At 42.5% G+C, this 274,131-nt stretch overlaps 7 protein-coding genes and 1 non-coding gene across 22 annotated transcripts in view; 5 read left to right on the top strand and 3 right to left on the bottom strand.

Moving 5' to 3' along the window:
• Positions 1–18,993: 18,993 nt before the first annotated feature.
• On the bottom strand, positions 18,994–70,310 carry BCAP31 (B cell receptor associated protein 31). Its single transcript, XM_058165977.1, has 8 exons — positions 70,164–70,310; positions 63,198–63,354; positions 61,680–61,780; positions 58,041–58,188; positions 48,206–48,341; positions 38,464–38,590; positions 30,524–30,624; positions 18,994–19,587 (listed from the first exon to the last, which is right to left on the bottom strand). Exons 2-8 carry the CDS (start codon positions 63,290–63,292, stop codon positions 19,549–19,551), a joined length of 747 nt encoding a protein of 248 aa, XP_058021960.1. The 5' UTR covers positions 63,293–63,354; positions 70,164–70,310; the 3' UTR covers positions 18,994–19,548.
• A 3,285-nt stretch (positions 70,311–73,595) lies between these two features.
• ABCD1 (ATP binding cassette subfamily D member 1) lies at positions 73,596–102,216 on the top strand. 2 transcript variants are annotated; one of them, XM_058165976.1, is made up of 11 exons: positions 73,596–74,890; positions 78,842–79,022; positions 81,895–82,037; positions 89,254–89,422; positions 92,645–92,739; positions 94,027–94,172; positions 94,709–94,854; positions 95,045–95,129; positions 95,869–95,994; positions 98,727–98,925; positions 99,126–102,216. In XM_058165976.1, the coding sequence occupies exons 1-10, from the start codon at positions 73,958–73,960 to the stop codon at positions 98,923–98,925; spliced, it is 2,223 nt and encodes a 740-aa protein (XP_058021959.1). In that variant the 5' UTR covers positions 73,596–73,957; the 3' UTR covers positions 99,126–102,216. The 2 variants fall into 2 exon arrangements, 1 of the variants encoding a protein (XP_058021959.1); XR_009153107.1 differs by having other exon boundaries at positions 73,601–74,890; positions 98,727–100,549; positions 100,666–102,216.
• A 28,358-nt stretch (positions 102,217–130,574) lies between these two features.
• Positions 130,575–195,920, top strand: PLXNB3 (plexin B3). 5 transcript variants are annotated; one of them, XM_058167477.1, is made up of 35 exons: positions 130,619–130,705; positions 136,138–136,207; positions 140,332–141,429; positions 141,540–141,719; positions 154,867–154,992; positions 155,614–155,714; positions 155,993–156,125; positions 156,438–156,594; positions 160,186–160,294; positions 161,182–161,293; positions 161,405–161,539; positions 162,103–162,313; positions 164,403–164,575; positions 164,968–165,119; positions 166,302–166,407; positions 166,652–166,782; positions 166,887–167,063; positions 168,456–168,657; positions 168,763–169,002; positions 169,618–169,779; positions 173,422–173,570; positions 173,677–173,777; positions 175,812–176,029; positions 176,795–176,973; positions 177,988–178,054; positions 180,588–180,906; positions 181,080–181,183; positions 182,083–182,170; positions 183,488–183,657; positions 184,310–184,470; positions 184,609–184,756; positions 192,134–192,198; positions 193,497–193,572; positions 194,382–194,456; positions 195,091–195,920. In XM_058167477.1, the coding sequence occupies exons 2-35, from the start codon at positions 136,172–136,174 to the stop codon at positions 195,193–195,195; spliced, it is 5,766 nt and encodes a 1,921-aa protein (XP_058023460.1). In that variant the 5' UTR covers positions 130,619–130,705; positions 136,138–136,171; the 3' UTR covers positions 195,196–195,920. The 5 variants fall into 5 exon arrangements, with proteins under 5 accessions (XP_058023464.1, XP_058023460.1, XP_058023461.1 ...); XM_058167478.1 differs by having other exon boundaries at positions 130,623–130,705; positions 136,135–136,207; XM_058167479.1 differs by having other exon boundaries at positions 130,624–130,705; positions 136,138–136,203.
• Positions 195,921–199,647: 3,727 nt separating this feature from the next.
• On the top strand, positions 199,648–232,435 carry SRPK3 (SRSF protein kinase 3). 8 transcript variants are annotated; one of them, XM_058168553.1, is made up of 16 exons: positions 199,648–199,753; positions 200,018–200,105; positions 203,123–203,259; positions 203,601–203,709; positions 207,027–207,114; positions 209,655–209,742; positions 211,299–211,405; positions 212,076–212,241; positions 214,625–214,646; positions 221,341–221,543; positions 223,029–223,301; positions 223,626–223,723; positions 227,251–227,358; positions 228,272–228,341; positions 229,711–229,803; positions 230,264–232,435. In XM_058168553.1, exons 1-16 carry the CDS (start codon positions 199,711–199,713, stop codon positions 230,446–230,448), a joined length of 1,878 nt encoding a protein of 625 aa, XP_058024536.1. In that variant the 5' UTR covers positions 199,648–199,710; the 3' UTR covers positions 230,449–232,435. The 8 variants fall into 8 exon arrangements, with proteins under 8 accessions (XP_058024536.1, XP_058024540.1, XP_058024539.1 ...); XM_058168549.1 differs by lacking the exon at positions 199,648–199,753 and having other exon boundaries at positions 199,791–200,105; XM_058168550.1 differs by lacking the exons at positions 199,648–199,753; positions 214,625–214,646 and adding an exon at positions 214,310–214,377 and having other exon boundaries at positions 199,791–200,105; positions 221,393–221,543.
• A 597-nt stretch (positions 232,436–233,032) lies between these two features.
• Positions 233,033–248,977, bottom strand: IDH3G (isocitrate dehydrogenase (NAD(+)) 3 non-catalytic subunit gamma). Of its 2 annotated transcripts, none has more exons than XM_058168559.1 (14): positions 248,854–248,977; positions 245,703–245,744; positions 241,795–241,806; positions 240,821–240,918; positions 240,566–240,678; positions 240,116–240,176; positions 239,624–239,756; positions 239,013–239,146; positions 238,504–238,606; positions 237,970–238,116; positions 235,678–235,772; positions 235,455–235,515; positions 234,089–234,184; positions 233,033–233,245 (listed from the first exon to the last, which is right to left on the bottom strand). In XM_058168559.1, exons 1-14 carry the CDS (start codon positions 248,920–248,922, stop codon positions 233,243–233,245), a joined length of 1,167 nt encoding a protein of 388 aa, XP_058024542.1. In that variant the 5' UTR covers positions 248,923–248,977; the 3' UTR covers positions 233,033–233,242. The 2 variants fall into 2 exon arrangements, with proteins under 2 accessions (XP_058024542.1, XP_058024541.1); XM_058168558.1 differs by lacking the exon at positions 245,703–245,744 and adding an exon at positions 242,590–242,631 and having other exon boundaries at positions 248,854–248,974.
• Positions 248,978–249,994: 1,017 nt separating this feature from the next.
• On the top strand, positions 249,995–257,619 carry RPL10 (ribosomal protein L10). Its single transcript, XM_058171100.1, has 6 exons — positions 249,995–250,123; positions 255,432–255,490; positions 255,734–255,841; positions 255,925–256,063; positions 256,409–256,571; positions 257,389–257,619. Exons 1-6 carry the CDS (start codon positions 250,101–250,103, stop codon positions 257,542–257,544), a joined length of 648 nt encoding a protein of 215 aa, XP_058027083.1. The 5' UTR covers positions 249,995–250,100; the 3' UTR covers positions 257,545–257,619.
• On the top strand, positions 256,128–256,261 carry LOC131193769 (small nucleolar RNA SNORA70). Its single transcript, XR_009154021.1, has one exon. It is a non-coding gene; the product is annotated as a small nucleolar RNA SNORA70 (small nucleolar RNA).
• Positions 257,620–270,997: 13,378 nt separating the features above from the next.
• The window catches only part of DNASE1L1 (deoxyribonuclease 1 like 1), a 14,764-nt gene continuing 11,630 nt past the window's right edge, over positions 270,998–274,131 (bottom strand). For both annotated transcript variants that reach the window (XM_058171004.1, XM_058171001.1), the window contains one exon: positions 270,998–274,131. This exon is cut by the window's right edge and continues 1,721 nt beyond it. The gene's annotated coding sequence lies outside the window, so the exon portion shown is untranslated.

Here is a 274,131-nt window from a genome sequence, read left to right as displayed (position 1 = left end):
GCATGTAGTTTGTATTGTCTGTACCTAATACTGTTTTCTGGTGTGATCAGTTTTAAGGCTTCTGATGTGTTTAACTGCTGCTTCACAGAACAACTGTCAATCACTAAGCCAGGCTTGACTACATGCCTGCCTGAAAAGCTAAATAGAGCCTCCATAGCCAGTTATTGTGTACCTTTGAATATCAGCTGCTGTGGAAACCTATGGGGGGAGACTCTCACGCTTGATTTGTGAGTCCCTTGAAAGCTTCAGAGCTGGTTGCCATTACAAACAAAATACTTGGGTTGCATGGATACCAGATCAAATTCAGCAGAACTCCTTAAATAAATTATGTTTATTTGCAAGTCAGAAACACTATGCAAGGTGCCGATACAGCATCACATCTAATAAACAAACCTATTTTTCATAATGCTCGGTTCAGAGTTTAGTGCATCCACATGCAGTTGTTAAATATGACAATCTGCAAGCAAGCTGCATGTGTTTCTTTCACATTGTTTTCTTTTTTTAAAAAAAAATGCATTGTAGAGGTTTTTATGCTTCTTTGGTCATTTTTGGGTCTATGCAGTTAATGCATTTACATGTCTGTTCTATCTGAATTCTTCCTCAGTTTATCCCTTCGGGAAAATGGGCACTTTCATTGGAGTTTTTGCCCACATTTCTTCCAGCTGCCTCCAACAGATCACTGACTCTTTTGATTTATTCGATTTAACTATAGCGTGCTATTACCAAGATCTCCATATAGGTGTCGTTTTAAGAACCGCATTACCTTGTAAGCAAAAATAAATTTGTGACTCAGTGTTAAGACTGAAAGGCCATCTTTCAGTATGTTTTTCTTCCATTTCCTATTAATGCAGAGCACAGTAACTAAAATCCCCTTTAGAAAGTGTGTTGTTTTCAGCCACAGCTTCACATCCCTCCCTGAAGTTAACCTTTGCAGGACTATTCCTCCTGCTTGTTGCCACTCACTCAGTAACAAAGACCATCTTTCATCCTTTTGCACACAAGAGCTACTGTCTTCTTTGCCATCTTTTTTCGAGAATTTGCCTTCACCCTTAAACACACCAGAAACATATTTAAAATATTGATGACCACAACCAGCCACATTGTGCTAAAAAAAATATTAATTAATGAAGGGGCTCTGCAGGAAAGAAATGATAGGAAACCCCACGAAATGTCCACAAGGTGAGGAGGCCATGTTGTCTGGACAGAAATGATAATAATCAGTGTCCAAGGCCAGCTGTTCACACCTTAACTGCTTCCTTGGATATTTCTGCCCCGCAGACTCTGTTCCCATTGTAGATGTGTCTGCTCCGTGGCAGAGATTGCCAAGTGCCATAGTTCACAAATCTTTGCCCTTTCTAACGCCTTTACTGCCTACACGGTGACTAGGAGTTTCTAGGAAAGGAGGGTGGGAAACAGGAGGACGAAGCTGCTAGATCCGATGATGGAAGAGACGGACACAGATCTTTTAGTAACAACAGCTCTTTGTTAGTAGACCAGTACAACCCAACAGAGTGCTAGTCTGGCAGTGTCTTTTATAGAGGGCTGCCAGGTGGCTTAACCAATGAGATTCAAGTACTTTCCCACCTTTTTGGAGGACCTGAGTGAAAACTATAGCACACTCCTTATATGGTACATAGCAGAAGCGATGGATGCTGCTTGATGATTTTGATCAGAAAGCTTTGCCTTCATTGCAGGGCTTCTCCTACCATCACCCCCGCCTTTTCCTGCTTCATTTATCATCTCTCCATCCAGCTGAGTTAGCAGTGCGGTCCTAGTTTGTAGGGCTCAGATTTTTCACTAAGTTGTTCACATCTCTGAACCAGCCCTTTCCTCCTCCCTCATTTCTTCCCCTCATTTGCCTCCCCAAGTAGCACTGCCAGGCCTTCTCACCCTCTGAGACAGACAGTCCCCACGTCTCATCCCAAACACATAAACCACAAACCAGAATGGTGTCCTAGGTTACGATACTGATAGAGAGTTGAAAGCCAGCAAGATTTCAACTGGTTTATCCAAGGCCACTGGCTACTGATAAAGAGTTTGCCAAAATAAGGCCAGGAACGTTTTGTCCCAGAGCAAAACAAACCCCGATGAGATAATACCCTTAGTTGCCTTCTTCAAATAACAATTGACAAGGAATATGCAGGTCTCGGTCAGTGATCTCAATAGTCTTCTGTTTGTTGCCTTTGCCTGGGAAATTCCTGCCTGTTGTTGTGACACAGATCCATCCTGGTACAGATTTTAACACCCTTTTCATCTTCCTTGCATTAATTTGCCAGCCAGGGCTGGAAAATGTAACCAAGAATTCAATACTGTTGAATCTTAAATTTGGACAGAAGAAATGAAACAGCGTAGAACATTCCGATGAAAGACACCCATGAAATATTAGTTCCAGGAGTAAAATAAAATGTAACCTGGAGATTTCTGACCACTTCCACCAGCATCCGTGTGCAAAAGTGTGAGACCTGCCCCATAGTCTAGTCCAAAGCAAAGAATTCCCAGACCATCAGATGCTGCCATTCAAACACTCCCAGCTGGTGCAAATGCTACACTCTGTTTTCCATTTTGCAAATGGAGGGAGAAATGGCAATCATCAGCTTCTGCTCAAGGCCAACTATGCTCTGGGAGATTACATTCATCACACACATACATCAGGGCACACAGATGCATGCACGCACACATATACACCTTGTGTCCGGGTCTTCCAACATTGCAGCTTTAATCCCAATTGCCAGTATTAGCTCAGTGCCAGGTATATTGCAAAACTTCTTCCAATCCCATTCCTCTGTAATCAGCTGCAGGTTATATATTGTCTGTAATTACTTTTCGTGTACAGTATGTATGTGTGTGCGTGTGGGTAGGTGGATATGCTCGCTCTATCATGGAACATAGCAATAAAAGGAGCCACCTTGACCTTCCACCCAGATGAATGTGTCTTTGTTTATGAAGCGTGGCTGGGCTGAGGGAAGGGCAGGAGGAAAGGCCATTTGGCTTCTCTTCCTCCCAAGCTTGGCAATTCCACAGGCTGGCTGGGGAATTCTGGGAGTTGCAGTCCACATAGCTTAAAGTCACCAAGGTTGAAAAACACGGTTCTAAAGGAATAGTTCATCGATTACGAAATTGAACATATGCAAAGATGGGCAGGCCCAGACCCACACCCATCACAACATTTCCTGGAAGGATCCTTGAAGCCTTGAAAACGAAATCCGCATATTATTGAGAAAGTGGAGAGGTGACTAACTTCAGGTGCAGTGAATATCTTTATGTTTCACAACCTTTCTATGCGGTAAGCGTGGGAGGTCCGTGTTTTCCTGTTTCTGCTTGTGGATTGACAATTGTCACAGAAGTAATAAATTCCAAATATTTGTTCACAATTGCGACTTACCTGACAATGACAGGAAGCAACTGAGATTTTTTTTGTAGTTGCAAACTATAAACATTTGATTATATGTGGTGCTTCACCAGCAACCTAGCTGAGCGAAGGACCCGTTGCAAAACCACCTCAACTCTTACACCAAATATTATGCAACTAAAACATGATTTCCATGGTGAAATCAGGCTATTGTGAGAAGTAGCCGTTTTCACTACCGACCTGCAGTTTTCAAGGCACCTGCTATACCTCATGAACTCACTTTTATATTTTTCGTAATTAATATTCTTCTATTCAGAAGTAGCTTTTGCTAACAACACCTTGAAATTGTCTTGAGAGTCGGTGCCCTCTTTCTTTGGGTCTTAAAAATAACAGACAGAAGACACACAATTGAAGGTAGAGGCACAACCTTTAGCCACACCCACTTTTCCTGCCCCTGTTTGAGAGATGCAGCCAGATACTAATGCAGAAAGAAGGGGATTTTAAGCCCATAGCGGAGAAGTAGTCTATGCTAGAGATCAGCTGAGAAGAATTTGCTCTTTTCTCTGCAAAGTCAGTAAAACAGTCCTGCCGTCTGTTCCCAAAGCAAGGTGAAAACCTGAAAAATTAAGTACCTGTCAGGATAAGACAAGAAACGTTTGCCCCAAAGGATCATCTCTGGAATACAAATAGGTCTCAGTGTGGTTAATGAATCCCGCGAAAGCATTGCATTATTCTAATTAAAGCTATTTGAAGTGATATTTCTAAGGAAAATAGGGCAATTGGTTCCAGCTTAACAGAAATAGACAATGAAATTTTTTAAACGTATATTTTCTTTATTAAATATTACAGGAAGGATAAAAAATAATATAAAGGTATGGTTAATAAAGTCACAGAGAGCAAAATAAGAACAAAACAAAAAATCTACCGTAGACTCAGGCATCTACAACTACAGTCCTATTCTTGTGTTGCCATGACCACATTCATGTCATTCGGTAACATCAAATTTTTGCTCTAATGTAATAATGGCTTCTATTTTAAACCTAGTAGTATTTTTCTCTCATGAAATCTTTCTTTTCTCCATTTTGCGCACATGAAGATTAGCAGCTTCTTAGACAGAATAGAATAGAATAGAATAGAATAGAATAGAATAGAATAGAATAGAATAGAATAGAATAGAATAGAATAGAATAGAATAGAATAGAATCTGGAAGACTTTGGAGGTCTTCTAGTCCAGCCCCCTGCTCAAGCAGGAGACCCTATACCATTTCAGACAAGTGGCTGTTCAGTCTCTTCTTAAAAACCTCCAGTGATGAAGCACTTACAATTTCTGAAGACAAGCTGTTCCACTGATTTAATTGTTCTCACTGTTAGGAAGTTTCTCCTTAATTCCAGACTGCTTCTCTCCTTGACTAGCTTCCAACCATTGTTTCTTGTCCTGCCCTCTGGTGTTTTGGGAGAATAATTTGACCCCTTCTTCTTTGTGGCAGCCCCTCAAATATTGGAATATTGCTATCATGTCACCCCTAGGTCTTCTTTTCTCTAGACTAGCCAAACCCAAATCCTGCAACCGTTCTTCATATGTTTTAGTCTCCAGGACTTTCTTCAATTGCACACACACTCTAGCCTCGTGTTAACTGGATTTGGAGTCACATTAAGCATGACCTGGAATCAATTTTACAATTTGCACTAAATCAAATATTGTATTATTTGAACTTGCACTAATTACAACCTACCTGTATACAAATAACCATCATCCCACAGCATGATTGATTATTGTTACAAATAGATATCAGATCCATTTACTTTAGAAACTGGATGGTCCTATTACATGGGTAACATATAGAAGCCTCAGGACTGGCACTTTTGCTCCTACATAAAAATTTGAATGCTGGCGTTTCTTTCAGAGGAGTATCAGGCTTACCAAATGGCATGCTTGGTGGGAGCTGGTGCAAAATTAGTAAAATTGGATGGCTTTGCACAAAAGGAAGCTGACTAGCTGGTGGCTCACTGACTTCAGCCAGTGGAGTTAAATTTATGGCTCAGCATGGAGTGCAAAAAAGGCAAACAAAGATCAGGTCACTTCTAGTTCTGAATGGCTGAGTCTGTTCTGCAAACAAAGGCACAGAGTGTCAGAGCAGGTCCTCATGGATCGGTGCCTTCCTTGACGGGAACTAGAACTAAGGACCGGAACAATGTGCACATGTGTATGTACACAATATGTGTGAGTATGTGGATTTTTTTTGCTGCGGCCCAAATAATATCTAATAATATATATAAATAATATATATAGGTCTGTACCCTGCAAAGCCAGACAAAACTACTTTGGTTTTCACTTCAGAATTTAGCAGAACCTCAAGGAAGAGAAAACATCCCCAAATGTCAGAGAAGATAAACTTTCTAGACCTCGCTAGTGAAAAACCATCAGTCTCTACCAAGCCACATCCTTGGAATTACTAGCTATGTAGACATCTAAACAGTTCGTTTGTTTATTATTTATTTAACGTATATGCCATCTCATTATCTGTGTGGCTTAATGCTAGGATATGATGGGACTGACCAAGTTTATAAAAAGATGGCTTTGACTTCTGACCACAATTGAAAATGACAATTATAACATTATGAAAAAATCTGGGAAGCAAAGTGAATAAAATATAAATACTATAAAGTATTTTATAGCAAGGTCTCATTGTCCTGTGTCACTGCCATGACTTGTAAATTCTATAAGCCAGTTTGGGAAGTTTCTAACCATTACTCAAGGGAGTCAGAGAGAGGGCAGGACCAGAGGGTGATTTCAAGCTGGGAACAGAGCAAGTTTCAGCTGCCAGTGACTTGTCCTTGTTCCTGTCTCTTCTCCTTTGCCAAGATTGACAGCTTAACTGCAGCTGACAGAGATCCAAGAAAGTCAGGTTGAAAGAAAAGTCGGGCTCAGGAAAAGCAAGAGATCAGTTCCTTGAACCTGCCAAGATACACGATTGCCACTGTCCTTTGTTTTATTAAGTTGCAAAGTACTCCATTGTCAAATGCCAAATGCTGCATTGGGGAATTTTGTCACAGGTGGCTCAGGGAGACAGAAGAGAGGACGGAAGACAAGAAATGGCAACCTTGTAACAGTAAAATCTTCAAACCTGAAATACTATCCAGGACATCCTTTCAATATTCAGTTATGCAACCTACAGGGATGCTGGGGAAGCCAGTATCCTCAGCCCCAAACAGGACTGTTTCAACTTCCAGTCAACCACTATGCCCTCTCCCAGCATCCAACAAACTATAGGTGAATGCTGAACAACTTCGGCAGCTGCTGGTGAGCAACATTGAGATTTGCAGTTCAGCAACATACAATTTCCTTTCCCATAAACTATCAAAGATTCAAGAATCAAAGATTCTTATTTTTCACTTTTATTTTGAAGGCAGCACTCAGTAAGATGTGATTTTTGGAGGCAACAGAGGATGTTCTGCTTAGATGGAGTTTGAGAGTTTGGATTTCTTTCTTTTTAAAATTTTGGCATATCTTGGGACTCAGGAATAAAGCACAAAATGAAAAAGCTAGTGTTTTTATTTGGTGGCAAGCCTAAGTAACTAATCGTAATTATACAACAAGGCATTTTAAAATTTGGAACAATTAATGTTTTGAGAGCCATTCAATACCATCCAGGGTGACTCATATTTTTGTTTGAGTAATCAGAATCCATTTTCTACATAATAAAAACCCTGCAACATAAATGGCAAACGGTGCATTTGCCTGATTCTAGAGGTTCCATCTTGAAACATCTCTGCTCCAAAAGTGGGGTGAAAAGGAGATGCCATTGAATGTGAATGACAAAACAGTGTATGTAAAAGCTAATCCACCATGATAGCAACCAACTTTTTGTCCTTCTTTAGCTAGCGGTCAAGTGAGATGGTCCTAGTGCCTAGAGGCTATGTGGGCCTGGCTAGGAAGGAATCCCAGCTATCCTACCAAGATTGAGCGGGTTTTGGGAGTTTTGGGACAGCCTGGTTCTGGATGGGGTTGAATTTCCCATTCAAGGGTGATGTACAGTCTGAGGATCTTCCTGGGCTCATTCTTCCAGTTTAATGAACAAGTGGCACCCATGGCCAGGACAGCCTTCTCACAGCTTATTCTGGTGCACACTTTTTCTGGATCAGGAGGCCTTTTGGTCACTGGTTACTTCACAACTCAACAACTGTAATGCATTCTACATGGGTCTGCCCTTGAAGATCATCTGGAAGCTTCAACTGGTCAAGAATGTAATGGTACATTCTTTGATTCTGTGGCTCCCGAGGACATGGACAGGTTGCTGGGGAGGTTACATGCAACTACATGTTTACTGGACCCGTGCCCTTCCTGGTTAGTGCTGGCTGCTCAGGAAGTGACACGAGGCTGGCTCCAGGGGATTATAAATGCTTCTTTGATGGAAGGGGTTTTCCCCGCCGCCTTGAAGGAGGCGGTGGTGAGACCTCTCCTCAAGAAGCCTTCCCTGGACCCAGCTATTTTGAGTAATTATCGTCCAGTCTCCAACCTTCGCTTTGTGGCGAAGGTTGTTGAGAGTGTGGTTGCATGGCAGCTCCCCCGGCACCTGGAGGAAACTGTCTATCTGGACCCGTTCCAGTCCGGCTTCCGACCCGGTTATAGCACGGAGACGGCTTTGGTCGCGTTGGTGGATGACCTCTGGAGGGCCAGGGACAGGGGTTGCTCCTCTGCCTTGGTCCTATTAGATCTCTCAGCGGCTTTCGATACCATCGACCATGGTATCCTGCTGCGCCGGTTGGAGGGATTGGGAGTGGGGGGCACCGTTTATCGGTGGTTCTCCTCCTATCTCTCTGACGATGCATGAGCAGTGTTGACAGGGGGCAGAGGTGGTCCTCGAGGCGCCTCACTTGTGGGGTGCCTCAGGGTCGATTCTCTCGCCCACCCTGTTCAACATCTATGTAAACCGCTGGGTGAGGTCATCAGTGGTTTCGGGTGAGTTACCATCTGTCGCTGATGATACTCAGCTGTACTTTCACCCGGACCACCCCAGCAGGCGGTCAAGTGCTGTCCCGGTGCCTGGAAGCTGTACGGGTCTGGATGGGGAGAAACAGACTCAAGCTCAATCCCTCCAAGACGGAGTGGCTGTGGATGCGGCATCCCGGTACAGTCAGCTGCATCCGCAGCTGACTGTTGAAGCAGTTAGTGGCCCCAAAGGAGGCGGTTCGCAACTTGGGTGTCCTCCTGGACGGACGGCTGTCTTTTGATGAACACCTGGCGGCCGTCGCCAGGAGGCCTTTACCAGGTTCGCCTGGTTCGCCAGTTCGTCCTTCCTTGATCGGGATGCCTTATGCACGGTCACTCACGCTCTGGTTACGTCTAGGCTGGATTATTGCAATGCTCTCTACATGGGGCTGCCCTTGAGGTGCACCCGGAGGCTGCAGTTAGTCCAGAATGCGGCTGCTGAGTAGTAATGGGCAGCTCGTGGCTCCCACGTGACACCGCTGCTCCGTAGCTTGCACTGGCTTCCTGTGGTCTTTCGGGTGCGCTTCAAGATTTTGGTAACTATCTTTAAAGCGCTCCATGGCTTAGGACCCGGGTACTTACGAGACCGCCTGCTGTTACCTTTTGCCTCCCACCGACCCATACGCTCGCACAGAGAGGGTCTCCTCAGGGTGCCGTCCGCCAAACAGTGTCGGCTGGCGGCCCCCAGGAGTAGGGCCTTCTCTGTGGGGGCAGTGACGCTCTGGAATGAACTTCCCCCCGGTCTGCGTCAAGTGCCCGATCTTCGGACCTTCCGTCGTGAGCTCAAAACATATTTATTCATTAAAGCGGGACTGGCATAATTAGTGATGTATTTTAATTGGGGTTTTAATATTTTTTAACTTTTTAATTTAAATTTTAATAATCGGCCTTTAAAATTTGCTCTTTTTAATTGTTGTTTTAAACTGTATATATCTTTGTTTTTACTTTGGCTGTACACCGCCCTGAGTCCTTTGGGAGAAGGGCGGTATAAAAATTTAATAAAATAAATAAATAAATAAATACAGACAATTATGGGCATCTGGTTTTGTTTGTTGTTTCAGTTATATTCATTTTAAATGTTTTGGTATATTATGAGGTGTCAACCTGAATGTTTTTAATGCGTACTATCCATTTCAATCTGACAATTTCCAAGCCATTGGTATATAATAACAATAATAGCAACACTAAAAAAACCACATATTTATAGGAAAAATATTTCCTGGCACATAATATGTAAAATAAATAAATCCATTAAGCAACTGCCACATGATACCCTTATATGCATCTATGTTGCATGATGAGCAGTGTATTTCCAATTAGCTGAACCCACCATTTTTTCGTAAAAAGACGCAGCATCCCTGCTGTTAGTTGAGAAAGCATGATATTCAAAGAAAAGGGGCAAAAGCTCAGGCAACCATTTGTCAAGATACCAGGTGGGACTAAAGCAGCTTGGGTAACATGATGGAAGAGTTTCTACTATAGCTACCTAAAACTGAAACCCAGAGGCAGCCAAAGGTCTAACAGTAATGGCTAATGGCTTCGTTCCTCCTTTGTGGGGGGATCAAATGGGGTATTTTGCAGCTACCGTAATTGTATTCACCATCTAGATGTGAAATATAAGAAATATGTTTATGTTAGATCATTTTTTGGGACAAGGCAACAGAGCCCTAATTCATTGATTTGCTGCTTTTTTCCTCTCCCAGTTCTTTGTAACAGATGTGAGTTGCTATAGCCAGCCAGATTTCTTTATAAAACAGCATTGAATACCCTCTCCATTATAACCCTAACATTTCTAACACCCTAGCTTAGCATGGCAAATGAATGTCCTCTATAAAATGGTGAAGAGATAAAATTATCTCACTGTCAGCTTTGGAAGCCATACTAGGAGGCCTTTTGGTCACTGGTTACTTCACAACTCAGCAACTGTAATGCATTCTACATGGGTCTGCCCTTGAAGATCACCTGGAAGCTTCAACTGGTCAAGAATGTAATGGTACATTCTTTGATTCTGTGGCTCCCGAGGACATGGACAGGTTGCTGGGGAGGTTACATGCAACTACATGTTTACTGGACCCGTGCCCTTCCTGGTTAGTGCTGGCTGCTCAGGAAGTGACACGAGGCTGGCTCCAGGGGATTATAAATGCTTCTTTGGTGGAAGGTGGTGAGACCTCTCCTCAAGAAGCCTTCCCTGGACCCAGCTATTTTGAGTAATTATCGTCCAGTCTCCAACCTTCGCTTTGTGGCGAAGGTTGTTGAGAATGTGGTTGCATGGCAGCTCCCCCGGCACCTGGAGGAAACTATCTATCTGGACCCGTTCCAGTCCGGCTTCCGACCCGGTTATAGCACGGAGACGGCTTTGGTCGCGTTGGTGGATGACCTCTGGAGGGCCAGGGACAGGGGTTGCTCCTCTGCCTTGGTCCTATTAGATCTCTCAGCGGCTTTCGATACCATCGACCATGGTATCCTGCTGCGCCGGTTGGAGGGATTGGGAGTGGGGGGCACCGTTTATCAGTGGTTCTCCTCCTATCTCTCTGACGATGCATGAGCAGTGTTGACAGGGGCAGAGGTGGTCCTCGAGGCGCCTCACTTGTGGGGTGCCTCAGGGTCGATTCTCTCGCCCACCCTGTTCAACATCTATGTAAACCGCTGGGTGAGGTCATCAGTGGTTTCGGGTGAGTTACCATCTGTCGCTGATGATACTCAGCTGTACTTTCACCCGGACCACCCCAGCAGGCGGTGAGTGCTGTCCCGGTGCCTGGAAGCTGTACGGGTCTGGATGGGGAGAAACAGACTCAAGCTCAATCCCTCAAGGCGGAGTGGCTGTGGATGCGGCATCCCGGTACAGTCAGCTGCATCCGCAGCTGACTGTTGAAGCGAGTTAGTGGCCCCAAAGGAGGCGGTTCGCAACTTGGGTGTCCTCCTGGACGGACGGCTGTCTTTTGATGAACACCTGGCGGCCGTCGCCAGGAGGCCTTTACCAGGTTCGCCTGGTTCGCCAGTTCGTCCTTCCTTGATCGGGATGCCTTATGCACGGTCACTCACGCTCTGGTTACGTCTAGGCTGGATTATTGCAATGCTCTCTACATGGGGCTGCCCTTGAGGTGCACCGGAGGCTGCAGTTAGTCCAGAATGCGGCTGCGCGGTAGTGTGTGGAGCCGCTCGTGGCTCCCACGTGACACCGCTGCTCCGTAGCTTGCACTGGCTTCCTGTGGTCTTTGGTGCGCTTCAAGATTTTGGTAACTATCTTTAAAGCGCTCCATGGCTTAGGACCCGGTACTTACGAGACCGCCTGCTGTTACCTTTGCCTCCCACCGACCAGACGCACAGAGAGGGTCTCCTCAGGGTGCCGTCCGCCAAACAGTGTCGGCTGGCGGCCCCCAGGAGTAGGGCCTTCTCTGTGGGGGCAGTGACGCTCTGGAATGAACTTCCCCCCGGTCTGCGTCAAGTGCCCGATCTTCGGACCTTCCGTCGTGAGCTCAAAACATATTTATTCATTAAAGCGGGACTGGCATAATTAGTGATGTATTTTAATTGGGGTTTTAATATTTTTTAACTTTTTAATTTAAATTTTAATAATCGGCCTTTAAAATTTGCTCTTTTTAATTGTTGTTTTAAACTGTATATATCTTTGTTTTTACTTTGGCTGTACACCGCCCTGAGTCCTTTGGGAGAAGGGCGGTATAAAAATTTAATAAAATAAATAAATAAATAAATACAGACAATTATGGGCATCTGGTTTTGTTTGTTGTTTCAGTTATATTCATTTTAAATGTTTTGGTATATTATGAGGTGTCAACCTGAATGTTTTTAATGCGTACTATCCATTTCAATCTGACAATTTCCAAGCCATTGGTATATAATAACAATAATAGCAACACTAAAAAAACCACATATTTATAGGAAAAATATTTCCTGGCACATAATATGCAAAATAAATAAATCCATTAAGCAACTGCCACATGATACCCTTATATGCATCTATGTTGCATGATGAGCAGTGTATTTCCAATTAGCTGAACCCACCATTTTTTCGTAAAAAGACACAGCATCCCTGCTGTTAGTTGAGAAAGCATGATATTCAAAGAAAAGGGGCAAAAGCTCAGGCAACCATTTGTCAAGATACCAGGTGGGACTAAAGCAGCTTGGGTAACATGATGGAAGAGTTTCTACTATAGCTACCTAAAACTGAAACCCAGAGGCAGCCAAAGGTCTAACAGTAATGGCTAATGGCTTCGTTCCTCCTTTGTGGGGGGATCAAATGGGGTATTTTGCAGCTACCGTAATTGTATTCACCATCTAGATGTGAAATATAAGAAATATGTTTATGTTAGATCATTTTTTGGGACAAGGCAACAGAGCCCTAATTCATTGATTTGCTGCTTTTTTCCTCTCCCAGTTCTTTGTAACAGATGTGAGTTGCTATAGCCAGCCAGATTTCTTTATAAAACAGCATTGAATACCCTCTCCATTATAACCCTAACATTTCTAACACCCTAGCTTAGCATGGCAAATGAATGTCCTCTATAAAATGGTGAAGAGATAAAATTATCTCACTGTCAGCTTTGGAAGCCATACTAGGCCAGAAGCTTCCCTGCTGCCACTTTCTCATGTGTGGGAAAGTAGGAGGGGGGAGGGGGAGTTAGGAGAGGGGCCCATTAGACATAATAAAATTCTTCCTGCCGGTCAAGGTCAGGCCAGTTCTGCAGCTGGAGAAGGAGTGATGTCTCGAGATGGGACGGTTGGCGATTGGAGCATGTGATCCACAGAGAAGTTAGGGGTTGGTTTTGGAGTTTTGATTTCCTCAGGGAAAACCCGGATCTCCTGGATTTTCCCAAATGTGCCAGTTTACCTATCCTAGTAAAAGAACTTTGAAAGATGCCTGCTTTGGAGTTTTTACTTGGGAAGGGGGTTTTCTGGAACGCTGACACTAACACTTGGCAACAGCCTATGAAGTATAGTTCAGAAGGATTGATACTGTCAAAGGGCAAAAGTCACTTAGCGTATAATTAAGTTGTAAAACTCTTAAGATATGATAGGCACTACTTTGGATTTTAAAAATATTATCCATAAATAGAGAGATAATAAATGTGTTGAAGGCTGATTATTAGACATTAAACAATATTCACACAGGTTGAGTATTCAGAATATAAGGCAGACTGACTTCTACCAGATGCTTTAGATGTCCTGGACTTCAACCTCCACAATCTGTGACCATGGAGTTGAAATCCGAGATATTTGCAAGTATCATGTTTGGACAGGATGGTCTACAGTCTAGAGATTTCTGGTTTTGGAGTGAGGGTTGGGGACAGGAATATAAATCCTTTTATGAAACAGAAACAAAATTTGTGGAATGCTTACATTGGAAAAAAAACTGCAGGTTTAAAAATGTTTGAAAAGAGATCCTGTAACAATTTGTTCACCATGTCAGTTATTTTGAGTCTCCAAGAAGCATCAATACTTATCCACCAGTACCCAAGGAACTACCAATCCCAGAGCCTTCCCATCTTACTCCAGCTTCCAAGGAATATGTTTGACCATAGAAACATTCAGAGTGATGCTCCATTTGTTCAGTAAGAGAATCTCGTTTAGTTTTGATCCTATTTCACCCATTATCCTCCAGATCAGGCAAGGGAGGAAAAAACTTCAGAGAAATCCAAGATATTGCCAGAACTGTTATGAGGCAGCAGCTAATCCATGCATGAAGAAGAATGTGTGTTCTCAGGGTTTATGTCACATGAAGTGTGACTTCATAGCCATTTAAGAATTATCTTCCCAACTCTAACATAATCTGTTTACACAAGACTCTAAGTGCAAGTCTAATAATAGCCCTGACATACAGCTCGCTAATATTACAGGTGGAAAACAACAGAGGCTAGTTTGGATTTCCAGCAAAAATTCCACATCTGGAACAGTTCTTGGACTGCCAACATTTGTTCCTCCCCTTTGATTCGTTCGCCTTTACCCAAGTCTTGGTTCGGCTTCAATGGCTTGCCTTCAGGGCATCCTTCATTTTCAAGTCGTGAAACAGGAATTGGCATCATGGTATTCCTCTATTTCTGCATGCACCTCTTAGAGAATTTTTTCTTGTCTGTGTCTAGCCAGGTTTATAAATCAGCGTCATCATCTTAGCTGAAGACCCAGAAGCATGGCAAGTTTGAATTCTAGAGTTTGTTGCAAGGTTGGAACCTTTACCTGCTTGGTTCAGGACACTAACATGTTCTAATCACTCCTCCTTGCAGTGCTCCAACTTGTTTTTGTTCATTAAACTCCTGCATTTTTCTGGTTTTCAATTTTTCATTTTAAAATTGTGCTATAGCTTTTGCTTCTTGGTCATGCTGGATTTAGCATGGTCTTTGGATCTTTAGCATGGTGTTTGCATCATTTTGTTTTAAAATCATTATATGCCCAGATCATGTTAAACAGATTTACATTGTCCTGTTGCAAAGCGATCAGCTGCACATCGAAACGGAGGGTCTATTGCTTTGCCTACTGCTGTGATGACTATCTTAAACCGAAAGCCTTCTACCTTTTTCCTCCAACATAGAGCAGTCTTAGGTTTGAACACAAGATCCCCATTAAGCTCATATTTTCTCATTGTTTACTAGGGGGTAGCCAATTCTGTAACTTTCATCCATGCCACAAAAACTACAACTCCCAGCTCCACATTGCGCCATTCTTCAGTTTGATGCCTGGGGTCACCACGCAAGGTCACCCACAACCTACCAACCAGGGAGAGCACAACAGAAGCCTGCAGATATTTTTGCTGAAGGCCAAGGGGACTGCCAGCGCTTTGACCTGCAACTGGTGACCCAGGCTGGTATCGATCCCCAACCTCTTTGCTTCTTGCAGTCTTTGTGCCAGGCACAAGCTGTTCCAACAGAAAGGCAGCTTCTCCAGCTCTTTAAGACACAATGAGGCAGGGTTCAATCTTCTGGCCTTCCAGAAGTTGCAGATGTGGAGTCCCTTCTCCTATTTCTAAAAATGGGACAAAGAAGCTGGATTGATCAGTTTGTTCTTTGGCATGTTTTTGCGCTAAACGTCGTGGTTTATATTTGTGAATCAGTAAGGGGAGAACAGGTAACTGCAGAACAAATGGAGAGAGCAGCAAAGAGGGTGGAGGAAGAGGCAGGCTAAGGTCACCCTTATGGATGCCAACGAGGAGACGAAAAGAATGAAGAGAGCTCAGAAGCCATAATTGCAAACCAGTATTTTGAGGGCAGGAAGGGCCAAAGATAAACAGAAACAGGATTATTTTTTAAATATCCACTCCCATAGAATACGTTCCTTAATGCGTCCATTTCTCAGAGGGGAAAACACACCTCCTGCAGTGTGAAAAAGCGGAGAGAGTCTCCTTGCTCCCAGGGCTGCAGGCCAGGATCCTCCTCTTAGGGAGAGAAAGAACAAGCACGCAATTGAGAATACTCTCTTGCCTCGCCAGGAAGAGATTTTTAAGGTTTGTGACTTCTGGCTGGGCTATTGCTTGTGCCATGATATATCACCTGGCAGAGCCTGCGAAAACAGATCAATTTGCACACAGATAGAGTCAGAACAAGCAGAGTCTCTCTAAAACTTTCCACTGGAGTTGTATGCTTTGGAAGTCTAGCAGTGCTCAGCCTCAGGGCTACCACCAGCTGCAAGTAGAAGTTACTCGTTAAACCAACCCTGCGTTTGCAGGAGGGTGAATTGGAACAGTGTCCTTGGGCACTTTGTATTATGAAAATGCAGCCAAGGTAGGAAAATTCCCCTTCTGCTGAAACCTATCATGCAACTGATGTTTGGCAATAGAAAACAGAGAGGATGAAGACTAGCAACTCAGGAATCCTGATCAGCTGCTCTCAAGATAAGTTCAGATCAAGTCTAGGAGATGCCAGCACACTCCCAATAAGTCAACATGGTTAATACTCTACTTCTGTGTACAGGTAGAATAATATCCCTTTTTAACAGATTAATAGTTGGAAGGGACCTTATAGGTCATCTAGTCCTACCCCCCTGCTCAAGCAGGAGACCCTACGCCATTTCTGACAAATGGCAATCCAATCTTTTCTTGAAAGTCTCAAGTGATGAAGCTCCCACAACTTCCGAGGGAAAGCTGTTCCATTGGTTGTTTTCAGTAGGAAAGTTCCTCCTCATTTCTGGGTTGAATCTCTCCTTGGTCAATTTTCAATCCATTATTCCTTGTCTGGCCTTCAGGTGGTTTGGAAAACAGCTTGACCCCTCGTCTCTGTGGCAGCCCCTCAAGTATTGGAAGATGGCTTTAAAGAAGACAAGAAGAGGCAAAAAAAAAGGCAAAAAAAAATTCTTTTAAAAGAAAAGCCTCTGACAATCAGGCAACTCAGCTGGGATCGCCAGAGGAGCCTTTTAAAAGCATTAAAAGCAAAAAGAGGCAAAAAAATGCTTTTAAAAGTTAAAAAAAAGTTGGCCACGCCCACCCAGTCACATTACCCACTTCCCCAAGCCACACCCACAGAACCGGTAGTAGCGAATTTTACATTTCACCACTGCTCCAGATGTATTAGGACCTACGTACCTCCAAATCCCTCAGCAGTACAGCTGTTGCCTTACATATTTGCTAGGAGTAAAGGCATCCAATCTACTGATTTTTGAAATACTGTCTCAAATATTGCAGAATGAAGCATGCCAAACATAAAAGGCACTTATGGAATCATAGCTCTAGAACTTCTGTAGAAGTAGGAACTCTGTAGGAGAGGTTTGCTTTTCAAAGTCGCAACTGAAGGCTTCATTATTACTGTCATCAGAAAAGCTCAGAGAGCACCAAGGACCCCTCATCATAAAAGCATCCAGAATCAGATGGGACAAAAATAAAACCATTCATCCTGCAGGAGTTATAGGTATTTTATACTTTGGGCTTCAAGGCCTCAACCTGCCTGGGCAGACCCATAAATGCAGAAGGAAAACTCTTGTGATTCATCAGGGCAATCAGTGGAGCCATCATACTCATCTAAAACAAAAGTGGGCAACTTTTTGGTAGCCCTTGGAAGTTGTCTTCTTTTATTATCTTCAGCAGCAGAAGTCCCTGGAGGGCACAGCATTAGACAAGGCAAAGGTAGAACATTCAACCTTACTGTTGGGAACAGTGGAAGAGTAAATGTTACTGTGTTATTACTTTTGTTTCATGTGTTTGCTGAAAATCGTTGGAAAAGCATGTTGCTTTTATTCAGGGATTAGCCACTAAATTTTAGCAGCATGACCTTATACTTTTTCCAGTAGGCTTTTCATTTCCCATTTCGTTCACACTGTCACCAGTTATTTCTCGAGTCTTAACCTTACCAGTATTTCTTTCTTTTTTTTAAATCTCTGAATCAGATAGAGAATGAGACTTGGTTCAGGTCCCTCTTACAATATACTTTTTATATTAGATAATTTATGTAGGGTTCTATGAAGTTTCTCTCTCAGGGTGCAAAGAGAAAATATCTGCTGCAAACTGCAGGTAGGCATCAGGAAAATCATCTGGCCAGTAAATTCTCAGTTCCATTCAGTCACCCTGATTCCACCCCAAATAAAGGAATTAAAGGGTCATAAAAAAAATGTAGGGTTATATAAATTGAGTCATTTCTTGGGAGAACATCTTAAGAGAAATGCTTCCAAAGGCGCTCCAAACTTTCAATAGGAAGTCTGTACCTATCGTGCCTTTACATTTAGATCACAAGTTGTGCAAGCTGAGAATTGCTCTCAATTTTTACAAATCCTATAGATTCTTGATGCCTTCCAGATTGGCCAACTGAAGAGAATGAGATTGGGGAAGTGGCCCCATGTACCGTGTATCTGCTGTAGGCCAGCATCTCTCACCTTTGGAATTCTGGGAATTGAAGTCCACACTTCAAAGTTGCCAAGGTTGAGAAACTGCTTTAAGCAATACTACTGGGAAAGAGCCAAACAGTAGTTTGTTTTGCCCTTGTCAGGAAGCCAAACAGAACAGAAGTTTTATACCATCCTCCCAGCACACCTTGTTGTTCGTTGGTGTAAAGGAGTTCTACAGGTCTTTCATGCCACGTTCAGAAGCCTTAACTTCCCACCCCACCTCTATGGGAGAAGGTATATTCCTGAGAGAGTTTGTATTTTTCCTCTCCCTAAAACTCCTTCCATTATAGCCTTAGTTAAATCCCTCAACAGCAATTATCCCCATTCCCACTCCAGCCCAATTTTGCCAGCTCCCCCTTTTTATTCCACCTTTGCCAAAACTTCCAGAGTTCTGCTCTTATTAGTCTGGGACTGAATTGCTTTTCTTTGCTGACAGGCAACCTTGTCACTTAGGTGGGCGCCTATCCAAAGACTATACACAGTAGTAGCCCTTGTGGCTCCAGGGCATAATTAATGGCTGTAAAGCCAAGTACCAAAGGACCAAGAAAGAAGCCATAAATGTAACTTGGACAAAACCCAGATGTTGAGTTAAAGATGACAACACACAAACAGTGTGGCCAGGGCTGCGGGTATGATGGGGAGGAGGAGAGCAGACCCTTTCCACCTCCAAGGCAGTCAACAGGGGTGGTTTGAGTTTAGCCAGGAAGAGGCAGGCCGAGAACCCAGTGACCCCAGAGTTTTCTCTTCAAAACATACCTTCCGACCCACAAGGTGAAACACTTTTTAGGGAGTGGAAATTCAACCCCCCTCCCCCCCTCACAGAACACACCGAGAATACTGTTCCAAAGATTTAATAAGCAGCTTTGTACAGTCACCTTATTTCGCATATCAAAAAAAAATTAAGAGAGGGTATGGACATATGGCCAATCTTTCCACCTTTCCACTCAGGCACGCAAACTCAACACGGACTCTTCAGCCTAGAATGGTGCAGAGGAACGGCCAATGATGCGTGGCAATACAAATGCAGCTGGAAGAGGCAGGCCCTGTTGAAGAGTGCATGCTGAAATAGCCAGGCAACCTCCCCAGCACAGCACCAGGACATGCTGCTGGCTCTCAGCCTCAATGGATTCTCCTTTTGCCCTTGCCCCTTCTCCACCCTACCCTACCTCCCGGAAAGTCTCCCAGGAATACAGTGACAGGCATCAATTGCCTCTTGCCAGCAGGCACAATAAAGACCAGCTGTCTGCTCAAAAGCTATAGCAGCACCTGCGGGGGGGGGGGTTGTTTGGGAGAGGGGTATAGGAGGGTTCAGTTAGGTCCCACCGCCAGAAAGAGACAAATGTACAAGAAGGAACAGGATGGAGACGGGGCAATCCAACTGAGACAGGAATCATTCGTCCTTCTTATCCTTTTGGCCTTCACAAGTCGCCTGAAGGGAAAAGAAGAAAAAAAAACCCAGACAAAACATTGATTAGAACAAGAAAGGGCTTCTCCTATTTTCCAGGCAGATTATCAGCACTCAAGTTATGTAAGGGCTGAATTTTGCACGGTTTATTCTGCAATCTTTCTTAGTAAGGAAGAGGAAGCACTGCAGTGCTCCACTCACCAGCGCAGACCGACTCCGAGGCGCAAGTAATCCAGTCAAGCCTCTATTTCTTTTTTTCTTTTTTTTTTGAGACAACCTCAAGCACCACTCTATAGACTTCCAAGCAGCCAAAGGGGCATTAAGAGTTACCAACTTAACCTGGTCAGAAAGCTGAATTCCACAGTCATCATGATGTTTGGCATTTGTTATACGTTTTCCAGAATCCAAGACAGGGGAAATATACTTGTGTTTAAAATGTTCCCTGAACTCCTCAACCAAGCTAGGTAGCTAGTGGATACTCTACAGTGTACACCTAGAAACTGAATACAAGCCCACTGTCATCTCAAAGCAGACAATAGGCCAGTCATAAGACTCTGCCACACGAAATATACACAACAGATTGACTCCCTGCTGGCCAGTGACGCAAGGGCTCCATTCAAGTCATTGTCCTTTGTATGCTGCAAGATCACGAGTTGTTCATTCTTGAGCACATCATTCTAGTGTGTCACTCTGGCTTGTCTCCACGACATACGTGCCTAACAATAGTTACTGCAAACATGACTTACGAAAGTGGGACTGCTGCTGCAGGATATTCCCATCACTATTTCTTTCTCAGCAACGCCAAACACACTGACAAGACTTGCCGGTTCAAAAACAAAAGTGACTCAATAACAGGACTGTGGGTGAACCAATACCCCATTACTAGGCACAGAGGTTAACTTCCTGACCAAGCCGGTTTTTTATCCCATCTTTTAAAGAAGTTCCTGTTCTTTAGAGCTTTGAAACTACGGACAGTCCTCACCTAGTGACTGGTCACTTATCCTCCAGACGTTACTTAGGACCTGGTCCTGGAGTTCCAATGGCTGCACACACCTCTGTGGTCTTGCAACCGGTGCCCTTTACGGCTGGTTGCAGAGTTGAGCACTAACGTGACCACGATTTTTGCCTATTTCTGGCCCTTTCTGGCAAAAAAAAACACTCATAGGAATACGGGTAGTCCTCAGTTTACAACCACAATTGAGTCCAAAATTTATGTGGTTAAGTGAGAAATTTGTTGTGAGTTTTACCCCATTTTATGATCTTTCTTGCCACATTTGTTAAGTGAATGACTGCAGTTATTAAATTAGTAACATGGTTGTTAAATTAATCTGGTTACCCCATTGACTGTGCTTGACAGAAGATCACGAAAGAGGATTACAAAACTCCAGGCAACCGTCTTAAATTTGAGTCAGTTGTCAAGCAACTGAAAATGGTCATAAGTAACTTTTAAAAGTGCCGTTGTAAATTCAAACAATCACTAAACTGTCGTAAGTAAAGGATTACTTGTACATGGATTCACTTAACCACCATAGCATTCCCTTAGCTATCAGCACATTCACTAAACTTTTTCTTCTTTTTATGTCCTTGTAATCCCTTAATTTGGGGTAGAATCAAGGCAATTGAATGGAGCTGAGCATTTACTAGGCAGATGCCCTTCCTGACACCTATGTGGAGTTCACAGCAGATATTTTCTCTTGGTGCCTTGAGAGATTAACATTTGCCTCTAACTAGGATTGAACTCTCAACCTTCCAAGTGGGAGGTGAGAGTGTTCACCACTAGGCCCCTACACTGCTCACATTCACTAAAGGACGGCCTCATTTAAAAAATCATAAAATGATCCAATCACATGGGTGCCTTGACTTATGACTGTCATGATTACTACTTGTAATGAAATCAAAAGAAATGATGGAGGAATGGCCAAGTAATATTTATTTGGGGAAGAATATGAGGTGGATGCTCAGCTTCTACATCATATATACTTTCTGTTTCTTATCATCTCCAAAGGAAAAAAACTAGACAGAACTATAAAGTTAGGCAAACTATTCAGTTTTACTATCACTCACATACCTATTACAGAATGTAATTAATTAGCTTGCACACAACTCTTAACAGGAATGGTGTCACATTCATAGAAACCCGTTGCTACTGTATATTCCAATGGAGAATGGATTACACTCCAATTGGGAGAGATCCAAGATTTATAGTGTCCTCCACTAGATGAAACTGCTATTCATGCAGAAGATGTGTAGCCATTATTTTGTAGTTTTAAACAATCCCCCAAACCTTCACAAATTTTAAACGTTTAATGTATATTTAATCAAAATAACTAATAAGCAACCAAAGCAAACACTAGCCCAATGTTGAAAATCAGCCTGCATGCTCCAAGCACTCACAATAAACCTATCATTTATATCATGTATTGCATTGCATTGCATTGCATTGTATTGCATTGCACGGCACTGCACTGCACTGCACTGCACTGCACTGCATTCTATTCTATTCTATTCTATTCTATTCTATTCTATTCTAATCATACATATCAGTGTTATCCTCAGATGGTGGTGTGAGACCAAGACTAAGAGAGAGGAAGTAGGCCAATTGCTACCAAATTCATGTCACAAATGGGAATTGGTCTAGAAACACCCCAGTCTGCAAGAGTGTCCTTTTGATAATGTGCCACAATAGAACACCATCATTAAATCATATTTGTGAAGCAGACTATTCACCAGCCACACCTGCATGCAAATTCAATCAGATCAAATTTTCACCTTAGAGATTGTGATTTTAAGATTAGCCCTTTTTGCATGCTGCTATATGCATTTTTTTCCCCTGGACAATCCTTTTGATGAGTCTGTAAGGTTACATCAACAGAAACACCCGCTGGATGACTAGGAATACTTGAGGCAACTTTACTTTTCTCAGGTGTTAAGCTCAGCCGTGCAATAACTTGCTCAGCCCAGCAATGGCTCAAGAGGGCTAAAGCAGCTGTTATTGCATTCCGCTTCTCAACTGACAGTCTTGTTAGCATGACACCTATGACTACTGCAATCTTACTCCATAGGAGGAGATTTGTTTACATTGCACAAAGGGGCAGGAAGACCACTAGGCTCTATCTGGGAGTGTTCCTAGGCAACTTGGAGACCGCAAGAAGGAACAACCGTTTGTTTAAAGTATATAATTTTATCCTGATTGTGATTTCCATTTTTATTGGTTAGGATTTTAAAGTTTAAAATGCTGTAAGCTGCCCAAAATAATTTCATTGTGACATGGGTGGCAAATAAATTTAATAAATGAATGAACAAACAAACAAACGGCCACTTGTATAGCTTATGGCAGAGGTCTCCAACCTTGGCAACTTTAAGCCTGGCAGACAAAGCTAGCTGGGGAATTCTGGGAGTTGAAGTCTGCCAGGCTTAAAGTTGCCAAGGTTGGAGACCCCTGGCTTATGGTATTTATCCAAGTTAGTAGATATGACAGCAATAGCTGGCTATTGCATTTCAGGCAGTATCTTGAACCTAAAGCAACCCAACCAGAATCCAACTCTCCCTGTATCTAGTTACACTTGAAACTGTCAGTTTCAAGTGTAAGGGCAATGAAGAAGAAGAAAGTAAGTAAAAGAAAGTGTATGTTTCATAGGATATTCAGCTGTTAGAGAAAGAATCCCTGAGACCACTCTTAGCTTTCTCTTCCCCACCATCACAAGTCAACAGGCTTCTAACAGAACCCCCTACATAGGAACTAAGGAATTCTGCCAGGACTAAAGCCAACCTTGTGCCTCTAAACCAGGGCTCTCCAACCTTGGAACTTTAAGACTTGTGGACTTCAATTTCCAGAATTCTTCAGCCAGCTTTGAAGTACACAAGTCTTAAAGTTGCCAAAGTTGGAGAGCTCTGCTCTGGCCAACACCATGAGTTGTTATTAGAACAAACCAGCCTATTTCATACTAAGCCATTGTGGCTTATTGGATGATCCACAAAGGCTTTTTAATTCCACAAAAGAAGTAATCATTACCAACTATAGCAGACATATCAGCGTTAAGTGTGAACCAACTATCGAGGAACAATATTAAATATAATGTAAGTCGTGGGTACAACCAACAATATCCTAGGTAAAGGAGCCTCCTGGAATCCCAAGAATATTTGCCACTCTAGGTTATTAAAAGCAGAGCAATGTTCCTCAGGGTTGCCAGTCTTCAAAGACATTTGAGTATCCACACACAGCACTATTTTTAGGTTTCTGGCAAAGCAAAGCAACACTCAGATCTGGAAGCCAAAATAGATGTGCTTTGGGAGTTACAAGGGAGGGAAGAAAATAATAACAGGTGGCTGTAGCTGATACAATCAAGACAGCAGCCAAAAAGACCTGCAAAGAGGATTTATACAGAAAATGCATAAAAATACTAGCTATGTCACAACAATTCTGAGGATATAGTCTTTGGCATCATGATTTTCTGAAGGACTAAGTATATTATACGGTTAGAGAGAAAAAACAGCTCTGAAAATGAACTCCTCTTAAGACTAAAAAGGCATCCAACCAATGATCACCTCTACCTATACAGGTTTTATATCTTCTATGGTATCTGCAGAACCCCAGGTAACCCAAATCACGATGCCCATACAGTAGCAGAGAGTGGTGGCTCATGAGGTTGGAACACTGGGATGACAATCGGCAGCCTTATATTTGAAATTTGTTGCTGCCGCAGGGCAGGATGAAATCCCATCACACACTCCAGCTCCCGTCAACCCAGCGATTCGAAAGTGGGTGACAGCAAGTAGATAAATGGGTACCACTTTGATGGGCAACTTAATGGGGATATGAAAGGAGCCCCCAACTTGGCATCCCCGGAGCAACAGTGACGTCACCAGAAAATCCTTTCACCCTGGACGCACTTCGGTGCTTCCAATATTAGCAGAGAACCAAGCCAATTAAAATGCTACATCTCCGACTCCTAGACCCACACAGCACATAATCTCAAACAATTCACGCAAACAAGTCCAAGACTCCTCCTACCAGTGTAACTCTGAAAGAAGGTGAAAGAATATCAAAAAGGCAGAGAAACCTTCCAAAAGGAAGCTTCCTAGGACGCAGTCACTTGTTCAATCGAGACTATGAGCATGATTGAACCTTGCATCCCAATGAACCAGGGGTGAGATTGGAGAAGAATCCCACAAGTTTTGATAGGAAATAAAGCCTATCTTAATGCTTCAAATCAGGAATGAGGGAGGGGAGGGGAGAAAACAGGTTTTATCGTATTGGAAGATGTATTCAGCTTTGTCTTAAAATTCTTGGGTCCCAGATAAAAACAGAGTGAAGTCCTTCTACTTTGAGTCAGGATAGTAGCATGAACACTACTTTCAAACTATCCTTGTGGTCAACAATCCAGCCATTTGCTTTCCAATTCAAGTCTAGCCTCAGTACCTTTTAAACCTGAACTCTCCCATGCTTTGCTCCCCTCAGGGAACAAAAGAAAACACCTAACACTCCTCCTGCCTTATTTGGCCGCTTCCTTGTGCGTGTTACGGTTGCACTTCCCCACCCACTCACCTTTATCAGCCGCCAGGTGTGGCAGCATCTTATGACTGCTTACGTGCTGCCAACATGGCTGTTTACTGGGCCAGATTCCCAGGCACTCCCCTCTAGGTTCCCCTGCAGCCAAGGCTGTGTTGCATCTGCCTTCCTTGTAGCCACTGTGTGGGGATGAGGTTACCAAGGCAACAGAAGCTTGGATTGGTGGTGGTTGCTTTTTTTTTTAGCTCTTTAGAGTGCTGGATCTGCAGATTAACCTTGGCTAAAACCAACTTCTTGAGAGGGGAGAGAGAGAGAGAGAGAGAGAGAGAGAGAGAGAGAGAGAGAGAGAAAGAAAGAAGGGAGGGAGGGATGGGAAAGAGGAGCCTACAACATTTCACAGGTATAGCAAGATTCAAAGAGGATAGGAAAAAAACCCACTTCTATAAGAGCTCCTTTTTGTCTCCTAAAAAACGACGACACTTTCGGCTGCTAAGGGACTTGCTTTAGGGAGCAAGGGGGGAAACAGGGCATTTGGAAGACTCACTGCCTGAGGAATGTTCCCCAGAGAGGGCCTGTGGAAGTTCTCTGTCTGGGCCACCCACTTCCCAGCATTTGGGCTGCCTTGGGATTGGAGGAGTTAACTTTCAGCATTCCCGGAAGGCATGTGCAGGCTGACCTTCTCTGACAGCTTGGAAGACCAGGAAAGTCCCACCTGCTTGTTCCCTGGGTAAAAGGGATCCAAGGGTTTTTAGGTTAGACCCAGCAATTGAAAAAGATCCCAGGGAAAGGAAGTTGTGAGCCTATTCTGGTGGTGTAGGAAAATGGAGAGATTTTTAGGACGAAGACATTATATCTTGGAGAAAATGAAGGCTAGTTGAAGATGAAGGGTGAAAACTCAGAAAGCAGATATGGGAAGGGTCAAGATTCTTAAAAGGAGAACTTTAGGAGAAAGTAGGAATCCAAGACTTTGGGGAGGCTCAGAAATGATCCACAAGGTTCCTAACTCAGTTCTCCTGAAACCTTGAAATCCAGTCAGCCTGTATTCCTTTTCTGGATAAGATAACTCACCAAAGGCTCTTTGTTGCTCATCACCAGAGAAGAAGATTCATTTATGAAATCTTTTCCTACATCAAGGGACAGGCACAAAGCAGGGAATGTACTGCCATTTGGGATATCTATTACCCACATCAATGGGGGTTAATATCTATCTCAGAGTATTTTACTCACTGCAATTGATAAGAATAGAATAGAATAGAATTTTTTATTGGCCAAGTGTGATTGGACACACAAGGAATTTGTCTTGGGGCATATGCTCTCAGTGTACATTAAAAAAAAAGATACCTTCATCAAGAATCCTAAGGTAGAATACTTAATGATAGTCATAGGGTACAAATAAACAATCAGGAAAGGTAGTTGTAATTTGTCATATGTCACTACATTCACATTACCAACCATTTATTTATTTATTTATTTATTTAAAAGATAAATTTAAAACACTCAAAGTATGAGGAACAAATAGGAGGAAGACTTAATACATGAAGGCAGATATGACATTATTGCCGTTACTAAAACTTAGTGGGATGAAACCCCTGACTGGAACATACAACTAGAAGGATCTAAATTGTTTAAAAGAAACAGACCTAATAAAAGAGGAGGTAGAGTTGCATTATATATAAGAAATCGCTATACTTCTAGAGAAATGCAAAAAAAAAAAAAGATGAAAATCTTCTTGAATGTATTTGGGTTAATATAAAAGGAAAAAGGAATGATATTGCCATAGGTATATACTACAGGCCAAACAAACTAACAACCAGAGGAAGTAGATGAACTTTTTGCTAATTAGTTAGCTAAGGTGTGCAGGAAGCACCTTACAGTAGTAATGGAGAACTTTAACTATCCTGTCATCAACTAGGAGACAAACTCTGCACCTAATGGGAGATCAAACAGGTTGCTGATGAACCTAGCAGACAATGCCGTCTCCCAAAAGATAGAGAAGGGAACTAGCGGGTCAGCAATATTGGACTTAATTCTTAGTAACAGAAATAAAATGATAGAACAGGTTCAAGTTGAGGGAACTTTGAGAAAGAGTAACTATGTCACATTGAAATTCAACATAATGCAGATACAAGCAATAGAACAAAGTCCAGCTAGTGTCTTAAGGCTTTAAGAGAAATGATTTCAACAAATTTAAAGATACCTTGGGAAAGATTCCATGGACGAAAATCTTAAAGGGGATAACAATTCAAGAAACTTGGGAAACTTTGAAAAATGAGATTATAAAAACCAATCTAGCAGATAACATTGAAAAATAAAAATAAAAGATCCTAGAAGAAACTACCTTGCTAACGTAACTCTCTGATAAACTCAAAGAAAAAAAGGACAAATATAAAAAAAAATGGAAAAGGGACAAATAACACCAGCATGTAGCCCAAATCTACAAAGATGAAGTCTGGAAAGCCCAGACTCAGAATGAACTAAAACCTGTAACATATGTCAAAAATAAAAAAAGTTCCTTTTAACGTGTATATGGGAAAAAAATTAGCCCATTAATGGGAGATGATGGCAAGGAGGTGATGGGCAGCAGGAAGAAAGCGGAACAGCTTAAATCATTCTTTGCACCTCTCTTTACACAAAAGAAAAAACAACCCAGCCTATCAAAAACAGTAAAGGCAGATTAGGAATACAAATCAAAACAGGCAAGAAAATAGTAAGACAATACCTATCCACTCTAGACTAGTACAAATCAGCAGGAGCAGATGGATTACATCCCAGAGTTTCGAAGGAACTGGCAGACGTGATATCAGAATCACTGAAAGTTCCTGGAGAACTAACAAAGGACCGGAAAAGAGCTCCAATCATCCAAAAAAAAAAAGGGGGGGGGGGAATGGATCCAGGAAACTACACACCAATCATCCTGATATCAATACCTAGGAAATTCCTGGAAAACATAATCAAGCAATCTGCGAACACCTAGAAACAACCAGAGTTATTACTAGAAGCCAACATGGGTTGGCAAACACAAATCACGCCAAACAAACTTTATTGCATTCTTTGACAAAGTGACTAAATTAGTGGAGGAACTGGATGTTGTGGGTCTACTATACTTGGACTTCAGTAAGCCATTTGACAAACTACACCACAGCCTAGTTTTTGTTAAGATAGAAAAATGTGGAATTAGGCAGCATTTTGTATTAAATTTAAATTTACTGACTAAGAAATAAAGGGAGACTAATATAGCTATTTCAAGCTGTTTAGATATACTAGTAATAGCTATGCTATTTATTTTATTATTTTATTTTATTATTCGAATTTATATACCGCCCTATCTCCCAAAGGACTCAGGGCGGTTCACAGGCATATAAAAACATCAATATACAGATTAAAATAGTCATTAAAAAACTTATTCTAATGCCCCAATTATTAAAATGAAAATATAAATATTAAAACCAATTTAAAACCCCTATAAATTTAAAATCTAAGCCAGTCCTGCACAGATGAATAAATGTGTCTTGAGCTCGCGACGGAAGGTTCGGAGGTCCGGAAGTTGACGGAGTCCTGGGGGGAGTTCGTTCCAGAGGGCGGGAGCCCCCACAGAGAAGGCCCTTCCCCTGGGCGTCGCCAGACGACACTGCCTAGCTGACGGCACCCTGAGGAGTCCCTCTCTGTGAGAGCGCACGGGTCGGTGAGAGGTATCTGGTCGCAGTAGGCGGTCCCGTAGATAACCCGGCCCTATGCCATGGAGCGCTTTGAAGGTGGTCACCAAAACCTAGTCTCCCTCTATTTCTCCCTCTAGTCTCCCTCTATTTCTTTGTCAGTAAATTTAAATTTAACACAAAATAGTTTGTCGCGGAATTGCTTGTGAAGGCTCCTGGAATGGGGCTGAAAGGCAAAAGCGGAAGCAGTATGCTCCGTCCCACATTTGGGTATACCAGGTTGCCCTGATAGACCGGTCTCACAGGAAAAACAGTTGATAGGCAGCATTATCACTAAATGGATTTGCAGCTGGCTGACCAACCACATTCAACATGTAGTCCTCAATAGAGCTACATCTATATGGAGAGAAGCATGCAGTGGAAGTACTCCAGGGTTCTGTTTTCGGCACAGTACACCAAATTGGGAGGAATAGCCAACAATTTAGAAGATATGCTCAGACAGACTTGAACACTGGGCCCTACCCAACAAAATGCAACTCAGTAGTGGGAAAAGAAAGTTTTACACACAGGCAAGAGAAACCAAAGACACAGGTACAGATAAGGTAGTACATGGCTCAACATCAGTAACTGTGAGAGGGATCATGGTTGTCCTAGTGGACAACCACTTAAACAACTGCCCAAAAAGCCGTTGCAGTCCCAGATTGTATCAACAGATGGATAAATAGATCACGTGAAATTTAGTACTGTTTTATACTGGTTTGGTAAGACCACACTTGGAATACTGCATCCAGTTTTGGTCGCCACCATATAAAAAAGATGTTACAACTCTAGAAAGAATGAAGAGAAGAGCAACAAAGATAATTAGGGGCTGGAGGCTAAAATATGCAATGAACGGTTGTAGGAACTAGGTATGTCTAGCTTAATAAAAAGGAGGGGGACCAATCAGGCAATCCAGCATTCTAAAGAACCATCTAGTTCTGCTCTATTTGTGCAAGAGAAACAGCATTCTCTATGAGAGAGGACATCTGCTGCAGTCTACCCAACATGGCTTCTCACCAATGGGTTGGATGGCAACCAGCATAGCCACAGGGGACACTGGCTATAAACGGAGAGAGTTTGGTTTAGCTTCATCTACCACAGCCTTCCATAGGCTGGCGTGGAAGGATGCAGGGGTAGAGCAGGGGTGTCAAACTCAAGGCCCATGGGGTGCTTAGATCTGGCCCATGGGGCTGCCCTGGAAACAGCAAAGGACTGGCTCGCAGTGCCCCTGCCAGTGAAAAGGGGCTCCCGAGCTCTGTTTTCTCTGGCAGAGCGCTTGGACCACCACAGGTCCCTCAACACAAGTGATGTGAAGCTGGCCACGCAGACCCTGCCCCCCCTCCCCCTGAGGTCAAACACAACCCTGATGCGGCCCTCAATGAAATCAAGTTTGACACCCATGCTGTAGAGGAAGCTAGGCAAATACACTGTTAAGAACTCCCTATGAATTGGGGGAGGAGAAGAATCAAATTTATCCAAAAAAGGGGCTACAGCATAGGCATTTTTGCTGGGCTCAGTGAACCTTGCATCATTGCTGCCTTCATCTCCCTATTATCCAAGCCCCACAATCTTTGCAACAATTGAGATCCGACTTAAAACACTTACAATATTGAAGTTGTTAAAAAATAAACAAGGATGGATTACGGCTTTGGAAGACCCTAGAGGTACAGAATAGTCTCCCGCAAATATACCAGTACAGGCCTTCCCAGCTTGCTCCCAATCTCCATATTCTTGCCACTCTATTTTCTTCCCTGGGCACCTGAAGTTTGGCGTGTTCCTTCAGCAGTCTGTCGTACTCCGCTGTCAATCCTTCAGCCTGTTTGCGCATAGCCAATGCCTCGTTGTCTGCCTTGCTCAGGGCTGGGTGAAAAAGAGAGAAAAAGGACCGTATCAGTTCAGTTTCAGCATCCTCACACATCTAGTTATTAGAGCAATCACAAGGCAAGGCTGCCAATGAATCTCTCACTGAAAATAGGTCATTTCATATCACAGTTTCTCTCCTCCCAAATAAAAAAACAACAACACAGCAGCCTGCCTGTTCTATTATCGGCTTCCAGAAAAACCCACCTCTTTCAATTTTCACAAACTCCTACAAGTAAAGGATTCAGGTGACTTAGTTGTGCCCAGCTATACAGGTGGCTACTAGTTTGCACCAACTCATTATTTAATGGAAGTGCCACAGCCAATTAACTTGTCTTTGATCGAGGGTTGCAGACCTGAGATAATTAAATAAGGTTAGTTAATTAGCTAGAATATTTCTTCCCTGGTGATTTTATTCTGAACCAGCAGTAGATTGGGAGTTAACACTTCCATCAAAAATCAAGATGACTTTTGGAAACAATTACAGTGAGATAAGAGTTTGTGAACCCATAATACTCCCTTTAACCTTAAAGTACTGTGATCTACAATGTGATCAACTTCATTTAAATTCTATAGAAGATTCTGGTTATACAAAACACACACTAGCAAATGACCTAGTATGCCATGTTTTTACTGAACACACTGAAGCAACATTCACTGTCTTTGTTGAAAAAAAGTACGTGAACACCTAGGTCAGTGGGGTCTCTTAAGAGGGAAAGTTTTAATCAATGAGATGATAGCCAAGCATGATTTGAGGGTCTCTCTACTATAAAAATAACCCCAAAGTTCATCATCGAAGTCTACTCTTCATGAGACAAGCTGTGAAATGAATCAGAATTCTGCGCATTTTACGAAAGGAACTGAGATGCTTAGGAGGTTGAAAAGGGACTATAAAATCATTGTCAAAGACTTCCGTCTCAATCGGCCCGTGGCAAAGCAGATATTGTAGTGACAAATGGGGGAAATGCAACATTGCTGTCAGTCTTCCCAGGATTGATCTTTCAACAAAAAACATTGATAAAAGCAAGGCAAGCAATATTCCAGGACATCAAAAAGGTAATGGCTAAAAACCTGCAGCCAGTTTTGTATTGTCCAATGTCAATGAGTCTTCCACATGGAAAACATTAAGAGTGATTGGCATGGGAGAACACCACACAGAAAGTGTGTCTAAAATTTACCAAAGACTACCTGGATAATTCTATTAAAACTATGTTCTGTGGAAACATGACATAAAAATGGAACTTTGCTAGTGTTAATGAGAAACGTTATATTTGGAAAAATCAAATACCGCATTCCAGAAAAAGAATCTCATCTCAACTATAAAGCATGGTGATATTCACATCATGTTTGAATCTATTTTACAAACTGTCCAGATCCTGGGGTTATAATATTTGAGGAAACAATTACTACTAAAATTCTTGTGTCTGTTATGTTTAACTGGGCAAAATGATGCATAATAGGATAACAATTTTCAGGCAAAAGTACCTCAAATGGGCCAACTTACAGAATGTGTCTAAAATCCAGGAGCCATAACTCCTATAAGATTTAAATTTGGCAAATTTGTGATTGATTCAGTGCTGCCACCTGGAAGTTCAGTAGACAGATCCCACTCTAGCCCTCTAGAAGTTAAATAGACCTGCCCCTCCTTTGACACTCAAGATCAGGTAGATCTGCCATAGCCCTCTGGAGGTTAGGAAGACTGGTCCCACAATCAACTGTTGTAATTAAGCTGGCTGGAAGTTGGAAGTCAACCCTGACCACTGTTTTTTTGGCCGTGGTCATTCTGTTTCTGTTTAGGTAAGGAAATATCTCTGAAACAATGGTCACAGATTCTAGATTCTAAATTGTACCAGCAATTCTACAGTGAAATATCAGAGCATTCATCCATGAGGTGATGCTTAAACAAATGTAGGTCAATAATTCTAACCACACAAATAAATTTACAAAAGAATGGCTAAAGTGGAAGAATTTTTGTATTTTGAGACCTTAAGCCAAGGACAATTCAAAAATATCAATGAGTTGAAGCACTTTGTAAAGAGGAATAAACCAAAATATGTCCAAATGAATGTGCAGGACTGAGCAAGTAGTACAGGAAACACTTAGTTGAACTAATCCTAAGGTTTGTTCATATTTTTTCCTAACACAGTGAATGTTGTTAGCCTATTACAGGGGTCTGCAAACTTGGCTCTTTTAAGACTTGTGGACTTCAATTCCCAGCTGAGGAACTCTGGGAGGAACTCTGGGAGTTGAAGCTGGGAGCTGGCTGAGGAACTCTGGGAGTTGAAGTCCACAAGTCTTAAAAAAGCCAAGTTTGCAGACCCCTGGCCTAGTATATTTAATAAAGAGATGACAGGGTGCACTGTTCTGCATATTGCTTGTTAAAAACTTTATAAAACTTTATAAAATAATTTCTTTGTACATTAATAGGCTGTAAATGAAGTTAATATTACACTGTAGGTCACAGTACTGCAGGATTATGGATAGTTCTAAATTGCTCACAAACTTTGTTTCACCGTTAAAACTATTGTGGAAATCTGAAATAAGCAGGCAAACTAAGTTTCAAAATGAGGCAAGAAAGCATTACTATTTTGGTTATTTCAAGGTTTGTTTTTTCTTTTTGTTATATGAGGTGGGAGCCAAAAGAGTGGAAAATAATGTAAACCATGACAATTGCCAATAGGAACCAAGGAGTGGCTGATCTACCAAATAACATAACATAACATAACATCAGAGTTGGAAGGGACCTTGGAGGCCTTCTAGTCCAACCCCCTGCCCAGGCAGGAAACCCTACACCATCTCAGTCAGATGGTTATCCAACATTTTCTTAAAAATTTCCAGTGTTGGAGCATTCACAACTTCTGAAGGCAAGTCGTTCCACTTATTAATTGTTCTAACTGTCAGGAAATTTCTCCTTAGTTCTAAGTTGCTTCTTTCTTTGATCAGTTTCCACCCATTGCTTCTTGTTCTACCCTCAGGTGCTTTGGAGAACAGCCCGACTCCCTCTTCTTTGTGGCAGCCCCTGAGATATTGGAACACAGCTATCATGTCTCCCCTAGTCCTTCTTTTTGTTAAACTAGACATACCCAGTTCCTGCAACCGTTCTTCATATGTTTTATCCTCCAGTCCCCTAATCATCTTTGTTGCTCTTCTCTGCACTCTTTCTAGAGTCTCAACATCTTTTTTACATCGTGGCGACCAAAACTGGATGCAATATTCCAAGTGTGGCCTTACCAAGGCATTATAAAGTGGTACTAGCACTTCACGTGATCTTGATTCTATCCCTCTGTTTATGCAGCCCAGAACTGTGTTGGCTTTTTTAACAGCTGCTGCACACTGCTGGCTCATATCTAGATGGTTATCCACTAGGACTCCAAGATCCCTCTCACAGGTACTACTATTGAGCAATGATAATTCTTATAACATACTTGATAGAAAATACAAGGCATACATACCTCTCTTAACCCAACATGCTTTGTGTGTATAGTTAAGATGAAAGCTATTCCATGTCTCCCTTTTAGGAAGGACGGTAGAAGTAAAATAAGCTTCTGAATCAGCCCTGTTCAGATTTTCAATTTTGCACAATATAGTAAACCAGGGGTCTCCAACCTTGGCAACTTTAAGCCTGGAGGACTTCAACTCCCAGAATTCTGGGAGTTGAAGTCCACCAGACTTAAAGTTGCCAAGGTTGGGATCCCTGTAGTAAACAATGGAAGTAGATCTCTCCAACTTCTTCACTTTTTTTTTGTTTTTTTGCAATATTCAGACCTGTCTCTAGCTTTTTGATAAATTTTGTATTGTGTTTCTCTGTTTTTGCTTGATAGTTTGTTGCATGTTACCCAGAGTCCTCTGAGATGGAGTGGTTTGTAAGAACCGTTAAATAAACATTTAAGTTAAATTTCTACGAAGGAGGGGAAAGATGAAATCCCAGTGAAGCCTTCAACAATTCAATGCCTTCCAGATAGGCTGGACTACAAGTTCCAGGATTCCCAGCCACAAAGCTAACATTACACTGGCTAGGAATGTTGAGAAATCACCTGCCAATGATCTGTTGAGGGGTGAAAATACCGTAATTTGAATGAGATGTTTGAAATGGAGCTTTTCTAGTTTGGGCCATGATTAGAAACCAGCTCGCCTTAATGGTTCCAAGATCAGAATGCATCACAGTACCAAGGACAAGCATTGGAAAATTTGCTATTCAACTGTCATTTTTAAGGAGTCTCATCTTCTTGCAGATGATGAAGGGAACAATATTAGATGAATTAAATTATTTAAAAGTATCCGCCCTTGCAACTCAACATGTCCAACCCAACATGTCTTCCTTTTAACTTCTACAAAGACTTCCAAAGCAGTATAACTCCCTTTTATTGCACGTGTTAACAAGAACAGAGAATTTTTATACCCACTACTTCATTTCAGACTCAAATCGTGACATCACCCACATAGTAGCTAAATTTGTCACTGCAGCAGTTAAAATTAGGCAACAGTTAACTTCAGACTCAATCTGATAACGACTTTGGACCATTTCATTTCTCTTTCTCCTCCTCTAATATAACCCTGAATTATTACTGTATTATCAAAAACAACCAAGTGTAGGTACTAACTGAGAATGATCAATTATATTCAAAGCCTGACCGGTTTGGCCAGGAAAAAAACAACCCAAAGACCTTTTTTAAAGACTGGAAACCTTACATGGACTTTTTTGTTGAAAGGGGAAAAGGACTGAACTGATGATTTGGGGATTAAAAAGAGCCAAAGGGAAGGGAATTATATGATAAAAGGAAGGAGAAAAAGAGGGAGAAGAAAGTTAACTATTGGATGGAAAGAAGGGGCAGAAATAATTCTACATTTTATTTTCTTTTTTTTTTCCTTTTAATTTTTCTTACTTAACAGTGAAACATTTCTTGCAATTGTCATTGCCTTATCTATTTTAAATAGGGCATGATACTCTTATCTGCTATTTTGGCTTTTACTCCTCTTTCTTCTGTGTAAATTACTTGTACCCTACTTGTACCCCACTCCCCATCCCACACTGTAATATTGTTAAGAATTGTACATTCATCTGGTCATTGATTTGACCAGATTTAAAATTCAAAAAAGATTTGGATTTGAATATTTACATACTGCCTTTTATAGAGAGCCAAAGGCAGCAGACATTGTACTCCCTCCTATTTTCTCCCAAACAACCCTGTGAGGTAGAGGTTGGGTTAAGAGCGAACAAATGGCCCAAAGTAACCAAGTGAGCTTATGAGGCTGAGACTAGAAAAACACCTGTGTCTCCCTGCTCCTGGAACAACACCTGGCCCACTAGACCACACTGGTACCTGTAAGAAATTAGCCCACGATCCAACCTTTAAGACCGAGAACTGCCTGTGAGTATGGGGCAGCGCTTTGCAGGGGGGAAAGTTTTTGAATGGGCCTGCCAAATTATGAAGCTTTTTTGCCTCTTTAACGACTGAGCTCTAGCTGAGGGATCAGCACCAGGTGGAAAGCATGCTACCCTCTTTGACAGCTATAAAAGGCGATGCTGGAAAAAGAGAGATGCCACTTCACCCGGGCAGGCACAAGCAGCTGTTCCACCTTACTACTAGATCATGCTGCGTCCTAAAAATAATGCAAAAAAAAAAAGCATGCCCATCTAGAAGATCTCCTGAATGCTCCTTGTGGCTACAACATAGCAATCTGGTACTATCCATCTGTCTGGCCATTTGATCAGTTGGGGCTGGAAGCAGAGGGAAGAATACACCGATGCGTTATGCAAACCCACTCAGGATTGCAAAGGTCAGTTGCCACCCAGAACTTCTCAGTTCCAGGATTCCTCTAGGGCTGATGTCAACCCCTTCAATTTGCCATCCCTGTATATGGGATCCAGAAGAGCTGCTCAATTGATACTGCAATAGAGAAGAGTAGTCACATGTCAGGGAGGAGCAGGGGGGAGGGAATGACATACTATAGCTCTCCAAGGTTTGCAGACCATCTGTCTCCAACATCCCTAGGGTAGGAGAATGGTTATGTATGTATGCATGTATGTATGCATGTATGTATTTTATTTATTTATTTTAATTCATATGTCAAATTTACAAACCACCCATCTCATAGAGCAACTCTAGGCAGTGTACAATGATGGGTGTATTAATGAGCAGTTGGTGTTGCGAGCTACCCAGATGAACACCGCAATGAATGCCTTGTGCAGCTCTACAGTATCTCAAACAGACCCTCTAAAACAGGGGTCTCCAACCTTGGCAATTTTAAGACTTGTGGACTTCAACTCCCAGAATTCAACTCTGGGAATTGAAGTCCACAAGTCTTAAAGTTGCCAAGGTTGGAGACCCCTGCTCTAAAATACTTCTATGTGTTTAATGTTCAGGACATTGTTTGTGGGAAGCAACAACTGAGTTATAAAGCCATCATTGTTTGTCTTTGAAGCAGGTGTCCTTATTATCAGGGGGAACTCTCCTGTTGTCTCACCTTCTCTTTCTCACATTCAGCACTTGCACTGTATTATATTTCTGCAAGCATGCCAAGCTCCATGAGAATGTCTTTATTAATTATCTGGGGTTTTCTTAGAAGAGTGTAAACTGAAGACTTCAGCAAAACAGTGTTATTGTCCTTGAATATGGATGTACAACTAAATACATGCAAGAGAATAACAAGAAGATAAGTGGGATCGGAGAGGGAAAAATAGCCTGGTAGTAGGACGAAGGCAGTAACACTCATGAGCCCTCTTTTTTGTGTGGCCAAAACACTTTCAAATCACGATTACCGGAAGCGAGTGGCTTACTCTGCCACACAAATATATCTACCATATGCTCCATGATAGAATTAGTAACATTTTAATAATTTAAGTGAAAGAGAAACCAACTCTCTCAAAAAAGAAAATCTAGGCAAAAAAAAGAAGAAGAAGGAGGAGGAATATCCTGGACACAGTCTCATGTGTGATATACCACAGTCTGCATTTATTGCTAAGGCTGACATCACATTTAGCACTGGAAATGTGCTTGAACTGAAAAGTTGACCTTCTATGGTCTAGAAAAGAACAGAAATAGAAGCAGCCCTCCCCACGTAGCTATTGTGTTCTTGCAAATTTTGTTTCTGAGGAAAGGTTGTGTTCCCAAGTTTTATTCAATTCTCTTCCACAGTTCAGGTTCTTTCAGCCAAAATGTGTGGCCTTGCATGGATCAGTGTGAACAAAGGAAGTTACATCATCTTAAGCCAGAGATCAACTGGGGAAGAGGAAGAAGGAACTGAACAAACTACTTGCAGAAGTGGCATATTGTTTTTAGGCAAGCAAGCTTGAAAAAGCCCCAGTTTCTTGCCAACGCTGGGCATGCACACTGCTGAAAGAAAAATGACCGTAAAAAGGCAGAAGGAGATATCTCACAAAGTGATCTCTGCCCCTAGGGTCAATTTAATCAGAAAGCAATTAATTTTACAACTGGACGGAACCTGCAGGATAAGAGAAATGCTAACCACATGATTCCAAAGACAGTGTGTGTACAAACAAATGTTCCAGGATTGGCTCATTGATTCACCAAAGTTTGATGCCAAGTGGATTATTTAAAGCCAACAGAAGGAACAGGTTGAAGACTGTACATGAGGAAGGCACATGGGTATACAGTTCTAGTTATAAATAGATACTATATCACCCCTTCAGTAGCTTCCAACCTTAAGCGCCAACTGTGCAAAATTTGGAGTAGGGGACAGAGAGAAAACAAGAGAGTTGCTCAAGCAAGTTAGTCTTTCTTCCTCTAAATTGCTGGAAAACGGCATTTTTCGTGTAAAGTATATAAGCTTTGGGGTGATCTACGTGAGCCCTTTAATGCCTGAAGCTTCATCTCTCACCTTTTTTGGTAGCGGCCAAGTCATCCTGTAGTTTCTTGACTTCAGCTTGGAGATTTCGGTTTTCTTCCTCCGCCCCAATGCTTTTGATGTCCAGGTCGGCCACTTCCACCCCTGCCAGCTTCAGTTCCTGCAAGTAAAAGGAGAAGCAATACTGAACTGGTGGACGGCATGAATAAGTTGGGAGAAAGGAACTCTGACTATCTGAGATCAGGTTCCCCAAAAGAGAAGTCTCCTGACCTTTCCTGTGACCATTCGGGCTGTTGCTTACATGCAGGAGAACCCAGAATTCAGAGGAACCTGGTCTCTCCCAAAACAGCAGGATCACAACTACGGTCTTACCCAACCCTCAGACTCACCTGCTGTTCCATATCTTTTTCCCGAGGCCCCCTGAAATGGTACCAATGTAATTCAATAGTATGCATCACATAATGTATAGTTACCTGCATTTTTCCATTTTGCCCAATGGAAGTACATCTGCATTACATGCTTCCAAACAGGAACAAAACCCTACTCTCCTTCCCACCCAAAATCACACAGAAATTACTACTAATACCATGAACTACAATCACTGACTGGACACACAGTGCCTCCCCCACCGCCGCACCCTCCATCTCTTCTGATCAGCATTCTTGCCAGTCCCTCTTCAGACAAAGCAGATGCCCTCAGAGGCTACGGGTAGATAAATCGTTACGATAAAGCAGTAATTCTGGAAAGCTATGAATAGATTCCGTCAGTAGTTTTGCAAGACAAGGACAAGAATATACAGCTAGGTGGTATCTTTTTGTAGTCTCGGCCAAAAGAGCTATTGCAGGGAGTACAAAGGGACAGTAATTGAACTCATGGCAAATTGCTTGGGGAAAGAAGCACTTAAGTGCCCAGCCTGTCTCTTAAGTGTGACTCTTGACAAAGCTCATTTCAGGAGTCACTCAAGTTGTCACAATACAGGCAGTCCTCGACTTTCGACCACAATTAAGCCCCAAACTTCTGTTGCTAAGCGAGACATTTGTTAAGTGAGTTTTATCCCATTTTACAACCATTCTTGCCACAGTGGTTAAGTGAATCACTGCAATTGTTCGGTTACTAACACAGTTATTGAGTGAATTTAGCTTCCCCGCTGACTTCGCTTATCAGGTCGCAAAAAGTGCGACAAGATCCCAGGACCCTGGGATCGTCATAAATACGAATCGGTTGCCAAGTGTCCGAATTTTGATCATGTGATCATGTGATCATCGTGAGGATATTGCAACGGTCGTAAGTGTGAAAAAAGGCCATAAGTCACTTTTTCACCGCTGCTGTAACTTTGAATGGTCGCTAAATGGAACTGTTATAAGTTGAGGGCTTCATGTGCACAGTACTATTCAGTCATCCTTAAGGTCCTGTTCAAAGCAGACTTTCCTAACAGCAGAAGTTGGACTACAACCCTGTTGCACACCAGCACCTGATGCAACAGAAATAATGATGCCTGGAGTTTTTGTGGCAAGAGAAGACATAAAAAGTAAATCAATCAGATTCTCAAAGTAAAACACCAATGTTTGCAATGGCACATACAGAGCCTCTGGCAAGGCTCAGCTTTCTTTCCAATTAACCTGTTCCTCCATCCTCCAAAAATAAATCTGGCCATCTGCCCCTGGACCTGCTACCCATGGTATTTGTATAAACCTGACTGGGGCCTGCTTGGGGAGGGTGAAAATTATATGGTTGGATGCACATCAGTCATCTAAGTAAGATGTTTTCATAAGGTTTTTTTTAACTAGGTGCCTATTTGAGGGTTTATATTCATTTGCATTAATTGATCTCAAAACAGCAGAATATACTGATAATTATCTCTAACTGCCTACAAAATCTGCAAAAAGAGAAGAGGGCCGTTGTCCACACTTGTTCTAGAGCAGTGTTTCACAAGACTGCTCTAGAACAAGTGTGGAAAACAGTCCTCTTTTTTTTTCTCTCAACCTTGGCAATTTTGAAGATGTGTGGATTTCAATTCCCCAAGTGCCCCAGCCAGCATAATTGAAGTGGAAGAGCATTTGGTGCAGAGCAAAAAAAGTGAATTTTCAAGAAGAATGATTAACGTGGATGGTGAAACTAATGGAGCTGGCGGAGCAGGTGAAATTGTCTGCTCTGATTAGAGAAAGCAGCCTTTAGCTTGTTTTAGCCTTGGATTGTTTTGTTTTTGCTTGAAACTGAAAGAAATGAAATTTTAATCTTGGGTTTTGATGATTAGGCTTTTTCATGACGATAGTAGCACTGTTTGTTATGGCTTGTTCTAGTTCAGAGGCTCATTGTTTGTCTGTACTGAAGAAAACAGTGGGTAGACCAGGGGAAACAAGAGAGACTGGCTAATAGAGAGGGCTTGATGAGCCTTTTTAAAAATATTTGAACTGAGAAAGCCTTTAATTCATGGTTCAGTTTCTCTGAGCAGCAGCATACTCATAAAGGCACAGACAGAAGTGAAAGCTGAATTTTTGGAATCCTATGTGCAGAAAAAAATGCCATATAAAATTCTCACCAGAGTTTCACATGCCTATGGAATGTCCTGATTCTGCTTATATCTTTTGTCCTTTACTTCCAAGAGCCTGGCATTCCTCCCCCTCCGTTACTAAAGTGCAAGTCATGGCAAATAACGGATGGATTTCAGCCAATTTTTTTACTAGCCATTTCCCAGCATACTGGATGACTACTAAAACTATTCTTCTCCACAGGTGTTCCAGCAAAAATGTGTTGCATAAACAAATTTTACGCAGCAAAAAAACCCCAAAACAAGCCCTCACTCTTGTTTCAGTATCTTATAAATTACAAAAGGATTTTATTTTGCATAGGATAAAATTGTTCACACAAGAGCCATTTGGAATAGATTAAATGCCCAAATAAGCCAGCTGCTTTGCACATCATTTGTGGCAGAAGTAATTAAATAAATGATAAATTATTTTTAAAATAAATAATTATTTTTTCTACCATGATTAACCAGATACTACTGTTATTAGGAAAGCAAGGCAGTAAGGCAATAGCCTTCCAGTGGAGTTCTCCAGATTACTCTGACTTGGAAAAAGCATATAGCTATCGGGATCTGTAGCTACTGCTAGCATTTTATCCATCCGCTCCAAAGTTTATGCTGTGTATTTTGCATTAACATTAGTTCAAGCTGGTCTATACAAATTACTACAAAGTCCTTACAAAACAACCTGCCTATCAATGCAGAAGCCAAGTAATCTAGAAAAGAAAGGGGAAATATTTTTAAAATTGCTTGTCCTTAGGCAAGATTTAGTTGCCTTATATGCATGATTTCCAGAAATGTGGTGGCAGAGACTCTATCCCAGTTCCCAATACTTTGAAGAAATACAACCTCCCATCTATTCCTCAAGCCATACAAACCTGGGGGCCTAGTTTTCTGGTCAGCCTCTCTTTCATCCTATCTTACCCTTCTCCCATTTGGGTTGCAACAAGGCCTGCTTCTGAAGCAGGGGAGTCAAACTCAATTTTATTGAGGGCCGCATCAGGGCTGTGGTTGACCTTGGGGGGTGCGGGGGGGGGATCGCCAACTGGATGGGTGTGGCCGACTGGATGGGCGTGGCCAGCTTGACGCCCCTCCCCAAACTGCTGGCACATTTCCTCTTTGCACTGGGTAGACCGGGCCAAAGCCACAATGACCCGATGTTTCCTCTTCACATTGGATAGACCAGGCCGAAGCAATGTGGGCTGGCCCCTTACATTTCTTAGTTCCCTCTGTTCTAGAGGGAACATCAAAGCAAAACCAACAGACAAAGTGATGGGAGTCTTATTTGCCCACCTTGACCAACGCATGTAATCATCAAAGAAAATAGTGCATATGTAGCTGAGAAAACCTTAAAACAATCTTTATAAACCAGATTCTTCCCCAACCAAATACAGTTTCTTGAGAACATAAACTAGCATTTCCTTCACAAGGCCTCCAACTTATTTATGTTTCCTACAATGTAAGCCGGGGGGGGGGGGAGAGAGAGAGGCAATGCGAAAAAGACAGGGGCTTTACTTTCTCAGAATCTATGAAGGAAGAGCCGGCTGGGGAACCTTGGGCCACTCAATCTCTCTCAGCCCAACTCAGCTTAGAAAGAGGAAAAAGCATTAACGTATGTTTATAAAAATAATCAAGGTGGGATATAAAATAAACGCCAACTAAGCAACATTCACTTGGGGTGCATAGCCACATGTGCCAGAGAGATTCTTTCATCCCTTGGCTCCGCCATCACTACCATCATATTCTGCACCCACATAATAAGAACAGGCAATGGAAGCAAAACAGCCTCCCAAGTTCATCAACTCTTCCACAGCACATTCTCCTGACCCTGGGAAAGACAAGTCTAGGGCTAAAGTGGGCAATCCGTTTTCCCATATGAGGAACTTGGACTCTTGTGGAGGACTGAACCAACAGGGCTGCGAAAGCGCGTAGACACACATGCACGTGCATATGTAAATTAAAAACAACAACAACAACAGCAGACACCCTCAAAATAAAAACAACGCAGTTATATTGTGTGCGGGGCGTACACTTATTTACATTTGATTTCTAATTTCCAATTGACCTCACGTGGGCCAGATAGGAAGAGCCAAAGGAATGGATGTGGCCCGGGGCCCGTAAAATGCCTGGGTGTGGTCTAGGGACAGCCCTTTTTTTTCTTGTGACCAATCTGATATAGAAAAACACAAGACAGTGCTCCAAAGGATACTACGTGACTTCAGTCCCAAATGGGAAAGTTCAATAACCTCTCTGGTCCAGACCAAGTAAAGGCAACAGATGTGAGAAAAAAGCAATTAAACTTCCACCTGAACCCAAAATGGTGATTTCAACCCTATAAGACAAAGTCTATCTGAAGGTTTCAAAAAAGATAACATTTGCCAGGAGGGAAAGGCAACAGAAGAGATTAAGCCAATGTCCCCTGTTATCTCTAGCTTTGCCAATCTGAAACATAAGAAACAGTTTGCAATAATCACCAACCTTGAACAACTTCTGTATGCAGTTATACCTTGTTTACAACCACACTTTATCTTTACATATTTACAGCCACAATGTTCAAAGCCTCTTGTTATCCAGGGAGGTCAAGGCTATCAGCTACGGATGTCATTTTAATTAACTTCATAAAAAATAATAATAATAATCCTGCCATGTTGAAAGACCGTGCCCTTGCAGCAACTAGAGATATTAGGTTAGGCTGCCCCCTTGTGGTTTTTGTCCACACACAGTTTGAATATATTGAAATTTTAAAGGGTGGGCGAGTTGATTTAGAGTAGATACTGAAGGCAGAATGAGTACCTCAAGGGAAAATACACAGATCATGGGGTCCACAATTCTACTAATTCTTTCACTAAGCCCGAAACTAATATTGTTGTCCATCCTAAAGCAAAAACTTTCATTCTTATAGAAGGTAGAAATAGAAATGCCAGATTGAGGGGAACGACTGGGCAATAATACTTTAGAAAATACAGCTACACTACAGCCAATTCCTAGTGAGTCTAACACGCTTGGAAAGGGCACGGCGACTGGTTGCCAGAGCTCAAATGTTTGATTATTATTTTATCCACGTAGGGGGAAGGTGGGGGATCTGGCATCAAAGCTTTGCAGCTGGATTTCAAAGCTTGTCTTCTTTAGCAACTTTAGCAACCACCTTTCCTCGGCCTGATGCCATCTAAATGTGTTTGATATAGAAAACAGATTACTGGCATTTTTCTTTCCGTGCAGGCTACAGAGTAACCTGTTGTTCAAGGAAGACCATCCACTGCTGTAGCAATATTCCAAATCAGGGAGCTCAGCATAATTCAGAAGTTTATGTGATAATAAACCAAGAGGCTCTGTAAGAGGCTGCAGTTATCTGCAAGGCATAAGGATTTGCAGCCAAGTCTATTAAGCAAGGAGCAGAAGGATGCAGCAGCTTCCCCAGGTCAAATTAGTATCAAGCAAGTGGCAAAGAACAAGCAGAGGGTTTTGGTCATCAGTTCACTTGCCCAGTTTTAAGATTTCTAAAGGTTTTTTTACAATTTAAGATTGTTTTTAAAAAAAACCAAAAAACCCCAAAGTGATAGAAATACCAAACTGATCCTCACTACCCAGAGTCTGTCCGTACCTCTACTATTACTGTAAAGCAGTGTTTCCCAATCTTAGCAGTTTTAACACGGGTGGACTTCAACTCCCAGAATTCCCCAGCCAGCAAGGTTAGCTTGGGAATTATGGGAGATGAAGTCCATTCATCCTAAAGCTGCAGGGCTGGAAAATACTGCTATAAAGAATGAGAGTTCAAAAAATAACTACTCTCAAGGTTGACTCAGCCTTCCATCCTTTATAAGGTAGGTAAAATGAGGACCCAGATTGTTGGGGGGGGGCAATAAGTTGACTTTGTAAATATACAAATAGAATGAGACTATTGCCTTACACACTGTAAGCCGCCCTGAGTCTTCGGAGAAGGGCGGGATATAAATGTAAATTAAAAAAAAAGGTTCAATCCTCATCACTCCCCTAACCCTAACAAGAGTTTCCACTGCCCACAGACTCTGCTCTGCCGGGAAACACAGAACTCCCAGCATAAACAAAACTCAACAGTTTTGTCTCCCCTTTTCCCTCCCTAAAATTTAATCGGCTCCAGATATTGGAGTTTAACTGCGAGAATTCTCAGCACTGGCCATGGAGAAAGTTGCCTTGAACTTCACTTCTTTGTTGGGAGACACAGCCTTTCAAACCTTAAACTACGATGGTAAACAAAATGTGAAGACAGAGGTGCTCGCTTTTCTTGGCTGCCCTGTCTTACAGGTGACGCCATGCAATTCTATGGACACATGCTTGCATGATGTGCTCCACTGCCATCTGCCAAGAGAAAAAGCACTCCCGAAAAGAACGAAGTGGGCAATTGGGACAAGATGCATTTTGATAATTAGAACTGGAGGAGGAGTCAGAAAGCCAGGCTGCAGAGCCAAGAGTGGCTCTATTCTCTCTCCTTCTCTCTCCAGTGAATCACTTTATACCTGGATGCAAAGAGTCAGCAAAGTCATTGCCAGCCAACCGTTGCTTTTCTGCTTCCATTGGAGCAGAATCAGAATTGCAAAGAGATCCCGGCTAATTGATACGCACATACTGTGGCAGGCTCGGTCCTCAGAGCCTCTGGTTCTTAAAGCTGTAACCCACCAGGAGAGATTACATCCCCTCTTCTACCGCAGTCATTTTTCCTCCCAATGTATCTTCTGATTATTATTATTATTATTTTTTAAATGTACAATGGTGTAAAGAGTGAAATGGGTTCTAGTTTCTTAGCCGCTCAGGCAACACCGTCTTTAACCCTTGTTAAAAAAAAAAAATACTCCCATTTTCCCATTTAAGGGTCCCCACGGGAAGAGAGACAGCTCTGCGTGCTTGACATTTGCCTCACAAGAGTCAGATCGCCCACAGTGTATTCTTGGAAGGAAAAAGGACGGAGGTCCCTAGCCAGCGATTAACCCCAATGCTGAGGTTAGGGCCATAAAAAGGGACAGAAAGACTCTTAGCCTGATAGGATTACAATGCCAAGCAGAAAGTGAGCCAATAAATCAGGCTGAGTCAGGGCAAGATACCTGCATGCCACTTTCTGCCCAATAGGAGCACCGCATTTGCACTTCCTCAGTGCAGAAAGCCTCCCAGACAGAGCATGCCCAGCCCCCCCACACACACACGGGGGAAGGGGGGGACGGACACATCATCTCAAGGGAATTTCTACAACCAATCAGTATCAGAATCACCCAGGCAGATTTAGCTTTCTGAGATCTAAAACTCAAACTGTTCCCAAACAGCAACAAATTTGCAACAGAGGCATGAAAACTGTGACGAATCCATGCATGTGCATTTTTAAAACTGATTTTAAAAAACTCATCCAGCCCTGAAGTAGAGCGATGGAGTGTTTGCCAACCAGTAGACTAAATATTTCAAAGGCCTGGCTAAATGTCTATGGAGATTCTCGGTCATCCAGGTCATGGTTGTCTCAATGGTGCTTTTTCAAAAGGCAACGGGACTTTCTGGTTTTTCTTTGAAGGTGTTTCGCTTCTCATCCTTATGACTGCAGAAATGCAAGTGTGGCGGTGCTGCTACTGGGCAGCAAGTGGCATGCAGGAATCTTGCCTTGCCTGAGTGAGCCTGAAGTCAGAACTGAAGAAGCTTCTTGGATGAGAAGCAAAATGTCTTCAAGAAAAAACAAAATCCAGCTGCCTTTTGAGAAAGCACCTTTGGGAAAAGCCTGGCTAGATCTGAGCAAATCTATCATATTCAAATCCCTAATGTGTTTACTATATATTAGAGAGTATAATATAGTGTGATCTCAAAAATCGTGATAAAAAGTACCCAATTATAAACAAAACAGTTCCAAAAGTATATGGCCATATTGCTCAAAGGCTATACAGATTTTTACTTATACATACATGTCTCTGTATACATACATGTCTCTGTGTGTGTATATATTGATATTCAAAAACAAAAATACTTCAAGCAACCACATCCAAAACTGTACAAGTCTTTGTTTATCATGATCTATCATTTATGTAAACTATATTCACAATTTCTGTATCAAATCCCTTTTCTATCTGTCCAGTTCTTACCTCATTATTCCATAAAGCACAACATGAAAATTAAAAACAATAATCTCTACGTATTTCCATGTGTAGCATCCAAATACCACACTTCCATTGTGTAATAAGCTAGTTAATGAACGGAAATGCTTGAGTGAGCTTCCTCTACTCATTAAAACACATTTCCAATGTTTGTTTTATCCACTTACTGTCAAGTTGCCAATTCATACCAGATTCCAATCTCAAGAGAAAAAGGGACGAACTTGATAAGTTGTGCTGTAATCGCGCCATATATTTGAACATGGAGAACTTCTTCACTCTTTTATCTAAAAAGGCTTTGCTTTTCCCTTTCATTTTTTTGATAGCCATTAGGGATGACAAATACCATGGGCCTCTAGATCCTGCCATGAAACTGTTCCGGCATGAATGATTCAATCCACAAGTCAAATACAACGTCAGATGATCACTGTGACAGGAAAGTTACAAGAACTCTTTTTTTCCCAGAAAGCAAGAATGAGGGCCACCCTATTAATCACTAAGCATTTAGACAAGTGGGGAAAAAAAGTACATAATATGTCCTTTGGAATATCTGAGTTGATGCCCCAATTAAAGCTATCTATTTGCAATACATGTTTTTTATTTCATTTTTAAATTGATTTGTGCAGTGTTTCATCCTAGATTGCTCCTAGAGCAGTGTTGGTGAATCTTTCTGGCACTGAGTGCCGAAACAGGGGTACACGCACACGCACCGGAAACCAGAAGAGCTGCTCTTTTGGTTTCTGCCGCGCACCGACCACCTGGTCTTCCGATTTCTGGCACACATGCGTGCACGAAAACTAGGTGGCCGGGGCGCATGCGTGTGCATGCGCACCAGCGGCTGCTCTTCCGGTTTCCGGAGCTCCTGCACTCGTGAAGACCATCTGGCGGCATGCCGGAACCCGGAAGAGCAAAGGGCGACGGCTTGCGTGCCTGGAGAGATGGCTCTGCATGCCACTTCCGGCACGCGTGACATGGGTTTGCCATCACGGTCCTAGAGGAACAGTAGAGTCGTTATTATTAAAAACTAAATAATAATATAACGTAATAGAGATGATTGCAGTATTAAAAATGGGATGATGCTCATGTCATATGACCAAGCCACGCAGGCTCCTGCCTTTCTTCCATATCAGTTCTCGGGACCTCACAGCCGTACCTTTTTCAGCTTGTCGTTCTCCTCCATATATTTCTTGGCCGCATCACTTGCTCCTTCTGCCTGCTTCTTGAAGGCTTCATTAGAGGCCAGGGTGGTAGCATGCTGAGAAATTAGGGTAATCAGTCGTCTCAGGAGGCTGTAAAGATAAAGCAACTGGTTAAACCAGAGGCTCTCATGTTGACTTGCCACAACAGAGAAGAAATGACATTAGATCTATGTCAAACTTTTTCCTAAACATGCAATTCTTATGTGAGTTATAGAACTACCTTCTGATTGCAAACTAAAAATGCAATTCTCAATAGATCAGAGATGTCACACTCAGGGCGTGCGGGCCAGATCCAGCCCACGGGGTGCTTAGATCTGGCCCGTGGGGCCACCCTGGAAACAGCGAAGGACCGGCCTGCAGTGCCTCTGCCAGTGAAAACGGAGCTTGGGAGGGCCGCACATGCCCCTCCCGAGCTCTGTTTTCACTGGTAGAGGGTTGCAGGAGGCAGTTGCAGCCGAAACGGAGCTTGGGAGCCCCCCCACACCCCGCCCTGAGGTCAAAAACAACCCTGACACAGCCCTCAATGGAATAGAGTTTGACAGCCCTGGCCTAGACTCTTGCCTGCTACTTGGAACTAAGTCAACAATTCCTTAAGAGTTTTGCTAGACATAGAAAGCCCTGACTGGTGGGTAAGTGGCCTAACTGATGAGATAATGATTTCAAACCTCAGCTCAGTCAACCTGCTCAGAAAGCTGTTGCCTTGACTGCCGATTTCCAACATCGAAATGTTTCTCAAGACAGGCGCTATATTGAAAGAACAGGAAATGAGGAGCAAGAGTTGCCTTGATCAACATCGGATAATTTTAGATCTGAATTCAGTGCTGCATCCTTGAAGTGTACATTATCCCCAGTCAGAATAAAATGTGCGCGCTGCATATATAAATAAGGCAAAAGAGCTTCCTGGGCGTATTTCTGGAAGGGAACGGAGGACAAAACAAAATAATACAGGAAATGACAAGTACTACACTCCAGGAGTCACTAGAAAGGTTGCTGACAATTGGATTCCTATTCACTAAGCAGAGCAGAGAAGCAGGTAATTCCTACTAGGGACCATATTTCCCAAACTTATGTTTCCTCTTTGCATTGGGTAGACAGGGCAGAAGCCACACTGGCCCGATGTTTCCTCTTCGCACTGCGTAGACTGGGCCAAAGCGACGCAGGTAGACCAGGCCAAAGCTATGTAGGTCGATCCCTTACATTTTCCAGGATGGTCCTGTGGGCCGCATCCGGCCCATAGGCCTTGAGTTTGACACCCTTGGATTAAAATAATCAAAGTGTGTAACAAGAATCAAAGATAATAGGAAGTCTCAACCAAAGTGCTACTTTAAGAAAGGACAGCACCAAACGGGTGCAAGAGCAACTCTACTGGACCAATGCTACCAGTTATTCACACTTTGCTTACCTGGATACAGTTGCTGATCAGTGTCTCATTCAAGAAATCTGAAAAGCCCCCCAGTTTTGGCAGCTCAATAAGCAATTTCTCTGACCTTCCCCGCAGTTAAGTTTACTGTCCTAGTTCTTCCCCTTTAATCAGAATTTGCTTCCAGATGTAAAATACCTTTCATCCAAGGAATACACAATGATATGCATGGTTTTTGCCACTCTCCACATATTTTATCCTCATGAAACCCCTGAAAAGTAAATTATGTTGAGAGATAATAACTGTGATAAGCTTTATGGCCAAGTAGGGATTTGAACTTCAGAAAGAACAAAGTCCTCTAGCTGAAAAACAAGAGGAAATGCAACAAAGAATAACCGAGTATCTAGAACAGCAGAAAAATAACAGAGTAAGGTTGCCTGCATTTAAGATTGTAACACGGAAATAACTAGCACAAGCGTTAAAAGATGCCAATACTGCTATATCAAAGATAAGCTCATTGCAAGAATCAAAGCAACTGATGTACGGTACAGCTACTTGTTATAACTGAAGATCTCGTATGCAAAATTAACAAGCAAGAAAAAAGCCAAACAATGTACCACCAAAATGGAAGATCAAACTGGCAAACAAGATCAGCATGTTAAGATCAGATGTAAGCAAGCTAGAACAGATAAAGACCAAAAATATCTGATCAAGAAACATTACTTAAAGACAAAGGAGATCAAGGAAGCACTGGAAATAACAAAGCAGCAAATAATAGCTACAGCCAAGAAAGTTGATAGATATGAAGCTCGAATTATGCATTATAGGCAGAATCTCCAATTTGAGTAATCAGGAATGTTTTTACCAATCCATCAAAAAGAGAGAGTGCAATGAACCTGACCAAAAAAAAAAAAGGAAACAATGCAATTCTTGGCACAACTATGGGACAACCCAAAGAAATACAACAAGAAAGCAGTTTGGATAAGGGAGGTGGAAAAGGGGGGAAAAGAAGCTGAAATGAAAGAATTTGTAATAAAAGCAGAAATAGTGAAGAAAAGGACAAGGAAGATCAAGAATTTGTCATCCCCAGGTGAAGACGAACTACATCATGGTTTTTGGTTGAAACATCTGACCAGTCTGCACCCACTCATTGCCAAGCAGTTTAATAACATATATAGTAAGAGGGGTAAAATTGAAGATTGGTTAACATCTGGCAAAACCTACCTGATAATGAAAGAGCCAACCAAAGGGGGAGCACCTCACAACTACAAACCAATTACCTGCTTTCCAACAACTTGTAAATTGTTAACTGGTGCAGTAGCTGATGCAGTCCAACAGCATCTATAGTTGAAAACAAACTCATTCCATCTGCACAGAAACTGCCCAAACAGCAGGGGGACAAAAAATCAGCTATTAAGGCTATCGAACTTCATGAACATTTGCCAAGCTATCCTGCTTCCTTTATACGGACGATCTGAAGCTGTATGGAAATGCACCATCTGAAATTGAATCACTGCTCAACGCTATTCAAATATAAAATCAAGATATTGCAATGCAGTTTGGACTGGACAAAAATGCCACACTTGCCATACACAGAGGAAAAATAGTGAAAGCTGAAAGAATCAAGATGTCCTATGGAAATAATATCAAGAGTCAGGTTGAAGAGCAATACAACTACCTGGACATCCTTCAGGCTGACATCCCCAAGCACACTGAAGTTAAGGAGGTTAGCAGTGAATATATCAGATGAGTGAAGAAAATCTTAGAAGTCTAAAGCCAGTGAAGGATATACCATCAAGGTAATTAACACTCCAGTCATGAGATACACAGCTGGAATAGTGGAAATGGACCTGAAGTAGAAGTCCTAGATAAGACTATCAGAAAAATAATGACAATGAATCATGCACTTCATCCATGCAGCAACGTTGACAGATGCTATTATCAAGGACAGTAATGTTGAAAGTACACCAGACAGTTGAAGAAGAACAAAAAAGCACTGGAAGTATATTTGAAGGGCAGTGAAGAAGACGTACTGAACATTACTGACTACCAAAGACATCAAACTGGCCTACAAGAAAGACCAGATGAAGAAAAAGAGACACGGAATGGGAAAATATTACACAGCCAGTACATAAAAAACTAGTAGGCAAAGAATATAATAACAATACTTAGCAATGGCTAAAAGTAGGAAAACTGAAAAAAGAACAGAGGGGCTATTTCTAACTATGCAAGACCAAGTCTAATGAACTAACGCATATGCAGCCAGAATTGAGAAGACCGTTAACAGGCAGCAAATGGCACATCTGCAAAGAACTTGAAGGAACAGTGGGTCACCTACTTAGCTGGTACAGGAAGATCACACAGACTAATTATAAACAAAGCCACGACAAAGTAGCAACAATGGTACATTGGAATATGTGCAAGAAATACCACTCGCACAGACCAAGAAATAGAAAATGAAGACACTGAAGTGCTCTGGGAGCTTTAGAATTCAAACAGACAAGCATCTGCCACACGATACCCCAGGCTTAACCACTGTTGATATGAAAGAAAAAAAGTTTGGACAGCGCACACTGCAATACTGCAAACAGCAGACTAAAGAGAAAAAAACTGGGAGAAAATCCATAAGTACAGTATAAGGACCTGTGAATTGAAGTAGTACAACGTTGGCAAAGGAAACCAAAGACAGCACCAATAGGGATAGGTGTCTTGGGTGAAGTTCCTGGGGTAATTCAACTTCAACACCATCAGCATGGACAAAATCACCATCACTCTGGTTCCTGTGTTAGTTTGTTTTTTATTGTTTTTATTGTTCTAAAAGTTGCTCTATCTTTGGATTGTAAGCCACCCAGAGTTTGGCATTAAGATACAAATGTTTTGAAGGAATGAATGAAAATAGATGCCAGATGTAGGCCCAACCAGCCAAGACAGACTGTGACAAGCGAGCAGCACAACACTCACACTCCGGTTTTAGAACAGCTTCTCTCCAATAAAGGAGGGGGGAGAAGAGGCTTTTTGATGGTCCTATGCACTCATGAAAAAGGTAAGAGTAAAAAACAGGCCGAATGAATCCTGTAGTCCAAAGCTGGCTGAGGAATTCTGGGAATTAAAGTCCACAAGTCTTAAAGTTGCCAAGTTTGGACACCCCTGCTGTAGCCCCTCCACAATTATTCTGAAGAGACCCGACACTTCTTCTTGCAACAAAAAGAGATTGGTAAAGAGCAGAGGAGACATGTCCAGTGTTAACAGCTGGTGTCAAGATGAAAAAGTTTGCTTCTTTGGCCAGAAACACATCAAAGAAATGGAATTCATAGCTAGCACTTCTCATTTTTTCCATCCCAACTGCACAATCTGGAAGATCCTCTTTGAATGCAACTGCTGCATTCAACACTGCATTCAGGCTGATTTACATGCCACAGGCATTGTTAGCAACCTTCTTAACTGGTCTCCCCAAGCCAAAAGCAGCTGCTAATTAAACCCAAGAGTTGGGCAGGCAACTTCCCAAGTGGACACATAGGGATTTCAAAGACACAATTTCCCGATTCGCTTGGGTTATGAACAGCAGCTATTATGGTAGCAAGGCCGCAAGAGCACCAAGGGCAAATGTTGCTTCTTTTCTGAATCAAGGGTGGTGATGAAGAAAACTCTTGAGGATTTGAAATCTCACTTACCCAAATGCTTCTTGTCAAAGGCAGCAATTTCTATAAATTGACTAGAGACCCAAGGCTAGGAAGGTGCTATCTGTATTCCAAGTCACCTAATCACATATATGCAATGTTAGGGTTACTACCAAGAGCAAACATTCAATATCCTGGCTGATTCAGCTCAGAATACACTGTATACACTGTAAGCCGCCCTGAGTCTTCGGAGAAGGGCGGGGTATAAATGTAAACAAAAAAAAAAAAAAGAATTCTGGTTTCTGGACTAAAGGAATCTTTGAAGAGCCTGCCTTTCAGGGAGAGGGAGGGAGGGAGAGAAAGGGAAAGAGGGGGGAGAGAGACAGAGAGACAGAGAGAGAGAGAGAGAGAGAGAGAGGGAGGGAGGGAGGGAGGGATTTAATAAATAATAAATAATAAATAATAAATAATAAAAGGGAGGGAGAGAGATGTGGTGTTGTAGTCTGCCACCTTGTGGCTTAATGGACAAACTTCCACAGTTATTTCATGCAAAGAAGGGCAATTATCACAGAACAGCAAGAAGGAACATGAGGGGTGGGGGTTGATTGCAGATGTCTTCCAGGTAAGGTTACATGAGGAGTTACCATCTGCTCTCTTCCCCTACCAGGACAATGTGGCATGGTATCTACCATCATGCAACAGTCGTGTTTTTGTCATTCAGCACAACGTAAGTCTTTGAATGGCATGATGGGGACCACACTTCATCTAGCACCGGATTAAACATAAATAAGGCTAATTCCATTCACTTTTAATTTTTAATAATTTTAAGTTTCTAATGTTTCCCAATGTATCATACCAAAAAAGATTCCAATAGCATCTTCCTAAGGCCTTTGTGCCTTTACACCCAAGGTTTTCAGACTACATGATACAGAACTCCAGAAAAAATAACTACAGGTGGTCCTCAATTTATGACCTCAATCGAGACTGGATCTTCTGTCACTAAGCAAGGCAGTCAAATGAGCACCCATTTTATGATCTTTTTTATAGGTAGTCCTCGACTTACAACAATTCATTTAGTGACCATTCGTGGTTACAACGGCACTGAAAAAAGTGACATGACCGTTTTCCATACTTACAACCTTTACAACATCGCCATGGTCACATGATCAAAATTCAGATGCTTGGCAACTCACTCATATTTATGACCGTTTCAATATCCCAGGGACATGCAGTTCCCTTTTGCGACCTCCTGACAAGCAAAGTGAATGACGAATCCCGATTCACTTAACAATCAGTTTATTAACTTAACAAATGCAATAATTCATTTAACAACTGTGGCAAGAAAAGTCGTAAAATGGAACAAAACTCACTTAACAAATTTCTCACTTAGCAACATAAATTTTGGGCTCGCTTGTGATTGTAAGTTGAGAACTACCTGTAGTTTTTCGACGAATCACCACGGTCATTAAACAAATCATGCAGTGTTAAGAGAAACGGTCTTCCCACATTAACTTTGTCAGAAGTTGCCTGGGAAGGTCTCACCCACATGACTCTGAGAAACTCCAACTGTAAATACGTATCAGATGCCAACTGCCCAAATTTTGATTACACGACCATGGAGATGCTGCAACAGTCTTTAAGTGCAGGGTGGCAAGTACTTTTTCAACGCTACTGTAATTTCGAAAGTTACTAAAGAAATAATAAGTCAAGGGCTACCTGTATGAACCCATTTGCCTCCAGTTTATTTTTCCTGCAATCTAAATACGCACCAATACCGGAAATTCATCTGAACTAAAAAAAAAGTACAATTCCAGGACAATGCATTATTGTAATGCTTTAAAAAAAAGAACGATAAAGGGAGATAGCATAATATTAAAATTAAAAGTTATAGGAAAGTTTTCCCATAATTCTAAAAGAGATTCTCAGTCATCCAGGTCATGGTTGTCCCAAAAGTGCTTTTTCAGGAGGCTACTGAACTTTGTTTTTTCTTTGAAGACGTTTCACTTCTTCAACTGAGAAGCTTCTTCAGCTCCACTGTCCTGTCAGAGCTAAAGAAGCTTCTTGGATGAGAAGTGAAATGTCTTCAAAGAAAAAGCAAGGTAAGTCCAGTAGCCTCCTGAAAAAGCACCTTTGGATCTTTCCATGATTGGCAGCAAGTTTTCATACTACCAGAATGGCTCTGGTGACAGAATGTACTATTTGAAACAGGCTTTATTTACTCTATTTTGGTTTTATCTGGAAGAGTTCCAAGACTGACCGCTAAGCAGCCAGTCGTAAACTGAGGAATACCTGTAAAGTAAATTTAAAGGCAAAAACACTTAAGTATTTATAATCTGATTTACTCTGCAATAATTCCTTATTTATATCCCTCCTTTTTTTATATAAATAACACAAGGCAGTGAATATACGCAATACCCCTTCCTACTCTTAATTTCCCCCACAATAACCACCCGGTGGGGTGAGCTGAAGTAAGTGTGACTAGTCCAAGGTCACCCAATCAGCCCCAGAATATGCAATACATACATTTATTTTAAAAATAACACCTATCGCATAATGTTCCATGAAACTGCAAGTTTAACTCGGCAGAATGAAGTAGGCCAATAGCGTTCCAAGGAGACTCTGACATCAGAAAAGGGCAAGCAAACTTTTTGCTATCAGGGACATTATTGCATTCTTTTAGTATTGTTTTTCAAACCCAAGGTAACATCCCATGCAGAAAAAAAAAAACGTTTTAGAAAAGATACGGCCTGTATCCTTGGTTCTCATGTTGCTTTAGCAACCCACCTTATCCCCCCCTTTGTTACTCATCTCTAGGCAGAAGAGTAACATACCCAGCATCAGATTCCTCAGAGGTCATACGTTCCAGCACACTTCCATCCATTTGTTCCCTGAATCTTGTGAGCTGCCCACCCCTGGCACTTAAGCTGCTCTGTACATAAGGGAGACCCTACAGAGACCCCTGTAGGGATGTAATAAACATTCTGTTCATGGAACAATGAGTTTCGGATGGTACAATTCCAAACCAAATGTGTATATTTTAAATGCTTGGAAACATGCATAGAATGAATCAGTTCTGAGTATGGACTGAACCACAGTTGGTTTTAACAGAAATTATTTGGGGAAGTAAGAGTAGGAAAGGGAAAACTCTAAGACAGCAGCTGAAGGGAAGAAGGGAGTGAAGATAGTGGGAAGAGCAGGTGAATCAAGGGGCGGGGGGGAGGGGGTATGCTTGGCAGCTGGGAGCCTGTTCCAGACTCTGGAGATCAATGAAATAAAGAACAGGTGCAAAGGCCATATATCAGGGGTGTCAAACTCACAACGATACATTGTCGTCACATGACGTATCACAACTTTTCCCCCCTTCCCTAAACCAGCGTTGGGCGTGGCCAGCGTGTGATGCATCCAGCCCCTGAGTTTGACACACCTAACATATATGGACAGCAGCCTAGAGAATACAAAGGCTGGGAAGAGTGGGAGGGAGGGGTTGCTGGTGGGATATACGTGCTAATGGGAAGAGGAGATATACAGACACTGCAAAGATGGGGAGCATGGGTCTGGACAATGGGCCATGCTAAGAGAACAACAATGCAAGCTGCAGCTAAGGTGGAACATAATGGGGATATACTGTCCTGGAAACTAACTGAGTGAAGGAGAGAAAGGGGGGCGATGCTCATTAGCCTTGACCTACTTCCCCTTAAAATTCCTCTAGGACCTTCTAGATTTTGTTTCATCCAAAACATGGAATCGCCCCATTTTGAGTTCTGTTTCTGCTGCGGGATGACCAATCCCAAATGGTTCAGCAAAACTGCCAAAGCGCAATGGTTTGCTTGTTATTTGAAGAAAATATGTTTCCCGTTTGTACGTACTCTGAAGACCAGATGCCTTTCCCACAAACCTCTTTCTACCCTCTGGAAGAACAAGGATTCCAAATAAGGTTTCTCTGGCAGCCTTCACAAATGGCCAAATCATCCGAGATTGACAGGATTTATAACATCTGCAGGACTGACCCTACTAACAAAAAGCCGATCTTAGGAATGATACCAACAGCAATAGCACGTAGACTTATATACCGCTTTACAGTGCTTTTACAGTCCTCTCTAAGTGGTTTACAGAGTCAGCATATCGCCCCCAACAATTTGGGTCCTCATTTTACCCATCTCAGAAGGACGGAAGGCTGAGTCAATCTTCAGCCTGATGAGATTTGAACTGCCAAATTGCAGGCAGTCGGCAGTTAGCAGAAGTAGCCTGCAGTACTGCACTCTAATCACTGTGCCACCTAGATAACTAGATGTATTGCAATGTTAATGGCAGTATGTTTTATAGGCACGTATTTCCAATTCTCCTCCAATTCCTTCCTGCTAAAAGCTTTGCTAGTTTGCCAAATAATCCAGTTTCTTCAATCTGGTCTAATTTAATGTGTTGGACATTAGGGCCGGGATAGCTCAGGCCATTAAGAAGCCTGTTATTAGAACACAGAGCCTGCAATTACTGCAGGTTCAAGCCCGGCCCAAGGTTGACTCAGCCTTCCATCCTTTTTTAAGGTAGGTAAAATGAGGACCCAGATTGTTGGGGGGGCAATAAGTTGACTTTGTAAAAAATATACAAATAGAATGAGACTATTGCCTTACACACTGTAAGCCGCCCTGAGTCTTCGGAGAAGGGCGGGATATAAATGTAAAAAAAAAACAAAAAAACAAAAAATTAGCAACCACTTAGCTAGTATGGTGGCTGGGTAATGATGGCCCCAAATATCTGAGAACTGCAAGGTTGTGAAATGAATTAATTTCAACAGTGCTCCTTTTTGGTACTCACAAGGCCATCAATAATGAAAAGCCAGCAATGTACAGGTTTCTTTGGGCCCGGAAGAGCTTCATATGAAAATGCTCCACAGCTCCAGGATTGTTCTGCAGGTTCACTTTCTCTGTCACATCATCGTATTTCCGGATCTCACGAATGGCATCTGCAAGTCATTGAGAAACAATCAAAGCTCTGAATACATAAAATTAATTTACAAATTCTAGCCAGTTTGTAGAAACGTAGCCCAATATCCCTCGTGGCTTTATACGTGTGATTATTTATTATTAAGAACATCTCAGACAAATACTCAATATAAACACCACAAAATAGGACACCCAACAGAGCCAGTTCACCAGCAGAGCAGATTTACCTCAAACATGCTCCTAAGTTACTAGTGGGGATCCCACGAACACCACCCAATGGAACTGAACTGCAGAGGTCTGCTGATGCTAAACTACTATCATTTACTCCAAAATATTTGCTCCTAGGCCCAAGAAATTAATCTCAGCAGTGAGGCAAACTAGTTGCAGTTATTGCCACTTTTTATTATTCTTTGACTGTAAATCACAGTTAAGAACAAAATTATAGTATTGCTAATTGCTGTTAGTTTTCTGAATTGAGACAGAACCTCACAGCCTTCCTGCAGACACCACATCTCGCACCATTCTACAAGCGGGCACCATTCTCACAATCCTTAAAGGGGAGCCTCTTTAGAAAGGGATCTCCTTAAAGGAGTGCAAGAAAAACATCTGCTTTCAGAATGTTGCATAGCAGCCTCTGGAGAAGATCATGCCTCACATTGGCTGGGTGCATCCGTCAAAAGCTGGAGAAAAACAGAAAGGTTGCACACTCTAGGCTCTGGAGCCATCCAAGGGCTCCCACACATGGCTGAGTAAGAAGTAGGCTAAAGCGTCCAGGCCAGGGTCATACCAGCTTCACACACACCAGTAAGCTCCAGAACTGGCTAGCCCATAGCAGTTTCCACATGCCAGAGGCTCTGACTCTTCCCTGCCCTCCAAGCAGTGGTGAAATTCAAATTTTTTTACTACTGGTTCTGTGGGCGTCTTGGTGGGCGTGGTGTGGTTTGGTGGGCGTGTCAGGGGAAGGATACTGCAAAATCTTCATTCCCACCCCACTGTAGGGGGAAGGATATTGCAAAATCTCCATTCGCACCCCACTCAGGGGCCAGCCAGAGGTGATATTTGCCGGTTCTCCAAACTACTCAAAATTTCCACTATCAGTTCTCGAGAACCTGTCAGAACCTGCTGCATAGCACCCCTGCCTCCAAGGAAACTCACCACTCTACTAACAACTGCAATTGCATGATCCAGGATTGCAGTTGTTGAATGGAATAGTCATATGACATCTCACTTAATTAACTCACTGAAGATAAAGACATTGTTGATGAAATATTAAATATTACATTGGAGTAACAATGAAAAAAAGAGAAGGGATAGAAGGAAACAACCTACAAAAAAGAAGCAAACTAAGGGAAGGAAAGAAAAGGGGGAAAAGCTAGAGGAAAGTATTTTTAATGATTACACTGGGATTAACCGTGGCAAAAATAAAGAGGATAGGATGAAGCAAGAGAGAAAAGAAAAGGCGGAAGGATTAGGCACAAAAATGTTAAATGATTACACTGAGATCCACAGTGGGGAAATAAGAAAAGTGAGAGGAGAAAAGGGGAATAGATCAGATGGGAACTTAGGGCAAACTAGACAAGTAAAGGATTTAAAAGTCAAAGGAAGGATACAGAAGAAAAGACATAATAATTATAAAAAGAAAAAAAAAAGAAAATGAGAGAATGGGATAAAGGAAGGAAAATTTTAAGAGGTGTATTGCTGGATGGACCAAGAGAAAATGGTTAAAAGGAGTAATTAATGGAAAGGAGGAACAGTAATATGATATATACCTATAGTAATAAGTGAACTGTATTATTATTAATGTTTGTGATTGTCATATGAAATATATTGTGTAACATGAATGGTAGAATGGAGAAAAACAAGGGAAAAGAGGAAAGGAAATATGCTATAAACCTATAGAATTAAATGAATTGTATTAATATCAGTATTGTAAAAATTATTTTAGATGTGAGAGAACTGCAATTATTCCAAGAGTTTGAGCTACTTCCTGCACAAATTATTTTATAAGATTTAAATTATAATATTTGTATTATTTTGCTGGTATTCAATCAATTGAGAGCAACTTTTTAACTTCATTTTCCAGACTGCCTAATTCTAATTCAGTGATCTTTATACGCTTCAGTGATATTAATATGGATCATTGATTTGGGGCCATTTTTCTACACTTTTTCGTGTATCTACACTGTCTTTCTCTAGTCTAGTAGATCTTTGGCCTTTTCTTGCCTTTTCTCAGCCCATCTTTGCATAAACAGTCCTTTGATTTATGTACCATGCTTAAATAATTCTTTTGTCCTTCCCATTCAGTTGTTATCCTCAATTCATTTGTGTTGTTTATTTAGATGTAATTTTTGGTCTTTTTCTCTGCAGCTCAGCAGTTGGGCAAATTCTCCTCAGTTATCTATTGCCCTTTGTTTTCTTTCTACAGCTGTTCCCAACTTATCATCACAAAGTCTACGTGTCTTATTTTGATTTTCGCATGTGGCGTATTTTTGTTTCATTGTTAAGGGCATCACACATTTCAATCTTCTGTAAAAGAGCTCTTCAATGGCCACATCATCTGCATCTGTGATTGGAGCACAGAGGCCACTGTTATTGTCTGGTTTGCCTTGGGTTCATTTAAGATCCACTTTCTAACGTAGGGGGTACCTGAGCACCGATTATGATCCTCTTTTGCTAACATTGGTGGCTATTCCATTTCTTTTGTGCCTTTCTCATCCACAATAGAAGATGCAAAGTTTTACCGGTGTGAAGGCAGGCATTTCAGTCCATTCGTTTTGCTGATTCCCAAAACTAATGCTGTTTCACATTTCTGCTCTGCAAACACCAAATTGGCCTTGGTTCACGGATCTGACATTCCATGTACCAATGGTACATGGGACTTTGGAGCATCACTTTCCTTCTGCTTCTGGATAGATCAGTAGCTTAACATCTTTTCAATCCAGCATCAATATTAGTCATGCTTGCCCTCTGTTCTTCCTCAGTAACCCCACCTATCCAGTGGTGGGCTGCTGCCGGTTGTAACAACCAGTTCGCCCGGAATTGAAAATGTAAGCATGCGCAGCATCGAAAAAACGGCAATTATATAGGATGTGATAGCGCCAGGCCGCCGCTGGTCAGAACTACCGGTTTGCCCAAACCAGCAGCAGCCCACTATTGCTTCTATCCTGGGGGCTTATCTTCCAGCATGTGTTGACTTATGATCATCCATTTGGCTTTCTTGGCAGAAATCTGGGGCTAGATACTTCTTTCCCCATTCCTTTTTTTTTATTTTCCATAAATATATGCTAGTTGCCAATGGCCTGAATTTTGATCACGTGTCCTTGGGGATGCTGAAATGATCACAAGTGTGGACAACTGGTCATAAATCAGCTTTTTCATTGCCAGTGAACGGTCACTAAATGAATGGTCATAAGTCAAGGATTACCTGTATGCACATAGTCACACCTTTATGAATAAGTGATAATAATAATACTGTCAGCAGCACTAACCAATTGCATAGACTTCTACTTACCAAGAAACAACAAAACAAGGATGATTATAAGCACGACAAAGAAAGTGTTTCCGTAAATCACAAGTAGCTGCACCAAACGGGACTTGAAGATTTTCTGCCACCTGTAGAAAAATATCCAACATTAAGGGGTGGGGAGGAAAATGCACCCATCGGACTGCAATGCATGTTACATCTTGGCTTAGCAAACATTTCAGATATTGGCTATTGCCTCCCAAGTAACTTTTAAAAATGACTGAAACCCCGTGATTATAACAATTATACTGCCAAGGAAAAGAGAGTAAAGAAGCAGAGGCATAAAATGACCCATGCCTGACATATGTCAATTCATCATTTCTGACTGTGGTTGTTAAGCAGGATGTCACATGTTTACCATTTGCAATGTTCTGCCAGCTTCCCCACTGACTTCGCTTGTTGGAAGATGGGTGCGAAGGACCCAAACGGCCATTGTGTGACCACAGAACACTGTGGCCACCATGAATGCATGCCAACTGCCAAGCACCCAAATTGTGATGTGACCATGGGGACAATATGACAGCCATAACTTCAAGGACCGGTTGTCTCCCTTTTTAGTGGTTATGACTTTGACCATCACTGAACAAATGGTTAGTGAGATGGTCTGTGAATGCATGGTTTGCACTATGCATTCTTTTAAACTTGTAAGCCACTCATAGTCTTTTCTGAGTAAATACAGTTAGTCCTTGATTTACGACCAGACTGTTCAAAGTTACAATAGATCCCGAAAAAAGTATCTACAACCCAGGTATCAAGTTCCAATCACCTCCCCATGGTGAAGAGACCGTACTTTGAGTGCTTGGCAACCAGCCTGGATTTATGGCTGTTTACAGCGTCCTGTGGTCACATGACCACAATTTCCAGTTTTGCTGGAAACTGGCATGTATATTTGGTTTCTGGAAAAAAAATCTCCCAGGAACAAAGGTTTACTTAAGGCTTGCTGCAAAAAAGATCATAAAATCAGGCACAATCATGTGATGATCTACTTAATGACCATCATGGTTTACAACCATAATTGCGGAATAATTATGGACTTTCTTAGAGGACTGCCTGTATCCTCAAAACCTAAGTAGTTAATTCATACAAACTTGAGCAATCCTCTATGTTTAACATACAAGCATGTACAGGCCAATTATCCCAGCCTCCTTGTGATTCTTGGTATTGGTTAAAAATATATTCTCCTGCCTCCCCTTGGGTATTAATTACTCTCACCCATCATCCCAAGTTCCTTTTTCAGTATCACTCCCTCTGCAATCCTCTGGAAACCAAGCTGAGTCTTGACCTACATTTTTGTATTTCTCGGCAGCCTAAGCCAGGGGTCTCCAACCTTGGCAACTTTAAGACTTGTGGACTTCAACTCCCAGAGTTCCTCAGCCAGCAAAGCTGGCTGAGCAACTGTGGGAGTTGAAGTCCACAAGTCTTAAAAGTTGCCAAGGTTGGAGACCCTTGGCCTAAGCCATCAAGGTTTCAGGGACCTATCCCACACTCACCCTCCTAGCTCCTCACCTTGTTGCTGAGATAAAGGGAATGCAGAGGAGAAACACAAGAAGGACTTCCGCATAGAGAAAAGTGGCCACAGCTGCCCACTGGAGACTCATCATGGAAGTATGGGAAGGAAACGGCTCCAAGAAAAGTTGAGATTCACCGCTCAACAGAGCTTTAGCTGAAAGGAAAGGAGGGGAAAAAGCTATTAGAATACAAAATTTACAAGGTGCATATACCATGTTGCTCAGTTTCTGTCTTGGTGTTTTATCCTTGAGTTGGACAAGCTTCTGCCTTAGTGTATTCTTGGGTTTTATGCATGTATGCTATGTTGGTTGAAGCGCCTCTTGAGGTATATGCAGTACAATGCAGTGAGCCATGTGCAGATCTGTACACTGGGGAAACAAAACAACCACTTCATAAACACATGGCACAACATAGGAGAACGAACACATCAGGATTAGATTCAGCAGTCCATCTGTATTTAAAAGACAAAGGCCACTCTGAAGACAGCAAAGTCCATATTTTGGACAGAGAGGATCGCTGGTTTGAAAAACGGGTTAAAGAGGCCATCTATGTCAAAATTGAACACCCACGCCTCTCTCAACAGAGGTGGAAGGATACAACATAATCTATCTCCAATCTACAACACAGCAGTCCTTTCAACAGTTCCAAGAAGGCTCCACGCCCATTTGCACCACTCAGATAAACAGATGACACAGATAAACCTCCAAGTGAGGTTAAGGACCCCTGTTCCTCTGCCTTGGTCCTATTAGATCTCTCAGCGGCCTTCGATACCATCGACCATGGTATCCTGCTGCGCCGGTTGGAGGGATTGGGAGTGGGGGGCACCGTTTATCGGTGGTTCTCCTCCTATCTCTCTGACCGGTCGCAGACGGTGTTGACAGGGGGGCAGAGGTCGTCCTCGAGGCGCCTCACTTGTGGGGTGCCTCAGGGGTCGATTCTCTCGCCTACCCTGTTCAACATCTATATGAAGCCGCTGGGTGAGGTCATCAGTGGTTTCGGGGTGAGTTATCATCTGTACGCTGATGATACTCAGCTGTACTTTTCCACCCCGGACCACCCCAACGAAGCGGTCGAAGTGCTGTCCCGGTGCCTGGAAGCTGTACGGGTCTGGATGGGGAGAAACAGACTCAAGCTCAATCCCTCCAAGACGGAGTGGCTGTGGATGCCGGCATCCCGGTACAGTCAGCTGCACCCGCAGCTGACTGTTGGGGGCGAGTTAGTGGCCCCAAAGGAGGTGGTTCGCAACTTGGGCGTCCTCCTGGATGGACGGCTGTCTTTTGATGAACACCTGGCGGCCGTCGCCAGGAGGGCCTTTTACCAAGTTCGCTTGGTTCGCCAGTTGCGTCCCTTCCTTGACCGGGATGCCTTATGCACGGTCACTCACGCTCTGGTTACGTCTAGGCTGGATTATTGCAATGCTCTCTACATGGGGCTGCCCTTGAGGTGCACCCGGAGGCTGCAGTTAGTCCAGAATGCGGCTGCGCGAGTAGTAACGGGAGCCGCTCGTGGCTCCCACGTGACATCGCTGCTCCGTAGCTTGCACTGGCTTCCTGTGGTCTTCGGTGCGCTTCAAGATTTTGGTAACTATCTTTAAAGCGCCCATGGCTTAGGACCCGGTACTTACGAGACCGCCTGCTGTTACCTTTGCCTCCCACCGACCAGACGCTCACAGAGAGGGTCTTCTCAGGGTGCCGTCCGCCAAACAGTGTCGGCTGGCGGCCCCAGGAGTAGGGCCTTCTCTGTGGGGGCAGTGACGCCTGAACGAACTTCCCCTGGCCTCGTCAAGTGCCTGATCTTGGACCTTCCGTCGTGAGCTCAAAACATATCTATTTATTAAAGCGGGACTGGCATAATTTGTGTTGAATTTTAAATTGGGTATTCTTAATATTTTTAAATTTTTAAATCTAAATTTTAATAATCAGCCTTTAAAATTTGCTCTTTTTAAATGTTGTTTTAAATTGTATATATTTTGTTTTTATTCTGGCTGTACACCGCCCTGAGTCCTTCGGGAGAAGGGCGGTATAAAAATTTAATAAAATAAATAAATAAAATAAATAAATAAATAAAACAATGCAAATGGCAGCTGTCTGCAAGGAGTATAAATCCTTCCATTCCCCACCATCCAGTCAGAGCTGAAGAAGCTTCTTGGATGAGAAGTAAAATGTCTTCTAAGAAAAACCAGAAAGTCCAGTTGCCTCCTTGGGACATTCTGATGACTGTTCTGATATTCCCCTCAGATCAAGGGCCGAAGATGCAAATGCTGTTCCCAGTAATGACCACTCCCTCCCCCCTCTTTTCTTCTTCAGCAGGGAAGCTCTCCAAAAGACAGAGGATCAATCTGTCAGATCAAGTTCTGTCTGTAAACCACATGTGACCACGCCTGCCTAACTCTTACCAGGTGGATTCAAATAAGATGCAGAGTATTACACAGCTTCAGTGCTCCCACACCCCAAATACATTAGTTGCTGCTACTGATGAAATTAAGAAGTTAAAAGAAACTCCCAGATGCTGCTGAACTACAACTCCCAGCAACCCCTGTAAGCACTACCAATGGAAAGGAATCCTGGGAGATATAGTTCAGCACTATAGGAGAACTGGTTTGCAGTTCCTAAATTATAGTAATTTCTCTGCCTTTTTCCTACGGGTTTAAAATAAGTATTAAGAATTAAAAGAATACCAATTTAAGAGATAAAAGAGGTAGCAGAATGCATGCAAAACAAGTTATAAAATCAAAAAATAAACCCTCAGGAAAAAGAAATCTTGTGCCATAATGAAAATAATCTGAGGAGGAAGAGAAATCATTTCTTTTGATCCAAGAGAAAATTGTACACATAGCCTCCTTAAGGTATAACGGCACTTGGCAACCAGACTGCATTTGCGGCCACATGATCACCATTTATGTTTTTGCCAAAAACTTCAGGGTTGCAGCAAAAATGCCTCATGACAATAATGGGTTCCACAAAAAAGGTTACAAATCAGATCTGGAACAAAATGACCTGCTTTACAACTCTTACTATCTGCAACTAAAAGGGGCAGGCTCCACTACAGTCATAAGTTGGGGACTACTTGACTAGGATAAGAGCAAGTTTTGTCTTTTAAAATTGCTGCTATCCTTCAAGAATTAGGAAAGCAAAAATAGTGCTACTTCTCAGATGGCAAGAATAATTTTTCCAGAGTTAGAATACAAGCTTGAATGGTAAAGTGATTACCCCAAACTTTGTGGCTTGATAATAGGCATAAATCATCAATTGCGTACAATAAATGAAATGGCAGTTTACTTGTATTTCACTGAAAGTAAAGTGTTAACCAGCCACTTTTTTAAAAAATAAAGGAAGGCATCCAGAAAGCAGGAAAATGAGGGGAAGGGAGGGGAGGGGGAAAGGGTGGTGAGCAAGAAGAGAGAACATAGTTGCCAGATCTAAAGGTGCTTTTTCAAAAGTCCAGTTGCCTTTTGAAAAAGCACCTTTGGGATAACCATGACCTGCATGTCTGAGAATCTCCACAAACATGCAGTTGCCAGACTGTACAGGGCAGAAAGAAGGAAAAAAATGACGGTTCATGTAAAAAAGGACAAAAGTCACAAACAGCCCTCATAGAGGATTTATTATTCGTTCACATAATGGCCAATATAGTAAACATTGTTGTTGTTAGTTGCGAAGTCGTGTCCGACCCATCGCGACCCCATGGACAACGTTCCTCCAGGCTTTCCTATCCTCTACCATCCTTTGGAGTCCATTTAAGCTCATGCCTATTGCTTCAGAGACTCCATCCAGCCACCTCATTCTCTGTCGTCCTTTTCTTCTTTTGCCCTCAATCTTTCCAACATTAGGCTCTTCTCCAGTGAGTCCTTCCTTCTCATTAGGTGGCCAAAATATTTGAGCTTTAGCCAAAGTTTTAACCATCAAAAGGCTAGCCACTACCTTTTCTACTTCTTATCCTACAGGAACTCCCATCTACCCTAATAGTTTCTTTTTAATCTGTTAAGAGTAGGAGAATTCAAAGAAGAATTGAACTCATTCAACTTTGTCATTTTTGAAGAAAACCTAGGAGGCCCACATAAAGCCCCAAAGCATTCTGGGGATGGTTGTGAGAATGATACTAGAGGCTTTCTACACTCCTCTATAGTATTTTGGCTTCCCATTAAATTATCTTTTAAATATAAACAAAGATAGGAAATCAGATAAGTACCAAGGAAGCTATCTGCAGAATTTTTGTACACTTGTATACTACAACAGACTCCCAGAATGACCATCTGTGCCTAGCGTGTTAGATTCTATCTTCCATGAATTGAGCACCTTAGGAATGTGAATAACCCATAATCACAAATACTGAAACACAAAATATACTAAAGAAAAACCAAGTAGGAGAGGGAAGATCTCCCTGAGAGAACCACATTGTAAAAAATTCAATGCAGAGTCATACATTTGTCCAACAAAATTATGTCCACAAATTCACTTTCTATTTATGGATTTAGTAGAAATGTTAATCCTGCATCTAAGGACTCTTTCTTACTGACCTCATCAAGAGAAAGCTATCCACACAAAAGTAGCAACTTTGCAAAAAAGAATATATGATTATTTGCTATCTTTGTACAGGCTAATGATCTTCCTTTTATTCATTTCATAGCTTGGTTTGAAATGAAAATTTATATGGCTGATCTGAATTAATTACCAAGTCATCTTATTTGGACTTCTGAGTTTGAAACACAAATGCAAGCAGTCCTTGTCTTACAACCAGTCATTTAACAACCCTTCAAAATTGTAAGTCTGGAATAGGTGCCTTATAGCCCATAAAGCACATTATCTGGCTGTTATATTATGCCCACCCCCATCACATTACTGTATTTCAACGGCTTGGCAACCAGCTTGACTTTACAACTGGTTGCAACATCCCACAGCCTTTGTGACTATGATTTGCAGTGTTTTTTGCTGGTTTCTGCTAAAAAAAAAAACATTTGGAGCAATGGGTTTGCACTTATGACCATGTATTTGCTTAATTACGGCAGTACTTTGTCTAATGATCATTGTAAAAATGTTGTAAAATTTGGTCAAGTCATATGGGTGCCTTACAGCCAGAATGACTTAGGACCCAAAATCTGGTCCAACTGCAGTCGTAAGTCGAGGACTACATCTGTGTGTCTGCATTTGTGGGGATGTATCTAAGCTGGGTTGTAGAAATCAACTGAATGGCAGCTCTCCTACATTTACTATAGAGCAGGGGTGTTAAACTCAAGGCCCGTGGGCCAATTCTGGCCCATGGGGTTCTTAGATCTGGCCCACGGGACCACGCTGGAAACAGTGAAGGACCGGTCTGCAATGCCTCTGCTAGCAAAAACGGAGCTCGGGAGGGCTGCGAACAGCCCTCTTCCAGCAAAAATGGAGCTTAAGGGGAGAGCCAGGAGGCCGGGTGTGGTCCCTCTGAGCTCCGGTTTCCCTGGCAGGGGGGTACAGGAGGCCATCATGGCCACAAATGGAGCTTGGGAACCCATTTTCGCTGGCAGAGCATGCGGGCCACAGGGCCCTCTGACATGAGTGATGTCAAGCTGGCCACGCCTCCCCAAGGTCAAACACAACCCTGATGCAGCCCTCAATGAAATCGAGTTTGACACCCCAGCTATAGAGCATGAAAGCAACAAGCTCAACAGCATCCATTTTTTGATCCTCATGCCACCCCAAGTAAACCAGACCAAAGAGTTTGGGTTTTCTGGAGTTTGGGGATAGGTCTTAGGGCAAAATGGATAATGAGGCTTAAGATTTCATCCATTAGGTCCCCCAAAACCCACCCCCTTCGGACTGCAGCTCTTAAAAGAGCATGTCCATAAAACTAAAAAAAAGAAAAAACCCTTTCAAGTACTAAAAGTTATGCAGTCTCCAGAGATCTGCAAATTGAGCAAGCAGAAAGGGAGATTAAAAGAGCACATGACTGCCAGGGACAGCTGAAGCATTGCAACACCTGCACAATTCCACTGAAACATTTGGTGCATCAACTGAGGAAAAAAAAAAAGAGGAAGAAATTTAAATCAGCATTTATTCCAGGCTGGGAGGCATGTTGTCCTTTCTCTGCATGGCCCACCTACTTTAAAGAAAACATGAGAACTATTTTCCTTCAAAAAGCTATTTCAGAGACAATTTGACCAGATAAATTCCACCTCTCACACCGCCAGAGATTGAAAGCGAACTCTTGTTAAAAAAAGTTACCTGCTAGCCCAAACTTCACCATATAAAGTGAGGAAAGCTGTAAGCAAAACCTCAGGAATTGGCATATGAAATGCCTATTTAATTCGATTCCCTGGGATTTTAATATTATGCCAGCCAGGAGTTCGCTTTCTCAAGAGCCCCATGACTGACAGCCAGGAGAACAAGTCAGACTACTACCACCTTTTTGGAATTCTCTTTGGAGACAGAAGAGATTGTAAGGCTTGCAGGGCAGGCCTATGCCTGTTAGCATACTCCTTCGCAAACAGGCACCCGCTCCGGCTCCATAGGGCCTCCTCGACGCATCTCATACCAACCCATCCCTCTCGTTCGCGCAGCCTCCTCCGGGTTAATGGCCCCTTGCAATATTCGTCCAGCCCCCCATATTCCTAAAATTTGCACTAGGGAAGGTGTGTTGGAAGGTAGGCTGCTTCCAGGATGAAGAAAGGAGGTGGAGAAAGCAGACTGCAGGCAAAACCGAATTGCGTTCAGGTGTGTTACGGGAAGACGCCGCAGAAAACGGGGGGATTTAAAATTAGGGGTGCTTCGACTCCTCCTTGCAGGAGGGGCGTCCCGTCTTCCTCCATTCTTTCGAAATACGGGGAAGAAGGCAGGCGCCAGAAGCCATTTAAAGGTGAGAGCGCCTTCTTTTTAACATAATTTGGCTTTCTTTCTCGAATAACCAGCTTCGCTGTCCTATTCCTTTCCTCCTTTCCTTCCCCCCTCCCCCACCCACTACCAGCTCTGCGGGAGGGACCCCGATACGTACCAACCAAGCCCCAAAAGCAGCTCGCGGTCGGCCACAGGCAGAAATAGAGAACGCTCGAAACCCCGCCCCCCCTTTCGTTGGGCGTGGTCTGGGTGCGCTCTCCGCCCAATCGCGAAGCAGATTTTCTAAATAGAGGCGAAGGGTGGGGGAGGGTAAAGGCCGAAGTTGCTCAGTCAGGGTCGCAGGCGTGGCTGCGTGTCGCAGTTTTCGACGTGTCTATTTTTTGAAAAATCGGGGGGAGAGGGGGAAGGGAGGGACGCTCCATAGGAAGTATGGGAGAGGTGAAGGAAATAGCTGTGCTATGAAATGTGTCAGACTACAGCTCCCATGATCTCTTGCGAGTATGGCTCACGGTCCCGCCCTCACGGGGTTTAAAGCAAGCGTCTCGAACCTTGTCAACTTTAAAACTTGTGGACTTCAACTCCCAGAGCAAAGCTGGCTGAGGAACTCTGGGAGTTGAAGTCCACAAGTCTTAAAGTTGACAAGGTTCGAGACACCTGCTTTAAAGGAAGTGCTAGCGTGCGGAAGCTCTGATGGCTTGGTTGCTTTGTTCTTGTTTTTCTTCAAAAGGCTCAGGGAATTCCCTATTTTCCTTTTCCAGACAAAATTATCATTTTCACTATTTTTTTTTATTGTTTAGGATCCTCCTTCCATGCCATTCATTGCTCCCGTTTCCTTTCTTAGATACATTAAAGCGCTTTCGGAGAAACGACTTGTAGAATTGCCAGTTCAAAAGCGGCGTTCGGCTATAGCTGAATAAAACAACGATGCACCCTGAGTGTCTCCGTTCTCATGTACATCCCGATTAGAGTTACGCAGAGTATAAATGCCTGGTTTTGCTTCATGGCTTTTGCAGCGCAAGCTGTGGAGCAAAAGCCATATGTCTCGTTTTAGTTGACGTTCTGAACTTCTGCATTTTTTCTCTTAACCGCTAGGAAACCACCAGATTTGACACGAACTGTTTTTTTCTGTTGTACTCTTGACACATAGGTCAGTATTCAAGCTGGAACAGGATGTAAATTAGGAAGAATTTATGATACAGCAGTATGTTGTTTTTTCCTATCTCTGGTTCCTGCTCCCCTGCTCGTAACCAAACGCTCCTTTGGCTCTTTAAAGGGACTAACTGGATAATTTCCAAAAATGAAGACAGGAGAAATTATAAAATGGCACATTTTGGCAGTGGTTTGCACTCCAAGCATGTTTCAATTTAGTTTCTGAATGTTTGGTTACCAGAAGCAGGATTTTCTTGTCCTATTCTCCTTAAAAAAACCCAGCTACAAATATTTTCTATTATTTCAAAATGGCACATTATTCACATATGGGCCAATAATACCTTGCATGTCTATTTCCATAATATGGATGGGTGGCATGGGATTTACTTAATTATGCTTGAGGTCTCAGTATGAAGGTTACAAGTGTTTCCGGTGTTAAACAGATGCTATTCTTTTAAAGACCAAAATTTTTTTCCTTTCTGAGAAGCAATTACAGTGTTAGCTCCCCTTTCAAATTGGCACTAGAAGTTAAATAGTGCAGCTCTAATTTATTAATGTATTTACTAGTAGAATGCTGACAAAGAGGCTAGGTTGCTAGAGGTTGTTCAATGAAAGAGACTTCAGGTTCCTGTTTGCAGCAGATGGCAGCACTCAACATAAATTCAAAATAATTGTAGCCTATGACTATCATTAAGTGTTGTATCTTGATGAAGGTATCTTTTCGTTTATGTACACTGAGAGCATATGCACCAAGACAAATTCCTTGTGTGTCCAATCACACTTGGCCAATAAAAAAAAATATTCTATAAAAGGAACAGAAACAGATTGACAACAATGTTTTCTTCACTGGGAGGCTGGGATGAGCTGCAGAAGCCAAGTCACAGGTTGAAGATCCTAATATCGGTAGGAACTATAAGTATCTTTGGGAAGAGATGAGCACTTCTGTGTCTAGTATGTAACACATGAACAATAGTGCCTCATGCTCTGCCCTCTTTCTTCCATTGGCATCATAGCAACCAATTTTAGATATACAGTGGGAAAGTCCACTTAGTGTTCAAAATTAGAACCAGGGAGACCTAGTTGTAGCCCACCCTCAGCCACTGAATGTTTTGGGGACTGTTATTCTCTCTTAGTGTGTCCTACCTTGCAGGGTTATCCCTGTAGGGAAAAGTGCAAACAATAACTATACATTTCAGTTCTTGCAATAAAGCTGAGTTATAAATCTAAAAGTAAAAACAGCTCCAGGAACTGCAGCTTGAGGGCAGCAGATGCTCTCAGCATCTCACAGTTGCTATAGCCTGCATAATCACTTAGTTTTAGATGATGCTGTATCAAATAATATCAGGATAACCAAGCTTGGCAATTTAGATTTGAGTTTCCACATCTGGGAAAAAACAAGTCATCTATGTAGTCATAGATCAGGCTGTGGTTTCTTGGCAAACCTCTTGCTTCAAAGCAACTATTTTGCCCTCTGGCTTTTGGTTATATAAGGATCCTAAGAATATAATAGCGAAAGTATCGATACTACTGTTTGATGAAATACATTGAGTTATGAAATCCCCTTTTTGGGAGCCAGAAAAGCACCAGCAGATGTGTTGTAAATGATACATTAAAATACATTATCGGAAATCACCACATACTTTTGAAATAACAGATTTTTCTCCTGGACTTTGTAAGGAGATGAATGAGATGGCTTCAAAGCAGTGCTCCTCATATGAATTTTTGTGGCCTATTATTTGTTCCTCAGATTCCACAGTGTTAACAATTAAAGTAGATTCTACTTTTAATCTCTTTTAATATGTTTTGAACTCTCCAATTCATTTAGACAAATTATTCCTAAAGCTTTTGGAAGTTGCATCTTGCATTTAACTGAGTCAGCCACCAGCACTCAATCAACAACAAAAACCCATTCCTCCCACAAAAGTTTCCTTTTTGCGTCCCTTTTTGTAGCTCTGATGAGGTCACACCTTCACTGTGGTTGTTCAGACGATATTTGAGTCTCGGTGTAGGGACAACAACAGTTTCTGCCTTCTGTTAGCTCTACACGGGTTCGATGCAGTAGCTGCATTTCTCCAATCTTGCAGCGTAGTAGTAGAGATAGAATGGAGACAACTAGCACTAACATATCCTGATTAGCATGCCGTTTCTCCAACGCGATCCTGCAAGTAAATTGTCTTTATTCACAGACGCGTTACATACAAATGACCACTAATATACTTGACACAATGATACGGTATTTATAACTACAGTCATCTGATAACGTGGTTGTCCATTTCAGTTTATTATTAGGAGGGGCGGGGGAAGCCCCGATTCCAGCCCCTGCGGTATAATGAATGATTCATAGCAATTCCAAAACAAACGTATTCATTTGCAAAACTACTATAGCACATTGGTTTCTTTGAAGGTACGGGCCTTCAAGGCTTTGGTGAAGCGGACTGAAGAGGGACAGTAAGGACCGGAATAGCAAAGTCACGGGACTATTTTCGAAACTTGGCGTTTTGGGTTTGTTTTTTTGCTTTCCTCAGAACGAAGAAGTAGAAACCTCCTCCTTCCCGGCCTCGCCCTCTACCGGCCACCTGTAGAATCGTCCTCCCTCTCTCGTCCTCTCTATGGTCTGAGGGATGGCCTTTCTTCAGTTCCCTCCCCCTCTTGTCACTCCGAGGGTTGGGCGTTGTGGATTGAGAGCCGACTCCCGGCTAGCTAGTCAGCCCCGCTATAGTTAGCCGGAGGAAGCTGCCTTCTTGCTGGGAGAGGAAAAGCAGAAGCCCGAAGCGGAGGCACTGCCTCCCAGCCCTTGTGATTATGCCCTTCACCACAGCCAAAGTAGCCACACGGCTGAGCCAAGGAATCACCGCCAAAAGAGCAGCCGTGGCACTGTTGTTGGCAGCTTATGGGGCCAGGAAGTTGTACCCCATCCTGCGGAGACAGTGGGCTGCCTCAGTCCTCCACCAGGTGAATGCAGAGACCACCAGCCCCAGGGAGTCAACAGCAAAGTGGAGGGAACTGGAGGTGGACGCTGCATCACCACCTGGTGTAAACAAGGTGTTTTTCCTCCGTCTCCTCCGACTCCTGAGGTTGCTGTTCCCCGGGCCACTGTGCCGGCAGACGGGACTCTTGGCTTTGCATTCAGCTGCCCTTGCTAGCCGCACCTTCCTCTCGGTTTACGTGGCCCAGCTGGATGGACGCTTGGCCCGCTGCATTGTCCGTAAGAACCCACGGGACTTTACGTGGCAGCTTCTTCAGTGGCTCCTCATTGCCCTGCCAGCCACTTTTGTCAACAGTGCCATTCGGTACCTGGAAGGACAACTGAGCCTGGCCTTCCGTGGACGCTTAGTGGACCATGCCTATCGGCTCTACTTTGAGGGCCAGACCTACTATCGGGTCAGCAACATGGATGGAAGGTTGCGTAACCCGGACCAGTCGCTTACCGAAGATTTGGTGGCCTTCGCTAATTCCGTGGCCCATCTCTACTCAAACTTGACCAAGCCTGTCCTTGATCTCATTGTGACTTCCTATACCTTGGTCAGTTCAGCTAGATCAAAGGGGGCTGACACAGCCTGGCCCTCATTTATTGCTGGTTTGGTAGTCTGTATCACTGCCAAGGTGCTACGTGCCTGTTCACCAAAGTTTGGCCAACTGGTAGCTGAAGAAGCACGCCGGAAAGGAGAGCTGCGCTACATGCATTCTCGTGTGGTGGCCAATTCAGAAGAGATTGCCTTCTATGGCGGGCATAAGGTAAAGTTGGAGGCAGAATGCTATATTCTTTAGTAGAAGTTAAGTTTTTTAGAGAGAAGTATTCTGTGGGCTATTTGGACTCCTCTAGTTCTGAATGAGGAATGACAACACAGTCTAATTAGAAAAGTAGAGAGGGGATACTGTATTTTTATTCTCTGCATTAGTAGTTTACCACCATCTCCTGTAGAACTATGCCAAAAGCCCCTTGCAGCTAACTCAGTTTCAATTCTGCCTTAGGCGAAATGAAGCTGTCCCAAAACAGATTTAGACCAGCACCCTTGTTTACTTCCTTCCTTTGTTGTCTCCTTGAATATGTCCTGAGGCACATCTAGGGCTCTAACCTTGATTATAATCTATAATCTGTCCTTGTTGCTAACTTTAGTCCTTTCCAACTTCCTGCAAAAATCTTTCTTGGTTTCTGTTGATCCTACCTAATTCAAACAGTTGAAGTAGCCTCGAGGCCTTCTAAGTTTGGCACCGGCTTGTCTTTTAATGTTTCCTACTTTCCCAGGCAGAGGAGTAAACAGAAGGGCAGTAAATGTGTATGGTGTGGGGAGTTTCTGATTCTCAAATATAGAAATAAGGAATACCAGCAAGGAATATCGGGGTAAATCAAAACTCCTTTTGATAAAGAATGGCGGAAGAAAGGATGTTTTAACACTGGGAAAGAGAATTTTATGCTAATAGACCTGTCCCCATTCTTCAGTGCTAATGCTGCCTTGCCAAGTATGTTCCAAGGCCAACTGTCTCTCCATAATTAAGAGCCATTTAAAGTCATATTTACACAAAAATCACAAGCAAATGGAAACAAAAGTTTTCAAGGTTTACCTCGATTTTTTTTCAAAAAAGGATCAAAGTGCAACAGTTGCTTTTTCAAGCAAGGGCTCAGTAATATCCCATGACCAGCATTAGGCATAATAACGTTTGTTATGTGGTAGATGTCTGCATTGTATCAGGTATTGGATTTTGTAGGTGCCACCAGGAAGTTTAGAGGATTCTTAGAGGCATATATTTATTCCATATTTAGTCATTTGTGAATTTTCAGTTAATCTTTGCAGTTTGTATTACCGGTTTGCATATAAAAGCTACAGTAGCCATACACCACAGAGCTAACCTAATGATTCCTTTATATTATGCCTGATGTGGATGAGAAAATGTCAAACTACAGTAGGATTCATGGAATTCTGATCCAAAGGCTATATGCTCTGAGAGATTAATAAGGCTTGAAGAAGGTATAGTAGGACAGCTGAGAGAAGATAAATATTAGATAAGAAAATATTATATATATATATATATGTTTTCTGAGGTTTTCGCGGGTGTTTTATATATATATATATATATATATGTATACATATATATAATATATAATATATAATATATATACATATATGTATACGTATATATGTATGTATGTATGTATATATATATATGTATGTATGTATGTATGCATGAATATATATATATATGAGTTAGAGAAGATAAGGAAATGAACAAAAATGGACAAAAGGGCTGCAATTTTAAATTCTTAACTAAAGTTGGGATGGGGAGAGTTCCACAGAATTCAATTGCAAGTAGAGATTTTTAGAACTTTGCTGTAGAGCAACTAAAGTCTAGAATTTTTATCTTTTGTTTTCATCTGTTTATAAGGACTATGAGTTCTAGTTCCACCTTAGGCATGAAAGCCGGCTGAGTGACATTGAACTAATCACTCTCTCAGGCCAACTCACCTCACAAGGTGGTTGTGGTGGGGAAAATAGGTGGAGGAAAGAAAATTGGATAGTTGTTTATAAAAATAATAAAGGTGGGATATTAATAAATAATGTAACCCTTCTGCAGAGTGAGAGGGACAATTCAGTGCAGTTCATTCATTGAGTAATACATACCACCGATGACAGCAAACATCTTTCCTTTTTTTACCCATCCCTGTTCTTTCACAATAGCTTAGCTGAAGGAGCAGAAAGTCATGCAGGATACTTTCCTTGGAATAGAGGTAGCAGTGCTTATATATACTGTTTAAAAAAGTGTCAAGTGACAGAAGAAGGAGAATTAAAATCTAAGCATCTCTATTCTGCTGTATTTGAGTTTATTGAGAATTATAACTAAGACGTTAGAGATTGGTTCATTTCTCTGTTATCATATTATATCATTGTACTAAACCACAAGCTGGAATTAACCTATAGTGTTTCCTACATGACAGACAACAAGGGGATGATTAATTCTGCTACTTCTTTTTAAAAATCTTTTTATGTTATGTTATGTTTATGAACATATATGTTTTCTGAGGTTTTCGCGGGTGTTATATATATATATATATGTATACATATATATAATATATAATATATAATATATATACATATATGTATACGTATGTATGTATGTATGTATGTATGTATATATATATATATGTATGTATGTATGTATGCATGAATATATATATATATGAGTTAGAGAAGATAAGGAAATGAACAAAAATGGACAAAAGGGCTGCAATTTTAAATTCTTAACTAAAATTGGGATGGGGAGAGTTCCACAGAATTCAATTGCAAGTAGAGATTTTTAGAACTTTGCTGTAGAGCAACTAAAGTCTAGAATTTTTATCTTTTGTTTTCATCTGTTTATAAGGACTATGAGTTCTAGTTCCACCTTAGGCATGAAAGCCGGCTGAGTGACATTGAACTAATCACTCTCTCAGGCCAACTCACCTCACAAGGTGGTTGTAGTGGGGAAAATAGGTGGAGGAAAGAAAATTGGATAGTTGTTTATAAAAATAATAAAGGTGGGATATTAATAAATAATGTAACCCTTCTGCAGAGTGAGAGGGACAATTCAGTGCAGTTCATTCATTGAGTAATACATACCACCGATGACAGCAAACATCTTTCCTTTTTTTACCCATCCCTGTTCTTTCACAATAGCTTAGCTGAAGGAGCAGAAAGTCATGCAGGATACTTTCCTTGGAATAGAGGTAGCAGTGCTTATATATACTGTTTAAAAAAGTTTCAAGTGACAGAAGAAGGAGAATTAAAATCTAAGCATCTCTATTCTGCTGTATTTGAGTTTATTGAGAATTATAACTAAGACGTTAGAGATTGGTTCATTTCTCTGTTATCATATTATCATATCATTGTACTAAACCACAAGCTGGAATTAACCTATAGTGTTTCCTACATGACAGACAACAAGGGGATGATTAATTCTGCTACTTCTTTTTAAAAATCTTTTTAACATATCCTGTTCCAACTTCTTTAAAGACAGGCTGCTGATCTAAGTTCTAATAGGTGATTTTCCCCCCTGCCATAGAAATAAAGGGTTGATGACTCTTTTATATAAATATGCTGCAGAAGGCACTGATGCTGGGGGTGGGATAATTTGGCTGTAACTTCTCATAATTGTAGAAATAATAAACTAAATTCTTTATCTGGGGTTCTCTTGAGTTTTAGGTTTATCTGCTCTGCAATATAATTTGCATATTATAGTAACTCATGGTATTTTTCATCTTGGTTTATAAACTACAATTGCCTAAATCTGAACAACATTCCACATTATAAATTCTGATTAGACCATTATGGCTAGATTCACGCAATATACTAACCCAGGGGTCTGCAAACTTGGCTCTTTTAAGACTTGTGGACTTCAACTCCCAGAGTTGAAATCCACAAGTCTTAAAAGAGCCAGGTTTGCAGACCCCTGTACTAACCCATTGTGATTTTTTTAAAAGTTTCATATGATTTGTGAACCCAGCCTACAAAAATAGGTGTCTCCCTCAAACTAATTGTCCATTTCATTTGGTTTTTATTCTTTTCTCTGGTCCAGAAACACATCAGTTTGTCTACATGCACTGGAGTTTCTTTGGTACATTTACACTGTTGAAATAAAAGCTATATGGAGATGCCTTCATCTTTGTGGTTGTAAACCTCAAGTCCCTTTGTCTCCTCCTCCTACTCTTTTCAGGTGGAGCTGTCCCTTCTGCGGCATTGTTATCATCAGCTGGCCTCTCAAATCAACGTGCTCCTTCTGGAGAGACTCTGGTATGTGATGCTGGAACAGTTCCTTATGAAGTATGTGTGGAGTGCTGCTGGGCTGGTCATGGTGGCTGTACCGATCATCACTGCTACTGGCTATTCTGAAACAGGTGAGGATGGGAGAAAGAAGCAAAAACCGCTGCTCTTCTGGGAGCAACATGGCCCAAAATAATAAAATGGACATTTAAGCTCATCTATTAACAGGCAGGAGCTGGAAGAGCATCAATATGGAATCATTAAGGATATTTTCAAGATGATGGCTGAAATACTATTTGCTAATTCACTAGAAGGCTTAGTGAGGGCAGAATAGCCCAGGGCAACTTCTCATTGGCTCATGTCTTCAGCTCTCATATAAACCATTTCCACACTAGTGATTAATGGTGTTACCCAACCATTCCTCTGTCTAACATCATGATGACAATGGCTGGGTGATGTAGAGATATGGATTCATAGTGAGCACAAGTGTTTGTATGGCATCGTGTCAGTACCTCCTTAAAGCTAACATGCTTTTTTTCCCTATGATTGCAGGCCAACAGTTACATGATCCCAAGTAATAAAGACATACTAGTTTAAAGGAATTGCTATGTGCACTTACACTCCAATTCATGCTTTCCCCTTCGGATCCAGATGTCTAGAATCACTAGTATAGAAATAGTCACAGGAAAATGCAACCAAGCACAGAAAGATGCACTTATGGTAGTAGAAAACTGAACAGATAGGAGAGAACTGCAGTACCTGAGTTGCTCTGAACACCTGGTTTAAAGCAGGTTGTTTGAACACCGAAGTCTTGAAATATCACAATCTTTTCAAGGTTGGAATAAATATTTCGCAGGTACCAAGTACTTGGCCTGGGCGCATATTTATCTATGCCTGCTTGTTTTCACTTGTAACCTTGTTCTTGGTGCTGCAAGTACTTGCTCAGAACTCCAGTTTGAGAGGTAGTGGAAAGGAAGAGGTAATTCTATAAGAAGTGGGCAGCAAGACTCCAGATGACCACTACATGGCAGCAGAGAGTTTTCTGTGCATGTATCTCTTTCCTTAATTTTGCAGCTGTGATCGGGTAGCCATTGTAAAAGGAGCAGGAGGAAAAACAGGAATGAGTACTGGGATAAGGGAGTCAAGCTTTCCCCTATCAGTTGGTTCTCCACTAGTTCCCAAATATATTGGTTTTTCATTAAAAGCCTAAAATCATTCATTCTTCCCCTGTTGATGGTTCCCTCTAGCGGTTTGTTTTTTTCAGTAAGGCCAAAGAATACAATAAATGCTATAGATAAAAATTGTGATAGTTCACAAATATTACTAGGTGCAAATAGAAATACATTATTATTTCTATAGCAAGGAAGATAAAGCAGGAATCGTTAAATTGATTATTTAAAGAGGAAAATATGTTCTTATTTGAATATCATTTCTGGAATTCGTGCTTGTAAAGAAAAAAATGAAACTTTGATCTTGGTTTTGTTGATTAGAAAGATGATAGAAATGGCTAGTTATATATTAATGTGTAAAAGCAAAACATTGACATTGGAGTGTGTTTAACTTGTTCTGTTCTAGGAAGAGTTGGAAGTCAATGCCCCCTTTTCCAGAGGTGGGTTTCAGCAGGTTCTGACCAGTTCCGGAGAACCAGTAGTGGAAATTTTGAGTAGTTCAGAGAACCGGTAGTAAAAAATATGACTGGCCCCGCCCCCATCTATTCTCTGCCTCCCAAGTCCCAGCTGATCGGGAGGAAATGGGGATTTTTGCAGTAACCTTCCCCTGCCATGCCCACCAAGCCATGCCACGCCCACCAAGCCACGCCCACAGAACCAGTAGTAAACAAATTTGAAACCCACCACTGCCCTTTTCTTTCTTTTTCTCTTTCCCCTTGTATTTCACACCCCCTTTTCCCGTTCCCCTTCCTTCCCTTAATTTCCTATTTTCTTTTCTTCTTTTTGTATTTTATATAATAAAACAATGATAAATGCAGTTTTATAAATACAGTTACCTCTTCATGGAGACCATGTACAGGTAGTCCTCAAATTGGAGCCAGAATGGAGCCTGCTCAGTACAGTTGGAGTCAGGAGGGCTGTTTAGTGAACTGCCTCACTTAATAAATCCCCCTATCACTGCTCTTTCTGATGCATTTGTTAAATGAACATGTTAAACAAACACAGAGGTTGTTAAGTGGAGCATGGGAAGCCTCAAGGATGGGGAAGGGGGGGGGCTGGTGCAGGCACAAGTCCACCTGTTTCAGATTGCCCAAGGCCTCCCCCACCTTCTGAGAGACCCCATTTTCTGCTTCCCACACCTTGGGGTTCCCCCAGCTGCTTGGGCCTCTCCCTTCTCACACCTATTGTTCACTTACCTTTCAAAGATCTTCACAGCTCAGGAGATCTGGGTAAGGAAAAAGTATAGGCCACACCATTCCTGGGCCACATGACACAATCTCACAAGCAGCCATCTGCAGCGGACATAACTTCAGGATTGTACCTTTTTAGAGGGGGTCTGTCATAACTTTGAAGGGCGACCAGTCTTAAGTCAAGGACTATCAGTATTAACTTCCTTCATGTTACAATTTTTTCACCTGTTAATTGTCCCAAATACATGTCAGGAAAATGATTAAACTATGTAAAATCTTTCTTCACATTTCAGTGTTTACATCTAATGCCACAGATCTTTGAAGGATTAAGGGAAACTAAAGAATGAATAGATGTCTTCCCCATGAAGCATTATTATGGAACATTTTAAGGCAATATTTGGAGTATTATTTGATTAATAGTTTTGGGGAGGAATGCCTTTTTTTTGTTCTGGCCCCCATCACAGGAGGGTTCTCATGCTGGTGTTTTCAACAGGTGCCAGACTGCAGCATGAATAAGCGACCTCAGATTGGGGTTTCAAGGAAATTGATTCCTAATAAGAAAATGGGATTCTAGGCGGTAGAAGTCAATGGAGAAATTGAGATAAGTGTTCCAGCCTTTCTTCCCTGTCACAATTTTGTTCCACCAGATTCAGAGGCAGTGAAACAAGCTGCACTGGAAATGGAAGAGCAAGAATTGGTAAGCTTGAGGACTGAGGCTTTTACCACAGCACGGAGTCTCTTGTCTGCAGCAGCTGATGCCACAGAGAGGGTCATCTCTTCCTACAAAGAGGTACAGATGCTCAGTTGCCTGGGGAAGAATTGGGTCAGTCTGATCCTCAGATGAAGGATGTAAATAAGGATATAAAGCCTCTATGCCTTTATAATCTCCTGAGATACAATTCTAAAAGGCACATCCTCCCTAAAGCATGACCTGCACTCATGCAGGGCTTCAGTCTTACAAGTTCTGAGAGCAGAAAGGAGCCATCCTATGGCCTTTGACCTTGTACTGCTAATATTTCATAAGATCAGTTTTCATCTGTTGCCACTCTGAATCTTACCATCCTTTTTGCTCCTCTTTTCAGAATAAGTCCCATTTATTCCCATATTTACTAGTATAGTAAATATAGTATTCGTTTCTGAGTAGACATTCACGGGATCTGGCTAGATCTTTCTTACCTTCTCTATGGCTATCAGATCAGGTTGCAAAAATCTAGATGGTCGTTAGGTGACAGTAAAGAGATACAGAAGCCTAACTTTGCTACCATCTAGTGGTTATCTCGATTTTCACCCCAGATCTAACAATCAGGCAAACATTGGCCATGTTCATACATTACGCTAGCACCAAAGCCTATACACATCATGGTGGCTTAATGTCAAGCCATCTTTCAGGCTAATCAATCCTAAAAGCCACGGTGGTACAGTGGTTAGGGTGCAGTACTGCAGGCTACTTCTGCTGCCTGCCGGCTGCCTGCAATTTGGCAATTCAAATCTCACCAGGCTCAAGATTGACTCAGCCTTCCATCCTTCTGAGGTGGGTAAAATGAGGATCCAGATTGTTGGGGGCAATATGCTGACTCTGTACACTGCTTAGAGAGGGCTGTAAAACACTATAAAGCTGTATATAACCCTTGGCAAAAGGTCTAATAATTGTTTCAATTCCTACCCTCAAAACAACATTACAGAGCACTGCACATCAGACCAACTAGACACGAGAACATTTTCTTCCCGAATGCCATCACTCTGCTAAACAAATAATTCCCTCAAACACTGTCAAACTATTGACTAAATCTGCACTACTATTAATCTTATCGTTCCCATCACCCATCTCCTCCCACTTATGACTGTATGACTGTAACTTTGTTGCTTGTATCCTTACGATTTATATTGATATTGTTTCCTGATTGCTTATTTGACTATCATTAATTATTTATTGAATTTCTAATTCAATAAGTATTGTACCTTAGAATTCTTAATGAATGTATCTTTTCTTTTATGTACACTGAGAGCATATGCACCAAGACAAATTCCTTGTGTGTCCAATCACACTTGGCCAATAAAAAAATCTAGTCTAGTCTAGTTTAGTCTAGTCTAGTCTAAGTACTATTGCTATTGATGTAATCCCTATTTTACCTCCTTTCAAAATAATTGTGATGTGATACTTGTTTGTAAAAAAAAATTAATTTCTCAGAGAACAAGTTTTGTATAGTGGTGAAGATGCTGGCCTAGAAACCAGGAGACTGTATATTCTAGGCCTCCCTTACTCATGAAAGCTGGTTGGATAACTTTGGGCCAGGCACTCTTTCTGAGCCCAGCCCACTTCACAGAATTGTTGTGGAGAAAATAGGCCGGAATATTAAATATGGTCACTGCCGGACCAAAACATATTGCAGTTTGGTCCTCATTCATTCTAGCCATATAAAAAATATTTAAAAACACTTCTTTCATATGAGTCACTCATGTTCGATCCATATTCATTCAATACCCATTAATCTTGGTCTTATTTCTTCTTGTTTTGCAACATACACTCCTAAAGTACTCCATTCCTGCTGCATTTGATTGACTTATTGATTGTATTTATATCCCTCTCCTCCTGAAGCTTAAACAGTTTACATGAGGATCTTTCCTAATCTTTCCTAATACCCATTGTGCGCATGTCCAAGATGGCGGCCGCACCGCTGAACAGCTGATGCGGCGACGGGCCTATTTCGGGCCAGACCGGGTGGGGGGGGGTCTTTTTGACAGCTTGGACCCCCCGCCCGGGTAGAGGAGAGTCCGGTGAGTTGGAGGATGGGCAAACTGAGGCGGGGCGTCTCCGGGTTCCCTTAGGAGGAGTCCCGGAGCGCTCTCCCTCCGGCGGTGCGGCCGACGATGGCCGCGGCGGCGGCGGCCCGGCCTTTTCCAGCGGCCGGGCCTGTCCCAGCGACGGCGGCGGCGGCCTGGCCTTTTCCAGCGGCCGGGCCTTTTCCAGCGGCGCCAGCGGTCCGGCCTTCTCCAGGCCGGGCGGCAGCGGCCTGGCTGGGCGGCAGCGGCCCGGCTTTTCCAGCGACGGCGGCGGCGGTGGCAGCCGGTTTTTTCCGGCGGTTTTCCGGCGGCGGTGGTCGGCGGCCTGGCCTGGCCCTGCTTCGGGAGGGGCTTAGAACCTCTCTCCCCTTTGTTACCCCTCGTCTGTGGTGCCGGTGGTGTGAGCAGCCTGGCCTTTTCCAACAGTGGCGGCGGCGGCCGAGTTCTTCAGTGGCGGCGGCGGCCTGGCCTGGAGGCTCTTTCCCCCCGGCAGCGGCAGTGGCGGTGGCGGTGGCGGCGGTGGCGGCCTGGCTGGACCGGCTTGGCCAGGGCCTAGCCTGTTGGTGGTTGACTGGGTCCGGCGAACTGTGGCTTGACCCAGCAAACCCGACGGGTGAGTGGCCTATTCCAGCTGGAGGCCTGGCTTGGCGGCCACGAAGAGGCCCGATGGTCGCCTTCTTTGTCATCTTGAAGGTTGTCCACGGGTCCAGGGGACGCCCTCGCTACCATCTAGAGGACGTCTATGGACCGTCTATGGGGGCTTTTTTGAGTCCTTTGCCCCCCCCCCCGGATTTTTGGAGAGAGATGCCTCATCGGTAGGGGATCTTTTGAAGACCTTTGGTCCCCAACAGGGGGAATTGAGGATGGTCCTGGACAATCCTAGCCTGTCTATTGTAGGACTATATCCTCTCTCCCCCGCACCCATAGACCACCCTCGGGACTGGAGATGAGGGTTGGAGCTCTGACTGAATCATGGCGGTTTGTTCATCTACCGCCCAAGACCTATATCCCGCTGTCTTCTACTCGGAACTACTGGCGTCAATTTCCATCTTGACAGGTCCAGGATGGGTCTGTTGCGGACTTTATCATGCGGACATTTACAGCGGCTGACCTTCTTGCCCTGCGAGACTCCTCTCTCGCGGGTCTGGCCCCCACATTATCGAGGGCCCATCTTGAGGACGGGTTTTGGAACCCCGAGAGATGGCATGCCAAAATAGGAGACTCAGGGATTTTAATTAATTATTTTAATAGGGTTTTAAGGGAATTTTAATGGGACTTTTAAGGGAGGTGGGAACTGACGGGTCTGGGTTGGAAGGGGAGGTAGTGTTGGGTGGGGTGGGAGGGTTAGGTGGGTGAGGGGTAGCCCGTCGGGAGGAAACCAGTTCCAGCGCATGCTCGTGGCGACTATCAATTGGGTTCGGAGGTTATGGGGGAGTGTGTTCCTTTGTGTGAGGGTGAGTCTATTTGCACGGTAAGTGGAGGGGCAGATATGGCGGAAGGGGGATCGATCGACATAGGGGTCACGCGTTCGATGTTTGCAGGCGATCGCGTGCCCGATCCCCTGACTTCTCCTGCCTCGGATGGCCAAGACCCTCAGAGCCTGGGCCTTCGTCTGATGTTATGCAACGCACGGTCCGTGGCCAATAAGGCCCCTAATACATGATCTGATTCAGGGGTGCAGCGGATATTATAGGCGTTACGGAGACCTGGTTGGGCACTGAAGGTGTGCCCTGGTCGAGATGTGCCCACCGGGTTTCCGTGCATTCCATCAGCCGAGGCCCAGGGTAGGGGTGGAGGGTGGCGGTTGCTATTAAAGAGAGTCTAGAGCCGAGGAGACCACTGTACCTCAGATTGCCGGGTGTGAATCCTCTTGTGAGGTGGGGTCATAGATGTCAGATGGGCTTGCTGGTCGCGTACCTGGCTCCTTGCTGCGTGACAGCTGCCCTGCCCGAGCTCCTGGAGGTGCTTGCCGGGTGGCAGTGGAGACCCCAGACTTTTAGTCATGGGGACTTTAACTTGCCATCTGCCGGCTCGTCATCGACGGTAGCTCGGGAGTTCTCCATGACGGCCTTGGACCTGACTCAAGTAGTGGATGGCCCCACTCACATCGGGGGAGGCACACTGGACCTGATTTTTGTCTCTGGTCAGTGGTCGAGAGATCTGGACTTAAAGGAAATAGTCATTGAACCTTTGTCATGGTCAGATCACTCTCCTTCGCCTGGACTTTCTGACCGCTACCCAACACCGCAGGGAGACGGAACCATTACGGTGGTACCGTCCCAGGCGCCTGATGGACCCAGAGAGGTTTCGGACGGAGCTTGGGCCACTTCCTGAGGGTCTGGCTCACGGCACGGCAGAGGAACTAGCTGCAGCCTGGGAACGGGCTGCGGCTGGGGCTTTAGACCGTGTCGTGCCTTTGCGGCCTCTGACCCGGCGCAGATCCCAACCGGCTCCTTGGTTCTCCGAGGAGCTGAGGGGGATGAAACGCCGGAGAAGACGCCTAGAGAGTTCCTGGAGGTCCAGCCGCTCAGAGGCTGATCGGACACTAGTTAGATCCTATACTAGGACCTACCTAGTGGCACTGAGGGAAGCGAGGCGCCCACGCCTCCCTCATTGCGCCGGCAGATAACCGCCCAGCTGCCCTGTTTGGGGTGACCCGCTCCCTCCTTCACCAGGGGGAGCGGGATGACCCGTTGCGGGACGTGCTGAGGAGTTTAACGGTTATCTATACGATAAAATCGCTCAGCTTAGGGACGGTCTGGACCAAAATTGTGGCGATTCAGACGAGGTATCTGAGGCGGTCTTGGTGATGTTGTGTGGGATGAGTTTGACCCTGTGACTCCGAGGACATGGACAGGTTGCTGGGTAGATTGAATGCCACCACGTGTTTATTGGACCCGTGCCCTCCTGGCTGGTGCTGGCCACTCAGGAGGTGACACGAGGCTGGCTCCAGGGGATTACGAGTGCTTCCTTGTTGGAGGAGTCTTCCGCCGCCTTGAAAGAGGCGGTGGTGAGGCCCTCCTCAAGAAGCCTTCCTGGACCCGGCTGTTTTAGGTAATTATCGTCCGGTCTCCAACCCGCTCGCGGCGAAGGTTGTAGAGAGTATGGTGGCATATCAGTTTCCCCTGCACCTGGAGGAAACTGTCTATCTGGACCTGCTCCAGTCCGGCTTCCGACCCGTTACAGCACTGAGACGGCTTTGGTCGCGTTGGTGGATGATCTCTGGAGGGCCAGGGATAGGGGTTATTCCTCTGCCCTGGTCCTATTAGACCTCTCAGCGGCTTTTGATACCATCGACCATGGTATCCTGCTGCGCCGGTTGGGGGATTGGGAGTGGAGGCACCGCTTATCGGTGGTTCTCCTCCTATCTCTCCGACCGGTCGCAGACGGTGTTGACGGGGGCAGAGGTCACCCACGGCGCCTCACTTGTGGGGTGCCGCGGGGTCGATTCTCTCGCCTTCTGTTCAACATCTATATGAAGCCGCTGGGTGAGATCATCAGTGGCTTCGTGTGAGGTACCAGCTGTACGCTGATGACACCCAGCTGTACTTTTCCACACCGGCCACCCCAATGAAGCTATCAAGTGCTGTCCCGGTGTTTGGAAGCCGACGGGTCTGGATGGGGAGAAACAGGCTCAAGCTCAATCCTCCAAGACGGAGTGGCTGTGGATGCCGGCATCCCGGCACAGTCAGCTGAGTCCGCGGCTGACTGTCGGGAGCGAGTCATTGGCCCCGATGGAGAGGGTGCGTAATTTGGGCGTTCTCCTGGATGCACGGCTGTCTTTTGAAGATCATTTGACGGCCGCTCCAGGAGAGCTTTCCACCAGGTTCGCCTGGTGCGCCAGTTGCGCCTTTCTAGACCGGGATGCCTTGTGCACAGTCACCACGCCTTGTGACGCCTCGCCTGACTACTGCAATGCTCTCTACATGGGGCTCCCCTGAAGGGCATCCGGAGGCTGCAGTTGGTCCAGAATGCAGCTGCGCTGGTGATAGAGGGAGCCTCGTGGCTCCCGAATGACACCTATCCTGCGCAGGCTGCACTGGCTACCTGTGGCCTTCCGGTGCGCTTCAAGGTGTTGGTGAACGCCTTTAAAGCGCCCATGGCATAGGGCCGGGTTACTTACGGGACCGCCTGCTGCTACCAAATACCTCTCACCGACCCGTGCGCTCTCACAGAGAGGGACTCTCAGGGTGCCGTCGGTAGCGACAATGTCGCCTGGCGACACCCAGGGAAGGGCCTTCTCTGTGGGGCCCCGCCTCTGGAACGAGCTCCCCAGGACTTCGCCAACTTCCGGACCTCCGAACCTTTCGCCGCGAGCTCAAAACTTACTTATTTATCTGCGCTGGACTGGGTTAGTTTTTTAAGTTATGGGTTTTTAAATGGGTTTTACTTCCAAATTTTAATTATGGCCAATTTAAATAAGTTTTTTATTAGTATTTTAATTGTATGTATTGTGCATTTTACTTGGCTGTGAACCGCCCTGAGTCCTTCGGGAGAAGGGCGGTATACAAATTTAAATAATAAAAAAAAAAATAAAAAAAATAATTTCACCTCATAAAAACTGCTGAAGACTTAAGAGAGAAACTAACCGAAACTACTCAATGAGCTGCATAGGTGAATTGGACTTGAACTTTAAAACTAGAACCATAACCAGTACATTGGGTTTCTATTGTATACCTCCCAGGATCCTAGAAAAATCTGACATCAAAATTGCCTTTGTATTGGTCAGGCTTACAAATGTAACAAGAAACATAAAAAGTTGAGATGTTCAGGGAAGAGGAAGTTTTTCAGTTTAATTGCTGATGGGCAGAGATACTTTGAATATTTTAAATCCAGGAACAGAATGTAAATGAAAAATAGTTGCATTAATTCACTATTCCCTAACAGTAAATATGAGGCACTACTTAACTCTGTGGGTTCAGGGAAGTACCAGTTACACCCATTTGTCGTCTGATCTGATTGCTACAGTCCTAATTGTCAGTTTGATTATATCTTAGGGATACCTTCTGCAAATATGATCTGTGTGATTTCATATATGTCTCCAGCACAGTAAGAGCTGGATAAATGCTTTGAAACATTATTCTGGCCTGTTGTTTTCCCAAGTCTGGGAAAACAACCACTGGTGAATGCCCACTATCTCAACCCCTGGCAAAAGGTCTAATAATTTGATATGTGGGTTCCCATTCCAGATGAAAATGAATTGCAGTTGTGCCTTTCTTCTCTAGGCAACTGAACTAGCAGGCTACACTGCTCGTGTGTATGAGATGTTCCGGGTGTTTGAGGATGTGAAATGCTGCAATTTCCGACGCCCCGGAGAGCTTGATGAAGGCCAGGCTCCGGCTGGAACAGTTATGAAACATGGTATGCGTGTCGAGGGCTCACTCCAGATCCAAGGTAAAGCTCTTCAATATATCCGCAGCTGCCTTTCCCTGCAGCTGATTTTGCAATGGCATCCTGCTAGATAAAGATTTTGTGTCAGAAACTGACAAGGATCAAATTAAGACTGTAGCCTTGGACACCCAAGTTTAATTAAGTATTTTGTTTATTGATGAAAGAAGGCATATGGCTGCCACTCCTTTCTTCTAGCTGTAGCCACAGACATCCAGAAAGTAGACATCTTCTAAGTAAACAGCCACAAGCTCAGTCTATGCTGTGGATTTGCTGAAAACATTTATACCCTGCTGTTTAGCCTGAGTGACTCCTAGCAAAGCTTGCATAAGAATAGACACAGTCAATCCCTGCCCTCAGGCTTTCAGTCTAAAAATATATGACACAGAAGGAAAATAAACAGGACACATAATAATAATAATAATTCACCATTCCTATAGTGACCAGTTGTGATAGGACTGGGGTGCTCCAGAAGGCCTAGAACCATGATGGCAAACCTACGGCATGCATGCCTGTTTTTTGCTGTCCCTAGCCTCCAGAGCCTCTCTAGGAGTCTGGGGAGGGTGAAAACAGCCTTCCCCACCCACCCACCCGTAGGCCCTCCGGAAGCCAGAAACAGGCCGTTTTTGGCCTCAGGAGGGCCTCCAGGGGGGTGGGGAAGGCTGTTTTTTCCCTCCCCAGATTCCTAGAAAGGCTCTGGAGCCAGGTAAGAGAGAAAAACAGGCCTACCGGCCCATCGTATGGAGCAGGGGGAACGGGGGTGTGTGTCACGCATGCATGTGTGGGGGTGGGGCACATAGAATTATGTGTGTGGGCACGCGCACAAACCCCTGCCCCCCCCCGGCACACAATGGCAAAAAGGTTAGCTATCATTGGCTTAGATGATACCTTCAGCTCCAGAAGACATGGTTTCGTTGCTCTCTTTCCAGTAGATCTTATAAGGAGTTGGGAGGGAGGCCACAGCAACAGAGAGGTGAAATGCTGGCTAGGGTTAGGGTGGCTTATTGGATGTTGGTTTGGTATATTACATGAACCCTGCCACTGTGGATTGAAAACCATAGTTAGGATTACTGTAATCTAATCAATTGGGATTTATTCAGGAAACCAGTTAAATAAACTGTATCATAGCATAACGTATAAAACAGATTTATGGCCTGATGCTTTTCTGTACCCACACTAAATTCTAAATTGTCTTAAAAGAATCAAGGAAAGTTTCCCCTGGTTTTTTTATGGCCTCACATGCAGCCAGCCTGTGTTTAGGCTGGCTGCATGCATGCCATGTAAAGTTCCAACAGTTGTTTTTGTTTACTTCCAAGTGCAGTTGGTGGAATCCAGAGATACTTATATAATTTAAGCATAATATCTGTGAAAGAATCAAATGATTTTTTCTTAATCTGGCTCTCTCAGATATCTGGGACTGTTTTCTCCAAACAGCTCTGATCATGTTGTATGGAAGCAATGGATGGTGTAGTCTAGCTGGTCTAGAGCAGGGCTCTCCAACCCCTGGTCCATGGACCAGCATCGGTGCCCGATATGCCAGAAACTGGTCAGTGCAAACAAGCGAAGCCCCATCCATGGGATGTAGGCAGCACACAAAACCACAACCCCCCTGGTCCATGGAAAAACATGGAACCGGTCCCTGGTGCCCAAAAGGTCTAGAGGGAACCAACTTAGGAAAGGTTGCAATAGATTCTTCCCAGTTTTACCTGCCCTTCACTGATGTTGGCCAAGGTTGGAGAACTTGAGATGATCATATCATAGTTCCAAATGTTCTCCTGGGACCTTAGAATTAGTGCTCAGTTATCTGCCATATACTTTAATCTGCCAAAAGCTATCCCTGCACTTTAAAAAAAAAAGTAAACATTTGATTTTGGTCATTATTCCTTTTGTTTTTAAAATGACACATATAGGAATTATTTTCTAATGTTTTATTTATTTGATATTTTATTTTAAGTCAACAAAAATTTAAAATCAATCAGCAAGATGGTTTTCATAATTAAAAAAAAAGCTTATGAAGGAAAAGCTTGAATGTTTTGCCTTTACATTCTGATGGTTGTATAGAACGTCCAGTTATGTGGTCATAGATAGACTGAGATAATAAACCTCAGGCATGGGTTTACTAGGCCTTGCTACCAACTTTGTCAGTTCTGACAAATAATATGATCAGCCCATATTACTTTTTTTTTTAAATTTACATTTATATCCCGCCCTTCTCCGAAGACTCAGGGCGGCTTACATTGTGTACTTGATTTTCTCTAGAGTCTGTGTCAAACAAAAGAAATGAGGGATGCATTCTCCAGATTAAGTTTAATTTCACACCTTTGTGTAAATTATGCAAGGTCAGCATATTTTAAGGATATAAATTATATAACCTACTTTGCGAGACTTCCTCCTATGTCATTGTAACCAGTTTTGCTTGCCTAAACTTTAGTAATGTCCTGCCTAAGATTTTAGCTGTCATTACCTTGTTCAGATACATCTTTACAGCCTTTTTCTCCTCCTGTATATGTCTTGAGAGATGATTGCTATAATAATTAATGTAGTTGTAGAAATAAGGTGATGTAATGCCTGCAGCCTTTCCCTACTCCTTGTTCAGTGTTTTACGGATCCATCTTTTTCACTTATTTAGTGGGGAGGGTACCTTACTATATTATTGGATACCTGTTTGCTAGGCTCAATTCAGGTATGCTAAGCTATATCTTATGGGAAATGTACCCGGTATTGAGGCCTATTATCACGCTCCATTTTTAAAAAAATAAATAGGAAACAGTAAGCAGCCATTTTTATTTATAAGAATATTTCTGAATTCAACACTAATTTTACAGAGCATTTGTAGAAAATAAAAACTGCCAGATAGCCGCAGGGAAAAATAGACAAAAATTAGCAGAGGTTGTGAGGAACATCCTGCAAAGAGAGATTAGAAATAGATTGGGAAATAACTTTACCAGATCACCATCTGATGACTGGCTATTCTCTCTATGGTACCTTATTCACTTAATAAACTGTAAAGCCTCGACAGCAGCCATGGATGTGCCCACACCAAGATGTAAAATCTCAGAAAGCGTCCGTTGTCTCAGGTTCCACCTATATGAAATGAGTCATAGAGCAAAAGAAATCATTGACAAAGGGTTAAATTTGTTTCTTTCTACTGAGAAGGTCAGCATCTCTTGCAATGAAATGCTTCTTTCATTGTGAAAATAAGACTCTTGTCTTTTCTTCTGCTTACAGGGCATGTGATTGATGTTGACCATGGGATTGTCTGTGAAAACATCCCCATCATCACTCCTACCGGGGATGTGGTAGTCACCAGCCTCAATATCCGAGTAAGTGGTCAAGGCATTAGTATAGGACAAACTGACTTTGTAGATCCTGATGAACTACAAGGCCAAGCAACCTGAACCAGCATGGCTAATGGAAAGCGAAGTTGGAAATTGTAGTTTGACCACTTCTGAAGTCCACGGGGAGATAGTCCGAGTGAGTAATAGGAAGACTGGGACTGGGATAGCAGCACTGAAAAACTGATGAAAGTTGAGATGTTATATTTTCTAATCTAACTGCATCAACCTGGGAAGCAATTTAAGATTACTTTCATCGAGTAAGGCTGCCAGAACTGGCCCTATGCAGGTATTATTTTAATAGGCTCCTGCTATTCAGGAATTAGTAGGTGGCAATGCTGAGAAGCTTCCCCTCGGAAGTCTGTAAGTCAGCTTGTGATCAAAGGCACAGGACCAGATCAAAACCCTTTATTTTCATGGTTAGTTGATACAGTGGTTCTGTTGGCAAACATATTAACTCAGCCTATGTTTTGCTGGCCATTGTCTCTCTGTATATTCCTGGACAAAGTCCTGACGTGGAAAGGAGATAGGGTGTCAGGAGGCAACTACAGGCATTCTGTTGGCTAGAATTCAGAGAACGGGAGATCAAGCAGCAGCAGCAGCAGCAGCAGCAAAGGAATACAGAAAGGGAAGGGCTAGCGAATTTCACCTGTTTCAGGGTCAGGCAGGATGACTTATGTGTTGAAGGGTCATGTGTGTTTCGATGGAACTGATAGGTAACTTCTGGCCTTTATGATTTTGCAAGAAGGCTGTGAATACAACAGGAGCTTGAGACCAGATTAAGAAGAGAGGTAGTGAGCTGATGGGGCTCAGAGATTGCTATTAGAGCACCAAATGGATAAAGTAAGTTGCCTGGACAAATACAATTTCTATTGTAAGCGTTGTTGGATATTAGGGGAGTGGTGGGGGGAGCTTGGATCCTGAGAAACAATTAAAGCTGCCAAGAATTGGAGAAAAAATTGGGGAGAGACTATTATTCCTATTGTTGTTAGTCACACAGTCAGCCAAATGTTCAGGCTGGATTTGGCATTTTTATCCATCTATCAAGAGTTTTTGAAGGACTTGGGATAGGCAGATGTGGATGTTTGATGGTGTTAGAGATATCATTGCAGGATGTACGCCATTCCGAGTAAAGCTGCCTTTTGCAGTTGACGATGTTTGATCAATGCTAGCGATAGTCCTGTGTTGCTTCAGATGTTGTGGGATATTCTTGTTGTTGTTATTGTATTTTTATTCTTCCTTTTTCATATTTTGCTCTGTGCTTCCCCCTTGCAGGTAGACGAAGGCATGCACCTCCTGATCACTGGACCAAATGGCTGTGGGAAGAGTTCCCTTTTCCGCATCTTGGGGGGCCTTTGGCCAACTTATAATGGCACCCTCTACAAACCACCTCCTCATCGAATGTTTTACATTCCACAGAGGTACAGTGGCTAGTATGGCAGGGGAGGATGGGGAACTGGGGATCAAACAATAGAAAAGTCGGCCCTCTTGGAATGAGTCAGATTGAGTGAGGAATGAAATACGAACAGGAAAACTCTGGATTCCAGAGATCTGAACTCTAGTTGCCTCAAGGTTCTCTTTTTCGTTATCGGAGAAAGAGAACCGGTACACTGAAGAATGCCCTAGTTTGAATCTCTGCCCTGTCATGAGATTTCTAGATAACTTCATGCAAACTACTGTTGCAATATTCGGGAGCTTTCCAGTTTGATTAAGTACCAGATTTTATCATCCCAGGATAGTTATTGTGCATACTGGCTGGTGGTAATGAGAACACAGCTGAAGCCCACCAAGCTCAGGAAGGTTGCCTTCAGCTTCTGCCATCTCCACGCTTCACTTGCTCGTCTGACACAGGGATGCAGCCTCCTTTAAAGGGCTATCAACACTCTAACTATGGAGAGTTTCAGCTGCTCTTCAAACGCCAATTTGTGTGATTTGTTTACTTGGGATTTTACTGTAGACCATATATGTCTGTGGGCACCCTGAGAGACCAGGTGATTTACCCAGATACAGCCAAGGACATGGGACGGAAAGGACACACCGATTCTGACCTGGAACGGATTTTGGACGTCGTCAACCTCAATTATATTGTACAGCGTGAAGGAGGTGCGTAGCTCCCTGGCATGGATGGAGAAGGTGGCAATCAAACACCTTGACTTTTACTGAGGGGAAATGTATCCTGTGCTTTGTCTTGCCTTTGGTTTACATGCAGGAGACAGGGAATTGGGGAGATGGTGTAACTAGACATACCGAAAAAGTAACAGTAGAGCCTCTTCTTTAATTATTTTTCAATCAGGTTGGGAAGCTGTCAACGATTGGAAGGATGTACTTTCAGGTGGCGAGAAGCAGAGAATGGGGATGGCCCGGATGTTCTATCACAGGTTAGTGCCTAGAACTGCATTTCCAATTGTACCGGGGGATGACAGAAACCGGGCCATGTAAACAAGCGAAGCCCTATACATGGGATGCAGGCAGCACTTGAAACCATGCCCACTCCGGTCTGTGGAAAAACTTGTCTCCACGGAACCAGTCCCTGGGGTCCAAAAAGTTTGGGGCCACTGCTTTACACCACTCCCTGGTGATGCTGGATTAAGTCACAAAAGAACTTCCAAAAAATGTGGCTTTGGGAGAAGCAGTCAGGCTCCATTCCTAATGTATCAGTGGATTTGATCAAACACTATTGTATTCACAGAAGATTCCCAGTGCTTAACAATATAGACATAAAAACAAAAGAAAACTCTATAAACAGCAGCAACCACAATAATAATGATAATAGCTTAATCCAAGCCAGGAGTGGCCGCTTTCCTTATTTCCTGAATTGTCTTTGAAATAATTTCAATTTAAGTAGTATTTGGAAAGCAGTCGAGCCTGCCAAAGAACAAGATTGTTAGAGAGAGCAGGTGCCCTTTACATTTCTAGGTCTCTGCTTCCTTCCTTTCCCATGAGGTGGTTACTGGGTAATTATTGTTCTCCAGTAGAAAGACATGGTCCTGATACTGAAAGAAGCAGGAATAAAGGAAAGAAAGGGGGCAGCACAGCACGGGAGGGACGGATGGGGTCCTGGACTAGTGAAACAGGCATTTGGGATCACTGACTTGGGCCCTCCGTTCCTTGCCCCAGGCCAAAGTATGCTCTCCTCGATGAATGCACCAGTGCCGTCAGTATTGATGTAGAAGGCAAGATCTTCCAAGCAGCAAAGGATGCAGGAATAGCATTGCTGTCCATCACACACCGACCTTCGTTGTGGTATGTCTTGTTCTTCGCCCAGGATATTATGATGCTTTATACCAAGGGTGTCAAACTTGATTTCATTGAGGGCCACATTAGGGCTGTGTTTGACCGGGGGGGGGGGAGAGAGTGTGTGTGGCCAGCTTGACATCACTTGTGTCAGGGGTGCCTGTGGTGGCCCAAGTGCTCTGCCAGTGAAAACGGGCTCCCATTTTCCATTTTCAGCTGGGACAGCCTCCTGCAATCCTCTGCCAGTGAAAACTGAGCTCGGGAGCCCGTTTGCACTAGCAGAGGCACCTTGGGCTGGTCTTTCGCTGTTTCTAGAGCAGTCCCATGAGCCAGATCTAAGCACCCCGCCTTGAGTTTGACACCCTTGCTTTATGCCTTCCCTCCCTTGCTTAAAGATCTGTGTTTTTTGTTTTTATTTGAATAGATATATCACACTTGTAGCATATATTCCCAGGGGTTCCTGATTAGGGCCACCAAAACAACGAGGCCTCTTGTGATATTAATCTCTAAGGTATCACAAGATTCTGTTGTTTTGCATTTACTGTAGCATCAAGTTTCTGTGAATTACATTCCATTTCTTTGGGATAATTAAAAGAATGATAAAAGCAGTCGAAATACAATCAAAACTTGGGGAAGGAAACAACATTAAGAGGTCAAATGAAATGTAGAAGGTGCAGACTCACATTTTTGACCTTCCTGTAAAACAAAGGAAAAGTGAAGTAAGATCGTAAGCACAGTTGAGTTGCCACTCCTGATTGGGGTTGCTAAACAAGGATTGCCTGTACATTTGTTTGCTTTTGGATTATTACATTGTGTAAACCCTCACTTTTGAATTATGATTTACTATTGTTCTAATCCAGTCATTTATGGTCTTCAGTAAAACATGAATAAACAAGTTAAGGATGTAATGTATGGAATGAGATATACAGTATGTTAGAGCCTCAGTTCACATATTCTCTTAGAACACTGTGTTACACCCAGGGGTGGGTTCCTCTTACCTTTACTACTGGTTTGCAATGGGAGCCCACTTGCTCGCTTCGCTCCTGCACAGATCTTCCATGATGACATCTGGGCAAGTAGGCGGAGCCTCTCGCTGCTTTTATTACCGGTTCGCAAGAACCGGACTGAGCCGGGAGCAACCCACCATTGGTTACACCACAGTTTTTCAAAATTATCCATAATTGGCTGAATTCATATTTCATGCTAAGCCACTCATATCAGGAATAAGAACTTGTGACATTCTAAAATCAGTAAACTATAAGTTCTTTACACGATCCAGGATGTTCTTTCTTCTTATATAAGTTCTTTCCTCCTTTGCAACTGTCCACAAATGCTAGGAATTGCACTGTAATGTAGTGACAGCCTTTTTAGCTGGAAATCAAGATTTACAAACTACAATGGTACCAGATTCACATAGCATGCTGGGACAAAAGCAAGCAGTGTCTTATGCCTTAGCACACGGGTGTCAAACTCGTGGCGTCATGTGACATTTCGCAACGTTTTTTCCATTTGCAGAGATGGGGTAGGTGTGGCCTGAGCGTGACGCATCCAGCCCGCGAGCTATCGGTTTGACACTCCTACCTTAGCATGATGTACAGACCAGTCTCCTTTCTTTATCTGTTGCTCAACATCCCTTGTGGAATTCTCCAAGTCCTTTGTCTTCATGCATAGTTGTTGGGAAAGTAAAGAAGTTGGAGAATTCTTAGGTCCTTTCTCTGAAATCCGGCCACATATTCCTGCCTAAGAATACATCTCATCTATTGCTGTTTTTGTGTGTTTGTGTGTCATTGATTTGATTAACAAAGGGAAGGAATTCCGAAATAATTCCTGTGTTATTACTTTTGCTTTCACTCATCCCTGGAATATGTCTGGCAATCCTCCATGATAGCTCCAGGGGCAGGCATATGATTCTTCCAGGAAGCCTGTGCTTTCCCTGACTGCAAAATTCTTTCCTTGTATTAGTAGTGGCAAATTCTTCCTTGTAGAAGTCCCTTTTTACCAAATTCTCACCTACTCATAGCCACAAGACTCAGATGGGCAGGTCAGGAAAGTGTGTCTAGGAGCCTGGAGGCAGAATTTGTCTCTACTTTGGTGGCCAGGAGCTGGTTCCTTTTTCCTAAAGCAGGGACAAAAAAGGAATTTTTTTCCATGGGACTTTCTTCCCTAGGAATCCTGGACCTTTAAGAAGCTTTGTGCCAGGAAAAGAGGCATTTGCTGAACTCATTATTTCAGTTCATACTGCAAAAGGGGACAGGGGACCTGTGTATTGAATCTGGCAAGCCTCAAGCCAATCCACTTTCCAAGCCTCATCCTTCCTCTCCTCCCACCAGCCTCCAGTTATACTTCCTTTCCCTCCCCCATTTCTCTCTCTCTCTCTCTCTCTCTCTCTCTCTCTCCCTCCCTCCCTCCCTCCTTCTCTCTTTCTCTTGTCCCTGGCTATTCTCCCAAGCAGGGAGTCATGTCATGTCCTCAGCAGGAAATTGTGTGGGCAGGAGCACCATGGTCTCATCCCTGGAGACTGAGAGTGGTTTTGTTTCTGACTCCCCTCCCAGGAGACAGCTTAGTGGAAAAATCCCTCCCCCAAACCCCTCCTACACATAGGACATTTGTCTAGAGGAATGAGGAACAGTAACAGAGCCAGTGTGGGCGAGGTTGACCTTGAGCAAGGAGAAAGATGGCAGGCTGAATGCAGAAGTTGTATCCTGGAACGGTCTCTCAATAGCCTCCATCCTTATTTTCAGGAAGTACCATACCCACCTCCTCCAGTTTGACGGGGAGGGTGGCTGGGGGTTTGAGAAGCTGGATCCTGAAGCCCGTTTCTCTCTGCGGGAGGAGAAGCAACGCCTGGAGCAGCAGCTGGCTGGTGTCCCTGAAATGCAGCAACGTCTCAGCGAACTTTGTCAAATACTGGGTGAAGATGCACCCTCTGCAGTGGGATAGGTTGGTGATTTTGGGTGCCTTCCAATCTCCTTTCCCTGCTGGCTTGGTGAGAAGGATCCTAACTGCGACGCTCTCACCTCAGGAGCTGCACAAGATGGCCAGTTTTTGTCCCAGCCACCCAAGGAGCAGTTAAGGATACCCTGCGGGAGGGCATTACTTATGTCTGGCACCCATTAATTTATTCTTCTGCCTCTGTTTAGGGATGGAGGAAGAAAGGGGTTGCCCCACACTGCCAATATCTCTGAAGCCAGCCCTTTCAATCCCCACACACATGGTGCCTCAATACCCCTCAATAGTACAAGTTCTTCACTAGTGGGAATTGCACTGGTCCACTGCCAGTCTCGAGCCTCTGTACTCATGGACTTTTTGGAGTAACTTCTCAGCTACTGCCACACCAACACAGAAAGTTCAGCCAAACCAATCACAGCCTTTCTTCGCAGAAATGCCGCACATATAGCACAAGTGAACAGAGCTCTCACCAGCCTCTTCCATTCTGGCCTCCACAGCAAGGCTGCAACATTTGGCTCCACTGGCAGATATCTGGTACCCAAATTGAGGGATGTTTGCTGCTCCTTTAAACAGCCCTGGAGCAAAGCAGAAAGTTTAAGAAATTCAGAGTTAGGTTGGTTATATTCTATGAAATGCACATATTTTCCAGGCACTTACCCATCGTCTCTTTAAGAAACTCTTCGTGATACAGGGCAAGTTGCCTAAAGAGGTCCCGGATCCATGAGGCCCGTCTTCTGAAGTTACCTTGGGATGTTATGTCTCTTGTTTCGAGCATGCTCAGATGGTGCCCAAGGTTCACCATCTGGTACCCTTATAGATGATTCAAACTGTGTTGCCGACAGCACATCTTTGTAACCTCTGGGATCTCAGCACTGCATTCGAAGTATGCTCAGTAAACACAGACATGGGAAAGTCTTCCTGAAACGGGAAGAAAATCACTGTTTGCGATTTACTTTAACGTTGTGATCTTGCAAGGTCAGATTTTGCAGCTTAGACTATCCAGCCTTTCCCCAAGGTTTGTCTGCATGCCTTCTGATATGGAGAAGGCCTTCGCTTTGGGGAGGAAATGACCCTTTATTGAGGGAGCTGTATTTCAGTATCGCCCGATGGAATTGGGTCTGTCAAATTGGAATTTCCTAGAGAGACTACACCAGAATTTCCTAGAAATATTTTTATTGTAAGTACTCATTTGATTTAGACTTCTCCGACGTTCTCATTTTCTGTAGACCATGACAGGGTACGCGGGTTCCCAATTCATTTAGTCCCTTGCCTGAAGCAGGATACATAAAGGCATTCTTACTTGCAAACTATAGAGCTTTGCCAATTTATTTGCATTGGAATAAGATCCTAGCCTGTCTTGACTGAGGATAGAGCACATGGTAACTCCTGTCTCAGCTACTGTGTGCATATTATTTTATCCTGCCACTTTAACTGATAGGTTTTGTAGCGGGACTACACTAGATAGGAAAAGAATAAGTGGATCCCCTTTTATGAGACCTACATTAGATTATTATTCTTACTATTGTTACGGTATTGTTGGTCTGCTTCCCCTCCCCCCAAAAAACCCCAAAATCATGAGATGGTGAGACTTCCTACTATCATGGCTTAAAGCAGGGTCTCCAACCTTGGCAACTTTTAGCCTGGAGGACTTCAACTCCCAGAATACCCCAGCCAGCAAAGCTGGCTGGGGCGTTCTGGGAGTTGAAGTCCTCCAGGCTTAAAGTTGCCAAGGTTGGAGACCCCTAGTTTAAAGTACTAATATCAACTTTCTCCCTATGAAATAAAAGACCAACAAACTATTATTAATATTAGCGCCAAGGCCCATCCAATAGTTCCTTTTAGTGGGAACTTCATTAAACCTGATATCAATTTTACAGGCTGTCTTGGCCCACGATTCCTTTGTTTTCCAGAATTTCGAGCGGCTGGGATCCCACCCGTAACATCCTCCCGCGTATCCACATTTGGTTGAATCTGCCTATGCAGAGTAATGAGGCACTTTTTGGGGATTAAAAAAAAACTGGACTGGTTTAGATTTTGCAAGCTGCTGTATTCTTTAAAAAATGCTCCCTCACTTCTCCCTCATAATTAAACAAAACAAAGAACAGCACAAGGAAAAAAGCTTGAATAACCTTTTCTCCCACACATGCCCCTTGAGGAGATGTTGGATTTCTGTGGTTGCTCAAAAGCCCAGCTCCTATCTCCACCATCCATGCCTGTAGTTTGAAGTAATACTGCTTACTTCGCCATATTCAGCTGAATGAGCCGATGTAACCTTTTAGTTCCACCTTTCTATTTTTGTAGAAACGAGAAAGTCACGATCCCACAGTTGCTGCTTCCTGCAGATCAAAAGAGAGACTCTTAACAGTTCCATGCTGCTCTCTGCCCCCTCCTTTACTCCCACAAGAACTTGTGGTATTTGCTACCAGTGACCCTTCACTGCTTATGACCCTATTGTTATATTTTCCAGCCACAGACCCATCAAGCCCGGCTGTCCCAATCTCACCAGTAAAGTCGAAGATATTTATAGGGAAGTTTCAGTCAGCATCAAATTACTTGTCTCGTGCCCGCTAGAGCAGATCTTTAATTCAGATTGTACTAAGCCAAAATGGGATGGGTTGATTTGTGATGTAATGCAATATTGTGATTTGTAAAAAAAAATATGGTTCTCGGCTTGGCGTGAATTCATCCAGCTATCTTAATCAACAAAAACATGGTTTTGAATGAGAGTGTAGAATGATATGTGAAACCTGTCAATATGTACGCATATAAGAGCAGATTGGATATTGGAGGGAGGTTCCAGATGCTGAGAAGCTTGATGAAGGAAATTCATCTTCTTCTTTTTCCTCCTCTCCTTTACTGTAGTGTGTAAGTGACTAGTTTTATTTACTGTGTGTCCACATTTTGTAAAGTACTTTGAAATGGCATTATCAGATCTATTATGGGCCATTTTATGAGCCTGGTGTGTTCTATCTACTCTTCTAGAAAGAAAGAAAGCAAAGCTGTTTTATTGCTTATTGGGGAGGGGGAGAGAACAGCAAAAGCCAAAGAGTGTGCCATTGAGATTGTGTATCTGTCAAATGTAACATTCTCACTGCAGCACATAGCTATTTCCATCTATTAGCTTTGATGTCAAAATCATGCAAACTATGCAACAAAGATTTTCGTGGTAGTTTTGGACAGGCAGGACTACCCACTCTGTCTTCTGTCCTCACAGTGCCTTTTATGCTGGCAATGCCAGGTTTATTCAGATGATGTTAATAAATACGACGAAACACAATTGTCTGTGTGATTCTGGGTTCATTACCGTATGTCAGAAATGGGAATCAGAAAGTTTTAAAAAGTGAAGCCTGACCAGGTGGCTCGGTGGCTAAGACACTGAGCTTGTCGATCAGAAAGGCCAGCAGTTCAGCGATTCAAATCCCTAGTACAGGTCTCCTGTATGAGCAAGGAGTTGGACTAGATGACTTCCAAGGTCCCTTCCAACTCTGTTACTGTTAAAGTCTCAGGCTCCAAAGGCTTGAAAGAATCCCAGGATATTAGAACACATGATCTTTCCCTCACTCGCTACAATACTCAGTTTGGTGTAGTGGCTAAGGTGCTGGCCTAAAAACCAAGGGACTGTGAGTGCCAGACTGTGAATGCCATGCATGCCAGCTGGGTGTCTGGATCAATCCCTTTCAGCCCTACCCATCTCACAAGGTTGTTGCTGTTGTTCAGAAAATAGGAAAAGGAAGGAGTATTAGGTGTGTTCCCAGTCGAGTTACTTATAAATTAATAGAGGCAGGACAAAAATAAAATAATAGGAATAGGTGCAATCCCAAAACACCATCTGGAGCACCATCTGAACGTCTTCATCATTGGCAAAATCATCCTTGGTCAATTGCAAAAGGCAGCTTTACCTAGAACAGCTTACATCCTGAGACAATACTTCAACACCATCAAACAACATCTGCCTATCCCAGGTCCTTTGGAAGGATTACAATAAGTGGGTAAAAATGCCAAACCCAGTCTAAACATCTGGCTGACTGTGTGACAAACCACAATAATAATGCTGCCTATCTAAAGTCCGACCTAGATGAGCAAGATGAAATCATAAATTCATCAATTGAGTCTGCAGGAGGTTATTCCACCCAACTTTCCCTGAAAAGTACCTGTCAGAATCTGCAGAGACAATCAAGGTAGACAATTTGCTCTTATCATTACAGTGTAAACATGAAGGTAAGCTCTTATCATGGTTGCCATGGAGGCAACAAGTTCCTGAGGCCTTCCAGAGCTCCCATGGACTCCCAGAGAGAATTGTTCCAGCAAACCCTTTCTAATTACTTAATCTACCTGGAACAGACAAAACGTGATCAACAAAACATCTATCTTATAAAGCTAAATCTTTCAGACAGATTTGGGATACTTTTCAGACATTTTTAGTTCCACCATCTGCTGCTAATGAATGTTTTGCCTCACCCCTAATGAATTTGGAAATTGTTTTATACTCAGAACTGAAGGCGGGGAATCCAAATTACAAGTTTAGCACATGGTAGATTTGAGAAATTTAAATGATACTGCTTTGTGTTATGGTATGTTTAACACTAGCAGGACATTCCACCTTTATCAATTGGGAGAACAGCCTTCTCGTCAGTTCCTGCAGGAGCAATGAGTCACAGATTGAGAAGGATCCCTTTGTAGGAATCAGATACTATGAATTCTAAAGGGGAAAAATTTCACTTTCTGAGATTTCTGCAACCTTATCCTAAACTTTTTCAATCAATCCTGGAAAGTCTTACTTTTTGTAGCAATGGGGTAGCAATAACTTGACATACTGGCATTTCCCCCCCTCTTCCATAATAGAAGAGATGAGTGCCAAAATAATTTCAGAAAACCTGCCACTGGTCCCTCTGATCATTTTCCTTTTGTAAACTCTTCTTTTTCCATCAATATTTTCAGGATTCCAGAAACATACCTTTCTTCATCCTTTTCTGGAAAAAAACCCTCACAATCCCTCAGTATTGTTGTTCATCCTTATAGCTATTTAAAAACTATAGAAAAATTGTACTGTTAGCAAAAGATAAATAGTTGGGAGGGCTAAGGAAATATTCAAAATGTGTCTGGTTTACCCAGGTCAAGGTGCCTTTCAATTTTTTTTTAAATCACCTTCACTAAGTTCTACTACCATCCTCAGAAAAGATTTCTTCTTAGAATATAATTGTTACATATATGTTCACAATATAGGTGTGTTCTTCTGTCCCTTTTTTGTATAACAGGGTGTGGGCATTACTTTCTAAGCACCTTGGTAGATCCTGAAATGGCTGTTCTCAACATGAACAATGAATGTGGGCAAGGAAGATGCTATACATGTAGTCCTCGACTTACAACAATTCACTTAGTGACTGTTCGAAGTCACAACGGCAGTGAAAAAAGTGACTTATGACCAATTTTCACACATCCCCCATGGTCACGTGATTTACATTTGGATGCTTGACAACTGACTCACATTTAGGTTGCAGTGTCCCGAGGTCAAGTGATCCCCTTTTGTGACCTTCCAACAAGCACATTCAACGGGGAAGCCGGATTTACTTAACAGCTGCGTGACTAATTGAACAACTGCAGTGATTCACTTAACAAATGTGGCAAGGAAAGTCATAAAATGGAGCAAAACTCACTTAACAAATGTCTCACTTAGCAATATAAATTCTGAGCTCAATTGTGGTCATAAGTTGAGGACTACCTGTACTCCATACTCACCACCCAACCTTTCCTTGTTTTGACTGGAATCCACTAGTTACGGGACCCCTCAGTGGTGAGGAACCAAAAGATTCCATTAGGATTTTTCTGGAAAGGCCCACATCAATAAAATCACCAACCCATAACTTTCATTTAATGAATATTCATGGGATTTGTTGATTCCTCACAGCAGACACAGCAAAGTATGCCTTGGTTGCCTCACATTTGGATTACTGCAGGAGTCTATTGGCCAGATTACTTAATACCAACTCCTAATCTGGATCTGAAAGGAAAAACAAAGCAAAAATATTACCTTGTTTAAGAGGCATTTATAAATGTTTAAGCAATGATCATAATCCCTTTTTAATTTAAAATCTGTCGTTTAAATAATTAATTTCCTGAATTGCATGACATTAGACAAGCGCCCAAGGGTACGTCATCCCCTCTCAAAAGCCAATATATCAGGCTGACAAGTGCAGGTTTACTTTTTAATTATCAAATCAGTGTGCAAACCTGAACACATGAATTCTTTTCCAAAAGGCAAAAGGGGTTGTTTCATTTATTTAGGCCAAATTGGACATTTTGAGGGAAAAGTGCTGAGGCTGCAGTCCAGAATGTCTGTGTCAACAATTAAAAGACGTGACCAAAGGTGCAATGACAATAAACCCCAAGGTAACCAAGCCCAGTTTCTTTCTTTCGAAATTCGAAATTCTTTCGAGCTTAAAACATATCTATTCTTCCGAGCAGGACTGGCTTAATAGGGTTTTTAAACATGGATTTTATTGGGGTTTATTTTATATTTTGTATTGTATTTTAAATTTAGGCTTTATTGAATAAGTTTTTTAAATAGTGTTTTTATTGTAATGTATTGTATTATTTTATTTGCCTGTTCACCGCCCTGAGTCCTTCGGGAAAAGGGCAGTATAAAAATTAAATTATTATTATTATTATTATTATTATTATTATTATTATTATTATTATTATTATTATTATTATTATTATTATTATTATTATTATTATTATTATTAAATTCATCCTAATTGAATAAAAGCTAGTCAAGCTGCATTGAAGGGATAAGGTTATTTATGTACCACATCACTGTAGATAAAACTCTGGAGAGTTTCAGAACACAGCTATGTCGAAAGGGCTTGTGGTAAGTAGTGGCTGTGGTCTAGGAATAGTGTTCACCTTCCCTACTGGTTCGCAAATGTGTGCGCGCTTTTTTATGGTTTTGATGATTTCCCTTGGCTTTCCCAGACAGTTTATCACCTCTTCATTTCTGATTTTGTCAACCCAACTTATATGTAGCAGCCGCCTGTAAATACACATTTCAAATGCTTCTAGTCTCTTCAAGTGACTTTCTGTCAGAGACCAACTCTCCACTCCATAGAGCAGGAGTGTCAAGCTCAATTTCATGGATGGTCGCATCAGGGTTGTGTTTGATCTTGGCGGGCTGAGGTGGGTGTGGCTCAGGTGGGCATGGCCAGCTCTATGTCACTCGTGTTGGCAGTGCCTGTGGTGGCCCAAGCATTCTGCTAGCAAAAATGGGCTCCCGAGTTCTGTTTTCGGCTGCAATGGCCTCCTACAACCCTCTGCTGGTGAAAACAGAGCTTGGGAGGGCCATGTGTGGCCCTCCTGAACTCCGTTTTTGCTGGCACAGGCACCACAGGCTGGTCTTTTGCTGTTTTCAGGGTGGCCCTGTGGGCCAGATCTAAACACCCAGCGGGCCGGATCTGGCCCCTAGGCCTTGAGTTTGACACTCCTGCTGTAGAGTATAAGCTACCAGTATTGTGTATTGAGTTCGAGGAATTACTGAGGCGACTACGAGCGTAGTAAACAACAACCTTTAATGAAAGCCAACTTCAAACAATAAAGGCTCGCACCCTGCGTTTGACAGCTCTTAAATAAACCTGCTGTCAAACAGGAGAGCCAATCAACACACTAAGAATTCCCGCACATTGGGTTGCCATGCGTCTTAACCAATAGGATACCGCCTCTCATTTAACATGGCGGCTCGCCGAACACAACACTCCTTCCCCCCCGGATCGCGCATGCGTAGTCCTGTAAGTATGCCGGGGGCCGACGCGGTCTGGTGGATCGCCGTAACTCAGGAACGGACGGCGGCTGGACACGAATGGAAGGAGGTTGGACCTGAGGCGCTGCAGAGGCCCCAGAAGGTGGAGCCACAACGATGGGAGAAGTTCCACCCTCTGGTAGGTCGGGCGGTCGGTTGTCGCTGACGGCATCAAGTGGAGGGCTGGAACCCGGAACAGAATTAGAGGGAAACGCACACCAGGCGGGCATCGGGTGTTCCCTCTCGCCACGTAGGGGAATGGCTAACGGTCGTCCTCGTAGTTGGTCCACGTGGCGCCGCCACGTCCGGCCGTCTTCGAGGCGGACCCTATAAGAGCAGGGACCAGTTATGCCCGAAATAATGCCAGGTAGCCAACGCGGTTCACCCCAAAATTTTGCACATAGACGTGGTCCCCTCTGCGAAGGACCGGGCGGCCGGAGCAGGTCAGGGGTGGTCTGGGTGAATAACCGGGTGGAGTCGGTCCAACGTGGTCCTTAGGCGGCGCCCATTAATAACTCAGAGGGGCTTCTGTTAGTACTGGGGCAGGGTGTCGTGTGCTGGGCCAACAGATAGGCCGATACCCTCTCATACCAGTGTCCCGTGTCCAACCTGGCCAGGGCTTCCTTGGCCGATCGCACGGCCCTTTCAGCAAGGCCATTACTAGCCGGGTGATATGGCGCAATTGGGGCGTGACGGATGCCCTGGGATGCCAGGTAGGACAAGAAGGTGGCAGAAGCTAGTTGCGGTCCATTGTCTGTTACTATAACATCCGGGAGCCCATGGGTGGCAAACAACTTGGACAAGACCTGTATCACTGCCTCTGAAGTGGTGGATGCCATGAGTGCTATCTCAACCCACTTCGAATAGGCATCCACCACAATTAGGAAGGTGCGGCCCCTGGATGGGCCCGGGAAAACCATATGAAGCCGCGACCCCGGGCCCCTGGGGTTTCCCCACTCTCTGGGGGCAGCGACTGGAGCCGCCGGCCTGGACATCTGGCATGCTTGGCATTGGGAAACCCAGTTAGCTATGTCCTTATCTAACGACGGCCACCAGACATAGCTCCGGGCTAACCCCTTCATCCGGACGATGCCCGGATGACTTTCATGCAACCGGGAAAGCACGGGAACTTGAAGTGCGGGGGGAACAACGACCCTATGTCCCCACAGCAAGCAGCCTCGCTGAGATGACAACTCGTGCTGTCTGGCGAGGAACGGCCTGAATGACGCGGCCGCGGTGGCGCGGGGTTCAACGCCAACCCCTGCCCACCCAGTCCAGCACCTGCGAAAAATGGGATCGGCAGCAGAGGCAGCCGCAATGTCAACGGCCGTTACGGGGACTCCCAGTCCTCAATGAGGAGAACCGGAGAACCGGTGCCGGATCGTGGACTTGTCCAGGCACGGGCAACGACTGAGCGCATCAGCGTGTGCGATCAGCTTGCCGGGCCGGTATGTCAGGGAGTAGTTATAAGCGGCCAGAAATACCGTCCACCTGGACAAACGGGGCGACAGAATAATTGGTGTCTGCCGGTCTCCGGATAAAAGCCCTAATAGGGGCTTGTGATCTGTGACAAGCTCGAACCGGCGGCCATACACATAGTCGTGGAACCTCTTAACTGAGGCCACCAAGGCCAAGGCCTCTCGATCCAGCTGGCTATAATTACGTTCAGCTGGAGAGAGAGTCCTCGAGTAAAATGCGAGAGGGGCCTCCAATCCGCAGGGAAAACGGTGGCTTAACACAGCCCCAATACCGAAGGGGGAAGCGTCTGCCGTTAAAACAAGTGGCAGGTCAGCATTGTATTGGACCAATACGGCCGAAGAAGTGAGCAACTCCTTGACAGCTTGAAAGGCAGAAGTCTCCAGGGGGCTCCAGGACCACGGTGTGTTCTTGTCCAACAGGCGGTGGAGAGGTTCAGCCACCAAGCCTTGTGAGGCAAGAACACACTGTAAAATTAAGGAGGCCAAGAATGCCTGCAGTTCCGTCCTTGAGGTCGGAATAGGGGCAGATTTAATGGCGGCCACCTTAGTTGGGCAGGGTGGATGCCTTTAGCATCCACGAGATACCCCAAGAACTCTACTTGAGGGACCCCTATGACACATTTGGAGCGTTTCAACTTGAGACCAGCCTGCTTGAAGCGGATAACACAGCCCTCACCCTCTCGACGAGTTCGGCCTGACCACCAGCGGAGACTAGGACGTCGTCGAAATAGGGACGACCCCAGGCAATCCCTGAAGTAACCGCCCATCAAATTTTGGAATAGACCCGGAGCAATGCTGATGCCAAACTGCAGGCGCCGGCATTTGAAAGCTCCCCGGTGGGTGACAATGGTCTGTGCTTCTGCAGATGCATCATCCACCGGAAGCTGCTGGTATGCCTGAGCCAAATCTAGTTTGGCAAAAACGGTGCCAGGGCCCAAGGAATGAAGTAAATGTTGGACCACTGGGACAGGGTAAGGATGAGCCTGTAAAGCCTTATTCAGCGTGCATTTGAAGTCAGCACATATGCGAATAGAGCCATCAGGCTTTATGGGAACTACTATGGGTGTCTCCCAACTAGAATGATCCGTGGGCTCCAACACCCCTTGCCGAATTAGTTTATCTAGCTCTGCTTCAACTTTGGGACGGAGGGCCAGTGGAACTCTCCGGGGCTTCAATCGAATGGGAGCGACCTGTGGATCCAAATTCAATGAAATTGGGGACCCCGTATACCTCCCCAAGGAGCCGTCAAAAACAGAGCTGAACTCCGTAAAAAGGAAGTCATAACTATCCCCAGAGACAGAATGGATGCCCGAGATACCCATGCCCAGAGCACTAAACCAGTCCAACCCCAATAGTGTTGGGAGGGAGCCCTTAACAACAATTAGGGGAAGGGACCTTTGAAGTTTTTGTCTCCACATGGAAACGACCTTGGCCCATGACAGGAATTGTCTTGCCCTGATAGTCCCAAGGCGGACGGGCAGGGTTGCAACCGCATGAGAGAAAAGAAGGAACTACCCGCTTGAGGATAGCCCAAGAAATAATGGACCGTGAAGAGCCCGTGTCTATTTCCATGGGACATGCCACCCCCTCCAGTTTTACAGTCAATGACAGTTTCTTAGAATCAGCTGAACTATGCTGATGGAATACGACCTCTGTGGGCCCATGCCCCTGGGCAACATCACAACGGTTCTCACCCATAGGGGCTTCCTGGGCGCGATACTTTAACTCATCTGGCGGCTGCCCAGCAGAATGGCAAACTTTGGCAATATGCCCGACTTGCCACAGCGGCGGCAAATAGCGGAACGGAAACGGCAGGATGCACGAGGATGAAACTCCCCACAGCTGAGGCAGGCAGCTACTTTCTTCTTTTGCAGCCTTTTCTTTCCGGGCGGTGAGGTCTTCAGGCGGTCCACTTCTGTCTCCTCATCCGAGGTGTCAGCAGGATCGCCGCCTTCGTGATGCACCCCGTGGACTGACTGGTAGAATTTTGAAGCGCCGGATGTCAGCGGTAGACCTTTCCGACATCTCGGCAGCTCGTGCTTCGCCTAATGCCATCGGGAGAGTTAAATCTTTCATCGCTAACAGACGCCGCTGCAGTCGAAGATCCTCACGCCACAGACTAACTGCTCCAACAGGGCGTCATCTAGGTCCTGGAATTCGCATTCCAGGGCAGCGGTTCGGAGGAGGCTATATATAGATTCAGGGCTCCTTCTTCTTGTAAGCGATGCCGAATTTAAACCGCCGAGCAATTCGGGACGGGTTGGCGCGTAATGTGCCTTTAACTTCTCCTCAAGGTATCCCATGGAACATCATGAATGGACAGAGGGGCCACCAGAGCCCGGCAGTGGCAAACACTTCAGGACCGCACGCTTTAAGAAGTGCGCCCGCCACGGTTGCTGGACAGACCGGTGTAATCGTGGGCTTCCAAGTAGCATTCAAAACGATCTTCGTATGCTTCCCACGTCTCCGCGCTGACAAGGAACGGGGCAAACACAGGCGGAGCCATCGAACGGCCGGTTCGAATCGGAAGAGGGAAATTCTGGACGGTCCGAACGCTTATCACCTCAGAATCCCACCTTCGTCGCCAGTATTGTGTATTGAGTTCGAGGAATTACTGAGGCGACTACGAGCGTAGTAAACAACAACCTTTAATGAAAGCCAACTTCAAACAATAATGGCTCGCACCCTGCGTTTGACAGCTCTTAAATAAACCTGCTGTCAAACAGGAGAGCCAATCAACACACTAAGAATTCCCGCACATTGGGTTGCCATGCGTCTTAACCAATAGGATACCGTCTCTCATTTAACATGGCGGCTCGCCGAACACAACAACCAGAAATGGCAATACTGTAACTATCTATTAGTGAAGGACTATTCCAACTCCGCAGCCTGCCCTAAACAAAAGAGTTTACTAGAATTGAAATTGAAAATGGAATTGAAAAATTGAATTGTATCAAGCAATGCACAATGTTCTGTCCCTTGGTTCCCCCACCATCATCCACATGCTCTTATGAGGTAGATTAGGTTGAAAATGAGTGACTGGCCATGAGCGCACAGCGAGTTTCATGGCTGAGCCAGGGTTTGAATCTGGATTTCTCTGGGCTTAATCCAAACACCTGGAATGGCTGTGAAAAAAAAATATTTTTCAAGTGCATCTTTTCTGGCATCTGGCTCTCTTTGAGCGATGGAGAATTCCCTAGCTTAATTGGCACATTCTTTCGCTGCTTATTTATAGACAACAGATGAGCCTACAATAGATGGCATCGCTTCTTAATCCAAAAATTAATTCTGGGCTATAATCCAAGCTTGTTTTACAACCGCATGCTAGTGTGTAATTCCTTTGTGAATCTCAGCCATTTCTTTTTGGTAAAAACCACTATCGGGGCTTATATAATTTAATAAGGAATTGCTTAATTGCTAACGCTAAAAACTGATGACATTCATAAAAGCAGAGGTTTATCCTTGTTCAGGAATTTGCCGTACAAACAATCTTCCAGGAAATTGAATTTAAGTTGTGGGTACTTCACAATGAAAAGAATAAAGGTGATCAAGATCCAAAACAGCGGGTTTAGACAACAAAGGTGTGTACCTTGTTTTATTTCCGCCTTTCTGGGGGAAAAAAAGGAAGAAAAAAAAAGCATTTTTTATCCCAGTGCTTCCCCCCTTCATTACCCCAAACAAGTTATCAGAAAATCCTTTTTAGCCAATGTAGGTAAAACACTTTCCTCAATTTAGGAAAGGAACTGGGTATGTCTAGTTTAATGAAAGAAGGACTAGGGGTGACATGACTAGAAGTGTTCCAATATCTCAGGGACTGCCACAAAGAAGAGGGACTCAAACTATTCTCCAAAGCACCTGGGGGTAGGACAAGAAGCAATGGGTGGAAACTGATCAAGGAGAGAAGCAACCTAGAACTAAGGAGACATTTCCTGACAATTAGAACAATTAATCAGTGGAACCACTTGCCTCCAGAAGATGTGAATGCTCCAACACAGGAAGTTTTTAAGAAGATGTTGGATAACCATTTGTGGTGTAGGGTTTCCTGCCTAAGCAGAAGGTTGGACTAGAAGACCTTCAAGGTCACTTCCAACTCTGTTATTCTATTCTATTCTATTCTATTCTATTCTATTCTATTCTATTCTATTCTATTCTAAACATCGCTGTTGTGATTGGCTAGTGGGTTTCTTTCGTTGCTACCCAAAGAAAAACCACTTTTTATCGCTAAAAATTTTACATAAAGTTTACATAGACTTCTGGAAAGCTTTTGATTTGGTGGTACACGACAAATTACTTCTAAAATTAAAATCCTATGGCATTTCTGGACTCCTACATAAATGGATAGCTGCCTTCCTGTCAAACAGACTAGTGGTCAAAATAGGAAGCGCTCTATCTAATCCTGTACCTTTTCATAGTGGTGTTCCCCAAGGCAGTGTTTTAGGTCCAACACTCTTCATACTTTACATAAACAACCTTTGCGATCATATTAAAAGAACTGTGTTCTCTTCGCTGATGATGTTAAAACTATTCAACACTACAGACAATGCAACTACCCTTCAAAAAGACCTTGACTATGTGTCAGATTGGTCTAGCAAGTGGCAATTTCAAATCTCAACCAACAAATGCTCTGTCTTGCACATTGGCAAAAAAAAAATCAATCAAAACATAAAATATAAATTAGATGGACATGACCTTATAGATGACCCTCACTCTGTCAAGGACCTTGCAGTACTCATTTCTAAAGATCTAGGTGCCAGAGACCACTGTAACAATATTGCCAAAAAGGCACTTAGAATTGTTAACCTAATCTTGCGTAGCTTCTTCTCTGGTAATATTGTTCTACTAACTAGAGTATACAAAACATTTGCTAGACCAGTCCTTGAATACAGCTCATCTGTCTGGAATCCGCACTATATATCAGACATAAATACAATCGAGAGAGTCCAGAGATATTTCACAAGAAGAGTCCTCCACTCCTCTGCTCGCAATAAAATACCTTATGCCACCAGACTCCAAATTTTGGGTTTAGACACCTTAGAACTACGCAGACTTCAATCTGACCTAAGCATAGTACATAAAATTATCTTCCACAATGTCCTAGCTGTCAATGACTACTTCAGCTTCAACCACAACAATACACAAGCAAATAATAGATACAAACTCAAAGTAAACCGCTCCAAACTTGATTGCAGAAAATATGACTTCAGCAACAGAGTGGTCGATGCCTGGAATGCACTACCTGACTCTGTAGTTTCTTCCCCAAACCCCCAAAACTTTAAGCTTAAACTGTCTGCTGTTGATCTCACCCCATTCCTAAGAGGTCTGTAAGGGGCGTGAATAAGTGCACCCGCGTGCCCACCGTCCCTGTCCTAACATTCCTTTTTTTTTTACTTACTCTTTTCATGTATGCAAATTATGTTTATACTTTTATCTTATATATGATTGACAAATAAATAAATAAATAAAAATAACATTACCCAGGATTGGGAAGCATTGCTTTATCCTATAGATGAAGAAAGGAAACAGGTGATTTATATGAGGAAATATTTGAGAGTCAATGTGATGGTAATGGTATTGCAGAGTCAGCTCGGACAGGTAATACAACCACAATTGGGATCTGTCACTAAGCAAGGCAGTTATTAAGAGAGTTGTACCCAATTTGATGACCTTTTTTGCCATAGTTATTACATGAGTCACTACAGTTGTTAAGTGAATCATGGAGTTGTCAATCAGCTTCCCCCACACACACACCCCCACACACAATGTTTGTTGGAAGCTGGCTGGTGAAGGTCACAAATGGCAATCATATGACCCTGGAACACTGCAGCTGTCTTATATACATGCTGATTGCAAGCACCCAAGTTTTGATCAGGTGGCAATGGGATTGCTGCAACAGTCATAAGTGTGAGGACTGGTTGAAAATACTTTTTTCAGTGCTGCTGTAAGTTCAAATAGTCACTAAATGAAAGATTGTAAGTTGAGGCTACCTGTAGTCCACCTTCAACCACAGAAGGTCCCTGGGTGACTGTCAGCCAATCGTGCTCTCTCTCTGCCTGACTTACTTCACGGGAATTGCTGCTATGGGAAGAATACTCAGAATGGCAGCTTCAGCTCTCTGTATAAAAAAAAAATGTGGGAATGCAAATCTAACAATAACATAACTTTTTACTTCTTCTTTAAGGCAGTTCTTATGGATTAGACCAGGGGCCCCCAACCTCTGGGCTGCAGCTCACTAGTGGGCCGTGAGGTGTTTGTAACTGTGGAAATGGTGGGCAAATGTACACACACATCCCCACTTGAATGAGCAGCAGGTGAGCACGTGCACATGTGCTCCATTTGCAAGAGGGGCAAGTGCGTGTGCAAGACACTCACACAAATGGAGCTGCGCAGGCGCACTTGCCAGCCACTCGTACGGAACCATCCTCTCTCCACCGCCAATCTGCAAAGCCAGAAAGGTTGGGGAACTCTGGATTAGACCTTCAAAGTACAGATCTCTAAAATCAGTGGGACGAGCCAATCCCAATAAGATTTGATTGTAGAGCTCTACATAACTCTACTTTACAGCCCTACAATCTAATCTTAATTGAGATTGGCTCCCCCCACTGATTTGGCCTCTAAACATCCCCCCTAACACCCTGCAATTTTAGATTGGGGAACTTGCCCTAAATCTGAGGTTTAATAAAAGCTGACATACCAAAACTGCTGTTGTGAGATTCAACTGCCTAGATATAGAATTGTGAGCTATACTGAAATCTATACTGAGACCTCCATTTAAAAAAACTGCGTTTAGATACACTCTGGAAATTGCACTTAATTGGCTTTATTGTATTTTTATTGCCAGAGCTAGAGCTAGAGCAAGGCCCTTATAGGTTTGTCGTTTTTTAACAAACTGGCTGGTTTAAGGCATCATAACTGTAAGGCACTACTTGCTAACTTGACCCTAATATATTAATTGATCTGTGTGTTCTAACTCGTTATGGTTGGGAGTTTGGTCCAGTGAAAAATCATTATTATTATCATACCTGGACAATATACTTGCATAATGCTGAAAAATGATGGGCTCAAGACTGTGGTAAAAAATAAAGACTTTTATAATAAGCTTGTATATTGACAGATATGTTATAGCCTCCTTTCCCTTTCCTTCTTCTGCATGTTCAAACACCTAATTTCCTCCATTGCCAAGGTATCTTGAGAAACAGAATTGAAATCTGGGCTGCCAAGAGGATAGCCCTCAATTTAATGGGCTGTTTGGGAGGGACAGGATAGCCTTTAAAGTGGAATGTCCATCAGTCCCAATTTATGGCATTAAAATAATTATTGTCATGTGCCTAATGAATAAATTGCTAGTAAGTAATGTCAATTACATCCATTGTGTGGATAATTTTTGAAAACAATGGAAACAAGTTAATCTGTTTCTAACCCAAGTAAAACAAATCCTTCTAGAAAAGTTGAAATGCTGCAAGGGAGCAGATTTGCAACAACAAATACAATACACCATACGCACATATACACACATTATGTATATTCATTCCTGAAGTAACAATCATTTGCTGCCTTCAGCATTTGTGACTAGGTAGGCCAGTATCAGGAACTCAGACTGAAGACGATGTGAGTGGATTTATCCGTACTACCTAGCCAGACTGCTTCCCATTCTTATATAACTGCCCTTTGGAAAATTGACGCTTTGCACTATTTACCAGATCCTCATGGAATTGGACTTTCACAGACAGAATGTGTATAAGGAACATCTGCCCAATCAAGCACAATCAGCTGAAAGTTTCTGATGAGGCTTGTCTTTTTTTTCCCTCTCCCTTTTAAAAAAAAAAACTTTCACATGGCTTCCTTGGTGTTGCAACTGGCATCAATAAAAGGTCCTAAAAGTCCTTCTTCCTCTTTCTATGACTCTGCTGACTGGAATCTCCAGAGCGTGTTTTCGAGTCTTAAAAAATCAGGAAGCAATATCCATTCGGCTATCACTCACATCTCAAATAGAAAGGGGATGTTTCCACAACAAACGGCAGAGCAAGGATCCGGATGAATAACAGCATTCCTCAAGCTTTGCCCATGAGACCAATGTTTTCCATGAGGTAAAATATTTTAAATTCTTTAAGTTGCTATTTGCTCTTTCTCCGCCCCGCCCCCCTTTTAAAGTATTTTTTTAAAAGAAGCAAATGTTTTCAGCAAGATGGGGTTATTTTTAAGGAATATGAAATAGAATAGAATAACAGAGTTGGAAGGGACCTTGGAGGTCTTCTAGTCCAACCCCCTGCTTAGTCAGGAAACCCTATGCCACTTCAGACAACTGGTTATCCAACATCTTCTTAATAACCTCCAGTGTTGGAGCATTCACAACTTCTGGAGGCAAGTTGTTCCACTGATTAATTGTTCTAACTGTCAGGAAATGTCTCCTTAGTTCTAAGTTGCTTCTCTCCTTGATTAGTTTCCACCCATTGCTTCTTCCCCTACTCTTAGGTGCTTTGGAGAATAGCAGGACTCCTTCTTCTTTGTGGCAGCCCCTGAGATATTGGAACACTGCTATCATGTCTCCCCAGTCCTTCTTTTCAGTAAACTAGACATACCCAGTTCCTGCAACCATTCTTCATATGTTTTAGCCTCCAGTCCCCTAATCATCTTTGTTGCTCTTCTCTGCACTCTTTCTAGAGTCTCAGCGTCTTTTTTACATCGTGGTGACCAAAACTGAATGCAGTATTCCAAGCGTGGCCTTACCAAGGCATTATAAAGTGGTATTAACACTTCATGTGATCTTGATTCTAGCCCTCTGTTTATGCAGCCTAGAACTGTGTTGGCTTTTTTGGCAGCTGCTGCACATATTTAAATGGTTGTCCACTAGGACTCCAAGATCCCTCTCACAGTTATTACTATTGAGCAAGGTCCCACATATACTGTACCTCTGCATTTGGTTTTTCTTGCCTAAATAAAGTAGAACCTTACTTTTTTCACCAATGAAATTCATTTTGTTAGATAGTGCCAGTGGTGAAATTTGTTGCTACCGATTCTGTGAGTGTGGCTTGGTGGGCATGGCTTGGTGGGTGTGGGTCATGTGACTGGGTGGGCATGCCCCCCCCTTTTTTTTTACTTTTTTAAAGCATTTTTTTAATATTGGTTCGGGCGAATAAGTAGTAAAAAATGCTTTAAAAAAAAGATTCTGCACCGTGCAATGTCGGAACCTCTTTTTTTACTTTTTTAAAGCATTTTTTTACTACATATTCACCCGAACAGGTGGTTAAAGAATGCTTTAAAAAGTAAAAAAAGAGGTTCCAACAATCGCACAGCACAACTGTGATCGTCAGAACCCTTTTTAAAGCATTTTTACTACCTATTTGCCGGAACCAGTAGTAAAAAAAATGCTTTAAAAAGGTTTAAAAAAAAGGTTTCAACGATCACGTGACACAGCTGTGCCGTTCAATTGTTTTTTTTCTTTTTTAAAGCATTTTATTACTATTGGTTCCAGCGAATAGGTAGTAAAAAATGCTTTAAAAAAGTAAAAAAAAAAAAAGGTTCCAACAATCACACGACACAGCTGTGCCATGCGAGCGTCAGAACCTTTTTTTTTTTACTTTTTTAAAACTTTTTTTTACTCCCGGTTCACCTGAACTGGTAGTTTTTATCACTATCTACTTTCCCGAACCAGAGCGAACCGGTAGCGTTTCACCCCTGGATAGCATCCAATGTTCAAGTCTGTCAAGATCCTTCTGTATCTTAAGCCTATCTTCTGGAGCAGGGGTCTCCAACCTTGGCCCCTTTAAGACTTTAAGCAAAGCTGGCTGAGGAACTCTGGGAGTTGAAGTCCACAAGTCTTAAAGGGACTAAGGTTGGAGACCCCTGTTCTGGAGGGTTGGCTGTTCCTGCCAGCTTGGTGTCATCTGCAAATTTGATAAGTTCCCTATCTATCCCCTTGTGCAAATCATTGATGAAGATGTTGAAGAGTACTGGGCCTAAAACAGAGCCTTGGGGTACTCCACTGCATACTTCCCTCCATGTGGATGTAGTTCCGTTGAGGACTACACGTTGAGTGCAGTTGGTCAGCCAGTTACGAATCCATCTGGTGGTGGTGCTGTCTTACCCACATTTTTCTACTTTATCTAGTAGTAGGTTATGGTCCACTTTATCAAATGCCTTACTGAAGTCCAAGTAAATTATATTGACAGTATTCCTCTGGTCCACTAATTTTGTCATTTTGTCAAAGAATGCAACAAGATTAGTCTGGCGTGATCTGTTTTTGACAAACCCATGTTGGCTTTTGGTTATTACTTTGTTTGCTTCTAGGAGTTCGTTGATCCATTGCTTCATTATCATTTCCAGAATCTTCCCTGGTATTGAAATCAGGCTGATAGGTCTGTTGTTTCCTGGATCTATTTTTCCCCCTTTTTTGAAGATGGGAACTACATCAGCTTCTCTGGCAGTTCCCTGGTGCTCCAGGATCTTTGAAAGATATAGTTCAGTGGTTTTGAGATCTCGTCTGCCAGTTCCTTCAGAATCTTGAAGTGTAATCCATCTGGTCTTGGTGATTTGAACTCATCTAGGGTAGACAAGTGCTCACTTACCATTTTCTTCCCTATTTTAACTTGTGTTCCTAATCTGTTTTTTGTGGTGCTATTTTTGATAGGTTGGATCAATTGTTTCCTTGACTTTTTTCTTGTTTTTAACATGTTGGAAGAAGGTTTTTTTTTGGTTATTTTTTACTTTTGTCGCAAGCCTTTGTTCCTTGTGAGCCTTAATATAATATAATATAACAACAGAGTTGGAAGGGACCTTGGAGGCCTTCTAGTCCAACCCCCTGCCCAGGCAGGAAACCCTACACCATCTCAGTCAGATGGTTATCCAATATTTTCTTAAAAATTTCCGGTGTTGGAGCATTCACAACTTCTTCAGGCAAGTCGTTCCACTTATTAATTGTTCTGTCAGGAAAGTTCTAAGTTGCTTCTTTCCTTGATCAGTTTCCACCCATTGCTTCTTGTTCTACCCTCAGGTGCTTTGGAGAACAGCCCAACTCCCTCTTCTTTGTGGCAACCCCTGAGATATTGGAACACTGCTATCATGTCTCCCCTAGTCCTTCTTTTTATTAAACTAGACATACCCAGTTCCTGCAACCGTTCTTCATATGTTTTAGCCTCCAGTCCCCTAATCATCTTTGTTGCTCTTCTCTGCACTCTTTCTAGAGTCTCAACATCTTTTTTACATCTTTTTTACCTTAACTTTCCTCACTTCATCTTTACAGGCTCGGACTATTTGCTGATATTCTGTCTTAGTTATTTGCCCCTCTTTCCACTTTTTATACTTGTCCTTTTTGTCTTTCAATTTGTCAGAGAGTTCTTTATGCAGCCATGCTGGTTTCCTTTGAGAGCTGTTATTTTTCTTCTTCATTGGTATTGTGCTAGACTGGGCTTTTATAATCTCACTTTTCAAAATTTCCCAAGCTTCTTGTATTGTTTTCCCCTTGAGGATTCTCATCCATGAAATCCTTCCCAAGCTCTCTCTAAGTTTATTGAAATTAGCTCTCTTAAAGTCCAAGACTCTAGTTTGACTTTGTTCCACTACTTGTGCTTGCATAATGTTGAATTCCAATATTGCGTGATCACTTGCTCCCAAGATTCCTATAGCTTCAACACCTTCTATCATTTCATCTCTTTTAGTGAGAATTAAGTCCAATAAGGCTGATCCCCTTGTTTCCTTCTCTACTTTTTGGAAAACAAAATTGTCTGCTAGGTTTGTTAGGAACCTGTTGGATCTTCCACTTGTTGCAGAGTTTGTCTCCCGTTGATGTCAGGGTAGTTAAAATCCCCCGTTATTATTGTGATGTGCTTCCTACATACCTTAGCTGATTAGCAAAAAGGTTCATCTATTTCCTCTGTTTGGTTGGGTAGTCTATAGTATAGACTCGTGATGGCGAACCTATGGCACAAGTGCCAGAGGTGGCATGCAGAGCCCTCTCTGTGAGCATATGCATCATCACCAGCTGCTCTTCTGTTTTCTGGCGCACGCATGAGCACCAGCCAGCTGATCTTTGAGTGTGCTGGAGCCCCAGAAACTCAAACACCAGCTGGCCAGTACACATGCACATGCTGGAAATCAGAAGACCAGGTGGTCTTCAGGTTTCCAGGGGTCTGGCGCAGGTGCAGGCGCATTCCACTTTGGGCACTCAGTGCTGAAAAGGTTTACCATCACTGGTATAGACCTATGGCAATGTCATCACCCCCCCTTTAATATTGACCAAAATGCATTCAAGATGATATTTATCACTGTTACGCTCTATTTCTGTAGAAATGTAGTTATTTCTTATATATAGTGCAACTCCACCTCCTCCTTTATTTGGTCTATTTCTTTTAAATAAAATTTCTGTAATGGCAACAATATCAAATCTGCCCTCATTTACTTGCATTTCTAATTCACCCTGTTTATTCCTCATACTCTGTGCATTGGTTTATAGACATTTGAGTCCATTTTGATTGATCCTGTATTTACTGTCTACATAACCTGTGTTGTGCCTGACTGCCCCTACTTTCTTGCCACCTGTTTGTTTAGTGCACATGATATGGCACTCACTGTTAAATGCTTGGTTTTGCTTGACAGCAAGGTTGATAAACTTACCTGCACAAACATCTATGCTACATGCACTGATAACCCTATTAATTTTAGATTGCTGGGGACAGAAATGTTCTGTATCAGTTAATTCTCTGTCCCTGCATTCAGTTTAAATGTTTATCCAGAAAATCTGTGAATTTAATGCCAAGTGACTCAGTCTCTTTCTTTGATGGATGCAAACCATCTCTTTTGTACAGTTTTTCATTGGACCAGCTGCAGACATCATGACTAATAAAACCAAAGCCTTCCCTTTCACACCACTCCTTTAGCCACACATTAAACTCTGCTACACACTGGCCTTTCCCTTTTGTTCCTTATATACTGGTAAAACCTCTGAAAAGATAATCCTACAACCTATGCTACTAAGTTCATACCCCAAGCTCTGGAAATCATTCTGCACAGAAAGTACATCTTTTGGGGACAGATCTTTTGTGCCAAGATATACAGTAAACAAAATACAGTACATTTTTTCTTTTATGTACACTGAGAGCATATGCACCAAGACAAATTCCTTGTGTGTCCAATCACACTTGGCCAATAAATTCTATTCTATTCTATTCTATTCTATTCTATTCTATTCTATTCTATTCTATTCTATTCTATTCTATTCTATTCTATTCTATTCTAATAATAGCATCAACATCAGAATCCTTACTGGCATTCGTGACTATCTTAAGAATACGCCTCTTGTTTCTGCGGGCAGTAGCACCTGGCAGACACCTGACCTCTTTCAAAACCTCCACATCCTTTCCAAATAGATGAGATAAAAGATTTCTCACCTTTTCTCTGCAGAGTGCAAACCAGATTCATAATGGAACCTGCTTTATGAGAAGGGGGATTTGGCTAGCCTCAGTCACCAGATTTTAAAATGTGTAGGTTTTAGGGTGTTTTTTTTGCTAGTAGTTTACACAAGCTCGACAACAAAGGAAGATTATTGTGATGATAGTACAGGTAGTCCTCAACTAACAATTCATTTAGTGACAGTTTGAAGTTACAACGGCACTGAAAAAAGTGATTTATGACCATTTTTCACACTTACGACCGTTGCAGCATCCTCATGCTCATGAGCATGCGAGTTACACTCGGATGCTTGAAAACTGGTTCATATTTATGACAGTTGCAACACTCCAGAGTCATGTGATCCCCTTTTGCAACCTTCTGTCAAGCAAAGTCAATGGGGAAGCCAGATTCACGTAACAACCGTGTTACTAACTTACCCACTGCAGTGGTTCACTTAACAACGGTGGCAAGAAAAGTCATAAAATGGGGCAAAACTCACTTAAAGGTCTCGCTCAGCAACATAAATTTTGGGCTCAATTGTGGTCGTAAGCTGAGGACTACCCGTATATATTTTAATTTCCCTCATCTTGTGATATTTTACAGTATTTATTTATTCATCTACTTGTATCCCAGCTTTATTATTTTTGTAAGTGACTCAAGTGGGCAAACATATCCAACACACCTTCCTTCACTTATTTTCTTCACAATAGCAACCCTGTGAGGTGAGTTGGGCTGAAGGAGAGTAACTGGCCCAAAGTTACCCAGTTGGCTTTCATGTCTAAGGCGGAACTTGAACTCATGGTCTCCTCTTTTCTAGTCGAATGCCTTAATCACTAGTAGTCCTAAAAAGATATTGTAAGTGGTAGGGTAGAACCTGGAACTATAATAGCTCTTGAAATACAGAGATATCCAGTTGGCCAGCTTCCAGGATGACATAAATCATTTTACCTTCCTACATTCCTATATGGTGAGTACACTAGTCCTGATTCACATTTACACTGCCCTTTCTTGCAGAACTTGTGTAACAATTTAACTACAAGATGAAGGTCACAACTTCAGAGTAAAGGCTTATCCATGCTGAGTGGTGACCTGTCACCAGATCAGGCAGGCAACTACTTCTGGAGGGCAGAAACAGGTAAGGTCTATTTATCCTTCATCTACTGTTATTGTTACCTTGAGGGCATGTTTTTCTGCCCCGTTTCATATATCCGCTTTTCTGTGTTGTGTCCCCTCGAGCACTGTTGCCCACTTTAGATGACACAACACACTTTTTGTGGGGTAAACCCAGCAGTGCATCAAATCCTCCACAGAGGCCAAAAACCCCTTTCCATTGAGGCACTGTTTGCTATAGTCTGTAATATCTTTCAAATGTACCAATATATGAAGTGCTGTAAGAGGGTTATTTATTTTGTTTTGTTTTTCAATGCCTTGGAGCCAGGGTTGACTCTGGTGATTGCCTGAACAAGTCCCTGCAGCTTTCTTGGCAAGACTTCAGAAGTGGTTTGCCCTTCCCTGCTTCCTACGCTGAGAGGGAAGGATTGGCCCAAAGTCACTCGGCTGACCTTCTGCCTAAGGCAAGATTAGAATCACAGTTGCCTGGTTTCTAGCCTGGTGCCTTAACCACTACCCTGTTTTCCCCAAAATAAGACACCCCCTGATAATAAGCCCAATCGGGCTTTTGAGCACATGGCAATAAGGCCAAGCGCTTATTTCAAGGTTCAAAAAAATATAAGACAGGGTCTTATTTTCGAGGAAACACAGTACATCAAATAGGCCCTGGCTGTAATACAAATCATTTTTGTTTAACAACCCCACAGGTATTGTAGTCCACATTTATAAACAGCCTCATGTGTAGTGACTGTTCCCAGTTATGACATAACATAACATAATAACAGAGTTGGAAGGGACCTTGGAGGTCTTCTAGTCCAACCCCCTGCCAAGGCAGGAAACCCTACACCATTTCAGACAAATAACTGTTGTGGTCTGTCAGCAGCCTCCGGAGCTGGCAACAGACAGCAATGAGGCTGAGGTGAGGCCAGGGCCATTGGGAAGTGAGGTGTGGACTCCAGAGCCTCCAAAGACTGATGGTAGTGAGGCAGAGGAACAGGAGGAACCTGTTCCTAATGCACGCACGAGAAGAGCTGCCAGAAGGCAAAAACAGCTCAGGCAGAGAGGACAGCTCAGGAGTAGGGACAAGAGATGATTGGCCCCTCCCATAAGGCTTAAAACAGACCAGCAGTGGCATTTGGGCTTTGCCAGAAAACAACGTTGGTAGCTTCGTCTTCTGCTTCGTCTTCTGCTTCGTCTACGTCTTGCCTTTATTTTTGTGACTTGTGAGCATTTGCCAAGAAAGGTCTTTGGCAGTTTGCTTAATTGGACCAAGGTTTGCGAGAGAACTGAGGAATTTGTATTGGGAGGCATTTATTTTAATTTGAATTGAATGACGCTGGGAATGAAGTAATTCTCAGCTGTTCGAATAAAGTTTGTTTGTTTTTTCACGGCTGAGTTTCTTACTATCTACTTGGGCCTGGGTCACAACAATAACCCCTTTGCAACCAATCCTCCCATTTACAACCTATGCAGGTCTCCAAAGCAAAGCACAACAGCTGTTGATACCATTTTACGGAGGAATTATTAAGTCTGTTATTCGTACTTGTTTAACTGTCCACTTGTTGGTACAGCAACCAAACAGGACAGGTACAGACTTCGATGGATAGTTAAGACTGCAGAAAAAAAAACACTCGTAACCAGCCAGTCTTCCTGTATATTTTGAGGGTCAGAAGGAGGGCTGAGAAGATATCTGCAAACCCGTCACATCCTGGACATAAAATGTTTCAACTCCTTCCCTCGGGATAGTGATATAGGGCATTGTCTACCAAAACAACTACGGTAGACACAGGGACAGTTTTTTCTCTTGTGCCATCACTTTACTGATTTTCACAGTGTTGCCTAATGTCTATGTATAGCACAGGTGTCAAACTCGTGGCGTCACATTGCCATCATGTGACGTATCGCGATGTTTTTCTCCTTCACAGAGCATGATGCATCTGGCCTGCAGGCCGCCAGTTTGACACCCCTGATTTATAGCCATGCAGAGTATGTATTATCTTGTGTGTAATATTATTTATCCTTATTATCTTCTTTCCTTTCCTTCCCTTTTATTGGTGGAGGTGATATTATTATTATTATTATTATTATTATTATTATTATTATTATTATTATTTACTTTATTCATTAAACATGAAACTCAGTCAACTGAACATTCAAAAATACATCACAAATACCATTCACTGGTGCTAATGGTTGATACTGGTTGCTGCCAGCGTCCTAGGTACCAACCAAGTACCTTTTTAAGATGTACAATGTTCCAAGTAGCGCAGTTTTTTGCAGTTCTGCTGGTGTTATTGCAGGAAGCTGCAATTTGTTGATGTATCTTATAAAATTCTTGGACGTGGTACCGAGTGTCCCGATGACAATGGGTATCACTGTTACATGTTTCATCCATAATCGCGTAGTTTCAATGGCCAGGTCACGATATTGCATGATTTTTTCCAGTTCTTTTTCTTTGGCATCTCCTGGTATCGTGATGTCAATAAATTGTACGTTTCGGTTTTTGACAACTGTGATATCTGGCGTGTTGTGTTCCAAATGACAATCCGTCTGATTCAAAAGTCTCACAAGATCTTCACCTTCTCATTTTCTATAATTTTTTCCACTTTATGTTCCCATGACTTTTTGGATACAGGTAAATCATATTTTTTAAGTTGTTCAAGTTGTTGTTGTTGTTACTTTGCTTTGCATGCACACCAAGAGCTTCTGTACCAGAGACAAATTCCTTGTGTGTCTAATCACAATTAATGGTCTAATTGGCCAAATGAAGTATTCAATTGAATTCAAAGAAATCTAAAGTTACAGTATATCATAAACACAGTTTCATTACTGACTGCTTTATTTAACAACCAATATGTTAGGCATCAAAGTATAGGGTTGTAGCCCTTCCTTCCAAAATGCAAATTTCCCATGAGTGGGAGATGGCGCCATCAACAAATGTGGCCTGGGGTGCCATACACCCTTGAAGTGGCACTGAGTACTGGTGATATATTGCTGAGTAATTCTTGCTTGTGCAGGAAGCATCCTACACCAGTTGCTAGGTAGTCTTCAAGGACAGTTGCAGATAAAATACATCCAGTCTAGAGATGATAAAGTTATGAGTTACTGTTGCCAGAGCCGTTTTTGCTCCAGAAAGGGGTGCACCTGGTACCACCATAGCTGGGTCAAGGGATTCTTGGCCATGGCTTCCCCTTGCAGGAACCATGACTGAAGGAGCAACTGCAAGTTACAGGTCCCTCCGGAGTGCTGTAGTATCCTCTGGTGCCCACCGTGTTTATTTTCCCACTGTGCACCGAAATGCCCTTGACAGCAGTACAATGCATGCACACATCATGGACACATCATGGATGCCCTCAATCCACTGTTTTTATGCTTGTTTGCTGAGTCTTTTCCAGCCCTAGTGTAAGAAAAACAACCATCAGGAAAGCAATGGTAAAATTTTAGTCTGACCCAGCAAAAAAAAAGGATCCAAGACAGGAAAGCTGCTGTATTAGGAGCAGGTCACCAAGGAAGCCGGGTGATTTAGGGTAGTGATAAGTAAGTAAGTAAATGTTATTAACACAGCTGCTTGCAATTACTGCAAGTTCAAGTCCCACCAGGCCCAAGGTTGACTCAGCCTTCCATTCTTTATAAGGTAGGTAAAATGATGACCCAGATTGTTGGGGGCAATAAAAGTTGACTTTGTATAATATACAAATGGATGAAGATTATTGCTTAACACAATGTAAGCCGCCCTGAGACTTCGAAGAAGGGCAGGATATAAATTCAAATAAATAAAAAAAAGTAAGCATTATTGTTACCTCATCTCTCCTAAGCAGCAGAAGAACTTGAGGGGAAAGCGTCAACTGGCACATTCCCAAATCAGTTGCCTTTGCAATAATCATGAATATGCTTGTCTTAACCTGGTTGAGATGCCCTTCCTTCCCTAACATCAATGAAGCCAGGTAGGAGGAGCAGAAAAACGAACACATTATGGAAGGGTTGCCTGTCTAAACTAACATTACTTGGCTACCCCCTACCCAACATAGAGACGCCCAGTGCCTTACACTAAGAAAGGGGTCTTCACTTCAGAACGAAACCTTGAAAAGCTGCTTGGGGGCAGTTTTACCACAGATTTTAAGAGCGGACATTGAGTGATAAGATCATTGTTCTGCCACTGTGACTGCATAGATCAGGGGAAAGAGAAGCAGGAGACATTTCCTGGTACAGGAGGTGAGACGATCTGGAGAGACAGATTGGAATGAGCAATAATTACAAGCAATGTACATTCAGGAGTGACGTAACTATGCAAAATAAATTTGCGGTGGTGGCAGAAATTTTACCTGGAAAAAGTAAAAGAAATGACAGTTGGATAGAACTCTGAAGACAGGCAATTCTAAAAGCTTATACAAAAATCAAAGTTAATAAATAAATATTTTCCAATTGGCAAAATTAAGGATGCTGATTTTGTAGGGACTAATAGCAGAAAAATTGGACTTCCCTGAGTCTTACAATTGGTGAAAAGGGAATGATCCTATTTCTTTAGAACTCAGGTTGGATTTGGTAAAAGTCTAGTGCAATTTTCCAAACTCATTGCAAAAATTATTTTCTGCACCAGAAACAACTGTGGCTTACCTGCTTGAGCTTTTTTGCAATCTACCAATATTTTCTCAATCTTTTCTGTTGCAGTCCATTGCTTGATCCTTGATTTCCTGAGTGGAAATTCCATTCGTTGGGTAGTAAATGCAGAGCCTTATTGAGATCTGGGTGGTTGGGGACAGATGGTTGGACTTTCTTTCTTCTCCTTGCATTCCATGGGCATTTTTTTATTATTCTATATTATTTTTCCTCTATGGAATGTCCATCAATGACCCAAGAAACAAGAGCTTCAGAGGAAATTGAAAAGTATTATATTTCCGCTCTGTTGTTGTACTGTGCTGCCTTCAATGAAAAATATGTCACTTCTGAGCCTTTGAAATATTCCAAATACTTTAAACCAGGGATGAAATGCTCCCGGTTCTGACCGCATCTCGTGATATTGTGGGCGCTGATTCGGCGATCCGGTAGCGATCGCCGAACCACCGGCAACACCCCCTGCCCAGCTGTCATTATTTCCTGGTTTTAACCAGGAAGTAACCTGTTTTTTACACATGCACAGATCTGTGTGCACATGTGATGTCCGTGTGTGAGTGAAGCGAGAGTGTGCGCACGGCGTGTGAACTTCTGAGCCAGTAAGGAAGGTAAGTAATTTTCACCCCTACTTTAAATATACTTTGGATGTAGTTCCTTCCCTAAGCAGAGCCTCAGGTAACTCTGTAATTAAATATTGTAGCAGAGATGCAGCGGTCTTTACAACTCCAGTGTAATGCGGCTATCTTTTTCTCTTTGGCCATGGAATGGCACTTCATTTGTTGTACCTCCTCCATTTTACACAACCAGACAGCAACTCATTGTAATTCCATGTGTTCTCTCCCCTCCCCAATGTCATCTTACAGGCAATCTCACCGGACCAGAAGTCCCACTGAATCCAGCCCAGAGATATAACCCCACACAAGTTTCATGGCTTCTTAATCAAAGAAGAATTGAGGAAACTCCAGAATGGCTCCAGTAAAGCCTCCTGGTTTGGGATCAGATGGGGGAATCGCTTGCCACACATCGAGATGCCTTTTTCCCAAACCCAGCAGGGCCCCAGTTGCTGCCTGAAAATAACCCGTATTACTTTCTATGAGAGCAGCAGAAATCCTGACCTTGTTGCTAAGGCACAGGGAAAGAAAAAAACTGTGGGGGAAGCTTTTCTTCCACTGATTTGCTTTTCTCATATCTCTAGGATGGGAGGAAAGCACGTTGCTGTGCAGATGAACCCGTAATGTCGGTACATTTCAGGGCTGTTCCATATCCTTGGTTGAAAAGCCTACAGTGATTGCATCCATATTTATAGACAGGTTACAAAGGGATCCGTAGCGATTCTCAGTCATCCAGGTCGTGCTTGCCCAAAAGGTGCTTTTTCAGGAGGCAACTGGTCTTTCTTGTTTTTTCTTTTGAAGGTGTTTCACTTCTCATCCAAGAAGCTTCTTCAGCTCTGACAGGATAGTGGGGAATGGAAGGATTTATAGTCCTTAGAGACAGCTGGTCATTTGCATCCTTTTAGAGGGTCTTTGAAGCACTTGGAGGTTTATCTGTGTCCTTTGAAGAGTTACAAAGAGATGTTTATCCGCCTTACATTTCTTCTGCTTATCTATCTCAGTCTCCTGTCCAATCCTCTCTCCTTTCCTTCTTCCCACTGGCAGTAGCTATGAACACACGCACAGATTATTGGACCACTTGTGTATACAAATAGAATTCTGGAGATTATCTGTGCACAGTTTGTACAAACTTTTCTCCAAAATGTCTCTTCTGGAAACTTTGAAAGCACATACGGCAGGTCCATGCTTGGAAACCCGAGTCCAATCTAAATTAAAACTAAAGGGTGAACATAGACAATGTAGCTGAAAACAGCCCATAACAATTTAGAATGCTGGCATTCTGGAGCAAGATTAGGATGCAAGTACATACAATAGAGTCCAAGAATTATGAAGTTGAAAGGCACTACAGTGGTCATCCAAGTCTCCGCAATGTACAGGAAAACAATTAAACCAGGGCAAATATCTGTTTTATTGGTAAGGTGATGGGAACCTATGTCAGAACCAAATCCAAGGAAGACAGCCATTGTTAAACTAACATAGTTGGTGACCAGATTTGGGACACAAAAATCCGATGGCCACTAGATGGCAGCAGGGGAGTGTGGAACATCCTAAATCTCTTGGTTGCCCTTTAATGGTAGTCCGGATCTTGGCAATCAGGGTAACCTAATGAGCCATCAGCACCAAATCCTGAGGGAGCAAAGCTCAATAAAGGGAAGAGACGGTTTTTGCATCTATGCTATTTCTCCCCATTTAGATTTTGAGGAAGGAGGGATACAAAAATGGGCTGCTTGTTACAGAACTGAAATCATCTTAAAACTGCCCAAATCTGTTGTGCAGGTTGCACATTCAAAGATCCGGCGGCTAGACTGAATGCAGGTAGTCCTCGACTTACCACAGTTCGTTTAGTGACCATTCAAAGTTGCAGCGGCACTGGACCCATTTTTCACACTTACGACCGTTGCAACATCCCCGGGGTCACGTGATTTACATTCGGCTGCTTAACAAACTGACTCCCATTTAGGACACCTGGAGTCACGTGATCCCCTTTTGCGACCGTCACATGAGCAAAATGTCGGCAAAATGAAGGGGGAAGGGCCTTCTCTGTTGGAGCTCCTACGCTTTGGAATGATCTTCCCCCTGGTTTACGTCAAGTGCCTGATCTTCGGACTTTTCGCCGTGAGCTGAAAACGCACCTATTTATTCAAGCGGGACTGGATTGAGATTTTATTGGGGTTATTTATATTTTAAGATTTTAAATTGTTTTAATTATTTCGGCCACATTATAATATGTTTTTTTTAATTTCTTTCAATGTTTATATAGTATTTTTACTTGGCTGTACACCGCCCTGAGTCCTTCGGGAGAAGGGCGGTATAAAAATCGAAATAAATAAATAAATAAATAAAATCAGTGGGGAAGCCAGATTCACTTAACAACCGTATCGCTAGCTTAAAAACTGCAGCGATTCCCTTAACAAATGTGGCAAGAAAGATTGTAAAATGGGGCAAACCTCGTTTAACAACTCTCTCACACTTAGCAAGCTAAATTTCGGGCTCGATTGTGGTACGTTGAGGACTACCTCAACTCCCTGGAACGCCCGTAATTCACTTTAGTCAGCAGGGGGCGCTCCTGACTCTCCAGTTCTAGCCGGCCTTCGGGCTTGGGGAGGTGGCGGCTCGCCTCGCCTCGCCTCGCCTCGGCTTAGCTTGGAATGGGCTGCGGACGGCCGAGGAGAGACTTCAGAGTTGGCAGCGGTGCATTGTGGGGGGGAGTGGCGTGGGGGGTGCCGCTGCCCGGGAGCGGCTCCTGACTGAGCGGCGGACGGTCGCAAGTTCTCCTGAACTTCGCTGGCCAGGTAGGTAGCGCTGGCGGGGAAGGAAGGAAGGAGGGAGGGAGGGAGGAAAGAAGCTGTAGGATGCGCCTTCGGGCAACCTCGAGGACCTTTTCTTAGGATCGCATGTGTTCCATACCTCCAGCGATGTTCATGCCTTCCTGCAACGCGGGTTCTCTGTTCTGCTCCCCGCTCCGAGCTGTTGCTCGAGTCCCAACTGGGGTGCAAAAAGAACCGGACAAAGAATACCCCGAAGCAGTCGCTCTGCTTCCCAGAGGCGACCCATCCGTTGGACCCCCTTCCCCCTTTGCTGCCTTCTTTAGCGATTCTTTCTCTTTCCAGCAACACTCCCTTTTCTCTTGATCGCTCTCCAAGCATTCCGCCGCTCCACACCTATTTCCACAGCTTTCCCTCCCTTCACTCAGCGCCCCTCTCTGCTCGCTCCAGACATTCTTTTTCCTTCATCTTTATCATCTGTTCTCACCCGAGTTTTTCTTCGCCCGCGTTACTCACCTCCCCATCTAGAACGTTAAATTCCTTGGAAGGGCGCTTCTCAAAGTAGACGAAGTTGAAAAGTGCCTGGGAGAAAATTGCCCAATTTGGAGACTGGAAGAAAAGAAGGCAAATATTCTGCCTTTTGAAAGAAAAGAAAAAAAACCTCGGATTTGGTGTGTTCCCCACCCCCACCCCCATCTGTGTTAGGCTCTGTTGTTGGGTGGGAATGTGCTTTGCAGTTTGTCTGCAATTGTTAACTTGAGCTGACTACAAAAACTACAGAACTGAGAACAGGTTTATGAAAATCATGTACTATAACTGCCTGGGGAACATTCACCTTAATTATGATTTTGTGAAATATCCTGTACAAGAAAGGATTACTGGTGAGTTGTTTGTTTTTTTTCTAAGTGGATATAGGAGGAGAGATTAATTTGCAAAAAGGGTTCTTTCCTGCAGATTTGAAAGTAGATTGAGTTATCCCCAAAGAAATGCACACTGCATTTCCCATACGAGACCCACACTTCAGATATGAGGAGGTCTACGCCATCCATAGTTGGTGTTTTCAGGCCTGTTGAAACTTGTCAGCACTATGGCTAGCATTAGCCACAGAAATGCTTCTTTTCCTCCCAACAAAACAAGAAGGAAAATGGGGGGGGGGAAATGGTATTCTTGATAGAGGGGGAGAGAGAGGTGCGGGGGTGAATTCTTTGGCTTGGCCAATCTTCTCCCCTCATGCTGGCCTTCCTGGATATATCAAATCTGCAACACCAGAAAGTCCAGCTTGGATACACAGACAAGCTGGTCCTTCCACTTGCAGGACAGAGGGAGGATGCCAGGTGGCTGTGCCAGGGGGATTATAGTATCCCCGTTGAAGAATGACAGTAGTTGGCTGTAGTTCAGTTTTGCCTGTAAAAAAAAAAAAAGTGTGGCCAACACAACCCAGAACAGAGATAGCCTTTGGCATTGAAAAGTCCCAATCATCATAAAGCTTCTTCACAGGGTACATGAAGAAGTTGCATTCATCTCTGAACAGACAATCCTGCTTTATAACTTTTTTTTTTTTAATGAAAAATAAATTATTTAAGATGCTGTCCCCTACCTGACCTTAGCTTGGTGACACGGGTCCTGGAATCCTGGTCACAACTTGGCTTTCTTTCGCACCCTGTTCTGCACATCAGCTGTTTTATGTGCAAACCTACTGTTACTATGAAGGATTATTTTCATAGTAGATGTATGAAGTGGTCCAAAGACTTATCTTCTAGGTCTTTCTTTCCCTTGCCAAACCACAGAAGCCTAAACATAAGGTATTTTTAAAAATACCAATCAAGGAGGGAACAATTGGAAGAGTAAGTGAGCAATCTGGAAAAACTGCCACACCCATTCACCATTTGCTGAATTTAGAGAAGTCCTGCTTCCATTCCCCCTTCTTTCTCCCCTCCTCCCACTCTGCTGGATTCACACATTGCCTTGACCCGCAAAGTCATTTGCTTGGCTTTGGCTTTAGTGCATGAGCCCAACTTTTCTGGTTGGTAAACTTCGGCTTATGTGGCTTAGAGCAATAGTGTTAATGGACCTAGCAAATTTGGGTTATTTATTTTATAGTACTTATAAACTACCCCACTCTCCCAAAACCAAAGGCAGCTGACAACGCCAACCAATCCAAAAGAAATGTAGTAATAAACTAAATCCAATCAATGCCAAAACCAACCATCCAGAGCAAAGCTAAAACCCAAGGCAGGTGCCTGCAGTCATTCAGCTGGGACCAACTGGTTTGTCTTAAACCTATTTAGAAAGTTTTAGTAAAGTGGGGGCTGTATATGCCTGGGGGGGGGGAATGTCATAAAGTGGGGGCTATTAGAATGGGAACTGCTTCAGGCAGACTCATGAGGGGTTGGGCTGTTGCTTAGAGGCAGCGTCTGTTCCTGGGCACTCAGGTGTAATATAGTTTGTGATGTTTTCTTAGGGTGAACAATTGTGCATCTGCCTTGTGTGGGTGAGGTGGGCGTCTGCTATTGACCAGGAACAAGTCCCAAACAGACTCGGCTATATAATTACACAGCTATTAGACTAACAGTGGTGTTTGTTGGTTGCTAGTCTTTTCAAAGGGGTGTGAAGCTACAGGGGAAGGGGAAAGAGGAGGGGCAAAATGTCCATCTTGCTACCCCACCTTCCCTCCAAAAGTTTTTGCTTAGTTAAACAGGGGCTGATAGTGATGCCAAAGAAGTGAGGGTTTCACATGATTCTAACTCCAAGCATTATTATTCTCTTTCTCCCCCTCTTGGGTGAGGAATTAGCGCCTGTGTTTTCTATCTACCAGCAAAGCGGGCATGATGTCTACTTAAATTGTATAACAAACATAGTGACACCCTCCCCTCCCCATTTTCTTTCTTGTTCTTTCCTCCCTCTTTAAGATTGCCCTGGATCTGGATGGCAGAGTTGAATTTCAGCCCCACCAGAGAATCTGATTTTAGGGGTTGCCCTTTGTCTGCTGATGCCCAATGCACATGCTCTTTCTCAGCAAGGAAGGATGTGTCTCAGTCCTAACTCTCAGTGCCAGGCACTTGTTGGATACGCAATTCTGGTGTTCAGCTGCGTTGTGGCTTCAAACCCACTTGCTGCTGCATGTGAGGAATTATCAGCGGCCGCCCACCGTTTTTTGATGGTGTGGGCGTTTAGTGACGTTGGGTGGTGGGTTGGGTTCGCCACTGTATCACCTGGTGCCGAGCAGAGCAGCCTGTAGAAAGGCAGCAGCACCAAGCACCTTCCAGGTGAAGGGAGAACCTGCTTTCCCACTCAAGGAACAGGTGTGTGCCCAGTGCCTGCAGCTGTTGTAAGTAAGGGATGCTGGCTGACATGCTGGAGTGTGTGTGTGTCTGTGTCTGTGTGTCTGTTTGTATGGGGTATGTTTGTATGTGGAAGAGAACTAAAATGGGCAAAGATCTCAAGGGCTCTTTTGAGGGGAACTTTGTGTGCCTTTGAGCTCAGTGAAGCAATTGCCGTGAGCTCTAAAATTTAATGCTTCTGGAGTCAGGAAACAGAACATTTTGTGGCAAGTTACCAGCTTCTGCCCCAAACAGCGTTCGTTACCTTCCCATCTGCCTATATATACTATTGTCTCTCTTTTTTTTCTCCTTTACATTCTGACTTGCTTTGACCTTCTTTCAGTCCTTTGTGTATTTTCCTGTTCTCTTACCCTAGAAGGCACTAAAAAAAAAAGAACTATGTCGCTTTTCTCCTGCTGGGTTGTGTGTTTCTCTGCCTTTTGAGACAGCGTTCTTTCCTATGCATTCATGTGGGTGAGGATGAGCCTGGAGTGGAGCATACATGGGTGCCTTGATGAGGCTGCCCTTCTTTCCTATCCTTTTGGGTCAAGCTCTGGGAGGCTCGAGAGTTAAGCCGACTAGTTAAGCCGACTAGCCCCGAACTCCTTAAGTGAAGAGTCTCTGGACTCTTATCACGGGTGGCGCTATCTCTGCCCCCCTACTGTGAGGCAGACAAAGGGGGCATTCAGCAGCACGTAGACTGGCATAGCTCTCCCCATGCCTGCTTCCCGCTGTGGGGGCGGCTGTGCTGGGTGCCCGCCAAGGAACTGCAGCTTCTTGCTGACCTTGACACCTTTTCAAGCTCTCTTTCTTGCAAATGAGGGAGGCCTCAGTTGCCACCAGGGCAGATGTAGCACAGAATCTACAGGAAATATCAGCAGTAGCAGGAAAGGCCATGTAACTCAGGCCACCCTAGATGAAGGAAGACCTTCCCAAATCCTGTTCCCTACATAGGTTGGCTCCTGTTTGACTTCAAGCCCTTCCCCTCCCTTCTCTTGTAGAAATGTCCAGTCCTTCTCCCTGTTTCAGCCAAATCTCCCAGATTTTTCAGCTTCCTGAAGCCAGTGATAGAAGAATCATTTGGGTTGCCTGGAAATTGTTAAATGTGGGAGGGGAGAGAGGCTGCTTCCAAGGATTAAGGGGGAAATCAGATCTGGAGTAGTTTGGATTGTTGGTGGCGTATGGTCAGACACTCAAAGGCATGTTCAGTCAAGTCTAACCCCTTTCACGCACCCACCAACCAATGGTGGACTAATACAATTGCCTTATGTTGTTGGCATTAGATTAGGAATCAGCAAGGCTTTGATTCCTCAGGAGCCAGCCTGCATTCATTTTGCACGAGCTCTGCTGACAATTTGTCCAGGGAATTTTAAACACTTGGGAGGCCTAGAGCTTGAGACGTCTAGTATTACTATTTCTTTGCCTCGGTAGAAGCCAGAGAAATTTGGAAGTCAAATTCAAAATTGGGAGGATAAGGGTGTCCCGGTCTTCTGCGTGCAATGGTTTGGCCTGGCCTCAGCTGGCTTAATCTTTTTGCTAATTGCAAAGTCTCTGGTCCGTCTTGGGCTGGTGAATGAGGTTTTCTTCCGGAGACTAAAAACCAAAGAACAAAATATCACCATCATCGCCAAAGTGAAAAAGGGTCTCTCAATGCTAGCAAATCAGGCATCTCTCTATTTGCCCCCTCCAATTGATCAACAACGCCATACAAACAAATCACAAAGGATCCTTCTGTTCTCTGTAGAGGAGCTCAACTCAACCCCATGTCCTGACCTGTCCTCTAGCTGCTCCTCACAGTTTTCCACTCAGCTGATATCCCAGCAGGCAATAACTGCTTTCTTTCTCCGAACTCCGGCGAGGGCCTTCATTCTGTGCTTCCAGACCCTGCTTTTCCCCACCCCATTCCATTTTCTCTGGGTTGTCAGTGCCATGTATCGGAGCTGTGAGCACTCTGTGTCAGTGGGATAATGGACCCTTTAGCCCCGTGTGGCTCTGTGATGGCACAGTCAAGATGGGAACAGTGGAGACTTTGATCGGGGAGGGTTATCACAGCAGCCATTGATGCAGCCTTGAAGCACCATGGCAAACTCCCTTTCCATGTCGCTGGCACCCTGTCTTATCTCGTTCCTCCTCCAGTAGGGATGCCTGTGGAGTCCTGCGGCTTGATCCTACCATGTGGGAGCTGAAATGTCTCCAGCACAGCCGGTTGGTAAGCACTGGGAGGGTATGGATGTGAAATGGTCTAGAGGGGAGATTTAAGAGGGTGATTGGGAGTCCTCTGGGGTGTAGAAATCCCTGGGTTCTATCTCTGGGACTAGCATGGGTGTATGCGGGTTGTATAGGGACAGGGTGGGTCAGTGGGTAAGACGCTGAGCTTGTCGATCGAAAGGTCAGCAGTTCAGAAGTTTGAATCCCTAATGCCACGTAACGGGGTGAGCTCCTGTTACTTGTCCCAGCTTCTGCCAACCTAGCAGTTTGAAAGCACGTAAAAAATGCAAGTAGAAAAATAGGGACCACCTTTGGTGGGAAGGTAACAGCATTCCGTGAGCCTTTGGCGTTTAGTCATGCTGGCCACATGACCACGGAGACGTCTTTGGACGCGCTGGCTCTTCGGCTTTTAAACGGAGATGAGCACCGCCCCCTAGAGTTAGGAACGATTAGCACATACATACGAGGAGTACCTTTACCTCTTCCTTTTATGCAGATTGTAAGTTGAAGTTGACTCTGAAAAATGCCATTTATGATGGATGATTTTTTCTTCTGGGTCATTACTTGAAAGTAATCACAACCTGTAGTAATGCTTTGACTCAGGTGGTTCTGCTATGCCAACCCAAATATATTTGAATATTTGGAACAAGACTCCTGAATTCTTCACGGATGGATGGAGGGAGGGATGGATGGATACATAAATAGATACATAGATAGATACATGGATAGTTGTGTATGTTTGTGTGCGTGCATGTAGAGCTTCCTTTGTCTCCAGCAGCTCCACCCCTGTGCCATTGTCTTCTGTGAGTGCCTCTCAAGCTTTCTCCTGGGATTTTGGAATGTTGCTACATTTATTCTCTTTGCTTCCTTCCAGCTGTTACTAGGAGGGAAGGGGTGAGAGAAGAGTTACTATAAACTCCAGTAGTCCCTTGCTTCCTGCCCCCCCACCCCCCGAAGTGGGGGGAGATGAAACAGGGGAGAGAGAAGGAGAGACAGATGGCTTGATTTCCAGCCCAGATGTTGAATAAGTGGGTCCTCTTCCTTTCCCTCCTTTAGTAGGCAGATGGCTCCGTTTTCTGGGTAATTCAAAAGGGCGATAAGAGTATGTGCAAAGTAAGGCTGGGAATTCCACTACTGGAGTGAAGAGGGAGGAAAACAATCACTTTCCCATTTGTGTGTTTAGACAACAGCCTGGAACAGAGGAATAATCAGAGTAGAGTCAGTGGGGAGAGGCTCCTCACCAAATGCTCCCTTTTTGACAGCATCCCTCTGTCTGGTTTACAAGAAAAAGCCAGGGAGACTTGGTCTGAAGTACTGGTTTTTTGCACAGTTGCGTTCCCATATTGCCACTTTGTATTGTGACTGCCTTCGTGACAAAGCTTGCCTTGCCTATCCTGGCCCCAGCTGAGGTTGTGAAACATCTGGGATTAGATTTAGTTTCCAGGGTTTTTTTTTTAATCTCTCCACCCCATTCCCATTGATTTGCCTCTGGAGGCCCTTTGTCTACAAAGAAATAAGAGACAGCAAATGTTTAACTCCAATTATCACATGCAGCAGCAGCAGCAATCAAAGTAGAATCTGAGGTCTTCCCTGTTATTTGTTTTTCCCTTCAGTGGCTCCTTTCTGTGTCCTTCTTTATGGCTGTGCTATGAATTCACTGAAGGAGGGAGATCGAGGGACTCTTAATCACCTTCCCCAATGCTAGATCCCAACTGGAATCTGAAGGGTTGGGAGGGAAGTCCCATCCCTTGCTCTCCCCCCCTCTCGTTCTAGCACCTCAGTCCACCCCAATCCATGTGGACAGTGCTTAGCCCAGCAGGGCGAAGCCTTTGGTTTCTGGTGACAAAAAGCCTGAGGGAAGGTGAGGGCAGAGAAATGATGGAAAGAAAGGCAGGATCTGGGGCCTGGATGATGCAGAAGCCTTGTGGCATTTGGCCTCCACTTCAGGCAGTAAAATAACCAGATTATAGATTGCTGTAGCAGGGAGAAGCTTGGGAAGGTGAGGCATACGAACATGTGTCCCTGCGTCATCTGCTTCTCCTGCTGCTGTTTCTTCTTCTTGACATTGAGTTGGGATTGAATTTATGCCTTTACCTGATGGTTAGTTGTAGCAGCAACGTTGTGTAGCAGGGATACAGTATTGATTTTCTAGCAATTTTCTAGCTGCTCCGAATGTAGTTTGCCCTAATGCATATGCTACATAATTACTCGTCTTTACAGCAACTTCATCCGGCCCAAAGCTCCCAACGCCTACCTACTAACAGTAATCAGAATCCCAGTTCCCCTTGCAAGTATTTAGCTGACCGAGTGGAAAGAAAACTTCCTTTGTCTCTTTGAAATGTCATCAAATTGGCAGGGAGTCTCTTCGGCACAAGTTAATCTGGTTTTACCAGCCTGTTAGGGGAGGAAGGACGGGGTTGTCCACATGGACTGTTTAGAGAATTTTTGTCAGCAGGATTTCACCGCCCAGCAAGTGAGGAGCTACAATATATGCAAAATCCTGATCTGTGATAGCTTTTGGCACACAGTGCAGACCCTACTCAGGAAGAAAAAACAAAATCAGGAGGAGACATTATTTCTGAGGCCAAAAAAAAAAAAGGGGATCCTCTTGGGATTAACTTCAGTCTGTCTAGTCTGGTGATTCCCGAGTGACATGCTGAGCCACAATTAAATACGGTGGAAGATTGGTGAGTTGCAAGATGCATACGCACTTAAAAATGACAAAGGCTTCCTCAGGGTTTGCAAGGGGAGTCAGAATGCTACAAGAAGTGTTGTGGTGTCTTGGGGCAAGCCCTGTTCTTTCTCTGTGTGCATCACGCACATGCTCCCAAAGGGTGGAGTTTATGGTGTGACGTTGCAGTGCTGCATTTGTTGGTGAAGGAGATTCCCCTAAAAGGGGCCTGCAGTTTCTGCGATCAAATGAGACTGACTGTTGCGACTCTGCTAGATTTTCTGGAGCAGGCTCATTCCACCCTCATTTTTAAATTAGGATGGTCCGTTATGTGGGTAGGACAGGCTTACAACTTAATCATCTCCACACTAAGAAGGCTGCTGTTGTGTGCTGTGTGAGTCAATGCTTGTATGTACCTCAGCAAATAAGAAAATTGTTTTAATAACAACACAGGAACACAACAGAGGAAAAAATCCACTTCTATGCAATGAGTAATGTTTATCACAGTAGAGTGGGAATAGAGCATATGACTAGATTACCGCAACACACTAGAGTGTGATTATTAAAAGTAATCAATGTTCTAAGTTTGGACTACATACAACCATAAACCAATGAATCTAGCTAAAGAATAACCAAGTTAACTGACCTAGTTGAACTTGGGCAAACACAGCTGGACTTGAACTATTTAATTTTAAAATAAGCGATTGGAGTGCAGCAAAAGTGCCCACAGGGTCAGCAACTGGTTTTTGTTGTTATTTTTGGTCTCTGAATCTTGAATCTGGATATTGAAAGTGTAGATGGCTTGTACTTGGATATTTCTTTCTCCCCTTTCATGAGTCTGGTACATAATTGTTGCACCCGGAGCTGAGGGACATGCCAACTGCTTTGATTTATTAAAAGTTTGTGGTTTCTCAGTCAGCCTTTTCCCTTTTCTGATTTTTTTAAATGCCCATTTCGTGGCTGATTTGATAGTTGTGGTGAGAGAGGAGAAAAAAAAGAATCATAGCCTGTAGTACTTTGATCCTCTATGACCAAGTATAAAACTATTTATTCCCTCATGAATCTGCTACTGTGCCTTTTTGCCGCAGATGGAGCTTTTTAGGCGGCAACTAGCTTTTGGTAATCAGGCTGAAGTGTTTTGGAGCATATGCGTTTGGAATGAACCTGGACAGTTACCTGTAGAGACGAGAGGAGGAATAGTGGCACCATGTGGGCACCCTTTGTGTCTTCCTACTTCTTGGAAGCCAAGCTATCGTAGGATCTGTGAATGAATGCTTTGGGAAAGTGCCAGTGGTCCTCCAGGGTCAGATTAGAACTGTCCTGATCTCTTTGGACCTACTGGCTTTAGATTGTGGGAACTGAAATAGAATACAACGGAAGCGCCCAAGGATTAGGAAGGCTGGTTTAGGATGTTTGTGTTAATTGTTGCTCATTCCTTTTCTCCTTCTGTCTAGGATTTGGCCATGGTCCTAGGCCGCCTGTTGCTGCCTCTAATGGTTACACTGATGTTCCTGCTGCCCTTGTACCCAGCTGCTCAACCCTCTTCCTATCCATTATTTGTGGTTCCCAACGGTACATTCAATCATTTGGCTCAAGGCCAGAGCACAGGGGGACTGTATGTGGGGGCCGTCAATGCCTTGTATCAGCTGGACTCTGAGCTGAGGCTTCTAGGACATGTCCGCACAGGGCCAAACCAAGACAGTCCTGAGTGTCTCCCTTTCCGTGATGTTCGTGAGTGTCCACAGGCCCAACTAATGGACAACTCCAACAAGCTCCTCTTACCGAATGAGCTTGCTGGTGAGCTAGTGGTGTGTGGGCAGCTGTTCCAGGGAGTATGTGAGAAGCGAGCTCTGACGGATATCACCAAAGTGTTGTACCATCCTGAGGATCCAGGAGACAACCAGTTTGTGGCAGCCAATGAGCCAAAGGTTTCAACAGTTGGTTTGGTGGGGCAACACAATGGCCGGGGCTTGCTCTTTGTGGGTCGCGGACTGACTGCAAAGCTCTCTGGAGGTATCCCGCCATTTACCATCCGCCAGTTGGAAGGACCACAGGCCTTTTCCAATGAAGGAATGGGGAAACTGGTTGTGGGTGATTTCTCTGACTACAACAACAGCTACGTCGGTGCCTTTGCTTCTGATGGCTATGTCTACTTCTTATTCTTTCGGCGTGGAGCAAAGGCACAGATGGAATATCGTACCTACCTCTCCCGGACGTGCGTAGATGACACCAACCTCTATTCCTACGTGGAGCTGCCTCTCGAATGCCAACATAGTCAAGGGCAAGCTTACAACCTGGCTCAGGCTATGCATCTAGCACCTGGTTTTGCTGGAAAAGACAAAACCCTCTTTGTAGTTTTAGCTGCTGGGCAGGGGTCCACTGCGGTCCCAACTGGGCGGACTGCACTGTGTTCCTACAGCTTGAATGCAATTAATGCAGCGATGGAGAAGACCCGGCAGCTGTGCTACACCACATCTGGAATAGGTGACAACAATGAAGAGGAGGCTGCCATTGAATACGGAGTGACCTCTCGTTGCAGCTCTTTATCCAAAGTGAGTGACAGGACAGGAATGACTCTACTGTTTAGGGGCAGAGGATCAGTTGCTCCACCCCAAGGTGGCTGTCTTCCAACCTTTTTGTTTTTCATGTTATTCATTTCCAGGAGTCCCCAGAGATTTACCCCTGTGGGGATGAACACACGCCTAGCCCCATTGCCAGCCGGAAGCCATTGGTGGCCGAGGCACTCCTGACTACCGTGCCAAGATTGACAGCTGTGGCTGCCATGGTAGAAACAGGCCATACCATTGCCTTCCTGGGAGATGGTGTTGGGCAACTGCACAAGGTGGGTGCCATAATGGTCATTTCAGCTATGTTCTTCTTTTCCCAGCCTGGTTCCTCCAGATCTATGAGAAAATAATTTCACTAGCTTGGGTTCTGAACATTGTTGGCCAGATGTGCAGAAATAGCTTTTGACTCATGTTCTTATTTGCCCAAAACCATCCTGGCTTTCAAGCACCAATACACATTGGTGTATTTCTTAGACTGGCAAATGTTTGTGAATAATTATTTAGTAGAAATAATTATTCTACTAAATCTACTCGGATGGAGTTGCTAAGTTTCATAATTCATTGGTCATGTAATCGTTATACAGAGTTGTTTCTCTCTACCTTCTTCAAGTAACAAGATGTATGGAATGAATATGACTATAGATGAGGGGTTTTTAAATTGCAAATTCCAAGTTTGTGATATTTTAAAGTCAGATGGAGGCACATTGGGAAATCCAATATATCAAAAAGATGCAGCATCCTTCAGGGTGTCTTTGTTCTTCCCGTTGGTTAGAGAAGTAAACCTGTATTGCTTAACTAAATCCACACAGACAACAAATTCAATTACAACACCTTTGCCACCTGCAGAATTCAGCTTTTCTGAATGAGAAATGAGGCTTATTTTGAAACAAAACTGAACTTTCGGTTTTAGGTATCACGAGGATTGCTTGGTCAGGAATGTTTTCCCTCCCTCTGTGACTCACCTTTCTGTAAATTAATGACCAATAATGTCTTCTACATGCAAGGTTGATTTGGCTCAGGCTCTTGTGGAGCAAGATTTGGTCTGATTCGTTTTAATTGTATGTTTCAAAATATTTTAAATTGCAAGTTTCGTGTGTGCTGTGCCAGCACTTTATTTGAAGGCAGACAGTCTCTCCTTTTCAAACTGGGTCTGAAATTTATGACTGAGCTGCAATTAAGACTATTGTTGCTGCTATGTTAGAAAGGTGATTTACATTTGTAGTACTTGCACTGAGATATACTCCCTTGCACCAGCATTAACGTCTTCTATCTATTTGTGGAGTACAACTATGCTGTACCTGCAAAGCATGCTGGGAGCCACACTCCCAAAAGTTTGGGTAGAGTCAGAACAAAGAAGCGTACGGAGACAACCCCAGAGAAATGGGTGAATCTGATTTGCTCCCACGTATGTGTTACTTTTCCCTTTCATTTAAAAAAAAAAATCTTTTGTCAGCAATTTTAGAGAAGCTCTGCAGTTAGGGATTAGGGCGTATAAATTGTGTACACTGCAGCAAGTCATCTTTTATAATAACAACAGCTAAAGTTATTTATCTACCGTTCATTAATGATACTGCTGATTTCTGAAAGGGTAATCATAATAATTTTCAGTTCTGCTCTTTTGCTCAGAATAAATGATTAAGTTCAGGATTTAAATTGATTTTTTATTTTATGTCCGCTAATTCTAACTTTTAGGGAAATGTAATAGTCCCAAATTGGAGAGATTTTGCATAAAACTTGCAAATATGATCTAAGCCAGTGGTCTCCAACCTTGGCAACTTTAAGCCTGGAGGATATCAACTCCCAGAGCTGGCTGGGGAATTCTGGGAGTTGAAGTCCTCCAGGCTTAAAGTTGCCAAGGTTGGAGACCACTGATCTAAGCAGCCCTGGAAATGGATGTCCCTCAAAGCCATTCCTTTTCCTCCCCCTTATAGTGACCTGGATCTTTGCTTCCATGGCCTTCTCATGTAGAGATTCTTTCTCTAGGAAAAGGAAGGTCCTTCATGTATGTGATCTGTGCTTTGTGCTCATGGCAAATGCGTGCCAGAGGAATTTCCTGCTGTCCCGCTTGTTTTTCCTTTTTCAAGTTGAGTACCTCATAATTTTGCACAGCAGGGACAAATCCTTGTTTTACTAAGAATGATCTTTGCCGAGCCTTTGCTCACCCAGAGTTGTTTTTCTGGTGTGGCTCCTGGCTTGAAGTGGGAGCTACTCTTGTCTTACTAGAAGTGGATATCCACACAACTTTATCAAAAAGTCTCTGACCACCCAACCCAATACCGCACCAACCAACCAACACAAACCCTAAAAAGAATTACACTGCCATATATCAAGAATATCTCAGAAACCACAAATAGACTGCTACAACTACATGGAATCAGTGTAGCACACAAGCCAACTTGTTGTTGTTAGTTGCGAAATCGTGTCCAACCCATCGCGACCTCATGGACAACATTCCTCCAGGCCTTCCTGTCTTCTACCATCCTCTGGAGTCCATTTAAACTCATGCCTACTGCTTCAGTGACTCCGTCCAGCCACCTCGTTCTCTGTCGTCCCCTTCTTCTTTTGCCCTCAATCTTTCCCAGCATTAGGCTCTTCTCCAGTGAGTCCTTCTTTCTCATTAGGTGGCCAAAGTATTTCAGTTTCATCTTCAGGATCTGGCCTTCTAAAGAGCAGTCAGGGTTGATCTCCTCTAGAACTGACTTGTTTGTTCGCCTTGCAGTCCAAGGGACTCGCAGGAGTCTTCTCCAGCACCAGAGTTCAAAAGCCTCAATTCTTTGGCGCTCAGCCTTTCTTATGGTCCAACTTTCACAGCCATACATTGCAACTGGGAAACCCATAGCCTTGACTATACACACTTTTGTTGGCAGGGTGATGTCTCTGCTTTTTAGTACGCTGTCTAGATTTGCCATAGCTTTCCTCCCCAGGAGCAAGCATCTTTTAATTTCTTGGCTGCAGTCCCCATCTGCGGTGATCTTGGAGCCCAGGAAAATAAAATCTGTCACAAGCCAACTAAAGCCCTTCAAAGCATCCTAAACAAACCAAAAGACCCAGCAACCCCAGAAGAAAAAACAGGAATCATCTACAATATAATGTGAAGACAGTAACAATCACTACCGGTATACAGGACAAATAGGCAGAAGACTGGCAGAATGCATCCACGAACAGCAACAGGCAGGCAGAAGACATGATGAAAATTCTTTAATCTCACAACATATAGACAGATTTAACCATGGTTTCAATTAGGAAAATATGATCATTCTAGACCAGGCCAAGTCCAAAGATGGCAGGGAATTTCTAGAAGGATGGTACTCTGACAAATCAGCCATCAATAGACACGTAGACGTTAGCAACATCTATAGCAGTGATGATGAACCTTTTAGGCACTGAGTGCACAAACCAGAACGCACGTGCATGTGTGTGCACCAGAAACCCAAAGACCAGCTGGCTGGCACACGCATACCTGTTTTTTGGCCATTTTTTAGACTGCTTTCAAGCTGTTTTCCGGCACTCCAGTGCCCACAAAGACCAGCTGGTAGGCACTCATGTGCATGTCAGAAACCAGAAGAGCAGCTGGCAATGGCACGTGTGCCCACACAAAGGGTTCTGTGTGCCACTTCTGGCACGCATGCCATAGGTTCGCCATTACGGATCTATAGACTATGCAAAAGAGACAGTCAACCAACCCAAAAGAGGAAAAGACCCCAGCACCTCTCCACCAGTAATCAGCACTCAGATCAGCATAGATTAACTCCCAAGGTTAACTTTAGACCAACAATCAGGTAAACAATACCCCAATCAAGAAACTGCCAAAGAGCCATCAGTAAACAGCACAGCCAAAGAAACTCTTAAGACTGCCCCCACCCACAAAGACAGGCAAAACAGCAGAATATGAACTGACAGCAAATCCCACTCCTTACTAGCACTGATTATGTTCCCTAGTTAGGATAGTGAAATGTCAGCAAGAAAACAAGCTAGCTCAAAGAGCACTAAGGACCTCTCATTTCAGCCCTGGACTTCAAATATTCTCCTTTATTAGTACTCTTGTCCTACTGGAGGTCCTTAGTGTTTCCTATAGCTTAGGCCAGGCGTGTCCAAACTTGGCAACTTTAAGACTTGTGGACTTCAACTCCCAGAATCTTTGCTGGCTCCCAGAAGCTTTACTGGCTGAGGAATTCTGGGAGTTGAAGTCCACAAGTCTTAAAGTTGCCAAGTTTGGACACCCCTGGCTTAGGCTCTCAAGAAGTCAGCATAAGGCATCCTTCTTTCATATTAGGACTAATTCATAATAGAAATAGAATTAAAATGTATAGTAAAAATGTATACCGTGTATTTGAATTAGAATGTTATGGTATGTAAATGGTCGCAGTTCTGCATAAGATGAGTAAGATTTGTTTATCTGTAAAAACGCAATAAAAATATTAATTTAAAAAAAGGAATAATTCATGTGATTATAATTCTTCTTCCAAAGAGAGAGCAGATTCTCCATTTGGCCACTCAAACATTATGGGAGCCACTTCTGTAACATTTTTTTGGTCTTCTTTTGAACTACTGGTACCTCTGACTTGGGTTGATTTTCCTGGTGTCTCTGCTTATCTCTGCTGTTATTTCTGATTGGAATGACCTATTGGGAAATCAGTGTTTTGCTCGGCACTTACTCTGTTTCATTGGCTTGGGATACTGGGTCTGCATTCTTTCCCAATAATCTTCTTAAGCATTTCTCTTCTTTTGTTATTCAAACCACTGCAAAGCTACTTTACTCGAAGGCTTCTCTGGAAGATTGACAGTCCCTGAAAAAAAAAAAAGGTGCTTCAGCAATCAGCCAATTTAACACATTTAAAGCACATTTATTAAAAACCACAGAGCTGCCCCTGGCCCTCAAAGCTTAGGTGCAATCTTAAAAAGAAAACCCTCCAAATTGTAATTATTTAATGTTAGTTTATCTAACTCGGGGAGTCTGCAAACAGATTTAACTCCTTAAAACTGCAAACTTGGCAACTTTAAGACTTGTAGACTTCAACTCCCAGGATTCCTCAGAAGGAATTCTGGGAGTTGAAGTCCACAAGTCTTAAAAGTTGCCAAGTTTGCAGATCCCAGATATAAATGATATATGTGTAATTTTGCTCTTGAATCTACCCATTGCTTATGGAATCTTGGCTCTTGAAAGCGCAATGGGAGTAGAAAAAGTTGTGCGGCCCTAATTGAGTTAGTCTTTGACAGAGAAGGAAGCCCACTCCTCCAGGCCTCCATATCGTAGGCACACTGCTTTTCAACACTACCATTAGCAAAAAGAAGCATTCCTTAAACAGGCTGGGAATGCAATGAACTCTTTTTTAAAAAATGGAGAGTTGATGCTCCAGCAACCTGAGAGCTTCCAGACATTTCATCCTTCCAGCCAATTCACAATCTACTATTTGTTTTTCAACCCAGACCTGGCAGGCTTCCTCCCCATGGGCCTGCCTCTTCTCACATTGTGGATTGCAGGAAAGCCCAGATTTGCTTGTGAGGTGACATACCCAAAGGCCTTTCCCCCAGGCATCTGAACAAGAGTGTTTTTTCCCCTCCTGTTTGACCCCCAGAGCTGTCCCGCAGGTGGGTTAGCTTGAGAGAAAATGGCAGGCCCCAGGGGACCAAGACAGTGTCAAGATGGTTACATTTTTTTCCCTCCACTTTTCTTAGCTGTCTGTCTGGGCAAAACTATTTTGCCAGAAGTCTTAGCTGAATGGCACAGAGTTGGGCAGCGTCTCTAAATAAAAAATGGGAGGTAGAGCTTGAGGCCATCAAACTCACCTCTGCTGTAAGCTCTTAGCCCCATGCCTTCATTCAGAAAGGGAACTGTATTTAGCCTGCAAAAATCTAAATAACCATTGGTGCCAAGAAAAGCTATGGAAAGATTAGAGGAAACAAGTAAGGGAAAACTATCGCAGAAAGCTACCATTGCTCCTGAGCCAGGTGGTAATCCAATAATACCATTATCAACCTCCCTAGGATTGAGATCGGCTGTAATAATAGAAACTTTAAATTGTGCATAATCCTGTACCTCTCCTTCCTCCTTATTATTCAGTGAATTGGGGAAATGTCTGTTTGAGTTGTTTTCAAATGTTATCAGATTGTTCTGGACATAAAAGGTTCCAGCCCCTTTTGCCTACCTAAGTAATGGTTCCTGCATATTTCAAAGTCAAGTTTATCTTCCTCACTCTCTTCAGGGAAAACTCCTCTACTGTTCTGTCTTGTAACAGGGAAGTTTCGCCCACCTACTTTCAACTATCACTACAAGGTGGAGGGGGTCAGTAGCTGAACTCTCTTGCCATAGAGTCCTATTTGAAAGGTTTATCTTGGACCCCCAGAGAGTTGTACTCATGCCTCTGTCTTAACTTGCAAAGAATTTTTGAAATGATTCTGAGAGCCCATGTTAGGGCAGTTTTTATGTACCCTGAGGAATATTGATCCTGGACATACTGGTCTTGGTCTATTCCAGACTTCCCCAACTTAATTTTTTTCCCCTTGGATGGTTGCACTCTTGATTTTGACTCTTGATGTTCTGGTATTTTTTCCCAAGCTGATAGATTATTATTTCTATTGTCTATATTACTATGCCTTGGTTTCTCATAGTCTCAATTCAGCTTTCTCTTGTCTCCCCCCCCCATGTTCCTTTTTGGTCTACTTTCAATCTTTATTATATGCCCTACGGTGGTTCTCTCTTCTCAAGCTTGACTTTCAGGGAGAGGAGTGCTCTAATCAAATACCAGTTGATTCTTTTCTGCCCTTCCTTTCATTTTAGCTGTTTGGGGGTAGAAAAAGAAGTAGTGAGAAAATACAGAAATCCTGTAAGTGGCAAGATAATGCCATATCTGAGTGAGGTGGAGGGATTGCACAATAAAAGCCTCATCTGGAATTACCCTTGGCTACTTTTTTTAAAACCCTCCATTGTTTGACTGCTTATCTCAATTTGCTTTCTTTATTTGCTTTTTAAAACCCTTTCTGCCCTACATAACTGAATTACTCATTCCTCATCTTTCTTCTTCCCCTTGGTGCCTCTTTTCTTTGGAATTTACCCCTAACATGCATTTTTCACAAATACTTAGTACCTGTAGAGGCAAAATGTGTCTTTTTCTGAGTGCTTAATCTCTGCCTCCTTTCTTTACCTTATTTTAGGACATCCCTCCTCCCAGTAATTTTGCCTGTAATTTTGTTTTGTTTTTATTGCAACCGCACGAAAGGCTGTATCTATTTGAAACTGATTTGTTTTAAAGTGCCTAATTGTGAATAAATATTCCAAGCAGAAAAATATTACTTCTCTAGGCTGGTTTTACCACTCTATTTGTGATTTTGCAAAATAATGAATTTATATTCAGATATATATGAAAACCTGATTGCTTTCTCTATGTCCTAAGTCTGGGAAAGTTTTTTAAATGCCTAAGTATGTATTTTAATGCATAAGTATGCATAATTCTGGTTAGAGGCTGAACCAGAAATACCTAGATCCAATCTTGGTGTTGCTAAATCCCAAAATATTTCACCCTTCCTCCTACCTGTCCAGAGCATTGTATATGAGGTTTATTTTTATCCTGTTTTATCCTTAAAGTTTGAGGTTTATTTTTATCCTGTTTTATCCTTAAAGTTTGAAGTAGATTTATGCTGAGAAAGGATGGCTAAGCTGCTTATGTGTTATAAATAAATGTGTTTGGGTTGGTTCTGGGTAAGCATGTTTAATTTAGCTAATTGTGGTTTTGTAAAACATGGTTGGGGCTTAACATATTAAAGGCAACCAGGTTGATTCAGTAAATCACGTCTAAGCATAAAATGATCTTCATGACTTAGGTAGGAAGTGAACTGGTGGCTCTCTTAGGCTGAAACCACCACAGTTATTCCAGAATCTAGTATAGTAGAGCTTTCAACGGGGTTTACTTCAAAGTGAGCGTGTATAGAGTTGAAGAATTAGTTAACATTGTATTAATTTTGATTGTTAACTTCCAAGCCTATCAAACATAATAATGTTTTCTCTTTACTTGCAAAGGCTTGTTAAAATGTATGAGAGAAAACTATTGGGCACTTAAATATTACAGCGAAGCCTTCCTAATTCCGAAGAGGTATGCCTGTTATTCTCAATGTCCCCTATGTTACTTTTGAGAATAAGGTTTGTTCGTTTGTTTCTTAGGTTTTTATCCTGCCTTTATTACTTTATAGGTAACTCAAGGTGTTGAACATACATGCTCCTTCCTCCTTCAGTTTTCTTCACAACAACAATCTTGTGAAGTGGGTTGGCTGAGTGTGAGTGATTAGCCCAAAGTCACCCAGCAGGCTTTCATGCCTAAAGTGAGATTAGAGCTCACCATCTCCTAGCCAGCACTTTAACCACTATATCATACTGTGCCTCTCTCTCTCTCTCTCTCTTATACTGCAATTACTTAAGAGATGGTTCCTTCTAAACCCAGTAACATTACAGGATGAGATAGTGCTTGAGGCATAAACATGCCTAGCTCCACAAACACACCAGTCTATGCACACAGCTCTTATCTGGCCAGGCTTTCCCACACAAAGGCCTACCTTGCATTGATGTGTTCCTCATTGCTGCCACCGCCTTCCTGCCTGCTCATAAAGCACTTTGTAAATTTATGGCTGAGATTGCTATCGATAGAAAACTGAGTGGGAAAGATTGCCACTGGCTACCCTTGCAGTTTTTTGCTTGGGGGAAAAAAAGAGTAGTATTGCATACTACTCCCAGTATTGCATTTCAGAATAAGTGAAACCTTGATTTAACAGACCTTCCCACCCCCTCATTTAGAAAAGGTTGGTTACAATGGACCAAATTTCCACCCAGACCCCTCCCCCTTCAAATAATGGCTAAGTCTATTGCATCTAGAGTAGAGAGGGCAGGTTAAATGATCTTAATTTTACGACCTTCATGAAAAATGAATACGATTTCTGTGATGATTTACAATTGATGCCTATTATATCATTTACATCAATTATGTAAATTCAGGATATGACAGAACTTACATTATTTGCAGAATGACGTCATGATACAGATGAGATAAATCACCAGAATAACATGGCTTTCACATTTAACAGACATTTGGGAATAACAGACATACCTCCTCCCAATTAGCTCATTATAAACTTCACTGAAATAGTTAAGTGCCCAGTACTTTTCTCTCATACATTTTAACATGCCTTTACAACTAAAGAGAAAATATTGTCATGTTTGACAGGCTTGGAAGTTAACAATCAAGGATAACTTTTCCTGGCAGGCACCTTAAAGGCATGTTGGACACCAAACCCCATAAGTGTTGGCCAGAGATGGAGATCTACCCCATCTTACGAAGACCTGTTTGGAAAACACTAGGCATGAAAGTAGGAAATATATGAAATAAACTACACTTAGCACCCTTTACGGGCTGAATAAAGCATATCTTTATCATAGCTCCAATCTTGATTGTAGAAAATATGACTTCAGTAACAGAGTTGTTAATGCCTGGAATGCACTACCTGACTCTGGTCTCTTCCCAAAATCCCCAAAGCTTTAACCGAAGACTATCATCCCATTCCTAAGAGGACTGTAAGGGGCGTGCATAAGAGCACCAGCGTGCCTACCTTTCCTGTCCTAATGTTCTCTTTTATTGTATCCAATTAGTATGGTTATTTCATGCTTATATATACTGACAAATAAATAAAATAAAAATAAAAATAAATAGAAACCATGAACCCACAGCCAGAAAAAGCATACCTTGACAAATTATTCTGTAGGACAGCAATCCCAAGACAAAAGCGTGGAATGGAATTCTTACATCACACCATGCTTCGCTGAACAAGCTACAAAGACTGTTTTCATATCTCAGTCTAAACCATAACCTATCATTTACAAATCACAATGGCTGGATTCATACAGTCAACGAAACGCAGACCAAACAAACATATGATATAAAACTAGCCTGTATGGGTAAAAAACTGAAATGTGATAACTCAGTAAGGTAGCATTTATCTTACTTACAAACTCACAATCAACAACAGCCAGTTAAAAGGATCACAGAAGGGTTCACTACCATCAATCAAAGGTGTCAGAATCTGGTTGATTGATCAGGCTACTGGTTTTATAGCTTCAGATGGCTGTGCATTCTAAATCCAAAGTAAATAATACAAATATTTTGAAGAACAACCATAAACCAAGCCAATACATCTAGTGGAGCAATACTTTTAGCAACCCACATAGACAGATTGTCTTCAGACCCTCTGGCTCTCAATGGTGCATTCAATGTTGTCATAACTGAACCCATGCAGCAGCTGCCGGTCATTGTCCTCTTTTTTTCCTTCAACTTTTCCTAATATTTTTATGGATTTCCCAAGAGCACTGTGTCTTTGCATCACATGTCCACAACGTAATACTCTGCCCCTGATCATTTGTGTTTTGAGTGGAAATTCTGATCAAACTGATCTATGAACCAACAGAAATTATTGAAATTGAAAATTATACAACATCAGCATTTATCAACTTCTTTTTTCCCCCCTAACCCTAGCCTTTCTGATGTTTGAGACTCTATTTCCAAGTTGTTTGTCACTAAAATTTGACCAGTGGTTTGCTTCAGTAGTGGGTTCCACTTATCTCTGCTACCAGTTCAGAACTGTGAGTGCGTGTGTTTGTGTGTGCCCTTGCTTCGTTCACGCGTGGCGCTTCTGCGCATGCGCAGAGCGTCTGTGATGACGTCCAGGTGGGTGGGTGGAGCCTCCTGCCATCGCCACTACTGGTTCGCCCAAACCAGGGCAAACCAGTAGAAACCCACCACTGGTTTGCTAGTGAAATTTGATGGATAGGATGATAGGACTCTTGGAGATATACCAAAGCCTTGAAGTATATGAATGGACAGGAACCCTAGATTTGAACTGCCTCACTTTGTTTTCTTTTTTAATTTCTATGAGGGCGTCTTACCTTTCATTTTATATTGCTTTAAGGGCTGAGCTCCTTCAGGGAAATGTCTTGCAAGTACAAAACTTTATTCCACTAAAACATACAGTAAAGTGAAAATGCTTCAAATTTGCCCTGTATGTGTTAATATAAGGTGTTATGAGATGCAGTAGTGTCAGCAAGGCAAGGGGTTAAAATAAAAAAGTACTGATTGGGGGGCCCCAGCCATGCAATCAAAGCCCCTTCTCTTTTGCATGTGGGTTGACATCACATGCACACCGACACAGAGGGAATGGGAGGGTTTTTTTTTTATTGTGCTGCCAAATGACTGTCTTTTTTATAACCCAAAAACTGGATCTTAGGTGTCAACCATATATTTCTCTTTACAACTAACAAAACAAACAAGAAACAGGAAAAGGTTGCATGTCTTGGGGCAGAAATGGAGCTTCTGTTGTTTGCTTCAGTGCATCAATTCATGCTGTTTTTCAGATGTCACCAGGATGGGCTGGTCCTACTGCAAGTTTGAGGTGCAGAGGCTGCTTCAGGCATCACTTGTTGGGGTGTTATTCAGGGACAGCAAACTGTTTGTTATTTAGTTTTGCTCACCAAGGGGAGAATGTCTTCATTTGGATCAGAGCAGTAGTGAAATCCAAATTTTTTTACTACCAGTTTTGTGGGCATGGCTTGGTGGGCATGGCGTGGTTTGGTGGGCGTGGCATGGGAAGGATACTGCAAAATCTCCATTCCCTCCCTACTCCTGGGGGAAGGATATTGCAAAATCTCCATTCCCACCCCACTCCGGGGCCAGCCAGAGATGATATTTGCCAGTTCTCCGAAGTGCTCAAAATTTCCGCTACCGGTTCTACAGAACCTGTCCGAACCTGCTGGATTCCACCACTGGATCAGAGGTCTTCAAACTTGGCAGCTTTAAAACTTGTGGACTTCAACTCCCAGAATTCTCCAACCCACTATGCTGGGAGAATTCTGGGAGTTGAAGTCCCCAAGTCTTAAAGCTGCCAAGTTTGAAGAACTCTGATTTAGATCTTTAGCCTTAATTTCTCAGCGTCTCTTAAAAACCAAGCCAGTTCAGATAAAAGACACACCTGTGTACATCTATACATTTCATAATTAATTTTTCCAAGCAGTTTCAGAATGCTTTAGCACGTATGGTTTTTTAATTTTATTTTTATTTATTTATTTATTTTGTCACAACATTATATATAAACACATATAATGAAAGAAAATTTGTTTTATTGAGTTTTCCCACTGACCGCTCAATTTAAGGTGGCGTACATCATAAATGTAAATCATCAACCTTCCTCACTGTAACAACTCCTTATTTTAAAGGCCATTGGTCCGTTTTACAGAACTACCTTTCCCAGAGTGCCTCTTCCAGTTGTGCCAGAACCATCCCACTCACATCATTTGTAAACAGCACTGAGAGCGACCAGTAGAGAAAAGCAATTCCAGGGAATCGCAGAACAATCGCAGCTGTTACTACACACCTTCAAATGACACCTGGAAAACTCTTTAGTTTTAAATGGAATTTAAAATAGCTATTAAAAAGAAGTGCAGACTAAAGTGCAGTTATATTCCCCTTGAAAACAAGTCTGTCCTCTCCTAGCCCACCATAATCTACAGCACGATCCTGGTTACCACCTTTAAAGCGCTCCATGGCTTAGGACCCGGGTACTTACGAGACCGCCTGCTGTTACCTTATGCCTCCCATCGACCCGTACGCTCTCACAGAGAGGGCCTTCTCAGGGTGCCGTCTGCCAAACAATGTCGGCTGGCGGCCCCCAGGAGTAGGGCCTTCTCTGTGGGAGCACCAACACTCTGGAACGAACTCCCCCCTGGCTTACGTCAAGTGCCTGATCTTCGGACCTTTCGTCGTGAGCTTAAAACATATTTATTCATTCAAGCAGGACTGGCATAAATAGTTGATTTTAAATTGGGGTTTTAATAATATTTTAAATTTTTAAATGTTTTAATTATCGGCCGTATAGTAATAGTTCATTTTAATTTCTTTTAATTGTATATATTCTGTGTTTTTATTCTGGCTGTACACCGCCCTGAGTCCTTCGGGAGAAGGGCGGTATAGAAATTTAATAAAATAAATAAATAAAATAAATAATACATATTTACAGAACCTGTAGTCCTGATTTAGGCACAAAGTCAGCTGCGTGACCTTGGGCCAGTCCTCTCTTTCTCAGCCCTAGGAAGCAGGCAAAGGTAAATCACTTCTGAAACCTTGCCAAAAAAACCTGTAGGCACTTGTTCAGGCAGTTGCCAGGAGAGGGGGAGAGAGAGAGAGAGAGAGAGAGAGAGAGAGAGAGAGAGAGAGAGAGAGAGAGAGAGAGAGAGAGAGAAAGAGGTGGGAAGCATCCACACCTAGACGTACTAGGAATTAGTAGTTGGGATTTTTTGGAAACTGAAACCCATGCACATCTTGGTCGCTTCAGGTTAGAGACTGCTGTGCTCAGCATCTTGAGAGCAGGCAGTGATGCTTCTATTATTTTATTTAGATTTATCTGAATGGCTCTGTGGCACAGATCTACAGCACGATGCCCACTGGTCAGAATTCTCCTGTCAACTCAGATCTGCTACTCGACAGTAGTGGGGCCTACTTATATGTGATGACAGCTTCACAGGTGATCCATCAGCTTGTTACTGTTTTCCATCTGTTTGTCAGGCAGAAAATTCTGAACTATAGCTGGGCTTAAGAAAACCTGTTATGGGGCCTTTGTTGTTTTCTTCTTCTGCCTGGGAGTATTTTTCATATAAAAAAGTTATGTGAAAAATACAGCATAGTTGCTGTGTGTATATTTTCCATTAGCTCAGAGGTAAATTATTTCCCTTTATTAGATTACTGTATTATGTAGAGTTGATCCCTACCTTTGGCAACCAACATATCTCCATGATTCTTTTGTTTTCATTTTTAATTTATACTCCAGCTTAACACAGACAACTATACCAGAAACTTTTTTCCGGATCGGTCCCAATTAAATTAGAAGCTGCTCCTTTTATCCCTTACCCTTAGCCCATTTCTTAGTTAAATCTGTCATCCGCCTTTATAACTCTTGAAATTCTGCCAAAATAAACCGGCAAGCCTTGTCTTTAGAAGAGATTTGGCATTTATATAGTCGAGTAGAAAACGTGATGCAAATTAGGTAGATTCTCCTGCTTGTGTCTGCTGTAAAAGTACAATTTGAATAACTTTTCTTATCCACATAAATAAAATCAGTAATTATATTTTGTTCGCTCTAACTCAGGTGTCCAAGATCCCAGTCTCAGAATGCCCTAATTTCCAAGACTGCACCTCATGCCTGCATGCTGAAGACCCTTTTTGTGGCTGGTGTGTCCTACAGAGCAGGTGGGCCTCTGATGAGAGAGTGTATAATATGAAGGGGTTGTTTTAAAAGAAGAGAGATGGATACTGACAGGGTTGCACAATGCCCTGTTCCATTGCTAACTGAACCATGGTCTATTAAATTCAATCCAATTGCCTGGATGCACTCAACACACTGGAATCATAAATCAACTCCGCTGGCTGGGTTTGCAGAATGCAAAGAATAAACAACCAGTCTTATTTTAACCTAGCATGTTGTATAAGCCCAGCTTCTGTCTCTTCATCTCTAATATGATTGGCAGGTGTACCCGGAAATTGGAATGTGAACGCCATGAGCTGGCCAATCACTGGCTCTGGAGTTATGGAGATGAGAGCCAGTGCTTGAGAGTGGAACAAATTTTACCAGCCAATCAGAGTCGAGAAACACAGACAGAGGTGCGTGAAATAGCAAAAAACTGAGAAGTGGATTTATTATGATTTAGCAATGACCTATTCATCATCCTATGAATATTTGCACGTGAAATGAAACCCTTTGCATTGCTTGGATTAATCTCAAGCCTGTTTTCCCCTAATATGCCCCAAGATGTTATTGTTAAGAGGGATAATGCATATATTAGTATCTCGCTCAAATTTATAAAATGCTTTGCCTTCCAAAGATTTAACGTTGAAGTGTTAAATCACATTTGAACCAAAGACCTCAATTGCCTTGTATTCCAAGAAAATATACATGTTTCCTGTCCTGTTCAGATCTCCTTGTTGGTCTCCAATCTCCCTGCACTGGGTGAAGGAGAGCATTACCACTGTGCATTTGGGACCCAAGAAAGCCAGGCCCAGCTGCAAGACTCTTGGATCCGCTGCTTATCGCCTGTTCCTGAGCAGGTGCCACCTATCCAAGAAGGCAAAGGTAAGCCTGGGGCTTATGTATGGCTCCTATACTGAGTGCATTACATTTTGATGCTATTTTATAAGGGAAGTTTTAGCCAGAAGTGTTGTGACCCAGGCCCGAGTAGGTAGTAGTAGACGCAATCAGTTCAAAAACAAACAGACTTTATTAGAACAGCTGAGAATTAACTCATTCTCAGTGTAGTCCAAACTAAATCAAAACAAATTCTTCATAACATAACTCTTCAGTCTTATCACCAACTTTGGTCTAATTAGGCAAACTGCCAAAGGCTTTTCTTAGCAAAAGTTCAAAAGCAGAAGACGCCGAGAAGAAATAAATGCAGCAAAACAAGGAGAAGACTATCAACATTGTTTTCCGACAAAGAGCCCAAAAGCCGTTCCTGGTCTTTTAAGCCTTATGGGAGGGGCCAATCATCTCTTGGCCCTACTCCTGAATTGTCCTCTTTACTTGAGCTGCTCTTGCCTTCTGGCAGCTCTTCTCATGCGTGCATTAGGAACAGGCTCCTCCTGTTCCTCTGCCTCACTACTGTCATCCTCTGGAGGCTCCGTAGTCCGCACATCACTCACCGATGGCCCTGGCCCCACCTCTTCCTCCAATGCAGAGTCCTCCTCTGGGCCTTCCCCACCCTCCAGGACTGGCCCATGTTCTTCCTCAGCCTCATCGCTATCCGACTCCTCTGCCAGCTCCACAGGCTGCCGGTAAACCACAACAAGAAGCCCTACAGATGCAGTGGAACTGCAGTGATAGAAAGACCATAGTATGCTGGTGGAACAGTAATACATCAGCAATTTAGGATTTAGCTATATGATATTTTAATTTAAATAATTTCCCTATCAATTAGAACAGAAGCAACCTTAGCCAATCAAATCCTGCTTTTGGGGCTACATAGCCAGTGAGGGTACTAGAGCAGGCAAGCCTACTTTTCTTATGATAGGACACCTTGACTGATCATGAGTCCCCACCCAAACTGGTGTATAAATAAATATAGAGTAGAAAATAAGCATCAAACCCTTCTCAAATCAAGCCTGTAAGTTGATAAATAGTTGACTTTGCTCAACATCTGCAATCAGATGACTGTTAAAATCAGAGCAGCCCTTTAAAAAATTGCAGTCTTAGTTATTGCTTTCTGCCCATCCACATTAGGATAATGGAGGGGATAGCAACCCACGGCTCTGGAGCCACGTGTGGCTCTTTCATCCCTCTGTTGCGGTTTTCTTTTGCTGGTCGGCTCCACAATTGATAGGGCTTTTGGTTAGAACAAGTAGAGGAAAAAGGATGCCACACTAGGAGAAGACTCTTTGGCAGGGGAACCAACTTCCAGTCTGCAGAGGAAAAAGATGCTGTGCTAGGAGGAGACTCTATGGTGGGAGAACCGGATTTCCGGTTGGCTCCAGAATTGAATGGGGGCTTCCAGTTAGGATTTTTGTGGTTCTTTGAGTGTTTAAAGTTGCCAACCCCTGGGATAATGAAATACTTTTATTTAAGAAATGAAATTTCCTTGTCTTCTTCTTTGAGCCCCCCAGATGCAAAAAAGAAATGCTTAAAAATCATAAGCAATGATTTAATTTACATGATAATTGACTCAGAGTGTTTGCTCTGAGAGCTGTAGTAGGATTAGTGTGTGCAAAGTATTTGCCTGCCTTACTCAGATGGTACAGTGGGTGTAGCTTTTAGTTCCAGTAGCAAAATGGGAGCGTGGTGGCTAAGAAGTTAAAGACGCTGAGCTTGTCAGCTGGAAAGCAGACAGCCTGAGTTCAAGACCCAAGTGCTACATGGCAGGGCGAGCTCCTGTTACTTGCCCCAGCTCCTGACCATCTAGCAGTTTGGCGGCATGCAAATCCAAGTAGATTAATAGGTACCACTTTGGTGGGAAGGTAACAGTGTTCCATGCAGTTTGGCGTATAGTCATGCTGGCCAGATGACCACAGAAAATGTCTTGGGACACAACTGGCTCCCTTGGCTAAGAAACGGAGATGAGCACTCCCCCTCGAGTCAAGCACTACTGGACAAGGGAAACCTTTACCAGTAGCAAAGCATTCTCTGTTGTCTAAGGAGACCATTGTATGATACTCAGACTACCAGTCTTCTTGCTTTATCTATTCTTGCAACTGTGCATATAGAGATAAACCCTTGTAGCCCACCTGTGACCTCTCATGAAGACCTAACAAACTTACAAATGTTTCCAAGGTTTTAACACTTAACAAGAACAATTCTGATCTTGGTTCTGGTTCCTTGTCTGAGTAGGTCCTTCAGAAGTAAGATTAAGGCTTAGATCTTGCTGAGATTGTATCCTTGCTTACAGTTGTTCTCCTTTGGACACTTGGCTAAAACTTATTTATTTATTTATTTATTTATTTATTTGATTTTTATACCGCCCTTCTCCCGAAGGACTCAGGGCGGTGTACAGGCAAAAATAAAACAGACAATACAATATACCATCTAAAATGCAGATTAAAAAACTTATTTTAAAATTAGCCTGATAGGTTAAAATATACTAGACTAAAAACCCCATTTAAAATTAGTTAATAAAAATTTAAAATTAATAAAATTCAGTTCAAGCCAGCCCCGCGCGAATGAAAAGATGTGTCTTCAGTTCGCGATGGAATGTCCGAAGGTCAGGTATTTGGCGTAAACCCGGGGGAAGCTCGTTCCAGAGTGTGGGAGCCCCCTGAGAAGTCCCTCTCTGTGAGAGCGTACGGGTCGGTGGGAGGCATGTGGTAACAGCAGGCGGTCCCGTAAGTACCCAGGCCCTAAGCCATAGAGCGCTTTAAAGGTCATAACCAACACTTTAAAGTGCACTCAAAAGGCCACAGGTAGCCAGTGCAGTCTGCGCAGGAGCGGTGTTACGTGGGAGCTACGCGTAGGTCCCTCTATCACCCGCGCAGCTGCATTCTGGACTAGCTGAAGCCTCCGAGTGCATTTCAAGGGGAGCCCCATGTAGAGAGCATTACAATAATCCAAGCGACTTGTTTGGTCACTTGCCCATCATTTCATATTAAAAAAAATAACCAGATCAAGCACTACCAAGTCAGGTTCAAACTTGCTACTCTGGTTTCCCTGTCACGTTGGTTTTCTGTCCAGAGGGACTTCCATGTAGGGTGGACCTGCCCAACATGTCAGTCCTAACCTGCAGTGTGAAGTGGTGCAGCCCTGTCGTTTGAGTAACAGCATTTCCTCTTGTTTGTTTATTTATTTATATCCTACTTTGATGGGTGGCTGCACAATAGGCACATTCTGTATTCTAGGTTTCAGAAGCCTGCTTGCGTTACCTTTGTTGTCCATCTTCAAGATTACACGTCAAGCTATCTTTTTTTTTTTGGTTTGGAAGTTACAAAAAAACCAAAAAAGTGCTGTTACGAGCTATATTATCATATAATAAATGTATTTACATTATGTAGTTATGTAGTATACAATAGGCTGTAACAAATGTAATTTTCAGAAAAGTCTTTTAGCCCAGGGGAAGATATTTCAAGAAGAAAAGAAGGCTTGCTTTGTATAAGTGTTGTGTGGGCATGTGTAAGAAGTTCTCTCTTGCTAGTTACTTGGATGGGGGGAAATTAACTTCGGGTACCTCTCCTTTCTCTTCCTCAGACCATGTGACTGTGACGTTAGCTCTGATGTTCCAGGATGTTGTCATAACCTCTCTGGGATTTTCCTTCTACGACTGTAATGCCGTGAGCCAACTCGCTGATTCCACCCCGTGAGCGAATGTTGAGTGGGGATGGAGGCTGGGTGGGGTGGGGTGGGGGTGGCAAAGGCTGCAGGTTGATGACTAGCAAGAGGCCTTAGATTAAAGCAGCATCTTGCATTAAAATTTTGGGTTTCTGCACATGAAAAGTGGAATACTAATATTTTCTTTTAAAGTGTGCAGATTACACAGGTACATCTATATTTCTCATTTTTCATAAGTTATCCTGGTGACAAAAATGTCATGTGCATACACAGACACACCCTAGAACGTGAAGCTTTCCTCTCTCAATCAGTATCCCTCCTCAGCTGCCTCTGGGTCAAAGGTTCAATCTTTGGATTACTTTGCTGCTTGCTCTAAATATGAGAAACCTACTTACCGAAGAGAAAGATGGATAGGAAGTTCTTCTCAGCAGGCTGAGCTTTTTAAGAGAGCAACCTCCCTATTTCTTTACAACTCAGTGGGGTATTGAAAAGGTTTAGGAGATTGAAATTCTGACCATCAACAGGATATGTTTCCTAGAAGTGAACAGAATATTATCAAAGTTGCTATGGGGATAGTGGTTGACAAGAGAAAAATCAGGTTAAAAATGGGCTGGATTAATCTCTGTTTGGAATGCTGCTGATTTCTCCAAGCTAAGCCTCCTTCCCTTCTTCTTCCCAGGCACATAAACCAGGGCAGAGCTATGGTTAAGGCAGTGTTTCTCAACCTTGGAAAGTTGAAAATGCTAGCTGGGGAATTCTAGGAGTAGAATCCATACATCTTCAAACTGCTATGGTTGAGAAACCCTAAGTTAAAGGCTTGGAAAGAATTCCAGAAGCCAAGCTTTCCTTACCTTGCTGATCTCACATCATCTTAGTTAAAGGGTAGTTTTTCTTTGATCCTTCTTTCACCAATAGATGTGGAACATGTGTAGACAGCCTCTGGATGTGCCACTGGTGTCCATCTAGTCATCGCTGTGTCTCCGAAGGGCCCTGCCCAAATACAGAAGGACTTGTCTACAGCCACAAGGTGAGTAACATACACTTCGGAGCATGGGGTCTCCTTCCAAGCTTTCCAGAACAAATGGGCAGGAAAGAACACGAAGCCTGAAGCTGCACCTAATTTGTCCATTTCTCCTAGGCATTGGCTGAAGAACTGCAGGGTCGAGCTGCCTGTCCCAGTGTGGGAAGGGATGGAGAAATCCCTCTGATTCCTGTCAATGTGGAAATGCCAATAAATCTGGTGGCCTGGAATCTAGACTTAGTGATTAGCCAGGTAAATCAGAGTCCTCCGAAGAGGCATGGAGCAGAAGTGGGTTTCAGTAGGTTCTGACCAGTTCTGGAGAACTGGTAGCAGAAATTTTGAGTAGTTCAGAGAACCAGTAAATACCACCTCTGACTGACCCCACCCTCATCTATTCTCTGCCTCCCAAGTCCCAGCTGATCGGGAGGAAATGGGAATTTTGCAGTAACCTTCCCCTGGAATGGGGAGGGAATGGAGATTTTACAGTATCCTTCCCCTGCCACGCCCACCAAGCCATGCCACGCCCACCAAGCCATGCCACGCTCACCAAGCCACTCCCTTAGAACCGGTAGTAAAGATTTTTGAAACCCACCACTGGTGTGGAGGTGAAAACGGGAGGCTTTGAGAAAGTCCTTTGGTTTGGGATGCCTACGTGAGATGCAACGTGAAATATGCTAAAGCTCTCCTCCCTTAAAGAATTCTGAATATTGGAAAAGATGTCTGTGACTCCTAGGAATGTGGGATTAAAGGTGGGCTAACTTTGGGGACAAAATTGGGAAGAACAGGTGATGTTTTACTCTCCCTCTATCCCTTAGGATCCAGCAACAGTCTTCTGTGTACTGAAAGTGGAAGGAGTCCCAATTTTTGTTCCAGCATCCCTGGAAGAAAGGGATGAGGAAACATCCCATCATGTGAGGTGTCAATCACAAACATATCACTACACTCAAGCTCTCCCAGAACTGCGTGTGCCTCTCTATATCGTAGTGGGGGATAACCAACGGCTTGATAGCCGTGAAGATTTATATGGTAAGGGAATCAGGTTTTGGTTTTGTGATGTATGCAGATCTCTGATTTAAGGGAATCTTTGCCTTTGATTCTAAAAAAGGAGAAATAGGCTTCTACCCTCCATGGATTCAAGGTCTTTTCTGAATCTTTGTGATCAGTACATTGTTTAAAAGTGGTAGAATTATTTGAAAATTTCAAGATTGTGTTGGAAGAATTTTAATCAGGTTGCCAGCAATTGTCACTGTCAGTTGTGGTGCCCATTTGCTTATTCATTTTGAACAAAGCTTTGGAAATAGGATGGAGTAAAAAAATTCAAATCATCTTTCTTGACCAATTCTTTTAATTTTAGTATGCTACAGTAATTAACAGAACAAAAAGAATACAATAAACAGAACAAAAAGTATACAATAAAGATACAATTTTAATAGCAATAGCCATAGCACTTAAGACTTATGTACCGCTTCAGTGTTTTACAACCCTCTCTTAAGAGGTTTTAGACAGTCAGCATATTGCCCCCCAACAATCTGGGTCCTCTTTTACCCACCTAAGAAAGATGGAAGGCTGAGTCAACCTTGAGCCAGTGAGAATCAAACTGCAGTCAGCAGAAGTAGGCTGAATAGTGCATTCTAACCACTGCGCCAACACTGCTTTTAACCATATTTTAACAATATAGCTTCAGAATTTCTCAACTAATCATTTTGAAATTATGTTCTATTTTTTAGCATAGCCTTTATTGTCATTGTACATCATATATGGTTTTAATGTAGATTAACAAAGATCTAGATGAATAATCTAGAAAGGCCAGTTAGACTGGGACTGCATTAATGGAAGCATCACTCAGATCATACAGATAATAGTTCCATCGTATTATGCTCTGGTTAAATCACACTTGGAGTACCTTGTACTGTGTTTAATCCCAGACACTGCATTTATAAAAGAGAATGGATTTGGAGGGGATTTATGGCAGGGATTCTAAATCAACCCCTATAAGGAAGAATTAAAGAAGTTGGTCTCTAAGAGAACATTGATTAGTTACAGTGGTCTAAAGCAGGGCTCTATGGATATATCATTTACCCATCTTAAAAAATAAAAACAGAGGACATATGGAACCTTAGCAACTTTAAGACTTGCGGACTTCAACTCCCAGAATTCCTGGGCCAGCAAAGCTGAGAGTTGAATTCTGGGAGTTGAAGTCCACAAGTCTTAAAGTTGCCAAGGTTGGAGACCCCCTGGCCTAAAGAGCTGTCACATAGAAAAGGTGGACCTATTGCAGCTGAAAGCAGAACAAAGATGACCACCTTTCAGGGATGGGTCCCTGCACTGGGAAGGGGATTGGATTAGATGTTTAATATCTTCTCTTCCAATTCATGTATTCTTATCTAAAACACGTTCAGGGTTTTCTCTTTCCTGTCAGATTAAATGCTGCAAAATGAAAAATGGAAATATCTTTTCCTTTGGACCAAAAAGATCTGAAAATATGAGTTAAAGAACTGCTGAAAAATTAGTCTACGTCTAGAGTTTCAACGATCTGTTTAATGAAAAAGTTGTAATTGTTACACATTTTCCCTCTATTAACCATGTCACTTTCAGCTATACAAACGTCTTTCTCCTTACGAATATACACAAGATTTCTCCCCATTGCTTGTGCAATGTTCTTTCTTATTTTCAATTTGTTTATTCAGGATGTTATGCTGATATCCTTCTTGTTGTTTTTTTTAATTTAAAAAAAGTGCTGGGCAGGGAAAGGAAGACAGAGGTTGGTGATTATGGTTTGGGTTTCACTCAAGAGCCCTTCCCAAAATACCAAAAGGGCCGTATTGTGCAGGACAAAATGCATGATCCAAAAGAAACAAATATTTGTTATCTCTTTTTAAAAAATGCATAATTCATGGATGCTTAAAATTTAGCGCAAAATACTTTTTAAGCTTGGATTTCCCCAACTTTCAGGATGCCCATCCTTGTCTTGCTCTTTTGAAAATCCTGTAGCTTTGCACTAGCTTATCTTCCCCTGGAAAGCAACGAAATTTGCCTGCTGTAGAGAAGGAAGCCTTAAGCAGGACAATGTTAAACTACTGTAGTGTTCACCTCTTGTCTTTTTGCCTCCCCTCAGTGACTTTGTACAACTGTTCTGTTGACCGTTCGGACTGCAGTCGCTGCAAAGCGGCCCCCCAGCATTTCCACTGTGTCTGGTGTCAGCTGGAAAAGGAGACTGGCTGTGTCTTTGAGAACTCCTGTCCATCCAAATCTGGTGTGGCTACTTGCCCATCACCTGTCATCTACTCGGTGAGAAGTGACATCACTGAGCCCGTAGTCTCCCTGCCTAATTGTTCTACATGCAGATTTTTTAAAAAAAAAATACGAAGAAATATGAGGATTTCCCCCTGAAACCTCAGATCTCGGTTTACCACCTTATTCTTGCCACATACACACATACCTACCACCCTTTCAGTAATTCACTAATTAGAGAGAGCCAAAGCCCTTCCATGGCAAGTCAACTATCTCAATCCAGTTACTTTTCAATTCCTTTGGGAGTTCCAACCTCAGAGTACAGGAGATGTGCTTGGTGGTAACATCAGTGCTAATTTTTTTTTGCCTTTTGTTTTAACAGAATTTGAAGAAAGCAGAAAGTAGTTTACAGGTGCAATGCCGTAATGCCATATAATCCCATTTCCTAGATATCTCCACTCACTGGACCTTTGGAAGGAGAAATGGCTCTCACTGTGATAGGATCCAACCTGGGTCACCGCTTTGAAGATGTGGCCAGAAGTGTGCTTGTAGCTGGGCTGCCATGTGTTCCTGATCCAGCTCAGTACATAGTTTCCACTCGGTAAGGGCCACTCCCCACACGCTGCCAGTTCTTTGAAACCAAAGCAGTGAGCATTTGGTTTAGACTTGCACGGAAATATGATCTTCAAGGAAATTGTCAGGAATTAATTTGACTAACATTGCTTTGCTTATCAAGCCTGAATCAGTCTATATGAGCTGATGATGATGAGTTGAATGTGTCATCTTCTTATCGGATATTAAACGTAAATACAGTCCATTCAGAAAGTATTCAGACCCACCTTCACTTTTGTCAATTTTGTTACGCTGTAGCTTAATTCTACACTTGTTGAAATTCAGTTTTTTCTCATTAAGCTACACTCAGTATCCCATAATGACAAAGTGAAAACAGAATTTTAGAAATGTCTGTAAATGCACTAAATGCTAAAATGTGACTTGCTTGTTGCTTTAGCATATTGGTTGAATCTAATTATAACAGTTTGTAAAGAAGATATTGATGCCTTAGCATGATACTTGAATTTGATCAATTCACAAACTATGAATAGTTTGTGAAACCGATTATTTCACAAACTATAAGCAAATCACAATTTTGAACGATATATAAAACTAGTCCATGATTTGTGCTTTTATTATACTAATCTATTATGTTTCAAAAATTTGCCTCAGCCTGATATTAAGTTGTCTTTTATCTGATAAAATTCTTTCCTATATTTAGATTCGGTAACCAATCAATTTCTTGGATACCAATAACTTTTAATATTAAAGAAATAGTACATCTCTGGAGTAGGAAGAACTCCAGAGTTTTTTTTCTGCCTACAACTACAGTACTTAACACTTTTTTTTCCAATGAAAAAGCTTCAAACACAACCTTTCCATAGGGGAATGCAACGGTTTCTGCAGCATTAAGCCATGTAATTGGCATAGCATTCATTCTCAGGTGGTCATTAACATTCCCATCAAATAAAGGGCTGAGGAAAGCCAGAATGCCGGGCTGAATCTATAGCTAAGCTGAACTCCAGAGTTTTTGTCCAAAACCAATCAAGAACAGGAGCTGAAAACTCCTCTTATTTCTGATTCTGTACTTTATTATTCTTAGCTAATAAAACTTATTTTGAAAAGGGGTTCTCACGAGAGCCTGCACCCTTTTTCATTCTTTAAAAATGCAGTCCTGCTGTGAATTTCTGCAGGCTTTCTCATAACAGGGCCTTCCTGCTGTTCCCTACAGGATTGTCTGTAATGTGCCCCCTGGAAAACGAGGTTTATCTGGCCCTGTTCAGGTCACCATTGGAGATCGTCCCCCAGGGATTTCCAAGAACCACTTCACCTACCAGGTCAGTATCTCACAGAGGAGGGAGGGGTGGGGTGGACATTCAGAGTTTGTTCTAAAGAAGCTTGAAACTGGGTACAAGGATGGGCTGAGCTGGGCACATTTGTTTGCAATGTGCCTGTGACACAATATGCCTGTGTTGTGGTTATCTGTGTGTGTGTGTAAGGGGTGTGGGAGGAAAGACAAGCCAGGTGCTGTGAATACCACCAACACTGCCTATCAGCCCTCACAGTTGCTTCTATTCTCAGGATCCAACCCTGCTCAATCTACACCCAAGCCTTGGTCCCATGGCTGGAGGAACCCGAATAACCATCTCTGGCAAAGACCTCCTAACTGGTCCTGAGATTAGTGTCAGCGTGGGCAACCTGCCCTGTATTCTGTGAGTAAAATAGCTTCTTTTAATCTTCTTTCCCTCCCGTGTCTTTATTTCCTCATAATCCTCTCCGAGTCCTCATATCACCGCTTTACCTTCCATCCCAACAGTGAGGAACCTGTGGAACCCAGAGCCATTGTGTGCCGTACCAGTGCCAGCTTGACGTCCCAGACGGTAACTGTTCGGGCCAAGTATGGTGTGGCGCTGCGTGAATTGCTGGAGAAGCGCTTCCTTTATACACCTAATCCACAGCTCACTGGGGCCTTCCCATCTACCAGCTTCCATGGGTAAAAACCTGAGGGGTCATTTTATCTGGCCCGTGTTAATACTATATGAACTTGCACGTCAGAAAACAATTGCTTGACAAAGAAAAAGTCAGCCTTTTTTTTTTTTTTACAAGAGGATACATGGTTGCATATTAGCAGCACAATCTAAAAGCATCTCTGCCTTCTTTGGTGAGAAGGGGGACCTAGGGATTATTTCTTCACAACCATATACCCTTTGTGTGTGTGTGTACATATACATAAACACACACACACACACCCCTCATGCTGTTCCCCTTTGCACAGAAAAAGATTAAGACCTAGTAAGAGAAAGAAATTAAAGGCATGAAATAAGAAAAAGGAAAGGCATGAAATAAAAAAATATAGCCTGCTTAACCCCAACACCATTCCCTATATCTTTCCATAGTTTTGATACTTGCAAATCATCCTTGCTTCTACTGTGTTTGTATAGTACATCACATTTGTGGGTGGGTGAGTGTCTGGACCTGTGTGTGTGCCCATGATTTTCAAACAGTCTTGATTCCTGGTGACTACCTGGGTTTGTCCCTGCAGTATTCCTGGCAAGGCTTTTCAGAATTGGTTTGCTCTTGCCTCCTTTCTAGGACTAAGAAATAGTGACTGGCCTAAGGCAGGTCTACAACCTCCAGAAGCTACTTATGACATTGTTGTTATGCCCACTGCATCACCCCAGCGGTTTTTTGTCATTATGACTGACTGCAGAGATGCTGCAGCCCTCCTGCTTATCTTCTCCCATACCCCTCCTACCTTGGGCTTGCTTCCCACTCCATTGGCCCCCACACCTTTCTCAACCCATGTCACCCATCATGCAATTACCTTTCAAAGATCTCTAGAACTCACATTAGGAAGGAAGGCAGGTGGCTCCAGTGCTGGGCCATATGGTGTGATTCTGGAAGCGGCCACCATTTTCTGAGCAGCTGCATTGAACTGTGACTGCTTGGAAAATGGCAGCCACTTCCAGGATTGCATCACGTGGCTCAGCAATGGAGCAACTTGCTTTGCTTCTCTAACATTCCATAGTTTCACAACATTCCACACGGATAAGTATTCTGCAAATAGGGGAAAGTTTAAGTCTAGGATTTAAGGGAGAGAAAGAAGTGGGACCAGGTTGGTGTTTCGGGGTGAACTCCAATGTGAAGCCGCAGTAAGGAAGAAAGGGGAGGGAGTTGTTTTAGAGATTAAGAGAGTTTTGGACAATGAAGGTAGGGGGTGCAAGGAAAATTCAGGAGTTGGGAGCAAACGTTCTCAAAATTAAGGCTGAGTTCAGGTGTTCAGGGCCTCTTCCATCATAAGTTTGTTCACATGATGGCTATGTCAGACCAATGGGTGGTGGAAGATTAAGACACATAAAACTTTGTCGATGCTGATGTTTCTCAGGGGTGGAAGGATCATCCAGGTGGAGGGGACTAATTTGGATGTAGTGCAACAACCCCTCATCAAAGCCATCTTGGAGCGAGAGAAGGCACACACGGGCAAAAGCATCCAGAAGAAAAGATCTTGTGATTCTTTGTATGGCCCTCATGCCCCACTGTCCTCAGCTTCCTCAAGGCCCTGTGTTGAGGTGGGCGATCTGTTGGAGGTGAGTACAGGAAAGCGAAGAGAGAAAGTTATGACTTGGTTGGAGGCTGCAGTTCAGGAACGATTCCCCTGCCATCTTCTAACCATTTTTTCTGTATCTTCACAGTGCTGGGAACCTTGCTGTGCTAATTCATCCACTCTCCTACTTTGTCCATCGCCAGCTGTGCCATCCAATGCCCACTTCCGCCACCTTGTTTTTGAGCTGGATGGATTCCATGTTTCTTTTAGCAATGCCAGCGGAGGCCAAGAATTCTCCTATAAACCCAATCCCCACCTGCGGTGGCCTGGTCGGGAATCCACTGGCCGCCCTTTTAGTCTTAAACCTGGCAATGTCCTGGACATAGAGGTGAGGGGGATTAGGGAAAGCAGATGCAGGAGTGGGGGAGGGGGGCTTGATATGTGCTAATCCTTCTTGTTTTTCAGCACGATGACGCTTAATAGAACTTCTTTATTAGCACTTCTGAAACCTCAGTCTTTTCTTTCTTTCTATCTTGATTCATTACAAGTATAATAGTAACAAAATTACACGAAATTGTATTGCATTGTATGGATTCTCATATCATAGAACTTCTGGTCATATTATCAGAAGACAGTAATATATAATTTGTAATACTCAGTGGTGGGATTCAAATAATTTAACAACCGGTTCTCTGCCCTAATGATTACTTCCAACAACTAGTTCATCAAACTGCTCAAAAAGTTAGCAACTGGTTCTCCCAAAGTGGTGCGAACTGGCTGAATCCCACCACTGGTAATACTTAAATCACCACTGGTAGTAAACATTGTCCTGCTATAGAAAATATCATATGTTTTGGGAGTCTGCAGAAAAAGAGAGAGAGATGCAGATAAGGCTTAGACACAGCATGGCTTCCAACTTGGTGGAAAGAGGATCATAATGAAGTAACTGTAATTCTTGAATGTCGATTGCACCTGTGACTTTTTTGTGTGTGTCCCTCTTTAGGGAGAAGGTTTGAATCTCGGCATCAGCAAGAACGAAGTGAAGGCCTTCATAGGCAACAGTGTTTGCACCGTGAAGACTCTTACGCTTACACATTTGTACTGTGAGCCCCCTCTGGAACCACCCCAGCCGCTTAATACTTCCTCTGTGCTGCCTGAGTTTATAGTGAGTTCCAAAGTGGATCCATTTTGGAAATATTGTAGAAGAACATCATACCCATTCATTCACCACACACATTGTTTCTGGCCTCTACCTTAGACCTTTGCTGCTGTATCCATATAGTAGGAAAAGCTGTTCCTTCCTGAAAGTCTTTTGAAAAAAATCTATATAATCCCAGATGTTGTCGGATGCATCTCTCCCTTGTTAGCAACAGGATTTCCTTTTGAGTGTATAGCATGATCACACCCTTTGAATAATGATTTGCATAATGACAAATTATTCTGATTGCGTAGTCGCTTAGTTTTAATTCGGTTTCCCACTCCACCCATAAAGCAGAAGAAAGGTTTGCACAATACAATTACTTTGGTTTTATAGCTCTTTTAATAACTTCCTTCCTGTTCCTTTAGTGGCAGAGCAGAGAATTTTGAGGAAGGAGTAGCTTTTCAAGTTATCGAACCATGTAACATAGTGATATCTTTGGAGATAAACATCAGTTATTTAACTTTCTATGCATCCTTAGTGCAAGTATAAAGAATACAATAACCAACAAATTAATATATGTGGGTTTGAAATTTTCATCTTTCCCAATGGGTTTTTGGGATTAATATTTGGGATTACAACTGGGAAACAAACTCCCAGTACAGGAATTGAATGTATATTTCTTGCATACTTAGTCCCATCCCATATATAACCCATATATAACCTACACTTTTTTTTTAATTTGCATTTATATCCCGCCCTTCTCCGAAGACTCAGAGCGGCTTACACTATGTCAAGCAATAGTCTTCATCCATTTGTATATTATATACAAAGTCAACTTATTGCCCCCAACAATCTGAGTCCTCATTTTACCTACCTTATAAAGGATGGAAGGCTGAGTCAACCTTGGGCCTGGTGGGGCTTGAACCTGCAGTAATTGCAGGCAGCTGCTGTTAATAACAGATTGTCCTATCAGTCTGAGCCACAGAGGCCTCATTTTTATTTTATTATTTTATTCTTCCATCATTTTTAAACAGCTGCCCTTCACACAAACCTGACTGTGGGTGGTGTACAATAAAAAACAAGCTATAAAATGAACATTAAAACGTTTCACAACTTTAAAAAATCATTACTATTAAAAGACTAGGAGAAAGCATATTCAACGCACCAATTCTGCATTTCCTTGAGATCCGCAAACTTGTTGACACAGTCACATTTTGAGGGACTTCTGAAGGTTACCAGGGATGGGGCCAGTCTTACCTCGAGGGAAATGATGTTCCGCAGGGCAGAGGCCATGGCAGAGAAGGCCCATGGAACCCACCAGATATAACTCCTTAATCCATAGGGCCCATAATATACCTCTTCTGAAACAGGCAAATATAAATGGGGAGGGAGAGGCTGCAGCCCCCGTGTGGTGAAGAGCTTTTTTTTATTATTATTATTATTATTTTTTATTTTATTATTTTATTCTTCCATCTTTTTTAAACAGCTGCCCTTCACACAAACCTGACTGTGGGTGGTATACAATAAAAAACAAGCTATAAAATGAACATTAAAACGTTTCACAACTTTAAAAAATCATTACTATTAAAAGACTAGGAGAAAGCATATTCAACGCACCAATTCTGCATTTCCTTGAGATCCGCAAACCTGTTGACACAGTCACATTTTGAGGGACTTCTGAAGGTTACCAGGGATGGGGCCAGTCTTACCTCGAGGGAAATGATGTTCCGCAGGGCAGAGGCCATGGCAGAGAAGGCCCATGGAACCCACCAGATATAACTCCTTAATCCATAGGGCCCATAATATACCTCTTCTGAAACAGGCAAATATAAATGGGGAGGGAGAGGCTGCAGCCCCCGTGTGGTGAAGAGCTTTTTTTTATTATTATTATTATTATTTTTTATTTTATTATTTTATTCTTCCATCTTTTTTAAACAGCTGCCCTTCACACAAACCTGACTGTGGGTGGTATACAATAAAAAACAAGCTATAAAATGAACATTAAAACGTTTCACAACTTTAAAAAATCATTACTATTAAAAGACTAGGAGAAAGCATATTCAACGCACCAATTCTGCGTTTCCTTGAGATCCGCAAACCTGTTGACACAGTCACATTTTGAGGGACTTCTGAAGGTTACCAGGGATGGGGCCAGTCTTACCTCGAGGGAAATGATGTTCCGCAGGGCAGAGGCCATGGCAGAGAAGGCCCATGGAACCCACCAGATATAACTCCTTAATACATAGGACCCATAATATACCTCTTCTGAAACAGGCAAATATAAATGGGGAGGGAGAGGCTGCAGCCCCCGTGTGGTGAAGAGCTTTTTTTTATTATTATTATTATTATTTTTTATTTATTTACATTTATATCCCGCCCTTCTCCGAAGACTCAGGGCAGCTTACAGTGTGTAAGGCAATAGTCTCATTCTATTTGTATATTCACAAAGTCAACTTATTGCCCCCCCAGCAATCTGGGTCCTCATTTTACCTACCTTATAAAGGATGGAAGGCTGAGTCAACCTTGGGCCTGGTGGGAACCTGCAGTAATTGCAGGCAGCTGTGTTTTAATAACAGGCTATCTTACAGCCTGAGCCACCACGGCCCTTGAGTTGGATTCAGAAGCAAACGAAGAAATACATAGGAAAACGAAGAAAAACATAGCCACACATGCCACTGCAACAATTCCCTCATGGTTGTCAATCACCCCTTCAAATGATACAGAAATTATCATTGTCTCTGTCTTGATAACTTCAGTCATATTGAACTGGAATCCTTTTGTAGTGAAGTGGTAGATACCAGTATGTCTGATAAAGGTGCAATATTTGAATTTTTGTTCTTGAGCTTCTTTTCCTCTTTATTTCCTACTCATACTGAGGGCTTTCATTAGCTTCTCTTATGCAAGTACATCAAGTGTGGTCCTGATATTCAGAGAAGAAAGAAAAAGTGGATACAATTAGGCCACAAAAGGAACCATCAACCCATCCACCCTTTGTGTTTCCTGTCTTTTATTAGAGGTGATATAATCGGATCAAAGTATCCATGTGCCATATGTTCTAAATCGTGCATCACAGCCCATTAGAAAGTTGTGACCTACCTGTGGGTGATTAGCCAGACCCTGCAATACCACAACAAAAATAAAAGAAGCAGGTCCAGATAAATACTGAAGTGAGAGGAGTGTTATGGTTTAGTTGCTTAAATTTATAAACTCTTGCCTTATGCAAATAGAGAGATGTCCAAGTCCCCTTCTTGCCGCTTTACTGGCACGCTGAATCCCCAGATCCTAATTGGACCAATACTGGAAATTCTCTCACTATGAGTAGTTGTTAGCAATAGCAGGCAATTAAATATTCAGTGATTGATTTCTTATTTCTGTGCGTACATGGAAGCTTTCCAGTGTGGTTCAATGAAGGAATTCAATTCATCAGCCTCACTTGGTGATCTTAGATGGACAGCATTAGGACAGCTTTCTCCAGTCTGCTTAATTGCTTGGGAATCATAGAAGGTGAAGTCTACAGATGAGGTCATCCACACTCATTGAGGGTCTGCTTGTATTAGCTCTTGTAAAAGACTTCTGTTTCAGTCCTTATAATAGCACAAAACTACACACTTTATTGCAACAGACAACAATTCATTGAAATGAATCTTGTATGCTGTCTTCTTGCAGGTACAGATGGGAAACCTGCGTCTGGATCTTGGTCGTGTCCGCTATGATACAGAACCGCCATCTAGTTTTCCCCCACAAGCCCAAATTGGGCTGGGTGTAGGGGCAGCAGTGCTGGTGGTTATAGTCCTGCTTCTCATTTTAATGTACAGGTAAACATGGCAGTGATTCTGAAGGTGTGATATGCAGGCTGGGAAGCAACGTTGTTTCCTTCTACCGGCCTTTATTTGTAATCTCTCTTCCTTGGTCTCTTGACAGACGGAAGAGTAAGCAAGCCTTGCGCGATTATAAGAAGGTCCTAGTGCAGCTTGAGAACATGGAGAGCAGCGTTGGAGATCAATGCCGCAAGGAGTTCACTGGTATGGAATGGGAATGGTGTTAACTTTCCCCCAACTGAACATGCCCCCTGGATTGAACTACTAGACTACTGCTCCCATCATTTGCAGCCAACAGAGCAGATGGTTGTGCAAACTGGAGATGATGAATATCTACTACAACAAATGTGCAAGGATACCTGAACAGGGAAGGAGGTTGGATTAATTAATCTGGAGGAAAGAGGATTTTGAATGAAGGAAAGAAGGCAGGAATGATGTGAGAAAAGAGCTGTCTATAGATCTAAAATCTTACATGTGGTCCTCATGTATCAACCGCTTGTTCAGCAACTGTTTGAAGCGCTGAATGAGAGGTACTTGCAACCTGTCCTTGTACTGAGGGCCATGGTTGAAATCTACTTACCTTTCTTACTGGTTCAGAAGCTCACTCCGCTCACACACATGCCATCATCACATGCAATTTTTGACCCCCAGTGCATGAGCAAAGCCTTCTGCACATGCGCAGAGTGTCAGAAGCAGGTTACTTCCTGGTTAAAACCAGGAAGTAATAACGGCCAGGTAGGTGGGCTGCTGGTTCACCGAACCACATGCCGCCACTGCTACCGATTCATACAAGCCGGACAGAACCGGCAGGATTTCATCACTGCTGATGGCTCTTGCAGCATCCTTGTGGGCATGTGATCGCAATTTGGAAACTTCCCTAACAAGCAAAGTCTTTGGGGAAGCCAGCAGGAAGACACAGGCTGCGGCCACATGAGGTTGTCACTTAATGATCCACACGGTCCTTGTTTAACGACAGCAACTGCAGTTGCCAAAGCTGACACATGGTTTTTCAATTTACAGCCACATCATTTAATGATAGAGTTTCCAGTCCCAAATAGCATTGGTAAGCAAGGATTTCCTGCAAACTCTTAACAGGCTACAGTCTAGACTTCTTTGAAAAGTGGTGCTTACCAGTTGATTTCTCCAGACTAGATATTTAAGGAAAGTCTTAGTTTATGAATATGGAGGATTCTACTTCAGAGTAGGAAATTAGCATACATACCGTTAAACTGAGAGTTTATACAGGAATCACTGATAGTATAAGTAAAAGTGTTCAGTAGTCTCATTTGAAGCAGAAAAGGTGACAGTGCTTGCTTGACCTGCAAGGGGCTCCAGATGTGACAGCCCGGGAAAGATGTGGCTTTTTTTAAAGAGGTCCCTGCAGGTAAACAAGCACCTTCACCCTGGATCCAAAGAACCTTCCTGGCTTCCAAGCAAAGACCAAGCACTTCTATTGATCACTTTGTGAGATAAGTTGGCAGCCTAAAAGTTCAATAAATTAACAAATAACTCCCAGAGATGATCATTGAACTGATTTGCAATGGACTGGCCTCGTTTTCCTGCCAAATTACAAATCCTTGGATGTTGCACCTAAGAGACTTTATTTGCCCTAGTGCTGAGAATTCCACAGAGTTTGGAAGAAGTAGAGTTGTTGGAGGGTGGAAGTGGGTGGAAGAGAGAAATTATTGGATTCTTCATTTCTGTATCCTTGTTTGAGCATGTGCAGTGCCCTTGCTGTGAAGAAAGAAGGGCAGACAGAGCTTTTGAGAAGCGGGCACTGCACAAAACAGTGCTCTAAAACAGGGGTCTCCAACCTTGGCATCTTTAAGCCTGGAGGACTTCAACTCCCAGAATTCAACTCTCAGCTTTGCTGTCTGGGGAATTCTGGGAGTTGAAGTCCTCCAGGCTTAAAGTTGCCAAGGTTAGAGACCCCTGTTCTAAAAGTTATCCTGATTATGAATGATCCTTGTCTCTATGATTGCAAACAGTAGCTTTGCAATTCCTGTTTAATTTGGTGGGGGGGCGGGGGGAAGGAGTTAGGCTGTTGTCAAAAAGAGTTAGGGTTAGCACAGGTAAAGTAAAGAGTGTGTTTTCTGGAGGGAGAAAAATGAAAGGCATTTTAGAAGTGGGACAGCATTTATTATTGTGAATGATTAGGTGCTGTATGTTCCTTTTTCTTCTTTAACATTTTATCCTCCTTCCTTTCTGTCCCAACTTCTGATCCTTTCCTCGCTTCAGATCTCATGACTGAAATGACTGACTTGAGTGGGGAACTGGAAGGCTCTGGAATCCCTTTCCTTGACTACAACACCTACGCTCAGCGTGTCTTCTTCCCGGCTCAGGGGGATGTGCCTCTGAGACGCGTGCTGGACCTGCCTGAAGGCCGTCGAGCCACAGTGGAGCAGGGCCTGGGACAATTCTCCAATCTGTTGAACAGCAAAGTCTTCCTGCTGACAGTGAGCACGCTGGGGAAAATGGGGAGGTAGATTCTGGAAAGGAGCTGAAGGACAAAATAGATTCTCTGCCGCTGGTGGGAGCGGGACATGTTTGGAAATCAATTGTAAGTGGAAAGTCTTCCAATGTGGGAACAAGGACAAATCGCAGGAAGCAAAGCTCCTATATGAACACCTCTGCTGTACCATTCAATATTGACATAAGGAGAGGACAAGGCAAAGCTGCACATTGAGAAGAAGGGACTCTAGTCTAGGTGGTCATTTGGTTATCTCCTAGATCAGGGCTGTCAAAACTGGCAGCACACGGGCCAGATGCGTCATGCGCGGGCCATGCCTGCCCCAACTCCACAAAGAGGAAAAAATGTTGCGATACATTTTTTCCCTTTGAGGGGTTTGACACCCGTGTCCTAGTTTCATCTGCAGGGAATGTTTACAAGTATTCTCCTCTGCTGCATCCATGGTTGCTGGTTTAAACCTCAGCTTTGAGTGGTATTTCCGTCCTTGGGCAGAGGCTTCTGCAGAGTCTGATGCTTTCATCCAAATGGTGAAAGTAGTGTTGCACAATTGCGGCACAAGTTCTTTTGCCCCTTTTGTGCATGAAGGCAATTCCGCAAAGCACGTAGAGGAGGGATGGAAATTTCAGCAGGACACTGCCATCATCATTTGCCCCATTCTTGACCCTCAGAAAATCTCTGCCCTTGGGGCAGAAGAGGCATCTTCTGGGCCGTAGCGACACAGCTGATACTCTTCTCTCCCTGCTATTTGCAGTTAATCCGGACGCTAGAGGCCCAACCTACCTTCTCTCAACGAGACCGATGTCATGCAGCATCGCTTCTCTCTTTGGCTCTCCATGGGCGGCTGGAGTACTTGACGGACATCATGCAGACCCTGCTGAGTGATCTGGCTGCCCACTGTGTTGCCCGCAATCCTAAACTCATGCTTCGCAGGTAGGTCCTGGAGCAATCACACATAGATGCAATGTGGGGAAAGATATCCTTCTTCCAAAAAAGCCCCTTTGATTATCTGCTTCTGCAGAGTTGGTAGCTTTATGCTCACTTGATGTTACTAATCAGCAAGCCTTTTATTTTCATAGCTAGCACTGAAGCATTTTCATAGCTAGCATGGCTAGGAGCTGCAGCAAAAATTTACAGGTACTTACCCCAAACAATTTGGGTGAATTAATGAAGAAATTAAATCTTAAACTAGAATACCATTGATTGAAAAGAAATATGGTACAGTGAATGAAAAAATCCTCTGAGGATTATCTAACTACTTTATATGAACATTATTTTTCTTTCTGACCACTGTTTAAGCAATTGTTATATACAGAAATATTGCCTTGAAAGTCTGAAGTCTCATTCATACTGGATAATACAATACTCCATAATCTGCTTCAGATATTAGATATTTTGATCTCAAAAAGGATTTTCTTGAATTCAGTTAAGCCCTGTATTCATTCTTTTTCTCTGGACAAAAGCCTCAGACAATATTAACAGTTTATATTTTGAATTAAGGCAGTTCTTGAGCATCATATAGCCAATCCCTCTTCTCTTGGAGTTGGAACTGGCTCCAATATATCATGAAATACTGGTAGTCTTCAGATTATGACCGTTCTTTTAGTGAGAGTTCAAATGATGCTGAACAAATGGTACTTACGAACAAATGGTACTTATGGAACTTGTAGTTCCAGCCATAGGAGCATCCCCACAATCATGTGATCAGTAATTTCTGATGTTCTCTGCTGGCGTCCCAAAGCAAAATCAAGGAAGGTGGCAATAAATTGGGAAGTCATGGTCAGGTCATCATTTAACATCAGCAACCATGACTGCAGGAATTGCCATCGCTAATCATCATGGTCATATGACATCACATTTTAAGATTGTGTGGTTTAGTGACAGCCCAATTTCGTTACAAGATAATAATTACCTGTAACATTGTTAAACTCTGCATTTATTTCATAGGACAGAGACCATGGTGGAGAAATTACTGACCAATTGGATGTCCATCTGTCTCTACTCCTATCTCAGGGTAAGCACTGGGCACCATGCTGAATTGTAAAATCTAGATTTAACTTGGTTTGATGGGGAGCAGGGCCAGGGGAATGGGCCTAGCTTTGCAACATTGTGAATCCTTTTTCTAATGTGTTGCCATTTTGTTTCCTTACCTATTTTAAACTCTTTATGTCTGGTACTGAAATCTGTTGAAACTCTGAGAAACATCTTACCACGTTTTCTGTTCCTGTTTCTGGGCAATCAGATAACAACATCCTGTTAGGCATAACTTGATTTATTTCTGGCTTTTTAGTCTTCCAATTCTAAAAGGAACTTCTGCTTTCCCTGCTATCCCGCTGATCCTCACAATTTTCCTCCAGTGAGCGGAGGCACTTGAGAATAGATTGTACTGAAAAACAGCAAATAATCAATCTATATCTTTTGTGTTGCTTGGACAGTTTGGATCTGTGTTTTAAAATTTTGACCATACCATACTGGTTTCCATTGCCCTCCCATGAAGAAATTCTCTGTGGATTATTTCCCCTCTATTTCATTCTTACTCTGCTTTCCAAAATCCTTCATGTGGGTGACTACATCACTTTAGTTCATGGTAGAGGAGACCTGCATCTTGGCAACCAATCTTTGGTACGGTCTTTTCCGCTGCGCCTTTTAATCTTGAACCTCACCTGTTTGCAAATTTTTCTATAGCCTTTTTGCCACTTTCCCTCCTATCATTCCCTGGTTTTCCTCCTCGGTACTCCCATCCATCCATCTTCCTGAATTGCCAAAAAAGTATTCACCAGTAGTAGGCAAAGAAGCCAAAGGAGATTTCCTTAGTTGCTACAAATGTATTTTTGTTTGTACATAAATTATCTTTCTTTTCCCACACAATCAGTCTACTTTATACAACAGTCAACATTTCACTTTAGTACAGGTAAAAACTTTTAAACATAAACCATCTCCAATTCTACAGCATGAAAGTTCTTTGAATCTGATAAATCATGCAACTTAGGTGAATTCGCCTGCTATTTGCTTATTCTGTTTATTTGCACAGCATATTCAGATACCAATCAAGTTATTACATTGCCATGCTTTAAATTCTTAAAACTGTTAACTGTAGGCTTGGTTCTTATTTCTTTTGCATGCCTTTTCTCTTTTTTTCTTTTATTATTACCTATTTTCTTCCTTTTTTATGATAAATCGTATTATTACAATTGTGGACACAGCAATAACTGATTGATTGATTGATTAACAGTGTATTCCGCTTTGAATTGGAATTATGCAAATAATCTAAGCTTTTCCATGAGCTAATGAAAATCTTGTCTATCACTTTTGCTGGTTATTACACCCTTCATAAATGCTGTCATTGATGGATGTCTATTTTTATTTAAAAGATAACATCACCGCTTGTGTTTTGTGCTTGACCAGAATGCTTGAAAAAAAAATTTCCCCCCAAAAAAGATTTTGAAAGTCAGTATGGGTAGTCTTTGACTTATGATCAAAATTGAGCCCAAAAGTTGCTAAGTGAGACACTTTTTTTTTTAATTTACATTTATATCCCGCCCTTCTCCGAAGACTCAGGGCGGCTTACAATGTGTAAGGCAATAGTCTCATTCTATTTGTATATTTACAAAGTCAACTTATTGCCCCCCCAACAATCTGGGTCCTCATTTTACCTACCTTATAAAGAATGGAAGGCTGAGTCAACCTTGGGCCTGGTGGGATTCGAGCCTGCAGTAATTGCAGGCTGCTGTGTTTTAATAACAGGCTATCTTACAGCCTGAGCCACCACGGCCCTCGTTAAGTGAATTTTGCCCCAATTTACAATCTTATCTTGTCACAATTGTTAAGTGCAATCCATAAGTTGGTAACACATTTGTCAAGTAAATCTGGCTTCCCCATTGACTTCGCTTGTCAGAAGGTCACAAAATGTGATCACATGACCCCAGGACAGGGGTTAGCAAACTGCGGCTCTGGAGCCGCATGTGACTCTTTCACCCCTCTGCTGCAACTTCCTGTCACTAAATATATGCGTCACAACTGCCAATGTGCAACACCCACCGGGATGCAATTTATTGAGCTTTTCAACCCCTGGTAGGCCTACCATGGATAAATCCAAGAAAAGAAAAGTTTCAGAAGAAAACAGAACGTTTAATTCAACTACTACATATGCTAGTTTTGTGGCCGCTCAAGAAATAGTCAGGCACGGGAAGGGTTTTGTGGCTCCCGGTGTTTTGTTTTCTGTGGGAAACGGTTCCAAATGGCTCTTCAAGTGTTTAAGGTTGCAGACCCCTGCCCCAGGAGACTGCAACTGTTATAAATATGAGTCAGTTGTCAAGCATCTGAATTTTGATCACATGACCACCATGGGGATGCTGCAATGGTTGTAAGCGTGAAAAACAGTCATAAGTCACTTTTCAGTGCCGTAACTTTGAACGAACAGTTGTAAGTCGAGGACTACCTGTATCTGGACCTCCTGAGGGAACATAGTGCTAGGTATACTGCAGCAGAGCAGGGATTGTTTCAACTGCAGAGAATGAGATTCATCCATTCTGTCTTTCCCGCTACAGGAGGTAGCTGGTGAGCCCTTGTACATGCTTTTCCGTGCCATTAAGTACCAGGTGGATAAAGGCCCGGTGGATGCTGTGACAGGCAAGGCCAAGCGGACTCTGAATGACAGTCGGCTGCTCCGAGAGGATGTGGAATATCGGCCTCTCACTCTGACAGTCTTGGTGCGGGGAGGGCCTGGTGGTGGGGCCGAAACACAGCGTATCCCAGCCCGTGTCCTCGACACAGATACCATCACCCAAGTGAAGGAAAAAATCTTGGACCAGGTGTTCAAGGGTGTGCCTTTCTCCCAGCGGCCTTCCGTGCATTCTCTTGACTTAGGTAAGATACCTCCTTCCTTTAGTCATCCCAATTAGATGAGGTTGGCTAATTTATTTGCATAGTGCTGTGTACTAGATTCTGGCTTCACAGATTGTGCTGTTTGGGGGAAAGGGGAAGACACAAAAGTGCGAGTCTCTTACACTGTTACTTTTCTCCCTCCCGCCCACCCTCAGAATGGCGCTCAGGGGTTGCTGGCCATCTGACCCTTTCAGATGAGGACCTGACTTCAGTCATGCAGAACCAGTGGAAGAGGCTTAACACGTTGCAACATTACAAGGTACAGCGAGCAAATGAGATGACAGGGAAGAAAAGAATGGTGGGGGAGGGGAGAAGCTGGGGCGGAACAATTTCCTGGCCATGTACATTCCCCAATTTTATTTTCCAGTTTTAAGAATACGCCAGCAAATTTCAACAGCAGAAATGCAGAAAATCCAAGTCTCCAGTTTTACCCATCTCCTGACAAGGAAAATGGGTATCTTAAGCTTCCATTAGTACTGCAATGGCATAGTGGCTTAGTACTGCAATGGCATAGTGTTTGCTATTCTAAACTGGAAATCCTCCCCCAATCATAAAAATGTTGCCCCCCTCTTCATTACTTTTCTGCAGACCTGGGCACCTTAAAAACATAAAATGCAGTCCTTGGAAGATAACAGCTATTCTATCTACAACTGCCTACATTAGAGAGTATTAGCTCTCTATATCAGGGGTCTCCAACCTTGGCAACTTTAAGACTTGTGGACTTCAACTCCCAGAATTCCTCAGCCAGCAAAGAGTTGAAGTCCACAAGTTTTAAAGTTGCTGTTGTGATCCAGGCCCAAGTAGGTAGTAGTAAACGCAATCAGTTCAAAAACAAACAGACTGTATTAGAACAGCTGAGAATTAACTCATTCTCAGCATCGTCCAAACTAAATCAAAGCAAATTCTTCATAACACAATTCTTCAGTCTTATCCCCATAAGTCTTATCCCCAGTCTTATCCTGGAGACTTCCCCAGCCTCCAGGACTGGCCCATGTTCTTCCTCAGCCTGATCACTGTCCAACTCCGTTGCCAGCTCCACAGGCTGCTGGCGGACCACAACAGTTGCCAAGCTTGGAGACCCTTGCTCTATAGAATACCAGCTGATACAGCCACTCTGCAGTGCTTCACCATTTTTCTTGTTTGTGGTCCTTTCCGCAGGTTCCTGATGGGGCCACGGTCAGTCTCATTCCCCGCCTTCACAATGATATTTCCCAAGGCACAGGTCAAAACTTCTTCTCTGGAGAAAGTGAGTATCTCTCAAAGTGAAGGCGTGGCTGTGTTCATGCATTGTTTGTAAGCCATAATGTGGGTTCTTTGGGGTTAAATGGATCCAGCCAATTCTGGAACACAGTCGAACAAAGGCAAAAACATTTGGTTTTGAACCATTACTGCCTTAAGTAACACATGATATCTTCTCTACCATCCAGCACTGCTTAACACCAGTGACTATATTGTTTCAAGAATAATGGGAGTTGTCATCAGCACATTAGGAAGGCACCGGAAAGCATAAATCATTCCTCTTATTTGTAATGTTTTGAGATTCCCAGATGTTTCACTGCTCAGATATATAACATTATCAACAGTGATTATGTAGATTTCCTCAGTGATCCAGGCCTTTGTCTACCTTGTTTTTGGCTGCAGTGGCCACCTCAGGTTTCCTGAGCCTTCTTCCTATAGGCCTCATTCTTACCTTCACACTTTTGACTGCAGCTACTGCTATTACCCAAGATTGGGGTACGGATAATTCTTACATCCCAAAGGCAAGATGGCTGTCAGGAAAATGTGGCAAAGACTACCATCAAATATATTACTACAAATTTGCTTAAGTATATAACATTAAAATTAATCAATTCTATTTCTCAATTCCAATTGTTTTTTTTTTAAATAAACCCAATTAAGCGAATTCGTAGTAATATATTGGATGATAGTATTTGGAAAACTGATAAAAAAAGAAATGGAAAAAAGGGAAGGAAGTGGGTTATATATGTAAAATGGTATGAATTAATATCTATAATTGTAATAATGGAAACTAGGGAAAATATTTGAAATTATATTATATTGGGAAAACGAATAGCTATAATTGCAATAATGGAATTTAGGGAAAATATTTGAATATTGTGAAAAGGGAGTAATGGGAAAATATTTGAATAAGAGGATTTAGAGTTGGGGTTAGGTTTTAGAAAAATAATTGATTTTAATTTAAAGGGTTTCAATTAAAAAAAAAGTAATGAGGGGAGGAAAGAAAAATTGACTAGAGATTAGGGCGAACGGTAATATTATGTATATACCAGAAGAAACAAAAGGAAAATAAAATAAAAAATTAGAGAGAAAGAATATTATGGCAAAAAGTGAAATATAATGTGTTGGGAAAAAGTAAAAGCGGTACAGATTTTGACTCGGCCAATACTCTGTTCAGAAAAAATGTATTGTTTGTTTGTCTGTATGTGTGTTTGTTTTGAAAAAAATACAAAACTTTTGTAATTAAAAAAAAAAAAAGGAAAATGTGGCAAAGGAGGGATTGGCTTGTCTTATAGCCAGATGAATCTCACTGCTTCCCTTCCAGACACCCCAATGCTAGAGGATGGAGAGGAGGGGGGGCTACGACTCTGGCACCTGGTCAAGCCCACAGAAGAACCAGAAGCCACAAAGCAGCAGCAGGGCCGACGCAGCAGCCTACGAGAGCGGGCAAAGGCTATTCCTGAGATCTATCTCACTCGCCTGCTTTCCATGAAGGTAAGAGACAAGCATGGGGTTTTTAAAATGCCTCCCCGCAGGCATCCCATTCAGTCCTCAAATGCACAGAGCCTTAGACCAGTGGCTTCACAATTAGACCAGTGGCTTCATAAGAGCTTATTAAGCTTATTAAGACAAGGAGGAAAGAGAAACTGACTTCCTTGAAAGGAAGCAGTTCATACTTCTCCCTCTATATGTTTGTGCTGTTTAGTTCTGCATTGTATCGTGAGCATCCTGGATGTACATTTAGGGTAAATGAGGAGACCGTGCAAACAGTAAGCTAGAACCTGACTATGATAAGGAAAACAGTCATGAGAACAATTTAAAATTAAATTCTGAGAAGTTGCCTTACTCAGACAGAGGTTTCTTAAGATGGCTGCAAAACTTTAAACAAAATTATTCACCAAAGAGCAACTAAGATAAACAAGATCTCTCCTTATGGATCAGCTCTTGGATAAAAAAACTGGGAAGAGTAGAACATGCTATTAAATCAGCTAGGGCTTCCTAGAGGTTGCAAGTGTCAGGAATGCAGTGATGGTGTTGTAATATGTGCAACTTTTAAATATTGATATTTTGATGGCAATTTGCATTTTTTGTTAATTGAACAGCACGTCTCTAAGACCTTTCTTTTCCTCCTCTTGACCCTCCATAGGGAACACTACAGAAGTTTGTGGATGATGTGTTCCAGGCAGTGCTGAGCGTAAACCGCCCAGTACCAATTGCTGTCAAGTATCTATTTGACCAATTGGATGAATTGGCAACAAGGCATGGGGTTACTGAACCCGAGACTTTGCATATCTGGAAAACCAACAGGTGAGATTTTCATGGGCTGATCAGTGGCAGATTTGATCAAGATTGGAGGAAGATAGAGGTTTCAAAGGCTGAAGATTAGCAGCTGGAAGATGTCATGGATCCCTCAATTTTAACATATTTTTTCCCCACCTATTTCAGTCTGCTGCTGCGCTTCTGGGTGAATACACTCAAGAACCCACAATTCATTTTCGATGTGCGTGTCTCTGATAATGTGGATGCAAATCTCACTGTCATTGCTCAGACATTTATTGATGCATGCACAACTGCTGAACACAAAGTTGGCAGGGTAAGTCTGCATATGTGCGCATGGAGTAAACGGGGAGAGAGATCTGAATTTGAGTGCATGTGATGTTAGCGTGCTTCACTTAGGTGAATCAGGGCTACATACTACTGTTTTGTTCCATACCAAACAGATTAATGAAGTCTTGCGCAATCTAGTATCTTCCAGGAAGATTGAACTATAATTCCATTGCCTCAATCTACATAGCCAAAAAGGAGGATTCTAATTGTAAACATATACAATAAAGGGAACTTAGTTTGGGAATGCTAAGAGGGCATCATATATTTAATAATCTGACCTCTTATCTAAATCATTTCTTCCAGACATTTAACTCCCACATTAGTCTTATCATTTCTAAAAGCAGCCATTGAAGAGACATTGAGTTGTTGGGTACTTTTTCAAGTGGCTGCAGCTATTGATGGCTTGAGCTAGAGCTCGAGTTTTATTTTTGCTTATACATTTATTTATAATTATTTCTTTATTTATGTTTAACACTTTTATTAATTTATGCTAGGAGCCAGTTTGAGAGGTTCTTTCTGGACAAAATTCTCTGTTTCATGCTGGTCATATCATTTTTAAATAATGCCTACCTATCATGTGATAACATTGATCTGAGTCAGTTTCATTATTTGTTTCTGGAGGCAACAAATGAACTATTACTTGTTTGTTGTAACCCTCCTCCACAGAAGTAATTTAGGCCCCTAAAGACTCCATCTTGTCAATGATCACTCAGCTCATTAATACTTCCTTAGAAGAGGCTATGGTGAAGTCAAGACTCTATCTTTGGACTGGATCAGTTTTAACAGCTATCAGCTGTTGTTCAGGGTTCCATATTTAGTCCAACTGGTGAAGAAGATAGTGGTGCTATATCTTGGAGAAAGCAGATTATATTTTACTGGATCGCTTGGTGCTTTTGAGAATCTTGGGAGAGCACTTGGGGGCTTCTTTTGCAGTAATTCCATTCCAATCTTTTCAAAGACTGCAAGAAAATAGTCCGGGATATTTATGTTCACATCCTTGGAAATTCTTGGCAGTTCTGCGAAGTTCTCTCTCGTCTACTTCAGTATTTGATATAAAGCTGCCGGGTAATTCACAGGTTTTATGCTAATGGACATCAATATACAAATAATATCCATTTAAAGCTTTACTTTCCTGCAAGTTTAGGATTAGCTGGCTACAGAGCTTCTAAGAACCTCAGGTTGTAAAGTATTCTGTATGACAGAATAAGCTAAACCTAAATGCAAATAAGGTAGTGTTGCTATTGATTCTGGAGGCTGGGTTTCGGGATTTGGGAAATATGCCTGTCCTGAATAAGGTATATCCTCCCATAAGGATACTGGGTCCTCTTAAATTACACCTTTGACATTGGATAGCAACATAACATCTGTGGCAGGGAGAACGATCATCTTTGGCTGATGAACTGGATGTATCCCTACCTGGAGGAGAGAAACCTGGCTTTGGTGATTTCTGCCAATACCTCAATATTGAATTACTATAATATACTAGTTCTGCCAGTTGGTGTGGGGTACTAATAGGGACACTGTATGTTGGAGATGGTTGGTAAAATAACAAGCAAGATGCCACCACTGTACCGATTTTATCTTCTGTTTCTTATCTTTGTACTGACTATATTTAATATTTTATTTATGATTTTAATTTCTAAGTTGCCAAGAGTTGCTTTGCAGAATGGGATGAGTGGCATGTAAATTTAGGAAATAAATAAATATATAAACATGCCTATACCTATGAAGGTAGATGCAAGAGAATGCCCAGATTATCAGATCCCGGCATAATTCCTTATGCAATGTTTTTCTTAAAAAGAATATTAGAGCCTTATGAGAAGAAGTAATACCCAATGAACAAGCAGGTTTCAGAAAAGGCGAGATGGCTAATGAAGAGATTGAAAAAATACATGAAGTAGGCTGACTTCTGTCTTACTGATTATAGCAAGGCCTTCTGGGGAACCATTAAAACTGAGTTTTGGAGAAACAAAATGGTTCAGAATAGTGATGGGACTGGGAGAAAGGCAAGAATGCATATTAACCCAATGGCAGAAATAGAAGAGAACACAGCTGGAATCACTATTGGAGGGCAAAACATTTAGTGGTTTGTGATACGTAGATGGTACTATTTGTAGCTGGTGGTAAAGAAAAAAAAAATGATAGATAGCCTTGCATTCTTGGTTTTAAGAATAAGTTAAAATTGGCATTATGCTGGAAAAGTAAAAATCCTATGGATGGTTGATTATGTGCCATCAAGTCATTTTTGACTCCTAAGTAATCACAAAGATAAATCCCCATAATATTTTTGTCTTTGTTGGTTTTGGCTTTCTTCCCTTCTTGGCAATTTTCACATCCAGTTTTGTTCTGACATCCAGTTTGCTTTCTTCCCTCTTTGTATTTTTGGCAGACTCTTTACCTCCATCCTTAACAATTTCTTTAAATTCATTCTATAATTCCTTGGGTTCTTTAGCAATGAGGTTCAGGACTTCAAAGTGATTCCTGGTGGTTTCCTTGACCCAGGGATGAAGCAGTGACAAACTTAGGTTAGCAAGTTTATGACTGATAGTGACAATTCTAAAAGTAGTGAGCTGTGAAAACTGGATATTGTGAGAAAGAATAATATAGACGCTGAAATTATGGCTTTGGAGATGGCTGTTTATGGTATAATGGATGGCAAAGGGAACCAACCAATGACTCCTGGAATAAATAAACAGTAATTGTTATCTTGCAAGGGCAGCAAGCAGAAACTCGCATACTTTACTTCAGATAAGCAGTATGAGCAAATGACAACTACAACATAAATCATTATTTATTGAGGGAAACAAAAAGAGTAAAAAGACAATAGATAAGATGAATAGAAACTGGGAAATTACTAGAGTAATTATTGGAAGAAGTTGAAGTTGTTAATAAAGACAAGTTAAGATGGTATATCCTAACCAGCACTTGGCTAATTAATTTCAAATATGAATATGACAATTTGTCACATTTTTAATAAATTATTTGGAATTCTATAATACAAGAGGCCTAATGCATGAGCCCAATCCCTTTCCACTTTCAGATCAGTTTTAATGCATTATGCATCAGTCTGGTTTCAAGATGTCATGGATTGGATTTGGCCGGCTTCAAACCCTTCTGCAGAAATGCTGATTTCAACAATCCTTTTGCTGATGATGTGGGAATGGCTTTACTCCCATCAAACTCACAAGTCCATTTCCCTTTCAGGAATTTCTAGTTGAGTTACATCACTTGGCTTAATGCTCTAGATTGCAAAACATATTCTTTCCCACATCTAAAAACTTTCCCTTGTAGATATGTAAATTTATAATGTATTTTTCTCCTTATGTGACATGGTATCTAAAATGATGAATCAAACAATTCTACTTTCAAATAAATATGAATTACATTACATTAATACTACAGTATATTCTTGGGAGATAGTCAGTTGGCATAATATACTGTAGACCAGGGATGTCAAACTCACGTCATCACTGCAGCATCACATGACGTATTGCGACTTTTTCCCCATTTGCTAAATCAGTCGTGGCCGGGGCCAGTGTGACGCATCCAGCCTGCGGACCGCAAGTTTGACAGGTCTGCTGCAGACTATATACTGTTATGCTGCTGAACTCTCACTCAAAAATCAGATAAAATGAAGCTGGTTGAATTAATAAGATTTCCTATTTTTAGTTGAATTTTTTTGAAATCATAGTTTTACTTTTTTTTTTTGGACTTCTTTATCCTACCTTTATTATTTTTTATAAATACCGTAACTCAAAGTGCCATTCATCCCTAATACACCTTTCTCCTCCTATTTTCTCCACAACAATCCTGTGAGGTGAGTTGGGCTGAAGAGAATGACTGGCCCAAAGTCACCCAGCTATTTTTCTTAGCTAAGGCAGGACTAGAACTCCCAGTCTCCTGGTTTCTAGCCTGGTGCCTTAACCATTTGAGCAAATTGGCTCTCAATTTTGTTTGGAACTTGGCTAGATAGGGAAAATGGCAGAAGTTTGATCAATTTGACTCTATTTTTTTAAGAGCAGGCCTACCTTTTCACTATTTCATCAGTGAAATTGTAGAAAAAATAGCTGTGAAAGGCAGCAGTTTGTCAGTGGAGAGGATACCGAGCATTCTTTCCATGGTGCACCATTGCCAGTTAGATTGTCTTTGCCTACAATGAAATAAAATGTAGCAGGATAGAAAACACTCATTTTGATATGAAGTAGAAAAGGGTGGGCAGAAGTTGCTTTTTCGGTGGCTGGGAGAGATGGAGCTTTGCATTTCTGCCCTTGAAAAACAGTCAGTAGCCTTACTCATGTGGCCAAATCTTTTTGTTTTTATTTATAATGTCATTTGAAATTGCCAGAGTGCTTATGGGGCACATCAGTCTTTGTCTCTATATCAGGACTAAAGGATGTTGTTCTCTATTCTTTCTAATATACAGGTAGTCCTCAGTTTGAAACCACAATTAAGCCCAAAACTTTCATTGCAAAGTAAGAGAGTTGTTAAGTTTTTGTTCCATTTTATGACCTTTCTTGCCACATTTGTTAAGTGAATCACTGCAGTTGTTAAGTTAGCAACATGGTTTGGTAAGTGAATCTAGCTTCCCCATAGACTTTGTTTGTCAGAAAGTCGCAAAAGGTAACCACATGACCCTGGGAAACTGCAACTTGAAATATGAGCCAGTTTCCAAGCATCCAAATTTTGATCATATCACCATGGTATGCTACAAGAGTCGTTAGCATGAAAAATGGTCATAAATCTCTTTTTCCCCGTGATGTTGCAACTTCAAACTGTCAGTAAACGAATGGTTGTAAGTCAAAGACTACCTATAAACACTATTTTTCATTTTTCCTCTGGTTATATTGTAATGCAAGAAATAATCAGATGTCTGAGGAATATTATTTATAAAATGCTTTTTAATTTGCCTGGAAAGCCTAAAGCTCTAGAAAGCAGGTGAGATGAGGTGATATTCTGCAAAACAGCTTTTACTTCTCGTTTTTGCTGCAAAAGTTGCTTTCTCACAGTCTCCCATAATATCTTGTAGAACTGGTCAGACCAGACCAACCCTTGCTTGTTGCTTCCTCTTGGGTAACTAAATAATATGTTAGTTCCCTCAGCCTTTTTTTAGCCCTTTTAGATATAGGCATTTTCATTTCATTCAAATTACTGGTCTAGTCTCTTTCTCAAATGCTTGTCCGGCGCATCTGATATTCTGCTACATTTCCTTTCAGAACTGTCCTGCTCTGGTCATCCTAGAAAAATAACTGTTAGAGCTATAAGCACTCCCAAAAAAATTTGTCTGATAAAAGAGGAAGTTCTTCAAATGGGATTCCTTAAAAGCCCAGCTACGAAATATAAATCACGTCAGGCTGACATAAGATTTTAGGCTGCTCTAAACCAAAATAATCTGAATGTGAAACAGGCTGAAATTTGAAATTACGTAGGTATTCATCGGTTCTACTCCCTCTGTGTAGAAATGTTAGCATAGTTTCCCTGCAACGTTTGCAGTGTGATGACTGCAGGTAATAACACATACTGTACCCACTGGAAACTGCAAGTAAAATAATTAAAGTTTCTTACATCTCTTTGATGCTATCTAATGTCACCTAGATTTTTGCTATCCAGATTTGATAGCCTTATCCCTTAACTTTTTAAAGGTTCTCTTAATTAATTAATTAATTAATTAATTAAAAACTGCAAAACAAAGCATCAGCTACACATATATGTATGTACATACATACATTACTTAAGTACTGTATATACGTTACTTACCTGTATACTGCACGAATCAAGAAGAGGGCCGTGAAAATATTTACAGACCCCTCGCATCCTGGACATAAACTGTTTCAACTCCTACCCTCAAAACGACGCTATAGAGCACTGCACACCAGAACAACTAGACACAAGAACAGTTTTTTCCTGAAGGCCATCACTCTGCTAAACAAATAATTCCATCAACACTGTCAAACTATTTACTGAATCTGCACTACTATTAATCTTCTCATAGTTCCCATCACCAATCTCTTTCCATTTATGACTGTATGACTATAACTTGTTGCTGGCAATCCTTATGATTTATATTGATATATTGACCATCAATTGTGTTGTAAATGTTGTACCTTGATGAACGTATCTTTTCTTTTATGTACACTGAGAGCATATGCACCAAGACAAATTCCTTGTGTGTCCAATCACACTTGGCCAATAAAGAATTCTATTCTATTCTTAAAAAAAAAAATGCAAGTTCAAGCTGGCTAGGGAATTCTGGGAATTGAAGTCCACCCATTTTAAAGTTACCATTTTAAAGTTTTACCGTAGTAGTTTATGTTCTATTTTGACTTGTCATGGTAGCCATTTTGCAAATAGCTATGTCTCCCTCCCGCAACCATTTTGTGAGTACATCCATCGCATGCTCTTAAATGTGCCAGTAGCCCAGCAGGTTATTTGTACCTTTCCTCCCTGGATCAGACCATCTGTTCCAGTGCTGTATTCTCAATGGCAGCCAGGCAAGCTCCAAAAAAGCAAGGGGTGAGGCTTTTTTGTCCCCGAACATGACATTTAGCATTACGCTACTGCCTCTTGGCTTTTATTATTTGCAGCTAAGTATCCCTGACAGAGCTATAATTCTCTCCAAATTGCTCTCTTGAAAAGCTATCATAAGCCAGTGATTGCCCCCAGATCTTCTGGAAGTGAAATCCATTGAGTTCGGGGGGTCAATACATGACATAGTCAGAAGTACTTAGGATTTTACACTTTTTTTACCTATTTGTTGGCTGACTCCAGATTGTTTACTTATCTTGTCTCTTTCAGAATAGCAGGTGTTCTTTTTCATTTCTCTCATGGGAATGCCCTTAGCCATATTCTAAATATGGGGAGAGCTTACTGGATGAGTGTGACATATTTAACTTTCCACTGGGGCTTGTCTTTTGTAAATTGCCTGTAGCTGATTTTGAAGGGTTTAATGAGATGAAAGATATATGTTTATATCACTGATGAAGATAACTCTGCCGCTGGGCTACTAGTCGAGATCAGAAATACAATGTTCCATCATCCAGAAAAAATAAATAAAAAACCCGTTCATATTGAAAATGAGTGTGTGAGTAAAACAACTCTTTTTCTTCCTCCTTACAAGCTATTCTAGTTCAGGAGCTGTTTCCCACCCCCTCCCAACTATCCAGTATCCAGTACTTTAATTTTCCCAATTTCAAGCCTCTCAGGTACATTGGATGACAATTCATACACTGTAATTCTCAGTGACTATGGATTTGAAACCTTGGAAAAACTAGAAAAAGAAACATAATACGTGATGCTTGGATATCTTTTTACTCATTTTTTTAAAAAAATCAGTTCCTGTTTTTCTTGCTTTTCTCTCTTACTTCAGGACTCACCAGTCAACAAACTACTCTATGCCAGGGAAATCCCACACTACAAACAGATGGTGGAGAAGTAAGTGTGAACAAAATGTAAAATACTATTTAAAAAACACTCTTCAAGAAAACAAGAGGTGATGATAGGGAGCTGGGCACCGATAAAGAGTAAAAATAAATAAGGAAAGATTACTTTGCAGCTTTTCTGCAAATTAGTATGGTTTCCCTCCTTTTATGTGTAATACTCTATTATTAGCATTTACAAAGGAACAATAAATTAGACAGTGCACTCAGTGGTTTGCTTTTCTTCCCCCCCAGCATTTCCAACAATAGGAAATCTGATATAGCCTGCTCTTTTGGCTTTAGAGATTTCAGACTTTGCATTAACATTTCAGTTTCAAACATTATCTTTATAACCTTAGTAATAATCAGGTATTTAATTAAGACATTGAAAGGAAGCTGACTTCTACAGTTTTTCTGTACTTTGGTACAGATACAACTTTTAACTCTGTCCATTCTGATAATTATGAATTGGCAATAAATCTCCCCTCTCACGTGTAGAACCTTGCATACACATCGTAAGGACTGAAAATCTTTTCAGCCTCCCTTTTGAAATAAAAAGGGAAACTTAACAGCTGGTATCTATCATTTGTTTATCAATACCGCTAGTTTTCAACAAATGCTGCCAGTCTCTAAGAATAGAGAAATGGAGATGGTAAGGGAAAAAACCCAACTACGTATAAGACAGATGGTCAATCAGTGGTAGAGAAAGGATTCCCACATAGAAGAAACGATAATTCCTGGGTATAATTGAGCGCTGAGCTCAATTTTTACTGGAACAAATGGAATCTGGCATGTGGAATGTACTAGGTCAATTTAATTAATGGCTCTTGAACTGTTTTACTTATGTTTCACAAAAGCTTTTTAATTCAGAGATCCTGCTCAGTGGGGAAAAATATATTGACATGTCTAGCCAGTGACATGGCAATATCTTAACATGTCTAGCCAGTGACATGAGTCTGGGTAGCTACTAACAATGATGGGAAGCTCGTGACTTTCCTTGTGTTATTGAACTATACTCCCTGACAAATCTAGCTAGCAAGATTTGACATATTAGGAAAGGTAGTTCAACTGCATTTAAACTACCGTTTTTTTTAAACTTGGCAACTTCAAGGTGAGTGGACTTCAACTCCAAGAATTCTGAATCACCATGCTGGCTGGGGAATTCCGAGAGTTGAAGCCCATTCATCTTAAAAGTTGCAAAGTTTGAAAAACAGTGATTTAGATAGAATAAATGATCTGAAGTATTTATCCCATGAGCTGGTTTTCACTTTTGTCTTTTTACTAATGTTTGCCTTCCCTCCCAAACCTAATCAGGTATTATGCAGATATTCAACAGACTGTTCCTGCCAGCTACCAAGAGATGAACTCAGCCCTGACTGAACTTTCAGGGGTAAGTGCCAATGTCCTCTTAGGCTGGGAACATATAGACCAACTTTTCCCTGTATTGGTGAACACTTATGTCAGCAAGCCTAAAGCTAACATTTGCTTCATACTACAAATAAATCCCACTTGGATGAATTAATAAAAACACTGATAATTTCTATAATACTTCTGCAGATTCAAACTGTGCTTCATGGTTGCTTTTTCAGTAATCTTACACTAGTTCTTTGAAATATAATAAATCCCTCTTAACCCACAAGTGAAGTAGAAGGTCCAGCTTGTACATTACAAGGATTACTTTGGGTACATTGGGTGTCTCTGCATACACACGTCTTATATTTGATGCAGCCCAACAAAGATTTATTTTAAAAACACCTCTTGTTCTTTAATTTGACAGTAGAGACTGCTTAGAACTCTGTGCCATATTATACGGTAGCAGCACAGAGAAATATGAGTTGACTAAAAGTACAATAGATTAAGCATGCGTCATTTGGAATGGGTTTTATTTGAAAGTAGATCACATTAGTTCTGAATAGGGTTCCCCAAAATGGAAACAGGCTACCAGCACACGACAAACAAAGAATTTCTTGGATGGACCTTGAATTGAGAACACTGTGATTTGTGTTCACTTCCCTGATCTGCTAAATGGACAGATATTATAATTTTGTAGAATTATTATAGATGCAGATGGCAAGGGTAGCCAAGTATCTGGACAATTGTATGTATATAAATACAAGCATAAACTAATGGTGATTTGCCTGCACTGATCTAAAAAAGTGATTGACAAAACTACTAATATTTTTTATCTTGTCTTGGCAGAAATATTCCTCTGATCTCAATTGCTTAGTGGCTCTGCAAGAACTTTACAACTATATTAACAAATACTATGACCAGGTATAGTAACACATTTACTGGAACTTAGTCATGGGGAGTGGGAAGACATTACATTGCCTTACACAATATAAGCCGCCCTGAGTCTTCGAAGAAGGGCGGGATATAAATGTAAATTAAAAAAAATAAAAATAAAAAAATTACATGTAGTCCTTGACTTACAATAGTTCACTTAGTGACTGTTCAAAGTTACATCACTAAAAAAGTGACTTATGACCAATTTTCTCACATAAGACCATTGTAGCAACCCCATGGTCACATTAATAAAATTAGCATGCTGGGCAACTGGTTCATATTTATGACAGCTGCAGTGTCCCGGGGTCATGTGATCACTATTTATGGTCTTTTGACAAGCAAAGTCAATGAGAAAGCCAGATTCACTTCACAACCCTGTTACTAATTTAACAACTGAGTGATTCACTTAACAACTGTGGCAAGAAAGTTCATAAAATTGGGCAAAAGTCACTTAACTGTCTCATTTAGCAACAGAAATTTTAGGCTGAATTATGGTCATAAGTTGAGAACTACCTGTAGTTACTGTTGGTGATGGTGGAGATAGGTTGAAAAGGTAGCAAAATTTTTCTGAACAGGATGAGCAGGAATTTAACTGGTTTTTGTCGGTATGTGTTTTCTGCAGATAATCAGTGCATTAGAAGAAGATCCATTGGGCCAAAAGATGCAGCTAGCATATCGACTGCAACAGATTGCAGCTCTTGTAGAGAACAAAGTGACTGACTTGTAACATTCCTAAATCAGCTGTCTACCTAGATCCAACACCACTAACTAGAAACCTAAACATATTCACTCAGAAGTAAATCTTCCCATGTTCTATAATTGCTGAAGAAGGGCAAATAGACCTATTCTGAAAATTTTCCACTATCCATTGATCAGCAACATTTTCAGATGCCAGACATCGCTGCACAATCTCCCTCAGAGGCATCTAAAATAATTTTAAATGGCCACCACACTGCTTCCCTCCTTCCACCCCCAGTGCCTTAACTGCATGGATGCTATAAGGCTCTTTTGCACTTGGTGCTCATTCTGTCTTTTATATAAAAAAAAACTAACTGCAAAGGGAGGAATCCCTGTTTGGAACACTGGCTTTGTAAATAAAAATGGTGTATTTATTTTGGATACCCTACAAGAAGGGTGTCAGATTACAGCGTCCCCCTTTTGAGCAGTGCGCGTTAATGGGCCATTCTGTGCTGGCCACTACAGATTGGGGATTGGGGGAATTTTATCCCTTCCAGACCTCATTTCCTGGCTTATAATGCACTAATATTGCAATTGGTGATAATGCCAATTTTTTAAAAAAAATATTTGTATAAAAACTATACTCTAATTGGTCTTTATTTTAACTCTTCCTATCTATTGTCCTCTCCTCCCCAATTTTATGTATATATGGGAGTCTTCTGCTCTGGGATTGTATTTATTTTAATGACATTTTGAAGAATTAAAAAAACTTTTCAGAAAAATACTGTTGTCTGATTTACTTACAGATTCTACAATGGGGTTCACAATTGAATGCAAAGTTATTATAATCCATAATCTTTAATATGGCAGAGGCAGAAAATTATGAAATACACAGAGAGTAATTATGTTTAAGAATATTTTTTTATTAATATTCTTTCTAGTACTTTATCTAGATATAAAAGATATTCTATACTTTTCTATATCTTTTCTATTAATTTTTAAAATTGCAGTTATATTAATTGTTTCCCAATTCTTGGAAATAAATAAAAACTGATCATCATCAATTTCATATTGGAATCCTTTAAGGATCCTGAAGTAGGCTTTGTCTAGATCTGGAAATACATTTACCTTTAATTTGTCAGTTAGATATATAATTTTAATCTCTTGTTTTATTTGCCCAAATTCATCTGATTCTTCTCCTTAAAAGATGGGTCAAGAAGTTGCAGGCAGCAGTGAAAGGGGAAGTTGTAGGTTTCTTTTCATTGGAAATGTTTAGCAGAGGTTGGATCATCATTTGTCAGGGATGTTTTAAACTGAAAAACTAGAGGGTAGAGTAGAGGGTTGAGCTCAAAGTCCTAAAGAACCTCTCCAAACTTTTTTTTTTTAATTTACATTTATATCCCGCCCTTCTCCAAAGACTCAGGGCGGCTTACAATGTATTTTATCATTCTATAATGGTGATTAGTGACAGTGATTAAGATGAAAGGCAAGAGCTTTGGTCAGGGAGAGCGAACAGGTAATAATTGAGCAAATTTAGACCTTTATCCATCTCTATTCGACATGCAAACATTATTTCTTTAAAAAGTTGAAGGCAGTCACTTATGCTTATTGACCATGGATGTGTCAGCTTTGGAAGCCATACTAGGCCGGAGGCTTTTGCGCTGCCACTTTCTGCTGTGTGGCAAAGTAGGAGGGGGGGCGTTTAGTAGAAGGGGCCATTAGACATAACAACATTCTTCCTGCCGGTCAAGGTCAGGCCGAGCCTACATCTGGAGAAGGAGTGGTCGGAGTGCTGTCTCGACATAGGACGGTTGGCGATTGGAGCATGTGATCGGCAGAGGGGTCAAGGGGTGGTGGTTTTCGAGTTTGTCGTATTAAGGAAAAACCCGGCTCCCCAGTGGATCATTCCACTGAAGAGGGACAGGTCTATTTTTGGGAACCAATCAGGATTATATTTGATAATTTGGCAGAACAGTATTCCTAAATAGGATGTTTGGTGCCTGTCATGATTATAAATCTTTGAGAAAACTACAAGGACTAAGATGTATTAGTATACATGTACATATGCATCAAGGCAGAAAAATAGTTGTGAAGCAGATAAATCATTATCAACTGTCAGTGACAATGGTCATAAGCTATGACTATTAGGCTAGCTTGGGAAGCACAAGCTACATACAATTTCCAGCATGTTAATTTCCAGCATGTTAATTTGTCTACTATAGACAAAGAAATCTGGAGACGCTGCAAGTATTTCCCCAAAGAGAATGCCCACTCCTATTAGAGATGAAACATTCTTAAAAAGCAAAGAGTGTAAGATAAAGATGCTACAAAATTGGGACTGACTTCATATATTTTGGGTAACTTACCATTACAGTACTTTCTTCTGGGGTTATTCAACCTTTTAGTCTATCCCAAGCCCAGGAACTGACTGGTTGTCTTCCAGTTACGTATTAAGGAAACCCAACTTCACTTATTTTTGGAGCCCAAACAAGATCAGTTGGGGGCAGTATGTAAAAAAAAAAAAAGCAAGAAAGGTATAAAGGCCAATTTCTTGTAGCCGATGTGTCATGCAGAAGAATGATGCCTCTGTTAATGATTTGTAATAAAGCAATCCTTAGGTGATCTTAGGTAACAGTGCCCTGTGATGTCAGGCTGGCCACATGACCGAAGAAATGTCTTTGGACAGCGCTGGCTCAATGGCCTTGAAATGGAGATGATCACCACTCCCTATAGTCGGCAATGACTAGGTGGAGAAAAATCTGCAGTGATACCTTTTAGCTGATCCAAGCCCTACTACAAATATGTGCCTTCGCATCGTCAACTCTTAAGTGAATATTGCATAGCTTGAGTTCTTTAGAATGGTCTATCCCCAGCCTGGTCCTTCAGTGCCTCTATCTACTAAAACACAAGTGATATAGTATTATTTCTTCACTAACTTCTTGTGATTTCAGTTAAGAGATACTGAATGAACTAATGAAACATATTACAAATTCAATAACAAGACTGAATTTGTATTCAAAACATATTACAAATTCAATTACAGCATCCCACAAGACCGAAAGTATCATCCTTAAAGACTTTTTCTGTATGAAGTTAAGTTGGAAAAGAGATGGAAAAGTGTAGAAGCCAGATATCCAGGGCATACTCAGGAACCAGGGTGACTTGACCTTCCATCCTTCCAAGGTCGGTAAATTGAGGAATGAGATTGTTGGCTGACACTGTAAACTACTCAGAAACTGCTGTAAAGCAGGAGGTCTCCAACCTTTCTGATTCTGTGGACCAGCTTCGGTGGTAGTGTGGAATGGTTTTGAGCATGCAACCTAAATCCTGCTCATGTGCAAATGAAGTTTTGTGAGCTTGCCTGCTGCTTTGGCAACCTGATTCCCAATGGACTGTCAGTCAGTAGTGGTCCGCAGCAGAGGTGGTATTCAGCAGGTTCTTACCAGTTCTGGAGAACCAGTAATGGAAATTTTGAGTAGTTCGGAGAACCAGTAAATATCACCTCTGACTGGCCCTGCCCCCATCTATTCTCTGCCTCCCAAGTCCCAGCTGATTGGGAGGAAATAGAGATTTTACAGTATCCTTCCCCTGGAGTGGGGTGGGAATGGAGATTTTATAGTATCCTTCCCCTGCCACGCCCACCAAGCCACGCCCACAGAACCGGCATTAAAAAATTTGAATCCCACCATTGGTGCACTCTGCAGCCCAGAGGTTGGGGACCCTTGCTATAAAGTACTATGAAGCAGTATATAAGTCTAAGTGCTATTGCTATATAGCGCCAAAAACCAGGATGTCAAGAATTCAGTACTTGAATACTGAATTCAATACCTGAAACATGTCACCTGTTCTACAGAACGATAGTTTGGGCTTCAAAGTTAAGCATTTTTTTCCAACACTTTTAAAAATATTTACATTTAGACAATAATAGGAATAAAACCAGCTTTAGAATTGACAGTGAAGATACTGAAGACTGCCTCTGCCTTCTGAGATCAACCATCAACTGCAAAGGAACAAACAGTCAAGAAATACCCCACAGACTAGAATTTGCCAGAGCAGTAATGAAAACCTTGGAAAAAGTATTTAGAGGCTGGGATGCGTCTATACCTAAGCCATGACAGTAAGGTGTAACTCTCTACGGAAGCAAAAGTTGACTTTCAGGGAGCAGGATAGGAAGAGTATTAATACCCTTGAACGTTGGAGAATACCATGGATAGCCAAGAACGCAAATCGACGGATCATTTAAGGAATCGATCCTTACTCGTAGCAGACGACCTGGCTCATATGATCATATTTGGAAACGATATGCAAAAACTTAACTCTTTGGAGAAGGCTCTAATGCTGGGAATGGTGGATGGATTCAGTTACAATGGCGATGGATACGCCGTTATAAAGTCTCCTCAGACCTCTTCTCCCTCTTTTGGATCGAGCCAAAGCTGGGAGTGGGCGGAGCAGCAAAGCAGCTCCAGGCTCCTCCCCTCCGGCCTCACGTGGTGGGGTAAAAGCCGCTCTTGCGGTTGGGAAGGGGCCGGATTGCGCAGGCGCAGCAGGGTAATCCTCTGCTTGTATGGAGCTCACCAGGGCAGGGGGGGCGATGAGCAGCAAAAAAGGTGAGTGGGGGGCGGCGGGCGGGGCTGCCCTGGAAAAGTAGAAGGGCGTGCGCGCGGGCGCTCGGGGGTTGCGGGGAACTGCTAGCGGTTGCACGGAGGAGGGGGCCGCAGCAGGTGCAGGAGAGGAGGTGGGGGTTTCCACTTGGGCGGACCGTCTGCTGCCACTTATGCCGATCGCAGCCTTGCCCGCAAAACTTTTGCAGCGCGTGGGTCTCTGCAGCCCCGGCGCGCCGATCGATCTCGCGCTACTCCCCTCTTCCATAGGCCCGGGGAGCAGCCGTGGCAAAAAGAAGAAACATAAGAAAGAAAAGGCGCCGCCCCCTCCGCCGGCAGAGAGCGGGATCCCCACGGGGTGAGTGTGGAGCGATACGAGCGGTGGGGGGGGGGTGGGGATCGAGAGAGACGTGGCTGAATGCGGCCTCTGAGGTTACCCGGGTGGGGTGGAGTGTGGGGCAGCAACCCTGCCTTCGGCGGAATGTGAGTAGGTGTGAACTCATCCTGCCTCTTGCAAGTTGTGGCTCTTAACGCAAGGTGCTTTGCACATCAGTTGCAGGTCATCCTGCATGTTAAATTGCTTTTTACAGAACGGTTGCAGAAGGAGATGCCCAGGGCTTGTTCACACACGTGTAAATTGCTTGTTAGGTGTTTATGTATATGAACAGTCCATCATCATTCCCCCACTGCCTTAAGCAGGGCTGATGTAAAGCAATTTTTTAGGGTTTTGTGCAGATGAGAATTTTAAGAAAATGCTGTTTTTTACTCCCCAGAAATGTTTTTCACCATAAAATATGTATCTCTTAATGTATATGTAAATGGAGGCAATGCACATCAATGGGTTCATGAAATAAGCCCCAATACTGTACTATTAGGGCTGAAAAGTTGAAATAGTGGGTATAGATTTTGTTAAGTGGGCCTAAGCCTCTTACAACAATAACTGCTGTAACTTGTTTTGTACTTTTGAGGTTTTCTACTCAGTATCACTTCATTGATGCATGAACTAGTCAGAAAAGATGCTATATAAGGTCATTCACAATTGTAGCAACAAAATAGTCACACTGTGCGCACTTTGACACTGAGTCTATACTAGGGTTCAAGCCTCAAATTGGCAGTCTGAAATCTTCTTTCACAGAAACCCTTTGGGTCTATACATCCTAACTCTGCCTGCTGCCTTGGTTTAGTGGCTTCGTAATGACTGCTGCCACCACCTAGCTTCTGTGGGGCACCTTTCCTGCCTTCTCCTAACCCTGGTATGTGAGAGAAATAGGGCTCCTACAACTTGTTTGTTTTCCTGGCAAATTAAAGGGGAGGGGGTGGGTGAAATAAACAAATTCTATATGTCAGCTTCTGCTCCTATAGCATTGAGACCCATAACTTGAGAAGTCAACCTTACTTTCTTTATGTGCATCACTTTCACAAGTGATAAGCAAAATCAAACTTCATTAAAAATGAGGAAATGAAAAAGTATATAGAAGTTTATTTAAAACTTATTAAGTAGTAGCATGCAAAGCACTCACCACTTGAAGAGGTAAAATGTCATTCAAATCGCAGACAACATTCTAATAGAACCTCAAATAGAAAACCATAAAGGAAAATATAAGACTTAAAAATAGATAACAAGATGATGCTGTCTACTCCTATTCTGAGAAACCTCTGCTGTACAGAGATTTCAAGTAGCAGAAGATGCATGCAGAGCTAGTACAGAGAAAATAAATTCCAGACGCAAAATTAATGTTTATATATACATGTATCAGAGCTTTCTGCCTAGACTTGTTTACCTTTTCCTTAGAGATAAATGTATTTGTGAAGCAGCAGCCTTCTGCTTGCTTCCCTGGAGATTTTCTAGCTTCTTGTAGATGCCAGCCTTTTATCAGGGTTTAGGATGGTGAAGATGATGCTACTTCCTTCTTTTACCTTATCCCTCTATCCTACTTCTTGCTTGCCTCCGCCCTCCTGAGGAATTGCTTGCAATTTAAAAAAAGCAAAAGCCCTTCATGTGGAGGGGGAAGAGTTTTGGGTAGTCCTCTTATTGCTAGGTGGTGAAGCAAGCCCCTCTCCTTACAGAGAACCTGGTTGAGACAAGGAGATGTGTAACTGGGTTTGTCTGTTTAGAAAAACCAGCAGTGTCTTGGATCACCTTACAAATTAGGTGATGAGGTAGAAGATACTTGGCCCACCAACTTTAATTGCAGTAATAATCTTCAAGGTGCCATAGGACCTTTCCTTGCTTTTGCTATGTGAATTGTACCATTTATGCCAACCTCAGTTCTTCACAGAATAATGAGAAACTGTGCCGCGACATGTCCATGACAGCTAGGGGTGGTTTTTTTTTTAAAAAAATGGAAGAGCATTGTTCTTGGAATCCACACTTACCACCACCTCAGTGGCCCTAAGACACATGGGTTTGATTGCTTTCTCTTGCATGTCCCATCCTCCCCACTCCAAATTCCATTTCCATCCTGGGTGGCAGCTGCTGGAAGCTGCTAGGTTATTTTTAACGCCTCGTCTATCTCTTGTCTCTGTGCACATTTGGGCTCTGACGGAGAGAGGAAGTTTCTGAGCTCACAAGGTATTAATGCCTCTTTTACTAATGGAGGGAGCATGTGGGACAGATAAAGTGCCAGCCACTAGCCTGCTCTGCTTTGACAAAGACTGTCTCAAGGCCTCTCATTTGTGCCAGAATTGGGAGCTCCCTCACAAATCTGGAAGTTTTCCTGTGAGGAATATTATCTTCTCCCTGGGGAGGACATCAGAGACAGAGAAAGCTTCCTTTCCTTGGCCAGGAGCTGAAAATCCACAGGAGTAGCCGAGTTATTCATTCTCTTGCTGCCAGTTAATTCCCCTTTCGAGTTGGCTGCGGTGAATCTCTCCCCCCCACACACACACCTTAAAGCTGTCAAGATGGGAAAAACAGCACAGATTGAAATAGAAGGCAATAGGTACGTACAGAGAATCTCTCAAGGTGAACAACGGGAATTATTCAATAGCCTTATTGTTATTTGATAGAGTAACTGTTAGTGTGCACCCCACTCTCTGAGGGCTGAAATTAAACGAATTTGAGGAATTGAGAGAAATGGGAAGAATAAGAAAAAATGAAATTACACTTTCGAAAGCTGTTATTCCGTAATACAGGTTTCCTGGGCTTGTTAACCATTTAAGCTTGGAATGGTGGAAGGTGTAGTCCAACCAGTCTGAAACAGTTTGCTGTAGTAATTTATGCGAGCAGTTGGCGGCTTTCAATTAGAAGTAGGCAAGGAATGTTTCTCAACTGTTCGTGAAATAAATAACTTTGAAATTTGGAGTGCCTTCTGATGGGTGTTTTTGCCCATATTTGCCTTACCCCCCTCTTCCCCTCAATCTCTTCATTATTAGGCCACTTAGTCCCTCCTGCGCAGATGACCCTGGCCGGCCGCCATCCGTGCCCCCCCTGCCTCTTCCTGCTGCAGTTGGAGGCGGGCTCTTGGGATCTGATGATGAGGAACAAGAGGACCCCCGAGATTACTGCCGAGGTATCTGAGTAATGCAGGGAATGGCCTGGGGTCTCTTAAGTGAAGGGGAGGGGCTCTCTCTATTGCTGGCTGCGTCGTTTTGAATCCTGGATGCCGTCTGGCTCTCCTTTGCTGGAACAAGATGCTAATTTAAGAAGCTGTTTTTGTCTGATCTGTTTGGGCTTTCACTTTTACATTCCTGAGGAATAACAACAAATGAAATATATGAGCATTTGTTTTAAGCGTAAGATAGAATTTGAGACTAATCAGGAAGGCAATTTGTGTGCCTGCCCATAGTTGCCTCATATACTGACACTATGACAGCTAGTGTATTAACTGGCCTCTTCTTTGCTCTATATTAGGTGGGTATTACCCAGTAAAAATTGGGGACCTCTTCAATGGGCGCTATCATGTGGTACGGAAACTTGGATGGGGGCACTTTTCGACGGTCTGGCTTTGTTGGGACATTCAGTAAGTACAGCAGTGAATGACATACTTATTTTTTCCCCCTATACCCAAGGAATGCCCCTGAATTTGAGTAATACATATTCATTTTAAAAGTTATCAAGTTGCCAAGTATTGCCAAGCTAGATGGTAGTGTCTGGTGGGCTTGGTTAATACGAAAACGAGATTGGATCTTGTTTGGACTTAGATAGGAAACCTCTAAGACTTACCAGAGTTATAGACTAGACTGGACAGTTGAAAAAAACATCCCAGAAGAAAGGAATGGTTAAGCCATATATTTCCAAGGAAAATACATGGATATGTCCATGAAGTCTTTAGGAGCTCAGTGCAGGGAAACAAATTTATAAGGAGCGTTAAAAAGGAAGAGAACTAGAAGTACATAAAAGTTCTTTATAACCTGTCTAAATACAGAGTAAGAAACAGGAAAGGTGTATCCTCCCATTGAGATGTGAGGTAGCATCTTGTCACAGGAATAGATTTGGTGTTTGTTTGTTTGTTTGTTTTGTATAATATTGAAACTTTTCAAAACAATATTAAAATTAATATAAAATAAGAAAAAAAAGAAAGGAGAAAGCAAACAATGCAGAAAAAGAGAAAAGGAGGAGAAAAGATTCAAAGTAGTGGCTTTCAATGTTCTTTACAGCAATTATAAGTACAATTATATTTTAACTTCCCTTTTTAAAGTGGTATCACAATACTCTTTTTTTTTACAATCTGCCCACCTAATCATCAAAGCTGTAAATAACAAATAACTCTAAAAGTTGTTTTTTTTTTCATTTTTATGCAAAAGGTCCAGTCCAGTTTCCAGTCACTAATAAATGTAGATGGTGCCTTTTCTCTAATCAAGTTAGTTCAGCCATCTCGGCAAAATCTGTCAATTTCACCAACCATTCCTCCATAGTAGATCTTTCCATCTCTGTGGATATAACAATCTTACCGCAGCAATCATATATTGAAATAATCTGTGGCTTTTGCCTGTTTATCATTATTCCTAAAAAGAAAAGTTCTGGTTTCAGCTGCATATTAATTTTTAAATTTCTCTTTATCGAAATATGTATTTGAAATTTGAATCCATTTTTTAGCTTTTCTATATGTCTGCCAAGCATGATAAAATATCCCTTTATGGTCATATTTCCAACATAAATTTGAAGTGCTTTTATACATCCTATGTAATTTCTCTGGTGTCACACAATATCATTTTATTTTAAAAAACCTCTTTAAGGTCATAACTAAATTTCAAGCCTTTTGACCATTGGTCCATTTGTATAATATAACTAGAATTCTTAGCCCCTGTATCATACATTCTTCAACCTGTTCTTCCTGTTTCAAATTTCAACAAAAGTTTGTACATTTTAATAATTACATGTTCTTCATCAGTGCACATTTGTACTTCTTACATACTTTGTTCCATACCATAAATCTTTTCATCCATTGTGAATCTTTCTGGTAACTGTAAATGGGAAAACCATTGACAGTTATATCCTTCTGCTATTAATTTCTCACTTGACTTAATTTTAAATTCCCATTGATGGTTTTCCAATAATCCCCAATATATCAACCATTTGTTCTTGTCTGCTGTTTCTCTTCTATGATAAGCTTGAGTTGGGAGCCATAAGAGTATTTTTGACCACAGTCATATATGGTATTTAATTCCATATTCTCAGTATGGCATGTCTGATAAAATGAGTTTTAAAATCCACATTAACTTTTTTGTACCATATATATCCATGTCGGTTAAAGTTCAGGTTGTAACATTCTGACTCTAAAAGTCTCATGTTTCTCAGCAACATCCATTCTTTCATCAAGATCAAAAACAAGCAGCAAAATACAATTTCAAATCTGGTAAATGCAGTCCTCCTCTTCCCTTTGCATTTTATAGCACTTTATATTTAACTTAGTTCTTTAATTTTCCCATTAATGTTTCTATTCCTTTAAGTGGAACATCTAAAATTAACACCAAATCATCCACAAATACCCTTAACATAATTCTTTTTTTTTAAATCTTAACTTCCATTAATTCTCTCACCATATATCTGCCTCTAAAATGAACTAAAATGAAAAAAAGTGGAGACAACAGACATCCTTGAGGGATAAATATAATTGGAAAACAGGCATCAGGTTGTAATTACAGAATTGCTATTCTTGATTACTTGCCAAAGAGCCAATGCCTCATAGTCTGAGGCAAAATTTTAAGAACACCGAATATGGGGAAATGGGTCATTTTCTGATCACCTCTGATTAAAATGCAAAATGCCAGCTAAGTTTAAAGGATATCCTGGAGGATGTGGATAAAGATAGTCCAAGTCAGGGGTGGGTTCTGCTTATCTTTACTACCAGATCACAATGGGATCGCATGCGCAGATTGTCTATGACAGTGATGGATAACCTTTTCCGGACCGAGTGCCCAAAGAGTGTGTACGCTCATGCGAGTGTGTGTTTGCACGCCTGAACCTCCAAAATGCATACACACGTACCACCCCCACGCCACGCACACGCCCCAATCATGTGTGTGCAGGGCCCATGCACGCACCCCACACCCCTGCATACGTGGCAGAGACTTGAAGACCAGCTGGCTGGCAGGAGGTGCACGCGAATGCGCAGCAGAGCTGAACTGGGGGAAGCAGCTCATGTGCCATCAGAGAGGGCGCTGTGTATCACCTCTGGCATGCGTGCCATAGGTTCACCCTCACGGGTCTATGATGACATCCGGGTGGATGGGCGGAGCCTGCCCCCGGTTTTACTACTGGTTCGCAAGAACCGGACCAAACCGGGGGCAACCCACCACTAGTCCAAATGCATTTTGTCAAAGAACCATTCTATTATTGCCTAATTAAACTATTGTTGCTGAGGTTTTAACCCTTGTACTGTGCCCTGGATCACTTTGGGGATAGGGGCAACCGTATAATTGTTGAATTAATGAATCCCTAAGGCTTTGTGTGTGGAGATTCTCAGTCATCCAGGTCATAGTTGTCCCAAAGGTGCTTTTTTTCTTCAAAAGGCAGGTTTTTTTTAGAAGAGGAGGAGGAAGGAGAAGAAGAAGAAGAGAAAGAGGAAAAAGAAGAGCAAAACATTTTCTTCTTCCTTCTGAAGGAAAAAACAAACCAGTTTTTTTTTTGAAGAAAAAAAGCACATTTGAAATTACTAAAGCTTTGTTTTGCTTCCTATGAACTCCATTCTTTTAAAATGTATAATCCTAGCTTTGTTTTCTTTGTTTTCTTACAGCAGTTTTGAAGGTAAGGCTGAGACTTTCAAGGAGATAATGTCTTGAAATGAAGGAAGCCAGGACTAACTAACCCTGTCCTTCTCTCCTCCCATCACTCCAGGAGGAAGCGCTTTGTGGCCCTCAAAGTGGTGAAAAGTGCTGTACATTATACAGAAACAGCTGTGGATGAAATCAAGCTACTGAAATGTGTAAGTTTGATGCTTCTCTGACCACTCCAATTCTGAGTGAACTGTTCCTCATGAAGGAATAGTTAACATACCTAGGCCTTAAAACGTAAAGTAGCAAAATCCAGGTATTACTGGAAAACATGTTATTTGGCTATTCTGACCTTCCCCAATGGTTCTTGATAGTTGTACATTTTGGAAGGAAAACATTCACGATTATACACATTCAAGAAATGAGTTGTGGCAATGAATATTATTTTCTGGGCCTATACTTTCATGAGCCTCAGTACCCACTAGTAATTAGGATAATGCTTCTTTAAAACATTTTTTTAACAATATCCTATATTTACTAACTTTTGGGAGAAAACAGTGGACTATATAAACATGACTGCAGCAAAAGCTAAATTTTTTAAAAGGATAGTATTCTCTTGAATTACACAACTATTACATGGAATTTGTCAACCGGAAAATGTAATTCTCTGCCCTTACTGTGGGCAAAAGACTGATATTGCAGCATTGGAAAAATAAATGTGTGGCTCCTTTTACTCAGTGTATTGAAGACCTGATTACACTGGCCACCTATGAGCAGATTGTGAATATAGACTTTGTAAGGACAAATATAATGAGATATGGAACTCACTTATACAAAATCCAGTAGATTAAAAATAATGATAGTTATATACCGTATTTTTTGCACTATAAGACGCACCGGACCATAAGACTCGCATTGGCTTTAGAGGAGGAAAACAAGAAAAAAAAATCTACCTCTGCCTCCCAGCGTCCATCTGGTATTCATCTGGCTAGCGTCCTTGCAGCAAACAGCAAACAGCCTGGTCAGCTTCAGCACGTTATCCCAGCCCCAGCACGTTGCTCGTCAGGGCTCTGCTCCGTTGCACCCACCACTGGTCAACTGAGCTGAGCTGCTGCTGCCGCCGCCGGGGAACACTGGAGCCTTCGCTGCCGAGCAGCTGATTGGCGGTTGGATCGGCCTCCCAGAATACCGTCGATCAGCTGTTCTAGGCGGCGGGGATTGCCACAGATCACTGCCAACGCCATCCCCGCTGCCTAGAACAGCTGATCAGCGGTATTCCAGGAGGCCAAACCAATTACCGATAGGCAGCAAAGGCTCCAGCGTTCCCCGGTGGTGGCGAACGGCGGCAGCAGTGACAGGTAGCAGTGGGGGTTACAGGCAGTGGTGAAAGCCACCACTGCACCAACCCCCCCCCCCCGCAATATTTGCTCTATTAAAACACACAGACATTTCCACCCACTTTTTGGGGGGGTGGGATTGTGTCTTATAGTGCGAAAAATACTGTAAGTGTATCCAAAATAAATATATACTCACTTGAATAAGATTTATAAAGATAACTAGGTGTAGAATTGTAACTGTTGAGTTATAATGATATACTTTGTTTCTTTTTTACTTCTTTTCAAATATGCATTTTTTTCTTTGAGAATGCATGGATTTTTATCATAATTTTCTTCGTATTTTATTCTTTATGTGACGGCACCTGATTTCACAACCTTATTTCCATGGTCATTAAGTGAATTATTGGTGATTATGTTAGACATCCCATAATCACAACTTGCAACCTTCCCTGACGGCTGCCCCCATGACTTTGCTTGTCAGAAGACCGCTAGGAAGGTTGCAAATGGAAATCATATGAACTCTGTAACTGATATCAATGTATGATAGTTTCCAAGTACCTGAATCACAACCAGAGATGCTGTGATGGCAATATTGTGAAGACCTTTGATGGAATGTGCACCTGGAGAAGCAGTGAGAGAGAGTTATTGCAATACAGAGCTTTCCCAGAGACATACCCAGATTAAGAGATTATGCAATACTGAGCTGTATTGGGGTTGGGGGAAAGAGCTTTAGGTAGCCACACTGTAGAATCTCTCAAGATAGAACTAGTGGTTAACAGGATATAGCTTTAGTTTGGCAAGATTCTGTCCATTAGATGTAGGTAAAATAAAGGATTGGATTGGATTGGATCTCACTGTGTTGCCTCTGGGCTTGGGCCTGATAGGACCAGTCATAAATCACTTTTCTCAGTGCCTTTGTAACTCTGAACAAGTGCAAAACAAATGGTCGTAAATTGAAGACTACTTGTACTATGACCCAAACATTTTTGTCCCACAGATCTATTTCAGTGCCAATCTACAAGATAGATTCTAAAACAGCTAAGCAGCATTGAAATGGATTAATACCAGATGGGAGACCATCATGTAACCAAAAGATTAAAAAACAAATCTCCAATGTTTCCAAGAAACATTTTTTGAAGTATCAGGAGTCATCTTTAAGTATATTTTAGCCATTACTACAAATTCAGGCTGAGTCATCTAGGTTTGTTAGATGTGCCCGTTGGCAAGGGGAACCACGGGAACATTTGGATCTAGAAAAAAATCTGGTTTACCTTTCTGTGGTCAATGTAGTCACTTGGCCTTTGACATTTAAGCTATCCTTATGGAGAAGATTGTTTGGACCTAGAAGTTTCTAGTTGCTGATCCATATCTAGAATGCTTACCCATTTTTACCTGGTACCTCTCCCTTCTTGCAGGTGCGAGATTCTGATCCTAATGATCTAAAACGGGAAAATATTGTCCAACTGATTGATGATTTCAAGATCTCAGGGATCAATGGTGTCCGTATCCTTCCTTAAAAGGTCCACAAACTGTTTCTGCTCAAATAATTGATTCTACTTTTTTCCTCCAAAAAGTGCTTGATCTTTGGCTGTAAAACCAGTTTCTGTTACATTTTTGGTAACAGAAAATGTCTGCAGAAAAAACAGAAATTGTTCCAAACTTGTTTTGTGCATAAAAATTGGTATGCTGAGTGACCTTAGGCATTTTCTCACTAACCTCCAAGATGGGATTGTTATTATTATAATATATATATATTTGTTTTCTGAGGTTTTCACGGGTGTTTGTATGTAGGTCTTTGGTTGTTTGGGTTTTCTCCCGTGTAAAATTGGAAGTGTCTTGGCGACGTTTTGACGAAGTCTTATTCGTCATCTTCAGGCTTCAGCTTCGTGCTTCTGGGAGCAATGTGTGATCGCAGCTGTTTCTTCCTTTTAACTGCTAGTGGGAGTTTGAACTGATTGGGTGGGAGTTTGGCTGTGCTCTGATTGGCTGGGGGTTTTTTTGTGCTCTGATTGGCTGGGGGGGTGTCCTGTTTGGGTGGGGGCTTGGTTGTGCTCAGTTTAGTCTGTGTTGCAGAGGGACTTGAGCTGGTGAGCTGCATAGCTGTTGTTTGGCTTTTTCGTCGAAACGTCGCCAAGACACTTCCAATTTTACACGGGAGAAAACCCGAACAACCAAAGACCTACATACAAACACCCGTGAAAACCTCAGAAAACAAATATATATATATATTTATTTATTTATTTTGTCTGAGAGAGCAATCAATTTTTTTGTCTACCTCCCATTCCCTAGAGTGAAATAACAAAGGACTGAGCTTTTTAGCTGCATCAGGTCTTTGTGGTAAGCATAAATAGCTGCAGCTCCTTTTAAATGGTAGGTGAATACAAGAAATGTTGCTGGGCTGTAGGAATTTTAGGTCCCTCTAGTAGAGCAATTGTACTTCTGTTTAGTTAGCACATCCATTTTTTGTTTATTGGGGCAATGCAATTTCAAAGAAGTCTGTTAATCCGTGGGCTTTGGGGAAATATTTCTGGGTTGCTGTGCTTTGTGCTTTTCCATTCTATCACCAGCTTCCTGCTTGGCCTCTTAATAAACAAATGCACACCCACACATGTTTTCTTTATCTAATAATGACCAAGAAGACTCCCAATTGTCTGCAACAAGTATTTGCTATGTAGATAAAAATAACTTTCTACTGATCCTGGATTCATCCACTCCTTATAATAAAATCAAATCTAAAAAGGAACAAATAATGGCCAATAGGTTTTCCCCAAAAAGGTTGTTCTGCCAAATGTTACTTTTGAAAGAAGATTCTAGGAGAATTTAGTGGTCTCAAAAATTGCTTGTTTTTTGTGTTGTCTGGGAGACCACAGCCAGATGCCTGCAGATTCTGTTTTACACCAGCTTTCTTTCTGTCTTTGCTCTATATCTGAGTTAGGTTATTTTATAAGTTCTTTGTATGTACCGTAAAGAAAGAAGGGATCTATTTACTGGTGCTTTTTTAACAACCAGATCCCTCATTCTGATGCCTGTTTTATCTCCTTGACTTGGTTTTTGCCCAGATGTTTGTATGGTCCTTGAGGTTTTAGGGCACCAGCTGTTGAAGTGGATTATCAAATCCAACTACCAAGGGCTTCCTATACCTTGTGTCAAGAGCATCTTATGCCAGGTAAAGGTGGATTTCTTTGCAAACAAATTTGGGGTGGGTGGGTGTTTTTACGTCACCGTTTTATTATGCCAAGCAGATGGGCTTAATTTGAACACCTGTTTTTCTGGGACTTGAATACAGGTAGTCCTCGACTTACAACAGTTCACAATGGCACTGAAAAAAATGATTTATGACTATTTTTCACATTTACAACCATTGCAGTGACCCCATGTCACATCAAAACTTGGATGCTTGGCAACAGATTCATATTTGTGACGGTTGCAGTGTCGTGTGATCTGCTTTGCGTCCTTCTGACCAGCAAAATCAATGGGGAAGCCAGATTCACTTAACCCAGGGATCTGCCAACTTGGCTCTTTTAAGACTTGTGGGCTTCAACTCCCAGAGTTGAAGCCCACAAGTCTTAAAGGAGCCAAGTTGGCAGACCACTGACTTAACCACTGGGTTACTGACTTAACAACTGCAGTGATTCACTTAACAACTGGCAGGAAAAGTTGTGAAATGAGACAAAGCTCACTAAACAAATATCTCACTTAGCAACATAAATTTGGGGCTAAGTTGTGGTTGTAAGTCGTGAACTACCTGCACTGGTATAGTTGTTAATAAGATCAAGACTCCAGGGCCTTGCAGCCTCAGAAGTTCTTATCCTTGGCACAATTGCTTCCTTTTTCAGGTGCTGCAAGGCCTTGATTACCTCCACACAAAGTGCAAAATAATCCATACAGACATCAAGCCGGAGAACATCCTGCTGTGTGTAGACGAGAGTTACATACGACGACTGGCAGCTGAAGCCACTCTCTGGCAGCAGACTGGAGGTCCTCCTCCCTCTGGTTCTGCAGGTAAGTAATCCCATCCTGTTTGTAAGCAAGAGGGTTGATGATGGTCTCCTTTCTCCCAAGAATGCTAAAGGGGCACGATAGAAGCTGAGCGTGGGGGGGAAAAACAGAATTTGCCTCCAGCAAATGGAGACCTTCATTAGATTAATGCAAACATAATTAAGGGAGCAACAGCAACATTCTTAAATGCCCGTGTTCAACATTCATTTGATCCAAAAGTACTAGGCAGTGGCAGTGAAAGGCACGAGTTTTGCTGGTCTGTGACCATAGTAAAAATGGACTGATTGATTGATTAAAAAAAATTCCAGAAAGGCACAAGCCATAGGGACCGTATTTATGTATCCATATATGAATGGAATAGAAATTGAAAAGGGCAGGAACTGAAACCAAATCACTCCAATACAGTCATCATCATCCTCTTTTAAGAACCCCATAATCCCTTGCGGGGTGGAGTCTGGGCAGCTGAATCGAGCTGTGTTTACTGGCTGGATGCCCTTCCTGTCACCAATGTGGAGTTTTTTTTCAGCAGATAAAATACAGTGATAACTAGAAAACTGCAACTTCATCCCAAAGAATCCCTGACGGAGCTTAAGTGCACAGAGTAAAACAAAAAAGAAAATCTGTTTAATAAAGTAAGATTGGTAATGAAACTGAGCAAAAGTTGCACTTTTTAAAGTGGATCCCCTAGATTGCCATTGTTTTTTCATATGCTTGGTCATTTCCTTGGCAAGCCAAAAGCCCATTTGGCACCTGTCGAAGAGAGTGATTTGGCCTTGGGCATTCCAGGTAATGATCAGAAGGCTTCAACTCATTAGGAGAACAGGCTTCCCCATTAGCAAGTGGTAGGCTGGTTTAATCAACATGAAGGAAGACACTAAAATGGAGGAAGAAGAAGAAAAGTTAAGACTATCTGTCTTTCTTCCATTCGTGGATACAGCAAAGCAGTTTTCCCTGGCACTGTCAGAAGTCAGACTATCTGGGATAGTCAGTATAAGAGTTACTACTATTATTTATGGTTTTGTTTTCTCTGGGAACTCCAGGCAGCATACAAGAGAGCCTCCTCTCATTTTATCCCCTCTGCCACAAATGGGCAACATAGGATGGGTAGAAATGGGTAGATGACTTCTAGTTGCCAGCCAACCAAATGGTTGAGTGGTTGAATTAAAACTGGACTCTTGGTCCCAATCTGACCCTTACACTGGCCAAACTGGCTGTCTGCAGATTAAGGGTTTTGGTCCCAACACTTCTGGAAAATATCAGGTTACAGAGGATTAGTATCAGGCCTTAACAACTAGGACAGGATTGGCTGCTCCATTTTGCCCCTCCCCTCTGAGCCTCCATAACCATATTCCCAAAATTTAGCCATATGAGTGCTTTTGCTCATCATTCATCAAATAATCTGAAAATGGGAATGCTGTTTTTTTTTTTTAATGAAGCGCACACACTCTTTACAGACTTCATTCCTGCCCCTTTCAGTGCTGTTCTGTGTCACTGCCATATCCCAGCAACACTTCTTTATTTTTTAAGGTGAATTCCTTCCTAATTTCAGAGCAATTGTTTGCCTTTAGAAATGGAGAAATTCACTAATGGAGAGGTGTGGCTCCAAATTAAAGCAAAGGCTGTGAAAGCCTTGTCCCCAAACAAACACAGGCTTCCCTTCCCAAATGCCACTTCAGCAAAATAATAGCTCTGCACCTTATGCCTCCAATTGAAATAGATTTCCACTCTTCTATTTTTTGTATCTGGTTGTCTTTCAGTTCATCATTGGGAGTGATAAAACACTAGGTATGAATCATGAAATCCTTTTCTAACTATCATTGGGAATCTTATTACCTTCCTCCTTCCAGCTCTGGCTTCAGAAACCACAACATAAGCCTAACCCTAAGCCTAGGGGCTAGGAACCTGGCCTATTTTTAGATTAAAAGCTAAGAACCTATAAGAAAGCCCAGCAGGAAAAAAAACACGACACTGGATATGGCTCCTAGGGATCACTGTTATTGGACATGTGTACAGTTGAGATCTGGTAGCAAATCCAGGATTCTGCCATTGACTAGGCTCAAATTCCATTTAGAACTTTCAGACTGGAGTTCTGCATTCAGAATGGCCATAAGAATAGAACTGAAGGCTAAAGTGATGGAGGTACCAGATTCTGCCTCTCCCTCGTTTTATAACATTAATCCTAGCTTTAGGGTGGATTGATCCTAATGGTGTGGGAGACTCTGGCCTTCCACATCCTCATCCTCCTCATCCTCCTTTGCAGCATTACTGTACTGATTGATGTTTGTTTGCTTTGGATTTCCTGGCTGATTCTGGGAATCATTTCTGTCTCTTTCTCTCTCCCCCTTTTCTCGCCTCACTCCACCTGTGCACCTCTTCCCTCAGTCAGCTCTGCACCCCAGGAAAGCCTGGTAAGTCCCCCACCCCATCCAGGGCTGTGATGGGGGGAAGGAATGAAGTTTTAGAGTGCCTGCTTTAGATCTCACTTGCTCTGTGAAACTCATGGACTGTTGATACCCCCCATCTCCATTGCCCTTGTGTGGATGGCTCCTCCGTGTTTGGCAAGTTGCATCTAAGGCTCATGTTGCATCTGTAATTTGTCTGTCAATGTTACCATGGACACATTTTGCATATAATGAGAAGATGTTTGCAGTCTTTGTTAGCTTCAGGAGCAGTTGTATTCTTTAGCCATTTTGGCAGTCAAAGAAAAGAAGGGAGAAAAATATACTAGGGTGGACCGTTGCCATCTAGGCTAGTTTACGTCTTCTTTGGTTTGTGACTGCAGTCTTGTAGCACAGAGACTCCTTATCACCCATGTAACAGGAGACACCTGAAGTTATTCCTCTCTATACTCAAAGAGGGCTAAGAGCTCATCCTCTTAAGACCAGGGACATCCCAAGAAACATGAGTCTAATTTGGGCATAGAGCTCCTTCTCATGACTCAACAACCTTGTGCTGTCGTTCCCATTCACTTCAATAAGGCTGCCTCATGCTAGAGAGCTGACTGGTTGATTCTTCCCCATGGGTCAAATTCTGTATTTGGTCTGCATCTGGCAACTAAACTTAAAATCCATAGTTCAGTTGAGCCTTCTCCTTTTCCTGTTGTGTGGCTGGTCTCTTGAAGCAGGAGAGAAAGAAAAGAGAATGGCTGTCTTGACATTAGAATCCTCAGTTTGTGCCTCTGAATATATTTTTATTATTGTAGATGTGTCATTTCACTGACCTGCAAACTTTGTTGTAATTTTAAAGTAGAGATGATTTTGATCGTGGAATGTTCTGTTAAGGATCAGAAATAGCAAACGGAAGTGAAAGCGTTTGCAATGGGAAGCACAAGGACCAGAAGAGAGGTGTCGTTACTTTGTGAAGTATCTAAGGCTTTCTCCATGAATGTTTTCCATAACTTTGGGCAACTTGTGAACCTCCAGATGTTGCTGAACTACAGCTTTCCCACTATTGGATGTGCTGGCTTGGACAGCTGGAAGTTGCTGTTCATCAATATCTGATGGGCTATAGAGTGCTCACCCAGAGTTGGGTATTTCTGGATTGGACAGGCAGCAAGATGCTACAGCTTATGGAGCATTGTTTGTTTCTTCCAGTTTAAATCTGGCTCTTTATTTACCAGGTCATTGTATGCACGGAATGATTTCGCTTCTTAATGTTGTGTGTAAAAAAGGCTGCCTTAAATGGAGTGATAGCTGTCCCTTAAAAGTGGACACCATGACACCATCAGCAAGTTCACCCTTCTCTGTGATAAGTTATTGCATTGGTTCAAATGCATTCATTATCATTGTGGATATTAAAGTTTTCTTAATCAGAACCAGAAGGCGGTTCACACATCCTGGCTAAGAATTAGTTGGTTAGTAAACTATTATTAATACCTGGGGCTGAGGTAATTCAATTTGTGCATAATAGGAGAAACATTAACAGTCTTGTTCCTGCTCCCAGTTTTAAAATTATGGTAAAGAAACTGACAACTTTTTATCTAAACTAGCCCAATGTGCTGGATTTGGTAACATGCCCACAGCCCTTGTGTTCTTTACTGAGATGCCAATAATACACTAGGTGTGTTATGTTTTTGTAAATTTCCGTTTGTCTTTCCCCATATTTTTCTCTGTATGCCTGTTTCAAGTTTCTCAAGCAGAATAGCTGATTTATTGCAACTTATGACCTGAAAACATTGGTGCAGGGAAGGGGAGTATCACTTGGCTTTACATTCAAGAGACCCACAGTTTCTGCCACTAACATCTCTAATTGAAGAGGATCAGTTAGCAAACTTGCATAAAGAAAACAGCGCCCTCCTCACTTCTTTCTGACTAGGCCCTGTGGATAAAAAGCCTAAGCTGGTGGATTCCTGGGTTTAATAGCAGTGTTTGTGTAGCTTAGATTGTATCACTTGAAAGGAGAGAGGGAAAGCAAAGAGACAAGTTTATAATTGTTTGCTTTTTTTTTTTCCCCTGAAGAAATCAGCAGGGCTTAATTTCCACAGCCAAAAAGTCTAGATACAACCCACTGGATTTGGCAAGATCAGGGAATATATATCTTATTCAGACATGAATGATACAGTATCACCAGGTGTGTGAATTAGCCAGAAAGGTTCCCGTTTTGGAACTTGCTTCAGGTATTGGTGTCAATCAGTGTAATTAGTCGGAGCTTTCTCTTGTACTAGGGCTAGGTCACATGGAGCAGCTACTTGTTTTAGCATGGAAAACCTTTTTTGCCTGTCCATGTGTAGTTTATGTTGGATGGCTTAGCACATGTCAGGCAGAGACACAATTTTCTTTCAGAAGAGAAGTGTAAATAACAGGCAGCATTCAGGGATATAGTACTGCATATAATTTCACTTTCCTGAGAGGAAACTGACTTTACTTTTGGATTCAAACTAGGCCAGCCAACCACAGCATAGCTTAGCATATTATATAGAGCCTTAAATAGGATAATGAAGTAAACCACAGTCCAGTTAATCACATATTACGCAAGGGTGTGATAAAAAAGAATGAAGAAATGCCAAAATGAGCAATGGGAACGGTATTGGAGAAACCTGACTCAACCATCTTTACTGCAGTGTGACCAATTTATTGGCCAATAAAAATTCTATTCTATTCTATTATGGGATACATGTAGCCCTGTTCCCCCACCCACCCACCCCTTTTTTTTTTTGGCATCAGAAGCCCTAACTTTGTGTGGAGACAAATGAATCACAATATTAGGCTTTTAAGGAAAGTCAGTAGAAAATCCCATCAGGTAAAGTGCTTAATATTAAATCCCACCCACAGTGGCCTCAGCACTCCATCATTCCAAAGTCTAATTCTTAGCCCTAAAGGAAGTTATCCACAATTTTCCAGATGATTTGGGAATGTTACTTAATTCTCTATAATGATGAATAAGTTGGCTTTTGGAACTGCTGTAATTAATCCTTCTGTATTCTATTTCTTGCCATGGTTCAGTAGTGGAGGCCTGGTCTCTTAAACTAAAGCCATGCTGTGAATTCTGGCTTCTGACCACTGCTTTGGGTCAAGTCGAGCACTGGCCAGTACTCTTTCCTCCCTCTAGTGGCAATTCTGGGCTATACTTGGCCTCTTGGTTGCTTTTAGCTTAAACTCGTAACCTAGTTTTTAACCACATAGCTATAAAGTGTGTGGTCACCAACTTTGTACAGCGAGCAGTCTGTATGAGAGCGTGTCTGGCCAACTAAAGTCTTGCCAAGCTAAACTCCATGATTATGAGGTCAGGAACTCTGTAATTTCTTGCATGGGAGATTTATAGTTGAAAATTCCATGGTGGGTCACCCTTCTGAAACCATCTTACTGAGCTCTCCTGCAATTTGTCTTTTCTAGTTGCAGCAACATTTCTGCAACTAGATATACAACCCTGAAACATGTTTTGGTAAAGCTAGAAAAATGAAACACTCCCTTTTATGCTTTCCTTTAACCACGTCTCTTCTATAAAGCCAGAGGAGGGTAGGCAAGATCCTTATTATTATTATTTTTACTAGAAACCCAAATCCTCTAACCAGAACCAAGGCTGAAATGGTGGCTCAAGACTTAAGAGTCAGTATATTTTTAGAATTAAGGAACATGATTAGTTAGCCAAGGAATTTGTTTTCAATACCAGAGCTGAGTTCACATTCCTGTGACCCAGAAATTCATTCCCACTTCTTCTGACCCAAGCTTTTTTCTCTCTCAATAATCCCAAGGGTCTTTTCGCCTATAAAGACTATACCAATCGGAAGTCTGCAGTGCCCTCCGTATTTTCACACATGTGTGGGTGTCTCAGTAAGATGTTAATCAGCTCAGCAATTGCTCCAAAAGAAACAGCAAAGATAAATGTGTTGCTTTGCATCAGTAGCTGGGGAGCAGGTGATTCCCTTTGTCAGGAATATCCTTCTTATCTAGGCTCCTGGGATTTTCCCTCCTTTTCTGAATTGAAGGTGTATAGTCATTATCTGTTGCTTTCCAGTGGTTCTTGAAAATCGCTTGGGTATGTTGTTTCATTGGTTTACTTTTTTCCTTACCATAAAAAGCAGGCATGGTGAGTGTAGATCCAATGGCTGTAAGGACAGGCACTAAACTAGAAAGGAGAAAGCTTTTGGTTCTATGTATTGAGAATCAAAGAGATTGTGGTGAATTCTCTTTGCGTGGTGGTACCGAGACTGGGAGAGAAAAGGCTTCCATGCAGGGGAGGGTTGTGAGGAAAAAGTACAAAATAAAGATTTATTTGCAAAAAGCTATTTTATCTCTGTTTTTGTTTGCTATCTAATTCCTACTTCCTGTCCTACATTAAACTATTATTTATTTTTATTGGTTTCTTTTATTTAGCTGGGGCTCTATAATTGATGATCCTGTATCTTAACAGTTTTCAATTCTGGATCATAAGAGTGTTTTATTCTGTAGTCTTTCCTGCTCTGGTTTCTCTTCCTTTTATAGAGCTGGTACTATATTGTATTGTATTTTTACCTTTAATTTTTCCTTAGTCTGGCCCTTGTATACTTGGGCCTTTAAGATAACAGTGCCTGACCCTTCCTAGACCATGTAGTTCTCATAGTCACCTATGTGTGAAGATAAGTGGGTACTTGGTGGAAGGTTGAACCTGCTTGATCTAGGCTAGCCCTTGAAGGCTACAACTACCATTCAGGGGCTTCAAACAACGGCAGGCACCCTGGTGCCAGGGCCACTCTTTTAAAAAATAAGGAGGGGTACCTAAGGTCAAACTAAGACTGATCTAAAAGAAGGTCTGATCTAAAAGAAGGTGTGAGTTATTTGTTGATTTTGCACCTTCCTGATTCAGAAGATTAGCATTCCTGTAAACAAACTTGGCTGGGAGGGTCTGGTGTTTCTTAGAAGTAAAACCAGCTTGTTTATCTCATTCCTGCCAAATTGCAAATTGTGCGGGAATCTGATAAAAAACCATTCTGGCAAGTTCTATTACCATGTTTCCCGGAAAATAAGACCCTGTCTTATATTTTTTTGAACCCTGAAATAAGCGCTTGGCCTTATTGCCATGCACGCAAAAGTCCAATTGGACTTACTATCAGGGGATGTCTTATTTTGGGGAAACAGGGTATTGCACATTCTGCTAGATTTATGGCAATGGAAGTGCAGGTGTGTCTCACCTGGATACCTTTTTGCTTAGCAAAAGGCCAGTAATTATGCTTCCACGTGCTCAGTTTAGAGTGAAGCAATGCACAAGTTCTGTCCAGATTTTTTGACTTGGGTGTAGATCAAGTGACGCACATCTTCATTTGCTCTTAGCCAAACTGGGTGTTGGGGAGGGCACACTAATATATGGGGCCAGGACAGAAAGTGAATGATTCCATTTAAGCGTTTCCCCTATATATTTCCTCTTTCTATCCTATTAAAAGTTGAATGGATTTGATGGGCTCTGGTTATATATGATCCTGGAGTGACACAGCTTTCCTTTTAGGGACCCAGATATAAGTTCCTGCTATGAATGCCCCCCCCCCCAGGTTGCTGTCTCTGTTGCTCCTTTGTATGAGAGGTGGGCAGTAAAGTCTCCTCTTGCACTTTGCCAGAAACTCAGAGGGTCATCCATTGTTTCTTACTTCCCCTTTCCACCTTCAGTAACTGCATGTGTACTGCCAGTATTCCCTCCTGTCCATGTAAATGCGAGATTGCCCTCTTTGTCACCTCTTCTGTTTTTTGTTTCATTCCCATTTGTGCACTCTTCATGCCTTGTGCTCCCCAGAGTTCACACCTCTGTGCCAATTATATCCTTGTTTCTGTCTGACGGGTTTTTGTCTGTTGCTGTGACCCACTTTTTTCTGTGGCCCGGCAAGGGAGGGCCCATTTGATATCATGGAACAGCAGCTTTTTGCTTTGTATAGTTGCCCCAGACCCTTTGTTCAGTCAGAACGGGCACTAGAGCTCATTGTTAGAATATGCACCGCCTTGTTGCTGTTGTTAAATATATTGTTGCTGGTTCCTGCAGTTGAGCCACCCTTAAACTCAGTTTCAATAGGCCTGACACATGCATGGCTCCCTTCTTCTCACTCTGAACTCTCTTTGCTTTGTTGCTTCACACCAGCCTCTCTCTCCTGGCAGGATGTCTGCAATTTAGGCCGAGAGCACTATGCGGTAGTAAGTCCATCTTCTACAGGCTGTCCCATTTCAAATGGCAGGTGGTGGTTAACTGTACTGCCAAATTGTCCCCCTGGAGATCGAGTAAATGATTTCCACACCTCAGAAAGTAGGACTTAGCTTAGGATTCTTCCTTGGAGCAGTTTGGGGGCTTAGAATTTTTTTTTTTCAATTTTGCAGATAATATCCCCTCCAGCAGTTTGAAGTGGAACAGCCTGAATTTGACCGTTTCCCATTGAACTTGGCTTTTCTTTCCAGTCATTTGCTTATGACAGTCCTATCTACTTCTTGGAGAACTACTGTCATGTCTTCTTGTTTCTACATACCTTCAGCTTTTCTCTTGCATGTGGTGTGTTTGGGAGTGCAACTTACATTGCCCATTGACAAACGTATTAGGGCCCACGTGATTCCCTGGACTGTTTCTTCTCCTCCTTTCCCTACCTGCCCCAGACATAATGGGCAGGCGTCCATCTTGTTTGCCTGTTTCCCCGTCTGCTCCATTCTTATGCAGCCCTGGAGTTATGAGTGATGGGGCTGTGACATGGGGCCCTCTCATCTCCCAGAATGGGAAGCTTTCAAAGAACAAGCGGAAGAAGCTGAAGAGGAAGCAGAAACGGCAGAGCCAGCTGCTGGCTGAACGACTTCGGGACCTTCAGCAGCTGGAGGACCTGGCGGCTACAAATGCAGGGACCAGCAAGTCCACAGAGACCACAGGTAAGATGTCTATGGAGATTCTCGATCATCCAGGTCATGGTTGTCCCAAAGGTGCTTTTTTCAAGAGGCAACTGGACTTTCTGGGGGGGGTTTTTGAAGACGTTTCACTTCTCATCCAAGAAGCTTCTTCAGAGAAGCTTCAGAGAAGTCATTCCTGTGACCCAGAAATTCATTCCCACTTCTTCTGACCCAAGCTTTTCTCTCTCTGGTAATCTCAAGGGTCTTTTCACCTATTAAGGCTGTGCCAATTGGAAGTCTGCAGTGCCCTCCATATGTTGATAAAAGTACCTAAAATCAAACACTACATGTAAATTTTTTTTTTTTAAAGTCATTTTTTTCACATGCATGTGGAAGATTGCACTACAGTACAGTTTGTACTGTAAAGTTAAATGACCAAAATAAAGGAAAAAAGTGAGTTTTTGAAAAATAAAATCTAAAGGGCAGTTTTCTGAAATAAAGGATTGTCCTTTATAATAAAGGGTATATGGTCATTATATGGATATATATCCATTAAATGGATACTAGGCAACATAGTGCTTTTCATGAGAGAGAAAGAGGGGGAGGGAAAGAGAGAGAACACTTTGTTAGGCAGCCTGTTTTACTCTTGTATGTTTTTGTATGTTCCACAGATTATTGTCCGCTTTGTTTAGTAATCACTTAAGAGTCTGGAATGAAATTTATATTTAAGCCCAAATTGTAAATACAGGCATCCTGCCACATAACAGTAGTATTTTTTTCCTGGAGGGTGGAATAAATGTTTAACTAGGCAAGTTTATAAATTATTTCACAGCTATTATATGTATACAGTTCTTGATTTATTTACCAGCAAAACTACAGAAACTCGGCTACATGTTGCCCTGGACAGCTAGTAATGCGACCCCACAAGATCATACTTTTAATACTATTATGGCATTTATATATATTAACTATATATTTTTATGTGGCCCAAGACAATTCCTCTTCATTCATTGTGGCCCAGGCAAGCCAAGAGGTTGGGCAACCATGCTTTAGGTCAGTGTTTTCTAAACTGTGGTCCTAGGAACCTTAATTGTTGTTCTTGAGTTACATCCTGCCTTTGAGGCTGGACATACAGGCAGCTGCCGGCGATTAATGGTCATTAGGAGTTTAAAATCCAGAATTAGTTTGTCTAATTTCCTTTTAAAGTTGGTGGCCTTTACCATACTTTATAGAACTGAATTCCATACTTTAATAAAGTTACACTACCAAGAAATACGGTAGCTTTATTTTGTCCGAATTGTTTTGTGTTGGATGATCCAGATTTTATGAAAAGGGACATAAAAACAAGATTCTGATTTTGGATCCTTGCTTCTGAGACTTTGAATAAGACATAGGGGTTTTTGTCAGACATCCCTTTTTGATGTGCTTTTACTTTACTCCAAAGCATGTCTCTGTCTTTTCCTCTTGGCTAATAATGTTTTCCTTCCTCTTGCTGGGGATATCTTGACCTTCCATCGTCTTCCGCAGAAGGCACTTGCAGTTGCCCCATCTTAGTCTCTGGAGGGGGAGAACCCTCAGGGGGATCTCTGGCCTGCAGTCCCCAAAGTCTGACGTCATCCTCTGGCTTCTACACACACAACGCCTACGACAGCTGCAATGGCCATTCCCCACCTGGAACCGCCAGCCATCATGTCAGCCCTGACTCTGCCACCTCCGGCTTCTCAGGATCGCTGTTCTCTGGATCAGCCCTCTCAGGCGTTTCTAACCAGCGGGAGCATGGTGGGCTTCTCTCACCCAGCAGTGAGTACTTATTCCAACTTTGGGGGAGAAGTAAGCCAAGCATTGTTAAACATCCCAGCTTCCCACCTTGGAAATTACAGGCCACAATCCATCAGCCATTCCATCCCTCCCTACTTAACCAGACTTTCTTAAAGTTGTGGTAGCACATTATCCCTGAATTAAAACTCCTCCTTAGCTCTGACTTCCATATCATGATGACCCTCCCCCCAAAATGATGCTAGAGCAGCATTTCCATTCTAGAGCGGAGGTACGTGTGCTTTTATTGCAACTCCTCACAATGGTCCTTGTTTGTTATCTCTGTTCTTTTCTACCATCTCTGGGCAGCTTTTGGCACATCTGAATTCTTGGTGAACCCTTTGGAACCCCAAAACGCAGACAAGATCAGAGTGAAGATTGCAGATCTGGGCAATGCTTGTTGGGTGGTGAGTAATTCGTGCAGATCTCTTCCCCCTCCCCAATAATGGTGGCTGCCTGTAGGGAATGGAAAATTAGGGTTGTGTTGCAAAGGGTATCTTTGTTTAGGAAGTTACAAAATGGAAAGTCATGAAAATTCCTATAGGAAGAATAAGGAAAACTTTTACACTGAAGGGGAGAAATGGTGTTAACAGAATAACAGAGTTGGAAGGGACCTTGGAGTCCCAACCCCATGCTCAAGCAGGAAACCCTATGCCATTTCAGACAAATGTTTGTCCAATCTCTTCTTTAAAATTTCCAGTGTTGCAATATTTACAACTTTTGGAGGCAAGTCGTTCCACTGACAAATTTTTCTCACTGTCAGGAAATTTCTCCTTATTTCTGGGTTGCTTTTCTTCTTAATTAGTTATCTGAAGGGAAATGCTGTATTTTTCGGAGTATAAGATGCACCAGAGTATAAGACGCACCTTGGTTTTTGGGGAGGAAAATAGGGGGGGGGAATTCTGCTTACCAAGTATTCATCTGGCTAGTGTCCTTAGCCTGGTCAGCTTCAGCACATTAGTTCGCTTGCTGGTTTTGAAGTTGGGGCTGGTTGGGGGCTAAAAAAACCCCCACAGCTGATCGTCGGAGGGAGCAGCAATTAGAAAAGCAGGCAAAGCACGGAATATCGCTTTGCTCACAAGCACCACATTGGGGCTGAAAAACAGCTTCAAAAGCACAGGTGATCTTTGGAGAGAGCTCCAGTGACTAAAGCAGGCAAAGCACAGAAGGGGTAAAAGAAGGCAGCAGCTGTTCTGGGTAGCCATTTTGGGCACCGTGTGTCACATTTTCAGCCTCCAAACACATCACGTTTTTGGGCAGCGATCAGCAATGTGCTTTGTCGATCCCTACAGCCTTGAAGGGCTCTCAAATGGAGGCTGAAAATATGATGTGCGGAGCCCAAAAACAGAAGCCATTGTCGGTGGCAATCTCTGCAGCCAGGAAGAGGACGCACGGAGGCTGAAGTGTGGGTGGGGTTACATTCGGAGCATAAGATGCACCCAAATTTTCATTCTTTTAAGAGGGAAAAAGGTGTGTCATACTCCAAAAAATGCAGTTCTTGGAGGTATAGAGTTGAATTTCTATCTTTTCACTAGTCAGGAAATTACTGTATACAACAGAAACAACACAGTGGAAAGTTACATGTTTGCAGAGTCCAGAAATTCATGATTTTATTAACCATATATTATACCCTTATTCTAATAAGATCAGGGTGATGTATATGAAAATACAGATAGACCTTGGTTAACAACTACTTGTTTAGTGACAGTTCGAAGTTCCAGTGGTGCTGAATGAGTGGTAGTTATGACTGGTTCACAAAGTTCCGACTGTCCCAGCAACCCCTTGATCACATAATTGTGATCTGGGCACGTGGCAACCAGCTTGCACTTAGCAGTGGTTGCAGCGTTCCACAGTCACATGATCACAACTTGCGATCTTCTCTGCTGAATTCCCACAAGCAAAGACAATGGGGAGGCTGGCAAGGAAGGTCACAAATTGCTTGGGTAAGTCTCCTCCACCCCACGCATCCTCCCCCAGCTCTTCATTTGCACCATGCCCCCTTCAAGCCACTTGCGCATACACAGCCATTCGCGCACAACCTGGCAGCAGCAACCCCAAACCCCACTGCATGGCCCCTTCTGCCTTCATCAAACCTGCATTTGCACCCAGACTCCCCTGCCCACCCACGCACCCTTACATACCTTGAGACTCACTGCAGTTGTGCCATGTCTCCCCATCCATTCTGATACCCTCTCCCACTTGGCAGCAGCCATCCAGAGCCCCACCACATTTGTGCCACACCTGCCCAACCATGCACCCCGCCCCTTTGCTCCTTCTCCCGCTCAGCAACAGCCATTTCCCTGCCTGCCAGCCTCCTTATGAGCCACCTGGCACTTGCAGTATCCTGCCTGTTTCCCTTCTGACTTTGTTTGTTGGAAGCCAGCAGGAAGTTGTGAGGGGGTGCTTCCTTAACAACCAACTACCCTTGCTTAACAACAGCAATGGAGACTACAGGGATTGCCATCACTAAGCATTGTGGTCATGTGACATACATTACGACCACATTGCTTAGCAACAGAAATTCCTGGTCCCAATTGCCGTAGTAACAATCATGATCTTATATTCCTTGAGAATGAGAAAGGGAGAGGATTTATTTATGCTAATATTAATAACTGCAGTATCCAAAATATTTTTGCACATTTCTGCTTTACCCCATTGGCACTTAAGATTGTATTATTTTTAATCCTTTTAAAATAGGTGGGGCAAACGTTGCCCAGTGGTTGTAGTTCAGAAGCCATCCTTATACATAGTTAACTGTTCAATCTGTTTATCTAATTTCCTAAGTTTGTATAATATTCAAAATATTGAAGTAGCCACATTGGCTGGCTTCACGCAACATAGTAGGTTTGTTTGTGGTTCGTTAGTTTGTAATTTGGTACATTTTTGGACTCCAAGAATTGGTTGCCGAAGACTGACATAAGAAAGTTGACTTTATGATCCAGATTTAAGCCAGGAGTTTTTTGGCTCACATTAATGAACTTGCTGAGTGCTTTTCACAAATTCTGCTTTTGCCAAGAAATGTAAGCTGTGAGGCAACGTTGCTTTTAGCTTCATTTCCAATTTTCTAAAACAAATGCCTTGAAAGGTGGTTTTGTTTGTTTGTTTTGCTAATTTCCACTTTCTAATTATATTGCCATGATACACTAAATCAAAATGTAACCAACCACATTGGAGCCTAATCTGTAATTAGTTGATTATATGAATTTAGCCCAGGTGATAGATTTATGGTTTGCTATCTCTTGGAAGCCAGACAATTGGGTTAAGTAAACCGCAGTTCAATTAGCTGTGAATAATTGTTGTGTCAGCCGAGCCCTTGAGTCTATCTTACTAAAAAGAACAGGGAGACACAGAATTGTTGCAGAACAGTGCCTGCAGATGGAATAAAAGCTTATTGAAAAGAGAGATTTTCTGCCTTCAAGACAAATTTAAATTGGAAACTAGACTCTGTCTTTTCCACATAAAGAACTGTCTTCTATTTTGAGACTAAATGGGATTTGTCTGGTGGTTTTTTTTTCCTCATTATGCTGTGGAGGAAATTTCATGACGAATCACAGTTTTCCCCTACCCTTAAGCATTTCATGCCTTACTTTGCTGAAAAGATCCCAAATATTTCTATTTTCTTTAGTCCCTCAGACGTCAGGTAGAAGGTGGCAGTTGTAACATATTAGTGCATTGATAGTCCAGAGCGCAAGAATTGCATGAAAGCCATTTGATACCATGAACAAGGTGGGCTTTGTTCCTGAGAGAGTTACTTTGTGGGTGTACATTAGGGTGGGTAGGCTAAAAATCTTGTAGGAGGAATTAGACATGGCAGGAAGACTATTTGAATCATTGTTTGAAAGACTGTTTGTCCAAAGAGTTGAAGATGAGGATATATGCTAGGCACACACCAGAGGGGATGGATGGCTCTTCATTCTTTGCTTAATTTCTTTAGCACAAACATTTTACAGAAGACATTCAGACTCGCCAGTATCGGGCTTTGGAGGTCCTGATCGGTGCTGTCTATAGCACTCCAGCTGATATCTGGAGCACAGCATGTATGGTAAGTTCTTGGACAAGTTTCTTCTTCGGCTTCTTTGTAACTTTTATGCAGAATAGATTTTTAATTCCAACAATCTTTCAGTGCAATTTGCAGCTAACCATCGGCTGACATATTTTTCAAGTTCTGCTGTGAATTCCCTTGCAACAACAAGTAATTTTGTCACCTAATTTATTATCTTATAGCTCTCCACCTCCCTGTGGTGGCTGTGATAATAAGCAAACTTGTTTCAAACGGAATATGTAAATGTTAGGTTGTTGCTTGTTTGTATTTATAAGGTAATAACTTTGCATTTAAAGCAGTAAAACAGAACAAAAGTCCTTACCAAATCCTAAATAAATTATTTTAGAAGTCTTTAACCACCCAAAACTAGTACGTAGGTTTTCCCTATACTTCAGAGACAGATAGATAACCTTAAACACACAATAAACAATTTCGAAATATTCTTGTGATGCTTTTAAATGATGATTAAAAGATGTGTGTGAACTGTATGTTTAGGAGTCACAACCCAGATTAATCACCTGAAATCTTTTGTCAGTAATCTGACAGGGTAATATACCACCTTCTGCTGCCAATGAGTAACATGTTGCTGATCCCAGCCTTAAGCTAACCATGTAATCACATTTGCTGAAGCTAATTTTAGATGAGTAATATGTAAAATCCAGCCCGCAAATAATGCCAGTGCAGTTCTTTCCGTTGTAGATTCGTAAACTGATTTTTACGGTATGATGAAATAAACATTTAAGCACTACTTACTCATAGCTCTCAACAAAGAACAGGTTGAGAATTGGAATCCTGAAAAATTATTCATTTGGAATATTATGGGTTCTGGGAAGGGAAGGGAAGTTTTCTTTTAGCTCCACTGTATTGTTATCTCCATTCACAAAATAAATTCCTTCCCTTTTTTATTTGGCAGGCTTTTGAGTTGGCAACTGGAGACTATCTCTTTGAACCGCACTCTGGAGAAGATTATACAAGGGACGAAGGTAGGGAACACCGGCCTAGTTGAACTGAGGAGGAGAGTGATGGGTATGGAGTAGTGTTTCTCAATCTTGGCATCTCTTAAGTCCTTAATGGACTTAAGGGGAATTCTGGGAGTTGAAATTCACACATCTTCAAATTGCTAACATTGAGAAACACCGGTGTGGGGTGAAGCTGCAGATTTTCATGAAGCAAGCTGGAACACTGGAGGGTTATGCTGAGAAAGCAACTGGATTGACTTTAAAATCATGGTCATGACAGGGAATGCTGAGGAAACAATTTCAATGTGGAAAGGAAAACCCATATCGCTTGAATTGAGCAGGTAAAGAATTTTAGGGACGCGTTTGTCCAAAATCACTCCACATTACTTATCCCAGGGGTCTCCAACTTTGGCAACTTTAAGCCTGGCGGACTTCAACTCCCAGAATTCCCCAGCCAGCAAAGCTGGGAGCTGAAGTCTGCCAAGCTTAAAGTTGCCAGGGTTGGAGACCCCTGACTTATCCTTTACCATCTTCTTGGGTGACCCAGACCTCCTAGGAGTTGATTGTCACATTTAAAGCCCTTCATAGTTTGGGACCAGATTATCTGAGGGAACATTTTTTTCCAGTTGTTTCTATTGTCCAATCTGGTCCAGCAGGACGGGCATGCTTTGAGTCCTGTCAGCTAAGAAATGCCGGCTGGCAGGAACCAAGACTGATGCCTTTGCTGACATAGCATCTGCCCTCTGGAACAAGGGTCTCCAACTTTGGCAACTTCAAGCTTTTAGCTCCACTGTACTGCTATCTCCATACACAAGATAAATTTTTATTCGGCAGGCTTTTGAGTTGGCAAAGCTGGCTGGGGAATTCTGGAAGTTGAAGTCCGCCAAGCTTTAAGTTGCCAAGGTTGGAGACCCCTGCTCTGGAACACCCTCCTTCCTGAGATCAAGATGGCCCCAGCCATCCCTGCTGGCGTTTTGGAAGGCCTTGAAAACCCGGCTATGTGCCTGGGTTGGGAGCCACAAATGTGTGAAGGGCACCATTTCCTGGCTATGTTGAAAAAGATGGATTATAATCTCTCTCGGCTGCTATTTGTATTTATGTTTTTGTATTCCAATTTTTTTTATGATTGTTCACGTCCCACTGGTTTGAGATGAGAGGCTATACAAATTGAATGAATAAATACTTCCTATTGCTACCAAAGAGAAAGTTCTTTACCTGGCATTAATTCTTTTCTTCTGTTTTGAATACCCAGCCAGTTACTTAAAGATGTAGAAATCAAAGGCCTCTCTCTTGGGCTTATAAATCCCAGAATTCCCTCTGTTCATAGCTTGTAGCAGAGTTGAGCAGCCCCTCCAAACAGGGGCTCATGGCACTAATGCTTTCCTTCTTTCAGATCATATTGCCCATATTGTTGAATTACTTGGTGATATCCCCCCCCACTTTGCTCTTTCGGGGCGGTACTCGCGTGAGTACTTCAACCGGCGAGGTGAGTTGGAAAATGGAGCATTTGGAGGGTAACCTTTTAGAGGAAACATTGTTCCAGTGCATGCGTGTTCAAAGTTTGTTTAAAGGAAGAGAGTTGAGAAAAGTCAAGTTCTCCTGAACAAAAAACCAGGCACAGGGTGAAGGTTGGTAAGACTTAAGCTTTCTGGTGAACCAGTACAAATAATGGTGTATCCTCTTGCAGTAAATTGCGTGAAGGTTGCAGTGTTTACTGTGGTGAGATCCAGCATGAAGTTGCTTTCATGAAGAAGCAGCTTGTAAACCTTTATATCATGGCTGTGTCAGTGCCTGTAATATACAGCCACATTCTCCATTGGTGTTCTCTTGTATCTACCTTGTACACATATATGAACTTAAACATGTTAGGTTTGCTGCTGATCACTGTCATCACAGGATCAGCTGAGACCTTTCTAACTTTCCCATTTGTTTGCCTGTCTTGCTAGGGGAACTACGTCACATAAAGAACCTGAAGCACTGGGGACTATACGAGGTCTTGGTGGAGAAATATGAGTGGCCTCTCGAACAAGCAGCTCAGTTCACGGACTTCCTGTTGCCCATGATGGAATACATCCCAGAAGACCGTGCTACAGCTGCTCAGTGCCTCGAGCACCCATGGCTAAACTCTTAGGGACAAACCTTGCTAAAACAAACTGATTGATGCAGTAAGGGAATTGTGGCCCACGTGGCGTTTCCTGGCTCCTGGTGTAGCCCGCTTTGCTGGAGTGATGGATGTGGGGAAGAATGTTTACTCCTCTTAGTTCCAAGATTGGAGACTCTGGTGATTAAGCTAGAGTTTGCTTGGCTGGACTGGAATCCCACACATCGATTTATGGCTACTTCTGAAGCACAAATGAAAGATGACCAGGATTTCTTGCCCTTTTTTCTTTTTCTTTTGTTAGCGTATGCCTTCTTGGTTGACAGTGGCCATCTTCTCTAGGTGCCATTGGGATAATGCTATTTGACTGTTTTTAACCAGTTCTGAGATTTCTTGCAGGTTTTTTCTCTCTTTCTCCCTTTTAAGGTATGTGTTTAAAGGTTCCCACTCTTAAAAACCAAATGAGTGTGACAGAAAAGTAATTTCAGAGGAATGGGTATGTGCAAGGTGGATGGTGAGTTGGATGTACCTGAGAGTTGGAACAAGAAGCTGGAAAGAGCTGCCAACTTTTTGTTGTTGTTGGAAGAAAATATATTCCCCCCCACCCGCCTAAATTTCTATTTTAACTCCAGGAAAACGTGGCCTTTTTTTGAGCAACAATTTATACAGGTGAATGAAATTTTATAGTTATATGATATTTATGTAGAAATTTAAGTGGAAGCATGTAGCAGTATTAGAAAACTCATGAAAAAAGAAATAGAACTATGTCAATAGCAAAGTGAGAGAGGAAGGATTCTTATTCCAGTGGGTTCTGAATACTTCGATGAAGTTTTCTGGCATTTTCTGGGAAGATTCTCTTAAAAGCTTGATCAACAGCTGAATAAACAGAAGGATGTAATAGTATCCCTCCTTCTTCCAGGAGCATTTATGGCCCCTTTCCATATTATTAGTCTATAGGCCCCAATATGCATGCTTTTCACTAATCGGGGGTTGCATATCTGCTCATCATTTGATATCTTGAGAAACTCAATTCAAAAAATAGTTGCGGTTGGAAAAAAATTAGAAAGGTATGTAGTAAGAATTTTTTAAGCAGCCTGATTTTTCTAATATGCCTTGTGATTTCCAGTGTTGTTTTTATTTCTGTGCCGTTTCATTTCCTTTAGCCCATTTTTTTAATCCAACTTTTGAGATGGTTAGGAATAGAGAATAATCCCCGTTATCATTTGCAGGATTGGGGGGGGGAATCAAGCTAGTGTGCGGTTAGTGTGTTTTCTAGGCAGGTGTTTGGGATTGTTCCCATTGTTGCCATCTTGGGCTGCTGTTGCAACTCCTATTCTGATTTTCAATACATGCTACTTGTGCTTAGCAGTTTTTTTCTTCAAAGAAAGAACAGCTGCTCATAAAAAGCTTGACCCGGATGAGCAAAATTATTCAAGCTACTTTGTGCCTTTACAATGGAGTCTACCTATTGTTTGCTGGATGCACTGAATAGGGAAGGGAAGAAAAGTGAGAGCTGTTACATATAAAAACCTTGTCGTCATCCCCCATTTCCACTCCTAAATGTCCTGGGAAAGGAATGCAAAAGAAATAAAGACCTGGAGCCAGGCGTAAAGCCAAATGTCCTTTCCTTTTCCTAGAGACACTGTTGGAGCTAAGTTGGAATTCCTGTTTCTGTGGAAACTAGATTCAGCTGTCTTGAATCTGGAGTCTGTGGCATGAAGCTGGAAGTAAAAGATGTAGTTCTGATTTACTGAACACTCCAGTCTCAACCTGGGGCAGTGAGTGGGGAACATCTGGGTGAAAATATTGTTTATACCAAAGCTGTGTTGCCCCAGAACCAAACCCAATGAGAACTGTTTTCTTGCACTGTTATCTCCCCAATGAGAAGCCATGGCCTCTAAAGGTGTCCCACGTGTGCCAGTGTTGGGGGGGGGAAGTATGTGTGGAAGTGTTTTGAATGCTGTGCTGTTATAGGGATTGAATTCAAAAAAAAATTTTTTCATTAAAATATTTGCAATAACTTTTGAATCTTCCTTTCTTGTGGACAAGCTGTAACAGGGATGGGATGGGAAACAGGCCAGTTTGCACAGAAGTTGAAGCTAGCAGTTTTGATGCACTTTCAAACTGGCCCCGCTCAACTATCTATTTTTAAAATCCATGCTTTCTGCAGTAGGAATATTACTTTCCTTTTAAATGAGAACAGCTCATTGAGACAGTAAGACTCAGAGTACCATGTTTGAAGCTCCATTCTGCCAATAGCACAAGAGGTAGGCAAATTAGAAAATCTATATTATTCATACTTGGGGGGGGGGAATGCATTGTAGTAAAAGCTCACTTTTATTTTCTAAAACAAAATATATTTGTGTAGATGATTGGGTGAAAACGACAAAGGGCACTCGGTCAACATTCATAGATTCAAAGATAACAGCAGCAATGCCCTTTTTGCAATGTTGTTCACAGCATTCCCCATTCTCAACTGAGTAGCCAGTCCTGGTTCAAAGTAGGTGATCTGGCTACTGTTCTCCAGACCTTGATTTTCAAGATATTTCATTTTTATTCTAAGTCACTCCATTTTATTTTTTTTATGATTTTCTGTCAACCAGACTAAAAATAAGAGTCCAGAAAACCTCTCTGTTTACATTTATTATCTCCAGTTCAGGGAGCTCGGTGAGAAACATTAACTTACACACTATATACAGAAGAAGGATATTTGAATAGTTTGAAATGAAAACATCTGCACCATTCGTAAGAGTTGCTCCTTTTCTTTTACTGAAGAAAAAGAATGGGTATCTGCTATGGCTAGAATAGCTTCGGCCTTCAACTTCATTTACTATTAAACGCAAAGCAAATGTAATATTAGATAGAGTCTTTCAGGACAGAATCAGGCTATATTGTTAAATTGCTACAATGCAAAAGACAAAAGTCTAGGGGAAGGCAAATGATATTTCAACCTGATCTTATCTACCGTGACCTCTTCTAAATGTCTTCTTGGCTTTTATTATGGGTAAAACAATTTAAAAAGAAAACCTAGAATATTTTTTCCATTTGGCATCCTCCAGACTTGGGTCAGTCCCCAAACTTTCTGTCATAGAAAATTGATGGGTATAAAACGTATGTAACCAATGCCAAATTGGAGAAGGCTACAACTCTTGTTGCCCATTGTCCCTTTCCCCTTTGCTTTACAGATTTACCACCACAATTGGGACCAGAACGTCCATTGCTAAACAGTGTGGTCATTGAGTTGTGCCTGATTTTACAATCTTTTCTGCTGTGGTCGTTAAGCAAATTATCACAATTATTGAGCAAGTCTGGCTCCTCTCACCCACCCACTATGCTTGTTGGAAGCCCCCTGGGAAGGTCATCAACAGTGATCATGTGACCCTGGGATGCTGCAACCATTGTAAATACACAAGAGTTTTCAAGTGCTCAAATTTTGATGATGATGATGGCAGGGATACTGCAATGGATATGAGAGGACAAATCAGAAATACCCTTTTTGAGCACCCTCATAACTTGGGTTTGTCATAAATCAAGGACTGCCTGTACATCTATTTCCTACTAAAAATAAATGCAGCTGTGTCCATGTGTCTGGCATGCCCTGTAGCCCAAGTATGCAGTTAATTCACTGCAACCATCCCCATCCCCAATCTAGGAACTTCTTCTATTCTCTTACCTGTGCCAGGTGAGACCTAGGCTTGGTGATCTGCTTCATGATTGATTGAACGGCTGCTGAGGTGGTACCCAGGCCCCCAATATCTGGCGTGTGGGTCTAAAGAGAAGAAAATGCAGAATTGCACTAAGCCAGCCTCACTTTGTAGCAATAGATATCCCACAATTAGTTGAAGACCAGTGCTGAACATCTGGCCTTTTGCAACTTCAATTCCTGAGCAGGAGTGGCATAAGTGAGGATCTTATCAAGTTAAATAAAATTAAACTTTTATACAAAAAATGAAATGTTACGGTGAGGATACTATGAAGAAATGTTACAGTGTGAACTCCTAGGGTAAATACAAATGTATAAAGAATGAGTTTATCTGACATGCACCTGTCTTTATACTTAAGCACAGTAAACCCAAGATGGAAGGAGGAACCTTTCCGTAGGTTTTGGAGGTGCTCACCCTCCAGCCTGATGAATTGGGCAGGGCAAACTTTTCTTGATTTGAATTTACACTATTATTTTGACTTTTTGTTGTACCCAATGGGATCAGTATGAATTACATCATTGACAGCTGGAATGTTTGATGTACAGCCCCGTAACTTTGCAGAGGAAGTCAAGAAATAGAGACTGGGACATCCTGTGTATCCCATGGCTTTTTCTGGTATTTTTTTATTCCTCTCCAACGTCCAAATTCCGTTATTGGATAAGACCAGTTGCAAGTCTTTCCGTTGTTGCAGATCAGAGGCTTTTGAGGACTCTCTCTTCTTGGAGAAGATCACAAAAAAGATGGCTCTATACTATGTAAATATGCTTATCAATCCACCTTTCTATTCAGAAAAATGGTTCATCTTTCATCTTTGTGTGTGAACATGTGTGCGCGCTTCCAAGTCAATGTTAACTTCTGGCAAATGCATGAACAAGTCCCTGCAGTTTTCCTGGCAAGATTTCAGAAGTGGGTGGCCATTGCCTGCTTCTTAGTGCTGGGAGAGTGTGACTGGCCAAAGGTCACCCACTACACCAAACTGGCTTTCATCTACAACACATCTATTTTAGTTGAGCTCTTCTGTGAATTTCTTCCTAGACAAATATTAAGAGCAACTTTACTCCATTCTGGGAATAGGAATAGGAATAGGAAAACATCTTGCTTCTACTCCCTCCAGCATGTTGTGTTATATAATGTTTATTATGGCAATACACCCAAATAGATTCTATCCAGTATCGAGAAACTCATTCCCACTTTTCCAAGAGATTCTAAGGACACTACTGGTCCCTTAAGTCCACGTGACTAGATGATCTTTTTTAAAAAAAAAAGAAAGAAAAACTTTATTACTTCCCAATATCTTGATCAAGGACTGTCCAGATCAGAATAAGAGCAACTCACTTCCGCATCATCCATGGAGGTTAGGACTGCCTTGCGGATCACAGATGCGTAGCTGTGCAACCTGCAATGGATGACAGATCTTTCTTAAGAACACCCAAACCAGCCTCTCTTCTCCCACCCCCAATCCGATAGCAGGGATTATTTATTCATTTCAATCCCACCTTTCCCTTTTAGGAACCCATCAATATAGTTTGATCCTTCATTTAACCCTCAGACCACCTACCTAAGGTGATCCAGCATCATACAGCTGGCGAGAAGCATTGCTGTGGGGTTCGCAATGTTCTTGCCTGCAATACTTTTGCCAGTGTTGCGTGTGGCCTATGGAGAAATGGGAAAAGAAGAAAAGGAAAACCCAAGGGATGATTTCAGTAATATCCCAAGACATCTTCAACCTTTTGTGTGCTACGTCCCACAATAATTGTAGAGATAATTCTTGATTTATAGCCACAAGAATTTGGTTCTTGGGACAAGAATTTCTGTTGCTAATCAAGGTGATTAAAGAAGTTGTGCACGATTTTACAAAAAAAATTTTTTGCTGCAGTTGTTAAGTGAATCATTATTAAGTAGCATATTTTTCGCTCCCTAAGACACACTTTTTTTTCTCCCAAAAGTGGGTGGAAATGTCTGTGGGTCTTATGGAGTGAATATGGGCAAAAGCAGCGGCGAATGACAGCAGTGATCCCTGCCATCTGGAACAGCTGATCGGCAGTACTCCAGGAGACCAATCCAACCACTGATCAGCTGCTCGGCAGTGAAGGCTCCAGTGTTCCCTGGCAGAGGCAGCAGACACAAAGGAGGCAGCAATGGTGGCGTTTCTGGTTGGCCAGCCCACTGATTGGCGGGGGTACGGGAGGCCGGGATCCAGCTGTTGCTCAGCTGACCAATGGTGGGTGCAACGGAGCAGAGCCATGTGCTGGGGCTGTGATAACATGCTGAAGCTGACCAGGTTGTTTACTGCAAGGACACTAGCCAGATGAATACCGGATGGAAGCTGGGAGGCACAGGCAGATACATTTTTTCTTGTTTTCCTCCTCTAAATCTAGGTGTGTCTTATGGTCACAAGTGTCTTATGGAGCAAAAAATACAGTAAATCCGGCTTCTACAATTGACTTCGCTTGTCAGAAGTTCACTGGCTGCCAATTACATGACCTCCGAATGCTGCAACATTATAAACAAGCACACAAAAATGATCACAACTGGGGATGCTGCAACAATCATAAGCGCAAGTCATTTTGTTCCAGCACCATTGTAACTCTGGAGGATTGCTAAACAAATGGCTATAAGTTGAGAAGTATCTATCAAAGAACCTGGGTCCTGCCATGAGAGAAATAAAAGAGACCACTTTTTCTCAAGGAAGACATATTTAAGGCATTCTCTTAAATTCTCATTCTCATCAATTGTGTTGTAAATGTTGTACCTTGATGAACGTATCTTTTCTTTTATGTACACTGAGAGCATATGCACCAAGACAAATTCCTTGTGTGTCCAATCACACTTGGCCAATAAAATTCTATTCTATTCTATTCTATTCTATTCTATTCTATTCTCAGGTTAACTTGAGTTCTGAACAGATGAAAGAATTGGAACTCAAATGGTTTAACTAGTCTTTACCAACTCTGATTTACTGCTAATTTTCAGAATTCAAAGTATTGTGGCAATAGCACTTGGAATAAGTTCTGCTGCTAGGGTTTCAAAATGCAAACTAGTCATGACATTAACCGAAAGACAAGGCAAGAAGCTGAGATGAAAGGCAGTCAACAGAGCATAGCTGTGCTCTGCAAGACATTTACTGCTTTATAATAGTGATGGCTAACCTTTTCTGGACTGAGTGTCCAAAGCGTGGGCGAATGAGCATGCACACACCCAAACAAGCACACACACCCTGGCATGCACGCACCGCCCCAGCGCACGCCAGAGACCCGAAGACCAGTTAGCCGGCAGGAGGCACACGCGCATGCGCAGTGGAGCTGCCACCTCTGGCACGCGTGCCACAGGTTCGCCATCGCGGCTTTATAAGCAGCAGTGAGAAGTGAGAAAAGGGAGCGTGGGCATCTTGCTTCTGGCAGCAGTTTGCAAAGTCCCATGTGAGCGAAACCTAGCGGGAGCTTAATTGTAAGAAAGAGAAGGATTGAGGACTGTGATATTCTCTTAACAGCCGCAGTAGGAAGAAAACTATTCTACTGTTCTTTTTCTCTTTACAGCATCAACCAGCAAAGAACCAAACATATCGAAAGAAAGGAGCATTTTGATGCTTGCAAAGCTCTGTCATCTCCAGATGGAATTGTTGAAAATTCCTCAAGCCTGACCAACCAGGAGGTGCTTGAACCAAGTTGATGAGCCTGTATTCCACTTAGGCTCCTCCTGCATTTCACTAATGTTATGCATCCAATAGTTGGGAAATATTGCAATAACGGATGGAGAGAAATCTGCCCATGTTTCCTTAGTGTTTATCATGACCAAGTTGTGATTTGGAGATCCATCCCTCTCAAAAACGTAGCCATCTCACGCGCCTTACTGTTTCAAAAACTGCATAGTCACGGCCATAATTGGCTCCTGGGACCAGGCCTGGACCGCCAACCAATCCAGCGCAGACATTGTTGACAATATTGCCATAGAGGTTAGGCATAACCATGACGTCAAACTGCTGTGGGCGGGAAACCAGCTGGAGATTCAAAAAAAAGCAGTTAGTTATCCCAGTATTCTATAACATGCTTTTTTTCTCTCTTATCCACCCTAAGGAGGCACGGGGTGATTCCTCTGCATCTAAACTGAAAGTATGCATATTAAATCATTTAAATTTAAAATTAAATCAATTAAAATCATTTCTCTCCACCATATAAAAAAAGTACAAATCCTAATCAAGGAACAAGATTATAGATTGCTAAATTCAGTCCCATGAAAAGCAGACTCAATGAATCTGCCTGGAAATCCGGAAAGCTCCTGTTACTTATATTAATCTAATGGACAACATGGCCCAAGGGCCTTACTCAGTGTGAAGCAGCTTCCTACAGCAGCCGCTGGGCTTGAAACTAAACCAACATGTCGATACCTGCATGGTAGTGTTGTCAACAATCATGCTCTCAAAGGTGATATTTGGGTAGCCAGATGCCACCTCTTTGCAACACTGCAGGAACAGACCGTCACCCAGTTTCCTTTAGGGGAGGAAAAGAGGAATAAGTGAGCCACAGCAAATGGTGGGTCTCCACCAAAAATAACAGAGGCAATGAGAGCTTCAGAAGAGTTAAGAATGTTTGTGGAGCAAAAGAAAACACCGAGAGAAGGCCTATCTCCACCCCACAGCACAAAAAAACAACTATCCTAAACCTGAAAAGGGTCTATATGGGAAAATACAGGTACCATATCTGACAGCACTTGCCCCAGAGCTTGGTTACTATTAGGCTACAGAATATTCTACATACAATTCACACCTCACACTAAGCCACAACTTTTGTGGTGGGTTATATAAAGTCACCCACTATGGTTTATTCGACAAGTCACAGTTAACCCAATTAAGGACTGTTGTGATACATGAACTCAGTCTTTTATCTTCCAACTTACATAATATTGGCCTTGTGGACAGCTGTCACTTTCTTACGACCAGCTTCGTGTGCCAATCTGAAAGCATATTCAGCAATGCGCAGCGATTTTGTCTTTGTGATGATCTTGAGGCTCTCCACCACGCCAGAGACACTCTGTGGAAAGGGCATGATCAGTGCTCCTGGGTTCCACCACTGGCCATGCACAAACAGGCCCTGATGCCTACAGGGCAAGAAAACTTGAAATCCTGACTTAGAGAACCATTTCATACAGGAAGTCAGTTCTTTGCAAGTACCTTGTCTTGCCTTAAAGGTAAAAAAAGATACATAGTAGGATAGTCTCTGGACTGCCAATGGACAGCTCCTAATGAAGAGGACTCTCAGTCCATGAGTTTCTGACTCGGCAGGCCATGACCTTTGACACTCCAACATTGTAAAGGCACTTAGTTCTACAGTCTTCCATTCAGTGCTCTCGCCATTCCCTTACCTTCCTCAATGCAAAGCAAAGCAAACAAATGTACACCTGTAGGATAGAAATTTAACACACACACCCCCCATGTGAATGGGGTTGACGCTAGCAGCAAATGTGGGAAGAGAAAAAAACCACTGTAAACTTCCTGTATAAATGAGCACCTCATGTTCTAGGCTGCTGTATTCCCCCTCTGTGTTCTCCCGGACAATGAGGATGTCGATGTCATGGTGCCTGGTTGCCACACCTGGAAGGCTCTTGCAATGAATCAGGTTGGCAAAGAGATCCAAAGTAGTACTGCGGAGATAGAGACGGAAAAGGCAAGCTCACACAGTGGAGAGTCACTGCTTCTCAGCTGCTTAAGAAAGCACCAGGAGAAATGCAGCCCGCAAAGAAACAGGGAGTATCCCTCTTCTTGAATCTAGCTGATCAACCTTGAACTTCAAGCTGAACATCCTATCGGCAAAAGTGTTTCCCAAACATGGACCACTACTTCTGGCTCTCTCATATTAGAGCTCAGTCAAACAGGCTTGTGTTGCTGTTGGAGCAACAGATATGGCTGTCGGTCTGTTTGCATCAAAGATAACATTTGTGCAGGTATGGCTTAACTAGCTCCAAAGCTCTGCCTGCCATTTTAAGTTGAGCCTTTATCTTACCGCAATATGTTGTTCCGGGATTTGTGGGAAGGTGGCAGATTATGGTTTGTCTCGATGTTTCCTATAAAAGTTAGGGGGAAAAAATGAATAAAGGGCTCTGGCTTTCTGAGCAGCAAAACATAAGAAAGGCACTCCAAGAAATGTATTTATAGAATCACTTCTTGTTGTTTATACCTTTTAAGAAATGTTTTAAAAACTCTTCCAATTAGGTTTGAAGACCGCAGTGATGCTTTATTCTCATTGTAAGATTCAGGGCATTACTGAATCCACCTCCATTCCAAACTCCATTAACTTCTCATATCTCGGCAATACAATTCTATCTCTGTGCTCCATATGAACAGTGGCTCTTTCCAGCCTTTTCCATTAGCACAGATAATGTCAAAGGTCCATTCTGTGTTTTAGCCCTTCCAACTCCAAGATTATCTATGTGGGACAAAGGACCACCATTACCTTTGAGAGCCACACGGTTACGGCGGATGGCCATGATAGCATTTTGTATGTCACTTTCAGATGCCTCTGAGCTCACTAGAACTTCCTCAAAATCCACGGGTACACAGGCATGCCTGGGGCAGAGAAAAAGAGAGATCTGGGACAAACATTCCAAAGAAAATGGAAACCTCCAGCATTACCAGGGTGAGTGATCAGAGTTAGGCTGCCTTTGTTTTAGGCACATCTCTAGAAAGGTGGAATAGAAAGAAACCATACCGGAACAATTCTCTGACATGAAGCATGAGCTCTGGCCCAATCCCATCTCCTGGGATCATGGTCACAGTATGGCGACCTCCATACTTGGCTGGGGGAGGCTACAAAAAAAAGAGAGAGAGAGAGAAGGGATGATTTCAAACAATCCAATCGTCCATAGTTTTCTCAAAGAGTCTGCATGATTATTATAATAATAATAACAGAGTTGGAAGGGATCTTGGAGGCCTTCTAGTCCAACCCCCTGCCCAGGCAGGAAACCCTACACCACCTCAGACAGATGGTTATCCAACATCTTCTTAAAAATTTCCAGTGTTGGGGCATTTACAACTTCTGCAGACAAGTTGTTCCACTTATTAATTGTTCTAACTGTCAGGAAATTTCTCCTTAGTTCTAAGTTGCTTCTTTCCTTGATCAGTTTCCACCCATTGCTTCTTGTTCTACCCTCAGGTGCTTTGGAGAACAGATGATGATTGAACATCATCATCCATCCATCCATCAAAAAAAAAAGGGGGGGGGAGATCATGAAAGCCTTTCCTATGGCTATCCATTGCAAGGTGGGTAGGGGACAATTCAATGTGACAAAGAAGCTTGTGCACTATTTGGTACTCTGGACAGAACAGGGCATCCTTGTGAGACAAAGTCTGAGACAGGTAGGTTTGAAAAGGAATCAGACCCAATCTCTATGTTATATTTGGATTCCTGGGAGTAACTTCATAGAAAAGCTTTTTCAGAAATTCTGGGGATGATCTGGCTGGTTAGTGAAAGGAAAAGATTTTTGACAATGGACCTCTGCCACCAGTTCTGAACCTGCAACAGTATTTTTAATTAAAAAAAAAATAACCATCTCCTTTGCCCAGGATTTTCCAGGATAGGGATTTACAATTCTCTTTGATATTCAGCAACTACAGGAGACAGCCTTCAGCCCTTGGCCGGCTCTTTAATTTTTCCATGCAACAATAGGTAGGAAAATTACTTACAATACTCTGTTGCTGTAGATGATGTGACAGGAACAGGGAAAGGTGGAAGAGAGAGAAAAGAAAAATGCCTATTTTAATCTTAGAAAATATAAAATTAAGCATCATAACATCTGTGAATCATTTTGTTACTACCATTTTTACATAACCTTTCCAAAACACTCTCTCTCCTAAGGTAAAGAAATTATAAAATATATTCATAAAATACTGAATTCAGACAAAGCATTTACAATTTTTATGTCCTAAAATAAACCATAACAAATTGCAGGGTTTTACTTCAGGAAGCAATATCACTCAGAATTGCAGAGATGCCCAAGTTTCATTCAAAGACAAAAGGAACCATTAAAGATTGAAAGATTAAGTGAAAAAAGAATGAAACAAGTACCTTTTAAAAAATGAAAGATTGGGAAAACATTTTCCAGCAGCTTAAATCTATTGCAATCATACTCTGATCTTCTACAGTATTGTTCATTTTTTGATCTTGCTAATTAAATGACTGGGCAATTTGGGAAAGGTCCCTATTATACATATTCCTCATGCCTAACAAGTTCTGAAAAAGTCTAAATATATTGAATATATATTGTTTTTAACTTTGAATGAAAAGGAAGATAATTTTCATTCAATGTTGAAAACCACATTCCTTATGGTCCAGTGCAGCATATTTACACAGGTCCCAACCTGGCCATCTAAAACAATTGCTATGGAACCTGACCCAACATATACAGCATCAGGTTGGGGAATGCTGTAATATGGAACAGAGTATGGTTTCTACAGTAAAGATGCATAAATTATACATACCGAGGCAATGTTTCTGTGATTGCCATCTGTTATAGCCTGCACCTGTGAGACAGAGAGGAAATAACAAGACAGTCTGTAATTCTTAAAAGGGAAACAAGATCTGAATATATTCATATCAGTGATTTACAAAAAATCAAATTGGGACAACCAGAACAATCACACATACTTTGTTCAAATTCAAATTAAATGAATAAAAATACACAAAAACATTAAGGATGCAATTCTAAACTCGAATATAATTCCATTAATAGGATTTACCCACAAGCTTCCTATAACAGGAATAATTTGACATTGGCCCTAAGCCTGTTGCTGAAACCTCTCCCCGCTGATATTACGGAGAAGCAAAATGAAATGAGCAGCCATGCCTGTAGAGAATTCTCTTTCCCTATTGCAACAACATTGCTAGCAAACTAGTGGTTTTTAAAGCTCTGCCGAGTACAGATAGTCCTCAATTTACAACTACAATTGAGCCCATTTTTTTTTTTTACTAAGCAAGATAGTTGAGTGAATGTTGTTCCATTTTACGATTTTTCTTTTGTTAAGTGAATCACTGCAATGAATGACTACAGTTATTAAGTTAGTAACCCGGTTGTTAAATGAACCTGGCTTCTCCATTGACTTTGCTTGTCAGAGGTTGCAAAAGGTAATCACATGACCCAGGGACACTGCAAGCATCATAAATGTGAGTCAGTTGCCCAGTGCCTGAATCAGGTAACCATGGGGATGCTGTAATGGTTGAAAGGGTGAAAAATGGTCATAAGTCATTTTTCAGTGCTGTTGTCACTTTGAAGTCACTAAATGAACTGTTGTAAGTCAAGGATGTAATTATGCCCAACAGTCACATGTAACAGAGCAAATGTTGAGAAACACTTGGGGCTAATTTTCTACACCTCTTCTTTACATTTTTGCTATACAATCAGAAAAGGCAGGAAGTTGGAAAAGGGGTTTTATATGACAGAACAGAAGAAAAGTTTATGTGGAAAAACTTCAGCAAAATGTATATTTTGTATACAGGTAAGTATATTCTAAATTCTTTGTGATCTAGAAAGGCGCAACTGGCGCACCAAGCGAACCTGGTGGAAAGCTCTCCTGGAGGCGGCCGTCAAATGGTCTTCAAAGACAGCCGTGCATCCAGGAGAACGCCCAAATTGCGCACCCTCTCCGCCGGGGCCAATGACTCGCTCCCGACAGTCAGCGCGGACTCAGCTGACTGTACCGGGATGCCGGCATCCACAGCCACTCCGTCTTGGAGGATTGAGCTTGAGCCTGTTTCTCCCCATCCAGACCCGTCGGCTTCCAAACACCGGGACAGCACTTGATAGCTTCATTGGGGTGGCCGGTGTGGAAAAATACAGCTGGGTGTCATCAGCGTACAGCTGGTACCTCACACGAAGCCACTGATGATCTCACCCAGCGGCTTCATATAGATGTTGAACAGAAGGCGAGAGAATCGACCCTGCGGCACCCACAAGTGAGCGCCAGGGTCGACCTCTGCCCCCCCGTCAACACCGTCTGCGACCAGTCGGAGAGATAGGAGGAGAACCACCGATAAACGGTGCCTCCCACTCCCAATCCCTCCAACCGGCGCAGCAGGATACCATGGTCGATGGTAAACAGACCCATCCTGGACCTGTCAAGATGGAAATTGACGCACCAGTAATTCCGAGTAGAAGACAGACGGGATATAGGTCTTGGGCGGTAGATGAACAAACCGCCATGATTCAGTCAGAGCTCCAACCCCTCATCTCCAATCCCGAGGGGTGGTCTGGGGGAGAAGGATATAGTCCTACAATAGACAAGCTAGGATTGTCCAGGACCATCCTCAATTCCCCCAGCTGGGGACCAAAGGTCTTCAGAAGATCCCCTTGGGGATGCCCAGCCCATGGGCATCCTCAAAGATGGTAAAAAGGTGCCTACATGGCCCGTGATCGTCCTTCAAGTTGACAAAGAGGACGAAACACGCGCCTAATGGGCCAAGCTGCTCCACCGACGAGGCATCTCTCTCCAAAAGTCCGGGGGGGGCAAAGGACTCAAAAAGCCCCCATAGACGGTCCATAGACGTCCTCTAGATGGTAGCGAGGGCGTCCCCTGGACCCGTGGACAACCTTCAAGATGACAAAGAAGGCGACCATCGGGCCTCTTCGTGGCCGCTAAGCCAGGCCTCCAGCTGGAATAGGCCACTCACCCGCCGGGTTTGCTGGGTCATGCCACAGTTCGCCGGACCCAGTCAACCACCAACAGGCTAGGCCCTGGCCAAGCTGGTCCAGCCAGGCCGCCGCCACCGCCGCCACCGCCACCGACACTACCGCTGCCGGGGGGAAAGAGCCTCCAGGCCAGGCCGCCGCCGCCACCGAAGAACTCGGCCGCCGCCGCCACTGTTGGAAAAGGCCAGGCTGCTCACACCACCGGCACCGCAGACGAGGGGGGACAAAGGGGAGAGAGGCTCTAGGCCCCTCCCGAAGCAGGGCCAAGCCAGGCCGCCGACCACCGCCGCCACCGCCGCCACCGCCACCGCCGCCGCCGCCGCTGGAAAAGCCGGGCCGCTGCCGCCCAGCCAGACCGCTGCCGCCCGGCCTGGAGAAGGCCGGACTGCTGCCGCTGCTGGAAAAGGCCCGGCCGCTGGAAAAGACTGGGCCGCCGCCATCGTCGGCCGCACCGCCAGAGGGAGAGCACTCCGGGACTCCTCCTAAGGGAACCCGGAGACGCCCCGCCTCAGTTTGCCCATCCTCCGACTCACCGCACTCTCATCTACCCGGGCGGGGGGTCCAAGCTCTCAAAAAGACCCCCCCCACCCGGTCTGGCCCGAAATGACTGGGCAATTTGGGAAAGGTCCCTATTATACATATTCCTCATGCCTAACAAGTTCTGAAAAAGTCTAAATATATTGAATATATATTGTTTTTAACTTTGAATGAAAAGGAAGATAATTTTCATTCAATGTTGAAAACCACATTCCTTATGGTCCAGTGCAGCATATTTACACAGGTCCCAACCTGGCCATCTAAAACAATTGCTATGGAACCTGACCCAACATATACAGCATCAGGTTGGGGAATGCTGTAATATGGAACAGAGTATGGTTTCTACAGTAAAGATGCATAAATTATACATACCGAGGCAATGTTTCTGCGATTGCCATCTGTTATAGCCTGCACCTGTGAGACAGAGAGGAAATAACAGGACAGTCTGTAATTCTTAAAAGGGAAACAAGATCTGAATATATTCATATCAGTGATTTACAAAAAATCAAATTGGGACAACCAGAACAATCACACATACTTTGTTCAAATTCAAATTAAATGAATAAAAATACACAAAAACATTAAGGATGCAATTCTAAACTCGAATATAATTCCATTAATAGGAATTATCCACAAGCTTCCTATAACAGGAATAATTTGACATTGGCCCTAAGCCTGTTGCTGAAACCTCTCCCCGCTGATATTACGGAGAAGCAAAATGAAATGAGCAGCCATGCCTGTAGAGAATTCTCTTTCCCTATTGCAACAACATTGCTAGCAAACTAGTGGTTTTTAAAGCTCTGCCGAGTACAGATAGTCCTCAATTTACAACTACAATTGAGCCCATTTTTTTTTTTTTCTAAGCAAGATAGTTGAGTGAATGTTGTTCCATTTTACGATTTTTCTTTTGTTAAGTGAATCACTGCAATGAATGACTACAGTTATTAAGTTAGTAACCCGGTTGTTAAATGAACCTGGCTTCTCCACTGACTTTGCTTGTCAGAGGTTGCAAAAGGTAATCACATGACCCAGGGACACTGCAAGCATCATAAATGTGAGTCAGTTGCCCAGTGCCTGAATCAGGTAACCATGGGGATGCTGTAATGGTTGAAAGGGTGAAAAATGGTCATAAGTCATTTTTCAGTGCTGTTGTAACTTTGAAGTCACTAAATGAACTGTTGTAAGTCAAGGATGTAATTACGCCCAACAGTCACATGTAACAGAGCAAATGTTGAGAAACACTTGGGGTTAATTTTCTATACCTCTTCTTTACATTTTTGCTATACAATCAGAAAAGGCAGGAAGTTGGAAAAAGGGTTTTATATGACAGAACAGAAGAAAAGTTTATGTGGAAAAAACTTCAGCAAAATGTATATTTTGTATACAGGTAAGTATATTCTAAATTCTTTGTGATGGCACTCAAGGTACAAAAATGCTTGTCAATAACACCTACAATTTCCCCCTTCTCCCCCCTCACTTGTTTCTAGGTTTTCAAAAGCAAAGCACAGAGAAATTAATTAGATGAGTTTATTAACCAGATCATTGCTTCCAACATGAAAAATAAAATAGCAGGCTACTGTTCAGATGTTTTACAGCAACATATCATTTAAAAAAAGAGCAATGAGTTCCCAATGACTTTGAGCAGCTGTGTGCAATAGCCAGAATCAATTTCACCTATCTTTAATAAATCAGCAAGGCCTTCCCTACAACTATCCAGTGTTTAATAATAACAAATTGCTTTTTTCATTTAAATTAAATTAAATTAAAAAAATGAAGAAATTGTAAATTGCAGTTAAATTCTGTTCTCAAACAGGATTCTATAGTAGTGGCCAAAATTGTGGAAATCTTTTGGGAAAAGTGTCTTTTCTAAAACTAGCTAATAACACCATTTTTGGGGGGAGTAGTACCATAAAATTATTTATCAATGGAAAGATAATTTAATCAAGAATGTAATACAATAACTTTAATGAAGGATTTGCTATTACAATAGCAGTTACAGTATCAAGAAGAAAAGTGAAGCATGTAGAAAAAATGAGATATACAAAAATTATCACCATGTCAGTTAATATTTAATTGAGTTTAGCATGAATTATGACCTTACAATGTCTTCCCATGAAGTGAACCAAGTCTTTTAGTTCTGCAACTGTTATGTGAAACCAAGATTGAATGATTGCTTCTATTTATTTATTTTTATTTTATTTTATTTATTTGATTTTTATACCGCCCTTCTCCCGAAGGACTCAGGCAAGATAAAACCAGCAATACAATATACAGATTAAAATACAATTTAAAAAACTTATTTAAATTAGCCTGGAGATTAAAATTTGCCATACTAAAAAACCCCATTTAAAAATTAAAATTTACCACTAAAATTCCAATTTAAGCCAGCCCCGCGCGGATAAAAAGATGTGTCTTCAGTTCGCGACGGAATGTCCGAAGGTCAGGTATTTGGCGTAACCCCGGGGGAAGCTCGTTCCAGAATGTGGGGGCCGCCAGCCGGCATTGTTTGGCGGACGGCACCCTGAGAAGTCCCTCTCTATGGGAGCGTACGGGTCGGTGGGAGGCGTGTGGTAACAGCAGGCGGTCCCGTAAGTACCCAGGTCCTAAGCCATGGAGCACTTTAAAGGTCGTAACCAACACCTTAAAGTGCACTCGGAAGGCCACAGGCAGCCAGTGCAGTCTGATGAAGGAGGGAGCGGGCCACCCGAAACAGGGCGGCCGGGCGGTTATCTGCCGACGCAATGAGGGTGGAGGCGTAGGAACGCCTCGCTTACCTCATTGCCACTAGGTAGGTCCTAGAGTAGGACCTAACTAGTGTCCGATCAGCTTCGGAGCGACTGGACCTCCAAGTGCTCTCTAGGCGTCTTCTCCGGCGTTTCATCTCCCTCAGCCCCTCAGAGAACCAAGGGGCCGGACGAGTGTAACTGGACAAGTGTCTTTAGTCGGCTCCATAGATTTTCAATTGGGTGAAGGTCTGGGCTATTCCAGCAATGGAATATGATTATCTTGAAACTCTAAAAAAGGGGGGGTGTTATTAGCCATCAAACCTCAAAAATACACTTTTCCCAAAAGGTTTCCACAATTTTGGCCACTACTGAAGTTCCAGAACTTGTTCTCAAGAAGCACCTCCTTTATTGTATTTAAGACCATTTTTTTCCACCAGGAAAAAAAAATCTGAATACGTTTCTTGCAAACTAATAAGCTTGAAGTGCATAGGTTGTCTTCGTTGTGGATTTTTCTCATCCAATTTTGCAAAATAACTGGTTTATTTCACTTTTTCAATCAAAGAGCAATAATCCCACCCACTCCATCTATATCGCCTATTTGGGAAACGCCCCTATCGAGACGTCCAACCAATGCAAAAGCCTCTTTCTCCGTTTGCACCGCCTATCAGGTTCACCCCAACCAACCAGAAAAACCGCAGCAAGTTCCCCCATTTCCCTTCTGAACAAACCGAAGTATCCTTATTTCATTTCGCATCCCGTAAACCCGAGGTTAAAACCGTATATAATGAACCTCTCACCGATCGAGGTACCAGCAGAGTCGGTCTCCAAAGCTGCCTAGTTGTGTTCAAAACCACCGAAACGGCCATCCTTCAGTCTCCTTCGGAGAGACGAGCATGGAGTGGATAACCTGGTATCGCGAGACTTAGGACAAAAATCCCGTGCGCATCTCCGTATTTGCGCGCGATCGATCGCACGAAGCTCATGCGCCATATGTGGAGGGGGGGGGAACATAGAGATAGGAATATCTATTGTGACCATAGAGATAGGAATATTTTCCCTCCATAGCTTCAGTTATGAGTTTTTCATTCATAGAGTATTCCGGAATATGGTATTGACATTATATGTTATTATTGGAAATCGCTTGGAATCATTTGAATATAGCGAGATAAAACTGCTGTAATACAATGTTTCTCATTTCCAATGGATGCAAAACTGTTGTGTTGGTTTTACGCAAACATGCACATAAGTTATGTCTTTTCGTAGTTAAGTGAAGAGATGAGTTAGTCACGACTGTGCAAAAGCCTCAACAACTTGAATTCTTTCTGCAAAATTCCAATAAAATTGTTTGCACCCAAATTATTTTTAAAAGCCAATTTACACAATCTTGAAATCCTGTATTATAGGATTTAACCCAAATTATATCTTCCTACGGTACTATAGTCTGAGGCAATGAAAAATAACTTAAAACGAGACTTTAGGAACTATCATTCACCCGAACGTTGTGGGAGAAACAGAACGCCTGTCGAGCGGTGTCCTGCACTCAAATCCAAAATTCAATCTTATTGAAATATTCTGATATTTTAAACGAACTCGTTCCCTTCTATCTAACCCTCCTATTATCAACGTTCAAAATCATGGAATAAAACAACGTAAAATATTCCGCTTGTATCAAACGAAACGCCTATTGTGTTGTCACCTTCATAATTCCTCCTCCTCCCCCTTCCCAACAGCATAACACACAACAACCCCATTTGAAAAGCATTTGGGGTTAGTCTATCCCATTTCTCTATGGTGTGCCCTCTATGGACTCCCCTCTCATCAACAGGATTCCTTCTCTATGGTCCTAGAGACATCCTAGAGCGGTGACATTTATAAGGGTTGCGCAGGCGCTGCCCCACTTTCTTTCCGCTCGGCGAGGTATGTAGGCGTGTGATGGCGGGTAACGCGGCTCAGGGAAGGGGAAACCAACTAGGCCCCAGACCGAGTCTCGTGTTGAGCGGCGGCACTGAAATACTGTACCTCTTTCTCTTTCAGACCCGCAGTCATGGGCCGCCGACCAGCACGTTGGTGAGTTTGTGAAGTGCTTCATCCCCAGGATTGAGCAAAGGGAGCGTGGCTGGCTTTTCATTGGGAAGAGGCGACGTGCTTCTTCCGGAGGAGGGAGGGAGGGAAAGTGAGGCTTTACTCGTAGGACACTGTTTCCTAAAGTTGGGGTCGGAGGACTCCAGCCGGGTCCCCCAACAACCATTCGGGATAGTAAAATCAAAACTGTTTGCCAGATATTGAACATGCTTGCGCTGGTAAAAAAAATAGTGTCACTATTTTCGGGGTTTTTTTTTAATTAGGTTTTTTCATAAAAATGATAATATCTGAAAGGTTTAACTTTGCCATTTTCACGCGATCCAATAAATAAATTCTACAAATGCATCGGTTTTGTTTTATAATAAATACTGACAAATATGAACCAAAAAAAAAATCCCGTTCGGGGATCCTCCGTAGATTTTAAAAGTGGACAATTGCTCTGAGAACAAAACACTTTTTTAAAGAAACACGGGACTTAGTGGAAACTGCAGCAGTTGTTTGGGTCCTCCTCTAAACAGCAAATTCCTTTTGGATTTTTTTGAGAGTTTAGTATAACTGCAGTATATGGGCTGCAGTGATCCAGACAGTCACTTAATGGCAACAAAAATCCTTTTGCAGCCAAGATATGGGATGCCTAAATAATAATAATGATGGTTTGTGCTCGTAATGCAAAATCCATAATAAGGAGCTGTTCAGCCCTGCATCTCTCCCCAGTGGTCATCAGTTGTGAACAAGATATGAAGGAAATAGTTATTTCTAATGATTATCCCTGATTCTAATATGTTAACAGTACTTGACATCTTTGTAAAATTTATTTATTTATATGTAATGTATGTATGTCTTGGCGACGTTTCGACAAGGTCTCACTCATCTTCAGACTGGTGCTTTCGGCTTCATGCTTGTACAAGCAAAGTGTGGTCGGAGCTTCCATCTTTCTATAAATACTGGTGGGGAGGTGGGGAGTGTTGCTATAAGCGGGTTGGTTGGCTGTGTGGTTGCATCTTGATTGGTAGATAGAATGGGTTCTTGCAGATTAGTCGGCTGTTTCATAGCATCCTGTGTGGGTGTGGTCTTAGTTGTGTGCCCATTAGTCTTTTGTGTTGTAACAACCTGGTTAATGGGCTTCCTGGAAACATCCTGAGTTCTGGGAATGTGACCTCCTGAGTCTTGTGCTGTAACATCCTGGGTGGAAGATTGTGTTGTAACGTCCTGCGCTTTGGTGGTGTGGCCTCTGAAGTTCTGTGATGTAATCTACAGAAAAACCAACGGCTCCCTATGGTGTGTCCAAAAAAACCCACACACCAACCGCTACTTAAACGCACAATCACATCACCACCCTGCACAGATCAACTCCGTAGCCAAGACTCATCTCCAGAACCAAACGTCTAGCCGACAAAGACCACCTGAAAACTGAATTACACACTCTCACAAATGTATTAATCTCCAACGGATTCCAAAGAAACACAATTACCAACCTAATCCAAAGAGAGACACTGCCCAAGAACCAAGACACAGAACAAGACAAAGGCATCGCCCTCCTCCCGTACATCAAAGGCACCACAGATAAAATCAGCAAAATTATCCACAAACAACATCAAGACAGCCTTCTGCACAGACCAAAAAATAGCCAACATCTTAAGAAACCCCAAAGACAAGATCCAGCTAGAAAACCAAGGAGTCTATGAAATACCATGCAAAATCTGCCCAGCCACATACATTGGACAAACTAATAGGAGAATAAATGCATGCATCGCAGAACACAAGAACGCAGTCAGAAAAGAAGAAAAAAACCTCCCTTTTCCAGCACCTTAAAACCACAGGACATGAAATTGATTTTGAAGGAACCAAATTAATCTCCAAAACCGAACACTACAAGAGAATAATTATAGAAGCCATTGAAATATAGAAACACCCCCACAACATGAACAAACGTGACAAAACCTCCCGCCTACCAAACATCTGGAAACTAGCCTTAGTCAACAAACAAGTCCCAACCACAAAAATTGACACTGGACCCAGGATAACACGACGCCACCACCAATCACCTTCACAAGATTCAAACCCAAACCCATCCCACGGACGAAACACAACCACCATCCAGAAGCCAGATCATGCTGGCACCATTGGCTGCTGTGCCCCACTCCAATCCCCACACAAGGCAAGCTACACACGCCAGGAACACATGACAAGACCTCGGACTCGGAGCCAAACCAAAACCCGGGATACTGCATCACAGCCATCTACTCAGGACATCATATAACAGAACTCCAGAGGCCACAACATCAAAGCTCAGGACGTTTCACCCAGGATGTTACAGCACAAGACTCAGGAGGTCACATTCCCAGAACTCAAGATGTTTCCAGGAAGCCGATTAACCAGGTTGTTACAATACAAAAGACTAATGGGCACACAACTAGGACCACACCCACACAGGATGCTACGAAACAGCTGACTAATCTGCAAACACCCACTCCATCTACCAATCAAGATGCAACCACACAGCCAACCAACCCGCTTATAGCAACACTCCCCACCTCCCCACCAGTATTTATAGAGACAGCAGCTCCGACCACGCTTTGCTCGCACAAGCATGAAGCCGAAAGCACCAGCCTGAAGATGATGAGTGAGACCTCATTGAAACCTACTATGCCCGTGAAAACCTACGAAAACATACATATACATACATACATACATATATATACAGTGGGATAAAAAAGTATTTAGTCAGCCACCAGTTGTGCAAGTTCTCCCACTGAAAAAGATGAGAGAGGCCTGTAATTGTTATCATAGGTATACCTCAACTAGGAGAGACAACATGAGAAAACACATCCAGAAAATCACATTGTCTGATTTGTAACGAATTTATTTGCAAATTATGGTGGAAAATAAGTATTTGGTCACAACAAACAAGCAAGATTTCTGGCTCTCACAGACCTGTAACTTCTACTTTAAGAGGCTCCTCTGTTCTCCACTCATTACCTGTATTAATGGTACCTGTTTGAACTTGTTATCAGTATAAAAGACACCTGTCCACAACCTCAAACAGTCACACTCCAAACTCCACTATGGTGAAGACCAAAGAGCTGTCGAAAGACACCAGAAACAAAATTGTAGACCTGCACCAGGCTGGGAAGACTGAATCTGCAACACGCAAGCAGCTTGGTGTGAAGAAATCAACTGTGGGAGGAATAATTAGAAAATGGAAGACATACAAGACCACTCATAATCTCCCTCGATCTGGGGCTCCATGCAAGATCTCACCCCGTGGGGTCAAAATGATCACAAGAACAGTGAGCAAATACCCCAGAACCACACGGGGGCGGGGGCGGGGGGCTAGTGAATGACCTGCAGAGAGCTGGGACCAACGTAACAAAGGCTACCATCAGTAACACACTACACCGCCAGGGACTCAGATCCTGCAGTGCCAGACATGTCCCCCTGCTTAAGCCAGTACATGTCCGGGCCCGTCTGAAGTTTGCTAGAGAGCATTTGGATGATGCAGAAGAGGATTGGGAGAATGTCATATGGTCAGATGAAACCAAAGTAGAACTGTTTGGTAGAAACTCAACTCGTCGTGTTTGGAGGAGAGAGAATGCTGAGTTGCATCCAAAGAACACCATACCTACTGTGAAGCATGGGGGTGGCAACATCATGCTGTGGGGCTGTTTCTCTGCAAAGGGACCAGGACGACTGATCCGTGTAAAGGAAAGAATGAATGGGGCCATGTATCGTGAGATTTTGAGTGCAAACCTCCTTCCATCAGCAAGGGCATTGAAGATGAAACCTGGCTGGGTCTTTCAGCATGACAATGATCCTAAACACACCGCCTGGGCAACGAAGGAGTGGCTCCGTAAGAAGCATTTCAAGGTCCTGGAGTGGCCTAGCCAGTCACCAGATCTCAACCCCATAGAAAACCTTTGGAGGGAGTTGAAAGTCCGTGTTGCCCAGCGACAGCCCCAAAACATCACTGCTCTAGAGGAGATCTGCATGGAGGAATGGGCCAACATACCAGCAACAGTGTGTGAAAACCTTGTGAAGACGTACAGAAAACGTTTGACCTCTGTAATTGCCAACAAAGGATATATAACAAAGTATTGAGATGAACTTTTGATATTGACCAAATACTTATTTTCCACCATAATTTGCAAATAAATTCGTTACAAATCAGACAATGTGATTTTCTGGATGTGTTTTCTCATGTTGTCTCTCCTAGTTGAGGTATACCTATGATAACAATTACAGGCCCCTCTCATCTTTTTCAGTGGGAGAACTTGCACAACTGGTAACTAACTAAATACTTTTTTACCCCACTGTATATATATATATATATATATCCATCCTTCATAGAATTTATGTGTGAACATATAGCAACAATCTAATCTTTCTTTGCGATGTGTATATGTAACATGGGTTTAACAGGTGAGATCATTTAAACAGCAGATCTGATTTATAGCTATTTGTAACATACTGGGTTTGGACATGCTTTCATGTGAGTCAAAAGCCTACACCAAGCAGCATTGTTGATGTTCTCTGATGGGAGGGGTGTTTAGAGAAGGAGTTCTAAAATTGGATTGCCACCCCCACCCCGAAAGGGTGGTTGACTTGAAATCTAAGTGAGCAGGCTCTACAAAATAAGCTGTCAGGCTTGCAGGAGTGAAGTGAGGAACATAACCAGAGTGGCATTTGAGAGAAGGCTAAATCCACGAGTTTTAACCATCTGTTAGAACTATGCCAATCACAGAAACACTGATTAATTAACAGTTTCCCTCTAGTGTGACATGTAAGTATCAATAGATGGTATTGGATAGCAAAATTCAGGATTGTCCATTATTTTACATTTCTAGTTTTTTATGGTGCAGGGCAGCTTTGAATTTAAGTCATCACCAAGTAGGTACAGGCAAAAAAACCCTCACCTGGAAATAAACCATAAATTTTCCAATGGCAAGTGAACAAATTGCCAAGAGGGCTGAAGCTTTCTGTTCCATTTTAATTAATATAAAAATGCAAGTTTGTGCTGCAGGAAGCAGCTCTCTGCTATATCTCTTGTCACTTTTCTTCAGACTAATAAATGGCTTTGTACTAGAAGGGTGATATGATACGGTTTACTTCTAAAGCCAGTTTCTTGATCTCCCCCGCTGCTCCATTTCAGTAACAGGTTGATCAATTGGAAATTGTTACGACCACCCTACTAAAGAATAGCTCTCTCAACTTAACATTTCTCCAAAAGAGTAATACCAATTTATTTAAATCAAGGAACTATAATTTCCCTCTCACAACTTTCATTTTTCTCTAGTTATCGATACTGCAAGAATAAGCCTTATCCTAAGTCCCGCTTCTGCAGGGGTGTTCCTGGTAAGTAGGATGTTAACATTTTCTGGGGTTTAACTATTATTTAAAAACCTATTTAATAATATGCATAACCTGTAATTTTGGAGAGCCATGTAATATTGATTCTGATCCTTTTCTGGCTAAGAGAACCCAGTTGCCTCATCAAAATGTTGGTTCCTAATTTAATCAGTAATTTCACAATTGATAATATCAGAAATCGATGCTCATTTATTTCAATATGACCTCATATAAGAATTTTTTTTTCAGATCCCAAGATCAGGATATTTGATCTGGGCAGGAAAAAGGCTAAAGTTGATGAGTTCCCACTCTGTGGGCACATGGTGTCAGATGAATATGAGCAATTATCATCAGAAGGTAAGTAGCAGATAGTACAACCTATCTGCTTGAATGCTACTGGTTTGTAATCTGCCATATTTATACCTTGTGTATTCCTTTAGCTCTAGAAGCTGCTCGTATCTGTGCCAACAAATACATGGTGAAGAGTTGTGGCAAGGACGGTTTTCACATCCGCGTGCGCCTGCACCCCTTCCATGTCATCCGCATCAACAAAATGTTATCATGTGCTGGAGCTGACAGGTGAAAAATGTGTTACAGAACCAGTTTTGGTGTGTCTGGCATGTGGGAAAGTATGAGAATGAACCTGCAGTCAATTAAGCCGACCAACCACTGTTGCTATCAGCGGCTGGTGTGCACTGTCTGCACACAGCAATTCCCTTGGTTGTGTACGTGCCATGTTTATTGTACAGAGCACCTTAAGGGACCTTGGGAACATATATTAGACAAGTATAGAAACAAGCAGAATGTGAGTGGTTGACTTCACTGTTGAGAAATTATGCTAAAAGAGTTTGATTGGTAGTTCATTGATGGTATCAGCATCAGTTCAATGTACAACTTGCAAATTATGCTTTGGCTTCTTACTAGGCTCCAGACTGGAATGCGTGGTGCTTTTGGCAAGCCTCAGGGCACTGTGGCCCGTGTGCATATTGGCCAAGTCATCATGTCCATCCGCACCAAGGTGCAAAACAAGGAGCATGTTATTGAAGCGCTACGCAGAGCCAAATTCAAATTTCCTGGACGTCAGAAGGTAGGTTTTGTAAATATGTTAAATTTCTCAGTTTGCCTGGGAGACCTTGTCATTGGGTTGCTATTCTTATCTCTGATTTGTTACATTTATGTCTCACCATAATCCAAATAGATTTGTCAGTTCCATAAAAGTTCCTTTTTATTCTTTCCAATCCACTGAGTACTGGAAATAGATCACCTACTGGGCTTAGGATTCTTATTTGTCGGCAGGATACCTCTGAATAGTGAATACAAAAGGAATAAATGGGAGGGAGGGCAGAAATTTTAAAAAAAATACAAACATGGCCTAAATCTGGCTGGGGAATGCAGAGAAAAGTAATGTTCCAGGGAATCTATGTGGGAAAATGGTAATGTTTCTAACCCTCAGCAAATTTAAGATGTGTGGACTCCAACTCCCAGAATTCCCCAGCCAGCAGAGGCTTAGATTGCTGCCAATTGGTCCATTGTAATCCCTCTTTTCTCCTTTCTTCCGCTCACATGATCCAGAGCTGACTGTTTCCCAGTACACACATACACTGTAGCATGCAGTTGAAGTATGTGGGAAACACAAATATAGTTCAGCACAGAGAGAAAAAATATAGAAGCCTCCTATGTCCACTGCTGATGAAGGGGTTGGGAAGCAATCCAAGAGACATATGTCTCCATTCCTTCTCTGCCTTTTTCGTATATTATGCTAACTGCCTCTAGATGGAATGAGAATTTAGGCATTTGTGACTCTTAGCTCTTCGAAGACAATTATATAGGGTGCTTCAGCCTTTTCAGCACAGATTGGATTCCTGGCCATTCTCATTTATTCTCTCTCTCTCTCCCTTTTTCAGATCCATATTTCTAAGAAATGGGGCTTCACCAAATTCAATGCTGATATGTTTGAGGAAATGGTGTCTGAGAAGCGCCTCATCCCTGATGGCTGTGGAGTTAAATACATACCCAACAGGGGTCCTTTAGATAAATGGCGTGCCTTGCATGCAGCCTGAGAGTGTGATGTAACTAGAGGACAACACTGCTAATTTCTTGACAGAAAAATGCATCAAAATAAACAGCTCTGTGTACCTACTGTGTGATTGTTACTGTTAGGGTACATCTTTTCAAGATGTACCCCAACAAATGTCTCTGACTTGATATGTTGCATACATAAGGAAAGGAGAGAAGCCCAATATTTGCATGGCAAAAATTCAGAATTGGATTCTTCTGTGTTTTTGGAACATTATTTTCAGTGGGAATGCCTGAAAACTGCCTAAAATGCCTAAGTGTGCAGTTACCAATCTAGTCCTTGCAACATATCAGTGTAATTAGTTATTTCTACTGAGTATGTAATTTGTTCAGTTTGAAAAACTTGCTTCAGAAGAGGATGTTTTAAGTGATTGAGGGTTATAACGGGTAAATATGATATTGTCCATACTACTTTTGGCAAGGATTTTAGAACAAGTTGCCATTTTTTTCTTCAGCCAACCACGTTTTATCAGAACTCTCCACTATGACCTGTCTGTCTTGGATGGCTATCCATGGCATAGCTCATTGCTTCATTGACCTGCGCAAACCTGGTGAGGTGCCTCGCGATCGATCTCTGCCCTCCTGTCAACACCGTCTGCGACCGGTCAGAGAGGTAGGAGGAGAACCACCGATAAACGGTGCCTCCCACTCCCAACCCCTCCAACCGGGGTTTCAGCAGCAAGATACCATGGTCGATGGTATCAAAAGCCGATGAGAGATCTAACAGGACCAAGGCAGAGGAGCAACCCCTGTCCCTGGCCCTCCAGAGGTCATCCACCAACGCGACCAAAGCTGTCTCCGTGCTGTGCCCGGGTCGGAAGCCGGACTGGAACGGGTCTAGATAGACAGCTTCCTCCAGGTACTGAGGAAACTGCCACGCCACCACACTCTCTACAACCTTCGCGATAAAGCGAAGGTTGGAGACTGGACGGTAATTCCCCAAAATAGCTGGGTCCAGGGAAGGCTTCTTGAGGAGGGGTCTCACCACCGCCTCTTTCAAGGCGGCGGGGAAGATCCCCTCCATCAAAGAAGCATTTATAATCCCCTGGAGCCAGCCTCGTGTCACCTCCTGTGTGGCCAGCACCAGCCAGGAGGGGCACGGGTCCAGTAAACATGTAGTGGCATGCAGCCTCCCCAGCAGCCTGTCCACGTCCTCGGGAGTCACAGAATCGAACTCATCCCAAACGGTTTTGTACTGAGGATAGCAAGACATTCTGGGACTAACATAGGTTAAGGGAAATAGAGACAATTTTAAAAACAAGATTGACAAACAATAAAAATGTAAATGATAAATGATTCAGAAGGAGTTCCAAATTTTAAGTTACTTCCTGTTCATATGAAGGGCAAGGAGTCCTTGACATCTCTGCTATTTGAAATTATTTTATCTGTCCTTGTTTCTGAAATGTCTGTTCTTAAAACGGTTACTTGGGCAGAAAAAGCTATTTGAAATGCTCCCTTTTGAATCAATATGTTAATGGGACCATAAATTAGATTTAAGCCGTAGTTCTTTTTACCACAGTTTATTGGGTAAAGTGGGTTCACACAACATGGTATATCCATGAACCATATTCTACAAGCCAGAATGGCTGACTTCACACAGGATATGAATCTAACAACCGTAATGTGATTTGATGGTTTGGTTTGTACAGCATCCTAAATCTAAGGAGACACCTATGTTCACACAACATAGCAACTGTCCAGAAACTTACGATTTAACCTACTTGATTAAATGTCTGAGTTCTGAGTCACAAAATAATTTCATTTTAGCCTAAAATAGGCTAAAAAAACTGTTTAGTGTAAACAAGCAATACATATTTTGTGGGGGATTTTAAATTTGTTAAGTAACATCTTGATTGCATGTTAAGCCTATTTTTATCTTAAGATTGGCAATGGCATTTTAACTTGGAGAGTTTCAGACAACTGAATTTTTATCAAATATTATACTAATCAAACTTACATTCTCAAATATAGATAATAAACTTCCAGCACTCTTCTGTAGGACCTCAAAAGCCTATTCTGCTGCTAGTGCCTTGATAACATTCTTGTGGTAAAACCGTTGTTCCTGCAAATAATAACAAATAACTATTACTGCATATCACAGCTGCAAAAGACTATTTAGATAACTGGGTCCACTTTTTCGGTTGCCTCAAAGGTACTTTATTTTCAAGAAGGAGCTGGACTTTCAAGAAAGCATTTTTGGGATGACCATGACCTGGATGATTGAGAATATCCATAGACACTTTTTCTTTTGCTTCAAACACATCCAGTAAAGCAAGACTGTGGAGAACTGGCTCTACTATACAGGTAGCCCTCGATTTACAGCTATTTGTTTAGTGACTTAAAGTTACAAGAGTACTGAAAACAATGACTTATGATCATTTTTCACATGACTTGCAGCAGCTCCATGGTCACCTGATCAAACTTCAGGCGCTTGGCAACTGGCGTGCATTTATGACTGTTGCGGTGTCCCAGAGTCATACGGTTATCTTTTATATCCTTCTGACAAAGTCAATGGGGAAAAGCCAGATTGGCTAAAAAATTGTTTTAGTAACTGAACAACTGCAGGAGTTCACTTAACTGGCAAGAAAGGTCAAAAAATGGGACACAATTCACTTAATCACTGCTTGCTTAGCAATGGAAATGTTGAACTGGTAAGGACTATCTACAGTATAAAGGTAAAGGTTCCCCTCGCACATATGTGCTAGTCGTTCCTGACTCTAGGGGGCGGTGCTCATCTCCGTTTCAAAGCCGAAGAGCCAGCACTTTCCGAAGATATCTCTGTGGTCATGTGGCCGGCAGGACTAAACGTCAAAGGTGCACAGAACGCTGTTACTTTCCCACCAAAGTTGGTCCCTATTTTGCTACTTAAATTTTTTACGTGCTTTCGAACTGCTAGGTTGGCAGAAGCTGGGACAAGTAATGGGAGCTCACCCTGTTACACGGCACTAGGGATTCCAACCACTGAACTACCAACCTTTCGATCTCCAAGTTCAGCGTCTTACCCACTGAGCCACCGCGTCCCCTCAGTATAGTCCTACAAAGAGGGTTTGTTTTTCATAACACTGAAATCAGGATTTCCTGTCTGTGACTCCTTAAGAGATCACCTTGATGAAGTTTTAGACTTTTGTCTGGGAAAAGAGATGGGATGGTGAGAGCTACCTGGGACCCACCCAAAAGAAATTCATTGTTTGAACTGGAAAAACGGATCTGTTCTCTCTATTCAAGGCAATGAAATTGGCCACTGACATGAAATCCTAGGAGTTATTTCAGTGTTTGGGGTGATCAACACTGAAAGTGAGCAATAAAAATTACACTGACATTGGAAACAACGAAAAGCAAGTGACAGTGAAGCTCACTTCTATGACTAAAGCAACATACAAGTTGACAACATCCTACTCCTGGGCTCCATTTGACCTTTATTTAGTAGGGACCTAGTGTAGGTTAGAGATTACTTACTTTCCCCATTGCCCTTCACTTTATAGAATAGGCTAGTGGACAACTTAGAATTCCCGCTGGGTCTTGGGAGCAAGCTTCAGCTTCACCTCAACCGGGTAGTGATCACTGATTTCTAAGGCCTATAAAAATGAGAAAATCTGAGTTCTTCAGGCTTGCCATATATAAACATTCCTTTTTTTTTTAAAGGAGAGAGAATAACCAAGTCTGTTCACCTCTTCTTCAGACAGTCCAAGTGCCTCTGTGAAATTGTATGGCTTTGCTGATCCGGACACAACAGCAGAGAGTAATTCTTCTCCATGAACTATGATTCTAAGAGAAAAACAGTGACAGTTGGGCTCAGGTTTCAGAAAGGTACTTTACAAATGGCCAATTTGTGTCAGGAAGCAGAACAGTGTAACATTCCTGGAGGACTGGTAGGCCTGACTGGGGAAGGGATTCAGAAGTGTTCTGCCTGCATTTCTAACCTTCATTCAATAGAATATTCAATAGAGCAGCCCTATGGTGTTATTAATGAGTGACTGCTTGTCTCTAAGGCTGCCAATGATAAGACTCTCTGTGGGATGATGGAAACATTTTGGAGAAAGCAGATGGCTGAACTTGAACGCTGCAGTTTAGTACCTGTCGTAAGAACAGCAAGTGCGGTGGCTGACGGTGGTATCTTCTTCGTCGCTGATCAGCCAATGGAAGGCAGGGTGATTGCGCAGGCGGATCCTGGCCCACGCGCTCATTGGGATGTAGGCACCACCTGCATTCAGGTCTCCCAGCACCATCACATTCTATTAAGGTGAAGCAGGAAGGAAGATTGGAAGCATTCCTTGGCTCGTCTAGTTCAGCAATATCCAACCCCTGCTCCCAGAATGTACCTCCGTTTTCCACCAGTGCATTAGTTCCATGCATACTTCAAACAGCAGGTCAAGCTCATGGACGGCTTCCCGAGGACAGGTATGGTGCAAGAGTAGCACAAAGTCTGAAGCAACTGTGTAGAGGTGATAGCAATACAGGCAACATGAGCTGATAAGGATTTATTCACATCTACCAATACACTTGCAGAGACCAGCTTAGTGTAGTGATTAAGGTACCAAGCTAAAAACTAGTCTGTGAGTTCTCGCCTTAACAAAAGCCAACTGGGTGACCTTGGGCCAGTCACTTTGTCTCAGTTGTAGGAAGCAGGAGAGGGCAAATCACTTCTGAAAACCTTGCCAAGAAAATTGCAGGGACTACATCAGTTAACAGGTGAAGGCATAAAAAAAGCCGTTCACTTCCAAGCACCTTAGAAGGACTTCCTCATGGCAACAAAAATTGGACCCAAAATAAACATATATCATGGCACAATTGTATCTTGCGTTGTTTTTGTCCTTTTCGTTGTTTGCAAATAATTATGGGCATTCAAAATGTTAGACTTCAAGTATATTATACAGTACACTTTAGATTTATATTAAGCTTTTCTATTTAGTAACTGTAAATCATCAATACTGGTCCAAAAAACTACTTGGATGTTCTTGAATACCTCAGTCAAGATAGGATGCTGAATTATTACTCCAATGTACTTTTTTAAAGCACAGGATACAAAACATTCTGCCTATAACCCCACTAACTCTTCCATTATTAGTTAGTGCTCTATAGAGCAGAAAAAACAATTAGCCACAAAACTCAGACACAGTTTCCACCATATTTACTGGGTTATATTTCTTACAATCGTGTGCTAAACCTGCTTCACAGCTGGAAAGTTCTGGTTACAAAATACAAGGATTTCAGTTCTTGATGTTTTTTCTTTTGCCATATCTGACTGGGTGGCCGCTGAGGTCCTGGCTTTAAGAAACCTTTGCCCAAAACAAGTTCTTAGCTCTATGAACAGAACCACTAACTTACCTGTGTATGGGGAATGGAAACGCACAGCAAAGGGTCCCCTAGCAAAATCTCTGACATCCTCCTCTCCAACTTGGCACCAAGCCATAACTGACACAGCATCCCGACTGTCAGTGAGAAAAATAATCAGGATATATAATGATTGTGTCCATGAGGGTTCGTTATCCGAAGTATGGACTCTTCCTCTGGATTTTGTTTCCTTTGGTATGTCAGGCTTTTGACAGTTGCCTCAGAGTATTTCGATCCAAGCATGATTCTCACAGAACCTTTTTTAGCAAGATTTATTGAAATGAAAGGAGTATAAGATTTTTGGGCAATTATACTATTTCACATTGAGAACCAATTCACTCCCTATTTCCTTAGGACTTTTCTAGTTTCCTGTAACTTTCCTGTAATCCAGAGAAGAAGGTTTTTCCCCCGATGGTAGTGAAAAGCTTGTAGCTGAATTTTTAAAAGCTTGTTATCTGAATTTTAATCCGAGAACTCACCATTACATCATATACAAAAATGAATTTAGATTTGAGACAGCCTTCCCCAAATCACCTTGGACAATTACTGTTACATAGCATTGTAGGGGCCGAGGTTCTTTTGAAGGACCAGACTGGGGACAACCATCCTAGAGATTTTGGAATCCCGAGAGGTGGCATGCAGCGAAGAAGAGGCTTAGGGGTTTTTTAAATATGTGTTTTATTAAATTTTTTAATAAGCATTTATGGGGAGGGAGGGGGGGGTTGGGTGGGGGGGGGACACCCACGGGGGGTTAGGCTTGTCCCTGCTAGGGTTCCTGATTTGGAGGTCTTTGATACGGAGGTAGCAGAGGAGGTTAAAACTCAACCATTTAAGGGCTTATCTATTGGCACGGTACGAGGGAGGGGCAGATATGGCGCAAGCGGGGGCTCATATCATGTGCGGGGAGTACGCTCTCGCTGTCTGCGAGCAATTGCGCGCTCCGGGCCCCCAAGCTTGTCTCGTTTCCCGAGTGGCTATGTCCCCAGGAACCTGGACCTTCGATTGCTGCTATGCAATGCCAGGTACGTCGTAAATAAAGCCCCCCTCATAGCCGATCTTATTCAAGGGGGGGCGGATCTGATGGCCATTTCGGAGACCTGGTTGGGCGCAGAAGGGGGGGTTCCCCTGGTCAAGATTTGCCCACCAGGTTTCCAGGCATTCCATCAACCGAGGGCCCAGGGTAGGGGTGGGGGGGTAGCGGTTGTTATTCACGAGGGTCTAGAACCGAGGGAGGTCACTGTCCTGCAGATAGCTGGTTGTGAAACCCTTCTGGTTAAGTGGGGCTGTGGGGTACAGGTGGGCATGCTGGTCACGTACCTGGCTCCTTGCTGCATGGCAGCAGCCCTGCCCGAGCTGTCGGAGATGATAGCCGGGACGGCGGTTGAGACCCCCAGACTTATGGTTATGGGGGATTTCAACTTGCTGTCGGTGGGCGAATCGTCAATGGCAGTTCGGGAGTTCATTGCTTCCATGGCAGCCTTGGACCTGACCCAAGTAGTTAATGGTCCCATCCACACTGGCAGTAACACTCTGGACTTGATTTTCATCTCGGGACAGTGGCTAAATGATCTGGATTTAGGGGAATTAATTGTTAAACCCTTGTCATGGTCAGATCATTTACTCCTTTAGCTAGACTTTCGAACCGCTGCACCCCGCCACAGGGAGCCGGAGCCGGTTCGATGGTTCCGTCCCAGGCGCCTGATGGACCCGGAGAGGTTCCTGACGGAGCTTGGGCCGTTTCCTGGGGAACTAGCCCACAACTCGGTCGAAGAACTGGTGGCTGCCTGGGAAGGGGCGGCTGCCAGGGCTTTGGACCGCGTCGTGCCTTTCCGGCCTCTGACCCGGCGCCGAACTCGCCCAGCTCCTTGGTATAACAAGGAGTTGAGGGAGATGAAGCACCGGAAAAGACACCTAGAGAGTGCCTGGAGGTCCAGCCGTACCGAATCCGACCGAACACTAGTTAGGTCTTATATTCAGACCTATCTAGTGGCGATAAAAGCGGCGAAACATAGCTATTTCTCCGCTCTTATTGCATCGGCAGATAACCGCCCAGCCACCCTGTTTAGGGTGACCTGTTCCCTGCTTTTGCAGGAGGCTCGGGAGGACCCCTTGCAGGGGCGTGCTGAGGATTTTGTACAGTATCTGTCCAATAAAATCGCTCGGATCCGGGATGGGCTGGACACTGATTGGATAGATCCAGGCAAGGGGACAGGGACGAGTCTTGTGGATATTATTTGGGCTGAGTTCTATCCTGTGACTCCCGATGACATGGACAGGTTGTTGGCTAGGCTGAATCCCACCACATGTTTATTGGACCCGTGTCCCTCCTGGTTGGTACTGGCCACACAGGAGGTGACATGAGGCTGGCTCCTGGGAATTACCAACGCCTCCTTGTTGGAGGGCACTTTTCCCGCCGCCCTGAAAGAGGCGGTGGTGAGGCCCCTCCTCAAGAAGCCTTCCTTGGATCCAGCTGTATTGGCGAACTATCGTCCAGTCTCCAACCTTCGCTTTTTGGCAAAGGTTGTTGAGAGTGTGGTGGCATATCAGCTTCCCCAATACCTGGAGGAAACTGTCTTTCTAGACCCGTTCCAGTCCGGCTTCAGACCTGGTTACAGCACCGAGACGGCTTTGGTCGCGTTGGTGGATGACCTCTGGAGGGCTCGGGACAGGGGATGTTCCTCTGTCCTGGTCCTGTTAGATCTCTCAGCGGCTTTTGATACCATCGACCATGGTATCCTGCTGCGGCGGTTGGAGGGATTGGGAGTGGGAGGCACCGTTTATCGGTGGTTCTCATCCTATCTCTCTGACCGTTCGCAGACGGTGTTGGCAGGGGGACAGAGATCAACCTCTAGGTTCCTCACTTGTGGGGTGCCTCAGGGGTCGGTTCTCTCGCCTCTCCTGTTCAACATCTATATGAAGCCGCTGGGTGAGGTTATCCGCGGTTTTGGGGTGGATTATCATCTGTACGCTGATGATACTCAGCTGTACATTTCCACCCCGAACCACCCCAACGAATCTGTCGAGGTGATGGACTGTCTTGAGGCTGTGCGGGTCTGGATGGGGAGGAACAGGCTCCAACTCAACCCCACCAAGACAGAGTGGCTGTGGGTTCTGGCGTCCCGGTACAGTCAGCTTACGCCTTCGCTGACTGTGGGGGTGAAGTTCTGACCCCCAAGGGAAGGGTGCACAACTTGGGCGTTCTCCTAGATGATCGGCTGTCTTTAGAAGAACATTTGACGGCTGTCGCCAGGGGAGCATTTTATCAGGTTCGCCTGATGCTCCAGTTGCGCCCCTTTCTTGACCGGGACTCCTTATGCACGGTCACTCACGCCCTCGTTACCTCTCGCCTGGACTATTGCAATGCTCTCTACATGGGGCTCCCCTTGAAGAGCACCTGGAGGCTCCAGCTAATCCAGAATGCGGCTGTGCGGGTAATCGTGGGAGCATCACGTTGCTCCCATATAACACCTATCCTGTGCGGCCTGCACTGGCTGCCGGTAGCTTTCCGGGTGCAATTCAAGGTGCTAGTGCTCACCTTTAAAGCTCTCCATGGCTTAGGACCGGGCTATTTACGAGAGCGCCTTCTGCCACCGATAGCCTCCCAACCACCTGTGCGCTCCCACAGAGTGGGCCTGCTCCGGGTGCCATCAGCCAAACAGTGTCGGCTGGTGGCCCCCAGGGGGAGAGCCTTCTCTGTGGCAGCACCGACCCTATGGAATGAGTTACCTCCAGGGCTACGCCAACTTCCCGACCTCCGTACCTTCAAGCGGGAACTGAAGACTCTACTATTCAATCTGGCAGGACTAGCCTAAATATCTATTTTAATTTAATATTTAGTTTAATTGAATTTTAATTGAATTTTAATTGTACTAATTTATTTATAATTTTTAAATTCTAAGGGTTTTATATCGGTCTATGACCATTTTAGTTTAAATTGGCTTGTTAAATATTTCATTTTAAATGTATTTTAAATTTGGGATTTGTATTGTATATCTATGTGTTTTAAATAAGGCTGTACACCGCCCTGAGTCCTTCAGGAGAAGGGCAGTCTAGAAATCTAATAAATAAATAAATAAATAAATAAATAAATAAATAAAATCTATCTACATTTATGTAATCATTAAGAGATGATATAAACTTGATGGCTCATCATCAATCACAAACAAATCTATTGAGAAGATAAATCATAGTCAGGACAGAGATATTAGGGAATAAAGACTGGTATTTAAGTGTTGATACACAGGATAAAGTTTGGTAGCAGTTACAATAGCTTTCTGAAAATGCTTCAGCCAGTGTTGGCTTTGTTACTGGAAGCTCTGGTTTAATGCTATTTCCAGATCCACAGATATTATTACCGATATATAAAGACATATTGCTCTTTGTAGCTGCTTCGTCCAAGTCTGCTCTCTAGGCAGCTGTAGTGATGAGAAGGATCATACCTGCCATGTGGGGGACAGGAAAGGAGGAAATCAGTGATACCATATTACTTTTTTAAAAAAAAAAAGATGCCACCTTCCCTCTGAGACTGTATAGTTCAGAGGTCTTAAAACTTGGCAGCTTTAAGACTTGTAGACTTCAACTTCCAGAATTCCGGGTGTTGAAGTCCACAAGTCTTAAAGCTGCCAAATTTGAAGACCTCTGGTATAGTTGGTTCCAGATTTAAGGAAAATGGCCTATTACCTCTTCCAAAAGAAGATATAAAATCACCATTGGTGGTGGTTTCTCTTTTTTCCTAATTCTAAACTAATATTTACAGGGAAATACTTTGTCCCAAAAGCTATGGTTGTTTTCTACCTGTTTTAGAATCAATACAATATAATTTCACTGCAATACAGAAGAATGCCAAGATACATTTAACTTCCCACGTAATATACATAGTATTTAAGGCTTGGCCACAGTAACACTGACATCTCAGGGGAACATTCTATAAGTGTCTTCCTCGGGATGTACAAAGGTTGCAATTCATTAAATAAGAATGTTCTGTCTTTGATGACGCTCCAACCTCAGAACTCCAGAAGCAGCCATCTCACTTCTATAAACAGAGCTTTGGGGAATGGAATAAGTCTGCAGGTCAGATGTAGATGATGGAAGAATTAAAACAATCTATATGGATAATAGGTACGATATCAGTGCTACAGATTCTAATGCTTTTCTTTCTTTGGTGCACTGCTCAAAGTGTGATCCTATACTTTCACACCATGGGGTTATTGTCTGCAAATCACCTTATTCTGCGGTACATTATGATTAGAATTGTTTACTAGTACCTATTGAGCTTCTGCAGTAGTGCCTGAATAGCCAGTCCCTTGGAATCACGCACCTCTTGCACAGCAGAGATATCACAGCGAGACAGGATCTGGAAGTCAGAAAAGAGATGCACTTGTCATTATTATGTCCATTCTCATGATTTGAGATGCTCACCAAAGCATCTTGGGAATTCTGAAGTCAACACGTTTTACAGTTGCTGCGTTTGAAAAGCACTGCTCTGCATTATTTGTAAGAAAATCTGGTGTTGCTGCTTGGAGAATTAAAGCATCATAGGCCAATACTACATAGCAATCTGCTCTCCCATAAGTGATCAATTTTGTCAAGCCTCCCACAGCTGGGCAAGTTCAAAGAAGAAAGGATCACATGGACTTCTGCATGGTGTCTTCTGTGCTGGTGTTGAGAAACATGCAAAACAGAGGTGGGTTTCAGCAGGTTTTGACCAACTCTGGAGAACCAGTAGCGGAAATTTTGAGTACTTTGGAGAACCAGTAGTAAAAATTCTGACTGGCCTCCCTTCATCTATTCTCTGCCTCCCAAATCGCAGCTGATCGGGAGGAAAGGGAGATTTTGCAGAAACCTTCCCCTGCTACACCCACCAAGCCACACCCACCAAACCATGCCACGCCCACCAAGCCACACCCATATAATCAGTAGTAAACATTTTCGAATCCCATCACTGATGCAAAACCTTGGAAACCATAAGAGGAATTCCCAACCTTTATTTATACTGAGTTCACTAAAGCTGTCTCTGAATGAGCTCAAGTGCTTCTTCCTGAATTTCTCACTACCTGTGATGAGTTGCTGTTTATAAAATTAACTGCCAGCTGATTTATCTTTAGTCTCCTGACTGTTTATATCTTTCCTCCCCTCCGTTATTTTCCCAGACTCCTCACTCCCTCTTCCAATTTTTCATGATGCTATATATCTCATAGTTCATTGAGCATTCATTGACAAGAATTAGATCATGCTAATCATGTTAATCATCGTGAGCTAAAAACACACTTATTTATTCAAGCGGGACTGGCATAATAGTTTTGATTTTAAATTGGGGTTTTATTAATATTTTTAAAATTTAAAATTTAAATTTAAATTTTTAAATTATCAGCCTTTGTAATTTGCTATGTTTTTAATTGTTGGTTTTAATTGTATATATCTTGTTTCTTATCTTTGGCTGTACACCGCCCTGAGTCCTTTGGGAGAAGGGCGGTATAAAAATTTGATAAATAAATAAATAATAAAAGAAGAAATTCTTTTGGTTAGCTTAGCATGACTGATACGTATTAATCTAGGCAGTCTTCTGTTCTTTGGTCAAGCAGTTTCAGTACTGTCAACTCCAAGGTTGGCAAAAAAAATATAAAAAAAAATCCTAGACCTTCTCCAGACTTCCAAATTCCATTTTTGCACCTCCCCAATCCCTTCTTCCTACGTTTGCTGAAAAATAGCAACAATTTCCCAACACTGTGTTTATCATGAATCCTAAAAAATGCAAAGTAAGTTCTAAATAGACAAAAATAGATAAAAGTAGATCCAAATTCTCTCTGAAATCACAGGAGGAAAAGAAAATCCTGCTCCTGATCACTTTACAAAAGTCATACCTCCAACTGTGGCCCTCATCACCCCCAGACTGACAAACACAGCTCCAACCACCAAAACATAAAAGCAGTTGCAGCAATTTCCAATTCTACTAGAGAGACCCAGTGGTGGGATTCAGCCAGTTCGCACCACTTCGGGAGAACTGGTTGTTAAGTTTCTGAGCAGTTTGGCAAACTGGTTGTTGGAAGAAATCATTAGGGCAGAAAACCGGTTGTTAAATTACTTGAATCCCACCACTGGAGAGACCCAAAGTTAATCAGAGACCTTTCCTAGCTGTTCAAACACAGCCACTTTCTTTATAGTAACATGCTTTCTACTTTAGCTGAAGTGGGTGTCAATTTTTATTTTAAGATGTGGTATTTCCCAATTGATGGATGAACTGTTGCATTTCCCCTTTTTGTTCATATGCTTGGATAGCCTGTGCCTGACTTCTGTCACAACCACATTGGATGAGAACACTTCTGTTTCTGTAGATTTCTATAGATTTATAGGTCATCTTTCATTAAGATATCAAGGTGGCATACATACTCCTTCCCCCACCCCAACCGTGACCCTGTGTGATTTGGGCTGAGAGAGTGACAAGGCAACCCTGTAGCTCCTGTGCCTGAAGGAGGACTTGTCCATTTCTGCCCTTCACGGCTCCAGCTGCCCCTGGATCTGGGATGAGTGCCAGCCTCTCTCAGTGCACTGTTGTCACCACTTCCTCCACCCCATTAGTTTCATCATAAACTCACCTGGACAAGAGCTCTCATCACCCTCTGGTTGGCTGCCTTGGCTTGTCCAAAGCTTCGTATGTTGAAAGCACAGATTTTGAAAGATGAAGCCACAAGCATCATGTCCAGCAAGAGAAACAGAAAGGTGAAGGCTTGCGCCATGGGCCTAGTATGTATTTGATCGCAGGAGAGAGCATGTGTGTCTCCAGCTGCATAGGAGGAAAACAGTGGCGCAGAGAACTACATGGCCACATCAGCAAGGGGGAGGACACCACCTTTTGTGCTGCATGTTGAGTTAGGCATGGAACAATGTAGCAGAGAAAACGCTGGACTTCGTTGGGCTAGTCCCCTTCCATCTCATTCCTGATTCTTTAGCATCCCCTATGGATAGACCCCAGGAGCATTCTGGTAGGATCCGAAAGTTGAAAGCTCTGTTTAGAAATCTCCACCCCTACCCTGTTATCATCTAGATGTGCTGGAAGGCAATTCCATTAGTGCTCAAGCTGAGGAAGGATGAATGAACCACACTAGCCAATTTACCTTTTCAAATCAATACGTTTATTGATCCAGTTTGATTTTTCATAAAAGATTGTCAATCCAGTTTCATTGTACAATTGCAGTTGGGCATGTACAATGTGAGCATACACCCTTTGGTATTACAAATATGTGTATGTGTATGGCTGTATGTAACCCCCCCCCCAACCGTCTCTCTCTGTATGTATGTGTGAGTGAGTGTGCCTCCAAGTCAGTGTGGACTCCTTGGATTAGTCTCTCCAGGTTTTTCAGAAGGTTTTTCAGAGCTGGTTCACCCTTATCTCCTTCTTTGGGCTGAGAGAGAGTGACTGGTCCAAAGTCATCCAGTCGGCTTGGCTTAAGCAAAACTAGAATTCACTGACTCCCGGTTTCTATCCCGGTGCCTTAATCACTAGACCAAACTGGCTCTCTTGCATGCTTACAATAAATGTTATCACATCAAGCAAAATTCTAATAAAGGAAAATATTTGTAGCTCAGGGTTGAAATGAGGGGTCCTTGGTGCTCTTTGAGCTTGCTTGTTTTCTTGCAGATGTTTCATTATCCAAACTAGGTAACATCATCAGTGCTAGTGAGGAGTGCTGTTTGCTGTCAGTTTATATACTCAAGCAAGATTTTCTTGAATAACTCGAAACAGAACCTTCCATTATATTTTCAATTAATGGTGTTGTTTAAAAATACTGCAACTAATGGGGAAGAACAAAGTCAAAAAACAAGATTTAGTCTTGGGAATAGAGCTAAGCTATAAATAAGGAGTTATCTTCAACACATACCAGGGAATCTACTGAAACCAGTTCAAAAAATGGCGCATCATTTAGAAAGAATTAAAAAGTTCCTGTTGAAAACCAACTTTTTAATTCTTTTTAATTCTTTCTAAATGATGCACCATTGTTTGGTTTCAGTAGATTCCAGTTGAAGATAACTCCTTATTTATAGCTTAGCTATAAATTCCTTAGTTAGTATTATACAGTATAAAGTTATATATTGCCAGACTTCTTAAAATTTTTGAACCAGTTTTATAAGATAAACAAGTGGAATCATAAAATCAGTGCATAAAATCCACAAAACTGTCCATCCACCTCAATGTCCATTAACTGGCAACACCCTTTTGGTTAAAATTTAAAATTACAGTAAAAGCTACCTTAATCATGAGCTTAACTTTAGGGAGCGGTAAAAGTGCAGAAAGCATTGAAATACATGAATCATCAGAAATGCATTAAGGATTTTTTTTAATGTAATAATCTAAAGCCTTCTAAAGTTTTCTTTTATCATGACAAGATCTGTCATGAAGATGCATATTAAAACAATAAATGAAGGACTTAGGAAACTTACTGATTCATATGGAGAATCCTGCTCACGGGTTTATCTCTGCTTATTTAGGCCTAGATTTTTTTTTAAAGCAAACCTGAACTTCAACATGTAAATGTCAATGCTATTTTTGCTGCTGATTTTCAGATATTGGTATAGCTTACATTGCACTGTAAAATATATAATATTTGTACTGTACAAAATGAATCCCCACTGTTCAGAGGGATAGGTTGGAATCACACATACACACACAAAACATATACATAATTCTTTTATGAAATGTTCCCTGAGTCAAGAAGAAAAATATCAGGTATCCTATTCCCATGATTCTGTGCTGATGTTTACGTTCCTTGTTATTCACTGTCCACTCTTTTTTTAGTATCCAGATTCACTGTTTGGCTACTAAAGAAGGGAAACTACTGGTAATTCTTGACCTATGACCAATTAAGCCAACATTTCCATTGCCAAGCAAGACAGTTATTAAGTCAGTTACACCCACTTTTATGCCACAGTTGTTATGTGAATCATGCAGTTGTTAAGCAAATCTGGCTTCCCTCATTGATTTTGCTTATCAGAAGCCAGCTGGGAAGGTTAGAAAAGGTGCTCATATGACCCCAGGACAGTGCAACTGTCATAAATACATGCCAGTTGCCAAGCATTCAAATTTTTATCACATGACCATGGGGAATGCTATAACAGTCATGTGAAAACCAATCATAACTTTGAAAAGTCACTAAACAAATGGTTGTAAGTCAAGAACTACCTGTATACATAAACAGTCTCCAGAGTGTTTTATTCATGAATGCACTTATTGAAAATGCAGTTAATTCACCCTGTCCATTGAAGACGGAAGAAAGTGAATTGAGCAGAAATGAGAGAAACCTAAATATGTGCTAAATTTGAATTTTCTCCTAAAGAAGCCTTCTGTAGCAGAAGGAAATAGGCTTTTGTTTTAAATCAGAAAGGATCTTATCAAAGGAACTTTCAATACAGGAATACCCAGTTTTACAAATAAAACAATTACGGTATGTACAATTTTTCTGAAACTGTAAGAATTCAGAATAAAGTCCAACCAGCTGATATTTTCTTTACAAAAATAAGAAAGAAAATACCAACATTCTTTTATCTTGAATGCTAGTTGTTTACCCAATTAACGCATTTTATACTGGAAAGTCCACGGCCATAAGAACCTCTTTGGCATTCGGTAGTGAAACAGTTATTAGATTGCAAGTCAGTCAACTATTTACATTTGCATAGATCACTTGTTTAACTAAAAGGTTAGATCAGGAGAGATCTTAATTCCCCCCCCCAGCAGCTGACAGTTTTTTATTTGCAAATTTCAGAAGAGGTAAGGATCCAACTTGATATGCATTGAAGTTATCCACTGCAACAGAATACACATGCTCATTCTTTTTGGATGAAAGACGGAAACTGAATACACCGACTAGAAATTCAACTGTGGTGTAAGACCCATGTTCACTCCTTATGACAAATCTGCACATAAATGCTGCATTTATGACAATAAATGTAAGACCCATGTTCACTCCTTATGACAAATCTGCACATAAATTTGGAATTTGTAAAATGATCACTGTTGACATGATGGCACTAAATGCATAAAGATCTAGTTTTCCATTGAAGCTTTTCTCAGCTTCAACTCCCCATCTTCAAAGTAGCTGAATAAAGCCTTCATGAATAATTGTTTCAAGGAATATAAAGATATTATATGTAAGATGCTCTACATCTTCTAGAATGTGATATAAATACTAATCATTGTCATTTTTTTCTCTTTTAACTGAATTCTTCAGGCCAAATGAGGCTCCTTAATA

Source organism: Ahaetulla prasina, chromosome 2 (genome assembly GCF_028640845.1).
Source record: "Ahaetulla prasina isolate Xishuangbanna chromosome 2, ASM2864084v1, whole genome shotgun sequence".
Lineage (NCBI taxonomy): Eukaryota > Metazoa > Chordata > Lepidosauria > Squamata > Colubridae > Ahaetulla > Ahaetulla prasina.
Note: the sequence above shows the minus strand (reverse complement) of the source record. Positions and strands in the feature narration are given on the sequence as shown.

Bases quoted from the DNA above. Each gene is read 5' to 3' on its own strand.
- ABCD1 (XM_058165976.1), top strand. From the start codon at position 73,958: ATGCCCTTCACCACAGCCAAAGTAGCCACACGGCTGAGCCAAGGAATC. The intron at 82,038-89,253 runs GTACAGATGCTC...TTTCTTCTCTAG, and splicing joins TCATCTCTTCCTACAAAGAG to GCAACTGAACTAGCAGGCTA. The intron at 95,995-98,726 runs GTATGTCTTGTT...CCTTATTTTCAG, and splicing joins ACACACCGACCTTCGTTGTG to GAAGTACCATACCCACCTCC.
- BCAP31 (XM_058165977.1), bottom strand. From the start codon at position 63,292: ATGATGAGTCTCCAGTGGGCAGCTGTGGCCACTTTTCTCTATGCGGAA. The intron at 61,781-63,197 runs GTGAGGAGCTAG...ATTTTTCTACAG, and splicing joins CCCTTTATCTCAGCAACAAG to GTGGCAGAAAATCTTCAAGT. The intron at 58,189-61,679 runs GTAAGTAGAAGT...AATGACTTGCAG, and splicing joins CCTTGTTTTGTTGTTTCTTG to ATGCCATTCGTGAGATCCGG.
- RPL10 (XM_058171100.1), top strand. From the start codon at position 250,101: ATGGGCCGCCGACCAGCACGTTG. The intron at 250,124-255,431 runs GTGAGTTTGTGA...ATTTTTCTCTAG, and splicing joins GGCCGCCGACCAGCACGTTG to TTATCGATACTGCAAGAATA. The intron at 256,064-256,408 runs GTGAAAAATGTG...GCTTCTTACTAG, and splicing joins TCATGTGCTGGAGCTGACAG to GCTCCAGACTGGAATGCGTG.
- PLXNB3 (XM_058167477.1), top strand. From the start codon at position 136,172: ATGTGGGAGCTGAAATGTCTCCAGCACAGCCGGTTG. The intron at 160,295-161,181 runs GTGAGCGAATGT...TTTCACCAATAG, and splicing joins CAACTCGCTGATTCCACCCC to ATGTGGAACATGTGTAGACA. The intron at 169,780-173,421 runs GTGAGTTCCAAA...GTCTTCTTGCAG, and splicing joins CTGTGCTGCCTGAGTTTATA to GTACAGATGGGAAACCTGCG.
- IDH3G (XM_058168559.1), bottom strand. From the start codon at position 248,922: ATGGCCGTTTCGGTGGTTTTGAACACAACTAGGCAGCTTTGGAGACCG. The intron at 240,177-240,565 runs GTAATGGTGGTC...TAACTTTTATAG, and splicing joins TAACCGTGTGGCTCTCAAAG to GAAACATCGAGACAAACCAT. The intron at 234,185-235,454 runs GTGAGTTGCTCT...TCTTCTCTTTAG, and splicing joins CCTCCATGGATGATGCGGAA to ACCCACACGCCAGATATTGG.
- SRPK3 (XM_058168549.1), top strand. From the start codon at position 199,921: ATGCCGATCGCAGCCTTGCCCGCAAAACTTTTGCAGCGCGTGGGTCTC. The intron at 207,115-209,654 runs GTAAGTTTGATG...CCCTTCTTGCAG, and splicing joins AAATCAAGCTACTGAAATGT to GTGCGAGATTCTGATCCTAA. The intron at 223,302-223,625 runs GTGAGTACTTAT...ATCTCTGGGCAG, and splicing joins TGGGCTTCTCTCACCCAGCA to CTTTTGGCACATCTGAATTC.